The sequence below is a fragment of the Pelophylax lessonae genome (genome assembly GCF_965119305.1).
Source record: "Pelophylax lessonae genome assembly, chromosome: 5".
Taxonomy (NCBI): Eukaryota; Metazoa; Chordata; class Amphibia; order Anura; family Ranidae; genus Pelophylax; species Pelophylax lessonae.
In genome coordinates, this window is record NC_138772.1 from 81,199,590 (window position 1) to 81,487,947 (window position 288,358).

Sequence of the window (288,358 nt, forward strand, 5' to 3'; positions counted from 1 at the left end):
CCGACGTCATTTTATAATGGCGCGGTATGGAAGGGGTTAACTTTGCACATCTAAACTTTGCAATATTTGCCCACTCTTTGCAAGTTCAGTTACATTTGATGGTGATTGATGACCATTTGTGAACTGCAGTCTTCAGTCATTCCACAGAGATTTTCATTGGGGTTTAAGTCAGGGTTCTGACGAGGACATGCAAGGACCTTCACCTTCTTCTCCTTCAACCACTGTGTGGTAATTTTAGTCTCATCTGACTATAACACCTTTTTCCATGTGGCATCATCTTCAAGGTGCGTTTAGGTGGTCAAATGAGACTAAATCTATATATGATTTTGCCTCTACACAAAACAATGGGCCAATTCACTAAGAATAAGGAGACGAAATAGTCATTCTACATTTAATTACTCCCAATTAACATAACTGAGACCTCAGCTAGGTGATAAAAAGATGATAAAAAAAGTGATCTTACCATGTTACCTTGCTGACAACTCTGAGCAGCACTAACACTTGCAAGTGTGTCTGAACGTCCTTCCACACACGGAGATGCATTTCCAGACCAGGAGCTGGCCTGGGCAACAGTGGCGGCTGGTGCTCAAAATTTTTGGGGGGGCGCAAAAAGAAAAATGTAATAGGTATTGCTTCGCGTCAAAAAACGCAGTAAAAAATTGCGTGACTTTGAAGTCATGGTACAGGCATGGCACAGGTGATGGTATAGGCATGGCATAGGTGATGGTACAGGCATGGCACAGGTGATGGTATAGGCATGGCACAGGTGATGGTACAGGCATGGCACAGGTGATGGTACAGGCATGGCACAGGTGATGGTATAGGCATGGCATAGGTGATGGTACAGGCATGGCACAGGTGATGGTATAGGCATGGCACAGATATGGTATAGGCATGTCACAGGTCATGGTACAGGAGATGGTATATGCCCCCTTTCAATGCAGTGACCAGCGTACATGCCCCCTTTCAATGCAGAGACCAGTGTACATGCCCCCTTCAATGCAGAGTTCAGCGTGCGTGCCCCCTTCAATGCAATGAACATTGTGCTGTGCCCCCTTCAATGCAATGAACACTGTGCTATGCCCCCTTCAATGCAATAAACACTGTGCTGTGCCCCCACAATGCAGAGTTTAGCGTGCATGCCCCCTTCAATGCAACTGTGCTGTGCCCCCTTCAATGCAATGAACAATGTGCTGTGCCCCCTTCAATGCAATAAACACTGTGCTGTGCCCCCTTCAATGCAATAAACACTGGTCTGTGCCCCCTTCAATGCAATGAACACTGTGCTATGCCCCCTTCAATGCAATAAACACTGTGCTGTGCCCCCTTCAATGCAATAAACACTGTGCTGTGCCCCCTTCAATGCAATAAACACTGTGCTGTGCCCCCTTCAATGCAATAAACACTGTGATGTGCCCCTTCAATGCAATAAACACTGTGCTGTGCCCCCTTCAATGCAATGAACACTGTGCTGTGCCCCCTTCAATGCAATAAACACTGTTCTGTGCCCCCTTCAATGCAATGAACACTGTGCTGTGGCCCCTTCAATGCAATAAACACTGTGCTGTGCCCCCTTCAATGCAATAAACACTGTGCTGTGCCCCCTTCAATGCAATAAACACTGTGCTGTGCCCCCTTCAATGCAATGAACACTGTGCTATGCCCCCTTCAATGCAATAAACACTGTGCTGTGCCCCCTTCAATGCAATGAACACTGTGCTGTGCCCCCACAATGCAATGAACACTGTGCTGTGCCCCCTTCAATGCAATAAACACTGTGCTGTGTCCCCTTCAATGCAATAAACACTGTGCTGTGCCCCCTTCAATGCAATAAACACTGTGCCCCCTTCAATGCAATGAACTCTGTGCTGTGCCCCAACAATGCAGAGTTCAGCGTGCATGCCCCCTTCAATGCAACTGTGCTGTGCCCCCTTCAATGCAATGAACACTGTGCTGTGCCCCCACAATGCAGAGTTCAGCGTGAATGCCCCCTTCAATGCAACTGTGCTGTGCCCCCTTCAATGCAATAAACACTGTGCAGAGTTCAGCGTGCGTGCCCCCTTCAATGCAACTGTTCCGTGCCCCCATCAATGCAGAGTTCAGCGTGCGAGCCCTTTTCAATGCAGAGCGCCACAGCATTGTCCCCAATCACTGCAGAGCGCCACAGCATTGTCCCCAATCACTGCAGAGCGCCACTGCATTGTCCCCAATCACTGCAGAGCGCCACAGCATTGTCCCCAATGATTGCAGAGTGTGCCACAGCATTGTACCCCAATGATTGCAGAGTGCCACAGCATTGTACCCCAATGATTGCAGAGCGCTACAGCATTGTACCCCAATCACTGCAGAGTGCCACTGCATTGTACCCCAATGATTGCAGAGCACCACAGCATTGTCCCCCAATGATTGCAGAGCGCCACAGCATTGTCCCCCAATGATTGCAGAGCGCCACAGCATTGTCCCCCAACAATTGCAAAGCGCCACAGCATTGTCCCCCAATGATTGCAGAGCGCCACAGCATTGTCCCCCAATTATTGCAGAGCGCCACAGCATTGTCCCCCAATGATTGCAGAGTGCCCACAGCATTGTCCCCCAATGATTGCAGAGCGCCACAGCATTGTCCCCCAATGATTGCAGAGTGCCCACAGCATTGTACCCCAATGATTGCAGAGTGCCACAGTATTGTACCCCAATGATTGCAGAGTGCCCACGGCATTGTACCCCAATGATTGCAGAGTGGCCACAGCATTGTCCCCCAATGATTGCAGAGCGCCACAGCATTGTCCCCCAATGATTGCAGAGCGCCACAGCATTGTCCCCCAATGATTGCAGAGTGCCACAGCATTGTCCCCCAATGATTGCAGAGCGCCACAGCATTGTACCCCAATGATTGCAGAGCGCCACAGCATTGTCCCCCAATTATTGCAGAGCGCCACAGCATTGTCCCCCAATTATTGCAGAGTGCCACAGCATTGTCCCCCAATGATTGCAGAGTGCCACAGCATTGTCCCCCAATGATTGCAGAGCGCCACAGCATTGTCCCCCAATGATTGCAGAGCTCCACAGCATTGTCCCCCAATTATTGCAGAGTGCCAGCATGGTACCCCAATTATTGCAGAGTGCCACAGCATTGTCCCCCAATGATTGCAGAGCACCACAGCATTGTCCCCCAATGATTGCAGAGCGCCACAGCATTGTCCCCCAATGATTGCAGAGCGCCACAGCATTGTCCCCCAATTATTGCAGAGTGCCAGCATTGTCCCCCAATGATTGCAGAGCGCCACAGCTTTGTCCCCCAATGATTGCAGAGTGCCAGCATTGTCCCCCAATGATTGCAGAGCGCCACAGCTTTGTCCCCCAATTATTGCAGAGTGCCAGCATTGTCCCCCAATGATTGCAGAGTGCCACAGTATTGTACCCCAATGATTGCAGAGTGCCCACAGCATTGTACCCCAATGATTGCAGAGTGGCCACAGCATTGTCCCCCAATGATTGCAGAGCGCCACAGCATTGTCCCCCAATGATTGCAGAGCGCCACAGCATTGTCCCCCAATGATTGCAGAGTGCCACAGCATTGTCCCCCAATGATTGCAGAGCGCCACAGCATTGTCCCCCAATTATTGCAGAGCGCCACAGCATTGTCCCCCAATGATTGCAGAGCGCCACAGCATTGTCCCCCAATGATTGCAGAGCGCCACAGCATTGTCCCCCAATGATTGCAGAGCGCCACAGCATTGTCCCCCAATGATTGCAGAGCGCCACAGCATTGTCCCCCAATTATTGCAGAGTGCCAGCATTGTCCCCCAATGATTGCAGAGCGCCACAGCTTTTTCCCCAAATGATTGCAGAGTGCCAGCATTGTCCCCCAATGATTGCAGAGCGCCACAGCTTTGTCCCCCAATTATTGCAGAGTGCCAGCATTGTCCCCCAATGATTGCAGAGTGCCAGCATTGTACCCCAATGATTGCAGAGTGCCAGCATTGTACCCCAATTATTGCAGACAGAGTGCCCACAGCATTGTACCCCAATCGATGCAGAGACCAGCGTGCGTGCTCCCTTCAAACTTACCTGGCGGCGGCGCATTTCAGCTTCTTCCTCCTCTTCTGCGGCGGGTCCTTCTCCCTCGTCTCGGCGGCGGGAACCGGCGGGCGGCCTCTCCTTTTCTCTGTACAGCGGTGACGGTGAGTGACTGACGCACGCACCGGCACCGCCCCCATTGCGACGTCAGCGATATCCTGGATGATGATTGGTCCAGGCTGTAGACTGGACCAATCACAGCCAGGATATCAGAAAGTGGGGGTGTCCAATCGCAAAGACTTGAGCTCAGGTTACCCCCCTACCCCCCAGAAGGCAGCCAATCGGCGCCTCTTCTGGGACGTAATACCCCCCCCCCTAGCCACCAGTTCCTTCAGGCGAGGCCGGCGAACCCAATTTTTTTTTGTACAACTTTATTTGTTCGTTTTGTTTTTTTTTTTTTCTTTTTTTTAGGGGTAGGGGGGCGGCGCCCTGGCGCCCCCTATGCACGGGCCGCCACTGCTGGGCAACCAGTTGTGTAGTAGTAAAGAAAAACATGTCAGTGGCTTCCACCTGTAGAGCCATTCCTGTTTTGGAGGTCGTCTCATTGTTGCCCATCTAGTGCACCTGTTGTTATTTTCATTAACACCAAAGCAGCTGAAACTGATTAGAAGCCCCCTCTGCTACTTAACTGACCAGATCAATATCCCAGGAGTTTAACTAACTTGATGCTATAGTCTGATTAAAAAGTGTTTCTTTCATTTTTTTGGGCAGTGGACATATCTCTCTCTCTCTCTCTCTCTCTCTCTCTCTATATATATTGTAACAGGAAGTCAGCTAAATCTGGGAATGTAGTCACAGGAAGGAGATACATTTCCACCTGATTTAGAAAGTCCATTAATTAATTTAGGGTGTTGGCTACAGAGCTAGCCAGCAGGAAGTTGAAAGGCCTTCACCTGTTCAGAATGAGGGAGTTAAGGCTCTATAATTTGTTCAGAGAAATTCCTATTGTTTGCTGCCTCCAGAAGCTGTGTCCTGAAGCCATGTGGGCTGGGAGCAGGAGGACAGTCAGCGTGTGCCTCCCGACAGGATGTGTGGGCCTGGGAGAAGACCCCCCGGAGTGATGTGTGCCCGGGACGGTAACCAAGGGTGAATACGTCTCAAAGGTGAGAAGACGAACTGTTGATGTGAAAGAAACAAAAGGACTGTGTTGCCCTGTGAAGCTATTATAAAAGGACTATTGAGTGTCCGCTGTAGGACAAGGAAGTCTGCCCGACGGTAGGTTGGAGACAGACACTTAGGCAGGTTCCAGTTGTGAGAAGGTAGCCGCCCACAGAGGCCAGGATTTATTTTGTGTTTTATTTTATTTTGATGTTTTTGCTGCATGCACTTGTTTGAAGAATAAACCAAAAACTATTGTTATCAACCACTCCTCGACTATCTCCCTGTGTGCCGACCCCCCCAAAGGGGTCACCCATACGCCTACCACCGAGCTAATCCCTTACATATGGTGGAGGTATGCAGTGGGCATAAGCAGAGATCCCTGCAAGGAAGTGCAAATGTTTGATGAACTTTGTCTGGTGCATGAGATTGCACAATCTATGTGTGCAGGAGAGAAGATCCTGACAGAAAAAAAAAAAAAAAAGTGTTTTAAAGAGACAGGGGTCTCAAAATTTTTTGATGAACTTTGTTGTGTCTGGTGCAAGTGACTGCACAAACTGTGTGCGCAGGAAAAGAGATCCTGCAAGAGAGAGAAAAACTACATGTGTTGAAGAGACAGTGGTCTGAAAATTGTTTGCTGGACTGTGAAAAATTTGTTTGTGGAGTTATTGAAGATGGGGCGGTCCAAACGCCTGAAAAATGCAAAGATAGATGAAATGAGAGACCGGATTCTATGGATGGAGGGGATGTTGCCGTCTGAACCAGCCCCATCCATGCCTAAAGAGAGTCTACTAAAGAGGAAGGTTGTTGTCCCTAGCAACACTGATGAAACTGCTATGGAGACGCAGTGTGCTCAGATGAAAAGTAAACTCAAAATGGAGGAGATGTTGAAACATCTGATTATATCAAATGCAGCTCAACAGCAAGCAAATGCAGCTCAACAGCAGGCAAATGCGGATTTTCAGCAGAGCTTTGCAGCTCAACAAAAGGCTCATCAAGAGAGCATGGCAGGCTGGAAACAGAGACGCCAGCAGCCAATGGAGGCCATCGGTTTGGAGGAAACCGAGTATGTGTGCAGGGCTGAGTTGGATGCCTTGCAACGGAAAATGGAAGAAAAGGAACAAGCCTTGGAATTGCTTAAAATGGAGCATAGAAACTTGCAGGAAATGAATGAACTACTCAAGTCTCATGTGTTACAGTGGGAAGAATCCACTGCTCTTCTTTTGGTCGAGTTGCAAAAATGTCAAGACACTATAAAGGAGAAAGATACCATCCTCATGGAAAAGGAAATTGAAATTCAGACTTTGCAGAAGCAAAGTATGGCTGATGTGTTGGAGTTGCGTAATCAGCTGGAAAAAAGTCTTCAGTCTTTGGGAGCTACAAAAATAGACCTGCAGGAGTCGCAGGAACAGAATGTTGCTCTGAAAGCGACATTGTCTCTCAGCGACAAAGAGAAAAGTGAAAGAGAGGCTAAATTACTGAGTACTGTGTATGAGCTCACTACTTTGAGCAATGTGGTAGATGAATGGCGTGCAGACTGTGAAAGTTGGAAAGGTGAAGCCCAACGTGTCCAGCAGCAGTTAAAGGAGAAAGAAGCCTGTGTGGCAGAATTACATTCTTATTCCCAGATGCTAGCCAATGAGGTGAAGGCTCTTATGCAGGGAAAAGTAGATTCTGAACACAAGAGAAAAAAAGTAGAGGCACAGCTTCTGGAATCGCAAGTCAAGGTGTCAGAAGGTGACCGAGTGTGTGCTAAGCTGTCAGAGAAGGCAACCCGATTGCAGGTTGAGTTGGACAGTGTCACAAATCAGCTTTCTCAAGCAGACAGCAAATCTAGAGAAATTGCGGAAGATTTTTCTATCTTGGAATCGCAGCTGCAAGACACGCAGGAACTCTTACAGGAAGAGAGGTGTCAAAGGCTGAGTTTTAGCACAAAGCTCAAACAAATGGAAGATGAGAAAAATGGCTTCCTGGAACAATTAAAAGAGGAGGCGGAAGCAAAGAAAAACCTATCAGAGCAAGTCGCAACATTGCAAGCTCAGATAGCGGATATGAAAAAACGCATGGAAGAAAGCGTTGGTTCATTACAGTGTGTTGAAGATGTGAAAAAGAAGTTTGATCAGATGCTTGGTGAAGAGAAGACTGTGTCTGCAAAATATGCAGAAGAACGCGCCCGTGCAGAAACGGAGGTGCGTGATAACGAGAGCAAAGCCCTGTTCTTGGCTCGCTCCTTGGAGGAAGCTCTAGAGTGTAAAGTTGAACTAGAAAGAGTTAACCAACAGCTGTGTACAGAAATGGAAGATTTGGTCCGCTCCAAGGATGATGTTGTGAAAAGCGTTCAGGAGCTAGAAAAGTCTAAGCAAGCCTTAGAACAGCAAGTAGAAGAGATGAAGATTCCGTTGCAGGAACTGGAAGAGGAATTCCAGGCAACAGAGGATCTGTCCCAAAGAGGGGATAGTGTGCCTGATGCAGTTTTTAAAAGGATCAGTGTTTTGGGGTCTGTCCTGAGTGAGCCTCAGAAATGTGACGACATGTGGCTTGAATCACCCCTTTGGAATAAACCGTTCCTTCAAAAACTTCAAGCATTGGAAAATGTATCATTAGAGCTTCAGCAAACAAAGGAGCTGAGTAAGAAATGTGGTGATTTCTCAGTTCAGGCTGAAAACCTAGTGGAGAAAACTAAGGCTGTTGGTGAAAACGTGAAGCAAATGAATAAGTGCCTTTCAGGGAGTGTTTCCAAAATGGAACTGGTGAAAGACGGGTGGCAGAAGTTTGATCGTGATCTTGAGATGCATTCCATGTGGAATTCAGATAGAGAAAAAGAACTAGGTGACCTTGAGCGGTCAAATAGTTCAGCAGAAAGTGCATTGAAGAAACCTGTAAAAGAATGTGTTGCAGTTCCATGCTTCTTCACTGATGCAGAGAGGAGGTCTATAATGGATACCACCCAGATCGCTGGGTTCAACTGTGTTGTTGCCTTTGACCCCTATGTTGGTGGAAGGAAAGTTGATGATGTTCTGGTTGGCTACTTCTGTGAAGAGTTTGGCAAGAAATATAAACTGAATATCAAATCAAATAGTAGGCCTTTACTGCGACTCGCTCAGGAGGGCGAAAAGTTTAAGAAGTTGATGAGTGCAAATGCTTCAGATCTGCCTATGAATATGAAATGTTTGAATGATATTGATATCCCTGGGAAAAGGAACAGGGGTCACTTTGAAGAAATGTGTGACAGCCTGTTGTCTCAATTGGAAAATCCTCTGCACAGCATCTTAGAGCAAGCAAAGCTCAAGAAGGAAGATCATTCCCTTTTACAACAAAAAGTCAATGATTGTGTACAGCTGTATGGAGAGGCAACTCAAGTCACAGAGGGATGTCAAGAGTCCCTACTTGGAACAAAGCTTAGTGAAGCAAAGGTTCTCAAAGTTTTGTGGAAAACATTTATGGATTGCAGAGAGAGGCGTCTTAAGAATGTTGAAGACATTAAGACTAGCCCAATTGAGTTGCCTATGGATCACGGACCTCCATGGTGGATTGGACAGACGGTTATGAGGGACAAGCTGTCTGACATTTATGAGAAAGCTGTCAATGAAGATGACAGAAACGAGAAGGAGCAAAATGATGCCAAAAATGCAGTTGAAGAATGTGTATATGAGATGAGAGACAAACTGTGTGGCATTTATGAGAAATCCGTCAATGAAGATGACAAAACAGTTTCATCCGGAAGCTTGAGGATAATAGGAGGCTTATCAGTGAGTCAGCAGTGCTTGACACATGCGTGCCTGGAAATCTGTGTCCCAACCCTAGGGTTGAAACAAGAGGGGGGGGTATGTAACAGGAAGTCAGCTAAATCTGGGAATGTAGTCACAGGAAGGAGATACATTTCCACCTGATTTAGAAAGTCCATTAATTAATTTAGGGTGTTGGCTACAGAGCTAGCCAGCAGGAAGTTGAAAGGCCTTCACCTGTTCAGAATGAGGGAGTTAAGGCTCTATAATTTGTTCAGAGAAATTCCTATTGTTTGCTGCCTCCAGAAGCTGTGTCCTGAAGCCATGTGGGCTGGGAGCAGGAGGACAGTCAGCGTGTGCCTCCCGACAGGATGTGTGGGCCTGGGAGAAGACCCCCCGGAGTGATGTGTGCCCGGGACGGTAACCAAGGGTGAATACGTCTCAAAGGTGAGAAGACGAACTGTTGATGTGAAAGAAACAAAAGGACTGTGTTGCCCTGTGAAGCTATTATAAAAGGACTATTGAGTGTCCGCTGTAGGACAAGGAAGTCTGCCCGACGGTAGGTTGGAGACAGACACTTAGGCAGGTTCCAGTTGTGAGAAGGTAGCCGCCCACAGAGGCCAGGATTTATTTTGTGTTTTATTTTATTTTGATGTTTTTGCTGCATGCACTTGTTTGAAGAATAAACCAAAAACTATTGTTATCAACCACTCCTCGACTATCTCCCTGTGTGCCGACCCCCCCAAAGGGGTCACCCATACGCCTACCACCGAGCTAATCCCTTACAATATATATATATATATATATTTATATATATCTATATATATATATATATATGTATATATATATATATAGATATATATATATATATATATATATATATATATATATATATATATATAGATATATAGATATATAGATATATATATATATATATATATATATATATATATATATATATATATAGTATATACACAAAATTGAGTACACTCCTCACATTTTTGTAATTATTTTATTATATCTTTTCATGTGACAACACTGAAGAAATGACACTTTGCTACAATGTAAAGTAGTGAGTGTACAGCTTGTATAACAGTGTAAATTTGCTGTCCCTCAAAATAACTCAACACACAGCCAATTATGTCTAAACCACTGGCAACAAAAGTGAGTACACCCTTAAGTGAAATGGTTCAAATTGGGCCCAAAGTGTCAATATTTTGTGTGGCCACCATTATTTTCCAGCACTGCCTTAACACTCTTAGGCATGGAGCTCACCAGAGCTTCACAGGTTGCCACTGGATTCCTCTTCCACTCCTCCATGACGACATCACAGAGCTGGTGGATTTTAGAGATCTTGCACTCCTCCACCTTCTGTTTGAAGATGCCCCACAGATGTTCAATAGGGTTTAGGTCTGGAGACATGCTTGGCCAGTTCATCACCTTTACCATCAGCTTCTTTAGCAAGGCAGTAGTCGTATTGGAGGTGTGTTTGGGGTCATTATCATGTTGACTGCAGGCCCAGTCTCCGAAGGGAGGGGATCATGCTCTGCTTCAGTATGTCACAGTACATGTTGGCATTCATGGTTCCCTCAATGAACTGTAGCTCCCCAGTGCTGGCAGCACTCATGCAACCCCAGATCATGACACTCCCACCACCATGCTTGACTATAGGCAAGACACACTTGTCTTTATACTCCTCACCTGGTTGCCACCACACACGCTTGACACCATCTGAACCAAATACATTTATCTTGGTCTCATCAGACCACAGGACATGGTTCCAGTAATCCATGTCCTTAGTATGCTTGTCTTCAGCAAACTGTTTGCAGGCTTTCTTGTGCATCATATTTAGAAGAGGCTTCCTTCTGGGACAACAGCCATGCAGACCAATTTGATGCAATGTGCGGCGTATGGTCTGAGCACTGACAGGCTGACCCTCCACCCCTTCAACCTCTGCAGCAATGCTGGCAGCACTCATACGTCTTTTTACCAAAGACAACCTCTGAGTATGACACTGAGCACTTGCACTCAACTTCTTTGGTCAACCACGGCGAGGCCTGTTCTGAGTGGAACCTGTCCTGTTAAACCGCTGTATGGTCTTGGCCACCGTTCTGCAGCTCAGTTTCAGGGTCATGGCAATCTTCTTATAGCTTAGGCCATCTTTATGTAGAGCAACAATTCTTTTTTTCAGATCCTCAGAGAGTTCTTTGCCATGAGGTGCCATGTTGATCTTCTAGTAACCAGAGAGTGAGAGCGATAACACCAAATTTAACCCACCTGCTCCCCATTCACACCTGAGACCTTGTAACAGTAATGAGTCACATGACTCCGGGGAGAGAAAATGTCTAATTGGGCCCAATTTGGACATTGTCACTTTGGGGTGTACTCACTTTTGTTGCCAACGGTTTAGACATTAATGGCTGTGTGTTGAGTTATTTTGAGGGGACAGCAAATTTACACTGTTACTGTTATACAAGCTGTACGTTCACTACTTTACATTGTAGCAAAAATGATTGAGCCTAAAAACGCCTGAAAAACAAGCGTACAAATCCGCTTAAAAAAATACTCCAAAAAAAAGTTTGGAGAAGCTCGAGCTTAAGTGTAAACCTACAATAAAATTATACTAATCCTTTAAGCATGATTGTTTATGAAATAGTTTTTAAACTACAATCCAGGTTCTGTTCTCTTTTTGGGCCAAATATTTGTGTGTTTTAAAATTATATTCTTTCCACATCACTTGCAACAGTAAAAAGAGTTCTATAATTGAACAAGTAAAGACAAAAATGTATTTTTATTATTACTGCACCAAAGTGGATACACCATAATTTAGTCATTTACTTGAAATATGTGGCTGTTAATGTTAAGCATGTGCCCTTGCCTTTGAATACACTGCCAAGTAAAACAAGTATGGGAATATACATATTTATATAACAATTTATATATGTGATGCTCTTTGAGGTATTGATTGCATGAAAATACGTTTACACGCTTATGTTTTTTTGAAATTTTATGAAGCCTTGCACAAGCCTGTTTTGCTTTTCTAATTTCAACAGATACAATACTGTGTATTTTTTTATTTTTTTTTTACATTTTTCTTTACATGCCCTCATGAAGGCATACAATGTTTAAAGAAAACTTCAATTTCTTGAAAAAAAAATATTAAGATGTATGGTTGCAAAACAAACCATTCTGAAATTTGAAGTAATAAAGGTAAAAAAAATTTTTTAAAAAAGTAAAAAAGGTTCAGTTTTTTTTTTGTTTTAAAATAACAAACAATGTCTACTTACCTGCTCTGTGCAATGGTTTTGCAGAGAGCAGCCCCAATCCTCCTCTTCTAGGATCCCACCAGCGCTCCCCGGAAAGTGCCTCCATAGCAAGCCATCCATAGGCCACACAGAGAGAGGCTCGACCCCCCCCCCCCCCCCCGCTCCCTCGTCACTGTCTATGATTGACAGCAGCAGGAGCCAATGGCTACTGCTGCTGTATCTGAGCCAATAAAGAGCGAGCGAGCCAATGAGCCTCAACTCTCATGCACATTGCTGGATTGGGCTCAGGTATGTATTTAGTGGGCAAAGAGCAAATGACTCCTGCGCTTAAGGGGTGGCCTTGCGGCTGGTATCTGGGAAAATGCGATTCATTTGTAGTAGATTCAGGCTGTGCTGCCACTCTCAACGGGTCGTGGTAACCCAAAGAAGATACTGGAAAAGAGATGTGGTAATCATTTTTTATTGATTTCTTTGCATATGCATTGGTTTTATATATATTTATATGGTTATGCTTTTATTGTCATTAGTAATATACTTCTTTACATTTATATTGTTCTTGACCCACCCACAAAGGGTGGAGCTTTGGGACTTGATCATGTGACCTTTTGGAATATACAAAAGCCCTATCACTCATTCCCCCAACTAGCTCTGATGAAGGGGGTACACCCCGAAACGCATAAGCGTTTTTTTGGAGGTCTACATCCTTCTACGGCCTGCGGCAGCTGAGGATGCCCAGTGGAGACCCCTGGTGGTCCCTCATTGCTTATTGCCCGTGTTTCATAATCGTTTTGTGAGTATAATGTGTATACATGTCTATTACAATAAATTGTTTTAAAGATGATGCGCTAGGCTGGTGCGCCCTCTGTCCATTTCTCTTTTCCATGTATTTAGTGGGGACTGCGGGGGGAGCTGCATGCAAAAGGTTTTTTTTTTTTTAACTACATAGAATGCAGTAAAATACCTTCTCAACCTCCACAACCACATTAAAGCTGAACCCCAGCTAAAAAAAAAAAAAAAAGAGAGAGAGACAGAGCGCCTCTAAGTGCAGCAATTTATTGTAAAAATGGACATCATAATAAAAGCAACTCACTAGATAAAAAGTAATCAAGGCTTGTAATCTCCGGTGTTAGGTGGAAACATAGCTGTAGCCCCCGAGGTCCCGCAGGGTAGAATGCTCCGTGCTGGCCGGATAGATGATCAGACGCTAGGCAGAGGATCCTCCAGTCTTCCGGGAACCAAGTACGGCTGGGCGCTCAAGAACCACGCTGGAACGCAGCGCGCGCTGTGTGACGTCACCGCAGATGAACAAATAGCACGACGCATTTCAGAGCTGGCGCACGACTCAATGGACGTGCGCGCTCTTTTTTCAAGTGCAGGATAGTCCAAGTGCAGCTATCCTGCACTTGAAAAAAGAGCGCGCAGGCCCATTGAGTCGTGCGCCAGCTCTGAAATGCGTCGTGCTATTGGTTCATCTCCGGTGACGTCACGTAGCGTGCGCTGCGTTCCAGCGTGGTTCTTGAGCGCCCAGCCGTACTTGGTACCCAGAAGACTGGGGGATCCTCTGCCTAGCGTCTGATCGTCTATCCGGCCCGCACGGAGCATTCTACCCTGCGGGACCCCGGGGGCTACAGCTATGTTTCCACCTACCACCGGAGATTACAAGCCTTGATTACTTTTTATCTAGTGAGTTGCTTTTATTATAATGTCCATTTTTACAATAAATTGCGGCACTTAGAGGCGCTCTGTCTCTCTCTCTCTTTTCCACATGTACCCACAGCATTGACTTCACTGTGATCCCTGGAGCAGCCCTTTCAGCAGCAATTACCATTTATTGCACCATTACTACCTAATTTGGGACTTAACTCTTGGACTTCTTTTTAAGGACTTTTTATTGTTTTTATTACAGTCCAGTGTTCTGTTCCTTATTGTTTCCTTCTTCCGTATACTATCACCATCCCATTCAGCCTGTACCAGAGCACTTGTTCCCTTACTAAAAAAAAAAAAAAAAAAAAAAGCTAAGTAATGGTCTCAGTCCTGAGCTGCTGTTCAAACATTTCTGTCCACCATTAGATGCCACTCCATTTCTGTTATGAGTAACAACCAGCATAAGTCAACCTCTTACTCCAGGTCTAAGCTGTCATAAACCCCATTAAGAAGCTTGGGCTCAGACCATTAATGCAGTGAGCTGACACATCGTTAGTGCTATTCAGTACAACACTAAAGACCTTCCACTGCCACCACCATAGGAGAAGAGAAAGGACCTCAAATAGAGGTGGGAAAGATGACTTTGATACTTCTGCTTTCATGTTATTAAAAATGATTACAATTTAGTCTGTGAATTTATAATTTTATAAAACTGGGAAGGGTCAGATTTTTATATAGGCGGCAGACCATCCTACATCTTCTAATTTAAAGGTATTAGTTGAAGGGCTTAGACGACCCCAATAAAGCTGTAGCTTTATTCCAAAGCTTTATCGGGTTTATTTAAAGTATAAGACTAATTAAAATGGATATTTCAGTTGTAGGTGGTTGGTCAGGTAAAGAAGATTTTCACATCTTAAAAACAGAGTTCCTGTTTTTGCCACATGCCGTTACGGAAACTCACTCCTCCAGTTGTATTGTACATAAAAAAGAGACATATTTTCTTTATTTATTATGGTCAGGACTAAAAAATACAAAGGGAAAAAAAACATTTAGGGCTCTTTCACGCGGGCGTTCCTTTTTTTTTTTGCCCGATCAGGTCCTTTTATTTTTCTTGTAACGGACACGGATGACACTTGTGTCATCCGGTCCGTATGTCCGTTTTTCATCCCATCCGTTTGCGGATGAAAAACTGACATAATGCATGTCTATGTAAATACGGATGTCTGCGGATGACACCACTGACATCCGTTTTTGCTTCAGTTCCGTTTTTTGAAAGGAAGAAAAAATAGGGATCTCCTCCGTTCAAAAAAATTGAACTGAACTGAACTGAACTGACAAAAAACGGATGTCAGAGGATGATCATCCGATGACATCCGTATTTACATAGAGATACATTATGTCAGTTTTTCATCCGCAAACGGATGGGATGAAAAACGGACATACGGAACGCCCGTGTGAAAGAGCCCTTAGACAAGTATGAAATATTATTTGAGAAAACAATATGGATAAAAACCTGTAGCTCAAGATGAAATGTACATATTGAAGTCAGAGATATGACCCCCCTCCCCATTGGTCAATTTGAAGTTGAAATCAGAGACATAGGGGGAGATTTACCAAAGCTAGAGAGTGAAAAAATCTGGTGCAACTCTTCATAGTAACCAATCAGCTCCCAGGTTATATTGCCAAAGCTTAATTGAACAACCTGAAGTTGCAAGCTGATTGGATACCATGCACAGCTGCTCAAGATTCTGAGTGCTCCAGTTTTAGTTAATTCCCCCCCCCCCCCCAGAGTGTCTGAAAGGGAACAGACTTTGCTTTGCTGATTACTTAGAAACCTTATGCTCTGGGAATCCTTTGTCATGTATTAAATATTTATTTGTGAAATTAATCCATATATACAGTACAGAATGTGGGTGTGGTGGAGGGCACCAGCTATGGGGCTGCGAGGGAAAAGGTAAGTATTCCTCCTCTAAACTAAAACCTTTAACCCTTGCTATTTGGGTAAGGAGGGGGGGGGCAGTAAAAAACAGAGAGGTTATTATGATTAACTGGAACTCAGCTTCTGCATTATGTATGTAGGTGCATACGTGTGGAAGTAGCAGCACTAAAACAGATCATTCTTGTTTATGTTTGCTTGTATCTATTAAATTTGTTTTGTATGGTCACCTAAAACCACTAAAGCAGCAGATCTCCAAGGAGAGGTAGTGCAGGGGCTGCTGAGTGGAGTCACAAGACTCTCTGCAGTTCGTATAGAAGGTAGCCTTATTATTTTTTTGGACTGTGTGTTCAAGGGGCAGTTCTCTATATATATTAGACCACATAGTGTCTCCAATAGTTCATTAGTTTTATGTGCTCAATAATATTCACGTACATAGCTTGTGGTTAGATGGGTGGAGTATGTAGGAAGGACCCCATCACTCACACATGCCTAGAATGGCATGATCTCAATACAGAGTAATTTCAGGATATTGCCTTTATTTGCACAGATAGGATCTGATCGTCAGCAAAATTTTGGAGCCAATCTGGTTAGCAGAGCTTAACTCCGTTACCATTACATACTTTAAGCCATAACATGTTTCTTTATATCATAAAACGCACTCTGTTAAGAAATCTACATTTAGTAGAATCGGTCTAATGATGTCGATTTGACTGTGTTTGCCATGTGCTAGAACTTATGTTATAGTAAATCAGCACTTTTTTGTGGTCAGGGCTGCTTGGTTTGTGTAATGACCTCATAAACCTGCTCTTTTCAGGAATGGTAATAAAACATAGACTTTAGCAAAATAAAAATGTGTGGGACTCCAGCGGGCCTGTTCTGAGGGAATTCTGGTTTTCAGAGTAAGCATTTTTGTGTATCATTTATTACAGTCCTGCGTTTTGGTGTTTTACTTGGATTAGTTTTTATGCGATATGGAAATTGTCTTTATTCACAGCTATATCAAGAGTTGCATGTCATAATTAATTTTAGGAGGTTTTATGAATGGTGTTTATATTATATGAAACTTGGATCATTAGGGGGTCCAGGCACCTAGAGCAAAGTTCATTTATATTACTAATTCTCTTTCTCTTAAAGAGGATTTGCAGTTCAAATGTAAATGCCACAGTCTGTTGGGTACACCTCCACAGATTATGTAAATTGAGGTTACCATCTTCAGCAGTCCTTTAAGGTAAGACAAACTCTATGAAGTTGTGATCCGGAAGATACCAGTGCAAGGCTGTTAAAGTGGAAGTATCAGAAAAAGACATGCTCCTACTCATACTCCTACTCTGCTCAGCAAAGTAGTCCACCCTTTCACCTAAGTGTCAGCCCCCTTCACATTGGTATTAACCCACATCACATCGGTGTCAGCCACCTTCACACCAGTATCAGACATCATCACATCAGTGAGATCCTTCTTCACATCAGGATCAGCCCCCATCTCATTACAGTCAGCCTTCTTCACAACAAGATCTTCGGTTCCCCTTCAAAAATAGAGTCCTACCTTCAAATCCTCACTGTGGCTGCAGCATCATGGCAGGGCCGGGATGTGGGGTAGGTCTGGGCAAAAGCAGGACCTACAGTATGTTCTCTTCTGAATCAACACCCTGGACCAACCTTGTCCATTTTAATGGTGTGGGTGCGCAGGCCGCCAGCACCATAGCAACAAATGATAACCATGTATTCTGGTCCACCCCCCTTCACCATGGAAATGAATGATTGAGTGCCACAGACAGGGGCAGGGCACTGTGCAACCATGCAGGCTTGGCATCGTTGAGACTGTGATGCCCCCCCCGACCCTTCCCCTTCCTGATACCATCACTGGTTCTTGGGGGGTCACAACTGAAATATGAAGTGACGTAGCCCACCCCAGCACCTCCTTATATTTGGCCCTGCTGGGAGAGGGAACACATTTATAGTCTATAGTGCCACCTTCTTCTAAAATGTGGTATTGCTGTGTGACCATATGTATATATAAAATAGTTCTCTAAAGGAAACAATAAACAGGTAGCCATTGTTTGAGGGGGTTTCCGTAGGTGTTTAACTTCCCAATGTCACATTAAGAAGTTTAAACTGAAAAAACCCTTTTAAAGGCATTTGTATTATATACAGTCACATGATAACATCTTAAAAGTTTGTAGTTGTTTATATTCTCTATATAATTAAATCTTGGTACATTGGGGTATCAATGGTAATCCTAATAAACCCATGGACATATTTAGATCAGGTTTAGGTGAGTTGTACACTCTCCAGCTGTTGAAAACTCCCAGCATGGCAAGGCAAACTAGATGCTTGGAGAGTCTTGGCTGTCAGTCTTTAATTTATATATCAGCTTCTTTGGTATAATTAGATGTTGGAAGCAGGTATCATTGTAACACCGAAAGAAGTTACACCATTCTGTTGGAATGAAGTGGACATTCCAGCTTCAGTATGTCTGTACTGCCAGATGTCATGTCTGATTGGCAGTCAGTGTTGTTGCTCAGGTCTAAAAATACTGCAGAGCACACAATGACAGGTTTATAAGATCCAGGGCGGTAACATACTGTGAAATGCACATCGGTTTTGACATAAGCGGACATAGTACACATATTATGTTTTATGGATTTTACTAGTGATGCATACTGGGCAATGTACACATTGCTGTCTGAACATACTGAAAGCATCTTGAGAACAGTCAGCGTTAACGAACAGATTTATAACTGAATCCTTTTAAAGTATAACAGATGGTAGCCATGCTGGGGGAAGCCATCTTGTCAGCTGAACCATAGCTAACAAAGATACAGTGTTCAAAGTTAAACACATTTTCAAAAGTTAGCTAAGACATTGACAAAATAAAGAAAAAAAAAAAAACAGCAGTTTTTAAATTTTTGGATAGAGAGAGGAAAGAGATTAAAATTCTTTTAGGTTTTATGGCCAGGGTTTAGTGAGAAATATTTGTAGCAAACAGAAAAAAAGCCGCTCAGTTGAGGCAAGGCACTCCGGTGCTGGTCGGATCCGCTATCCAGTAGTCAGGTATTCAAAGAGAAGGTTTGACCGCACTAAGGAGTAGATAAACTGGAAGTGTTTATTCCTATAAACTTAAATACACAGGTGCATCACACAGACATGGGACAGGTTGACGCGTTTCACGATTCTATTGATCGCTTACTCATAACCAATTGTTTAGTGAGAAATATGCCAGACATGTATGTCAAGTCCAGAAGTTTATTAAAAGTTATAGTCAATGAAAGCCAACTAGTTTGGGGGTTCAGAGCATCCCCCTTCATTGTGGCTACAAGGAAAAAAACAGCGAATACAATAAATACACTCATCTAATTTCTGGGTTGTGTAGAGAATGCACAGTAAATTTTCGAAAATAACGGTTATTAACAGCAAGTATTACCATCTATGTGTAATCCCTCTAATAACGGGATAGGTGTATTCACTGTGTATTCCCTACATGTATGAATTCATATCTGCATATTTATTAATACAGGTTTTTTTTCATATTTAAAGGAAATGTACAGGCAAAGCTCGTTTGGCTGTACATCTCTTATGAATCGCAAGAGTGCAGTTTGTTCTGCTCTCCTGTGACCAGTTTTCAGCAGAGAGCGGGCAGAAGACTGCTCTCTGCTGACGTCACAGATGTTGGTCCAGGCACCGCGTCATCACAAACATGGAGTTGGGATCCGCCAGGTGCCTGGACTGACACCCGTCTCAGCCTCTCAGCGAGCCAAGAGCCATAGCCAGCCGCTTCCCACCCCTCCACGGCACAGCGCTGCAAAGAGTGAAGAGGGGGCAGAGCAGAGAGCTGGTGACAGACATCCAGCAGCTGTCTGCTCAGGGAGCTGTCAGAACCGAGCAATCAGCAGTGTTCGATCGATCGGTTCTAAGTGTAGAGGTACCAATGGACAGATGCAGCATTGGACCAATGCTGCATCCACCTAGGCAAGTATAAATGGGGGAAAAAAAGGAATCCTATGCTTCTCTTTTAATATTTAGCAAGATATTTAATGTTCTCCCACTCCCTGTGTTGCTGATCTCTGTTGCATTGAAGAGAAACTGCTGGCTATGAAACTGCAGGATCCTACACATTTAAGAGTATTAGATTCCTGTTCCCATGATGTGCTTAGTGGTTTCTCCTGCCTAGGCCACTACTATGTCCTGTATTCAGATAGCCAGTGGATTCCCTTCAATGCGGCAGAGATTTTGGTGGTGCGGGCAGCAGGAGAGCTGAGAATTTAGCCCCGGTTCACACTTGTGCGTGTGCGGGGTTCGCATGTAATGTCGGAGCGCACTGCTCCGACATTACATGCGATCGGCTGTGCGGTGCGAGTTTAGCCATACAGTTTGTATGGCTAAATTCGCACCGCAGCCGCAGCAAACACCCACAAGATGCTTTTTGGCAGCCGCATCAGGATCGGATCGCACAGCGGTTCACACTTGTGCGATCCGATCAAGTGGTCGTAAACCCTTACATATACTCACTGAAGTGGCTAGCCTCAGGTGATACACAGAGATTAAACAAATCCTGCTACATATGTTGTGCCTGTTTATCTGCAGCCTACTCTCCTCTACAGCAGTTCAAAATGTATAGTTTACACAGCATTTCTGCACTTCAGAAGGCAGGGGGCGGAAATCTGATGTCACACACTGCACAGCATAGAGCAGCAAGCTGAGTGTAATCTGAGGGCTGACTGGAAGGACCCCCCCCCCCAAAAAAAAAAAAACCACAGTGTCATAGGGATACATGCACAGCTGAGGGGGTCAATACCTTTTGTGTGCTGGGGGGGTGTAGGGCCAACTTCCGGAATTGTCTAATGTCAGCATAGACTGTTAGAAGTGACTAACATAGATAGCAGAAGAATGAGAGAGGAGACAGAAATCACACTAGGTGCTTTAGATAGAGGCAAGTACACACCATAGAACACTATGTTTCAGAGATTTACAACCACTTTAATAATTTACTTCCAGGTAAATGTTATTTTATACAGTTATTTTAGCCTCAAAGTCACTTTAAGTGAAGACTGAGCGAAGCTGTTTGGGTGGAGGTGAGCTGGGACATACATATGTAAGCATTGTTTATCTTTGTTCCTTTGTTTCAACCATCCACTAATTACACTACAAATTTCTACCTTCAGCTAAGTGTTAAAAGAGATTTCCTTTAAGTTGACATTAACCTTTTCTGACAAAGGCTGTACAATTAAAAATGGCCATGGAAAGGGCTCATCATGGAAACACCCAGGTCAGTGGATACATAGGGGAAATTATCAGAATTCACACATGCATGTCTTCTAATCCCCCTCCGCCCAATATGCTTAAGCAGAGCTGTCCTTAAAGTGTTAACACAATGTAAAATGAGATTGAACAAAGAGTAGAAACAGTTCTTCTTGCTTTAGCCATATCTTGCTTTTTCATTAGCCAAAGCTAGTCGGCGTATATTGGCGATGCAACCAGCAGAAGCCTCTTGGAGAACGTCATCCTTGGAGCCAACCATATCAATCAACAGCTGAAAAAGAAAGAAAGTGACATGTGACATGACCAGGGAAATGAAAATGGAGGAATCTGTTCATTATCTATGGCCAGCTAAAAGTGATTATAAAGTCTCGTTAAAAAAAGAAAATATAACAAACATGTTATACTTACCTGCTCTGTGCAGTTGGTTTTGCACAGAGTGGCCGGGATCCTCTTCTCTGGTCCCTCTTCGGCTCTCCTGGCCCCTCTCTCCTGTTGAGTGCCCCCACAGCAAGCAGCTTGCTATGGGGCAACCAAGCCGCGTCACAGCTTCATGTGTCCACTCAGAGCTACTTACCTACGGAGCCGCGACCCAACTGACTTTGATTGACAGCAGTGGGAGCCAATCGCGCCATGCTGCTGTCTTAGCCAATGAGTCCCGGGCAGCTGAGACACTCCTTTAACCCTCCTAGCGTTATCTCCTAGTGACTCGGGGTGGATTTTCTATGCTACTATCGGTATCCCCGAGTCACACTCGGGGCAGATGTGCAGAGCGCACAGCGGTGTCTTACCTTCTCCTGGCGATCCAGCGATGATCTCCCATTGCTGAGATCGCCAGCCGTCTGAGATCCCCGCCGCTCGTCCGTCCTCCGTCGGTGTGATAACTTCCTAGTTCCGTTCCCTGCAGCAGCAATGCTGCATGGGAGCGGAACTAGGGAGGGAAATTCAAACGTTGAACGTTGCACAAAACACAAACACACACATAACATTTATATTATATATATATATGTATGTATATATATATATATATATATGTATATGTATGTATATATATGTATATGTATGTATATATATGTATATATATGTATACATATATATATATATATATATATATATATATATATATATATATATATATATATGTATGTGTGTATAATGAATTATAATCGAATCAATAATATAATTTTATTATATAATATATATATATTATATTATATATTATATAATAAAATTATATTATTGATTACCGTATATACTCGAGTATAAGCCGAGTTTTTCAGCATGTTTTTTCATGCTGAAAATGCACCCCTCGGCTTATACTCGAGTCACTGACTGGAGTGTCTTTTTAAAAATGGCGCCGCTCGGCGCGGACGTGTCACTGCGCATGTGCCGCATGCCCGGAAATAGCCGAACGTGTTCGGCTTTTCCCGAGCATCGGTGGCGCATTTGCGGTGACGTATGGCGGCGCCGGGTGGCGCGATTTTTAAATCGAAGACGGCGCCTCACCGACAGGTAAGTGAGATGCCTCCGCAGCCCCTGTATTTCCTCATGCAGTGCTGCGGGCATGGTACAGGACATTCTCCTGTACCATGCCCGCAGCACTGCATCTCCTGTGCCATGCCTGTAATTACTGTGCCATGCCTATACCTACTGTGCCATGCCTATACCTACTGTGCCATGCCTATACATACTGTGCCATGCCTATACATACTGTGCCATGCCTGTACATACTGTGCCATGCCTGTACTTACTGTGCCATGCCTGTACCATCACCTGTACTATGCCTATACCATGACCTGTGCCATGCCTGTACCATGACCTGTGCCATGCCTGTACTGTGACCTGTGCCATGCCTGTACCATGACCTGTAACATGCATGTACCATGACCTGTGCCATGCCTATACCTTCACCTGTGCCATGCCTGTACCATCACTTGTGCCCTGACCTGTGCCATGCCCTTACCATGACCTGTGCAATGCCTGTACTATGACCTGCGCCATCTCCTGTACCATGCCCGCAGCCCCTATTTTGTGTCTCGTGGTGGTCCAGTAGCTGCAGCATTTCCCACCCTAGGCTTATACTCGAGTCAATAAGTTTTCCCACTTTTTTGTGGCAAAAGTAGGGGTCTCGGCTTATATTCGGGTCGGCTTATACTCGAGTATATACGGTAGATTATAATTCATGCGTTTGTGTTTCAAATTTATCACATCTGGGATGTCTACTAGAGTCTTGTTTTGGTCAAGTTTAAGTCAGTAATTACTAAGAATTGTAGGCCTATAATACATAACGCCAAATTTCCATGAAAAAAATTGTACTGCTTTTGGTACAGAATTCCTGACATAATCATACCGCCAGGGAGGTTAATATCGCTGGATAAAGATGGGCTCAGGTAAGTATTAGGGGAACTGAGGGCGGCTGCTGCTGAACACAGAAGGTTTTTTTTTTTTTTTTAATTCATAGAATGCATTAAGATAGGGAAACCTTCTGCCTTTACAATCCCTTTAGGGCCCCTATCTCACATGCATGCATATACAAAGGCCAATTTAGACAAGAACAAGAGCATCCCAAGGAAACTCATACAATCACAGGGAGAACATGCAAATTCCATGCAGGTAGTATATTGGATGATCAGACACAGGAAATAGCAGGTGTCACAAAAATGAAAGAGCCAAGGTGTTTCTCCTGACAGACCTTAATCATGGCAGGGACATTTTCAGGCTGAGTGGCCTCCTTCTGAGGAGGATGACTACTACTTGGAGGTGGTATCTCGGACACACCTGCTTCAATATCCTGGTTGGGATTCAAACCAAAGACACTAATGTTGCAAGACAGGAGTGCTAATCACAAAGCCACTATGCTGCCCAATGGGTTACACTATAGAATACTGCTTAGCCAAACAGAAGGGTCAGTACCAAACTTTAGTTTTGCCTTGAGGACCTCCTTTCAATAGGTTCAAACACAGAAGCTTGTTTTCAACAAAACCGTATTTGGCTAAAGCTTGTATTGTTTCAGATTTTTTCTCCAGCTTGTTTTGACGTGGGGAATACTATAGCTGTTTCTTTATGAATAGAAGCCAGTATAAAGTGTGGCTTAATGTTCTCCTTTACCTCACCGGCTATGTTATCATGTAAATATGCAGCATGCATGCTTTTCCACCACAAAATTACTGAGCATAGAGATTGTAAAATCTCAACTAAAATGTAACTCAAAGCCAGCATGGTCTAATGAGATTAAGTCTATGGGGCAGAATTACTATTTAAATACTGTCTCGGTAGATGAAATTCATCTTATTGCATTTAGCAATTTAAACAACTATGCTTTTCTTGCCCTAATGTGCATTAGGAATGCAATAAAAATAATTAGAATGAAAAAGTAACCTTTGCAGATATATTCCAACTTATAAATAAATGGAGACATTCAGACTGTACGTGACAAGACTTGAAGTTCAGCAATAACTAATAAATATCCTTCTTAAAACCTAAGTCAAGGCAAATATATCAAAAACACCACTTAGTTCACTTAGTAATTCTTAAGAAAAAAAAAATCACAAAAATATTTTTCAATTCAGCCAGTGTAATTAACTGAAATCTTTCCTAATACTTAGTCACCCATTGCCAGCTAAAAGTTGGCTGTAGTAGTGTCTGCTTTGTAAAATGTTCAAGGGTAGAGGGGATGATATAGTAGTAGCTGTCATAAAGGCAACTTTTAGAGTGTTGTCAATTTCATGATATAGTCATTTACTGCATAACCTTTTTTGTGTGTTTAGCTGCTTGACAAGAGCCACCCTTAAAAGATACTTTTTATTACTTTTACATCAATGATATATATATATATATATATATATATATATATATATATATATATATATTTTTTTTTTTTTATATATATATTTTTATATATATATATATATATATATATATATATATATATATATATATATAATATATGCAAAACATGTAACAAGTGAGCACTATGAGGTAGGAGCCACTAGCACAAAAGGTGAATATATACCTTCTAAACAGTAAAACAAAAACAAGTGCAGCGCTAATATGCAAATGACATATCCTAAATGACAAAATAATAGTAAAAAGTATAAATGTGCTCATAAAACAAAAACAAATTAGAAAATGAAAAATAAATAAATGTCCAATCCTCTATAGTAGTCCATGATCCACAGTAAAAAATAAACTGTGATATATTAGTGTCTATGCACACACAAAAAATGCAGTGTGAACAAAAAGTTCAAAAGAAATGGTGAATCCACCTCCAGTGACCACCTCCAGTAATGCTCCTCCACCAGCATTTATATGCGCTCACCAGATATCTTGACAACATAGACCTTGATTACAATCCCATCAGGAACTGGAAAACCCCTCTGTGGTACAGGAACATCCTCTCAATCATGGAGTTGTACTAAATAAATGCTCATCAAGTAGAGCCAAAATAGCTAATATAGTGTAGCATTTTATTAAAAATCGAGGTAAAACACATATACATGTCACAGCCAAAATGGCTAATAACTCACATCACATAGACCGCCGTTCCACAGTAGGAATACGGCGGTCGAACACCAGCATGTAGGCCACCTCCCGACGCATTTCTTGTCAAAACACGTTATCACAGGGATCTGCCTATATATATATATATATATATATATATATATATATATATATATATATATATTTTTTTTTTTTTTTTTTCTATACATGAGAAAGGATTTCCAGAGTGCTTTGTATGAGCTAAAGAAGGCTTTATCAAAGAGCTATTTAAGAGCATTGAAAGAGGAGACTAAAGCTCCGTAAACTGGATAAAAATTAGAATAGAAAATATTAATATGCAGTGTTGGGGGTAACGAGTTACAAAGTAACGGATTACAGTAACTACATTACTTTTTTGGTAACGAAGTAACGTAACTAGTTACAATACTAATATTGGTAACTACACTACTTTACTAGGCTATAGGAGGTAACTACACTACTTTACTAGGCTATAGGAACGCGCTTTCCTGCGTTACCCAAGCCGTGCGATACAATCGTTATTTCGAAGAATAGAGAGGGATGAAGTTTATGACTTTTTGTTGCACTTTATGTTTTATTCTGTTTTTGAGGTTTTGTTCTCATGTTTCCCAAAGCCTGTGTTTATACAATAAACTCTATGCAGAAAGAGTGTCATGTATCTTCTTCTACACGGTCAATTAAGAAAGAGGAAAGTAAAGTAATAAGTAGTGAAGTTACTTTTCAAATGCAGTAACTAGTAAAGTAATCTCATTACAATTTACATAAGTAACTAGTAACTAGTTACATTTTTTGAGTAACTACCCCAACACTGTTAATATGCTATAGTTCTCATTTACCTGGCTTAAAAATATTTTTATAATTGTTTAGTCGTGACCCCTATAAATAAATAAACAAATAAATAAATAAATAATAAAGAAATGATGTACAAAGCCACTACTCATTTTCTTTAAGTAATCAGAACTGAAGTCTAAATTCTCAAAAAAAACAGATCACCTTTTGCTGCAACACCCAGGGATCCCCAGCTTATGAATTTAGTACTGACCATTCAGTTTGGCTTTTAAAGCTTATTGTTTTTCAAAATTTAAAGTCATATATTAAATTCTACGGAGTATTACATTTTTTTCTAGCCTACTTCTATGACTCTGAACAATCTTGACATTTTTAAACTTACTTTGTAAAGATCCCAACAAATTTACTTGCTTAAATTCTGTAATACATATTCATTATGCTCTGTGAGTAGGCAGTGCTGAGTCACACATTTCACAGAGCCTGCCTTCTGAATTACAGAGGTACTGAGAAAGGATGTTTCAGGAGGCAGAGTCAGTACAGAAATCACTGCTTGCAGGCAGCGAGATACCATGGGATATGTAGTCCTTAGGAATTGAAACAGCAGAAGAGAACCTGCAAAGCATGCAAGGAGTCCAGGAAGTTGTGGAAAGGGATGGCCAGAAGACAAGCAGCACATACAATATGAAAGGAGATTTTTCAAGCAAACTTGTTTGTATTGTTATTACATTGTTGATGGTATAAAACAAAGGTGTATGCTGTAACTATAGAACTCCTTTACTGCACTTAAAGTGACTATGTTGTTAAATTAAATCTGTACAATAAATGTAAATCCTGCAAAGAAGACATTGAATACACAACTCAACAGTCTATACTCAACTGCCAACGCTGCCAATCTCAGTATAATCGAACAATTCTGGGCATGTCAGATTTCCAGTTTCCTTCAACTCTTAGTGGTTTGACCCACTGATCCCTTACATAGTGGACAGCATGATAGACCACATAATTCAGTGGGGATTTTTAGTACTGTATAGATTGGGACATTGGCAATTGGATTGGTGAGTAATGTCTTATTTTTTAGATTTATTTTAGAGACCCTATATTAGCAGAACTATGTAACGCCAGAGACAGACATTAGTAAACAGTTGACATAAGTGTACCATTTGACCATCTAACAATGCTTTTGGCTCAGTTTCTCCCCAAGACACCAATGTTCTAGTTGCATTAGGGAAATTGAAGAAGGAGAAGGGTGTTTAAGCTGCTGAATTACTTTACTCCTCTGAGAATGTTCATTTGAAACTGCTCTGTACATTCCTATATACTCTGGATTATTGCCTAATTCCCCCAAAAAATTGGAGATTTATATCCTATGTCTATGGGCACTGTTGGACATCTATTAGATTTGATTCCAGATTGTGTTCAACACAGCAGACAACCATAAACAAAGGCAGCAGATTAAAGTACAATTCCGTGTGTACTTTATAGAGGGAACATAATGGAATTCGCTAAAACTGTCCAAAAAAGGTACTACTTGGATGGCGTTGGACAATGACAGGTCTGTTGAATTGCACTCTAAACATTCTTTTATGTTAACTGCTCCAATGAAAGCTTTCCCCTCTGATAAAACACAGCAGATCTTCTACTGGTACTGACAATGTGGCTGATAACCACAAGGAAATCTGTTATCACTCATCCCAGCTGCATAGTTTCCTTATGGCTAAAACACAGCGCAGAGCTCTGAACTGCTGAACACAGGCATAAATTGAAGGCAGACGCTGCTTCTGTCTGATGTCCCAGGACTTGGGAGATATAAGTGAATTTTCAGGTGTATTCTCAGCGGTAGAGGTGTTAGGCATAATATAAATTAATCTTTTCATTCCATGCAGCATTAGGGACACATAAGGACACGGTTAAGAAAAGCAGGCTGTTGCTGCTCCTCTGTTGTGCACTGATTATATGAAAAAGTGATACCGGATTGGTTTCTATGGGTTACAGCTAAAAAGAAAACATACAGAAGGCGCCTCTAAGTGCAGAAAACAAAAGACTTTTATTGCCAAAGGATAAAAATGCACTTACTAGCATTAAAATAAACCGGCTCATCATAGGATGTGGCAAGGAATACAGTGACAGGTGGTCCCGGGGTGGTTCAATGTGCAGCTTGATGGTGGAGATCCCAACCGACCAGCAGAGGGGGGCCACATGAGAAGGAACCAGGAAGGACGACCGTACTGCCCAGACCAGCGTGGAACACAAATGCCAGGAAGTGATGTCAAAAGGGCGGTACGCATTTCTGAGCATCGATTGGCTCCTTCTTCATGCCGATAATTCAGACACATGGCCGTGTCTTTATATAACCACTGGGGGGCGAGGTCATAGGCGGGACTATGGGTGGGAACTGGGATAGCAGCAGCCCGGAATGTAGATTTATACATAAGAGGCATAGGTAAAAGGCGTTAAATAAATATAGATCCTAAACAATCTTAAATAAAATGATATGTGAAAAAATACATACATTCCCCTAAGTATGTATTTTTTCCCATATAATTTTATTTAGTAATGTTTAGGATCTATATTTATTTATAGCCTTTTACCTATGCCTTTTATGTATAAATCTACATTCGGGGCTGCAGCTATCCCTGTTCCCGCCCATAGTCCCACCTAAGATTCACCCCCAGTGGGAATATAAAGACATGGCCATGTGTCTGAATTATAGGCATTAGGAAGGAGCCAATCGATGCTCCGAAACGCGTACCGCCCTTTTGACATCACTTCCTGGCATTTGTGTTCCACGCTGGTCTGGGCAGCACGGCCGTCCTTCCTGGTTCTTTCTCATGTGGCCCCCCTCTGCTGGTCGGTTGGGATCTCTAGCATCACTGGACTACCCCTGGGACCACCTGTCACTGGATTCCTTGCCACATCCTATGATGAGCCTGGTTTATTTTAATGCTAGTAAGTGCATTTTTATTCTTTGGCAATAAAAGTATTTTGTTTTCTGCACTTAGAGGCACCTTCTGTTTGTTTTCCTTGTACCAGAGTTTGCTTCCATCTTGGAGTTGCTGCCCTAATGCTGCTGAGACACCTGCTTGCCTGTTATGTATCCAATCTATTGCGGACATCGCCTCTGGCCAGAATCCACTATTCAGAGTGCCCTCCATCTCCTCACTATGGGTTACAGCTACCTGCAGCATTTTTCCCACAATAATAGGAATTTTTCATGTCAAACATTTGAAAGCAGCCAATACCAGTTTTGTCTTGAGCTCAAAATTTTAGATCTAGTTTCTTGGTCATCAACCCTTACCCTACGGCTTCATTTCTTAGCAAGTCACGAGAGCAAGTACAGGCGGTCCCCGGGTTACAAACATCTGACTTACAAACGACTCCTACTTACAAACGGCGAGAAACAACAGGAAGTGAGGAGAAATCTCCCCCTAGGAAGGAAAATTCACTCCAGTAAGAGTTCTCATGGGAAAAAGGTGTCTCCACTGAAGCTTTATCACTAATCATTGTTTCCACAACAACCCAAAATTTTCAAAATAAAGTTGTCATAGGGACAGAAAGTGAAGTGAAATCTTCTGAACAGGAGTAGAGACAGTAAAACAAATGTAACAGGGGTGGTATCCCTTCCCTATGCTGTCCAAACAACTTAGAAAAATTATTCTTTTGGCTGGAGCTAAACTTTAAAAATGTACCTATTCCGACTTACAAACAAATTTGACTTAAGAAACCCACAGTCCCTATCTTGTTTGTAACCCGGGGACCGCCTGTATGCAGGTCAACAGTTCCATTTTCACTGGCTGCTTAGGCCGGCCAAACACATTACGAATCTCAGCTAGTTCATCAGGAACAATCAACTTGAGTACAACCAGTCTACCAAATTTGCTTAAGATTATCCCAAGCAGCTGCTATAGCCTCTAGTGATAATCACTGTCTTCTCCCAGTCGGGGCGGCTTCCCCTGCCCCCAGGAGAAGACAAAGGCCAGGCAGGAGGGATTCTGACATCAACACTTACTGTGTTTATGGGGGAATCAAGCAAATTTCTTTCCTGCAACCCATGGTCGCAGGAGAGAAATTCGCTCTGTCAATGGCAGGGTGGATCTGATTTAAATCATGTCGATTTAAATCATGATTTAAATCATAGTTTAAATCACTAGTAAAAAGGCTTGATTTAAATCATAATTTTTCACCACTTCCTGCCCGCAGTATGTCATATGACATCCTGGGCTATGATTGGGGATATCTGAATGATGCCTGCACCTGCAGGCATCATTCAGATATAATTTTTTTCAGCCGTGATTCCCTTCACCATAAGAACAATCATAGCATGTGTTCCCTTCCCGGCACCCTCCGGTGCTTCTACCGGCTCGAGCCGGAGAAGGAATCTGCCGGCGGCGGAATTTCACCATGGAGAATACCCCGGCATAGAGATGCCTCCCGGCACTCTCTATGACTCTCAGAGGCCCAGAACATTATGACATCACGTCCGGCCTGGCAGTTGTAAATACTGCCGTGATCTCGGCTAGAAAGCTGAGATCGTTTTTTTTTTGTTTTTTTTTAGGCTTTTCAGCCTAGAGGAGAGGTGTGGGGTCTTATTGACCCCAGGTCTCTCCATAAAGAGGACCTGTTATGCACTATTCCTACTACAAGGGATGTTTACATTCCTTGTAATAGAAATAAAAGTGATCAAAAAAATACAATAAAACTTAAAGTGACAGTGTAAAAATAACAAAATAAAAATAAAAAAAACAATAAAAAAAAAGTAAAGTGCCCCTGTCCCGCACGCAGAAGTGAACGCATACGTATGTCGTGCCCACATATGCAAACGGCATTCGAATCACACATGTGAGGTATTGCCCCTAATGTAAGAGTTAGAGCAAGAATTCTAACCCAAGACTTCCTCTGTAACTCTAAACAGGTAACCTGTAAACATTTTTAAAGCATTGCCTTTGGGGATTTTTAGGTACCAAAGTTTGGTGCAATTTTAAAGCGTAACATGTTAGGTATCCATTTACTCGGCGTGACATCATACAAAAGAATTTGGCTAACTTTAGCGTTTTTTTTTTTTTTATCTTATGAAAAAGTTATTTTTCCAAAAAAACATGCTTGAAAAAATGCTGCGCAAATAAGTCCGCCATTTTATTCCCTGGGGTCTCTGTTAAAAATACATACCCTTTGTTGAATTACCGACAGTCCCATTCACTTTATTGGGACAACTGATGATGTGGCAGTGACACAACAAGGTTAGGGAATTGGCGGCAGCAGGTGAGTGGATGCCCGCTAACAGGGGCTGCCATGATGGATCCAAAATAACAGGTGCTCTTCTTGCTGGTAGTTAGAATCTTTAATATTTGCAAACAAAATGAAGGTTTCCTATTTAGAATAATAAGCTGTCAGTTGGTAAAACAGCGATGTCAGAACCGATTCAATCATACAGTTGTAGTATACATAGATTTGCAAAACAATGGGCTAAAAGAATATTCTTGAACTTTGTTTTATCTCATGGTGAATTTGTGTAAATGCATCAATGAAGTGCATGTTATCTCCGTTTGCAGAGCTTGGATTCATTGAATGAGCTAACCAAAAATGTAAATATTGAAGAATATACACCCTCATGCTACATAACTAAGCTCCATTTCATGCTAAATAAACTAAATTATAAATCTATGAACGCTTCTACCGTCAGCTCTATAACTTGCCAAGAGCGGACTCATCATCCTCCCCAAATCCAGCTACCAGACCCCGTGTCCTCGCGGATTTTCTGGCCCAGAACCTGCCTCAAGCGGTTTCCCAGGATTTTAGCTCCACCCTGGATGCCCCTATTTCTCCACTTGAATGGGCTACTGCCCTTAAGCAAATGAAACCCAACAAAAGTCCCGGACCCGATGGTCTCCCGGTCGCGTATTATAAGTCTTTCTCCGATGTCTTGTCCCCCCCTTTCTTGACGGCGTTCAACTCCCTTTCCCCGGAAACCGCACTGCCCCCCTGCATGCTTGAGGCCCACATTGTGGACATACCTAAGGAAGGGAAGGACTCCTCCTCCCCTTCCAGCTACCGACCGATATCACTGCTTAATGTGGACGTGAAGCTCTTTGCCAAAATCTTGGCGAACAGACTTCTCCCACTCCTCTCCAAGGGTATTCATCCAGACCAGGTGGGCTTTGTCCCTGGCCGAGAGGCCAGGGATAATACCATCAAGGCGATCAACCTTCACCATGCCCTCTCTACGACCAAACAACGCGGTTTCCTCCTATCGCTGGATGCGGAGAAGGCATTCGACAGGGTCTCTTGGGACTACATGGAGGCGACCCTGACGGCATGGGGCCTTGGTCGTCGCATTCTAAATTTCATTATGTCTCTTTATACGAAACCACGGGCCCGTGTTCGGGTTAATGATACCCTGTCGGATGCCTTCCCCATCGGTATTGGGACCAGGCAGGGGTGCCCTTTATCCCCAATCCTCTTTGTACTCACCCTGGAGCCCTTCCTCAATAGCATCAGAAATAATGCATTCGCGGCGTGCGTTTCGCGGGGGCAGAATATAAGGTGGCCGCCTACGCGGACGACCTCCTCTTATTCCTTACGGAACCCGTTACCTCCCTCCCCGCGGTTATGAAGGAATTCCGACAATTTACTCTTTTGTCCAATCTCAAAATAAATTTTTAAAAATCCTTCGCCTTGAATGTGATGCTACCCCCATCGGCCGTACAACACTGTCGGGACAATTTCCCTTTCGTCTGGCAAAGCGACTCGATCACGTATTTGGGGATTCAGCTCCCCTCCGACCTTCGCCGTCTGTTTATTCGCAACTTCCCCCCAATTCTTTCCCAAATTAAGACCGACTTGTCCGCCTGGACCAGGCTCCCGATATCTTGGTTCGGACGAGCGGCGGTTCTCAAGATGAACATCCTGCCCAGGATACTCTATGTCCTTCAAACCATTCCGGTGTCTATCCCGAAACCGTTTTTCCGCACCTACAAACAATTGACGACGGAATTCCTCTGGCAACACAAGCGACCTCGCATTCACTATGATCTTTTGTCACTACCTAAACATAAAGGGGGCATCGGGCTCCCTGACATCCGCAACTACCACATTGCCTGTCATCTCACCAGAATCGTTGACTGGAATGTCCATAAAACCTTTAAAGATTGGGTCACCATCGAAGACGGTTTTACTTCTCTCGACCTAGCATCGACTCCGTGGATCAAGACGTCCTTGGTTCCAACTGAACTGCAGCAGCATCCTCTGATCAGTTCGACACTCCGTACCTTTAGACGGGCGTGTAAAACGACAGCGATTTCGGCCCCTTTGGGCCCTATGACCCCAATCAGATTAAACCCTGATTTCCCTCCGGGAATGACCCGCACTTACCTTGCGGATCACTGGCCTGATGCTCATTTGCGTATTCACCACCTCAGTGATGGCAGGCAGCTCTACCCGGTCGCTTCTATTGCTCGGAAGACCAACTGCCCCCCTATCCCGCCTTGGGCCTTTCTTCTCCTGAGCCACTTTGTTTCGTCCCTCACTCGCAGATTTCCATGTACGGACTCTCCATCCCCATTTGATGATCTTTGCCAACAAGAGGGCCCCCTTCGCAAACTTGTTTCGATCACTCATTCTCTTCTCTTTTCGCAATCCGGTCAAGCTGTGCGTAAAAGGTGCGCCGCCTGGGAAGAGGAACTATCCTGCTCGTTCTTGGAAGAAGACTGGGAACAAATCTTTATCAAAAATCACAAGTGCTCCAGGAATGTGTCTACTCAAGAGAATGGATACAAACTTGTATCCCGGTGGTATCGTACCCCGACGCTTCTACACAAAATTTTCCCTTCTATCCCCCCCACTTGTTGGAGATGCTCCTCTGCTACTGGATCCCTTCTCCATATTTTCTGGTCTTGCCCGCAATTATCCTCCTTCTGGCGGGAAGTGCACAGGATAACCACACGGGTTACCACGTATGCCTTGGAATTCACACCGGCTCAATTCCTTCTACATCATACCCCTGCCTCACACGCTTCTTACACAAAGTCATTGGCGGTTCACATGCTCAACGCGGCCAGGCAATGTATCCCAGTGTTGTGGAACTCCCCGCTACCCCCGACAATCAAACAATGGCTCCGCAGGGTGTCCAATATAGCGGAGATGGAAGAACTCATTCATATAGCCCATGACACTCCTGCCACATATCACAAGAAATGGGCAGCACCCCGAAATTTTCTACGCTCAGCCGTTGATTGCATTGCCATTTCCTGCTGGCCCTTTCCTGATACTGGCCTCTCTTGCTACCACCTGCCTTGCCTGTGTTTACTTCTCCTCCCCCCCCTGGTGTCGTGGTGTGTATTCGTTTTGTGTGCGTCTGTTGGCCCTCCCACCCCCCCCCTTTTTTTTTTTTTCTCTTTCCTCTCTTCCCCCTACCCCTCCCTCCATTTCCCTCCCTCCTACCCACCCCCTACCATGCGATACCCTCCCTCCCTTGTCCTCTATGCTCTCTGCTGGTTGGCTGAGCCAATTAGCGAGCACTCCCCACACCTCCTGCGAACGCCTTGCCACATTATACCTGGTAGCTCCATTCCCCCCTCCCACCTACTACCCCTCCTGAGTGTGTTTGTTACCTCCTGCATAGAGGGAGGACGTTGAGTCTGGTCCTCTTTATAAGTGACACTTGCTTCTTGTAGCTCCTTATGGCCTTCCCTGAAGTGCCTCCACATGCCCAGCCTGTGTCCCTTGCTATGCCCTACTCCGTTTGGGCAGCTCAAGGTGTCTTTTGCTCACTACATTTGTTGAGGTGATTTTCCCCTCACCTGCTGTTTATAAACTGTTATGAATCTATCGTTTTTCTGTATTGTACATTTTATATTGGAATGTGCTATTTTCAAGTGTATTATGTATTCTTTGTTTTTACATGGCGTTCATTTCATGTAATGCTCTTTACCTATTTTTCAATAAATTGTTTTGGAAAAAAAAAAATTATAAATCTATCCTAAATAGAAAACTATCTTTAGATTTTTACTCCAAAAGCATTTTATTAAAATAAATTTGATAAAAAGCAAAAAATCTGATTTAAAGCGGAGTTCCGGGCACAAAAACAATATTTTTTTTTGTGCCCCTCCTGAAAAGGAATTGGATAATTATTTTTTTTTTGTTTACTTACCTTGCAATTGAAGATCGAAGATACTCACCTCAGAGTACTTCCTCCCTCGGAGCCGCGGCTCACCCCGTCACTTCCTGCCTCGCTATGATTCCTGGGAGCTGAACGTCACAGCTCCCAGGAATCAATGCGACGGCACCGGCCCCGCTCGTCATTTCCGGGCGACGCCGCATTCCCCTGCTAAACAGCTTCTGGGCATGCCCAGAAGCTGTGGAGGAATGCAGCGCCGCGCCAGAAGTGACGAGAGGGGCCGGTGCGGCGCATTCTGGGACAAGAAGACGCGGAAGAAGACACAGAAGAGGACCGCGCCGGCTTCAGTTGCCCACAAGAGAGATGGAAACGCTGTGGAAGAAATTTTATAAGTAAGTATTTCTTCTAAAAGGTAAGTGCGAACCGGGACAGATCAGAGGCTAGCCACTGTGGAATGTGCTAGCCCTGACTGTCCCGGGGGTATGTTTATTAAAAAATGACATCTGTGCCCGGAACTCCACTTTAAATACATTTTTCAAAAAAAATCATCGATTTTTACCCACCTTGGTCTATGGCCGGCCTTACATGTTTGTGCTCAATGTCTGCCTAAGCTGGATGGTGAGAACAACAACCAGACAAATACTGTAATGTAAAATAAGTTGACAGGGGTTTTATAACCCTCCCTTACTGTATCCAAAATTAAAGGTCCTTTACAAAGGAAGAGGTTAGTCCACTGTGCAGGACTGCCCTTCAGAGGGGGGGGGGGGGGGGGAGTGGAAGCAGCTTCCCCAAACATGTAAGGAAAAAGAGACAAAAAGGCACCTCTGAGTGTAGACTGTATAATAAGATTTATTACAATACATAAAAACTCACATGAAAGTTAATGGGAACAAGCCTGTAGAGTGATAAGATGCTCAGATAGACATCTAGAGGAGTGGGGGCAGAAGTGCCCATCCGGATGCTATCTGATGTCTCCCTCTCGCGTCCCCCTGTATCCAGCCGGAAGAGGAACGAGACAAAAGCGAGGGCTGAGACGCACAATGGTAAGGAAGCGCCGCTCCTCTGATGTCACAGGTCCGCAACGCGTTTCGAAGCATGCACAGTAGGTGGAAGAACGTAATGCGCACTCCTTTTTCAAGCTGCTTGGTTCTGTGAAACCCTACGGTTCCTCGAATGGCTACTAGGGGTTCATTGAGCAAAAGCAATATCTGTCTCTAAAGCCTATTACATGTCAAATGTCAATAGAAACCGGCCGACATTTGGCCAGGTGTATGATTGGCCGGCTTCTGCCCAAGGGGCATGACCGAAAAAGGTCTGCCAATCGGGTCTCGATCAGTGCTCTCAGCCAATGGCTAAAAGTGCTGACTGGAGTGTTCTGGCAGAGGGCCGCCCCCCCTGTCGGAAAACAATAGCACAGCAGGGAAGATTTCTGTACTAACATCTGATAGTTAGTACAGCCCCTCCTCCTGAGCTGTCAGTTTTTTTTTTGTTCAGTCCTGCTGGGTTGAATGAAAAAAACTACTAGTGCGTACCAGGCTTAAGATAAGTATTTGCTGACAACAATTATCTTGTTAATGCTGATCTTTATATATCTGTAAGAGAGAATTCTTCCCAATGACCATAAGTGTAGGGTGCATAACTCCCAGTGACTCTCACACAAATGTAACATGAGCTGTAGATATAATAAATATTAGCAGAGACTTCATTGATGATTTCCCAGTTAGTACACTTGCTGTTGCCATTATTAGGGGTTCCAATTTCTCTGCTGGACTTTCAGATTCTTTTGAACACACACCAGAATGCTGGGCAGAAAAGGCATGTTCCATGTGCATACCCTGCACCGCATTCAAAACACACTGCCTTTGTGATCTTCTGTGAGTGCCATCACATTGTTAATGGCTCTTCAAATGCAGATTGCAGTCACAGTGCTCTTCACAGCACCAGATCACATGGTATCGCAGTACCATGCCATTTGGTGCAGTGCGTTTTTGAAAAGTACTGCATGCACTACTTTTTCTGGGTTCTGGTGCGATTTATAGTCCAATCAAGTGAATGGGCTGCAAAATTGCACCACACTTAATGGTCCGCAATCCGGTGCGATTCAGGTGTGAACCCACCCTTATATTATTGATACCATGTAACAGGAGAAACTGGACCACACAAAGCCAGATGAAAGGTACAAAGCTGGGGATTATGGTGGGGGTGGGAGTGGGGTCTTACTGTTGCAGTATATAAGACATGTAGGAAACCAGTAGCCTATTTAACCTACCAAGTTTCAGCTAATATTTTAATTTTGATAGACTGATCCTTTAATGCTTACATAATTATTTTACTGTTGTAAAAGAATTGTGCTCAATAAGAGCACATGTGTTCCAGTTTATTTTGGAACAACTGAAACTTACAAATTACTTTAGCTTACCACTAATTTATTAAAGAAGGCTGTTAGACACACAGAGGTACTAAATGGACCACATGTCCAAGAACTGTGAGAAAATCCTGCCATTGGTCTGTTGGTCCAGTACAGTGCTCCCTAGGCAGGGCATTGGATTCTGCACACAAGACTAATACAAATGATCAGGCAATTGTAGCATTAATGCTCAGAGATACTGCAAACCATGTTCACTATGATGCAGGTCATGGTTCTTTGGCTTTCCAGTGTATTGGTTTTTGCAATATGTGTCAGGAAGTGTTGGGTGCACATTAAGAAAGCTTACTGTACACCCCTTTTCATGCTTAAGTGTATAGGACTTAGACAATGGGAATTTGTAATGTTTAATATATGTTTTATTTTATATTTACTATGGCTAAGACCAGGGCTTTTTTTCTCAGAGTATAGGTGCAGGAACTTCCCCCTTCTGGGTCACCTCTTGTCTCCGCCCCCTGCCCACCTCTGAGCCCCATCCCTTGGTTCCACCCCTTTCCCACCTCTGAGCACCGTCTCTTGGTTCCACCACCTACCCACCTCCCAGTACTGCCCCTTTCAGAGAATACAGAACCAAATATTTAGTGGTGCAGCCAGCAACAATAGATCCCACCACACCAGCAACAATAGACCCTTCACACAACAATAAACTCCCCAGCAACAATGGACTCACCCAAGCAACAATAGGTCCCCCCATGACAATAGACCCCCCCAGCAACAATGGACCACCCACAACCAAATACCACCCCCAGAAAAAAAAAGATCCACCCCAGCAACATTAGACCCCCCCAGAAGCCATTATCAATAGACCCTACAGCAGCCAGCAACAAAAGACCACTCCCTCAACAGTAGATTCCTACCAGCAATACAAAACCCCCCAGAAACCATAGATTCCCCACTAGCAACAATAGACCCTCACACAAAACAGATTCCCACCAGTGACAATAGATCCCCTGGCAGCCAGCATCAATAGGCCCTCCAGGACGCCCCACAGCCATTACATTGAGTGATGGAGGTGCTGGAACTGCGTTCCCCCGTGTTCCCGCTGAAAAAAAGCTCTGGCTAAGAATAAATAAATATTATCAGTCAAGTAAATGTTAAATATTTTCATCCAGCAGGTGGAGCTTCTGTGCATGCTTGCTTGCCTATTCTTAATACCTTTTTCAACTTTAACAGCTGAAAGCCATGATTCCTCCCCTTCACCTGTCCTTTAATTCCAATATGGATTATAATCGAAGATTTGATCAGAAAGGGAAAGTCTGATGGCAAACAGCTTCTGCAGTGCTTTCTGTTTAGAACATACATAGTGCTCAGTAAAACCAGTGTCATAGGTTCACCCTGCATTAAATATTTTTTTTTATAAATAATACAACACAGATATAAAAAATCTATTTAAATGTTAAAAAAGGACCAGTTGTTTTTTGCATCTAACGATTGTTTTTAATCATATATGTTTATGTGGCAGTCTTGATTGCTTAATATAGAGACATCCTGTCCTTCCTGCACAAACAGCCAGGGTCATGGCATTGCTATCTGGAATACAGTGGTGTCAGCCCCCCGTGTTCTGCTGAAAAGTCCAACTCGCCAAAATCTCCAACCACGTCACTTCCGGTGACTCTACAGCAGCAATAATTGGAGATTTGGATGAGTTGCTGTTTTCACAGATCAGCGGCAGCCTAAACACTTCGGTACATGCTATAATGAGTGGACATTGTTAGTCCGAGGGCTACTAACCAACAACATGGCCGCCTCTAAGGCGGCGACAACTTTTTATCTACTTACCTTGTGTTCTTTAAAAACAGGCAACTTGTCGTGTACCGTAGTGTATAGGCTGCCAGTGGTCTATGAAAACAGCAACTCGTCCAAATCTCCAATTATTGCTGCTGTAGAGTCACCGGAAGTGACGTGGTTGGAGATTTTGGCGAGTTGGAGTTTTTGGGAGAACATCGGTCTTCAATCTTCGGATTAGACAATGAGAGGAACAGAAGCACACTGATAAGTCATCATCTCTGTTCACTCTGCTCTCTCCTCCCACCAGTGCACGCACTGTCCATTGCTCTCCTGGTCTGAGTGCTGCTTTGCAAGGGATGACAGAAAACTGATTTTAAAACAGATCAGGTAATTGTGCTACTTTTATCTAAACATTTTGTTAACTCAGGAATACACAATGATACTTAAAGCGGAGTTCTGGGCACGAAAACTATTTTTCAGTGAACATACCCCCGGGACAGTCAGGGCTAGTACATTCCACAATGGCTAGCCTCTGACCTGTCCCGGTTCGCACTTACCTACAAGTAGAAATACTCACTTTTAAAATTTCTTCTCCAGCGATGCCATCTCTGTTGTGGGCAGCTGAAGCCAGCATGATCCTCTTCTGCATCCTCTTCCGCGTCTTCTTCTCCCAGAATGCGCCTGCACCGGCCCCTCTCGTCACTTCCGGTGTGGCGCCGCATTCCTCCACAGCTTCTGGGCATGCCCAGAAGCTGTTTAGCAGGGAATGCGGCGTCGCCCCTGGAAGTGACGAGCGGGGCCGGTGCCGTCGCATTGATTCCTGGGAGCGATGACGTTCAGCTCCCAGGAATCATCGCAAGACAGGAAGTGACGGCGGAGCCGCGGCACAGAGGGAGGAAGTACAGAATAGGTGAGTATTTTCAATCTACAATTACAAGGTGAGTGAAAAAAAAATGCCTAACTATCCAATTCCTTTTCAGGTGAAGGAGACCAAGCGGATGGGCACAAAAAAAAAGGTTGATTTTGTGCCGGAACTCCGCTTTAATTGTGTGTGTGTGTGTGTTTTTTTTTATATATAGCTGCCTGGAGATCAGCTTTACAGTGAACATGTGCTTTACCCATTGAGGGCAAACAACAGTTTCCTTTTAATGCTGGCAGCACTGGCAGCGCATACTTACCTTTCATTTGTTCCTCTGCTGCTCTGTTTGCCCACCAGTAGTAAAAAATAGAAAGCCTTGCTGTCAAATGGGAAGAAGGGGAGTATATTTGGAGTTATTTTTTATCTTTCCTGACCACTGAAAAGAGGGTATATAAAAAGGAAAGTGAGTATGTGCTGCTAGTAGAAACCCTAATAAAGTGAACCTGTCGCTGCTTGCAGGGGCAAGGCACAGGTTCGCTTTAAGCCACTCAGTCGAGAAGAGCAGTGATCTTGTGTTTTTGTTCAAAGAAAAACTAAACATTAGCTGGCATCTGGCCCTGCAGTTAGGTCATCCAGGCTATGTCAATTTAAACAATTGAAACGAGATCAGAGTTTCGTCATGGATCTGTGCTATACATGAGCAAGCCTTAAGTAGCGCTTTATCTTTTGTTTTATTGCTGTCAAATTAAATATACATTTGTTATAGAGCAGAGCCCCAGCGATGTAGTGTACATAAAGCTGAACAATTGCAAGACGTTGCTGAGAGTATTTCTGTGGTTTATCGGGAGAGCCAAGTCGGAAGGAAAAGACATTCTCTGAATTTTCTTGCAGCAGGATAAATACAGAAGAGAAATGCAGATGAAAGATGAAGTTGCTTGCTGCGGACAGTGCCAGATTCCTCTCCTCTGGCGCAGCGTGGAGCTTGGCAGACGCAGGGCAGTAGCAATCTTTTCCATTAAATTGAGCTGCACATATTTAGAGATTCTTGTTTTTTCATTTATTCTAAAGAAACATCACCACTTCCTTTTACACTTGGTGAACTGTCTTTTTGAAAACACTGATATGCTCACAAAAGTCAAAAAGTAAGTTCTATCCAGTTTTGATGTATGTTGAGAGATTTCCTTACAACATGGCCAACCATTCTCAAGGAGAAGAGGTATGAAGGATTCTAAACATGAGATGCTACTTCAGCCTACTGGACGAGCAGTAGGACCCTATGCTAATGGTAATTGGCAGATTTCTCCTCATCTTTTAGTCTTGTGGAGACATCTACCCACCTATGGCTAGATTAAAGCCCATCTTCAGCTTAACATTTTTTTTTAAGTATTAAGTGGCTTTCAAGAAAAAACAGCCCTGGCAGTAATATTCACCTTATCTCCAGTGCTGTCCTCCACAGACTCACTACTCTGCGGTCCAGCATCTCTTCCATACTGAATAAAGTGTAATTCCAACCACTTTCTGTAAGAACAGAAAATTAAGGACAAACCCCCTACATCATAGTTACATAGTTACATAGTAGGTGAGGTTGAATAAAGACAATAGTCCATCCAGTTCAACCTGTGTAGGTGTGTGTGACTGTAATCATCTAACATAGCCCTCAATCTCCTGATCCTTGAGATGTAAGTCTAAGAGTCTTTTGAAAGTCACCATACTACCCGCAGAAACCACCTCTTGTGGTAGACAATTCCACAATCTTGTAGCCCTAACAGTAAAGAACCCCCCACGTTGCCTGAGGTTAAAACGCTTCTCCTCTAATCGCATTGTATGTCCTCGAGTCCTCATGCAATTCCTTCGAATGAACAGCTTTTCTTCTAAGCTGAGATCCCCATTAAGATATTTATAAATTGCTATCATGTCCCCTCTCAGACGTCTTTTCTCCAGGGAAAATAAATCGAGCGATTGCAGCCGCTCTTCATAGGTAAGGTCCTCCAACCCCCTAATCAGTTTAGTTGCCCTTCTCTGGACTTTCTCCAGCTCCAACACATCCCTCCTGAGGACTGGCGACCAGAACTGGACAGAATACTCCAGATGCGGTCGGACCAGAGTTTTATAAAGTGGAAGGATTATAGTCTTATCTCTGGAATACATCCCTTTCTTTATGCATGCTAATATTCTGTTGGCTTTGGAAGCTGCCGCTTGGCATTGCATGCTGTTGCCTAATCTATCATCAACTAAGACTCCCAGATCTTTCTCCATTTTTGATTCCCCCAAGGGTTCCCCTCCTAACGTGTATTGTGTTTTTATGTTTTTGGTCCCCAAGTGCAAAACCTTACACTTCTCCACATTAAACCTCATTTGCCATGTCGTTGCCCACTCCGTAATTTTGTCCAGGTCATTCTGTAGGATATCTGCTTCATGCTGTGCAGTTATTGCCCTGGCCAATTTTGTGTCATCTGCAAAAACTGATAACGAACTACTGATCCCTTCCTCAATGCTGTTTATGAATAAATTGAACAAGGTTGGTCCCAGGACTGAGCCCTGGGGCACCCCGCTTACTACCTCAGACCAGTCTGAGTATGCGCTGTTTATTACTACCCTGAGCTTGCTAGAGAATGCAGTCATTACATGACATCGGTCTCTGCAGCATACAGGACACACTCACCATCAGAGGAAGAAAGGAGGAAAAGGACAGAGCATTAGGTCACACAACTGGACTAAAGATCTTTGGAATAAAGGAGTGTGTACAAAAATCTAGAAAAAAATTAAGTTGATTGGGGGCTCTTCACAGTTAAGAAAATCTGAAGCTGGGCTTTAAAGTAAACTAATCATGCACTGGGGAAATTAAGATCTACAATATGTAGCACCCTCCTGAATAGGATCTAGGATTAGGTAAATTTAGTTATGGCCCACTGTACTCAGTGAAGCTGTTGTTCATTGTTTTTGTCTCACTCTAACCCATGTGCATGTGTTGATTGTTTTGGTCTGTTCTAGGTTCCAGTAGTTGCAGGATTGACTGCTTACCCTTGCATATTCCAGAAAGCTTTGGAAATTAGTGGGAATGAAGTGTCCAATCAGCAGCTAAATATTCATACAGCCCTAACCCATCCCTAGGGAGGGTCATCCAGATGGTAGCTGGGAGCCTGTATAAATACTCTGTGACAGAGAGCAGGGGAGTCTTTTTGCTTAGAAAGAGATCACAACCTACAGGGTGTCGAGGCCACAGGTGGGCTACCTGGATGTCATGGACTTGCAATAGAGTTTGGCAAGCTTACCTGTCTCTTCATGTCTGTATTAGAGGTCAGACTGCACTTCTGGTTCCTTTTTATCACCTCTCCTTCCTGTTCCTGCCCTACCCAGGTCATCACAGGAAGTCTATATTAACCAGTGCACTGCAGGTCTGCTTTGCTGTTCAACAGTGTTTGTTTCCTGTTTGACGTGTGCTTGATCTACTTTTCTGTGTACCGACTTTGGCTTGTCTCTGACTATTCCTGTTTTCCTGTTACCCTGACCTTTGGCCTGTCCCTTGGTTACCCTTGTCTGCCTGTTACCCCGACCTCGGCTTACCCTTCACCATTCTGTGTGTCCTGAGTGGCTGCTTTCCTTCTCTCCCTATGGAGTGTGACCTGGGGGAGCCCAGGGGCTGCGACCTGGGCCCAGTTGCAGCCAAATCCATCCTCACCACTAGAGGCTCTGGTGAACACCTGCTGGGTCTTAGACTCCGCGCCCTGGGGAATCTTGGGCTCACGTTCCGGTCCATCCACAGCAGTCTGCTATTGGGTTCACTACCTTGCGCTGCGCCCCTGCCTCCAACAGGGTGCAGTTGTCACCTGGCCACAGGTGACCTGACACTGGAGGCCTGCTTTGCTGAAAGCATCATAAAGATGACTGAAGGACTGTTGTTTGAGAATCCTGTCTGGTATCACAGGGAGAAAGGAGGCAACCAATTTTCCAAGGACATTTGTGAGTATACACTGGAGAGAGAGATCCTAGAGACCCTTAGCTGAGGCCATCCCTCATGTGTTAGAGTCAGCTGTGTGTGTAAAGGGGACATAGTGTTCAGTGTCCTCAAGAGCTTAGTCTATTTAATTCCCAGTGAAAAGACTTTGCTTGGACTTTGCACCAGAGGAAGATCGTAACATTTACTATAGGCTACATATACTACAGCTCTGTCCTCCTATTTGTATATAGTTTTGGAGTATCCCACTCAATTTGCTAACCCCTCCAAGTTACCCAACGAAAAAAAAGAAAATTCCCCTGTACTGTTCACTGAACCAAAAAGTGACTGTGACCATGTGCCTGGTTGTGGGGCAACTGTTGGGAAATAAAACCCCTGGGAATCTTTCTAGCGGCTCCTTCGGGGGTAGTGCTACAAATATGATGGGAATATGCATGAGCAAATGTAACCAGTGAAAAATGTATTTCAAACCAACATGATCTAGAGCCATATACAGATGATGTTATGCAAATTATGACTTTTTCCTGACTGTAAAAGTCATGTTTTTCTGCACCCACTCACACTTCCCAAGCTTCCATACTGTAAAGTAAGAGTGCCCATCACATAAAATGAACATTAGGGAAACTTGGCAGGTCAGAGAAAGCAGGGTTAAGCTTGACTTCTAAAAAGTCAAAATTAGAATGTGACATTGACAGTTTATATTTCTAAACCTATTGATTACTTTTTTTTTGTTGCTTTCACTGAAAGGAACTGTTTCTGCATTTTGAAAACATTTGCTCAGTATGAATTGCCCAGGTTTGTGAGGGGTTAAAAAATGTCTGTATCCCGGGTAAAAGCTGTTTAAATCATGTGTGAAAACATAAATAGACAAAGTGTATGTCAAGGCAAAAAAGTGAATTTTTTGCTTGGGGGGGGGGGGGGGGGTCAGCCAAATTAAGGGTGTGTTATGCACAGTGTAGAGGTCAGAAGAGTTTAACACACAAGGTGCAGGGGTTTAGAGTGTTTACTGCACAAAGGATAGGGATGAGCAGAGTAGTGCACAGAGTACAGGGATTAGAGGTGTATAACACACGGAGTGAAGGAGTATGTAACTCACAAAGTGCAGGGGTAAGATGTGTGTAACTTACAAAGTACAGAGGTCAGGAAAGCATAATGCTCAGAGTTCCGGGGTCAGGGGGTTTGTAAAACACAGAGTACAGGGATCAGGATTGTCTAACCTGCAGGTTAGGGAAGCTTAATACACAGAAACAGTACAGCAAAAAATTATCTCCTACCCCAAGCTCTTTCCGCTCTCTCTGTGATTGCCCCCAGTTTTTAGTATTCTGGTCCATCACAGTAATATCATTTATATTACTAAAATAGAAAAAAGTAAAAATCTCCCCACCAACTGACTTGCATTGCAAGAAAGAAAAGTATAACACAATCATCATGTAGCACTAGAAATCAGGGAATGGAACCCACCTACATAACAAGCAAATAGGGCTGCCCCCATGTACTTAATTACAAACTATTCATACAGACAGAATTCTTAAGGCATTAAAATACTGTACATTTGAAGTATTAATAACAGTCATCTGATTTTTTCTTATGTACTGTATATCTAAAAACTATGAAAAAGCAATACGCTCATTTTAAGAAGTAGAATAACTGCCCTCAATAAAAAGTGCTTAGCCTTCTTATTTAAGATGGCTTGTTTGCCTGTGGAATGGTTTCAAGCGGCAGTCATTGTTGAGTAGTTCTCTTTCACCGCCTTAACAGTAAAAGCTCCTGTTTATAATGTAAGAGGGATGCCAGACAGCTGCCTAGAGAAGCCCTCTTGCCAACCAGTCAGTAGGGTATCCAACCGATGCGAAAATAGATGTCTTACAACATGCACAGAGTGAAGCAAAGATAAGCTAGTCCCCCCTTGCTGACGTTTTCCCCAGATGGGATTAGGCAGACTATAATGCAGCACTTGTTGTGTATTCCAAATGCCAAGTAATTTTATAGTCTTACTCTAGTTTTTGAAAAATTAACTCCAGTCAGAAGTCTAACTTACAAAGATTGCAAACCTTGACCTGAACAGAAAAAAGTGCATGAAAACACATTTTCCCACTTGGCAGCTTTGTATAACAAGCAGGTTTCTGTTGTATATGGGCACTGATCAATCCAGCTTAGTCTTTAACAACAACCGCGGCTGGTTTAGTGGCCACGCTCACAACCACTCAGTTTTTTGTGTGCCGTTGTCTTACAGCTACTGTACAGGTACAGTGTTTAAAAGTAATTACCAGAGAGGCAATTGTGTGTTCTATGGTGACTATGAGTATAAATACTCAGAGCAGATTGTGTAGTATGCTACAACCTATTAAAGGGAGGCTATTTGATTTTTTAGGGACTATAATGTTTATCTTAAAGCCCAACTGAAGTCACCTTTTTTCCCTTTATAGTGATGCCCTGCCATATGTTATTATTTTTTAAACTGATTTTTGTTTTAAAATGACTGAAAATGACTGTAGATTCTCTCTCTGCTCTTTCACTCCAGTGCTCTATGCCAGTATAGATAAGTAATAGCCACACCCTTATTATTAGATTATACAGTGCACTGGATAGCAAAGACAAACTAATGCCTGCTGGTCTGTGCAGTAATATTAAAGCAGAAATAAACTCTCATTAGACAAAATTGCTGACAGGTAGAGCTTTTAGAAGAGAAGGGACCCTAGTAGTCTCTTTTGTCATAAATGCATCTCCCTGCCTGTCAGTGGTAATGTACACTGAGCTGTGCATGAAGAGTTTAGAGTAGATTTCCAACACCGCTCTGTGCCGCAATGAAGTGACTCCTGTGAGTATGCATGGGAGTGACATAATCGCAGCCCTGCCATTCAACTGACCATTTGGAAGCCCTATTTGGAAAAGATCTTTGGGGGGGGGGGGGTGGAAGCCAGTATTGCTGCATACCTCAATATTAGGATGTAATAGAGCATGCCTGTTATATATTGCTCAAAAAAATTAAAGGGACATTTTGAAAACGCATAAGATCTTATTGGGGAAACATTTTATGCTGGGTATCTATCTGATATGGACTGTTAGGAATGAAAGGATGCCACATTGTTTAATGGAAATGTAAATTATCAACCTACAGAGGGCTGAATTCCAAGATACCCCGAAAATCAAAGTGAAAAAATGATGCAGCAGGCTAGACCATTTTGCTGAAATTTCATTGCAGCAACTCAAAATTGTACTCAGTAGTTTGTATAGCCCCCAAGTGTTTATATACATGCCTGACAAAGTCGGGGCATGCTCCTGATGAGACAAAGGATGGCCTTCTGCAGTATTTCCTCCCATATCTGGACCAGGGCATCAATGAGCTCCTGAACAGATTGAAGTGCAACCTGGTGGCATTGGATGGACCGAAACATGATGTCTCAGAGGTGTTCTACTGGAGTTGGGTCAGGCGAGCGTGGGGCCCATTCAATGGTATCAATTCCCTCATTATCCAGAAACTGGCTGCATACTCTCGCCACATGAGGCCGGGCATTGTCGTGTACCAGGAGGGACTGCACCAGTGTAGGGTCTGACAAAAAGTCCAAGGATTTTATCCCGATACCTAATGGCAGTCAGGGTGCCATTGTTTAACCTGTAGAGGTCTAAGCAACCCTCAATGAATATGCCTCCCCAGACCATCACTGACCCACCACCAAACCGGTCATGCTGAATGATGTTACAGGCAGCATAACGCTCTCCATGGCTTCTCCAGACTCTTTCACATCTGTCACATGTGCTCAGGGTGAACTTTCCCTTATTTGTGAAGAGCAGAAGGCGCCAGTGGCGGACCTGCCAATTCTGGTGTTTAATAGCAAATGCCAATTGAGCTCCACGTTGTCAGGCAGTGAGCACAGGGCCCACTAGAGGACGTCGGGTCCTCAGGCATTCCTCATGAAGTCTGTTTCTGATTGTTTAGACATTCACATCAATGGTCTGCTGGAGGTCATTTGGTAGGGCTCTGGCAGTGCTCATCCCGTTCCTCCTTGCACAATGGAGCAAATACCAGTCCTGCTGATGGGTTGAGGACCTTGTATGGCCCTGTCCAGCTCTCCTATAATAACTGTCTGTCTCCTGGAACCACCTCCATGCTCTTAAGACTGTGCTGAGGGACACAGCAAACCTTCTGGCAATGGCAGGTATTGATGTGCCATCCTGGTGGAGTTGGACTGCCTCTGCAACCTCTATAGGGTCAAGGTATTGCCTTATGCTACCAGTAGTGACACTGACCCTAGCTAAATGCAAAACTAGAAAAAAACAGTCAGAAAAGATGAGTAGGGAAAAAAAATGTCAGTGGCCTCCACCTGTAAAACCATTTCTGTTTTCAAGGTCATCTCATCATTGCCCATCTAGTGCAATTGTTGTTAATTTCATTAACACCAAAGCAGCTGAAACTGATTAACAACGACCTCGACTACTTAACTGACCAGATCAATATCCCAGTAGTTTAATTGACTTGATGCTATACTCTGTTTAAAAAGTCTGCCTTTAATTTTTTGAGCAGTGTATAAGCTGGAAGCTGACAGATAATACATGAAAGGAAAAATGTATGCATTGTTCTTGTCATGCATCATTTTGATGGTGCCCCCTCAAACTCCAATCTTCATAAAGGTTCTAGGCTAGTTAGCTTACAAAGTAGAAAGAAGACTAGCATGATAGCATGGAAACTAGCAATTTCTGAAAGAAGGTGGTAATAACATTGCAGGTATTTCTCATATATGCTTAGTTTATTAATCCCAGAAACATGTCCTGGGCTAGTTTTTTTCGTTTAATCAGCATTGCTGCACTGTTATCAGTTAGCATAGTTCCCAGCCCCTTCTGAGGACTAAAGAACACCTCGCCCTATGTAATGGAGAATAGGAGAAGGGGTATTCTGTAGTACTGTCCAAGGGTAAAAATGCTGCTCTTCCCTAGACACAGTACAGTGAATGTTGTCACTCTAGAACAAGAACTGTAAAACTGGCAGGATCACCAAGTAAAGTATGCCTTCTATGTCTGATAGTAGGGTTTGCATGAAGTGGACTTCCTGGCTTTTACCATCAGGGGAATCACTGATTCCAAGAGGTTCCTTCCGTCAAAACCTGGGCTTCAACAGCCATAATAAAAAAAAAACAACTGTAAATCAGGAAGGCAAATAGGTACTTGGGATAGAATATCTTGATGATCTGGGACAGACCATGGAGCTTCTGCTAAAAGCCTACTGGTACCAATGCAAAGCACAGGAATGCCCTACAACCCAATCTTAAAGCACAGCCGAGGAAGGAGTAAGGAGGAAGAAAGGCATAGATCAGGCTGTACTGATCTCACAGAGCCACCAGCACATCCATTGCTTCCACCAGAGGATCTCTGTACATGGAGATAAACCTGTTCAGTATGTTGATGTGTAAAAGTAAATGTGTGCACAAAGCAAAAAGTGAGCAGCAGATACAAAGTGATTGGACCATTTCAAAATATATGAATATTAATGTGATATACTAAAACATTGTGTTGAATATTCATTCATCATTATTGATGTCATGGGAAAGCGTTGGGTGGAGCCTTATTATCTCATAGCAGATATCGTGTCTCTGAGCTGGAGTAATGTATCAGCTGGCTGGTGGTGCATGCCGTACATGTTATTCAGGGAAGTGTGCCTAGCGGCTCCATTTCCATTCCAGTGTTCATGTTTACGTGGAATGTAAGTGTATTTCTGGCTGTTTTTTGATAATAAACCTAGCAGAGGGCACTATATTCTTTACTTCATCTTCCTGGAGCCTGATTGAGGAGAGTGTTCAAGCACGGTCATTTTACCTGCTGACTCAAGCTTCGGACTGCACATTCTGCAGCTGTTGGGGGTGCTGTATGTGGAACCTGTTTACCTGGGTATTGATGTAAAGATACATGCAGTCTGACCTCTGTGATGGGGGTCAGTTAATTGAGGAGAAAGAATACCTAAGAGAGGAAATGAAGTATCCGCACGGAGAGCGGATGCATTTTTAGCACTTGAACTTTCATTTGTTTGTTTGGTTTCACACATTTTCCTATTGTTGTATGGGTGATCACATGTTTGTGCTCATTTACTTTATCACTCCTTTTCAGCACTATAAATTTTTAGTTACATATATAGTCACATGTTTGATGTTGTAATTTTGTTCTGTCCAGTATGTTGCTGAACCTGGAGGTCAGGAGGCCCACATCTGGCATCCCACAACTGTGACACAGGTCCTTGAACACCTCTGGGTTTAGGGCCCATTACTCTGGATCTAGGTGCTGCCAGCTGAGGAAGTCTGTCTGCCAATTGTCCACACCTGTAAATGCCAGACAAGGCTGGAAGGTGAAGTTCTTTCGATGACCAAGTCCCCTGCACTGACAAGTTGTCCAGGACTCCTCCCGGCCTCATTAGGCTGGCATCCATTGTGATAATCTTCACAAAGACCTGTGGGAAGGATTTCCCCAATTCAAGAACTGTATTTCTATGCCCTTAGGCTAGAGATAACCTAGTCCTTAATGTGAGACAAACCAGTGTGTGTAGAGCATGGGTGGGGAACCTTTTTTCTGCCAAGGGCCATTTGGGTATTTATAAAATCATTCGGGAGCCGTACAAACTTATCAACTTAAAAATGTGCCTGTTATATTTGGTCAAACATTTAATTAACTCACCCCTAATGTGATGGCTGCAACTGTTTCTCTTTGGTGAGGTGTGTGATGTTAGCTGGTATTGATGATGTTGCTACTCGCAACTGGTTTTCCAGGTTTGCGTTGGTCAGTCTGGAGCACAGTCGACTTTATGGTGGTAAGTTTTGAAATGAACTGCTGGCAGGTAATGCTGGTGGGCATAGCTGGCTGGTACTGCTGGTGGGTACAGCTGGCTGGTACTGCTGTGGGTACTGCTGGCTCAGGCTGGTACTGCTGGCTTGTACTGTGCTGTGGGTACTGCTGGCTGGTACTGCTGGCTCAGGCTGGTACTGCTGTGGGTATTGCTGATTCAGGCTGGTACTGCCTTGGGTACTGCTGGCTGGTACTGTGCTGTGGGTACTGCTGGATGGTACTGCTGGCTGGTACTGCTGGCTCAGGCTGGTACTACTGGTTAGTACTGCTGGCTGGTACTGCTGGCTCAGGCTGGTACTGCTGGCTGGTACTGCTGTGGGTACTGCTGGCTGGTACTGTGCTGTAGGGACTGCTGGCTGGTACTGTTGTGGGTACTGCTGACTCTGGCTGGTACTGCTGTCTCTGGCTGGTACTGCTGTCTCTGGCTGGTACTGCTTTCTCTTGCTGGTACTGCTGGTTCTGGCTGGTACTGCTGTCTCTGGCTGGTTCTGGCTGGTACTGCTGTGAGTACTGCTGGCTCTGGCTGGTACTGCTGTCTCTGGCTGGTTCTGCTGGTTCTGGCTGGTACTGCTGTGAGTACTGCTGGCTCTGGCTGGTACTGCTGGCTCTGGCTGGTACTGCTGTGTGTGCTGCTGGCGGGAAATGCTGGCTAGCAGCGGTGCCGTGCTGGAGGAAGAGGCGATGTTTCCTTTATTGGTCACAGGTGGAGTGCATTTGATATCACTCTGCCTGTGACTCACTCAGACTGTCACAATGGAGCTGGAACTATACAGGAAGCATTGGCTCCATTCTAAAAGATCAGCTGAGGGACACAGACTCAGCTGCACGGGGGGCCGGACCAGATGACTTTGAGGGCCGCATACAGCCCCCGGGACATCGGTTCCCCACCCCTGGTGTAGAGGCTGAAACGATTTGTTTAGCAATAACAGGAGATTGAGCTGTAAGGGTCTGGGGTGGAACTGGTCAGCTCCAGGCCTCTGATGCAGAAGCAAATAGGTAACTCCTGAACTGAAGAGTCCACATCTGGAAGAGGAGAATTAAACGTTTCTCTTTGAGGAAGAGAAACTCTGGCTTGAGCTTTATCTAGGATAAGACTCAGATATGCCAAGCAGTAATTTGGCTCTAATGCTTACTTCTGAAGGTCCAGAAAGTGACCAAACCTTGAAATGTCTGCACTGCATTGTCAGCCAGATCCTGTGCTGACTTCTCCCTCAACAAGAGGTCCTCCAGATATACCACAACAGGGATGCCCTAGGAGCATAATAAGGTAGGCATAGGGACCAGCACCTTGGTGAACACTCAAGGCACAGAGGACAGACCAAATGGTAGGGCCATCAACCAGAACTGCTGTAGACCCACGGCAAATCATAGAAAGTGATAATGCACTGGAAAAATTGGAAATGCAAGTATGCATCTTTTTTATGTCCTGAGAGACCAGAAGGTCTCCATGGAGGATTCTATGAAGAATATTTGAGCCTGAATGAAGACACATAGGCCCTTGAGTTTCAAAATGGGGTGGATGTCCCCTTTTAGCGTGGAAACTGTGAAAAGTTCAAGTAGAACTCCTGAAACTTTTTCACGGAGGGAACTGGGGGGATTACCCCTTGATTCAGAAGTTCTGAAAGGCCTGCATAGAGATTTGCTAGATGTGCGGGAACACAGGCAAGTTGGAAGACAGGAAGCAGGGAGGGGGCAAAGAGCCGAACTCCAGCTTATAGCCCCTGGAAAGCACCTCCCATTCTCAGACATCTGAGATGTTGTCTAACCAAATGTTCATAAAAATCAACAGACATCCACCCACTCTGGAAAGAGGAGTCAGCTGGTTTAGGGCATTTGGAAGCTCAAGGTTTGCAGCTGAAATGGGCACCTGGCATGGGTCTGCTGGCACAAGCTCATAATGCTCCATAAACAAGACAGTGGGTGATAGCTGCCCAATTTTTGAAGAAAACATGCAGAGGTAGTGAGTCAGTCAGCAGTAAATATATTCAAACATACCATGGATCTATATTCAGACAAAAAAGTAAAACAAAAAATGTATAAACATAAAAAATGGGCTAGACTTAATGGACCGCTTAGTCTTTTTTTCTGTCATCACTCTTCTATATTTCTATGATTGGTTACCAGGACGCATGGCAGTCCTGGTAACCAATCACTTACTGGTTAACATGAAAGGTTTGCCAACTCCCACCCTCCTTTCAGACCTGCTGAGACTCCCACCCTCTACCCTGCTGTGTAAGTTAGAACTGTAAGGGGAGGCTTTGATTGGAGGGGAAGAATGTGATGTAAGAGAGGAGGGCCAAATTGTAAATAGGACGGTGATGTAATGGGGAAGGCCTGTGGTGTGAAAGAAAACTGGGATATGAGGGGGTGGGGGGGGGGGGAGAAAACTGTGATGTGGGGGGGGGGGAGGGGGTTCAGGCTGGTTAATGTTTTTTGTTTGCCAGTGTCTAAATCCTCATGTAGGCGGGAGTATCATCCAAATACCTCCAAAATGTGTGTCTCTCATGGACCAGAGAGACACAACGTTTTTGTTCTTGGGTTTAGATAAGCTTTAATCTATTTGGTTGCCACTAGCAACACATTCTTTCATATTTTTTTCTATTTTTATTCCTAATTTTTTTGTAAGCTCACACATGTGCCATTTCCTTTAGACTTTAAGAAAATGTTCACACCTGACACCCAGTTAAACACAGTTTAAATTACTCTTAGGAGTTTTCATAGTACAGTAGCCCCTTCCTAAGATAAACAAAGTTTGAGAAGAGAGAGGGAGTTTTATGTGGCCTCTTGTCTCTGTGAACTTTTCTCCTGTGTGATATGATTGATGTAGTTGCTGAGTCTGGTACAGAAAACTTGGACTGAGGTGTTTTTTCGGCAGATGATGGATTAACTAGTAAGCTTGTTTTTGGCTGTATAAAGAGCGGCTAATTAATATCAAGTGACAGACGTCACCTTAATTTATACTCGTTTTGCCACTGTGCAGTAAGGACGTCACCAGTTCTAGAAATAATAAAAATAAATTGCAGCTATTTAGTAATTGGCTGTAATTAGTGCGTAGCTTGGAAGACAAGACAAAAATTCTTTGTAATTCTCGGTTTTGTGGCTAGTCTTCCCACTGCTTCTTCTTCACCATCTGTAGAATGGTGTACACTGAATTAGGGGGTAGCATTCATTAAATGGGCCTTTTATGTTGTAAAATCAAGCCGTTCTTTTTCCAATTACATTCTTATTCCAATAACAACAAATATTAACATCAAAAAGAGTGAGTAAATAATATATGCAAGTTCAGAAAATTTGGGAACACTGAATTATAGTTACAAAGGAGTCTTTGAAAGGAAAAATGAATGGGTCATAGTACAGTAAAAGAAAAAAGTGCAAGTGATGTTGGGACCGGCGCTACCACTTAAATATTATATCTGTGCAATTCCATAAACTGTATAATTCATACAAAAAGTGCATATTGTGCTTATAGTGCAACGATAAAACCAAAGTGCTGCGTGCTAGTAAACCTTCAATACATTAGCATGGGCTGTGCTCAGTGTACCATATCATAAATCACATATGTATATGCAAAGTGCTGAGTGCTGTTGATACCAATAACCACGTGTGTGATTGTGTGCTATAACAAAGTAAGGCGCCAGTGGATGCCCCACGGATTGCACCGTTGCTTACCGCACTCTTAGAAAGGTGGCTCAGCACTCCTTGGTCACTAGAACAGGCTGTTCTAGTGACCAAGTATTGCTGAGCCACCTTTCTAAGAGTGCGGTAAGCAACGGTGCAATCCGTGGGGCATCCACTGGCGCCTTACTTTGTTATAGCACGCAATCACACATACGTGGTTATTGGTATCAACAGCACTCAGCACTTTGCATATACATATGTGATTTATGATATGGTACACTGAGCACAGCCCATGCTAATGTATTGAAGGTTTACTAGCACGCAGCACTTTGGTTTTATCGTTGCACTATAAGCACTATATGCACTTTTTGTATGAATTATACAGTTTATGGAATTGCACAGATATAATATTTAAGTGGTAGCGCCGGTCCCAACATCACTTGCACTTTTTTCTAATCTACTACCTCAGTGGTAGGTTGGGGGCAGCTTACACCACTATTTTAGTCCAATAAAGTACTGAAACTCCATAGCGCTGGTATTTAAACCCTTTTAGTACAGTAAAGTGGAGACACTTATTCAATATGGAAAGGTGCAACCAACCAGAATTCTTTTATTGATCTGGCTGAAACTGAAAGCTGATTTGCTGCTATAGGTAACTGAATATCATTGATGCCTTTTATTTTCATCCTAATAAGCCTGAAGGACCCTCCATTAAATATACAGTGTACGTATGGGCCTTCAGGAGAGTAGTAGGAACTCCATTGTGTAATCAGAGGTAATGTTTAATATAAATAAGAAGCTGCAGAACTCATATGTACCGTATAAATGACTAAACAGTACTAATTAATAAAATACATATGACTTTTGTATGTATCATACGACATATGTGTGACGGACTTTGTTAACGAGAACTTCGTTTCTCAGAGAGCTTATTTAAGGTGCCCACCCCGAATCCTCCCCTGGTGAAGTGACGTGACGTAACGTGTAAGGCATCCCGGACTAGAAATGATGCGATAGATCAACAGATGCTGGGTATACACAAATACAATTGTAACATATGATTGATGTAAGAGTTATTTTAATACAATTGTTGCCATTTTAACACTACACTAACACTATTGGAGGCAATTCTGCTTTGTCCTAACATGTTGATGTGTACATTATCGGCTGGCACCCCAGGATTGAAAAGTTGATTGGGGAGGATTAGGAGATCGCTGTGATTTTAGGATCATCTTACCACCTATGGAGTTTTGATTTAAAGGAGTTTGATTATTCATTCATTAAGGTGAGAGTTCTGTGAGCACAGAAGTGTTTATTGGAAGTACACCATATGGTTTTATATTACTACACTTGGATACATTCATACTAAGGAAGTGGACTATTTCTGTCTATCATGATTGGGGATTTATTACCTAATATATATACGGTATTTGGCCTATACATATTCTTTGATTGTGGACTATATCACTTCATATTCACCATATATATAATTTTTAATTTACATTTTTGTATTTGAATAAAATTAAATGTGTCTGTGCAGCACACGCTGCCTATGATCGGCGGTGTGCAGTGACCGCTTCTTGGCAAGATTGCTCAGACATTACGTTACGTGCTACGTCATTTACGAGCTCCGGGTGGAATGCAAGTGCCGGAACGTGGAAGCGGCGTTCCCCGAGACTTCGGCTGTTTGTCACTATCGTCTATCTGATTATACTACACTGTAAGCGTTACTCTTTTAATAAACTGCTTTAACTTGACATACTTCACCGTGGAGTCTTTCTCTGTTTGTGTGATGCATATGAGTCTAGCATCCTGATACAAAGATTCTAAGGAGGACGGTTAATCCCTGGCTGGAAGCACTCAGTGGATATCCACCTTAACCCTGTCCTACAAAGGCTCTTACTGACCCCCTTTAACTTGAGGGTCTACCATCTCTGGTAAGAGGTTTGAATCACCGGGTGGTCTGTGTGTATGGTGGAGGTGTCTATATCATAAGAAGTCCAGATCAGGATCCCTCTGATATTCCAATCTTTGGATGGTGCTTATTGGACTGCTTTGTGGCCCGTTAAACATTGCTGTTGGGACTATAATTTGCACAGATAATTTGCACAGTTATTTTGCAATTTTTGCACTAATTTAATACTGTATTGGTGTATCACTGTATATTTTTTACTTAAATATTTTTTATCTGATTTGTTAGAACCCACTTATTGTGGTCTAACAATTGTTCACTTATTTGTATAGAGTCTTATGGTGGCACTTAGAGTTAATTTGATTATTCATGCACTGGTTTTTTAATCATTTACCATCATCAATTTTATTGCTATATGTTTAACACAATTAAGGGTTTATTTATTTATTTATTTATGTCAATTTTAATTTATTGGAGAGCACGGCTATTATATACCATTATATAATTTTATTCATTCCTTGCGTGTTTTCACGTTTACGCTGCGGCTCCCATTCCTTTTGTTTTCCATTTATTTTGGATCATTTGGATAAATTTAGTTTCACTTTTCATTGTGCAGGACGGTTGGTGCTTAACACTAATTAGTCTTCTCACATTTTTGTATTTGAACAGATATGTTTATATATGTTTCATCACATTGGTTTACCATTATTGTAAAGACGATGTTGACTCTAAGGCTGTGCAACTCCGTTTATATAACTTGGTCTCTACAGTCAGCTGTGAAGGCAAAAGCTGTCAGAGCCGTGTGCCCACAGTTAAGAAAAATTTTGATAAAATACTTATCGTTTCTTCTCAAAATCTCACAGAATTTTGAGTAGCCTAAATCTTACAAGAATTCAGTCCTAAACTGTGCTGTAGCCTCTTCTCATGAGATTTAGAGTACACAGAATCCCCAGGGATCTTGTCAGCAGGAGGATGACATCCCCCCTGAATTACAGAAGTCAGGAAAAGGTGAATATATTATTTATTTTTCCCTCTATGGGTTACTTTTTGCATTTTTATGCGATGCAGCATTTAAGGAAGGGGTTGAAAATGTGTACCTTGCCTAAAGTGAAAGGTCAGCTTTAAAGATAAAAGTTTCTCTTACTAACATAACCTAACATTTACTTTTAAAAAATATATTTTTTTAGTTCTTACGCTCTTTAGTAAAATTGGTTATACTTTAAATGTACAAATTTGTAGATTAGCCACTATGAAGATCTCTTGAAGTCACTCCACCTCTCTACTAATTTTTTTGAAAAGATATCAGCCCCAGAGGGAGTGTTGTGTTTCGTAAGGCTCCATTCATACTTGACTCCAAAGTCAAGTCTACAAACTATGGAGGGATGCAACTTGGATGCAACTTTAGATGGGTGAAACTTGGATGCAACTTTGGCTTTGACCAATGATAATTGACAACTGTTGCACAACTGACGCATTTAAAACATTCAGGTGTGACTTTCATGTGACTTTTGAGGGTTAACACTGTAGTCGTTGGCCCTCAAGTCGGAAAGTTGGACCAATGTAGTGCATGAACTACTTTTAAGTTGTATAGATATGAACAGCACTCATTGGAAAACATGCAGTGCGACTTGTCATGCAAATTTGATTTCCAAAGTCGCATGATAAGTCACACAAGTGTGAATGGAGCCTAAGTCAGCTTACTCAAAAGCTGGCCATAAAACATGGCAACTTTCAACAAGTTCAATCATGTGGGAACTAAAGACACAACTGGTATAAGCAATCATTTAAAAGCAATCCTGTCACTTCTAAAAAAAAAAAAAAATAAATAACTCAGCCAGTAGTCACCTAGCAGAGTGAAAACTTTCCCGCTGGTTTTCCCACTGTATATGAACTAATGTAGTAATCAACCTAAAACCTGGGTCACACTATGTTCTCTTTCATTCAACCCAGAAGGCTGAACGAAAAAAAACTGAGAAGCTAAGGAGGAGTTTCTGTACTAACTATGCGATATTAGTACAGAGATCTCCCCACTGAGCTATTGTGTTCTGACAGGGGAATTGCCTAGCATTTCTATCAGTAGCCCATTTACTTCCTGAAATCCATCTGCCCCTAGTTCAGGCATGCAGGAGGGTGTGCTAAGCTGAGACAACTCCTCCTCTCCTCCAAATGAATGAAAAAAAAACCTCATGAAGATAATTTTGGCCTAGGCCAGAAACCAAGAAGCAACTGAAGAAATGCAAAAAAAAAAGCATTTAAAGTAGAGCTAAAGGCAAAACTTTTATATTAATTTTGGTTAGAGTAAGGGATGGGTATAACCCATGCCAGTCTTATTTTTGGCATCTGTGTCCCATTGGGGAGATTTCCCTTCACTTCCCGTTTCATACCCAAAAAAAATGTCATAGTGAGAGAATCCCTGGTTGTCACCAGGGTCTCCAGAACAAGCATCCATATTGCAAGATTTCCCCTTTATTACATTTCTGGACCAACTTTATATGAGCTGTTAGCATCCAGCCCAGTTACACCAATGAAAGATAATTTCTGATTGGCTGTTCTGGATGAATACTCTTTTTACATACCGCCCTGCGTTAACATTCCCAGGTTAATCACTTACTTTTACTGCTCCATTCTCATGCATTGTTATACAGTTGTTGGCATCCTCAGAAAGCTGGTATAAGGCTTGAGCCGTGGCACGGTGAACAGAAGGATCGCTGGATTTCAAGTATCGTACTAGCGGGGCTACGGCATTGGCTTCTCCAAAAGCCACCCGGTTATTTCCCCATGCGCAGCAGCGTGAAATGGCTTCAGCCAAATGGCGTCTTAGCTTATCATTCGTCTGTAAAAGGCAAAAGAGTCTATTTTTAAAACCTTGCATAGCTTGAAAACCTTTGAGACACTTTCACATTTTTTCCTTTTAAACTTATATTTTGCTTAAGAGGTCCCTTGATGTTTGAGATAATGCTTAAAAAACATGGAGCAGTTTACAGACTGTGGTAAGGAAGGTATTTATGTTATTGGCGTTCCATAACCAGGAAAGAAAACGTTTATCGGGACTGGGGTGCCATCAAACTCCGAGGAGTGAAATGTTATCTCAGGTTTTATAGCGGTTTGCAGCTTGCTGTCCGTCCATGCAGGGATGGAGAGGCTGACTTGTTAAACAATCTTTAGCAGCCAGGTGTCATGGGAGTGATAGGAGCTAGAGACGCAGTTTGAAGCTTGTGGCCGCACTATTACAAGCAGATTCTTTTTCAATTATAGACTCACATATTAACTTATGATATTACATAACCACCTAGACCTAGAACTTGATACAGTGCAGTAAAATGTTATGCCTTCATTTTATATTGAGGTGGACTTGTCACATTAAAATATTGTACTATTAATACTGCTGTACAGGCGATCGATATTGCTGGAAAAAAAGGTGTATGAAAGTACTTTTAAAAGTTTCCAAATCATTTTTGCCATTCCTAGGGGGAGATGGGTGTCTAAAGAGCTGTCCATGATTAGCCTTGACTTCTGCTCTGATGCTGGGTTCTTTAATATAAGGGGTGTTTTTTACACAGGGAAATCATACTTGGGCATTGTTATGGCCCATACACACAATCAGAAAATGGTACAAAAAATACCGCTTTCAAAGCAATTGTACGATAATCTGATCTTGGTACGCAGCTTTCGAGAGCTGATCATGACAATTCATGCTAAATTATCCGATGAGACAAGCACCAGATTGTACCATTTTTGTTTGATCAGTACAGTTTTTGCTCGAAAACACAATATAAATACACTACAAGTTACATTACTTCCGAATATTAGTTCTGTCATACGAGAATTTTTGTAACTTTAGTAAACTCTTCATTTTCGATATAAGGCTAGCATGCAAAAAAAAAAAATTGTCCAATAATCTCACCGTGTGTACCAGGCATAAGGGTGCACTGAAAAGGAAAAGTATGTATAGGCACATTTTGGTGCCTATTGCTCAGCAATATTGACACTTTGTACACTTAACGTATGAGCCACATGCACTTAAATATAAATAGGGTTTTCTTTTTGGTTTACCTGTATATTCATTTCATCATGTCATGATGAAGACACTATTATGCATTATTTGCATACACACTGTAACTCATAACCCCAGTACAACCTAAGAAAAATGTTAAAGTCACAAACGTGTGGCAGAATCATAATAGTTAGGAACTATTTAGCCTATTGAGTGCGGTCGAAACATTGAACTATGGAGTTGGTTTACTAAAACTGGAGAGTGCAAAATATGGTGCAGCTCTGCATGGTAGCCAATCAGCTTCTAACTTCAGCTTGTTTAATTAACCACTTAACGTCTGCTCATGTTGCTGCTACTGCAGCAATGTGGCTCGTTATTGTCTAGCGACGTAGTTCAACGTCGCTAGACTCCTCCCCCTGTAGGCGGCACTCCCGCTGTTTTCAGTCACAGAGGGAGTCGCGCCAGGGGAGGAGCGGCGACCGCCGCTGCTCTTCCCCGATCGTCGGGGAATCTAGTTTGGAGATCCGCCCGCCTGTGTAAACAGAGCGGGCGGATCTCCTAAGTGACAGGGAGTGACAGATCGCAGTGTTCAGCATAGCTGAACATCCGATCTGTCCTTGTGTCACTCAGTCACCTCCCCCCACACACGTCAGTAAGCATCAGGCATACATTAACCCCTCCCTCTCCAATAAAATTAGCCCCTTCCCTGTCAGTGTCATTTTTACAGTAACAGTGTATATTTATAGCACTGATTACTGCAGTAATGTCACTGGTACCCCCAAAAGTGTCAAAAATGTCAGTCAAGGGTCCGATCTGTCAGCCACAATGTCGCAGTCCCGCCAAAAAAATCGCAGATCGCCGCCATTACTCATTAAAAAAAAAAAAACACCAAAAATGACAGAAATCTTTCCCTTAGTTAGTAAACGCAATAACTTTTGCGCAAACCAATCAAAATACACTTATTGTGATTTTTTTTTACCAAACATAGGTAGCAGAAAACAAATTGGCCAAAAATTTAAAAAAAATTTGATTTTTACATTTTTTTGGGGGGGAATTTCATATAAAAAAAATGTTAAAAATATTGTTATTTTTTCAAAATAAATGCTCTTTTTGTTTATAGCGCAAAAAGTAAAAATCGCACAGGTGATCAAATACCACCAAAAGAAAGCTCTGTTTGTGGGAAAAAAAGGACATAAATTTTGTTTGGGTACAGCGTCGCACGACCGCGCAATTGTCCGTTAAAGTCGAACAGTGCCGAATCGCAAAAAGTGGCCCAGACGTAAGACAGCAAAATCCTCAGGTGGTAAAGTGGTTAAGCTTTGACAAAAAATCCTGGAAGCTGATTGGCTTCTATGTAGAGCTGCACCAGATTTTGCACTCTCCGGTTTTAGTAACTCAACCCCTATGTGTTTCATTGTCCTTCCTTGTATAGGCAACTTGAAAACTTGAACAAATATTTTTGAGCAGAAAAAGTTAGAAACTATAGAAGGGTATTCCTCCTCTTCTTCAGCATGTCACTGTTGTCAATGCTGAGGGTGGGTACAAACACAGCATGGCTTCTGCTTACTCTCAAATCAGGGCAAATTATTCTGTGTCTCTTGTTTAGGAGATTGGCTGGTCTGCATATTAGAAACCCTCCAAGCCTACATCCCATACTGAACAGGTGCTAAAATGAAATTAATAAAGGATAAGCCACCTAACAGGGCAAGAAAGCTGTCGCTGATTCAGATTCAATCCGACAAACCTCAGAGCACACCCACAACTAAGTGCTCTAATAATCTGCCAGGTTGATTTGTCCATATTTAAGTATTATTATTTGACAAGTCTTATTTTCATGCACCTTTACATCTGTAGATAAAATAAAATCATCTGAATATAAAACAGCATGCAAGTACAAAATGGGACAGTGATATAAAAAAAATGACATTTATGCCAATTTTTAATAACCTCTAGTGTTTACTCATTTTGCTTTATAGAAAGGTCTAGAGCCTTACATGAAATACATTCAGTATCCTGCAAAGACTTACCGTATTTGCCAGTGCGGACAACAAGGGGACTACGCCATGATCTGTTATAACAGCCAAATTTTCCTCATCTTTGGCTATATTGGTGATAGCCGCACAGACGCTTGCTAGAACATTCTTATTTTCCGATTTCAACAAATTTACAATCAGTTCTAGACCACCAACAAATGATCGGACCATTTCTCCAGCATCCTGGGTAGGAAAAATATATAATCATTTTCTGCTTCCAGGCCTGAGACTCTAAGTATGTCAAACAATAGCAAAGCTGGACATGGTTTGGAGATGTGCAACTTTAGAAGGATATGGTTTATTTATATTAGGTTTACATAAACTTATCTTCATTCTAGAGAATCAGGTGCCCTTAGAAGGGTCCCAGGTCGTTTATATGAGGTTTAATGTCTAGTATGGTTACAGCAGTCATTAAATTGTACAACCTAATAAATTCAATTTTCCCCCAAAGTTTCACCCAAAGAAAGTGGCGGTGGCCAAAATATAGAGGACCTGATGAAGCTGTGCCCAAAAAGGAAAGCAGAGGGCAAAGGATTAATCACTTGTATTACATATAGGCTTCCTGCAGCTGATCTTTCCCTGTTACTGACTTACCATACCTTGCTCCATGCTGTGTCTCTGAATGCACGTGGTCATCTTGGTAGAGAAGCTGGGCTTTGCTTGCTTGTGTCAGAACAGCCCTCCTGATGCAGTGAAAGGGAGATCCTTGCACTGCAGTTCCTAATATACAGCTTCCTCCTCAGCAAGGAGAACAGTGAGCAGCACAGTTGTGGCATCACCAAATCTCACAAATCCTACAAAACTAGCAGTTAGAGGAAGCAGTGCCTTGGATAAACTTACACCACAGATACTGTATAAAGCTAAGAGGCTCCAGGCACAGAAGAAATTCCAAGTTCTAAAGCCTAAACTATTTTTTTTACATTAATGCATTCACTGCATTAAGGTAAAAAATGTTTAGGTAACAGTGTTGCCACCTCAATGTCACGAATCTGCAGTAATGTTTCATGCCCTGCCTGTCTGCTTACCTCTATGTGTCAGCTTTAGGGACCGTGCTCTCACACCTGTGTGTTTAAGTAATCTTCTCTCAGCATGGCTCCACCCTAGCCTCTAATTGGAAACACTATATTAACCTGCGCACTTTAAGCTATCTTTGTCCAAGCAACAATTGTGTGAAGGCTTCCCTGTGTGGTTCTTGCCATTTGCTCTACCTCTGATCTCTGTGTACCGACTTTGGCTTGTTCACCTGACCATCCTTGTCTGTTTGTTGCCCTGACCTTCGGCTTGTCCTTCTGATTACCCCTGCCACGACCTTTGGCTTGTTCTCCTGACTATCCCTTGTGGCCCTGTACTGCTGCTTCCTCTCCATCCACCAGAGCCAGCCGTGAGCGTGAGCTGGGAAACCCTGGGGGCCGCGACCTGGAGTCAGCTGCAGCCAAGTCTATCCTCTGGGGAAAACCTGCTGGCTCCTAGACTCCCCGCCCTGAGGAATCTTATGCTTTAGCTCCCTGTCCAGGACCGCGGTTGCGGCCCTGTGTAGCTGCTTCTCTTAACATTCGACCCTCAGCAGTCAGCCGTTGGGTTCACAACCTCTGTGGTGCGCTCCCTGTCACTTGCTACCACAGGTGACGCTGACACTCAATCTCTCTCATACTTACCTATGTCCTCACTCAATCCAGCACTGTGCCCACCTGTAGAAGCTCTCCCTGCTCTCACAGGCTTTGCTGAGTCAGCAGGAGCCATTGGTTCTTGCTGCTGTCAGTCAAATCCTGTGATGAGGGAGCAATCCTGTGACGGGGGAACAGGGAAGCAGTGGTGAGCCGCGAGTGTGTGGCAATAGGACGTGGCTTCCTGTGGTGGCACACCAAGAAGAGAAGGAGCCAGGAGCACTGGTGGAGGACCCGAGAAGAGGAGGTAAGTATATCATGTTTGTTATTTAAAAAAAAAATGCTTAGGCACAATCAACTATTCTAGATGTTTTCTATAACATACTGTAACAAATTTCTACTTTTTGAGGTTCAGTTCCACTTTAAAAGAAGAAATTCAATCTCTGCTTATACCTGGTAGATGCCAGTGGAGTGATTTTTTTTTTTTTTTTTTACTGGATTTTTTTCTGGGAACTTAAGTAACCATTAGGGGAGGATAAAGTGGTCCTGTCTCACTGTGCTTTTCTCCCTTCTTTAACATCAACAGTATTAGAACAGCATTACATGCTACTGCCAATACATGTAATGATTAGTGATTATAGACTGAATCAATCAAGAGATCAATTTGATCAAATTCAAGTGGATTTTTCATCAGGACCAATCCTTTGGTTTCAATAATTTCATTCATTGATTAAACTGCAATCTATTTCTAAAACATAAGGTAGCAGCAAAATGTTGGACCATGTCAGCTACTGACAAAAGTAGAAGTTTGGCTCTAGGGTGATACCATGTATTGGCTAAATAAATTATGTTATAAGCTTTCCAAGCATGATGGTCTCTTTGTGTTAAGAAGAGGACAATGTGCCTGAACAGCTTACAACAAAGTCTATTTAGTTAAACAATATATGGCATCATACTTAGATTGTTTAGATTATAACTCTGCACCAAGGGCATCAATAACGCTATTAAAGCACAATGTGTTTGACATGCATACCCCTTTGCATGTCCACACCTTTCAGAGTGTATGTGTAATTTACTTTACTTTAGAGATTAGAGGTGTATGTAAATGTGCTTTATACTCATAGATATGCAACTTAACCCCAGAAAACATAGTATGCTGGACACAGGTGTCACTCCTGTCCATGAACCTCTATATATATCCAATAATAGACAGGCTCTTAGTAAAATGCTGGATGGGAGAAAAGCCCACTTCCTAATGAGAAATTCTCACTTAATGTAACCAGGGGTAAAGGAGGACCACCATCCATATTTTACTTAGGCTGCCCTCAAAATCATGCATAAAGTCAGTAGCTGCCCAATAAGGCTCAGCATCCCACCAGACTAGAGTACCCCCCCCCTCATAATAAGGTATTGAAAAGTTATATCTTCTGTAATGCAGCACCCTATCGCCGTTTGTCATAAGGTCAAGGTAGCTCTCATAATAAAAAAGTGCAAACTTAATGAATGCGTAACTCAGAAAAAATGAAAGAAAACCCAACATGTTTCATCGCACCCCATGCAGCGTCATCAGGGGTAAAATGGCGAGCCACGAGTGTGTTGCAATAGGACGTGGCTTCCTGTGGTGGCACACCAAGAAGAGAAGGAGCCAGGAGCACTGGTGGAGGACCCGAGAAGAGGAGGTAAGTATATCATAATAATAATAAATGCGTAACTCAGAAAACTCAGCATCATCAGGGGTAAAATAACATGTGTACACACACTTTTTGTTATTTCACCCCTGATGACGCTGCGTCGGGTGCGGTGAAACATGTTGGGTTTTCTTGTTTTTTTTTTCATCCATAGGTGCTGGATTAGAGAAAAAAGAACTTGTCAATAACTTATTACATTTTCCTGTTGAAAATGTGAGAGGAAAAGGTCCTTGCACCTTTTCAAAATCGCATCCGCATTAGAAACTGCACAGTGTTTTTGCACCATGTGGTTTCATGCACATTTGGTTTCATGGTTTCATGCAAAAACCTGCTGTGTTTTCTGAAGCATGGGGTGCCATTAATTGCAAGTCTGCAAAAGAGCAGCGTGTTTTGGGGGTGCTTGTGGGTGTGGGAATAGGTGTGATTTACATACTGTTCGACACCTGCAACCACACGCAACAGTGTGAACCTAGACTTAAATGGACTTTAACAAATTAAAGCTGAACTCCAGATAACACTTTTTAAGCCGTTACAGTAAAAAAAAAAAAAAAAATGTTACTTTTGAGTTAAAGCTTTTTTACATAAATGAATAAAAGATTACCAAAGTAAGCACCCCTGTCAGTGTTAAATGATTTGTATCTACCACCTAACTGCCACCTTTGCTGGACAGTGTGGTCTGTTAAAAGAAGTTATAAAAAGAAAAGACTTACTGGCCTGATCACCAGGTGAAAATAAAGAAAAAATGTCTATAAAAGGAAAACAAATGCCTGATCTGACCTGATCACCAGGTGGAAATAAAGAAAAATATCTATAAAAGGAAAACAAATGCCACCACATCTAAGTAATGGTAAATTGCAATATAATACATTTTTGTTTTTGGGCTTAATACCGTTTTAAGCTTTGAAAATGAAAGTTAGAAGCTGACTGCCTGGATTGCCATTCACAGTTGCTCCAGATTCTGACTGCTCTTGTCTTAGTAAATTCCCCTTAAAAGAGTTTCTATAATGCAGGTACATGATATGGAAAAAGCAAGAGAAATCTAAAACAGTAACTATGAGTAGGGATTATATAGGATACTACTGATTGTAAACAGCAGGTATTACAAATTCATATAAATATCAGCAGTGATTTCCATAATGTATTCAGTAGTAGCATATTAGACATTAAGAGCAAAGCATGCAAGCCATTGTGCAGATCCAAAATACTAGGCTCTCACCTCATCCTCATCTTCATCCTTTGTAAGCAGGGTGGAAGAAAAATCAAAATTAAGCAGGTTGTTTTGTGTGCTGTATTGCTGCTAATGGATCATTGTTGTTCTTTATTGCATACTGCATGTATGTATGATTACCTATAGAGATATTTTCCTAAAGTAGCTTTCTTCATGATGGGATATTTTTGGCCGGTGACAACTGTTTGATGTGCTTTACTGAACATGTACCTTTTAGGTATCCTCTTCTTTTTTTTTACAAACATTGCTTTAGTCAACCAGTGTTTTATCTAGGAAACGAGGTTGGTTGGTGACCTTACTCTGTTTAGAATCAGTTAAGAATTATAGCTTGCCTAATAGACCTGTCCCCAGCCCATTATTCTGCCAGTACTGTGCAGTGTAGCAGAGACTCACAGTATTGGCCTTTACTCTCTTGCTGGTATTACAAAAACCAATATGGAGGCAAACTCACTTATTTATATTATCTGTATTTAAGAATGCATGTAAAGGATATACTACATAATTAATATTCAGCATTTAGCAAAGATTGATAGAAATAAAAACATGCACAGCCCACCAAACACAAAAATGCAACCATTTTAGGTATCATTTCCTAATAAATGGGAGCTGTGGATCCCTGCAAAGAAGAGTTGGAGTAGAAAAATCAGCAGTAACTAAATTTAAGTAAGTCTGATTCAATCTCACAGACTGGTATTAAATGACATTTTAATTATAGGACATTATAAGGGTATGCCTTAATTCCATAACAGTTACTACATATTCCTTTCAAAAGCAACAAGAGAGCATGGCACTTGTCCATACCTCAGAGAGAATGGCATATACCGCCTATCATATCCAAAAAAGAAGAACTGAAAAAGACTGCAGTTTGTATCATATGCATAGCAGCGAGTCCTGGTGCTCACCCGCCATAGTCCAGTCAATAATCTTTGCAAAGAGGAATAGTCAGGGAACTCTCAGTTTCCAATATTCTTTATTGTGAACATTCTGCAAAGGTTAAACACATCATAAATCAATTGGTCAACAATGGATTTTAGATGCTTTTTTGAATTTGCTAAATTGTCACCATAAAGAGAATTGGAAACTGAGAGTAACTTGATTATTTCAATTTGCATAGGTTCCTTTAAAAAGCTTGTGGGTGTGGTTTGGGGTTATACCCAGGTACAGAGGCGTAACTAGAACCTTCAAGGCCCCGGTGCAAGAAACCAGGAAGGGCCAGCTGGACCCCTGGCTGGGGCCCTTCCCTTCAAGCCTGGGGCTCTTCCCACTGATCCTGGGGCCCTTTACTCTCGTTGCGGGGCCCTTTCACAAGTTCTGCAGTGGGCCCCCTTCCTGGCATCTTGGGGCCTCCCCATGGTGGTGGAATGCCAGGGCCCAGTCACAAGTGTGATCTTTGCGATCCTGGAAGTTCACCCACTGGTGTCAGTAGTTTTTATTTTTTTGGCATTTTAATTGCATTATTTTTTATCATTTTTTTTTTTTTTTTTACAATGTCACTGGCTATGACTCTGTCCATTCAGAAAAGGAAGGAGCTGGTAAATTACATATTTACCCACCCTTCCTGGTTCTCTATTGTGACACATCCCCCGCAGCAGCCGGCAGGAGATGGGAGTGAAGAAGGCGGCAGCACAGTGGGGGGGGGGGGACCAGGGGAGCACACAGGGGCCCAAAGACAGCAGAACACAAGTGAACTGGATAGGGGGAGTGGTGGGGGCAGCATACAGAAGTACCAATCTCCTCCATTTTCCTCCTGCTACAGGAGGAAAAAGGAGGACAGTGATTTCTCTACATGCTGCCCCCGCCGCCCTTCTATCCAGGTGTACAGGGGAGCCGCACAGGCCCCCTGGAGCACGGGACTCGGTTGCAATTGCAATCCCTGCAAACCCCTGTAGTTACGCCCCTGCTCTGGTAAATATTTACAATGTTCCTCTTTTTTTGCATTTCTCCACACTGCACAGTCAGTGAACCTAAAAATGTAACCATTAATAGGAAGCCAGTGATTTGCATAAATGTGCACAAAATCAGTAATGTTACTTCCATGTAGCAATTAAGAATGTGCACAATGATTCTGATAAAGCTAACTTTGGGTTTGCAGATTTATAGGGTAAGCTGATTTGTCCTGTCTGTTGAACGTTAAGTTATGTAGCACGTGTGGGTTACAGTGGATTAGTGACTTAACTGATTTGGACTTCCTTTTCTGTCATATCTACCATACTGTCAGGAAAATCATGTTCATGCCCATGCCCAAAGCCCTGCACATGTACTACAGACCTGTGCACAGAATCAGGTGCCATTTGCGCATTTGCATGTCCAGGGATCAGGTGCCATCCTCACCTGAGCCTAGAGTGGGAAGCCGGCTCTGACTTCTTGTGACTTCACAGCGGGATTCCCACTGCACATGAGCAAGTCAGGCTGTGCTTTGTCCACAGTCCCACAGCCTCTTGGAACCTGGGACGTGTCCCAAGAGGTTGTGGGCAATGAAGGGGGTAGTGGCAACTCCAGCAGAAGTGGGAGTGGGTACCTTCCAAAAGGAAGTAGTCTATTGTTAGAGGAGGGGGGAGGATTCCTAAAAGTGGAACTTCCCCTTTAGGGTGAAATTCTGCTTTAAGGAAGATGGGAAGAACATTTCTTGTGGCCTGTCTGACTTGACTCCAATTCACCATATACTGACCATGAGCTCATACTGAACATGCTGATTTGCAGATCACTGACCTAAAGTGCATCGTGTTACTAGCCATGTGGACATTCATTTGAACTGGCAAATTCTGATTCACAATTGCACTTTAGACACAATCTTCCCCATTGCAAATTGTCCTTCTCATCATGTAGGCATACTTTCGAATTTTCTGAGATAAAAAACAGGAACACCGTTAAAATATTTAGAGATAGGACACATTCCTGTCACACCCCCAATTAAATGAACCAAGAGAAATAATGCCCAATAAAGATTGGTTAAACCAGATGCTCTTTTCACCACACTTTTCCATGTTCCAATACTGTTATTTTCCAAATAACCAATACATTAAAGTGTATGCAAAGGCACATTTTTTTTATTATGTATAGATTAAAGGTGTAGCGCTAATCTAAAGTGTACAAGTTCATTAGTAAGGAAAGTCCACAATGTGTTAATAAACACTTCCACAAAAGCGTGTGTATAGGTTGGAAGAATCCAGATTCCAAGACCACCACCAAGTTGAAAGACACACTGCCTCTTACCGGATAACATGGACCCTCATTACAAAGGCCATGTTAAACATTCGCATAAGTACACAATCAGCACACCTCCGGAATGTCAGAAACGATAGCCTCCAAATGTGTCCCGGTAAAATAAGACAAAAGTATGCCCATAGCATAATATGTACAAAAACGTTTTAATATCACGCATACAGATAAAAGCAGCTTACAGGAAGGTGGCAGTCCTGGAGCAGAGTGGAATTTCCCCTTGTCTGGCGATTCGTGTCCGAGGAGACGATTGGCGATTCGCGTCCGAGGAGACGCGGTGGCCATTTTGTTGGCAGGACAAGGACGCAAATCGCCAGACAAGGGGAAATTCCACTCTGCTCCAGCACTGCCACCTTCCTGTAAGCTGCTTTTATCCATTTGCGTGATATTAAAAAGTTTTTGTACATATTACGCTATGGGCATACTTTTGTCTTAGATTAGCGCTACACCTTTAATCCATACATGTTTTTTGATCTGGCTTTACAATTTGGATCTGTGGTAGCTGCTTTTCACCTATTTTCATTTATAATTTTATATATATTATATTCACCTAAGCGCAGCAACAATTCTCATATATTACATTTTTTTATTCATTTTAAATAGAATGGGAAAAGGTAAAACATGCTAAGATTTTATCACGGTCTGTGTCCCTGCTGGGGGCATTCACTTTCTGTTTGTCTTGGTGATCACCACCACTGGCACAGAAAGTAAGTTGAAATCCTGCATTTTAGAGTTGTCATGAGAGCAAGAAGTGAGGATGAATCTTTCAATGTTCCGATGACAAATGTCAAAGTGATTTGGTTCTAAAAGTGAGACAGTCCATCGAAATCACAGCCAGATGAGAGTTACAGTCATGACCTGTAAGCAAAGCTATCGAATTCACCAAAGGATGATTTATGTGCAATAAATGGTCAAAACTGATGGACCATTAGTCTCAGTCTACCATAACTACCATCCACGATTCTACAATACTGCAGTGTTATGCTAACTGTTTGAATGCACATCAAGTAAAATGGGGTATGAACACATCAAAAGCATTTTATATATCCAGCCTTACCATAGTTATAAGATGAATAACTGGCGGTAATATCAAAGCATATTAGGAGCTGCCTTTAAAGAAATGCCTTGTTTTCAGTTCCAACAGACATAACAAAGGACATTACAGTATTTCTGCTGAGGGAACTCATTTATTACTGTAAACTAGCATGTTTCATTTCTAAATGGCAATAATCTAACACAGGTCCTCCAATGTCTTAAACAGATTAGACTGTTTACATTTTCCAAATAAGATTTTGTTTGTAATGGCTAATTCTGCCGCAGACTTACAGCACAAATCTACTTAGGAACTTGTCCTAATTGGGTTATTATCAGAGTATTTTTTCCACTAAACTTGCAGGCAGGATCCATAAACACTGTTTGATTTCAAATGTTATCGCCACCATCTTCAATTACATTTTTTGGGTCTGGATCTAAGTAACGTTTCAGAGTGAATCATGTTCTCCTGGGTGTTATGTTCCAGAATGTTGATGTTTGTGAGTTAAAGCTCCCGGTTGCTGGTTTCAGTTTTAACAATTGGCACCACTAAGAATCGCAATATTGTGTAATTGATAATGTGCCCTGTGGGTTTTTTATTTACAACTCTACATTATACTGGGACTTGTACTGGATTCAGTTACTTATGTCTAGTTTTGTGTCTATTGTTTTTTTTTTTTTTTTTTTTTTGTCCCAGAATTTGGAAGAGTGCTTGCTGGCACACACGAGACAGCTTTGTTGTCAATGTGTCTGCTTTATGGCCATGGAAACTGACTTTCCAAATCATTATAGGGTTCTGACTCTCTGTAGAGGTTGTATATAATATACTAGCTGGATAGAAGTTCCAACTTCCAGCTAAAATAGGGCACATGAGTTCCTAACTTAACAGGAGAATGAAATACCGATTTATACACTTATCCCATATTGATACTATAGCAGCGTGCAGCATGTTGACACATAAAAGTGATTGTAAAGCTTTCATTTTTTTTTTCCAATAAAATAATAAACATGTTATACTTACTTGCTCTGTGCATAGATAAATAAATAGATTAAGGTGTGTCTGAAGGTAGCTTTTTTTTGAGAAATCGGAAATTTAGCACAACAGCACCAACGTCCCCAAATTACATTTTAAACGTAGCATGACTCTGAGATCACAGAGCTCCCGCCAAGGCGAGATAGGTGAGGGCTTGGAAAACCAAATAATGGGACTTTAGCGGTACCAGTTAAACATTAAATATTCACAAAGAGATAAAAAACTGAACTGAACTGACGTTCATGGGGACTCGACGCGGGATCACACATACAGTACGATCTTCATCCTCTACTAGTGACTATGCTTAGGCAACACTGGCATGTGAGTCTCTTTTTGTGTATGCTACCTCTTAAGATTGACCTAGTCATTTTAGTTGAAAGCATCATTTCAGTGTGGCAATCTATCTAATCGCCAGGGTTAACCCTTTGATTTGTCCCTGCTCATATCCCCATGATCTCTATTCAAGATTTTTAAATAGTATCAGGATATACTGCATATGAATGATAAATCTAACTAGGTGTTTATCAAGTATCACGACCATAGGTTTAACATATTAACGCCCCTGAAGAAGCCTCCGGCGAAACATGTTGGGCGCTGTTCTGTGGACTTGAACCGATTATTCACCGGAGTAGCCACTTGTATATAATCTATGTATGGTCTTGTTAACACTGCTATATCTACCTATGTGATTTATCCTACCAATCACGTTTGCTTTTTGGTTTGTTTTCTGTTTCTTGTTTTTTGCATTTTCTGTTTTCTTCATTCAGCTTATGCTAAGCGGATGATTTTATATGTACAATGAATAAAGCTTTAATATTTTTTATCTCTTTGTGAATATTTAATGTTTAACTGGTACTGCTAAAGTCCCATTATTTGGTTTTCCAAGCCCTCACCTATCTCGCCTTGGCGGGAGCTCTGTGATCTCAGAGTCATGCTCCGTTTAAAATACTTGCTCTGTGCAGTGGTTTTGCACAGAGGGGCCCGGATCCTCCTCTTCTCAGGTCCCTCTTCGCTGCTCCTGGCCCCGCCCTCCTGTCAGGTGCCCCCACAGCAAGCAGTTTGCTATGGGGGTACCTGAGCTGAGCCGCTGCTCTGTGTGTCCATTCACACAAGGAGCCGCAGTTCGGTTCCGCCCCTTCCATTTCCTGATTGGCTCACTGGCTGTGATTGACAGGAGTGCGAGTTCCTGGAGAGGCAAGGCTCTCATGGACATTGCTGGATCGAGAGGGGGCTCAGGTAGGTATTGGGGGGATGGGAGCTGCTACTCACAGTTTTTTTTTGCATAGAATGCATGAAGATAAACAACATTGTGCCTTTACAACCACTTTAAAGCTTTACTCAAGGCAAACAGCTAAACAGAGATAGAATAAACACAAAGCAACAGCTTTATCAGCCAAAGGATTTGTAATTCTGTCTAGGTGGTTTTGAGATTTGCATTGCTCAGCCACACAGCACAGTTTTGCCCGGTAAGGGTGGGGGCTCTGCTGCTGTTACACTTTAACCTACAGGTCACCTCCCTATCTGCACCCTGTGACTGGACAGTAAATAGAGAGGCAAAAGACTGATGCTTTCATCTTTCTTTCACCCTGCTGTCTCTACCCTTGAGCAGGGCAACTAGTTATATGACCAGCATCAGCACTGTCTAGAATTGATAGATCTGGCCTTTCCCTGGCCTAGAAGCCAATTCCCTTTGATGGGCATTTCATGCAATGTGACAGCTGACATTTGCAGGAAAATGTAGTCCTTAGAGGCACTCCCTATGTGTGGGGCACATGGCTTACTGTGCAGGAGAGACTGACTTGCCGTGACATCAATGAGAGTGAAAGTTCTTTTTCTTCTGGCCAAAGGAGTGTTTTTTGCTTGCAGCTGTATGTGGGGGGGGGGGGGGGGGACGTATGGTCTGAAAGAATTTATCTGGGAGTTCAGCTTAAAAGAACAATTAGTCTCTTAGTACTGTGTTTTTTAAAAGCTGCCCCATCTCCAAGTCTTACCCCTACATGTCCATGTTCCACTGAGGTCTTTACTCTGTTGCCGTTGGCACAGCATTTCTCTGCATTTTTTTAAAGGGTAGCTGTGCTAAAAGTCCATTTATCCTTTAAGGTTTAACATATTTTTAAAGTTCGACATTTTTTAAAATTTAGGATACAGTTGGGGAGGGTTAGAACCCCTGAAAGGTTAAATGTTGTCTGTGTCCCTGCTGAAAAAATTCTCCCTCACTTTCATTTCTCTCCATCATCCCTTGACTAGTCAGTAAGGAAGGGAAATATCCCTGTTGGGGACACGGAAGTAAACACCTGACAGAAGCTCAATCCACTAGAAAATATGGATTTTTCTTACAGCTTACCTGTAAAATCCATTTCTTGGAGTACATCACGGGACACAGAGCCATATTCATTACCATATGGGTTATACGCCACCTATAGGTGAATGGAAACTGGCAACCAATTAGGCAGGAAGTCCCCCTATATAACCCCTCCCACACAAGAAGTACCTTTGTTTTGTAGCAAGCAAAAAACACCACATACAAGAGGGGAGGGACCTCAGTGTCCTGTGATGTACTCCTAGAAACAGATTTTACAGGTAGGCTGTAGGGAAAATCCATATTTCTTTATCAGACATCACGGGACACAGAGCCTTATTCATTACCATATGGGACGTCCCATAGCAATGCACTTGAGGGGAGGGGGACACCATAAATACCGCCATCTGACCATCAAAAGATCTACATAGCTGCCGGCAGAACACTGCAGCCAAATGCAGACTCCTTCTTGGTCCTAACATCCACTTGATGGAATCTAGTGAACATATGCACCAACGACCAAGTCGCAGCCTTGCAAATCTGAACCATAGAGGCTTGATGGCGAACTGTCCAAGAGGCATCTACTCTTCTGGTAGAGTGTGCCTCTACCGGAAAAGGTGGTACCTTCCCTTAAAAACCATACACCTGGATAATAACCTAGCGCATCTATTGAGAAATCATAGACTTAGATGCTGCCTGCCCTTTCCTGGGCCCTTCTGGCAGCATGAACAAAAGGTTGGTCTTTCGGATCTGAGCTGACCTAAGAAGTAAATCTTAAATGCACGTACTACATCAAGAGAATGTAATAACATTCCCTCCGTTGTTTGAGGATTAGGAAAAAAGGAAGGCAGTATAATGTCCTGATTAAAATGAAAAGCTGACACCACCTTGGGCAAAAAACCTAAGTGTGGATGTAGAATCACCCTATCTTGATGTAAAATCAGGAATGGCTCTTTACAAGAAAGAGTTGCTAGTTCTCATTCTCTTCTGGCTGAAGTTATCACAATCAAAAAGACCAATTTTCTGGTCAAAAGAACCAGGGGAAAATGCCCCATGGGCTCAAAAGGTTGTTTCTGTAAAACTGCCAGCACCAAATTTAGATCCCAAAGACACAATGGTGGCTCCACAGATAGAAGCATACAAAACACCCCTTTAACAAAGGTTTGAACCAAGGAATGTGAAGCGATCGGTCTGTGTAAAAAACCGACAAGGCTGAAATTCGATCCTTAATGTTGCCTAAGGCTAATTTCATACCTATCCCTATTTGCAAGAAGGCTAGAATTCTCCAGATTATATATTTGCGGGGATGTCATCGCACCAGGTAATGTAAAATTTCCAGACTCTGTAATAAACGCCACTAGAGTCTGATTTCCTAGCATTTATCAGGGTAAAGACTGCAGGACCAGATATACTCGCTCCGTTAATTTTAGAGACTGTAAAGCAGGGTAGAATATCGGACCTTGAGAGAGCAGGTTCAGATGTAGTGGAAGAACCCAAGGCCTTGCCAGTTGCCACTGCCAATTTTTTAATTTGTGCATATTAGGTCTTACATCTCTGTTTGGCTTGGGGACTATGAAAAGGTTTGAGTAAAAACCCCTAAATCTTTTGTCCTGTTTTGAACCTCTGTAATCACTCTTTGGGACCTTAAATAGTCCAGAGACAGAAAGAGAGATCTGTTTTTTAGAGGATCTGCAGGTATGTTTGATTTTACAAACCAAGGATGCGGGAACACCCGAAATTCCAGTTTGTACCCCTGCAAGATAGTGGAAATAACCTAGTTGTTTTGAGTTATATCTACCCAGACCTCCACGAACCGCAGTAACCTTCCCCCCCACCCAACTGAGTGGGGCGCCCCTTCACAAGGTAGGCTTAGAGCTAAACTTGGTAGGTCACAGGGCCCACGGTTATTTCTGCCCTTGCCCTTAAGGCTTGGTTCTAGATCCAGGCGGCTTGGGCCATTCCAACTGCCTGGGCTTAGAAGCACTGGGAGTCTGAGTTCTGGGAATCCTAAAAGAAGGATGTTTGCTTTACCTTTTAACAAGTAGCAATGCACTCCCCCCCCCCCCCCCCAAAAAAAAAAAATCTTTTGGCTATATTTATCCAGATCATCATCAAATAGGCTTTCTCCATAAAAGGGAAAGCCAGCCAGAAATTATACGTAAATTCCGCCGGCCAGCTTTTTAGCCATAGGATTCTGCGCATTTGCACTGTCAAAAGAGCAAACCGTGACATTTGTTGTATAGAGTCTTAAAGAGCATCTACTGCAAAACATAAAGTGCGAGGTAGATCTGTCAAATCTTCCACAGACTTTCCTTGAAAAGGAACTGTCCTGGAAATTTGTTTAATACGGTCTTTTAAAGACTGAAAAACTCTTATAGCTGCCACTGCTGGTTGTATCGCAGACCCTGCAACAGCAAAGGAGGCTTATAGCAAAGATTCCAACTTTTTCTCAGCTAGATCTTTAAAAACCCAGGCATTAACCACAGAACAGGGTAAACTTTTGTTAACAAAAGAAATGGCAGCATCCACAGTAGGTATACTCAATTTTCTTGTGAACTTTTCCACCATAGGATTCAATAGAGAAAACCTTTTGGGAGGAACAAAAATCCTATCAGGATGATCCCAATCAGCATACATTACCTGCTCCAAGAGCAGATGTAAGGGAAAACCCTGAGGACTATAAGGGGGGCACAACGAGCCTAGAGAGGAAAAAAAGACTTCAGACATCTATAAGGGAGGAAGTTAGTATCCAGACCAGACCATTTCAGCAAGAGATTGAACTAACTATCTCTGAGATTGAGAGGCCGAGTATGACTCCTGAGGTCCTGACTCCCCAGAAGTGGAAACCTCAGCTTGACTTTCTATAGGGTCATTTACAGTTACTTCTTCCACATCCTCTGCCCAATCCTGACCTAGATCAGGAGGTGGCTCAGGTGAGGGGGATCTATTACGTTTCCTCCCTCCTTGCAATCTTACCATCAAGGTTGACCAACGTCCATGCCAAATCGTCCTTAGTGACGTAGGCTGAGACAGAAGCACTGGATGAGGCTACTATGCCCGACAACCGTAATGGCTCAGATTGGCTAGTCACTTCTGGCCCTTCAGGAGAGGTAAACACAGAGGAAATACGCCTAGGATCTTCAAGTCCTAACGGCAGCACCACAGTGCCCCTTCCAGCTGTGCCCCCCCCCCCCCACTCCTCTTTAAGGAGGACATTGCTCTTAGACAAGACAAACTTGAGGTACTAACTTTAGTGTACTCAAGGCTGGTGCCAAGCTTTACAGTTTATCACACACAGCACTGATTTCCCAAAGTAACAGAACCTGACCGTGCCTGTAAACATGCACCCACAGTGATTAACACAACCCAGATGCTGCTGCTCTGTGTCACTTCCAGCCTCTGACAGTGGCTTGTGCACTGGAATTCCTTCCTTTAAGAAATTGCACCGTTTACGCTTGTACTGCGCATGCACGGCACGCCACGTGCACGGCCGCATCCACGCCCCTCTTGGCTCCATGCTTAAATAAATATCGAATACTCATGCATGCATTCACCACAGACATGCCACTAAAGGCACTGCCTGATCTTGAGCTTGCCAAGGAGACAAATGCACGGGCTCTTATGCGCCAAGGCGAAAATCTGCATGCCAAACAACATGGGGTGAGAGCAGTTTAAGCAAACAAAGTGCGCTTTGTCACATCTGATACACTTTTCTAGGTGATCAACACAGGGTGAAAGCAATATGTTTAAACAAATAAGGTGTGCTTTGACACAGCTGATGCACTTACTGTTTTGCACAGGGAGAGCAAAATATGTTTAAACAAGCAAGCTGTGCTTTGACACAGCTAATACACCTACTGTCTCCTGTAGAGACCAACATGGCACTCGGTATCTGTTATATCTCAAGGGAACAGTGCAAAAAATATATTTTTACAAATATATTTAAAGTGGATTTACTAGTCCCGCCACAGGATTCTGTCTTGTTTTTTCATATTTAAAATGTTTTATTTATTTAGGATATAAAATTTACATGTATATCACATAAAGATTCCAGAAAAAAAAGGAATCAAAAGACATAAATACAGGGAAAAAAAAAAGAAATCACAGATATACAATACAATGTAATCTTATAATACTTTATCCCCTTTACTTCCTCCTTATCTCCCCCCCCCCCCCCCCCTCCACAGACCCTCTCCCCTTCTCTACCCATACACAACCTTTTCCTTCTGTTTTCCCCCACTACAATGAGGCTTAAGCATTCATCTCTATGTACTTAGTTGATTTTTTAAAGTCTATTCTTTTTCCCCATTTTTCCTTCATATTTATTGGAATCTCCTCTTGAGTGTTACTGATGTATTCCATATTAAAAATATAATTTATTCTCACAAGAGGTAAAACACAAGGTGGATTAGCCACCCCGGATATAGAAAGGTATTATAAAGCGGTTATAAAGTGGGTACCCCAGGTTTAGTACCAGGGAAGTTAGAGGTAGTGTAGGTAAGGAAGAGCAGTTCGTTAATATATCCCCATAGGGTAGTGGGTAATAATGTCCGACAGGATTGGGGATGCCACTCAGTGCACTTCTTGCGGCATGTATGCGTTCCTTGATGAAACAATCGAGGACGAATACTGCTGTACAAGATGTGAGCGACATGTTGCTCTGGAAGCCCACATCGTGGATCTAGAGAACACAGTGACAAGACTGCGTGGCATCTACAACCTGGAAAGGAGCTTGGACATTACCCATCAGGCGCTGGCAGGGGTCAGCATAGAGGAGGGAGGAACAGAGGAGACGCAAGCAGCAGAGGTACGCAGCTGGGTGACTGTTAGGAATGTTAGGGGGAGGAGTGTCAGGGAGGCCAGTCCTGAGTTGGTACACCCTAACATGTTTGCCGAGTTGCAGGTTGAGGGGGATATCAACTCAGGGGTGGCAGTGCTGGAGCATGCGCCCTCCCCCAGCTGCCAGGGGAGGGACGGCTCCAGGAAGAAGGGGGGCCGTAACGCAGGAAAGGTTAGACAGGTTGTGGTAGTTGGGGACTCAATTATCAAGAGGACAGAGAGGGAAATCTGTAAAAAAGATTGCGTGAACCGAACAGTTTGTTGTTTACCGGGCGCCCGAGTTCGGCACATCGCAGATCTGGCAGACAGATTGTTGGGCGGGGCTGGGGATGACCCAGCGGTCATGGTGCATGTGGGCACTAATGACAAAGTTAAAGGTAGGTGGAGGATCCTTAAGAACGATTTCAGGGACTTAGGTAATAGATTGAGGAAAAGGACCTCCAAGGTGGTTTTCTCTGAAATACTGCCGGTACCTCGAGCCACACAGGAGAGGCAGAAGGAGCTTAGGGAAGTTAACAAGTGGCTGAGGAATTGGTGTAGGAAGGAGGGGTTTGGGTTCCTGGAGAACTGGGCTGACTTCTCAGTCGGCTACCGGCTCTTTAGTAAGGATGGGCTGCACCTTAATGGGGACGGTACAGCTCTTTTGGGGAGAAAGATGGCCACCGAGTTGGAGGGGCTTTTAAACTAGGAGATGGGGGGGAGGGCTCAGAAGTAGAATCAGTCAGGAGGGAGCAGAGGACTGAAGGCAGTTGTAGGGTCAACAGCGACAGTAGGTCAACAACATCAATTGGCGGGTCTGTGCGGGAGAACAGCAGACCAAACAGAAATAAACAAAACCGCCAATCACGTTTAACTTCCGTAAAACTAAGAGGGGTATATGCTAATGCCAGGAGCCTAGCTAATAAGATGGATGAGTTGGACATGTTAGTACATGAGGAGGACATAGACCTTGTGGGAATAACGGAGACTTGGTTCGACCCCTCACATGACTGGCTGGCAAATATCCAAGGGTATTCGGTGTACCGGAAGGACAGGGTTGGTAAAAGAGGGGGAGGGGTATGTCTCTATGTCAAGAACAATATAAAGGTGCTAGAAAGGAGTGACATTACGGATGGGATGAGCATGGATTTAGAATCTGTGTGGGTTGAACTCCATAGGGAAGAAGATAAGGGAAAAGTAGTTGTGGGGGTTTGCTATAGGCCACCTAACCAAGGGGAGGAGGTAGAGCTGGAATTTTTAGCACTAATAGGTAAAGCGGCAAAACTAGGATCAGTCATCATATTGGGGGACTTCAATTATCCCGACATTGACTGGGAAGAGGGGACTGCACACTCGCATAAGGCCCGGCTATTCACGGAAACCTTACAGGATAACTACATGTCGCAGTTGGTGGATTCCCCTACTAGAGAGAATGCTATCCTGGATCTATTGATCACTAATGACCCAGACATAATCTCGGAGGTAGGAGTCCAGGACAACCTGGGCTCTAGCGATCACAGGATGATCACATTTAGTATAAATAACAATATAAAAAGGCAAGTGGGGAACATAAGAACCCTAAACTTCAGAAGGGCAGACTTTCCAAAATTGTACTCATTGATGGAAAGGGTAAACTGGGACCAAACCCTGGGATCACTGACCACAGAGGAAAAATGGGAATGCTTTAGAACAATATTAAGCAAAGGCATCTTGCAGTGCATTCCTATGGGGAATAAATTTAGAAGAGACAAAGCCAAACCTGGCTGGCTAAACCGTAGCGTTAAAAAACTTATTGGGGAAAAAAATTGGCCTTCAAGAAATATAAATCAGAGGGCACAGTATCGGCCTTCCAGCAATACAAGGAGGAAAATAAGAAGTGTAAACACGAAATCAAGATGGCTAAAATCAACTTTGAGAGACAAATAGCGGAGGATAGTAAAAAAAACCCAAAGAAATTCTTTAAATATATCAACAGCAAAAAAACTAGGGCAGAGCATATTGCACACATAATTAACGATGATGGGAGGATGGTTACAGAGGACACTGAAAAAGCAACCGTGCTGAATTCTTTTTTCTCGTCAGTCTTTACGCAGGAAAAGGAAGGGTACACTGACCATGACTGTATGGTTAGTAGTAATACACAGGACTTGCCACTATGGCTAACAGAGGGGGAAATCAGGGAAAGACTGGATAAACTTAACACAAACAAATCACCAGGCCCGGATGGCGTACATCCGAGAGTGCTCAAGGAACTCAGTATGGTTATATCTAGACCACTGTACCTGATCTTTGCTGACAGTATTAGGACAGGAGATGTACCAGGGAATTGGAGGAAGGCTAACGTGATTCCGATATTCAAAAAGGGCCAGAGACATATCCCGGGAAATTATAGGCCTGTCAGTCTGACATCAATAATATGTAAACTTTTGGAGGGGATGATAAGGGACTATATCGTAGAGTATGCTAAAGACAACAACATCATCAGTAGTAACCAGCACGGGTTTACAAATGGGCGTTCTTGTCAAACCAATCTCTTAGCATTCTACGAGGAAGTGAGCTGTGAGCTAGATAGGGGGAGACCAGTGGATGTGGTGTACTTGGATTTCGCTAAGGCGTTTGATACAGTTCCCCACAAGCGCTTAATTTATAAAATAAGGTCTGCAGGTATCGACAGCAGGGTTTGCTCTTGGATACGGAATTGGCTAAAAGGCCGTGTCCAAAGGGTGGTAATAAACAGCGCATACTCAGACTGGTCTGAGGTAGTAAGCGGGGTGCCCCAGGGCTCAGTCCTGGGACCAACCTTGTTCAATTTATTCATAAACAGCATTGAGGAAGGGATCAGTAGTTCGTTATCAGTTTTTGCAGATGACACAAAATTGGCCAGGGCAATAACTGCACAGCATGAAGCAGATATCCTACAGAATGACCTGGACAAAATTACGGAGTGGGCAACGACATGGCAAATGAGGTTTAATGTGGAGAAGTGTAAGGTTTTGCACTTGGGGACCAAAAACATAAAAACACAATACACGTTAGGAGGGGAACCCTTGGGGGAATCAAAAATGGAGAAAGATCTGGGAGTCTTGGTTGATGATAGATTAGGCAACAGCATGCAATGCCAAGCGGCAGCTTCCAAAGCCAACAGAATATTAGCATGCATAAAGAAAGGGATGTATTCCAGAGATAAGACTATAATCCTTCCACTTTATAAAACTCTGGTCCGACCGCATCTGGAGTATTCTGTCCAGTTCTGGTCGCCAGTCCTCAGGAGGGATGTGTTGGAGCTGGAGAAAGTCCAGAGAAGGGCAACTAAACTGATTAGGGGGTTGGAGGACCTTACCTATGAAGAGCGGCTGCAATCGCTCAATTTATTTTCCCTGGAGAAGAGACGTCTGAGAGGGGACATGATAGAAATTTATAAATATCTTAATGGGGATCTCAGCTTAGAAGAAAAGCTGTTCATTCGAAGGAATTGCATGAGGACTCGAGGACATACAATGCGATTAGAGGAGAAGCGTTTTAACCTCAGGCAACGTGGGGGGTTCTTTACTGTTAGGGCTACAAGATTGTGGAATTGTCTACCACAAGAGGTGGTTTCTGCGGGTAGTATGGTGACTTTCAAAAGACTCTTAGACTTACATCTCAAGGATCAGGAGATTGAGGGCTATGTTAGATGATTACAGTCACACACACCTACACAGGTTGAACTGGATGGACTATTGTCTTTATTCAACCTCACCTACTATGTAACTATGTAACTATGTAATTATCACATGAATGATTGATTGGACAAAAGAAGCAAAGGGGAAAAGATGGGTGGAAATAGAATGTACTCAAAATAATAGTCACACAAAACAATATGGATACCACCAAAATATAGGGAAACACAAGGTGCACACAAATTGACAAAGGTAGTTTATAAAATATGGGATAAGGTTAATAAACAATTGAAACTGGAAAATAACTCACCAATGATATCACTAAATGGCACAAAATATTTCCCACCAGGGAATGAGGATAAATTTGGAAAATGGATTGGAAACACTCAATTAAAATATATACTTCACAAAGGTTGTATTAAGACACTCCAAAATTTAAAACAAAATAACAAAGATATGAAATTAGATGAATGGAGATATCTCCATTTGAGCCATTTTGTGAAATCATTACCACAACCGATTAGATTGGAAAAAACTCTTAACACTATCGAAAAATTAAGTTATACTTCCATTCAAAAACATGGAGTATCACAAACATATAGAATGTTCACAGAGTGGCACTGTTTGGAGAACCCTCCATTCATGGCAAAATGGGAGAAAGAAATGGGGGCACAACTGTCAAAACAAGAATCAGATATTGTACTGAAGGCGGTGGGGTCTGTAGCCACAGATGTTAGCACAATAGAATTCAATTACAAATGTCTGTTAAGATGGTATATTACACCAGAACTAATAAACAAATATCAACCGGATAAAACAGATAAATGCTGGAGGGAATGTGGAAATACAATGTATCACATGTTCTGGGATTGCCCAAAAATTAGAGAATTTTGGATAAAGGTTCGACAAATTACCAGTGAAATCACGGACACGATAATTCCAAATGACCCATGGGTATGTCTATTCCATAAAACAATAATGCCACTAAAAAAATATAAATCAACTTTGGTCCCAACCTTATTAAATGCGGCAAAGGGGATAATACCAAAAATGTGGAGAGAAGTGGATAGTCCCAAATTAAAGGAAGTAGGTCTCCCGCCTTGTCAGACAGGGCTGTGCTGTGTGGCAAAGCTGTTTAAATCTCAACACTGGATGAACAGAAATACAAATTTTCCATAGGTAAAAGAGCTCCTATATATATTTTTCATTTACTTATTTAGCAGTTTCACTTTGAGGCTCAGTTTTAACAAATTTTCCAGACAGTAGAGTTACAATGTTTACGCAAACAGCCATACTAGAATAGGTTTACCATACATTTACAGCTATGCCTTTTTAGTACATTTTGCAGTTTTCAGAAACACACTACAGTCCATTTCACATGGTTTCCCATGGTACATGTTCACATCTATGCGCTTTTCAGCTGGTGCATTTTTGTAAAGGGTCAGGGACTTTTTTCCCCACAGCAAATTGAATTTTGCATGTAATAGACTTGAATGGAGCTGCACCAGAAAGTGTTGAGGTTTTTTTTTGCATTTTGCAGGTTTTTTTTCACACTGTGTATAGCTGATTGCTAAGGAGCTGGGTGGGAAGCCGGCCACCATGTCCTAAACAACTGAAGTCATCAGCTGTCAAGGGCCTCTTCCCCACAACCCTGGGCTGTGGTTGTGGGTGTCTGCGGGCAGGGGGCTTATCGGAATCTGGAAGCCATCTTTCACAAGGGGGCCCCTAGATTCCGCCCCCCCATGTAAATGAGTATGGGGTACATAGTACCTCTATCCATTCACCAGAAAAGTGTAAAAGTGAATAAAGACAGTGCAAATGTTTTTGACAAGTCCTTTATTAAAAATAAAAAACAATGTCCCCCGATGTACATCCATCATCAATCATGATGCCTGCTGCCACCACCGGACCCGAAAAAAAAAAACTCCACTTTCGATTAATGCTACTGCGGTCTGACTGCAGAACCTTGTAACATTTCTGAAATAGCTAAGGGATGGGGACACCCAGTGATGTCATCAAGCGGTGCATGCTGAGCTGTCAATGTCACAGGGGGGCAGTCCCACCAGGTGACCCATAGATTTTTAAGAAATGTCACACTGCGGGGGAGGCAGGCTGTGGGAGCATTCGTTACGAGCGGGGCTTATCTTTTTTGTTCAGGTCCAGCGGTGGTGGCGTGCGTCTTAATTAATGATAGATCTACATGGGGGAGGGGGGGTGTTCACTTGTCCCCTCCCTTTCCTGACCTGCTGGGCATGCTCGGCCAAAGGTCCAATAAAGGTTCCTGGCCCACTCCTTAGAAATCAGCTATATACAGTAGTGCTATATAGTGTGTTTTAAGAGATAAAAATGCAAAATGCATGAAAACTGCATACAAAAACACAAATTTATAAACACATAACATGCTGGAAAAATGCATCAAGCGCAGCCTGCATAGATGTGAACCTAGACTCAGTGATTTTTAAACCTGTTTGTTAAAGTTTTTACTTCAAATAAGATGATCACATTATTTATTCAAAGTGGTATTATTTGCAATTTAGAAGCTATGTTTATGTCTTTATTTTAAGGATCCAGCACATTTTTCCATATCAAGACAACACTACTCAAAACCTGTCAAAAAAGGTTTTCTTTTTACAAAAACAGATTTAGATGAATATAATCACTGCTGACATACACAATTGCATCTTTAAAGCCAAAATGGTTTCAAACCCCAAACTAGGCTGAACAAACTAGACAGTAAAAATGTCTTTCCTGCAGAACCAAAAAAAGCATGAACACAAAACCATGATTATGTTTGATCAAGCTATCCAAGGTGTTTCTCTTTTGCAAGGATCAGTCTGATTTAGGTTTGTGGAATGGTCTGCTGCACATACTTGTCTCCTGCTATTGAAATGAACATAATCTCTCTCTAGCTATTGCTACCCTTGGACATAGGACTAATAAGATTTTCTTTGACATAGACAGTAAAACTGGCCAGCCACAGGGCTAAGCAAAATAAAACGAACAGGTTCTTCCATTTACACAAACTTGATGGATGGAGAAATCCCCCCTCTGGGACATTGTATACAGACACGGCACCCGCCACTATCAGAATACACTGATCAGCAGCTATAGCCTTTTTCCAGCATGTCCCTTTGACAGAAATCGTTCAAACAATCAACTACTATTAAGTGGGGATGGCCCCACACCGCTTGAAATTTGGTTGGTTCCTACTAAACTGGTCGAAATCTTAAGCCAGTTTAAAAATTTTTGGAAAATTGACAATTTCAAGTTGAATTCTTGTTCATATTAGAAAGATTTTGTTAAAAAAAAAATGGGTGAGTTTTGTCTTATTATTGGAGCAGATTATTTAATGTATAATAGATAGTCTTTGTGATATTTGGGTGATGACAACTGGACCAAAGAAATTATGGTTTGTCTATGGACATACTGCATCCTCTGAAGACACCCTTCTGGCTGACCAATGTCAATGGAAAAATACAATCATTTGAAAAGGATTTCCCAAACCAATTTCTAGGGCTGGCGCCAGGGATGTCTACTCACTGCATAATCATGCATGTTTGACCACAATTTCATGTCTAGAGCTTACTGGGTAGATGAGACATTGTTTGATTATTGGAGGGTTTCCAAATATCCAACCACCATCTGATGTCTTAGGTCAGCTGCAAATGTATTCATCTCTCACAGGTCATTATACACATCCTATATAGTATTATTTAGCAAAGCCGATCCTTGTCTAACTGGAACTATGCCATATCTAGTATAGATATGTGAGCGATGATCTGGCCATGTCCACTTCAAATGCAAACAGACATTTAGCATATAATGAATCCGTCACAAAAATTTGTAAACTCATGCAATCATTCCTTTCCCAGCTTCTAAGCAACAATATTGGCAAATCAGATTTGAGCTAATAAGTAGTTACCCTTTCTTCCCCTGGGTCAGTAACGTGATTGGCTACATGACATTTAAGGGTTTGAAATCTACATTTAGATGAATGCTTTAATATACGCATGTCTTCAGCAATGTATTTGCATCACACCAATGGCAGAGTCTCCAAAGGGCTCCTGTATGCAACCACGTTTTTGTTGTCCATTGCTGTTTATGCCAAGAGCAAACACTTTTCCAATCTGTATCAAGTGACAGCTAGAACGATGCTAGCATTGATTAGTGTCTAGGTCTATGTGACAGTAGTTGGGGTTTCAGCACCAATCTAGTATAAATCGGGCACTAAGTTTCAGTAGGCCTTTGTGCAGCTGCACAGTATGCACAAATAGTATGTTCACCTGTTATTCACACTACACCTCTAATATAAGTCAGCCCCCAGTATAGCCAAAAGGCAATGGTCTATAGTGGCAGGCAGATGCTGCCATCTTTAAAGTTTTAGGTAAACATCAATAAGGCATCTTACAAAACCTGCTCCTGTCATTACTGTTCTACTACAGACATGCAAAACCATTGATGCATCACTCTCTTGCTCACCTTCCCTTTTGCATTCACACAAAATTGCCAGGTTGTGAGAGCGAACCTTGTATATTTATTCAGTGCTCTGCATTGGTAGAATGATTTGCAGCCAATAGAGAATGAAGTTATCACTGTGTATCCAACGGCCTTCTAATGTCTATGGACTGCTTATTCATGTCATAATAAACTTAAATTGAACTACTCTCCACCACTCCCAGCTACGAGTATCACGGTCAAGATGGTATTTAGGCCCTTAACTTACTAGATTACCCAGAGCTGTGGCCATTCTGATGATCTCATCCCCACCCATGAGGGTGTAAAATTTTGAAGGAAAGATAATGATCACTCTTATTTTTACATAGATGTTGATTGTATGTTTACATCTAGTTCCTGAGAGTAAATGTCTCAAAATCAAAACGAAACACTGCACCTATTGTACCGGGTCTGACCAAGCAAACATTTTAACATATTCCTACTATTATTGATAATCTCTAATTACCAACACCAATATACTTTAATTACCCCCCATGCTACTTTCTAGCTAACAATATTGAAACCCAGGGTCGTATCTACTGGAAAAACTTCAAAGGCATGCCATCTCTGGGTTATGGTCATCTGTTTAGCTCTTTAGTTTTCATGTTCATAAATTTCCAAAAAGGTTCTATCATTCTTTTCTTCCCTTTGTAATGTGCTCATCTTCATCATATCTTTCATCCCAGACAGGAACAATGGATCTGCATGGCATGATTTTAATACTCCAAAAGAACACGCAAGGGATTAGTGTTTTATTGGAGATCATCATAAATTCCTCCACGAATGCTTACAAGGTGTTCATAGTCCTAGGGTTACTTTTGGTCTGACTTCTCAGATTTCTCTAGGCTTATTAGTTCACCCACATCAAGGTACATTTCTCTTTTATTGAACTCTGTGGCGTTACATGGCTATTCCATACTTATTAATTTAGCTGGCACATTATTTTCAGTTGCTTGAGTTTCACACAATAAGCTTCTAATATACATCACAAGCTATGCGCCTGTAATTCTTTATTCTACACCCTGTTAAAAATACAGATAGACATTTTATTTCACAGCAGATGATTCCTAAAATAATTGGACAAAGCTTCATAAAATGCTTATATAAATTTAATATTACATGCTAACAGTCTCTCATGGTATGCCGCCTACATCTGGATATTAAGATTGCACACCGAACAGCTGTCATTACAGTAAATCTGTCATGGCAGTTTAGACATACATGAATACAGTAAAAACCATGGTAAAAATGATGAATCCAGAGATATAGATATGTGAAGTTTCAAGCAAATTTTACTTACTACAGAAAATTTAAAGCCCAACTCAAATAATTTATTTATTTTTTTTTTTAACAAAATTTCCTTCCTTAAACTGCCACCACAACAACAACACTCCATATTCTTCTCAGGTCTCAGGATCTGCTCTTCTTCTAGGTAGAATAGCACCTGGTGTTATTCAGACAGCTTCATGTGAGACCTGGGCATCACGTATGTGTGCTTTTGGGTGTGTCATCTTTTTGGAATGGCCTCACAGAAGAATAATACGCAGAATGCCACCCTTATCACTATGTGGTGTCATTCTCTGGATCATTGAGGACTGCCTACTGGCACCACAGGAATAAGAGGACCATAGGAAGTCACGCAAGGTTAATTAAAAAAAAATAATGCCGCTGGGGGAATCCAAGGGAGGAGTGCTCCAGTGCGTGTGTGCGTGTGCGTGGAGAGGGGGTCTGCCCTACCTGAAGTAGAGCATCAAGTTTTAGGTATGCTATCTCTGAAGCCTCACTATTGGTCACTGTGGTTGCCCTTCACAAAAAAATGACCAATGTATTGGTTTAGGAGGTTAGAATGGGTGCAGTCAAGTTTGCATTTTCCAGAAAAAACTGAGATTGTATATAGAATCAGCTACCTACATTCCATCTACTGATCATTTTTAAATGTGGTTTTCACTAAAAAAAAACCTTTGCCTTTGCATTTTCTACTATATGTTGCTTTCATTCCCTAAGTCTATGGCAAATTAAATTACTAGCAATCCTAATCCACATTTACTTATATCATAATATTTAATGGTAATATTAGCCTACTGCTTTTATTTTTGGTGCAAGGGATTTTGGTGCCACAAATTTCCAATATGTTTATTTAGCCACATATATGTTTTAGCAATTGGTTTCTAAATTTAAATGCTGTTCCTAAATTAACCTGTAAATCTAAACTTTACACATAATCCTCTCTCTGCACAAAAACTAGCGATCACTTTTTATTGCATAATTATTATAAAGAAATAGATATCAATGAAAGCTCTGAAAAGTTTCTAAATAGAATATAACTGCTTACTATTTTTTTTTGCTTGCTTTTTTTTTTTTTTTTTTTGGTGCTGGGAGATCTGATATGATACAAGTTGGAGGCTCTTTGAATACTAACACCCTAAGAAATGATGGGCCCCATTTATAAAAAAGCAGTATAGCATAAAAAGAACACACCACATTTATAAATCACGGGGCTAAACTTTACAAATGTGTATTTGTTCAGCTTGATTTAGGACTCCATCCAATTGCAAAAACTTCTAAGGAGGGAAAGCCTGGTCACATGAACTGTCAAGTAATGGGACACTGCAGGCTCTACTCCACAGTCTGCATTTTATAAAGAACTCGCAGGTGCAGTGTCAAGTAAACATTGAGATGTTTGGTAGATAGCATTATTGGCCGTCTTTCAAAAATAGGTCCCTTAGTGTCCACGTCTAATACTTTATTTTTTTGGATGACTGACAGCAGTTCAGTAAAGCACTGTTGAGCACAGGTAAGCCTGGGTTTTGTGAAGTTTGGCATTACCGGCATCCCTTTTACATATAAAGCATCTGCCAACATCACAAGTCATTTTTTGCTGTCAGTGCTGAAAACAGTCATTGGCAGTACTAACTCCAGGAGTAATATGTTTGTATTTCAAATTCATATTTAGTTGTATGCCTGGAGCTCAGCTTCTCCCTAAGACACACATCTAGGATCTGATAGAGGGACAATGCAGAAAAAAATGACACGTATGCATGCTCAATAAGTTGCAAATATAATAATACATAAAAGAATAAAGAATGTAGTGTATCTAGCATATTTGACACCCAGGGCAGATACGGACATCTTATATTGGTAGACAGTGTAGTGGTCGTATACACTTGGGACCAATGAATATTAATAGGAGAAGGACACACTTACAATTGTTGACCAGTGGGAAAACCGCCTTTCATACACACAGCTAAAAGGATAATTGATATCAGTGGTTACTAGGTTAGAAACTCTTCATTGCTAAAGGAACTCCTAACAACCTCTGTAGGAACCCCAAGGTTCTACGGAACCCTGGTTTAGAAACCCTGGTATTAAGGCAACAGTGTCAGTCTTATAGTTCATAGAAAGCTTGGAAATCTTGACGTGTAAAGAGTTCATACCAATATTCAATAAAAAAAAAATAGAACGATAGAATGATAGCTAATCAAATTGATTTCACTTGTAAGGTACAAAAAGTACTTTGTTTCTGATCGCTAGTAAAAAAATGAAAGCACCACATGGAAATAGTTTATAGAAACATATTTTGACTTGTGTTATGTACAATACCAAATCTTTAATATTTTATATGGTCATGTATTACTTTTTATGATTTGTCCAATGTTCTTTTATGTTTCTTGCATGTATCGGTTCCTGTGATGTTTGGGCATCTGGAACAGGTTGAAAATTGACCGTATGTGGCATATGGGTAATCAGCGAGACTTTATTCTACATTTAAAAGTAAATTAAATTTAGCGAGATCTATTTTCCAGAAAGCAAACCCCTCTAGCTCTCTTGAGAAAGTAGAGTTCATCAACTTAAAAAAAAAAAAATAGTAGCAAACAGAATTCAGCCAGGAAAAAATAATCCCAAAGCTAAATCAGGTTCTCGTTTGTTTCCAAAGCTGAGTATTTTTCTTATTTCGTAGATTACAACTGAATAAACAGAGCAACAGGCAGCATTGATAAACGTTTTTCAGACATCTATCGGCGGTGTTTTTTGGATCTTGTAGAAAGCTTGTAATGTCAGAAGCAATTTGTCAATAGGGGCTGCTTGTGCCCAAAAATGTGATGGTATGACTGTAGAAATAAATTGTGATTATCAACAAAAATCATCTTGGAGCTACTGCTCAAAGACTGAAACAATAGAATGTCTAGGAATTCTGTCATCTTTAAAATAAAAAAATCCTTTGTCTTCTGAACAGAAGTAATTCTTCTGACAGAAACCTGAGAAAGTAATCTAAAATGGTTTCCACCTTCTCTTTACAGGTGCCTAGTCATGCGAACATCCTTCATAAGCCAAACATCGGCCAATGCTTAGAAGCACAAGAAAAACAGCAGTAGTACCAAAACACAACATTTAGAGCCGGTTCACACTGGGGCGACTTGTCAGGCTGACAAGTCGCCGTGGGTCGCCTGCCATAGATTAGCATAGGACCCGTTCTAATAGGAGCGACACAAGTCGCTCCGACTTAGAAAAAGGGTCCTGTACTACTTTGGGGCGATCTGGAGCGACCTGCATTGACTTCAATGATATGAAGTCCGTGCATGTCGCTCCGAGGGTCGCCCCGGCAAGTCGGGTCGCCTGTATGTGAACCGGCTCTTAGATAGTAAATTTAGCTAATGCAATGTGTTACAAAGACACAAGATGAGGGCAGAAACACTAGAGCATGTATTTAGTAGAGATGGAACGGGTTACAAATCTGTCAGGTTTTTATATTTCTCTGTGTTCTGGTGACACATGCAACCTCTAATTTTTTGTCTTGGTGTCAACAAAATATTTGACTCCATTGAACACTAAAAAATAAAAGAAATCTACAGTATGTTTATACAATAAAATATAGCGATTAGCCATACTATTATGACCACCCTACCATAATTCATTAGGGCATGGACTCCACTAGACCTCTGAATGTATGCTGTGGTATCTGGCACTAAGCCATCCGTAGAATGATCCATGAAGGAGGTGGGGCCTTCATGGATCAGTATCATTTTCTAACACATCCCACACATGCCTGATTCAATTGAGGTCTGGAGAATTTGCAGGCCAAGTCAACACACCAAATTTGTTTTTGTGTTCCCCAAACCATTCTGGAATTTATCAGAGCAGGCCACCTCCTTCCATTGCTTCATGGTTCAGTCCTGATGCTCAAGTGGCCATTGCAGGTGCTTTTGGCTGTGGACCCAGGTCAGCATAGGCACCTTTTTTTCAGCAATTCTTGCTACAATATCTGTTCTATTGGATTGGACTACAAGGGCCAACCTTTACACCCCATGCGGATCGATGAGCCTTGGCTGCAAATGACCCTGTCTCCAGTTCAACAGTTTTCTTTCCTTGGACCAGTTTTTGTTGGTCCTAAACACTGCAGACCAGGAACTTCCCACAAGAAGTGCAATTTTGGCGATGCTCTGACCCATTACAAATTGGCCCTTGTCAAAGTCATTCAAATTCTTACACTTGCCCATTTTCTCAGCTTCTAACACATCCACTTCAGGGACAACATGCTCACTTGCTGCCTTATATATCCCACCCACTTTCATAAGCTATTGTAACAAGATCAATTTTACTCACTTTACAGTGGTCATAATGCTATGGCTGATTAGTGTATATTTCACCTCTTCCTGCCCAGTCTCCTTGTCTTGGGAGGGCTTACCCGTACATCCTCCTAGAAGCATGCCTTAGGTGCAGCCCCAAGTAGACACAGTGGATCATTGCTCATTCCGATCACTGTAACCAATCACAGCGATTACAGGCACAGTAGTAAACAAGGCTGTCATTCACGACACCTTGTTTACTACTGTATAATCTCTGTGATTGGTCATAGCGATCACATGGTACCAGGGCCAATCACAGCAGCCCTGTACCATGTGATAGCTGTGACTAATCACAGCATCAAAGTAGTAAACACAGGTCTTTTGAATTAAACCTTTAAACAGTGTTATTGATTGCTTTTTACAGTGATCATCACTGTAAATAAGCAATCAGTGTAAAAAAAAAAAAAAATCGCTGATCACCTCCCCCCCCAGAGAAGTACAGTGTCACAAAGGTAGCACTGCACTACTCTTATGACAATGTGAACATATTGTAAAACAAAATGTATATATACAGTATATAATGGTATTTATTTATTTACTTTTTTACATACTGTTTTCATAGCATGTACAGTGTCACTACGGTGATATTGTACCTCTGTGGCAGATGATCATGTACAATTGCTGGCTGCTCTGATGCCACTGAATGTCAGTGCCATCAGCCATTATCTGTGATCACTGTCACAGCAGTTACAATGTCCCTGATCACAGCCACACCAGTTACAATGTGCCTAATCACAGCGACACCAGTTACAATGTCCCTGAACACAGCCACACCAGTCACAGTGTGCCTGATTACCACCATACAAGATACAGTGTCCCTGGTCATCACCATACCAGTTACAATGTCCATGATCACCACCACCAGGGCGGCTGATCATACAGGGCGCAGGGGTGCCAGACCCCTAATCTACATGCGGGGCGTCGGACGCATGGAGTTCAATGGGGCTTTTTTTTTTAACCATGTGATTAGAGCCAGAGGCTCTCACAGGCTAAAAAAAAAGGGTGGGCTCTGGGCGCAGAGCAGTGTGCCCCGAGCCCACCCAGTTGTGTGACAATAGCGAATGACAATTCGCTATTGTCACACGGATCCTCCTTCTGGCTAATCAGGAAGCGGGTTTTGAGACCCGTTTCCAAATTGGCCGAAAGAAGAAGCCATGCCATTGGGCATGGAGGAGGGAGGAGACGCAAAAGATGGGGGAAGAAGCCGAAGCCGCTGCCTGCTGCTGCATCCAGGCAGGGTGAGTGAGCGGGGGGGTCCTGCCTGTCCTGTCTTGTCTGTCCTCTCCTGTCTCGCTGTGGGGTGGGGTGGATGGTGTGTGGCCTGGTGTGGTCGGGTGGTATGGTGGGGTCGGTCTGCATCCCCCCCGACCCATGGAGCACAAGCCGCCACGGACCACCACACTAGTGCAGTGTTGCCTCTGCCTGTGCTAATCATGGTCTGTTTATTGACCAAATGTCTGCCTGCTGCCTGGACCGTTCCTTTGCTTGCTTGCTGCAGACCATGTGTCTGCCTGTGTACTGAACTGACCCATCTGCACATCCTGCTGACTACATTCCTGCAAAACCCCAGGCCAGTGAACCTGGCATTTCTTGGGGCAGCCACATACCAGTAGAGTAGACTTGCTTAGCTTATAGGAACTGGAACTGCTATAGGCGACGCTACACTAAGCAATATTCCCTGACCACTCGTATAGAAGTGACTATTACAGTTCATTGGTTTTGACACAACTGGTTGATTTCTGTGATACACAGGATACAATGTCTGGTATACAATCAGTCCAAAAAGTGAAAAAGTCTCACACATGTGGTATCGCCATAGTCAGGAGGAGTAGCAGAATTTGTTATGGGGTGTAATTATAAGTATGCCTTTGCTGCATGTGAGAAACTCAATTGACAGTTTGTTTAAAAATTAATAATTTTCTTTTTCTTTCCACATTTTCTAAAAAGTGGCAATTTTTGACATTTTCTAAAAAAATTTTCTAGTGGCAAAAAAATGAAGTCTTCAAAAGACTCACCAAGCCTCTTAAAATACCTTGGGGTGTTTACTCTCTAAATTGTGGTAATTTTATTAGTGTTTCTACTGTCCTGGCGCTCGAGGGCTTTAAAAATGTGAGAGGTAGTCAGAAAATAAGAAAGCTTAATTTGTACTCCTCGAAAGCCTAAAGGCTAGTTGATTATAAGTATGCCTATGTCTTGTGTAAGTAAAAACTTGTAAAATTACAAATTTAGTTATTTCTTATTCTTCAAAAACTTTCACACAGACTAAATAATATACACTGATTTTTTTTTCTTCTTATGTATACTAAAAAATGGCAGCAGAATACATTTTGGTCTAAATTTTTAAAAATTATTTATTTTGCAAAATTTTATAACAGAAACTAAGAAAAATTTGATTTTTTTTAAATGTTTGGTATTTCTTCATATATATATATATATATATATATATATATATATATATATATATATATATATATATATAAACAATACCCAGTGGCGATTTAATATCATTAAATGAAAGCTCTATCTGTCCCAAAAAAAAAAAAAAAAGAAGAAAATGTCATTTGGGTACAGTGTTGCATTACTTAGTAATTGTCATGCAAAGTGGAAGGCACTAAATCTTTGCAGGTGGCTGGTCTGCAATCATGCAGAGAGCAGCGCTGACATGAAGATATCAGCACCTCTTTCTGCATCATTGTATGTGATTGCAGGCACCATTCTGAAGCCCCCTCAGAGGCTGTGTCCATGATGCCCTGCACTCAGAGGATGTACTTAGTCCTGTGGATTGAAAGATGCTGGTTTCGTTTAAATCCAGTATTGCTGTGGGCGACAGCGATTATTGCAACCATAGCTGCATTGTATAGAATGCATGCTGGGAAACAAATATTTCTTAATATGCTCAGAGTTTGGCTTTCAATTTATTATAATTTACTGTAATTACAAACCAAGGTTTTCACTGTCACAAATGTTCTAATTTTGTTTTAGACAAATTGCAGGTACATGGCATAATGTGTCTGTGCTAAAATCTCTATTCCGTAGTATATTTGGTAAGGACATAACTGTAGACAGTTTCCAATCGTAACCAGGAAAGACTGCAAATTTCCTTCATGCATTAAACATTTGTGCAGAAAAAAAGACTAATGATTAATATTTGCAACGTTTATTTCATTTTTCTGCATTAGAATATGGCATTTGACAGAAGGCTAATTTTGGCGTAAACGCTTTCATAAAATAACATAATAAATAGCAGCGACATTTTTAAAATTACTTATTCATTTGGCCTGCTAAATGGCCACAGATCTGATCTTCTTTGCAAATGAGAAATTGTTTTTCTTCTTTACAGCAATTTGTGGAAGAAAGTACAGTTGGAATTTCAGCACAATGAAAAGTACTGGTGTATAAAAGTTATTATGTCTAGATATGTGTCTACCAGCTGTTTCATGTTAAATCTGTTTTCTAAATGCTTAGAACATTTGAACCATTAAATTAGGCTGTTTTGGTAGAAGGCTGGATTTTTTTTTTTTTTTTCAATTTTGTAAATTTCAAAAGAAGAAAAAATTAGAAGACGATGTACACTTTTTTGTTCTAGGCTCGTGTAAGGGTAAAAGGTTAAATAAAACATAACACTATACAGGTTTATTTCATGAAATAAAGAGCAAAGTGAAAAATGAAAAACGCTTATAGTATTCAGTCTAAATTTTTGATGATATGACTACCGTAAACTGAAATTTGATTGTTTCTTTTGTTTACTGCACTCTGAATATCATCAATACTCTTTGCACTGCCGAATTAAAACCTTCCAGAAATAAATATGGGGGCAAATCATTGACAATTTATTTTAAAAGTTGCAAGCACCAGGGGCAGTTAGTGTTGCTTTGCTACTTCACTTTGCTGACCTGGTATAAGTATGTAGATCAAAAATTCTGACTTTACTACCTGTATACTTGTCACAGCTTAGTAGTTCAGTAGATCATAAATCAAGGAAAGACATGACAACCTGGCACTTGTGTGTTTTTAAAAATCAGCAATGGAAGCTGCCATATGCATACCTTTCCGTGTTCCATTTAAAACAAGCAAGCTAGCAAACTGTTGAAATGCATACTTAAGCCCTGGAAGATTTTACCCCCTTCCTGACCAGGGGGTATTTTGTGATTCGGCACTGCGTGACTTTAACGGACAATTGCGCGGTCGTGCGACGCTGTACCTAAACGAATTTGGCGTCCTTTTTTTCCCACAAACAGCGCTTTCTTTTGGTGGTATTTGATCACCTGTGCGATTTTTTGATCATGCGCTATAAACAAAAAAAGAGCGTACATTTTGCAAAAATAGCAATATTTTTCACTTTTTTTTATATGAAATTCCCCCCCAAAAAAATGTAAAAATCAAAATTTTTTAACATTTTCAGCCAATTTGTTTTATGCTACCTATGTTTGGTAAAAAAAAATCGCAAAAAGCGTATTTTGATTGGTTTGCGTAAAAGTTATCGCGTTTACTAACAAAGGGAAAGATTTTTGTCATTTTTGTTGTTTTTTTTTTTAACGCGTAATGGCGGCGATCTGCGATTTTTTTGCGGTACTGCGACATTGCGGCGGACAGATCGGACCCTTGACTGACATTTTTGACACTTTTGGGGTTACCAGTGACATTACTGCAGTAATCAGTGCTATACATATGCACTGTTACTGTAAAAATACACTGGTAGTGAAGGGGTTAACTTTATTTAAGAGGGAGGGGCTGTGTGTGTCCCTAGGGGCGTGCTTTCTACTGTGATTGGCTGTGGCTTGAGCTGTAAGGACACTGATCAATGGATCTACATAGTAGATCCGTGTGATCAGTGTTTTTACACCGAGGAGAATGACAGGCAGCTTGTTTACACAAGCTGCCTGACTTTTTCCCTCTCCCCCGCCGATCGCAGAGTGGCCGGCGGACATCGGGTCCGCCGGTCACACGCGCGGGGGGGTCCGTGACCACGCGGGAGCGGGAGCGCGCCTCCGGGGGCGCGCGCTCGCTCCCTAGACCCTCACAAGCAAGCGACGTAGCCCTACGTCAGTTTGCCTGTGAGGGGCTGACCGCCGACGTAGATAGTCGTGCGGCGGTCGGCAAGTGGTTAAAGCTGAAAATGAAACTATTTGTATTTTCCCTTCCCTGGTTTCTCCCCCTTTTATCAACATGCAAATGAAAATTCTTATTTTTCAGCTTTCAGATGAAGTTTTTAAATTAAACCTTTCTGTTTTCATTACATGCCTTATTTTAGACCCAGTGACATCAACACTTTCTGTGCTTTTTGCTGTTTCTGTGCTTTTCTATGCAATGTAATGCTGGTAGGAGGGGCCAGCAGGCTCCATTATTAAAATAACTGAAAATAAATTTAAAAAAGGGTAGACCAGGGACATTAATGCTGGGGAGGAAATATTTAGATGATGCTAACATCCTCCAGCCAGAAAATGAGGCAGGACCTATCGAACTTGCTGTAGCTTCTGAAAAGATCATAGGAGTAGTTCCATGCTATGGACTAATTGGTGAATGAATTTAGCTGCTGCCTCCACTTAAACAACTACCTAGGTAAATGTCAGGAGTATATTATAAAAATTATAGTGGGTGTGGGGCTGCTTGTGTTGAGTGTATTGGTACAAAAACCCAGGAGGTGTTTAAATCCTAATCAAACTGTGTGGACTATAGGAATGTTACGCCCTAATAATCCAAGCCTTTGAAATACATATGCAATTTATAAAGGTGCCATAAACTAGTGCAAAAAAGCAATAAAGTGACTAGTGCTGTAATTCAAAAAGTATAAATCCAATAATAATGATTCAGTGAAAAGTGACATGTGCTTAGAAATAAATACTTAATGTGGTGTTGCACAGGGATCATTTAAACCATAAATTCAAAGTTATTATGCTATCACAGAAAAATATATTTTTACTATCACAAAATCGTAAAATATATTTGGTGTGTCAGTGTTTTCACTTTTGCTCTCCCTTTTGTGCCGCTCTTACCGGAAAGCTCTCCCCTGTAGGGGGTGTCCCGCAATCACAGCACTAATGGCTGTATGTGAAATCCTTAGTAAAAATGGATGGCTGTCAATCCTTGCTCTTAGGCTCCACTGCCCCAGCAGTCTCATACATGTGTAGAAATAAAAGCATCCATAGCCTAATTCCGTGGTGTAAGTTTATTAAAAGTAGCTAGTAGTGCAATTACATTAATAAAAACAAAGTCAGGCGGTTGGTATATAGAAGTCAGGAAGTATGGGGCTCTGACGCGCTCCAGGGACTCGAAACCGAAAGTGATGCAATTATGCTGTCGCTTCTCCCCACACGTTTCGTCATTCAGACGTTATCGGGAGCGGAACTAGTTTATGACACCTTTATAAATTGCATATCTTAAAGGCTTAGCTTATTAGAGCGTCACATCTATATAGCCCATACAATTGTTCTGAATAGGGATTGAAACACATACTGGGTTTTGTACTAATACACACAACACAAGCAATGCCATATCCACTACACTTTTTGTTATATATCGCTGTAGCTTCTAATGCATATTGGCACCTCAGGAGCATACACCATACTCAGTGCTTGGTGCCAGGATTAAACCTCCTTCTGCAACTCAGGGGAACTTCAAGCATGTAAAAAAAGTATTCGCATTCAAGCAAAAAAAAAAAGGTCTTTGTCCTTAATAAAAACGTACTTTCTTGAAAAAGCATGTCTAACACATTATCAAGCTAAGAAGAAACTGCCTGAGCTAGTCAAGGTTCAAAATGGAAGTTTGTAAGCAGTAAGCAATTTCAATACAAGAAATGAGCCTATACAACTGTACAAGAATGTAGATGAGGCTCAGCTTAAGCTATTTCTAACCACCTCAATACCAGACACTTTCACCCCCTTTCACCATTTTTAAGTTTTCAGTGAGGCCACAATAAGTATTCAGTCATGCAAAACTGTATCGAAATGAAATGTTTATCAATTTTTTGACACGAATAGAACTTTATTTTGGTGGCATTTAATCACCAATGTTTTTTTTTTTTTTGCTATATAAATAAAAAAATATTTAACATTTAAAATAAAATATGTTTTTTCTTAGTTTCTGTTATTACATTTTTTTGCAAATAAACAATTATTTCTTCATAAATTTAGGCCAAAATGTATTCTGCTACATTTCTTTGGTTAAAAAAAAATAACCCAAATCAGTACATATTATTTAGTCTGCGTGAGCGGTATAGAGCCTACAATCTATGGCATATATATTTGAAAATTGATAAATCCTGGTGTACTGACAGCCTATCTAATTTCTCAGGGCCCTACAATGTCAGGACAGTACAAATATCCCCCAAATTATTCATTTTTTATAACGTAGACAGTCCGAGATTTAGTAAGAGGCATGGTGAGTTTTTTGAAGATGTAATTTCTTGTCACATTTGTTTGGAAAATTAGGAAAATAATTATTTTTTTTCCCACAAAGTTGTCATTTTAACAAGTTATTTCTCACACACAGCATAGGCATACCCATCATTACACCTAAAAACACATTCTGCTATGCTTCCCGAGTATAGGGATACAACATGTGTGAGACTTTTTCATAGCCTAGATACACAGAAGAGCCCAAGAAGCAAGGAATGCCTTTTGGACTTTCAAGGAGCAAAATATGTGTAATTTTGTTCAGCCACTCTTGGGACTCCCCCCCAACAAACAGCAGAGCCCTGTCCCTGACCTTACTTTTCTCTGTCAAACTTAAAACAATATGACTTGGTCAGATTCAGTTCTGCTTAAAGATAGATTATTGGTAATGTCTGGGACTACTGTAGAGCGCTCAAGATTAGGATTCAGAAACAGGAAAAGTGTTAAGTCTTCAGGGTTAAATATTTTAGCATTAGTTAGCAGTGCAGACAGGTTAAAAATGAAGGCATTACTAAGATGGTTAAGTGTTCAAGTAGGAGAAGATTAAGCATTAGGGGGTCCTTTTTATGCAGGTATATGGGGTACTTTTTAAAGTGGAGTTCCACCCAAAAGCGGAAATTCCCCCTCCAATGACACATTTGGCATCTTTCAGGGGGGAGGGGGGACGGGTACCTGTTTTTGACAGGTACCCTTCCCCACTTTCAGGAGACAGCACTGCGGTGCTGTCTCTTGGAAGTTCAACCCCCCTCCTCTTTCCTCCTCTGCTGGGCCAATTGGAAAGTGCAGCACGCTTTGCGCATGCGCAGTAGGGATCCGGCTGTGAAGCTGAAAGGCTTCACTCCCAGTTTGCCTTATGACAAATGGTGGTGCAGCACCTGACAGCTAATTCAAAAATCGGCTGCGGTGCCGACATTGCGGCCTCCCTGGACAGGTAAGTGTCTGTATATATTAAAAGTCAGCAGCTATAGTATTTGTAGATGCTGACTTTTATTCTTTTTTTCCCAGGCGGAACTTCTCTTTGTGGCAGCTGAAAGTTTCTAACTCGTTCTTGGTATTGGGGAACATCCTGCTGAAAGCTGCCATTACAGCTTTTTTGGCGATAAAATAAAAAATCGATTTCTTACAATGAACTATTGTTTATTTTTAATATGCATAGCACTTCCAGGAACCTTCATATTTTTAAATTTTTCTGACAGATTTATGTTAATGTCCTTTTCCTACATAGTTACATATTGTGAAAATACAGATTATTTGACTTCTCGGAAATTCTGTAGCTTAGAATATAAGAAGTGTTTACTGAGTTCACAAGGGTACTTCTGTTTCTGAATGCAACAGAGCTTTAGAAAAAAGGAAAATCCTAAATAAATACATTAACTGAGTAAAAACTAAACAGAAACAGTTGTGATAAGACTAATGCCTAGTACACACGATCAGAAAATCGGATGACAAAAATAGCTTTCGGAGCGATCGTACGATAATTTGATTGTTAGTACACAGCTATCGAGAGCCGATCCCCACAAATCATCTAACAATTTCCAAAGGGAAACAATTTTCTCGTACAGTGCCAGATCGTACGATTTTGGTTTAATCAGTACAGTATTAGCCCGAAAAAACAGAAGATTAAGACCACGCATGCTCGTAAACAAAATAATACATTACAATACAATACAAAACATTTCATCACTTCCCAAGTTGTATTCTGTTGTTCAAAAATTTTCGTAACTTTAGTAATTTCTTAATTTTCAATATGAGACTAGCATGCAACAAAAAATGGAGGATCATTCGTCTGATAATTTTGTGTACAAGACATAAGGGCTGGTTCACACCAGATGCTTTTCAGTGTGTTTTTAAAATGCATCTATGGACAATATTTGCCATTTATTCCAATGGCCCTAGTTCACATAGTCAGTTCCAGTACTTTCAACAAAAGTATGACCTGCTGCATTTTTTTCATCCAGAACATGTCAAAACGCATGTAAACACATAGGTACCACTGTCCTTAGATTTCCTAAATGCCAAAAAGGGGTGAAAAAACACAATGGAACTCATTGAAAATGCATCAAAAAGCGCGTAAAAAAACAAGGCTAGATTCACATGCAAATACCAATCCAGACCGCTGAAATTGTGCTGTGAACTAGCCCTAAGAATCTGAATTTTATAAACATGTGAGCATATCCATTAAAGCTTTATAGATTTTTCCCCACATCTAATGAACCCTGAGGATAACTCTGGGTCTAGGGATGTAGAGTTTAGATTTCAAAGTTGCTGCTCTGCTAACTACTTGACTTAACTCCTTGACGTGAGTTTTTGGGGGTCCTTGTGCAGATAGGAAGATATTCAAAGGTACATAAAGGAATATAAGTTGCTAATAAATTATATTTTAAATTTGCCTTTTTAAAGAATGAGGAGAGATGCTTTAGGGATTCCGTTTATTCGTTATCCTAAAGTGTTACTAAACCCACAACAGTAAAATCAGTCTGTATATGCAATAAAACATGCTTTTTATACTCACTGTGGAACTTAAGGGGTTAATCCTCTGCATTGTTTAATCCTGTCTTCTCTGATTCTCCTCTTATTCCACAGTCCCCAAACCATCTACTGATAGAACAGAGCCTTGATGGCAAGCTGCACATGCTCAGTTTGGTGTGTATTGCTAAAGAGTTTTTTTTTTTCTTGGGAGAGTGCAAGTGATCAACACAGAGCCAATCAACATTGTCCAGACAGAGGGTCAGGGGTCCTGCAGCCTCATAGGACAATCAGGGGCAAAACTCCTACAAGCCTTAAACAGACACTGATAGAAGTCAGTGGTCAAGACTGCTCTAACTGCTGATGTGAAAAGGTATTTAGCAATTTATATTTACTAAAACTATTGCATTTCCATGTTCTGTGTACTGTCGGAGACCAGCTATAGTGAATGCAGGATCTGTGTTTATTAACACTTTAAGGTTAAAGCTGAGTTTAGGGGGAGCTCGAGGCTTGAAAAAAAATTAAAAGTCAGCAGCTACAAATACTGTAGCTGCTGACTTTTAATATGACATCCACTTGTACAGGGATCCCGCGTCAATCGGCTTTGGTGCAGGTATTGGCATTATAAGTAAGGGAAAATGGCAGTGAAGCCTTCAGGCTTCATATCCAGTTTCCTGCTGTGCATGCGCGATTCGCGCTGCGCTTGGTGAATGGTCCCGCCATCTTCTGGGACCTATTTGTGTCCCAAAAGGCAGCAGAGTGAAGGAGAAGTGGCCAGAAATGCGCATAGATTGCAAATCAGCGATCTTACATGGAAGTGGGAGCGGGTATCTGTCAAAGCCAGGTACACTCTCCACCCCACACAAAAGTGCCAAATATGGCAGTTGAGAGGGGGGGAGATGTAAACAAGTGGACATTCCCCTTTTGGATGAAGCTCCACTTTAAGGCTCGTACACACAATGAAAATATCGGACGAATGGTCGTCCATTTTTTTGCATGCTAGTCTTTGAAAATTAAGAGGTTACTCAACTTACGAAAATTCTTGTATGACAGAATACAACTTTGGGAGAGATGTAATGTAAGCATACGTCGTCTTGTTCTTCCAATCTTTTTTGACAAAAACTGTACTGATTAAATGAAAATCATATGAGCTGCGCTTGTTTGCACCCTCCCCCTTCCACTGCCACATTTGCCACTTTTATGGGGGGAGGGGGTACCTGATTTTGATAGGTACCCACTCCCACTTGTGGCTCAGATCACCACAGTGATCTGAGCAAGAAGGTCGACCCCTTCTTTTTCCCTGCAGTTTTCTGGGACACATCCCACGTGCCAGAAGACTACGGGACTATTCCCACGGCACAGGGCGACTCGCGCATGCGCCCTAGGAAACAGGCCAGGCTTCTCTTCCTGTTTCACTTATTAGAGATGCCAGCACTTGCACCCAAAGCCGATTGAAGAATCAGATCGGGTGAGGACATCGCTGGATCCCTGGACAGGTAGATGTCCTTGTATTAAACTGTAATAAATTGTACTACAGTATTGGTAGCTTCCTACTTTACATTTTTTGGGGGGAGCCTGGAGCTCCTCTTTAAGTGAAATCCAGGTACATATACTGCTTCTATTTAAAAAGTACTTTAAAAAAAAAAACCCTTCCCACTCTCCTTTCCTCTGTCACTCCATATTCTTAGTAGCTGTGTTGTTGCTGCTAACTGATTATCTACGTACTTCGTTTACTATTCCAACTCCTGAAGTAGGCTCTGAATAACCCCACTGGAGACATGATTTTGACATTATTTATTACACAGATTAAATGGAATACTCATTACTGCCATAATGAGCCAAAATATGTACTACCCATATTTTTCCCTTTGCTACTGTGAAGATGTTTTAAAAGCATTGCTATTTCAGTACTGGTATTTTAAAGCCAACAACTGTCAATCCATTTTGTTCATGACTATTGAGATGGATTTTGCTATTGTCTTGCAACTCTTTATATACATTTAAATAAAAAATAATGATGTATTTATAAAGAGTTGCATTCATTTGTGTCTTTTGCATCTCTCTTGAATTTAGGTTTATGGGTAAGAATTAGGTTTATGGGTAAGTTTAGGGGATATGTAAATGTTAGGGGTTGGTAAGGGTTCAATACACCAGCTGCACGTACTACAAGAACAAGGCAATTTGCATTATATCCTTTAAGTCACACCAAGGCACTTCTGTGTGCTGAAAAAGAGTGGGACATGTTTTTTTTTTTTTGTGCAGCTATTTTTGATATGATGTAACACATTGCAACAACCTGTAACACATAAGATTACATAGCAAACACTGCAATGCATTTAACAAAGCTTCACAGTGCAAAAAAAAAAACGGAATGTTGGAATACTCATCCACAGTTTCTTTGGGTCAGTCTCTAGATCTTTGTCATTGTTCACACAACCCTAGAAGTTGAGGTTTGGCAAAGCAGAGCAGCCTTGGATGCGGGCACCAATGTGGCACATGTATTTAATCTATTAGTGAAGATATATATTTTACACATGTGGTCTATTAGTTTAAATGAATTCGTAAAAATGACCAGTTTTCCATCATTATTGTACATTTTATATGTCTTTAGGCAGATGAAAAGCCTAATAATAAACACAATATGTTGGCTATAGAAAAGGAAAGAATAATTAAAATGCCTAACATTGTTATGTATATATTGAAAATATGATGGCTTCTTTTTTAAAAATAGGGTTGTCATGCTTTTTTTTTTTTTAATTACAGCAATCTGTAAAATATTGCCTTCCTCAAGCATTGCAATTAAATATACAGTAAACTGTGGGCATGTTATAGCTAATAATATAAAACAGCACTGAAACTCAATTTCAATTATTTACTGATGATTTAAGGGGTGTAATATCTATTAAACAAAATGCCATCTAAACACAATCTCTATATAGCTAGCAGTAGTTCGTCACATTCAGACTGAGTTCTGTAATGTTAAAGATGTTTCATAGTTTATCCAAGCCACTTCTTTAGTTCAAATGAGTGTCAGGAAGATATCCCAGCATTTATAGCCACACATTAAGACACCTTTGAATTACCATGGAATGTGTAGATGTTGATTGTTCAATAACAGGTTCGGAGGTGTATAAGTTGTGGAACTACCCAGTTCTAGTTACATAATCCCATCCGTGGTGTCATGACGGCTTCAAAAGTATTAGTTCCTTTATTTACATGGCTTCAGGTATGAATTGTCAAGATATCAGGGTAGAGATGTTAAAACAGCATTATATGTGGGAGACAGGTGCTCCAGGTCCCCACTACTATACAGACATGTTTTTTTTTTTGCATTTTTATGTAGATGGCCTCTTTCACATCTATGAACCAGTTGTCCTCTTTGTTCAATTATTCAGATGCAATAAGTGTCATAAAGACATTGAGGTATCTTCATGACACTCATTGGAACTGAAAAAGTGACTTGGATAAGTTACCAAAGCACCTTCAATATTGCAGAATAAGTCCAGATGAATGTGACAAACTACTACTAGAAGCAGTATATACCATGGCCTGGATATATGAAAATGGGGTGCATTTACTAAAGGCAAATAGGCTGTTCACTTTGCAAGAGCAGTTGGACTTTGCAAAGAAACTAGCCCCAGATATTAGTGAATGTGGTAAAGTTTCCTTGTTCAAAAATTTTATTGAGGATAAAGAAGTATCAAACAAGAATAAACAGTGGTACAGAATATAGTACAATATGCGGTGTAAGTCTGAAGGCACCATTGTCGTAGATAATTCAACAGCGTGTTACAGCCATAATATGGAAGTAAGGTGTTTTGCAAAAGTACCAACAAAAACCATGTATAATTGGAGTATGGAATAACAATTAGGTTGTAAATGTCGTAGGGGAGATAAAAACGGTGCTATCGTCTCCCATGGAAAATGTTAAACACAAGGGCCGTTGCTATTTGGCATCCCAATGGGGGACAATGCCAAAGGGCACAAGGAGTCTGGGAGACCGTGGTATATATGAAGGGTGGAAGGCAAGTGAGACTGGCCTGGAGGCGAGAAGAGGGAAGTGGAACAAAGAGGGGAAGAGAGAGAAAAACAAAAGGGGTGGGGGGGATGGGGGGGGGGGAGATAGGAGGAGGGGAAACCGTTTCACTATGTAAAGAATACCCAATTATGTGCAAGGAAAATAAAAAACAGCATTTTTGCTTGCACATGACTGGATGAAGAAAGTCAGCAGAGACTCACCTCAATTACTAAGCTTTGGGATAAATTTCCTTGCAAAGTTAACAGTCTGTTTTTTTCTAATAATCTTTTTTTTATTAAATATATATATATATAGAGTGATTCTGTTAAAAAAAAAAAATCATATTTAGATAGCCTTCCCATTTTAATCCAGTTCCATGAGGTTGCTCTGACAATCTCCTCCCTTCATGTTGTTCCTGACTGTTTTGCACTGGTAGACAGGTGGCCAAGGTCAAATTAGACAATACCAAAAAGAGTAAATGTAAAGGCATCAAACAGGATATTGCAACAGGAAGTTCAGTGAGTTTATAGGATAGGTTCACCTTTTGGTCCATATTTAGCATGTAACACTTCGTCGCTTCATGTTCTCCTCACTTTTACTACTATTTAACCTTCTTTATGCTTCTATGCCTGTACTAGGATGGTGCATTGTTTGCATCTCATGCACCCATGAAGCTTACAGGAGAGGCAAGCATTATACTCCAGAAGAAGACAGGATGATGGCTGGGTTTTTTGTCCGGCTGGTTTGTAGTGGAAAATGGCCAACCTGATATAGACTCCATAGTCAATCCTGTGAAGAACAATGTCTGACCCTTCTGTTTTAGTGTTCGGAGAGTTGGAAAAGTAAACACAGCATTGGCTCCAAACCAGCTAGACAGTTGTAAACCAACTCTTAGTTTTTATAGAGTACTAGGGATAAGTGAAAATGAGTTTTTGCTTTGCTGAAAGCTTGACTAAAATCAGGACATTCTGGCGAAATATAACAATTTTTATGAAATACATTGGAGACAATGGTGGTTTTAAAGGATGCAATGTGCTTTAAATGGCTACTGAGGGTTAGGAAAGCTCCTTTCAACAATCCTGGAATTATTCTTGTTGTAAAAAAAACAGCCGCTTGTTAGCTGGAAAATGATGCTGGATATTGTAAGAACCGAGAAAGGGAACCTTTCCTAAACTTTCCCACAAATGAAAACATTTTATTTTTACTTTTAAACATTGTTTCTTATTTTATTCACCTAACTGGTGACATTTTTTTCTTTTTAGGTTCACATTAAGTGCACTAAGAAAGAAATACAGTGACAGCTGTAAGTGACATAGTTTTATAAACAAATCCAGTTAATTGACATTAAAGATGAGCTGGGTTTGGTCCGAACTCAGTCAAAACCCAGTTCAGCAAAATCTGTAGGAAGTTGTAACATGATTGCTTCCCCATTGGCATAATTAGCTGCAGCTGGGGTATTCCCTGCGCTACAGCTGCACATAAACAAAGGAGTAGGGATGCCCATGACATTAGTGACCTAATACGGCCACATGGCCATATAAGGTCAAAAATACTGACCAAATAATTCTACTTATCTCTACAGAGAACATTTATAATAAAAGGCTAAACTCGAGGCATAAATAAAAAAAACACGAAGCAGTGCTGTATTCAATAATACATCCTTAAATGTACAATTTAAGTACTTTTTGCAGCCTCTGTACAGCCAGAGAGGTGGAAGGAGAAGCAGCACAAGGAGCCAATCAGCTTATCAGTGGTGCTTTTGGTTCACTCTCCTGCTGTAGAGTGGGGGTAGGGAGGAAACGTGAAGGTGAAACTGCATTTCCATTTGGGGGGGGGGGCACTGGAAGGACTGTATTCTACCCCATCTCCACTGGCAGGATCTCATTTGCTATCAACAGAACTTTCAACATCTCTAATGGTACACACCAGGGCTGCCCTTTTTATTGAACCTCCTGTTCCCAGAGTACGCCTTAATGCTAATATCCATTACTATCAAGGACTCGCAGTAAGAAATTTCCCTTTTTGTGGATGAGGTTCTATTATCCCTCACCAAACCTCACATTTCCTCACATAAATGCAATTTTCCATTTAAATGGCAAGCAGACTCTATCAAATATCTTGAACCTTTTATCATGTCTTCTTATCGTACTTTATATCAACATAATTTTTCTCTTTTGTTTGCTAGAATCCACTAGAATCTTTTGAAATGGGATTCCTATGCCATTTTTTTAGGTAGGGAAGATGATCTCTTTTGAAATAACAATTTTGTTGAAATTGCTATATCATTGCTACTATACAGTGTCAATCGATGTATAAGTTAATTTAGCACCACAAAAGACCAAGAATAGGTTGCAAAAGATTTCAAGCTCATGCTACCCAAGGGGGTTTCCCAATCCCCAATTAACTTGGGTATTATTATGCAGCTCACCTTCATCAACTAATTGCCCCGAGATATCACCCTGGGCATGTTAGACTCAACTTACATTAGCACTTTTTTCCCCCTGCCCACCTAAGTAATTTATTGGGGTTTCCTAGGTCACCTTCTCCACTTGTACTGAACACTATGCAGTTCTCACATAATGTATGATCCTATTGTGTTAAGAACAACCCTTTCAATTTGCACCCCAGTAGCAGGTAACTCGGGGGTTTCCAAGTACTGTAGTATGGATTCTACCTGTAGCACCCTCCTAGTCAGGTGCTAGGTAGAGAGTGTAGTTTTGGCTCTGTCTGCTTATCAGAAGAGCAGCAGGCAAAATCTATATGCACTCTGCTTAACAGAGAGAAGGATCTGTAGCTAGGTCTGCTCTGTGTGCCCAAGGTGTGATTTATCTGGTCTCAGGGAGTGTCCCCAGCTGATCCAATGGGGAGGCACGTTGGATGCTGGAGAAAACCTGACCAATGGCACACAGGCTTTTTTGGTACTGACCCAGGGATTGGCACAGACAGTTGGTCTCAGTGACTTATGGTGCAGGGTATAAAAAGCCACAGGCACATGAGGTAGAGGTCTTTGGGTGGAAAGCCAGGTCCCAGAAGGAGGGTTGCAGCTGCCTTCTCTTCTGCAGCAGTTGGTAGTGGTCACAGGCAGTCGGCCTGGTGAACCAGTGGTGTGAGGCTGAACCCAGAGGTCCAGGAGACCTGGAGGAGTTGGGGCACTGGAGAATATGGAAAAACAGTATCGTGAGTACAGAGGAATTTGCCCAGGGGTCTTCCCAGGAAGGGGACCACTCCGGAGTGTAGAGTCAGTGGACGGGTGTCAGCTAGCACAGAGTGAAAGGGAGTACTGGGGGAGTACCCTGAAGAGAAACACTACTAGGAACACTTATTTCATCTTTATTCAAGTGGCAGGATGAATTAGCGGCCTTGCCACATTCTCAAGTTAGAAGTCCTCTGAATGTGAATAGTTAACAGTTGGAGTATCCCACTCATCCCTTCTCACATCCCAATTTAAATAAAACAACAAAAACAACAACCCCTGGACTGATCATTGACTGAGCCAATACCTTAACCACTTTGCCACTGAGTACCGTAGTACTACTGAGGCAAAGTGGCTCGTTATCATCTGACGACATAGACCTACGTCGTCAGACACTCCCCCTTGTGGGTGGCGCTCGCGCGCCGCCGGAGGCTCGCTCCCGCTGTATTCAGTCACAGCGGGAGTCGGCCCAGGGGAGGAGCAGCGGCGATCTCTGCCCCGATCGTGTAAACACAAGCGGGCGGATCTCCCAAGTGACAGGGAGTGACAGATCGGAGTGTTCAGCATAGCTGAACACTCCGATCTGTCCCTGGCTCACACAGTCACCTCCCCCCCCCACACGTCAGTAAGCACCAGGCATACATTAACCCCTCCCTCTCCAATAAAATTAACCCCTTCCCTGCCAGTGTCATTTTTACAGTAACAGTGCATATATATAGCACTGATTACTGCAGTAATGTCACTGGTACCCCCAAAAGTGTCAAAAATGTCAGTCAAGGGTCCGATCTGTCCGCCGCAATGTCGCAGTCCCGCAAAAAAAATCGCAGATCGCCGCCATTACGCGTTAAAAAAAAAAAACACCAAAAATTACAGAAATCTTTCCCTTTGTTAGTAAACGCAATAACTTTTGCGCAAACCAATCAAAATACGCTTATTGTGAATTTTTTTACCAAACATAGGTAGCATAAAACAAATTGGCCAAAAATTTAAAAAAATTTAGATTTTTACATTTTTTTGGGGGGAATTTCATATAAAAAAATGTGAAAAATATTGTTGTTTTTTCAAAATTTACGCTCTTTTTTTGTTTATAGCACAAAAAGTAAAAATCGCACAGGTGATCAAATACCACCAAAAGAAAGCTCTGTTTGTGGGAAAAAAAGGACGTAAATTTCATTTGGGTATGGTGTCGCACGACCGCGCAATTGTCAGTTAAAGTCGCACAGCGCCGAATCGCAAAAAGTGGCTCAGACGTGAGACAGCAAAATGCTCTAGTGGTAAAGTGGTTAAAGTACTGAGATTTCTGCAAGCAGTTGCTACGGGTAACCCAGGGGAAGCCTAAAACTGTAATATCCAGCAGTCCTCTAGGGGGCAGTGCTACATACCTATTGCCTACACTGGGGATTTCATGGTGTATATTTTGTGATAAATGTGCTCAATCCTGTCTTTTATTCTCTTTTGGACTATGATTATCTTTTAAAAAAAAAAACGCGCTCTGGGGGAATGAATGGACTTTCCTATATCTACATTTCCATCATTACCTACTGTCAGTCATCACAGGTTTGAAATTCCCTTGACCTACCTTTCAGATCTATGTTTGCATGGTTCTATACAAAAATGATTGAATTTTCAGATCTATAGACATCCTATATCATCAACAGACTCTACTACTCATTCTCTTCCTCGTCCAGTGTTGGACCTTTGAAAAAAGAAGTTCTGCTCTCACCTTTTACCAGAGGACTGGCCAGATATATGAGAAAATGACACTTTCACTTCCATCTGTACTATGGGAGAACATTTACAAAATCATGATGAACTGGTATATGATGTGGAGGCTACCATAGGGGGTTACTTACTAAAACTGGAGAGTGCAAAATCTGGTGCATCTTTGCATAGAAATCAATCAGCTTCCAGGTTATATTGCCAAAGCTTGACTAAAAAGGCTGAAGTTAGAAGCTGATTGGCTACCATCCACAGCTGCACCAGATTCAGAGTGTACCAGTTTTAGTAAATCTACCCCATTGTGTCTATCCTGACACATCCAAAGTCAGAGACACTGTAGTCAAGATGGTTCGCTGAGCCACACCTTTTGTTTTTGTCCCCATAGCCCAAGATAGTACTGATTCTAGTAAAGGAGATGTCAGGCCTCCAGACACCTCAAGATCCATATATTTCTGTACTGGGTAAACAATTCTGTGGTGGTAGGTCGCCCGCACAAAGGCTATAAAATCATATCCTTACTGCAGCTAGATGTGAAATCTCACATTATTAAATTATCAGTGTAGGATATTAATATTTGAAATAAATGTGGCATTGTAAGTAGAGATAATACAAGGTTGTCTTGCTGTCCTATAATTCCATAGAAGAAAAACGGCACTAGTTTGGGACTTCTCCAGAGCCTCTTCTTTTAGGCAATCCCTAAAATTTCTTCAGGCATGCTCATCCTACAATAACAACTGAATTTTTCTTTTTCGTCAACAGCTCACCCCACATAGTTATTATTGTTTGCATCACTTGCTCTTCCCTTTAGATTGCAAGCTCTCCAGAGATGGACCATCCTAGCCCTCTTGTCTAAAATTGTATTATAACTGTACTATCTCCCTTTATTTTGTAAAGTACTGAACAAACTGTTGGTGGTATATAAATTCTGTATAATAATACAAATAATTACATGACAGTGAATTAACTGACCTGTGCTGATCATATAAACTGAAATTAAAGAAGCTAAATAGGTATTGAATTGAATATAGTTAAGAGTTCCTCTTAACTTTACACTGAAATATTTTATATACAGTATATTATATATTTAAAATATATAGGCCCTATGACTAAGCCCCTGGTGACCGAGGCGAAATGCATTAGGGCGTATGGTTTGGTGGAGTCATGTAGAATGAGGCTGCTCCTTATCATTTATTCACCTGGGCTGGTCATGAGTAGCGGAGATCCTTTCCTCTTTACTTTTACTAGCCCTCTGGATTGGTATCAGGACAAGCCAGCACCTCATGCTCTGGGACACAGGGATATGTTTTCACCTCTACTTTGAGCAGCCCCAGAAGCAATATAACAGGTCGCAGTGAAATATTTGATTTGTATGCTTACAGCACATTTAGGCAATAGGCTAAAGGAAAAGCAAGCAAAAAGCATTTGTAAGAGTTTGTGAGTAGCCTAATGTATATTTGTGATAATGTGCAAGTAGATTGCTTTATATAGTAGTATGGGTTAAATGGTGTATGAATATAGTGTTGCACACACGCTACCTTGTCAGCTTCTGCCCAATATAAATTAAATAGATATTGTTATTGTTAAAGTCTTATTGCCTTTTTAACCAAAAAAAAAAAAAAAAAAAACAATTGAAAATTCAGTACTAGTGAACTGCACATACAGGTTATATATGTAACATAATTTCCGTGCATTTTCTTTTTTCCTAGATATTTTGTAATTATATTTATCCATTTTTACATTGATTTACTTTGCTTTGTCCCACTGACCCTCCCTACTTAAACAGTACCAATTAATACAGAATAAACTGGCTACCAGTCACCTTAAAGTATAACTAAAGGCAAAACTTTTTTTTTGGGGGGGGGGGGGGTTTGGGGGGAAATTTGGATAATGGACAGGGATTAGAACATCTATTCGGTTTTTATTGCCGTGTGCTACACCATTAGGTGGCTTCACCCTCCCTATTTGCCTTGTTTAACATCATCATTGAAAGTGAAAGTAAAAAAGTCAAGGAAAATCCTACAATGGGGGTGCTAGTTCTGGTGACCTGGTGGTCCCCATGCATTCCCTTAATTTGCATGGATTTTCTCACTTCCTGTTTTGGCTATGGGACAGGAAGTAATGAGAAATCGCCCCAATAGAACACAGATGGCAAAAAAAAAAATGTGACGGGTTATAACCCTTCCTTAATCCAAAAATTTTTTTTTCCTATAGTTCTACTTTAACCTGATCATGACCACCATCATGCACAATGCACTTCCAACCCCCAGTATATGTAGTCTGAATAGTGATTATTTTTTTATGCTGCATTCAGCCAACATAATACCAGAACAAGAGAAAAAATAAAACATGATCATATAAAAGCATAGAAGGAATCAATGTTATAACATATATGTTATATAAAATATAAATAAAATAAATGAGCTTGTCAACAACACTTTTAAATTATTTCATAGGTAGTTAATACATTGTGCACTACTTAACTGTACAAGCTATAGCTATCTTATTAGTTGGAAAGCGGATATTGATTTTTATTTTTCTCTGTTGAGTTCTCTATAGCGCATAAAATATTAATGATTGTGCATTTCATATCAGAAAGAAAAATGCAGCCTGGCAAAAAGCATCTTAAAATAGTTTAAGGACTGTAGTGTTATATGAATCATACTTATTTTCCACTAGTAAGCAAGCAATCTGAGAAGTAGGAAAGTAAAACAGGCTGTCTGGATTATAACGTGTTCTCACCTTTGCATTCTCGATACACGGACAGATGGCCCATGCTGCACTTGCCTGAACATCTGGATGAGGGTTTTTCAGCAGCGACCACAGCAAACGTACTCCATCTAAGCGGTCAATTACCCTGCCGTGCAGTCAGGCATTGAAGAAATAAACATTAATTAGAGAAGTAGAAACATAGACCCCAACCTTAAAGAATCACGCATATCCGACTAAGAAATATTATAAAATTGGTATGTATCTGATTATTTAATATTGAGTATTCACTCGAAAAGTAAAATGTTATAGGATAAATCCTGTTACATGACAAATATGTGTAATGTAAGGTTATCTAGACTGTAATGGAGCAGCGGTAGGGTTGTCTTTTGGGGTATCTTATCAATGTTTGTAGAATTTGTAATATTTATGCCTATCTGCATTACTTTGTACAGCACTATGGGATATGTTGGTGCTTTAACCACTTTACCACCGGAGGATTTTCCTGCTAAAAGACCAGGGGTTATTTTGCGATTTTTTACTGCGTGACTTTAACGGACAATCGCGCGGTCGTGCGACGCTGTACCTAAACGAATTTCACGTCCTTTTTTTCCCACAAACAGAGCTTTCTTTTGGTGGTATTTGATCACCTGTGCGATTTTTTGATCACGCGCTATAAACAAAAAAAGAGCGTAATTTTTGCAAAAACAACAATATTTTTCACTTTTTTTTATATGAAATTCCCCCAAAAAAAAATGTAAAAATCAAAATTTTTTAAAATTTTCGGCCAATTTGTTTTACGCTACCTATGTTTGGTAAAAAAAATCGCAAAAAGCGTATTTTGATTGGTTTGCGCAAAAGTTATCGCGTTTACTAACAAAGGGAAAGATTTTTGTCATTTTTGGTGTTTTTTTTTTTAACGAGTAATGGCGGCGATCTGCGATTTTTTTTGCGGTACTGCGACATTGCGGCGGACAGATCGGACCCTTGACTGACATTTTTGACACTTTTGGGGGTACCAGTGACATTACTGCAGTAATCAGTGCTATATATATGCACTGTTACTGCAAAAATTACACTGGCAGGGAAGGGGTTAACAGTATTGGACAGGGAGGGGTTAAGTGTGTCCTAGGGGCGTGATTCTAACTGTGTAGGGACATGGCTACTAGTGTAAAAACAAAGATCAACAGTTCTACATAGTAGAACTGTTTGATCTTCACTTTTACACAGGGAGAACTGACAGGTGGCTTGTTTACACAAGCCGCTCTGTCTTTCTCCCGCTGTAGCGGCGATCGTAGTGTGACCGGCGGACATCGGGTCCGCCAGTCACACTCCCGCACTCCTCCGTGAACGAGCCGAGGCGGGCGCGCGCCTCGGCGGGCGCGCGCCCGCCCGCTATTGGCTCTGGAAGGAGTGACAGGCGAGCGACGTAGACCTACGTCACTCTGCCTGGCCGGGGCCGACTGCCGCAGTAAATATACTGTGCGCAGTCGGCAAGCGGTTAAAAATCACTAATACTAATATTATCTAGGTTGTAAGCTTGTATAGGCAGGACTCTCTCTTTTGTTGTATTTTCTAATCAATATTAGTACTATTTGTGTTTTTCATGCTTATTTATATTACATCATACATCACCATGCGATATAATTGTGCTATAAGAACCACTAACACCAATACTACTACTATTGCTAATAATAATAATTTTTTTTAAATTAAAGACTGGTTAACTTTGATTGCCCAAAGGCCACTCTACAGTATATAAATGACCTAATTACATAAAGCAAATTTTTGTTTTTAGTAACAGAGATTTCAGTAGCATAAATCCAAAACTTTACAATTTCATTACATATAATAGAAGATTTTTTGTTTGTCGATTTAGTGCCATTAGCTTAATACTATCATCTCATTTGTAACACAAAAGCTTATTTAATAGGACAACAAAGCAACCTGCAAAGTACAGCGTACGACCAGTAATTATCAAATTCTTTAAACCATTAATTTAATGCCAGTCCTCAGTTACCTCCAGCTTCATTTTATCATGTTTTTAGAATATCCCTAAAGAGAATGTTTGGTACATTTATTTAGATAAGTGTGTAAAAGAGATTAGTCTGACGTAGGTAATCTTATCATTATGCACTAATGTTTTTGAAATCTTGTATCTAAAGTGGGGTACACACTAGTAGAAAATCTGCAGAAAATTCCCATCCGAGGTAAAATCGTACGATTTTCGGCTAGTGTGTACGCAACTTTCAGCAGCCGATGCCGACATTTTCAACGAAAAAAAACGGAGGGACAAACACCAAAATTTTTATCGTCTGTCCCCAGCATGACTAATTTTTGTTTAATGTGTATGCAGTACGTCCGCGAAAAATCGGATACGAAAGACCGCTCGTGATCTAAAGTTGCTGACGACCCGGAAGTCTAGGTACAAACGTCCCAAAAAAAAAATCGGACAAGAAATTTCGTGAACATTATACACTGTCAACTAAAATCGGTTATGACCGCTGAGCATGAGAGAGAAAAATCGGAGAATATTTCGTCAAATTTTCGTCAAGTGTGTACGAGCCTTTAGAATAGCCTGTAATGTGTTATACTGCTTCATTTTACAATACAAATCTAGGAATTGATTGACAAATAATGCACACCTTGTGTGGCTATCTATAACCGCTCTTTAAGTGACCCTGTCATCATTCAAAATATTTTCAAGCAAACCATAGACAGTATATATTCCCCCACCTGCTGCCGAGAACTCCACTCTGATACTGAGCAATCTTATGCTGAAGTCTTCTGGGTAATTAACACTATAAGCAGTGTCTATCTCCTGGGTCCCTCACAGCTTTCACTGGTTCCTCCTGCTGACCTTCATGTCACTACTGTGTCAGGAAATGGGGCGAGGTCAGAGGACAGAACTAGTGAGAGCTGCAGGGGACCAAGGAGATTGACATTGCCAGAAGGGTTGGTTTCTTAGCAGACTTGAGCAGAAAATTTCTCAGTATTTGGGTTAAGTTTGGTGACTTTTTTTAAGGTATGACTTGCTTGAAAATATTTAATATAGTGAACGGATCACTTTAAACAATCTATTTTCCCTCTAGTGGCTAATATATAAATCTCTGCATTTAATACAATAACAAAAATAATAAAGAGCAAGCATATAAAAGTGTAAAAGTTACATGAAAATTAAGTTATGGTATATATAAAAAAAAAACAAAAAACAAATATTTGTTTGCTTGAACTAAACTATACTTTCCTTATCTTTTACAGGGGTTACTGGATCAGTAGTCACTACATCTTTTTTTCGCGAAGAAAAATCTTCAAACTTTTTTTTTTTTTTTTTTTGAAATACGGAAAGAATTCAGTTGTCCACATCCTCCATGCTTAACCTTGGAGTAAACAGAGGTTTTCCTTTTCTATCTAATGGTGTTGAGCACAGTTATCTAAAAGCCAAAGACCCAAGGCTAAAGGGCTGCTACTCGTCTAAGGCTCCATGTACATGGGACGTTGTTAAAAGTCCCTTTAAATGCTGGAATTTTTAGGACGTTTGAAACGTCCGTTCGGTCGCGTTTGTACCCGCGATTAGCGGGCGTTTAGCAGCGTTTGCGGGCGTTTGCGTTTAGAAGTGTTCCTAGAGGTCAAAAAAATGATTCCCCTTTAAAATGGAAAAACGCGAACGCTAAACGTGGGTCATCGCGTTCAGACACGTTTGTGCGTTTGAAACGCCGGGAAACACACGTTCGAACGCAAATAATTGCGTTCTAAAAACAGTCCCTGAACGCAACTGCCTGCAAATGACTGTAAACGACCTGGTGTACATGGACAGATAAGATAAAATGTAGATGGGTTCAGGGGCTTCTGAAAAAAACGCCCAACTGCTTCTAAACGGCCATTTCAAGCGTCCCGTGTACATGGAGCCTAAAACTACACTGGTTTTAGGTTATATGATTAAAGCGGAGTTCCGGCCTCGGGGTCAATTTGAGCTAAAAATACCCCCGGAACAGTCAGGGCTAGTACATTCCATAATGGATAGCCTCTGAACTGTCCCGGGTCGCACTTACCTGTAAGAAGAAATACTTACCTTGAAAACTTCTTCTCCAGCGCTGCCATCTTCGTGTCCTCTTCCGTGACATCAGAGTCCCACAATGCACTGCACCGGCCCCGCTCGTCACTTCCGGTGCAGGCGCAGCATCCCTGCACAGCTCCTGGGCATGCCCAGAAGCTGTTTAGCAGTGAATGCCGTGCCTGCACCGGAAGTGACGAGCGGGGCCGGTGCAGGCACATTGATTCCTGGGAGCGATGACGTTCAGCTCCCAGGAATCATCGCAAACCGGAAGTGATGGCGCGGCCGCAGAGGGAGGAAGTGGAAGGAAGGTGAGTATATTTTCTTCTATAATAAGGTAAGTGACCAAAAAAAAAAAAAAATGGCCAGTATCCATTTCTTTTTCAGTTTGCCCTCAGCAAGCGGATGGCCCAAAATCTATTTTATCGTTTTTGAGGCCGGAACTCCGCTTTAAAATACTGTTTACTGGAATTCTTTAAAAAAAAAGCAAGACGCTGTTTTTCATTTTCACTAGGAATTGGAAAAGCTCTACACTTGCCCCTTCTGCTACTGAATGGCTGGGGTGTGGAACTTAGTAACTAATTTTAGTTCACTTTTTAATGTGTTTCAGATTTCAAATAACAAACTGCCAAGAAAACTTAGCCTACTTTTAAAACCAATTTTTGCAAAGTGCCTACGAATGCACTTTTAAAAAATTCCATACATTAATGTGCTATAATGCTGCTGTGATTGGGTGGTGAGCTAGCAAGGAGGGGCATAACTTTGAAGCTGAATCTCAAGTTGACTGAAGCTGAATCTCAAGTTGAGACCTTCATTGTACATTGGGGGCTCCTTTGGTGCACAGTAAAGAGATGAGAAAAACAGCACTTGTAGACATTTTATGGTGCCTAAACTTCACCAATGTTATTTAGAAGAATGCTAAAATGCAGGACACAAATTGTAGTCTGAGATGCAGAATAAGAGCAATTTTATGGATGGTCCGCACTGAAAACTAAGGCCACATCCAGTGAAAAAAACATTTCAAAGACAGAACTTAACAACCATAGACAGTCTCTGGAAATCAGGAACACTTTGCAGTGACACCTTTACATTCGTATCGGTAAATACTATTATTAGCTGTCTTACATAATGGTAAGTTATATTTTGGGCATACTAGTCCTATACAAATCTAAATCAACTTATCCTTTCCAGAGAGATTTTAATGAAATCCAAACATACGCCAGCATAAGGGCTCAGTCATGGTGTAACAAGCAAGTAACTTTCCAACACAAATATTTATTGCAGGACATTATTACTAGAAAAGGATGTGAGTGTTTTCTAAATAACATTTTTGAATGCAGTTTTCTCGCGGACTGTCAGTGATGTCCACAGCGCATTGCGGAGAAGGAAAAGCATCTGTGATACTGATACAGCTTTAAATGTCTGTAGCACAGTGCATTCTTTGTTGGGAACATATAATGTTTAACTTGTTTTCCATGTGCCGCCTGCTAACATGACGGCTTTAAATACTGCTTTATAATTACTTAAACACACTCTAATCAAACTATCTTCAGGAGGAGCTGAAGAATGAATTATCATCAGAGTGATCACGGCACCATCTGTCTTGTGTTTATACATCAATCAGAAAGAGGATCATAACTTTACTTCAGGCTCCTCAGAGATCTTTACACTGAGCAATGGGCCAGACTAAACCTAATATCCCCTTACAAGCCTATCTTTGTGTGGGGACACTGTAAGGCTAAATCTTATAAAGATATGAAGTCAGCTTAAAAGACTTTAGCGCAAAATGAACAAGAGAATTTTATCTGCTACTGAGAACTTATAGACTTAACCTTTACAAATTTTTCAATCAACTTTTATGACTTTTTTTTTGTCTTTCTTTGGATCAGCTGTAGGTTTAGGGTGCTGAGGATGCATTTATTTATTTTTGTCTTTTGATTACACTCAATGGACATGTGTCTTTTTTTCAACCTGATTTACTATGCAACTATGTAAATATTAAAAAGCCAAAGAGTGTTCATTACAGATTGGTATGTGTTTAAAAAAATTAATACAAATCATACACGGATATGTAATTGCTTTAAAGTGGAGTTCCACCTCCCCCTCCAAAAATTAAAAGTCAGCAGCTACACTGCTGAGTTTTAATATTAGGACACTTACCTGTCCTGGAGTCCAGTGATGTCGGCACCGCAGGTGATGTTTCCATCGGCTGTCGGGTGCTGCCGCCGCCATTGCTGGAAAGGGAACCCGGCAGTGAAGCCTTGCGGCTTCACGGGTGGGTCCCTACTGTGCATGTGCGAAGCGCGCTGCGCATTCCTATTGGATCAGCAGAGGGGGAAGGAGGAGGGAGCCAAACTTCCGAGGGATGACGCCGCTGCGCCGTATCCCGGAAGTGGGGAAGGGTACCTGTCAAAAACAGGTACCCGTTCCCCCCTCCCCCTGAAAGGTGCCAAATGTGGCACCGGAGGGGGGGGAAGCAAATGAGTGGAAGTTCCACTTTTGGGTGGAACTCCGCTTTAAGTAGTTATTATGAGGTTAATTTGCTAAAGGAAAATTGGTTGTGCAGTTGCACTCTGCAAGTGTAGTTTCTCCAGAGCTTACTAAATGAGTTAAAGCTTCACATGCAAGGAAAATAAAAAACTGCATTTTTGCTTGCATGCGATTGGTTGATGGAAGCAAGCAGAGCTTCCCCTCATTTTCTATGCCCTGGAGCAACTGCATTTTTAGAGTGCACAGTCTGCTTGTCTTTAGTAAATTAAACCCATTGAGGAAGAAGATCCAAAGCCAAGTTAACGCCCAATGTTGAACTTTTGCAAACGTTTTATAGCTGTCTGTGTCCCTGTTGGGGAGATTTCCTCCTACTGGCAGTCCTTCTTACAGGGTGAGGAATATGAAATGATGGGAAATCTCTCCAAACAAAATAAAGACAGCAGTACTTGATTTCATTATATTGGAGAAGTTAGAATGTATATTATGTTCACTTTAAAGCTAAACTCAAGGCAGATATAAAATACACTCTTGATCGTAACTCTGTATTTATTAATACATTATTAAATGTATTAATTCATGTAAGTATCTAAATTAGACTTGGCATCTACCTCTTGCAATCCTCCTTTACAGCAATATTCAGATTACGGGAGGGAGAAGCACCAAAAGGCACCAATTAGCTGGACTGTAGTGCGTATGTGCTCACAAGAAACATGCCACAAAAAGGAGAGAGTAGAGAGACAGACAAGAAGTTCATCAGTGTGCTGCTTCTTTTTTTACTGTCCAGTCACAGGTTGTGGGAAGGACAAGACCTGCAAGTGTAACTTAACTGCTGAGGAGAAAAATCAGGTCCCTCGCCCTGCAAATACTGTGTGGAAGATATTAGTAAATCTCAGGACTGGATAGACAGAAATACAAATCCTCTGGCAGGTAAACAGCTCCCATATGTAGCTTGTGTGTGTTTAGATATTTGCTTAAAGTTAAAGCTTATACCGAGTCTTGATACTCACGCCATATTATCTGGCTCTGATGCACACGCTCCTACAGCTTTGGTGACATTCACCAGCAATGCTTGATTAGTGCTGGTAAGTAAGTTGACCAGTGGATTGATGCCCCCACATTTACGAATAATGGCTCGGTTAGCCGGCTCCTGGGCACATTCTCCCAATGCACCCACAACATTAATAAGGACTTCTTCTGGCTGGTCTGTCAGAAGGCTGACCAGGGTTTCAATTACTTTGAATTCTTGAAACCTTTAAAATAAATTCACAAAAATAAATGGTAATGTTATATTATTATAGTTAAATATAGCTATAGTCTTTAAACAGTAACACCTTGAAATGCAGGCATTAAAAGTAAAAAGTAAAATTTTTATGTGCATGGCAACCAGCTTAGCTGTCATAATAGATGTCTTATGTTGACTTTCGTAATGGTTGTTGTGGGTTACTGTACTTTGCAGACTGCTCTTTTCTTTTCTAAAACTTCAGGATAAAAATCACTAATGTTAATCAAATCAGTAATGAAAAGGTATATAAAGCCCCGTACACACGCGTTGAAAATTGGCAGGGAATTTTCGGCCAACGTCCGATCTGCCGATTTTCGGCTTGTTAGTATGATGCTTCCGACAACCGACTACGACTTTTCGGCCGAAAAAAATCTGGTGTGCAGACTATAAAATTTTTGTTGGCCATCAACACAACAGCTGATTTTCGTGCAGTCAGTACAGATTTCGACAGGGAAAAATCTGATGAGCAAGTCTGGGCATGCTCAGTGAAGAAAGAACACAAAGAAAGCAACCCAACACATGACATCACTTCTGAAGTAGAATTTTGTTGGGCGAGAAAGTTCGTGTGCAGTCTAGGCACATTCCAACCAACAAAACACAACTCTGGACAAAAGACGGACGATCGGTCGGCCAATAATCGTTGCGTGTGTACGGGACTTAAGGCTGTGCGCAATTTATTAAGTTACAGCAGCAGGAATTGAATGTAGCATAAATTTTAACAGCAGCTCAAAGCAATTTCATCTAATGAAGGTAAGGTAAAGGGAGGAGGACCGAGGGCTTGACCATTTTGCATTATGTGTAATGGCTATTACGCTTTCTTTAATTCTCAGAAGGGTTGAATTTCCTTCTACATAGCCAAAATTGTATGTATTACTTTTTCATTAAACTTCTAAACATCACATTCAAAAAGATAAACATATGTCTTTATTGCTGAATTTTGTATTTTTCTAGAGTTCCCTTTAAAATGAGTTCTTTATCCAGAGGAACCCTGTAGAGCTTCTATCTGAGCAAGGGCAAGAACAGTCTGGTGATTCAGGTCTCTCTATGTTCCTCAGACATAAAACATTAAAATATTGGCTCTTCGGGGAATGGACTTCTGTGAATATAGACTTCCAACACCCAGAATAAAGAGCCATAAAAACAAGCACAATATGATGCTGTAAATCTTCAGGGCGTAAACTGATTTGTCTAAGTACGGATTACCTTTTTATCTGTAATATACCACGCCATCCATCAGCAGCGGCAGGCCAATTAGATGACATCTCTGCTAAGCTTTACAGCAGATGAAGTAGCAGACCATATATTTTCCTTAGCTAATGTGTAGGCTAGCAATAAGTTATGTGAAGATTTGATGACTGGAGATATTTGATTGTTCTGGCTCTTTCGCCAACAGCTGCTTATCACCGAGACTGATCTTTAAATGATTCCCTCTGAGACGGTTTGATGTATATAAGTGCTCCTGAAAGGTGCTTATTGTGTCAATCTGATCTTTGCCGTCTAGGCACTTGTTCCTCAAGCCAAAGACCTAATTTCGGCTCCCTGTTACTTTCATTACTCACCGATCTTGTCCTCTTCTTCTGAACGAAATCCCTCACCCTGTCCCTGACCTTCTTTCAACTCCACCAGCTGGCCAGCAATGGCCCAAAACGGCTTTTAAATCGAACATTATCACTGTCTGGGATTTAGATAATGCAAAACACACATCGGCTATGTTAAAAAAAAGACAAAATCAAAATGTTACTCATACTTTGTCACATTATCCCGGCTGATGGAACACTTCCAGATGGCACCAGTCACTGCCGCTAATAGCTCCTTATTGTCAAACTTGTTAAGCAGCATGGCTAAGGGCTGCAGCCCTCCATATTGTCTCACCAGATCCCGGGTCTCCTCATCCTCCGCACACTGTACATCACAAACAAAAAGAAATTTGAGAAAGATTCCCCATCTCATACACAGCATTAATTTTCCAGAAAACTTTATCAGTTTTAGTGTTTGCGAATCAGCTGCCTAAGTAATAAGATTCGCAGGCTTCGGTAATATGAATTGCCTTATGGAGTGGGAATTGGTGATTATGGCTTGCCTGTGGCTTCTGTAGTACTGCCAATGCATCTCTGTTCATGTTATCCATTTCATAATACTTGAACATTTAATATGACATCAATTACAAAAATAAAATAGCTGCTGCCACTTGAATTATAAGAGACAAAGTGGATGACTTACACAAAGAAGAATGCTGGCAGCAATCATAATCATAAAAACTGATGTCATAAACAATACCCAGGCAGTAAGGAGGGTAAAGACTAAGGGAGCAAAGCAATAAAATAAATAGAGAAACCCAGACAAACACCGGGTACGCTGAAACGCCTTGGAAAAAAAAAAATTTTTGTCGTCACTTAAACCACAACATATGTAAGTTGCAAAATCAAATAAAACATAATGTGCGGACATCATTATGGGGATCGTTGGAGGAGACAAAATGAAAGAGTGGCATGCCAAATGAGGTGAAGAAAAAAAAGTTTAATTTCAACAAACACTTTGGCTTGGATCTGAAATGCTGGTATAACTAAAACACCATTATATTTCACTGTGCTGCCTTTATCCTGCTTGTACATTTGGACAATCTCAAGTGTATTACAGTGCTGTTCATCTCTCTCTTTGGGGCATTAATACTAGCCATGGTTAGGCTAAACTAGGAAGTTAGACAGTTACAGATGTTTTCTTTCCATCAAATAAAGACTGAACAAAGCAATGTATTCCACTGGCAGTTTTATTCTTTTTTTTTTTTAATTTTTAAATATACCTCTACCTTTAGCCTGGGTTCACACTTGTGCGGTGTGGAACACCACATATGCTTTGGTTAGGAATTGCAATGCATTCCTATTCAAATCACATGCGATTCTTTGCAGTACAGTTTGAGCACATTTATTTTGTATGGGCTCAATTCGCACCGCACCACACAAAAAAGTTGCAGCCCCGGTTCACATATATGTGGTGCCGGAAACACAGTGAATCCTGAGCGTGTCCCAAACCACATTGAAATGGCACTCTGTTTAAGCAATCTGCCACTGGTGTCAATGGTAAACTAATGACAACTCAAAACAGGTCACAAAAAGCAGGGCGATTGCAAGAACCAGATCGCATAGGTTTGAACCCATGTGATCTGGTTCTGGTGCGGCAAAGAAAAAGATGCCTGCACCTTTTTTGTGCAGTGTGAATTGAGACTATACAAAATGAATGGGCTCAAATCGCACTGCAAAGAATCGTATGTGATTTGAATAAGAATGAGGTGCACTTCCTATCCGAATTGGATGCCTGGGCCTGAGTTCACAATTGTGCTTTACGCACAAATGTAAACTCAGGCTAAGGCATCTTTTCTTTTTTTGCAGCAGAAGCAAAAGCACCAATATTGGATGGTATGGGTGTTCACACCCCTGCCATCCGATTCTTGCAATCACACTGCGTTCTGCGACCTGTTTTGGGGCTTCATGTTTTTTAACATGGACACCGGTGGCAGAACACATGAACAGAGTGCAATTTCAATGCAGTGTCGGAAACACTCAGGATTCGCTGCATTTCCCACACTGCATATATGTGAACTGGGGCTAAAGTGACTCTGTCAGAGGTTCAATAACATTATATAGACACTGCACTGAAAAGAAAGCAGCTTTATATATACTTTTTTGTTGACCCATTTGTTAAAACTTTACACTTTCGCAGAGCTCCTGTCACTGAACCGACTCCACACTTCCAAATGCATGCCCCTGCTTGCTGCTAGGGTTCCTCCCATCGACCCCTGCTTCATTATTGCGTCCTGCAATGAGTAGGGGTCAGCAAAAGTAACCACAGAGGGACTAGCTGTTAGAAAGAGGTGACCTGGCAATGCTGTTATCCCTTCTGCCCAACTTTTAATATTATTTCTAATACTAGAGCAAGAGTATTTTCACCTCTCCAGTTGAGGTCTCCATAATAGGAAGTAACTGAAAATCTAGGAGTGAGAGTGGCGCACCCTTGTAATGGCCAAGACAGATGTCAACCAAAATAATTTGGCCACTCAGGAGAGAGAGGGGGCGGGGACAGATCTCGGCTCCATGTCTGAAAAGAAACAGGGAGCTGTGACTTGGCTCGGGTGCCCCCATAGCAAGCTGCCTGCTGTGGGGGCACTCAATAGGTGGAAGGGGCCAGGAGAGCCGAAGAGGGACCCGAGAAGAGGAGGATCCAGGCTGCTCTGTGCAAACCCAACTGGTAGGTATAACATGTTTGTTATTTAAAAAAAAACAAGACTTTACAATTACTTTAACTTATCAGTTACTGGTGGATTTTACTTTTTTATATAAAAGGACAAGACTTTGCACTGCATGAAAACACTAAACAAAATCTATTATATCAACATTGTTGTAATGTATTTATGAATAAACCCTGGCACCACTGTTTTGCAATCCATTCACAGAGGAACCATTGTCCACATTCCTGAAACAGAGTGTGGCCTGGTTGATAGCTGGATCATGCCAATTACACTGGCAGAGTGTACAGAAGGATGCTGGCAAGTTAGGTAGTACATATGATAATAACTGAAAACAAATAGTTTCACTTAAAATATTACTAAACCCACAATGGTAAAATCAGTCTTTATTTGCAGTAAAGCATGCAAGTTATGCTCACTGTGGAACCTGAGGAGTTAATCCTCCACATGGTGTAAAAAGGCAGTTTGATCCTGTCCTCTCTGATTCTCCTCTTATATTACTGTCCCCAATCTATCTCCTAGCCTTTGGGGCACTCTGCACATGCTCAGTTTAGTGTGTATTGCTAGAGAGTTTTTCTTTTCTTGGGAGGGTGCATGTGATCAGCACAGGGCCAATCAGCACAGGACCAGACAGTGGGCCAGGGGTCCTGCAGACTCACAGGACTGTCAAAATAGAAGGAAAACTCCTCCTACAAGCTTTAACCAGACACTGATAGAAGTCATAAGACTGCTATATACTGCTGATGATAAAAGATATTTAGCAGTTTATATTCACTAAAATAATTGCATTTCCACGTTCTGTGTACTGTGGGAGACCAGATATAGTGATTGCAGGGTCATGGATTTAATTACACTTTAAGCAGAATCATTTTAATACAGTCTAAAAATCGATACAATAAAACACAATAATTGTTTGTTAAGTTGCGCTAAGTGTGATAAATGGAGATGTAAAGTCCATAAAGTCCCAATAGTAAATGATGATGACAAAATCCTAGATGTAATCCTGGACCAGACTCCCTTAAGGGTATAGGCTTACCAGATTCAGGTAAGAGAAAAGCAGATGCTCAATGAATCTTGTCACCTTGATAGAAGATCCAGGCCCACGTGAGCGGTAGACTCAATGGTCATTGGATCATGAAAAAAATGTAAAATACGCAATAGCGTAAAACCCAACAAATAGGTAAATATCACCAATGTGACTTGAGAATAACGTGTGTAAAAATTAGACCACCACCAAAGATTCTTATTATCAGTGGACAAGTGTATATTAAAGAAAATGGTGTGTGTTAAATACCCCTTACCAAATATAAATAAGGGTAGGTGTATATAAACCAATAAATAATTCCAGCTGAAGTTGCCTCTTACCAGACGACAATAATGGATGTGCCAAAGTGAAAAAAACAATGATGAAAGATAGGTGTAAAACCATCACCAGCTAGATGAGCCTCTTACCATGTGAACGAAATCAAAAATGTGTAAAATCAGATTCCAATAAGACACCAAGATTCAGTACCGAAAAGGAACCAGTAGGGGTCACCTCTTACCAGATCTTTAGATCAACCACGCTTGTATGATATTAATTGGTTGGGGGTCCGACAACAGACTCGAGCAACTGATCCTCAGATGTTCCCAATGTTCACCATTCAAAAAGAGAGAGAGAGGCTCCCATAGCGTAAAACAGTAAAATTTATTCCAAAAATAAAAGCAAGAACACTCACAAAAACCAGGATGGAATGAGCAATTGTATACAGCCGCCGGCCGAACGGCTTCGCTCGCCCGCACTCTCTGGTCGCGATCGGATGACGTCAGTACGCCGTGCCCTGACGACGTTTCGTCACAGATGACGTTTTCACCTTTGAAAACGTCATCTGTGACGAAACGTCGTCAGGGCACGGCGTACTGACGTCATCCGATCGCGACCAGAGAGTGCGGGCGAGCGAAGCCGTTCGGCCGGCGGCTGTATACAATTGCTCATTCCATCCTGGTTTTTGTGAGTGTTCTTGCTTTTATTTTTGGAATAAATTTTACTGTTTTACGCTATGGGAGCCTCTCTCTCTCTTTTTGAATGGTGAACATTGGGAACATCTGAGGATCAGTTGCTCGAGTCTGTTGTCGGACCCCCAACCAATTAATATCATACAAGCGTGGTTGATCTAAAGATCTGGTAAGAGGTGACCCCTACTGGTTCCTTTTCGGTACTGAATCTTGGTGTCTTATTGGAATCTGATTTTACACATTTTTGATTTCGTTCACATGGTAAGAGGCTCATCTAGCTGGTGATGGTTTTACACCTATCTTTCATCATTGTTTTTTTTCACTTTGGCACATCCATTATTGTCGTCTGGTAAGAGGCAACTTCAGCTGGAATTATTTATTGGTTTATATACACCTACCCTTATTTATATTTGGTAAGGGGTATTTAACACACACCATTTTCTTTAATATACACTTGTCCACTGATAATAAGAATCTTTGGTGGTGGTCTAATTTTTACACACGTTATTCTCAAGTCACATTGGTGATATTTACCTATTTGTTGGGTTTTACGCTATTGCGTATTTTACATTTTTTTCATGATCCAATGACCATTGAGTCTACCGCTCACGTGGGCCTGGATCTTCTATCAAGGTGACAAGATTCATTGAGCATCTGCTTTTCTCTTACCTGAATCTGGTAAGCCTATACCCTTAAGGGAGTCTGGTCCAGGATTACATCTAGGATTTTGTCATCATCATTTACTATTGGGACTTTATGGACTTTACATCTCCATTTATCACACTTAGCGCAACTTAATTTACAAATATTCTACAGGGTGTGGTCACACTTGAAGTTGCTGCTGTTCAATATTATTTTCTTTAAGCGCGGTTAATCCCCCTCTATATACTAAAACACAATAATGTTCTTTTCTCCATCAAAGTTGTATTTAGGCAAAGATAGATAGCATTCTGACTGCAGAATGATAAACAGCAGAAAATAATGTAATAAAGAAGTACCTTAAAGATAGCACTAGCACAATGCATCTGTAGCTCTTGGTTTTCACTGTTCAAGTTTTTTACTAAATCTTCAATCATTTTCTCTGTCTTAATCGCAAGCCTGTAACTTGGCTGAAAAATAGGTAGAGAATGTGAAATAAATAAATTGATAAATAAAGAAAAATATCCCTTCTTGACTTGTATATGCAATTTATAAAGAAGAGTGTAATCTCCTCACCAAGCACAGGACATGCTATCTCATTGCTCATTTAAAGGATATGTGAACCCTAAAAAAGAACCTGTGACAGTGTCAGAAATCTTTTGAGCTGATAACTTTCTGGGCTTTCTGTCTGTGCTGATATCAGCTACATTGTTCTTAGCTGTCTCTGAGGACTACAGAACCATACCCCTTTGTTATGGAGAAAAGCAGAGGGATAGAGTCCTTTACTACTTCTTCGTGTTTCTGATGTCCTGATACAGTTGCTGGTTTTGGGTTTAGATATACTTTAAAGTAAACCTATGATATATCTAACATAAATGGTAGGTATTTGGTGCTGAACCCCTAGACAGGTGTAATTCCACAGAGTCACATGGAACTCACATGGAACCAATAGATGGAAGTGCCTTTGTACTGAACGGATATATTGCATAGAGCAACCCAAAAAAAAAGCCTCAGGATAGAACCAAAACAATTTTGGAAGTGCTCCTTCTCTTTCTTCTGACTTAGTCAACATAGTCAAGCTGACACAAAGATGGCCACACATCTTCCAATCTGATTTTAACACCTTTAGGTAGCATCAAGTAATACCTTATATACAATAAATGGGTTGTTGGGGTTGTTCCTCACACTACATATTTGTTAGTAATGCTAAAGGAAATTGCACAGATATAAGAGAGGTTTAAGAGAGGTTTATCTTGGTGAAGGGCATGCCAAAACTCTGAAGCTGAAAAGTGATATTTCCATGTTAAGATCAGAGATTTCTGGAGCACCCATGTCTTACATAAGCTTTATTATTAAAGATATGAAACAGTAATTAAGTGCTTCCAATATACCCACTAGCATCAAACTACAATGATAGTTAGTGACCCACCCTCCAATTAATTCTATATCCTCCATTTAAATTGGAATATGCATTAAAATCTGCTAATTAAGGCCCTTGCTATCCATCCATCCTGGTACTTGCTGTGACTCCTTTCTAGACACGGCCCTGATAGTTTACTTTTAAACCATGTTTACAAACTGTATAATGTAATTGGCAATTCTTTCTTTGGCCAAATGTTGTGGCCCCTGACATTGTTAAATGTATTCTCCATTAAAATATAAATTAAAAAAAAAAACAGACATTGAACAGATTTACCTAGAAGCAAATTGATCCTGAGTATATGGCAAACATGCATATTACAGCTCTAGGATTAAGCCCACTAGAGGATGAAACGTGTTAAAGAAAGATAGTCAGTGGAGTATTTTGTCCATTTGTTTAAAAAAAGTTACTACAAGGCAGTACAGATTAGGGGAGTGAGGCCTGATATTCTATGAACTGGAACTATACATGGCAATGGAGGGGACCAAAAGCAGGCGTCATACCTGCACAATGGTTGGCTTGGCTGCTTGTTTTAGGCAGGGGAATGGAGTTAATAAAGGATTGAACCACCAAAGAAAATATCCTCAAAGACCCACTTTTCACTAATTAAGCAATATGATAAGGGGAGTCACCAGTGCTATATTAAATCACAAAACAATTGCATAAAAACCTGGTTTAGACTTAACCCTAGTTAGTTTGGTTAAGCTGCTTTGAGAAAGAAGGCATCTTGTGGTGTTTTTGATTAAATGATTTTTTTTTTTTTGTACTAACTAGGTTAACTAGAGTTAAGTCTAAACCAGGTTTTAATAGATGATTACCATATGACAAAATAATGCACACTTGGAGGTTACCTTTAAAAAGTTGCATAAAAATGGTCAGTTTTTTATGTAAAAATTATCAATTAAAAATCGCAAAGCCAGATGCATCCTGGAAGTCACACATGACTTCACTCCCTCCCACCTACAAAGATTTTGTGTAGGTCCTTTAATGTGATTGAAAGCCTCTATGATCAATATGGAGGAGTTAAAGGTTGGAGGGAGTGGGACCAAGCCCAACCTTTACAGGAAAATTAGGATCTTCATAAAACTTCAGCTGCCAAGAGAGGAATCCCTTTAGTCAGAGCGTAAACAGGGTTGAAGACTGTTTCCTCACTAAAGAGTAGGAGACCTGGTGTGGTGCCCTTTGTAAAAGGTAAATAGCAACCAATTTTGGGATGACATTAAGCTAATGCTGTCACACAAAAGGAAGGGGTGTGAGTCATGTGCTCATCCACATCCATACATGGAAGTACCAGGTATTTTAAGAGTAATGGGAAGCAGAGAAAAGATAAATTTGTATTGCTAGGGAAAGGGCATTGATGTTAACCTGTTGCTTTGTCTTGCATAGAAAAACACAGGTTTGCTCTAAAGTGAAGATGTGGAGAAAAAAAATTGGTTGCTATTTACCTTTTACAAAGGGCACCACAGCAGGTCTCCTACTCTATAGTCCCTCAGGATCCTTGAATAGCAGGCTGCTTTGCTGTTCAAACAGCAACCAGCTCTGGCTTTCCCCTCCCCCAGAGCTGGTAACACAGCTGATTGACAAGTGATTGACATTCCTGCCAAACAGTATGATCGTGGTATATGTAATATTTTTCCACATTCTCTATGAAAGAGGAAAACATATTGTGATTTCTGCCTTTTCTGTTTCTTATATAGCCACCACCTTTTGAATTTGTCTTAGAGGAACATTATTGCTTCTACAAATCTGCTTTTTGCTTTATTTTCATGTGGTTTTGTAGTCAAGACTAAACACTATATGAGAGCTCTATAAAAACCGCACTAATATATACTGTACAAATAGATATCTTAACACATTAAACAGAGTTCAATAAGTTAATGGCAAAAAAACGGTGGTTACATCGTCTGACCTGCTATCACTTTACAAAGCTTAATAAAATAGTTGAGCCTGAAATTGCCCATTCTTCAGAGAATCATCCAAACTTTACATCATCATGCTGTTTTAATTATTTAAGTACCAAACAAAAGGTTAATCAGAAGACCATTCAGCTTGGATGGTAACCTTATAACCATCCATTCCGTAATAAACACTAATGGAGGATTTAACAGAAGAAGTTTCAATTAGTTTTCGCACAGATGTTTAGCCTGGCGTATCAGGGGACTCCAATCTTCCGATACACCATATTTAGAACTTATGTGGAAAACAGAGTAAAAGGTTATTTCATAGAAAAATATAACATTCTCATTTTATGCTCTTCTGGGGAAGAAAAGTCAAAAACATAAAAATATAAAACCGCAGTTATACAGCTAGACTCGTGCCAAGATAAAAACGACCAATAGGTCAGATTTACATTTAATATTATGCTATAATAATATTATGAATATAGGCTTTAGGACCATTTTAAAATTTATGTTCCTATCTGACTTGTTATATCAAATGTAATTTTCCACTGTTTGTTAAACTGCTTAAAATGTATCGTTAAACCCTATACTTGATCGTGTTTTGCCTCAAAATGGTTTAATATATAACTATTATTTTTTGCCTGTGACTTTTTTTAACTGAACATTTTTGCATTTAACACACGGGTATATTTCAAAGGACAACTGAGTCTTTGGAATGTTTCTGTTTTGAAATACTGTATGATAAAAATCCTTTTACTTTAATCTTATTATTGTATAATTTTTTTTTTTTAAACCCTGATTGTGTACAGTGTTTATTGTATATATATATATATATATGGAGGCGGCCATATTTACTACTAGCATCCTATTTGGAATTTGGCTCTGCTAAATGGTAAATAATAAACTGTCTGCAGTCTTTAGGCTACGTTCACATGTAGGCGTTTTTGGGCGTTTTTGGGGAGTTTTTCTGCTCTAGGATCAGCTCTCAAAACGCCCAACAAGACAAATCCTATTCATTTCAATGGCCCCTGTTCACATCTGAGCGTTTTGACGCTGTAAGCAAAACGCCCAACGCTCAAAAAAGTACATGAGCTTCTTTTTGGGCAGATTACAGGCGTTTTCCATTGGTTTCTATTCAATCTAAAAATGCCTGCACAAAAAACGCCTGTAAAAATGCCTGTAAATCGCGGTAAAAATCGCAGTAAAATCACGGTAAAAATCGCAGTAAAAACGCGCGAAAACGCTACGCTCAGGTGTGAATGTAGCCTTAATGTAACCAAATCATCTCAATGCTCACAGATCTGAGAATCTTTACAATGAAGCCACAGGTAAATTTTTTAATCCCAAAATCTTGTAATTTAATTATGCTAACATCTACTATATTGATTTGTGTATAGTATAAATTTTAATGCAAAGTGCAGTGATCGGTATTAATTTCGATTTAATTTCACACTACATAAATAATTGATCACTAAACTGTGCCTTTTAATCTTTTGTCTTGTTGAATAATGACCTATTTGTGGGTATTTTCTTTTGATGGTACCACTTAAGAAGTGGCTATGTTTTTTTTTTTTTTATAATCTGACCCAAAATACAGCCAGCATTTAAATGATGTAAGTGTTTAATCTATTACATTTTTGCATGCTCATAAAAAAATTAAAATGAAAATTAAAAAAAAAATGTAAAATGCAATATTCATAATTTTTTTCAAACAAAGCTAAAAACCCATGAAAAGCTACCAAAAAAATCCTAACCTATCCACCTGCTTCTTTTTTAAATTGATCTCATAAAAAGTCCACACAGCTTGATTTGTCATACATCCCATTGTAAATGTATGATCATTATAAGCCTAAAAATTTCCTCAAAATCTATGAGAAGAAAATCTTAGAATCTTTAATAGGAGTGCTGTTGTGTAGAAACAGGAAAATATACTTACCTCTGAAGCACATTCCTGCAAAGTGCCCACCACAGGTATCAACATGTTTGAATGAGGAGATTTAAGCATTCTTGCTAGTAGCGGGATTCCTCCAGCTTTACGAATGGCTTCTTTATTCCTTGTACTTTTAGAACAGCTCCAAAGAGCCAAGGCTCCACAACGTGCCACCTCAATGTCCTTCTCCTGCTCTGGAGTCAAGTTAGAGGATCTCATGGGAACATAGTCCAATAGTCCCACCTTGAAGACATTATGGAATAAATTAAGACAAAAAAGAAATTCACGTAAAGTCACATTTGGGCTTATGCAAATATCTAAATATTTTGTATGTATCTTGGGAGGCCTAGCCTTTAGTAACAAAGGTAAACAAGGATTTAAGTACATGACCCATCAACTTAGGTCAGGGATGAAATGTCACCCAAAGTCTGATATTTGCTGCCCAGTGATCTACTTAGTCCCCATTCACACTAGCGTCGCCTGACAAGTCGCGGTGGGTCGCCTGCCATTGATTAGCACAGGACCTGTTCTAATAGGAGCGACACAAGTCGCTCCGACTTAGAAAAAGGGTCCTGTACTACTTTGGGGCGACCTGGAGGCGACCTGCATTGACTTCAATGATATGAAGTCGTGCATGTCGCGCCGAGGTTGTGCACCGCGACTTCAAGTAGCGTCGCCCCTGTGTGAACGGGGTCTTAAGCTGTTTCCTAACTTCTGGGTGTATAGTGGTTAAGGGTCAGACAGTTGACAGAGCAACAGCTATCAGACTCTAGGTGTCCTCTCATCCTTAACTTTAGTGGGTTCCCATGCTCTGCTTTGTCTTCTTGCTGCACCCTATTCAGTGATACTATCTCAGTGGCCATCTGGGTATTATTGATGGACAAAAGCAAGATGTGTGGAGCTTAACTCTTGTTGGTAGAGCTTATGCCAACATAGAAAGCAACATCCTCAGATTTGCTAACCAGCAGCTGAAATCTGATTATTTCAATGCTGAAATACTGCAGGCAATAAGTAAAATCATTGAACAATCTGCAAAGGTTATCCAGGGCTTACTGCCACCAAAGTAAAAGTACACTCATTATAGCTTGATTTTTTGTCTTATAAAAATAGTTTTTCTAGTGACAGTGTGGGCTTTCAGAAGGCTAATGAAAGGGATTGTAGCATCTTGCCAGTCAATACACAGCCAACCTCTAATAATTCTTGCAGTGGAGGTCAACCAACTTAAATAGTCCTGCAGAGTGCATATGTATTTTTCCTCCAGACTGATTATGGGTGAGCATAGTTAGTATGCAGATAGGCATAAATGCATGGGATTGAGAATCCTTGGCCTGTAGAATAGCACCCCCAGAGTTAGATGTTCCTAAATCAAACAATTCCTAAACTATTTTACACTGATATCGTTAGAAAATGGCAGGAAGAAAGCAAAGGCCCTAGAGAGGAATAGGCTCTGTTCCCTGCATGGATTGTCATGGTAAAAGTTCAACAAAGACTGCAATGTACCAAAACACTATTGCCACTGGAAGAACATACAATTAAAAGCACACTGTGGAATAAGGACCTTTATCTTTACCTGTTCATAAGGTGTTGAGTTAAATCTTCACTCTCTTGCAAAGCTTCAAGTATAGCTGCTATCCAACACTTTCAGGCACTGCGATTCCTACTGCCAACCTCTACTTCACTACAGGATAAGGTAGTGATGTAGGGGTTAACAGGAGGAACCACAGCACTTGGCAGGGGACACACTATCTGACACAGTGTGCATCAAAGTGACATTTGGCACTGTGCAAGAGAGGGAAGACCCCACCTACCAGACAGGTAAAGTTTTTCTTACGCTGGGTGCATTACTTCCATTTTCACCCAGTGGTGACAGGGTCACTTTAATTTTGTCTTACATGAAAATTTGGAGTAAATGAAAATCAAACCACAGTCACTACATATTTTAAATTTACATGTTTTTTTTCTGTTAGTTGTACAGAGAACAGACTGAGGGCTGTTTTTGTTTATTTAAATTACAACTGTCTTCTCATCAGGCATCGATTAATTTTTATTAAGTGTCTTTGAAACAAATGGTATTTTCCAGACACTGAACATACCCACGAAAGTCGCATTCCAGTCCCCCCCCCCCCCCCCCCCAATATTCATTTTAAAGATCTCAGATGGAATTTTTTATTCCTCCAAAGCATTTCAAATGGAGCCAAGTTATGGAACTGGAAAATTACTTATTGAAAAGTTAGATGTACAAGCCAAAAGTGGGAGGAGCTACTGCTAATGCAGTATACTGCCCCGCTGTCAATGATTAATTAATTCTGCTCATAAACTTTACAAGTTATAAATCTGTCTGCCATAAATTGCAGCATAATGAAAATCCCAGAAATTTAAAAAATTGGCAAAACACAATTAAACGCTGGACATGTATTGTCAATTTTCTGAGTGCTTACAAAGGGACGTTGTTGTAGTATCGGGTGTTAAAACATCAGCATTTTATCTTCAGTAAAAGTCACACAGCTCTTTTAAGGTTTATTGTTTTTTCTTTTGAGAAAAGCTTGTGATAAAATAAACCACATTTTCACAGTCGGAGGGTTATTTGGACAGAAAATGTTGGTTTCTCTAACAAAGCAACACTGTTCTCCTGGGTTCAAAGCCAAAGCCATATGAATTTAAGCAATAGTGCCCAACTCAGGTTCAAGTGATCTCACTTAGCACTAGTTATTTTACCTATGAGTCTGTGAGGAAAACTGAAAAACATGCCAGGCCTTAAGAAGTGGATACAATAGAATAAGAGTCAAACCCTTTCAGTTCATTTTTGCTGTCAGTGTGTTGTTTGGGGATTTCTATTTAAGAGATGCAAAAGGAAGTGAGAAGAAATCTCTACAAAATAAGGAGTATTCCCCTATTAAAGAGTCATCAAGTGTCGACATTGAAAGGTTTTCCCTCATCTCTGATAATTTAAAATTTGAGATTTTCTATCACTTTCTGACTCCAAACAAATAGAGTGGCTTAATGTACCTAAGGGGAAATAGGCAGCAATAAACATCTGACAGGGGTTCTAATGCTTCCCTACTATCCAAAACTAGAACTGTTTTGGCTATTTGGCTATATATACACTACTTACTAGGGATTATACACATTGCCCAAATAATGACTTTGATGTAGTCAAGGGGTGTCAAACTTCATTTCATCACGGGCCGCATTAGCAGTATGGTTGCCCTAAAAGGGTCAGTTGTATCTGGGGTGCGATACGTTAAAGGTTCTGGGTTCAAGAATACATTACGTACAGAGTGCAGAACTCATAATGTGCAGAGTGCAGAGCTCAGGAGTGTGCTGTGTACAGAGTGCAGGGTTCAGGAGTGCACTATGCGTAGAGTTCAGGGTTCACAAATGCATTGCGTACAAAGTTCAGGGGTGTACTGTGTACAGAGTGCAGGGTTTAGGTGTGCGCTATGCACAGTGTGCAACACCAATTTCCTCCCCGAAGCTTCCTTGCATCTCTCTCCTACCTTGCCTGGCTTTAGTACCTCCCTTTGTAGGCAGCTTTGCTTCACTTTGCAGGGAGTGGAAGCGGAGGGTGAAAATTGGAGGTGGTAGAATGGAGTTCCGCCAATTTCCGGCTGCAAAACTGGGTGTGAGGGCCACATGACAAGGCCTGGAGGGCCAGATTCCACACGCGGGCCTTGTGTTTGACATATGTGATGTATACCATTCCAAACCATAGCATGAAAGGGTTCTTTCTCTGCACCCCATCTCTTAAACCAGGGGTCTCCAAACTTTTCAGTATAAGGCCCACACTGTCAATTTTACTAATATTCACAGAATGAATAGAAATCAATTTTGTAAATAAATGAATACATTTTACTTATTTATATTCATTTATAATCAGCATGATATGGTTTGGAACAACTGAGTTCTTCAGTAAGACAAAGCAAAGAAATTCCAAATGAACTTAAACTCATCAGATTCCCCCCTTACGTCAGTGTCCCCACCAGAGTTCCCCCTCACATCAGGGTCCCCATCAGTGATTCCCTTTGCATCAAAGTCCTGAGTACATCAGCATGTGATTGGTTGTTAGGATGCCAGCAGCCCTAGCAACCAATGACATTGCAGCAGGAGGAATCTGCGCTGGATAACGGAAGGCGAAGGAGTTGTGGATACTGTGGAGAAACAGACCTAAGGACCTGAGTAAAATGTGTGAGAGGCCACTGGCCCTAGCTGCAGGCCAGATAAAATCTTGTAGAAGCCTGCATTCGCGCTGAGCATTGTAGTTTGGAGAACCATGGTTTAGACTTTTAGATGCTTTCATATATCACTGCCAAACAGTCAATAAATACAGATGAATCAAAACAGTCAACAAAGTACTTACCAGTCTCTTGATGCCAGCATACTGCCTCACTGTCCGCCGAGCTCGCCTGAACTTTGCAACATTTGCAATAGTTTCTGCAGCTAGGCATTTCAGATCCTTGTCCTGGCAGTCAAGTATGTTCACCATTATCTGCAGTCCTCCAAGGTCAGCAATAGCAGATCTTATTTGTGAATTATGACTAATTTCCTTTAAAATCTTCAATGAACCAATCTAGATGAAATAAAAAAAAAAAAAAAACATGGCTGAAGAGAAAAGCCAATAATATAAAATACATAATAAGACATCTCATGCAACTTCAGGAACATGTGTTGACTTTAAATCTTAGCCTGCTGATCTCTAACCCTATTTTTAGACGTAAAATTAAAAGCGGTATTAAACCAAAAAGCAAACATTTATTATATCACAGCTTACCAATTCTTAGATGTGATGGCTGCATTAATTTTAAATTTAAGGCTTTCTTTCTTCTATTTTCACCAAGTGATCTGGCCAGTAAGTCTGTTGTTTTTCAAAAGAACAAGCTCTCCAGCAAATGTATCAGTTACAAAGATGAAACAAATTATTAAACACTGGCAGAGGTGCTTACAATAATCAGTTTTATTTAACTATGTATGTACTTGCATATGGGTCTACCCACAAGGTGAGTGAGCAATCTACCTGGTGGAGGATCACTTGTGTTTATGAGGATGATTAGCCTTTGACACAAGCACATTATCTTTTGAAATTTTTGAGCGTACTGATAAACCCTCTATTAAAATATATAAAAGATATAAATCTCTATTAATTAGTCATTATTAACTTAATTTATTGCATGCCATAACTAATACCATCAAAAAGCACCAACAAAACTCTTTTGTTCTAGGATCTCAGTGTTGGATAAAAAAGAAAGGTATTCAGTGAAAATAATAAAAAATAATAGTTGAAAGTATATATATGAACAGAGAAATCAAAACATGAACTATTTCATTTTTATATAACTAGAAGTAAGAAAAATTATATCTGCTACACATTCAGTTTAACGACTTGCCGACCAGCCTCCATAGTTTTACTGCGGCAGGTCAGCTCTATTACGCGAAACAACGTACCTGTACCCTTTGATCACCCCTGGTGTTAACCCCTTTCCTGCCAGTGTCATTAGTACAGTGACAGTGCATATTTTTAGCACTGATTACTGTAGCAATGTCACTGGTCCCCTCAAAAGTGTCAGTTAGGTGTCTGATCTGTCCACCGCAATGTCATAGTCTAACTAAAAATCGCTGATCACCGCCATTACAAGTAAAAAAATAAATAAATAAAAATGACACAAATCTATCCCCTTTAGACGTGATAACTTTTACACAAACCAATCAATATACATGTATTGGGATTTTTTTTACCAAAAATATGTGGCAGAGTACTAAATTGATGAAAAAATTTGATTTTTTTATTTTTTTTTATTGGGAGTGTTTTATAGCAACAAATATAGGGTTTTTTCTTTTTTGTTTATAGCGCAAAAAATAAAAACTGTAGAGGTGATTAAATACCACCAACAGAAATATATTTGTAGGAAAAAAAAGGCATAATTTTTATTTGGGTACAGCATCGCACCTTGCCAGTTGAAGTCACGCAGTGCCGTATCGTAAAACATGGCCCGGTTATTAGGGGGGGGGGGGGTAAAACGCCTGTGTTTCAAAAATAATCCTCAATTGGCAAAAAAAATTTTTTTTCCTTTTATGACTCTGGCAGGTAGGTCCAAGAACTTCATATGAGTGTAGGGAGATAGAACCAGGAGAAATCCATAGTGTAATTCCGTTTTTATTGTTAAAAAAAAAACATATTAAAGCCAATGGCACACTTACAAAACTCTCCTCTTGCATGTGAGCATGTAATGATGCCACTCTGAAATTCAAAAGTTGCGGTTTGCCTTCCAAAGAGCGGACGCGACATACCCAGAAGTATCCACCTGCTTAATGCGTTTCGCTCAATCCAGAAAGCGTCCTTAGAAGCTTCCTGGGTGGAAGAAGGGAAGCATAATGGCACTTGTTGGACCATACTGGCACTGGAGCAATAGGATAACCAGCACTTTAAAGGTATTTTTGTTCATACACATTTTTTTGCACTGACTGCACTTTAATTTTTTTCAAAAGTATTATGTACAGGGAGTGCAGAATTATTAGACAAATGAGTATTTTTGAGGATTAATTTTATTATTGAACAACAACCATGTTCTCAATGAACCCAAAAAACTCATTAATATCAAAGCTGACTATTTTTGGAAGTAGTTTTAAGTTTGTTTTTAGTTTTAGCTATTTTAGGGGGATATCTGTGTGTGCAGGTGACTATTACTGTGCATAATTATTAGGCAACTTAACAAAAATCAAATATACAGTATACCCATTTCAATTATTTATTTTTACCAGTGAAACCAATATAACATCTCAACATTCACAAATATACATTTCTGACATTCAAAAACAAAACAAAAACAAATCAGTGACCAATATAGCCACCTTTCTTTGCAAGGACACTCAAAAGCCTGCCATCCATGGATTCTGTCAGTGTTTTGATCTGTTCACCATCAACATTGCGTGCAGCAGCAACCACAGCCTCCCAGACACTGTTCAGAGAGGTGTACTGTTTTCCCTCCTTGTAAATCTCACATTTGATGATGGACCACAGGTTCTCAATGGGGTTCAGATCAGGTGAACAAGGAGGCCATGTCATTAGCTTTTCTTCTTTTATACCCTTTCTTGCCAGCCACGCTGTGGAGTACTTGGACGCGTGTGATGGAGCATTGTCCTGCACGAAAATCATGTTTTTCTTGAAGGATGCAGACTTCTTCCTGTACCACTGCTTGAAGAAGGTGTCTTCCAGAAACTGGCAGTAGGACTGGGAGTTGAGCTTGACCCCATCCTCAACCCGAAAAGGCCCCACAAGCTCATCTTTGATGATACCAGCCCAAACCAGTACTCCACCTCCACCTTGCTGGCGTCTGAGTCGGACTGGAGCTCTCTGCCCTTTACCAATCCAGCCACGGGCCCATCCATCTGGCCCATCAAGACTCACTCTCATTTCATCAGTCCATAAAACCTTTGAGAAATCAGTCTTGAGATATTTCTTGGCCCAGTCTTGATGTTTCAGCTTGTGTGTCTTGTTCAGTGGTGGTCGTCTTTCAGCCTTTCTTACCTTGGCCATGTCTCTGAGTATTGCACACCTTGTGCTTTTGGGCACTCCAGTGATGTTGCAGCTCTGAAATATGGCCAAACTGGTGGCAAGTGGCATCTTGGCAGCTGCACGCTTGACTTTTCTCAGTTCATGGGCTGTTATTTTGCGCCTTGGTTTTTCCACACGCTTCTTGCGACCCTGTTGACTATTTTGAATGAAATGCTTGATTGTTCGATGATCACGCTTCAGAAGCTTTGCAATTTTAAGAGTGCTGCATCCCTCTGCAAGATATCTCACTATTTTTTGACTTTTCTGAGCCTGTCAAGTCCTTCTTTTGACCCATTTTGCCCAAGGAAAGGAAGTTGCCTAATAATTATGCACACCTGATATAGGGTGTTGATGTCATTAGACCACACCCCTTCTCATTACAGAGATGCACATCACCTAATATGCTTAATTGGTAGTAGGCTTTCGAGCCTATACAGCTTGGAGTAAGACAACATGCATAAAGAGGATGATGTGGTCAAAATACTAATTTGCCTAATAATTCTGCACTCCCTGTATTGTGATTTAAATATTATGTTTCTGCACAAATAATGAATAGAGATACATATTAAGCACGCTATGGCTAAACAGTGCTGGGTACACACATAAAGATACCTGAGGGGAATATACACCTTACATCCCAGCAGCAGTCTTATAAACGCATTCCACACACTACATAGTGCGGGGATCATAATATTTTAATATTAAGAGGGTAAAACCTTCCGGGCCTTAAGCGGTTAATAAGATTTTCATACCTTACACTTTATCTCTTCTGTATCCAACAAATTAATAAGAAGTTCTAGTCCTCCAACATCTCTTATAGCCAGCTGACAGGTTTCTTGAGCAAGATTAAAATCTCTCATTGAACACAGAGCAATAACAGTGGCTGTCTGGTTCCCCCCCTAAACAAAAGCATAAACAATAATGTTAAAATAAGTAATCCAAAAATAATAATGCAGGTAATAAAATAATGACAATAAAAATAGTAATAAAAATAGCGATGCCAGTATGTTACTTTTGTAGTTAATTTTATATACATAGCGAAAAAAGAAAAAAAAAAAAACAGGTGGACCTTTCAGTAACTTAACAGGTATGCATAAATAGTTCTTGACATGTCACAATTTACATTTATCAGTATAAATTTTTCTGTTTTAAGGGTTTTGTTGATTTCAATTAAAAAAAAATAAATGAATTACCAATTGGCTAACAATTTTTGGTTCAAACACTCCATCAAAATACAATAGAACACTACTGTCATATACAACAAAATGTTATAGGGATCTGTTAAGTTGGATCAGGTGTCTAGGAGTAGTATTGAGGCCCCTCAACCATCCCTGAGACTTAGTGCCCAGTTCACTGCCCAAATTGTTGAGGGACCTCAATACAATGAAAATCAGATATAACCATACTCTTTGCCATTACTATAAGAGTGTCAGCCACTAGGTATCAACAAACAAAAAGGTATCTAATTTTTTTCAAAGACAATCTATCTTTTATCCAGTGGTGGCTGGTGCTCCATGGGCCGGGGGGGGGGGGCGGCAGACCGACCGCACTATACCCCCCCCCCCCCCCCGGACCACACCAATCCCTTCCCCCTGGATCACAGGGAGACAGGAGAGGAAAGGAGAGGAGAGGACAGAGAGGACAACCCCCCCCCCACTCACTCACCCTGCCTGGATGCAGCAGCAGGCGGCGGCAGCTTTGGCCTCTTCCCCGTCTTCTGCGTCTCCTCCCTCCTCTTCCATGCCCAATGGCATGGCTTCTCCTTTCGGACAATCGGGAAACGGGTCTCAATAGCCGCTTCCTGATTGGCCAGGAGGAGGATCCGTGTGACAATAGCGAATTTTCATTCGCTATTGTCACACAATGGGTGGGCTCGGGATGCACTGCTCTGCGCCCCGAGCCCACCCTTTTTTTTAGCCTGTGAGAGCCTCTGGGTCTAATCACGTGGCTAAAAAAAAAAAAAAAACCCCATTGAACTCCATGCATCCGGCGCCCCGCATATAGATTAGGGGACCGGATGCATGGATAGGGGGGGCGGCCCGTATGACCAGCCGCCACTGCTTTTATCATTAAAAATCAGTATTTGAGCTCCAGTCCAGTGATGTTTAGATGTCATCTGTCTGTTGCAGGCAGTATGAAGCATAAACAAATTAGTTACACAGCAAGATAGTGACATTATTATTGTGTTTGGTGACAGACATTGTAGGTATATCCTGCCAATCCAAGAGGTGTAAGAAGATGGCAAGTAATTTAAAGTCCATCCATTTTTTTTTTTTTTTTTGATAAAGTGGTAAGGGTTAAAGCCCTTCCTACTTTAATATTGTTTGTGTCAGGACAGGAAGTAATGGAAAATCTTCCCAATGGGGAAATACATAAAACGAAAAGAAAAGTGCACCTGTAGTAGAATAGGGAAGGGAGAGAACTTCTAACATTTTAATTACTGTCCAGTGACAATGCCTGCTCCATTACTTTCTTTGGTGTCACAGGGACAGGAAGTTCAGGAAAATACCCCAAATGGGGCCCCAGGCTGAAAAAAAAAGCTGACAGGAATTGAAACTCTTTCCCAATCTAGCAAAAACTAGTATAAAAAAGTTTGCCTCAAACCCAGTAGGCCACTTAAAACTGTTTTGTATGGTGCTGCATTTTATCTCACTTGCAGCAGACTATTATAAGACCTCAAGACTTCAATTCCCAAGCAGTTTGTGTTATTTTTGATATGCCTGTCTAAAGTTGAAAAAAGACCAGACTAAATGGAAAACTACAAACCTGCTATTGCAGTACATCCCCTGCCTAAACTCCAGCTGACCTCACGGCAGTTACAGAAAATAGTCCTCTGTGTCACACAGACCTCTGACCCTAGCCAATCACAAGTAAATGTTCCAGAGGTTTAATTCCTCTAAATTAGTATTTTTCTTTTTGACCCAGAAAATTATAACATGGGGAGCCTAACTGCTAAAGTTATCTATGGTAATGAAAAGCAATTACTAATGGAACTAAGAAAGGACAAATAACATATTTCCAACAGATTTCCATAAATATCATACTGAAAACTGGAGTGAATGACAGGTCAGTTCCTTTTCAGGAATTCAACAGCATTGAGCATGAGAAGTTGATTTACCGAAGGTTGACAGACCAGCAAATATTTGCTGCATATATGCAGGGCTAATTGACACCTTTCTGTTGCAGTGCGCTTTATTTCTCTAGGGTAGGGACACAAGATTGCCCAGTGTGGTTCCTCAAGCTGGCCACCAGGTGCCCCCATAGTTAGGGTTAGGGACCCTTCTAATCAGGATATGCTGTGTATTTGCCCAGTTAGCCACTAAAGGCTCCCAGAGAGGTAAGTGAGGTGTGGCCATAGATATAGAGGTAGTGCTAGCCCTGTCCCTGTCAGTGTGGGGCATCTTAAGAAAGATATCTCTGTATATAAAGTCTGGCAGGAGTCCACCTGTGGATGGCCATCTGGGAAGAGTTGCAAGGACCAGGTCTTTACAAAGATGTAATCATTTAGGCTCTAGCTGCTGGGAAATGTACATTAAGGGGGATGCAGGGAGGTGAAGGTGAAGGGCTTACTCACATCACTTTGGATGGGATGCAGAAAAATGGAATAACATAGTATGGGCTCCTCAATATTGTTCTTTGCTTGTTACTGCTCTCTTTAACAATTTGCAGCCTAGAAGGGATGTGATGTCACCTCTGGGATGACTGAACTAAATATGTAAATCAAATGGTTCAGCAAAGAGTTAAAAAGCCTCTGTTGTTTGAACTTAACTTTCTCCAAACCTCAAGATGGGGACGACCTCTGGAAATGAACAGGAGCTGGGTGAGGCTGCTCTCAGGGCCCGTTGCCAGCCTGGGGCCTCCCAATGGGTACTAAGGTATTAGTCACTCTCAAGAGCTGCCCAGGGGAGGATCCAGTGTCCATAGTACTTGGTAAGTCTAAGGGGACCAACCTAAGCTGGGCAGGAATGCATTAAAGTGAGTGTGTGCTCCATCGCTAGGTAGTTGTTAATGTAGATGAAGGACGTTGTGATGTACCCCGTTGCACTAAGGCAACACAAATCCAAAGCAGATCTGTTGTAGTCCACCAAAATAGAAGGTAAGGCATTATCTTAGCTGTAATGAGTATCAGTAGCATACCCCAGTATAGACGGATGGGTAAATCAGTCACCATGAAATGTGTCAAGGCAGATGCTGATTGTCCAAGAACATGACAGTGAGGTTGATTTCTAAAACTGGAGAGTGCAAAATCTGGTGCAGTTCTGCAGAGAAACCAATCAGCCTCCAGGTTTTTTTTTTTTAAAAAAGCTTTATCAAGCAAGCTGAAAATAGAAGCTGATTGGCTACAATGCAAAGCTGCACCAAATTTTGCATTCTTCACTTTTAGTAAATCAACCACAGTAGGTGTAACAATTTGCAAAACTGTCCTTTATGTTTCCAAAATGCAGTCATCATGGTGCCATTGTGTCTGGGACATGTGCTAATCGTTTAAACATTTTGCTGAAGGTGTGAACTGTTGGAAGTTCATAGATAGTAATGAAAGCCCTCCAGGTGGCTATAAATGCTGGGGTAATTTCCTGAAACTCAGAGCTAAGATAGCTAGTTTGATGAATGGCAAAATATCTTCAACATTATAAAACAAGTCCAGCAGGTGTCTAACTACTACTATTTATTCATGGGTAAAGTACAGGTTAATTTAGGGTTAAAACTTGAGGGCAGCACAGTGATTTAGCACTCCTGTGATCGTCACTTCCGGTTCACTTCCTGGATTGTCAGTGGAACGCACGCTAACAGCGGCGTCCACCACCATTAATGTTTCTTTTTCACTGCGGTTTTTATCTATGTACATTGTAAGTATGTTTTATTTGCTTTGGGGAAATTAAATAACCAAAACATACTACACTATATTGGTCCTTTCTGTTTTATATCCGGGATTAACGGAGGTCTATTTCGGAGCGATCCCTTACAAGGCATCTCTGATCTTGGATTATCCTCAACTAAAAGCCCGAGTGCCAAAGTCCTAAGGATCTTATTAAGCGCTTGAGACTCATTTCTGTGGTGAGTAGGGAACCTAGAGGGTCTGGCCACTCATCCGAGCACCGTTTGAATGATCGTTTTCTGCACTTGAGCACTTTACTGGATATACCACTATTAAGGACTGTCTTATCATTTTTTGCAATATATGTTTGTTTAATTTAATAATATTATTGCACGTACAATTATTTATTCTTTTTCACATGAAATGCTAGAGCTGTTTTAAATTTACTACACTTATTTAGCACTCCTGCCTTCAAGTACTAGGTCCTAATTTTGCTTCCCAACCAGGACTCCTTGCATAGAGTTTAAAGGTTTTCCCTTTGCTTGTGTGGGTTTCCTCCAGACACTCCCGTTTCCTCCCACACTCCAAATACCTGCTGGTAGAATAATTATCTAAATTGGCCCTACTATGTATATTTATGCATGTGATGTAGGGACCTTGAGAGCTCATTGAGGGCAGCGATTGATGTGAATACAGTATGTAAAGTGCTGCATAAATTGTCAACACAACATAAATGCCATAAATTCATAAGAAAAAACAGTGGGCCACCCCATTTTTACATTTATTTTGGGAAATCTGACAACTGTAGCATTATTTTACGTTAGTATTCAAAATGCATAAAACACAACTCATAATATGTCATTTTAGTTGCAAAGTTAATGTTCCTAACACACGGGTACCCTGGAAAAATGTTCCTTTGAATCACACCCATACAGTATCAAAGCAACTAATAAGGCCTTAAGCAATGGCAATTACATGCTTGAGTGTTATTATATTAAAAATTTTACAGTGTTATGCTGAGACTGTCTAATACGCATTCAGTTTGTGTTATTGGACCTTAGAGAGCGACCTGCTCGCTGAGGCTTGGAAGCTGGCCTCCTGCTTGATCTTTAGCAGGGTCATGTGGCCAAAAGGGATTTATGAGGTTACAGAAAAAGGAAGACGGCTGTTTCAAAGAGAAGTGTACATGGGATGGCATTAAGGGTTGAAATATGCCTGTCTCCAACTAACAAACAGTTTAAGTCATGAAAACATTTGTGGGGAAATCTAAACTACACAACCTTACCTAAACAGAACATGCTGTGACCACAGCGTGTCATGAGCTCAGCCGGCTAATTCGATTACATGTGTACAGGAGGTCTCGCTTGTGTTATTTTGGAAATCTATGAAGAGGCATAAGTCACCGAGGTAAACTAAAACCTGAAATTTATGAAAAAGCTATGTGGAAATAACTGAAAAAGATTAAGAATTCAGAAGGAAATAGGCCAAATGAAATGACAATTGAGTTGGTGTGGCTGTAGAGTCACATTAAATTAGACATAATTACATTAAGCCTAATTATGTTATAGAATGTTATTTTGGGTAATGCTGTTCAGTTTCTCTGCAGTATGCCGTGACCCATTCTGTTTTGTTAAAATAACTCTATATAATATTAAACCGAAGGGAGGAGGTAATTATAGGTTAAAGGGAGCCTCCTATGACAGAAATATGGACCAAGAAGGCAGCCAGTGAAGCACATCATCACCTCAAATGCACATGCTTGTTCGGGTCAATGACAAACCATGCTGTAAAAGAATGAAAAGGACAGCAGCCAAATAGTTACACTTTCAAAAACAATTCAGAAATGGTAGTTCACATGTTTCTTCATACCAATATTTTTTTTAGGTGACTTTAGGTTTTCTTTAACCGCTTGCCGACCGCCGTACGACTATTTATGTCGGCAGTCAGCCCCTCACAGGCAAAGCGACGTAGGGCTACGTCGCTAGCCTGTGAGGCTCTAGGGAGCGAGTGCTCCCGCTCCCGCGCGGTCACGGACCCCCCACGGGTGTTCCTGGCGGACCCGATGTCCGCCGGGCACTCGCGATCGTCCGTTACACCGGAAGAAAGGCAGGCGGCTAATGTAAACAAAGCTGCCTGTCATTCTTCCCTGTGTAAGAATGGAGATCAGACAGTTCTACTATGTAGGACCATTGATCTCTGTTCTTACACTAGTAGCCACAGCCAATCACAGTTAGAAACACGCCCCTAGGACACACTTAACCCCTCCCTCTCCAATGCAGTTAACTCCTTCACTGCCAGTGCCATTTTTACAGTAACAGTGCATATGTATAGCACTGATTACTGCAGTAATGTCACTGGTAACCCCAAAAGTGTCAAAAATGTCAGTCAAGGGTCCGATCTGTCCGCCGCAATGTCGCAGTTCTGCAAAAAAAATTGCATATCGCCGCCATTACTCTTTAAAAAAAAAAACAACAAAAATGACAAAAATCTTTCCCTTTGTTAGTAAACGCGATAACTTTTGCGCAAACCAATCAAAATACGCTTTTTGCGATTTTTTTTCACCAAACATATGTAGCATAAAACAAATTGGCCGAAAATGTTAAAAAATTTAATGATTTTTACATTTTTTTGGGGGGAATTTCCAATAAAAAAATGTGAAAAATATTGTTATTTTTGCAAAATTGACGCTCTTTTTTTGTTTATAGCGCATGATCAAAAAATCGCACAGGTGATCAAATACCACCAAAAGAAAGCTCTGTTTGTGGGAAAAAAATGACGTCAAATTCGTTTAGGTACAGCGTCGCACGACCGTGCAATTGTCCGGTAAAGTCACGCAGTGCCGAATCACAAAATAGGCCCTGGTCAGGAAGGGGGTAAAATCTTCCGGAGCTTAAGTGGTTAAATAATGTAATTAGGGCATCTGTGTAGAACCCCAAGTAAGTTCATAGTAATATCTACCAAGTCAGAGAAAGCCACTGATATATAGGGGCACAAGAGATTACAGTAAAGCTTAGTGGTATGAGGAACCATATGATCAATCCATGGTTCACAAGACAGGATGCCCATTGTAAGATCAAAGTTATACCCATATATAGGTCATAATAACAATCAGCCATGAATCTGCCCTCATTAATGGACTTTAAAGTGAGGCCAGAACTTTAGATCTGTGCTTGATCAATAGGTCTGTTCATGGTTTAGATTGTTCCTTTGTATTGTTTGGACTATATTTGTACTCAGCTTGTCTGTTCTTATCCTGATCATCAGCTGGGTTCCTTCCACTCAATCATTGCTCTTTTTATTACTTGTCTGGAACCTTTTCTGTTTCATTTTGTCTTGTTTTGGTTGATTTTGTTTTGTTTTGTCATTGTTTTCTTTCATTTTGTTCGGTTTCATTTTAGGCCCCTTTAACACTTGTGCGAATTGTCCTGCGTCTTGGAACTGCAAAGTCGCATTACAAGTCGTTATCAGTCGCATTACAAGTCGTATCCCATGATTTCCAATGAGTACCGTTCATATCTGTGCAACTTCAAGTGGCAGTGACTTCAAAGTAGCCCCTGCACTACATGGTCCGGCTTTGATGCAACTTGAGGTCCATAGACCTCAAGGCTACACAGCATCGCTTCAATTCCATCAAAGTCGCGGCAAAATTGCATCAAAGTCGCAGAACAATTGCGGCAAAAATCGTGACAAAGTCGTGCAACTTTCAGATTGCACAAGTGTGAAAGGGGCCTTATGTCGATTTGTTTTATTGTGTGATGTTTTTCTCTGCCATGTGCTATTTTCCCTTGTGTGTCAATTTGTTTTGCGTTGTTTTGTCATGTGCTGTTTTATCTTATTGGACTTGTTTTGCTTTGCTTTGCTTTGTCCTGTTCATTTCAGCCAGTTTTATTTTGTTTTGTTTCATTTTTATTTTGTATGCATCTTTCACTTTTTTTTCTCCTTTTCTTCCTTCCCTTGGAGGATAGAGTACCAGTATTACTTTTAATTATACTTTTTATATATATTATTTAGGATTTTGATGTGTATTGTGTGTTTTTTGAGTAATAAATGGTAATTTGTGTTCATGTGGAGATATTGGAGGTCTAAAAGGAGGTCCAAAGAAACTAACATACTTCAATCTCATTTATATTTTCTAACAACATGTGGTGAATAGGTTGATGTTGATGTTTATGTTGATGATGTGACTTCTTAATATGCACAATGTAATTTTAACATAAGTGTACATTGTATTGTAGGACACGTTTTAAACTTTTTTGTAGTAAACAATATGTAAAAACTTAAAAAAAAAAAAATCTTTGGCTGTTGACTATTAGAGGCAAATTTAAAGTCCAACTTGAATTTATTTCTATGGTGTTGTTTTCTGGAACCTTGATGCTATTTGTCCACACCTGACCTAAAGCTGTAGTAAGGATCTCTAAGATCATTAAAATGACCAATGATATGAAGGTGCATCCAGAGATCATAGATAGCCTTACCAACATAGATGGCCAACTATTACATTATAGTATTGCTCACCAAGTTGGGAGAGATCCAAAGGAAAGCTCAATGAGGCAAGGATTCAAAACTACCGTATTTTCCGGCGTATAAGACGACTGGGCGTATAAGACGACTGGGCGTATAAGACGACCCCCCTAATTTATAAGTTAAAACATAGGTTTTGGGCTATACTCGCAGTATAAGACTACCTCCCTTCCGAAGCAAGGCAATACCATTAAAAAACATCAGATTTCTCATAGATCTCCAAGGTACCCTAAGACTGTAATACATGTAATCTCTCATAATATCTCCAAGGTACCCTAAGTATTACCAGTAGATGTAATCTCAAGATGCTGGCTGTGCGGGAATCCTGTACCGGTATACCGTATGTACTGTAATTGGCTCAGCGCGGTACACTGTATGTAGCCGAAGGTACGGTACATTCGGTATACCGGTACAGGATTCCCACACGGCCAGCGTCTTGAGAGATTACATCTACCGGTAATACTTATACTTAGGTTATACTCGGCGTATAAGACTACCTCCCATTTTTGGGGGATTTTTTTGAGGTTCAAATAGTCTTATACGCCAGAAAATACAGTAGATCATTGTAATACATTTTGAGTAAAGAGGAATGGGGGAACATGGCTAGAAACAGGCTCCAAAACAGCTATTCTGTGGAAGTTTTTTCTTTTTTTTTTTAGCAACCAATCGGCTATCAACTACCATTATCCTTTAACAGGTTTAAAAATGTTGGGAGATTTCCTGGTTGGTTTGGGAAACAAGGACTCCTTTTCTTTTGCAATAAATGCATTTATTTTATGACATAAACTCAGATGTTTTCATTTCAGCATAGTGAAAAGGACATATGACTGTTGTGTACATTTTTGTGCAGTAGACGTAAAAAAGGTCTCTCTGAGGATCTAAGGAAACGATGAATGAGCAGCCAGGAAAAGAATCTGGAGATACACCCACAGACAGATCCCTGAGATGATTAGAATAGGAAAGCTAACCGTTCTTTTGTCTGGACACCAAATGAGTGGAACATTAAGAACATTTAAGCAATTTTAGGTCTCAGAAACTGGAAAGTTAAGGGAGTGGTCGCTCTGAGACCTGCTAGATGATGACTAACCATGTGATAGCCATTTTAATTACAGGTATTCTTCATGCTTTGCTCTACACAAAACTCGGTTTACTTAAAGAGAAATAAAAAAAAAAAAAAAATTGGACCGCTGTCAATTCTAGGAAGCCTAAAACACTTTTGGGTTTACTTTATTGTTAATCTTATTTCCATAAGTTTCATTGTTGCGGATTCAATTTTTTATTTTTTTATTTTCTTGCAAACACATGAGCAAGCTGTTCCCACCAACACAGTGATAAAATATAAAAAGGAAAATCTTTATTGTACTCTTTGCAACCAGAAAAGGTGCAAAGTTTTTTTGTAAGGACGTCAAACTATCAGTCTACACGTGTTAAAAATAATGATCAATCATTGTCCTGATATGTATCCTCTTACCCTCTTTGTGCAAACGTTGTATCTGAGGCTCTCACAAGGTTGCAAGTTTATCCCCCTTTAGTCAATAACATTTCTTTATTAAAGGTCCAATTTAAAGTAGATGTAAACCTCCTAATTGAATTTTTTATTTTTTTACAGTTTGATAAAGCACTGCTTTTTAAAATAAAATGCTTATTTTCACCATTTTTAATTTATTTTTTGGATCTCATTACATTTATTAGAGTTGGGCTTTAAAGCTAAAGTTTACTTTATATTTCTAGAATATAGGTTCAGTAACATTACTTACCTCTAATGAAGTGTATCACACATCCTGCTGATTGCTTCCTAGTGCAGAAATGTTCCCCTTCCCATCCCTGAATGTCTGGCACTGTAGCAGTTGATTTAGAAGTTCAGCTTAAAACTAAAGGCCCGTACACACGTACCGATTGTCGGCCGTAAATATTCGGCCAACGTCCGATCGGCCGATTGTCGGCTTGTTAGTATGATAAGACTGCGACTTTTCGGCCGAACAAAATCTGATGTGCAGGCTATAAAATTTTTGTTGGCCAACAAAGAACGGCCGATTGTTCGTCAGTCAGTACAGATTTCGGCCGACAAAAGCCAGATGAGCAAGACTGGGCATGCTCAGAGAAGAAAAACACAAGGAAAGTTAACCATCACATGACATCACTTCTGAAGTTGGTTGTTGTTGGCCGACAAAATTTGTGTGCAGTCTTGAGCACTTTTCAACCAACACGACAGCCCTGGACAAAAGACGGCCGATCGTTCGGCCGACAATCGGTGCGTGTGTACAGGGCTTTACTCTAAATCTACTGGCAGCCACATTCTAAGACTAACCTATCTAACCCTGTAAAGAAGAAATCGCTATACATACCTCTTCTGAAGCCGCTCCGATTCGGTCCCACACTGAGCTGTCAGTGGACGCTTCTGTGTGTGGGAGTATGCAGGAGAGGCAGCCGACAACAGAAGCCCCATTGTAACTCTATGGGTGACGTCACTTCCCAGGCATTTCCCAGCCATTGTTGGCTGTCTCCTGTAGACAGCATCTGCCGCTGGTGACCGGATCAGCTTCAGAAATGGTATGTATAACAATTTTTCTTTACAGGGTTAGAGAGATTAGTCTTAGAATGTGGCTGCGAGTAATTTTAGAGATAGTTCGTTTTAGGCTTAACTTCCACTTCAATTTCCTTAATTCTAACAAGACCCAAAGGCTGCCCGTCCCTTTCTGCCCTCTCCTCCATTCAGAAAAGTTCTTGTATTGGTTTTGGGGGAGAGGATCCTGTCATTCATCTTCCTCACCTCCATTCACAAAACATTTTGCATTCTTTGAACACATCACAATGACTTCTCTGAATAGTGGATAAGACAAAAAGGGGCATTCAAGCCATAGGAACCTGTTAGAGCTGGGAAAATATTTCCCACAATGCTGGAAGTTCAGTGATGTGAATAGGACCTGACTGCAGGGAACATTTCTACATTAAAGTGGTCCTGTTGGATAACTTCATGCTGGCCCCTTTTGGACACTTTTCCCTTCTTCCTGCCAGGCCGGTTATGACTAAGCGAACATAGTTTCGTGAAACGCATCAACTGTTTTTTACCCTCCTGTCCCTGGTTTGTCGTTTTGGATTTTATGGATTTTCAATAAAAGGTTTTTATCATTTACTATCACTCTCAAGTTGGTGTGCGGTTGCCTTCTTCTAATTGTACAGCTGTCGGGACTACGGACCTAACCTGCACCCTTCTGATTGTGAGGACATTTTAACACCAGAGCGGTCTCTGTGCTCTCATATCTATTTGGATGTGAATAGGACCTGACTGCAGGGAACATTTCTACATTAAAGTGGTCCTGTTGGATAACTTCATCCTGGCCCCTTTGGACACTTTTCCCCTCTTCCTGCACAGGCCAATTTTCAGCTTTCAGCGCTGTCACACTTTGAATGACAATTGCGCAGTCATGAACCACTGTACCTATATGACATGTTTTTCATTTTTTTCACACAAATACAGTTTTTCTTTTAGTAGTAATTAAACAACACTGGGTTTTCTATTTTTTGCTTAACAAACAAAAAAAGAACAAAAGTTTTGAAAAAACAAACAAACCTTTTTTATAGTTTGTTGTAAAATGTTGCAAACAGGTAATTTTTCTATTATACTGATGTGTGTTGATGAGTCTGCACTAATGGGCACTGATAGGCTGCACTGATGGGCACTGATGAGGCAGCACTGATGAGACGGCGCTGATGGGCACTGATGAGGAGGAACTGATGAGGCTGCACTGATAGGTGGCACTAATGGGCACTGAAAGGTAGCACTGATGGGCTCTGATAGGTGACACTAATAGGAGGCAGTGATGGGCACTGATGGGCAATGATAGATGGCACTGATAAGCACTTATAGGCACTGGTAGGCAGCACTGATAGGTGACACTGATGAGAAGGCACTGGTGGGCACTGATTGGCAGCACTGATGTGCACTGATTGGCAGCACTGGTGGGCACTGTTGGGACTGCACTGATAATCAAGACACTAATAATCAGTGCCCTGATTATCAATGTAAATGTCCCTTTAACACAAGGCAGTTATTGGCTCTCTTCTCCCTTCCTCACGCTGTCAGTGTGAGGAAAGGAAAGCCGATAACTGGCTTGTGTTTACATCCATGATCATCTGTGAGCAATGGCCACTGTGATTGGCCCTTTACCCTGATCTGTGATCAGCTGAGTCTGAAGGATCACGAGCGTGATCACTGGAGGACGTCCATGGATGCCCTCCCAGCAAAGTAAGCCCACACTGTAGCTGTCGTTCGGCTTTAGTGTGGGTGGGAAGGTGTTAAAATCCAGTAACACTGTCTCCCCCTGCTCAGCACATGCTCAGTTGCTCTCTATTTTTTAGGCACTGTGCGGAAAATGTAGGAGCCGATCTGCAGCCTAAAGATTTACTGATGCTTAGGGGCTCTGGGCTTCATCAAAATGGCAACCTCCAGCAAGAAGAAACAGGAACAATGCTGGAAATAATTTACAGCACCCACTAATTTTGGCAGCATATTTAATTATTGTAGAAAGCATGTCCCTTGCTAAAGAACATTAATTTATATTAAGTTGTTATAGGTAAAGTTCTGCTTTAAAGAGCCATGAGAATAATAATAATAAGATATGAAGTAAACATTGTTACTTTAAAATTACTTATGAAATGACATTGATGTTTATGTTATAGTGATTACACATTTTAAAAAGCTTATGTCCTGTTTGCCATTTAGTTTGGAAATACCTAATGCTTCTGGGTATGGGGAAGCATGTGACCTTCTCCTACTATGAAGTGCTAAGGCCTGAGTGGACATTGACTTGGCCTGAAAGTTGTCAGTTGAGGAGGGGATGACATCATCAACCCTAAACTCCATCAGACATGCTGCTTACACAGTGTTAGGACTGCTGAGCAATGGAGCAGCAGGGAAGGAGAGTATAAGTGGGCTGAATAAATGGATGAATGGCAAAATGACAAAGTCTCTTTAATCCCTTGTAAATAATTGTTTGGCTTGTACTTCCTGCTGAGCAACTTCCTTTCACTTTCTCACTGTATTATTATACATTGCCAATCACTTTCTAACTCTAAGTATATTTCTGATTGGCTATAGAAAACCCCATTCTACTCATAACATAAAAAAAAGTTTTGTCTGGACTTACACTATAATCCCCTAACCCCTTGTGCAGTGGGCCAGAAAATCTCCAAGCTCCGTCCTTCACAGTGGCAGACAATACGTAGATCCAGATGCTATTACTATCCCCTCATTAGCGCTTTAGATGGAAAACATAGGCAGATATCCATGGCTTATTCAAATTATATTGTTTCCCAATCCTCTCGTAGCCCCACAGTAAAAACATACAGTGATTTAGTTATTAGAGTTAGACCAACACTGTACAAAGTGCTGACAAACTGCAGAATGAACACACGTTTTACATTTCCTATGTGCAAAACGACAGGAGAAAATAAAGAAACTTGGAGAAGCATTATGGGAAAATATCATTTTGCTGGTACATTTGCATACGAACACCACAAAAGATCTAAACCAGGTGGCCATCATCTATTTATATTATGTGCTGTCCAATAAGCTGTTCCCAGTAAAGGAAACCGTTCAAAGCTGCGGTTAAATGTTTCATTCTTTTTCTAGCTATTAAACACTAATGCTTGTCATACAGTATCAAAAAACTTGGAGGAACTGTGAATGGCACTACCTTTATTTACGGCATGTTCTAATAAATGTGGAAGTCTTCTAAGCAATGTGGCCTTCATGGAAGGCAGAGCACTCTGCAAATACAGTTATCCAGAACAGCCAATTGGAAGTCATCTTTTGCTACATTGAAATTGATGACAACTTAAAGCGGTGTTCCAGCCTCCCCTCTCCCCCTTCAAAACTTAAAAGTCAGCAGCTACACATACTGTAGCTGCTGACTTTTAATAATAGGACACTTACCTGTCCTGGAGTCCAGCAATGTCGGCACCGCAGCCAATGTTTCCATTGCCGGTGAGGGAACCTGGCAGTGAAGCCTGATCCCTAATGCACATGCGCGAAGCACTCTGCACATTCGGATTGGTTCGGCAGGGGAAGGAGGAGGGGGGCCAAACTTCAGAGGGACAGCACCGCGGTGCCGTCTCCCGGAAGTGGGGAAGGGTACCTGTCAAAAAACAGGTACCCGTTCCCCCCTCCCCCCTGAAAGGTGCCAAATGTGGCACCGGAGGGGGGGGAGAAGCAAATGAGCGGAAGTTCCACTTTTGGGTGGAACTCCACTTTAAATTAGATTGGTAAAACCTGGAGGCCACCCCTAGGGACTACAACCCTTATCCCACCAATACTGCTCAGTTGTAGCAAGCAGTCCAATGGAGAACAACAGCATAGGAGGAAAGGAAGTTGTGTGCCCCAATGGACTCAGAGAAAATAATTTTACAGTGAAACAGAAAATCTTCTTTAAGGTGTATTGAGGGGTACAGCTTAGTAGTAAACAACCTAGGGATATCCAAAAGCATGTACAGAAGACCAGATGACAGCTAGATTCAAGGATTCAAGGCACAGAGGCATGATTAGGAAAAGCTAAGAGTTACTCACTTCCCTAGTTTTGTGAGCTTTAATGGGAACAGGAGGCACTTTATCATGCAACTCATAGGCCTGCACAATAGCCCGTCAAATTAATTTAGAAAAAAAAAAAAAGATCAGGTAACTGGAGAACTCATTTTAGGACCGTCTGGAATGACAAATGGGATCAGTCTACCTAAAGGAAGCAGTATCAGAAAGATAAAGGCCCTCACCATATCCAGACAATGTACAGAAACCTCATTGGGGTGAACTGGTGCTGGACACAGGGAAGGCAACACAATATTCTCATTAAGTTGTGAAAAGTAATAGGTGCGCTAAAACAATATTAAGTATCCAAACATAAGTTGCAAACAAGCAAAAATGGATAGCAAGTGAATGGTGTGTTTATAAAAGTCCATAACATCAATCATAAGTGTCCATAAATGATAAAAATCAAATTGGTGCTCAACAGCATAAAAATGTCTTCAACTTCAGTGTGATAAACACCCACCACCAGGTGAAATTCCTCCTTACCAGACAGAAAATTAAGGTGTGCACAAATTAACATATATGTTGATCACTGCAAAACATAAGTGCTTCCAAACTCCACGTGAACCACCCAAAATGGTCCTTACCAGATAGCAGATAAAAGGCACATGTAGATGGATTAAAATCCCCTTCCACCTCCTCCGTATACTGCCTACACCAGGGTGCCTTTTTCAACAGCAGATGGAAAACGCTTGTGATTCCACTAATATTCACTAATGGCTCCTTCACTCTTGACCTGCAGCTGGGTGGGTCTATGACCAATGGGCCAGTAACCTCCGAGCATGGGGTATGAGAAATAAAGTCGCAATAGTGTGATACCTTCTATAAAAATTTATTAAAGAACAGTGTTGCACTTACAGTTGTTGCATTTCAAATCAGCATAGTACGTGTATTGTTTCGGAATTTCTACGATTGCGCTCGTGCCCGGCTGCAGCACGGACCACGAGCAGTCATTCGTGACGGTAACGCCTCCTCTCTGACGCATTTCTTCCTATTGGACATCTATCTCGGTCGATCCATAAGTAGGATCCAGAAGGGGGCTTTGTAGCAGCAAAAAAACTAGATTTGGATCCCATGGTTCAAATGGAGGCATAATGGTAGAGCAATGTGTGTAACCCCTTGTATATAGATACAAATCAATCAATGATGATCAAAAGTGTGTTGAAAAAGAACAGACAGAGCGGACACTTGACCATTTATAGTACTAAGAGCTAAATGTTGCTCTACCCCTAACCAAAGTTAATAAAGCATATAGTCCACTAAAAAGGCACAAGGTGAATGTCCACTATGGAAAGTAGATTAAAGCACTTTTAGCATGGTCAGGTTTACTTCCCTGCAAAATATCCTTGTCTCCCAGAACCTAGATTTCAATAGCCAGGCTGGATAAAGCCAGCAAATGAGAAACTGGTGCCAGAAGCCACCATGGCAGAGGCATCTTGCTACAAGGATGTAACAGAATCGCCTTGTCCAGAGACAGATTTGTCGCACACCATAGGAATGTTCTTTTGCAACAATCTTGAGTGAAATTGAACATATGGAACCACTTAGAATCGGGATACAAATGCAGCTCCACAAGGAAGATCGACATTGGGCTTAAAGTTGCCAAACTTGACTCTGGACTTTTATCAACACTGACATATGAAAACGACAATTGTTCTACACATGGTATACTGTATATCAGCGCACACGCCAGAGTGAGAGCAACTCTAAACTGATGACCTGCAGGGGCTTTTAAAGTGTTGCGGGCACACACACACTATTTTAACCACTTGCCAACCAGCTGCTGTAGTTTTACTATGGCAGGTCAGTTCTATTATGCGAAACAGTGTACCTGTACCTCGCTTAGTGTAATAGATAGTGGGGGCCGCCGAAGGCACGCACATGCACTGATTGGCCAGAGGGGGAGCCAATTAGTGGGTCCGACAGACACGATGGGGAGCGATCGCTCCCCATGGAGACAGAATAGCAGTCTGCCTATGTAAACAAGGCAGACTGCTGTTCTGTCAGAGATGAACACAGGGACCCTGTGTTTCACCTATTTAGGAAAACAGGTCTCCGTGTTCATCCAGTGAGTCGATTCCCTATACAGTTAGAAAGCACTCTCTAGGAGCACATTTAACCCTTTGATCGTCCCTGGTGTTAACCCCTTCTCTGCCAGTGTCATTAGTACAGTAACAGTGCATATTCTTAGCACTTATTACTGCAGTAAGTGCTACAAAAGAGTCAAAAGTGTCAGTTAGGTGTCCAATCTGTCCACCGCAATGTCGCAGTCCCGATAAAAACCACTAATCGCCGCCATTACTAGTAAAAAAAAAATAATAAAACAAATAAAAATGACATAAATCTATCCCCTAGTTTGTAGATGCGATAACTTTTACGCAAACCCCTCAATATACACTTATTGGGATTTTTTACCAAAAATATGTGGCAGAATACATATTAGCCTAAATTGATGAAAAAAATTCGATTTTTTTAATTAGGAATGTTTTATAGCAGAAAGTAAAAAATATAGTTTTTTTTTTTTTTTTAGAATTGTCTCTCTAGCGCAAAAAATAAAAACCACAGATGTGATCAAATACCACCAAAAGAAAGCTCTATTTGTGGGAAAAAAGGACATCAATTTTATTTGGGTACAGCGTCGCATGACCGCACAATTGTCAGTTAAGGCCCATACACACGTACCGATTGTCGGCCGTAAATATTCGGCCAACGTCCGATCGGCCGATTGTCGGCTTGTTAGTATGATGCTTCCGACAACCGACTGCGACTTTTTGGCCGAACAAAATCTGGTGTGCAGGCTTTAAAATTTTTGTTGGCCAACAAAGAACGGCCGATTGTTCGTCAGTCAGTACAGATTTCGGCCGACAAAAATGTGATGATCAAGACTGGGCATGCTCAGTGAAGAAAAAACACACGGAAAGTAGACCAGAACATGACATCACTTCTGCAGTTGGTTGTTGTTGGCCGACAAAATTCGTGTGCAGTCTTGAGCACTTTTCAACCAACAAAACAGCACCGGACAAAAGACGGCCGATCGTTCGGCCGACAATCGGTACGTGTGTACGGGGCTTTAAAGTAACACAGTGCTGTATCGCAAAAAATGGCCTGGTCATTAGGGGGTAAAACCTTCCGGTCCTTAAGTGGTTAAGGTTTGACATGGGTATCTATTCTACTCGGCACAACCTCATCTTTTAAATTTTACCCAAAAAATTAGGTAATACATATTTTATTCTGTAGGGTGTCTGCTATCAAAAAATGTAAAAAATGGTTCCAGGACTGCTGTTGTGGAGGGGGTGGTGGGAGGAAGCTAGGGGGAGGGGTGGCGGGAGGGCAGTGGGGGGCGTCAAAATGCATCTTCGTCTGAGTAGACAAAAATCCTTGCACTGGCCCTGTAGATACGTCTCCTTGTGAAAGCTCCTCAGAATGTATTGAGCTAATACTACACCTCGTACCCAGAACATTATAATGTTCAATGCTGATACTTTGATACATTTCATGCACCTAAAGCTTTATACTATTGTTTTGCTGCTCTGGAAATTCTCAGTAAAAAAAATATCTGATTAAAAAAAAAGAAACGAAAATCCTAGAATTACATTTTAGGTTACACAAATGTAAATTATTAAATGGCTCCTTTAAATAATGTAACTTACATTAATATAATATAAATTCTACTGGTTCCTTAAAAAAAAAATCGAAGCATATATAAATGAAATAAATGTATTCATGTTTTATTATCTGAATGGAACATTTGTTTTTTTCCTCTTTGTTGCGACCTGCTTGCACGGCCTAATGTTCGATTTTTGAGCAAACCACAATAAAATGGTTTCATGTGTTCCAAAACATGAAGTCTGCAGCGAGGGCTCTGCTGCTAGTGGTTAGAAATGACATTTCAGGACATACCACTTGTACAAGTGCTGGGGCGCGCATATTACTGAACATGGAAAGGCTTTGTTGTCTATTAAATTCACATAATGCTGACATGTTGTTGTTGTTAAACACTGGGAAATGTGATCTTAGGAAAGCGTGATTCTGGCACCTGATCATGGAATCGATCAGTTTTAAATTCAGTAGAAGTTATATTTTGGTAAAGGGTATGGCAGCACTCCATAACATCGGAATTCCCAAAAATACCACAACTGAAATTATTTTCTGCTGCTGCATAAGCAGACAAAATAAGGGAACCACCAAAACATTAACTTAGCCAGCAGTTTGGAGGACGAAATTAATTATTTTGAAAATAAAACTTTGAATGTCCTCTCTCTCTCTCTAGAGCAAGGATGGCTTAAAGTGATTCTGTGGCTAAAATAAAAATGCACAAAAAAGGGCTTTCTGCAAAGAAGACACTTAGGGGGTTGATTTACTAAAGGTAAATAGTATTTTGTAGGTGGAGTGGAGGTCGAGTATTTTTCAAAAATCTTATCCTTTGGAGGTATCATGCCTTTTAGAAATATATGAAAAATATAAAGGGTATGGGGCTTTATCTATATCTACCTCCTTATAATACAGTATTTTTATGTATAACATTTTGACATTTATTTAAATATACAGTAAACATTAAGAAAATAGTTTAAAATCATACACATAAATTAGCCATCCAAAGTTGTTTATTTTATGGCCTTGAGATCTGTCTATGAGGTTGACGCGTTTTGCTGGGAATCCCATTTCATCAGGACCTCAGATCGTACTACAAGTTACTGTTATCATGCTCATATTCAAACTTGGTGAGTACACCCCTCACATTTTTGTAAATATTTTATCTTTTCATGCGACAACACTGAAGAAATTACACTTTGCTACAATGTAAAGTAGTGAGTGTACAGCTTGTATAACAGTGTAAATTTGCTGTCCCCTCAAAATAAGTAACTCAACACACAGCCATTAATGTCTAAACCGGTGGCAACAAAAGTGAGTACACCCCTAATTGAAAATGTCACCCCTAATTGAAATAGCCATTTTCCCTCCTGGTGTCATGTGATTTATTTGTGTTACAAGGTCTCAGGTGTGAATGGGGAGCAAGTGTGTTACATTTGGTGTTATCGCTCTCACTCTCTAATACTGGTCACTGGAAGTTCAACATGGCACCTCATGGCAAAGAACTCTCTGAGGATCTGAAAAAAAGAATTGTTTCTCTACATAAAGATGGCCTAGGCTAAAATAAGATTGCCAAGACCCTGAAACTGAGCTGCAGCATGGTGGCCAAGACCATACAGCGGTTTTACAGGACAGGTTCCACTCAAAAAAGGCCTCGCCAAGGTTGACCAAAGAAGTTAAGTGCACATGCTCAGCATCATATCCAGAGGTTGTCTTTGGGAAATAGACGTATGAGTGCTGCTAGCATTGCTGCAGAGGTTGAAGGGGTGGGGGGTCAGCCTGTCAGTGATCAGACCATACGCCGCACACTGCATCAAATTGGTCTGCATGGCTGTCGTCCCAGAAGGAAGCCTCTTCTAAAGATGATGCACAAGAAAGCCCACAAACAGTTTGCTAAAGACAAGCAGACTAAGGACATGGATTACTGGAATCATGTCCTGTGGTCTGATGAGACCAAGATAAACTTATTTGGTTCAGATGGTGGCAAGCGTGTGTGGTGGAAACCAGGTGAGGAGTACAAAGACAAGTGTGTCTTGCATGGTGGTGGGAGGGTCATTAGTGCTGCCAGCACTGGGGAGCTACAGTTCTTTGAGGGAACCATGAATGCCAACATGTACTGTGACATACTGAAGCAGAGCATGATTCCCTCCCTTCAGAGACTGGGCCGCAGGGCAGTATTCCAACATGATAATGACCCCAAACACACCTCCAAGTCAACCACTGACTTGCTAAAGAAGCTGAGGGTAAAAGTCATGAACTGGCCAAGCATGTCTCCAGACCTAAAACCTATAGAGCATCTGTGGGGCATCCTCAAATGGAAGGTGGAGGAGCGCAAGGTCTCTAACATCCACCAGCTCTGTGATATTGTCAGGGAGTGGAAGAGGACTCCGGTGGCAACCTGTCAAGCTCTGGTGAACTCCATGTCCAAGAGGGTTAAGGCAGTGCTGGAAAATAATGTTGGCCACACAAAATATTGACACTTTGGGCCCAATTTGGAAATATTCACTTAGGGGTGTATTCACTTTTGTTGCCAGCGGTTAAGACATTAATGGCTGTGTGTTGAGTTATTTGAGGGGACAGCAAATTTACACTGTTATACAAGCTGTACACTCACTACTTTACATTGTAGCAAAGTGTAATTTCTTCAGTGTTGTCACATGAAAAGATATAATAAAATATTTACAAAAATGTGAGGGGTGTACTCACTTTTGTGAGATACTGTACGTCTGCCAGGCCGTGGGGAAAAAAAACGATTTTTTTATGTTTGCTATATGTTTAATAAAATATCAAGACTTTTACCAGTGCAGTTGCACTCTGCAAGTGCAATTGCTCCAGAGCTAAGTAAATGAGGGAGAGCTCCGCTGACTTCTATCGTCCAATCATGTGCAAGCAAAAATGCTGTTTCTTTTAATTTTTCTTGCATGTGATTGGGTATTCTTTGTAAAGTGAAGCTTTACCTCATTTACTAAGCGCTGGAGCAACTACACTTTCAGAGTGTAACTGCACTTGTAAAAGTGCACAGTCCTTTAGTAAATCAGCCCCATAATGCACATCGCACTGCTGCCTGCTTGTCTGCTGTACTGAAAATAAACTACAATAGAACATTTTGAGAATCCGACACTTCTGAGAGTGTATGATTCCAGGTCTATTGGTGTGTGCTTTGGTTCCTCACACTGGCCCCTATATTACTAAAAGACAAAAAAATCTGACACTTTGGGGAGTGTGGGATTCTGTGCCCCTGTTCGGTGCTATGGTTCCTCCTGCCAACCCCTACATCACTACAGGACACAGAATTCAACATTTCTAGGAGTAGGATTGCTCTGTTCCCACTCTGTGCTATGGTTCCACCCTTCAGCCCCTACATCATTACAGGACACAAAATCCAACATTTCTGGGAGTGTAGGATTTTCAGTCCCCTGATGTGTTTGGGGGTTCTTCTCAGCAAACTACATGAGGTAGGGGCCAGCAGAACCACAGTTCACTTTGGGGAATCATAATTCCTACACTCACAGAATAGTTGAATTTCAAAGATTCCTTGGGTGGCGGATTATATTCTTCACAGCAGAGATCAGTAGCCCAAGCAGCAAAGTGTCTTCTTGGCAGGGAGCCCTTTTTTAAATGCATTTTTGATTTTAGCGAAAGAGTCACTTTAAAGGGAATCTGTCCCTCAAAAAATTAGCACTTGGATTAACAACACTTCACTCATTATATAAATTATATTTTTTGTCTACCGTTGTCAATTTCCAAATTAAAGTAGACCTGTGAATTTTAGAATATTTACCTTAATCAAGAGACTAATTTATATGCCACATAAGGTGCCTACCTGCAGTAAATCTGTAAAGCCCTTGTAAGTGTCCTTTCTCTATCCCACAATGCAGCATTCAGTGCCTATGTAGCTTATCAGCCAGGATTTGTCACATTGGGTGGTCTGTCTAAGCCTATATAAATACTGACTTTCTGAAATTCAATATTTGGATCTTGCAAGGTTCCATGCTGATAAGAAGGACTTTACAGAAACAATGTAGGTATACATATGGACATCATGGAGAATCCTTTTAGGCCTCACAATACTTTAAACAAAGCCACAAGTTTAATGTCTGCATTACATTTACACTGGATATTGCCGTGTCACATACCCATCAGCAACATTCAGAAGCAGAGCAGTGTTTGGAACCAGGGAAATGAAAGCAATAAGTTGTGAGTAGTTGATAGAATGCAGACTAATCAATTCAAAATAATTTTTCTTATAAAACTATTGAATTTTTCTATCCTAGTTTTCCTCCTACCTATCACAGCGCTCCTTCAGTGTTACCTACAACTCTGTCTCCTTCTCTCCTTTCCCCTTTTCTGTGGGGTTCCCCCAAAGCTCTGTTCCTGGAACCCTTCTCTTCTCTATCTACACCTCCTCCCTTGGTCACTTAATAACTGCCCATGGCTTCCAATACCATCTATACGCAGATGACACCCAAATCTATCTGTCTACTCCGTCCTCACCTCGCTCCTTCAGTCTCCTCTCGCATTACTAACTTACTAACTGACATATCAACATTGGTGTCGCACCACTTCCTTAAACTAAATCACTCTAAAACCGAGCTGATCATTTTTCCCCCATCCGTGCCCCTCTCTATGACTTTTCCATCAAAATCAATAATGCAACCATCAATCCCTCCCCTCATGCCAGAGTACTAGCTGTAATCCTAGACTCTGACCTGATCTTTCAGCCCCGAATCCAATCGTTGTCAAAAGCTTGCAGACATTACCTCCGTAACATCTCTAAAATATGCCTCTTTTTAACCACCAAGCTACTCATTTACTCCCTTGTTATCTCTCGCCTTGACAATTGCAACTCCCTTCTCATAGACCTACTTCTCCATAGGCTATCCCCTCTTCAGTCTATCATGAATGCTGCTGCCAGACTCATTTACCTTACCAACCGCTCAGTGTTTGCCACCCCTCTTTGCCAATCCCTACCACTGGCTCCCGATCACTCAGCGAATTAAATTAAAAATACTTACCATAACATACAAAGCCATTCACAACTCTGCCCCGAGCTACAGCATCAATCTTGTCTCCAAATATCACCTAAACCGTTCTCTCCACTCCTATCAAGACCTCCTGAACTCAAGCTCCCTTGTCTTCCCCTCCCATGCTCATCTCCAGGATTTCACCACAACCTCTCCGATCCTCCAGAACTCTCTGCCTCAATCTGTCCGGCTATCTCCTAATCTAGCTGCCTTGAGGCGATCCGTGAAAACTCATCTCTTCAAGGAAGCATATCATGCCTCCAACTAATCTTTTACCACTTCTGTCAGATCCTTCCCCACAGTTACAACCTTATGTACCATCTGCTCTACCCTATTAGATTGTATGCTCTTCTTCTGAGCAGGGCCCTCCTAACCCTTTTGTTATTGTATTGTAACTGTATTTTCTTATTTTTATTTGTAAAGTGCTGCATAAACTGTAGGTGCTATATAAATTTTGTATAATAAATTAATAATAATTTTTGAAAGCATTGCAACACCAAATATAACCAGCAGCCAGCAGTGCTTCTTAACTCTGGAATTGTATCTCAGTTAGACTTGAAATATCCTAAAAGCATTACTTGGGTGACTAAGTGATGATAAATATTGAAATAATGTTAAAGTAGAACTAAAGGCAAAACGTTTTTTTTTCATTATGGATAGTCACACCTGAAATCGCACTAGTGTGAACCAGGCCTTAGGGCCTTGAGAGCCAATATGGGGCAGATGCCTCCAATTTGGTTTGAGGACTCGATTCATACTCATTTATATTATTTTTTCATTGTTCGCCATCACTGGTTCTTTAGTGCCCATATTTATCCTTTGTATACTTTGGCGTTTTGTTTGCACATTATATATTTTTCTTTTTCAATTTGCACATCAGCTTTTTCATGCTGTGTCATCCCAATGTAATGCTAATGTTGACCTTACATCTATTTTTCTTAAATAAATGGCAGCCGATGATGTGTTTGTTTTGCCCCTATGCATGGGATCCTTATCCCGATCACTAAGCTCCATGGGTGGATAGAAACTGGTTTGACAACCCGTGATCCAGAATATCTGAGAGAGTTGCATAGAGATCGGCTAATCTGTGCAGAAACACAGGCAGGTTGAAAGACATAAATAGGGGAGGGGCAAGAGAGCAGACCTCAAGCATGTAGTCCCTGGAAATCTGCAAACAAAAACACAAAGAAAGGGCGCACCAACCTAGCACATTATCCTCAGTAAGGCTTTTATTTATAAAAAATTAAAAAGTGTCTACTCACAAATGGGTGATGTAAACCAGCATATCCGATTCAAATGATGGAGTCCATGATTATAGAGTCCTCAGGCTCTGAGGAAGAGACGAAGCCTCGAAACGCATTAGCCGTCATTTAAAAAAAGACTGTGGACTCTATAATCATGGACTCCCTCATTTGAATCTGATATGTTGGTTTACATCACCCGTTTGTGAGTAGACACCTTTAATTTGTTATAAATAAAAGCCTTACTGAGGATAATGCGCTAGGCTGGTGCACCCTTTCTTTGTGTTTTTGTTTGCAGTGTTATGTCGACTACCCCAGTTGTAGAGGGCAGCAAGGCCTAGCCATTGTGGATGCCAAGTATGAGTCCCTTGACAGGAGTGGTCTGGGAGCATTGTTTCTGAGCGCAGGAGTAAGGTGCTAAGCATCGCAATTTCTTTTGGAGCAGTCCCTGGAAATCACCTCCCATCTTTGGAAAGCGGGGGGCACTCCTTCAAGCTGAAGGAGATTTGGAAGTCCAAGATTAAATTAAGCATCTGGCTTGGGTCTGGCTTTGAAGGTTGAAGATTGGGAAACACATAAGGAACTCTTGCCGTCAGTATGGGTATAAGTATTTTCTGTATAAGACCTAGGCTTCTTTTGTGGATGCAAATTAGTACTTTTACCCCAATGACATGCTTAATTGAGGTGTTCAATGCAGCTCCAAAGAGATCACTTGAAGAGCATGCACAGCAATAGCTTTTGGCATGTCTGTTCTGTAACCCAGCATTTCAACCCAAGAGCCCTACACAAGTTTACTGACAGGAGACTCATACGGTATACAAGAGGGATAATGTCTACTAACAGGCCAATGCAATAGCTTAGGACTGCTGCAATGAGCTCAAAACGCTCCACAAATACTAGACGAGATTTGGAAGGAAATGGATCTCTTCTTATGGCCTTAGTCCATTCTCTTAAAACTGATCTTCATGTTTCCTGTCACTTTAAATAGTTAGTTTGGACCAAGCTGTTCCAGACAAACTATTTCCTTCAGTAAGTGCTGCACTCTCTCCAAGCACTGTATGAACTGTATGTAGGTTAAGCTGTGTAAAGTACACAGTGCTGGGTTCCTTCTGTGAGATAGAGCCTCCACTACCCTTACCCGGAACAAAACAGAGTCAGTCTAAGCAGCACTCAGCCATTCATAGGCAGCTTTGTATTCCGTGAATGAATACAAAGCTTCCTATGATCGGCTGAGTCAGACAGCCTGATGTCATTGGGCCACCTCAGCCTCACAGAATACAAAGCTACCTATGAATGGCTGAACGCTGCTCAGACTGACTCCGTCTTTTTTTGAGCATGTGATAGGAAGGCTCTGTCTCACAGCCAGAAACCAGCACTGTGTACTGTATGTAGCTGAAGCTACAGGCAGTTTATACAGTGCTTAGAGCCAGTGCAGCATTTAGTTAAGGAAATAATTTGCATTGACCAGTTTGTACCCTGAACTAGAAACGTACAATAGTTCTGGGTGCAAGGCTAAAGGAGAAGTGCAGGACATTAAAAAAAAAATATATACAGTGCATCCGGAAAGTATTCACAGCACTTCCGCTTTTCCACATTTTGTTATGTTACAACCTTATTTCAAAATGGATTTGTCGGGGTTATTGGGGGTTGATTAAAATAATAATAGGTAAAAAGAAAAATGATTTTAAAAGCCATGTATATTTCATATTATGCATATAAGAGATTCTGAACAGGATGGCGTCCATCTTGTTTTTAAGGTGAAACAAAGTTCATATATACTTGTTAAACAAAATGTCTCTCACAGGCTTACAAAGGGTCTATGGTCTCAACAGAGATCTTTGTATTTCTATGTAATCGTAAATAAGATCCCTTTTGACATCTCGATCAGATAAAACTTAGTCAGTCTGACGCTATGTTAAGGGGGGATATCTCAGTCTGTCTATAAGTATATAACAATGGACAATACCCCAGTATTTTCTAGCAGACATTTAAAGATGAACCATATAAGTTTTTATAGAAAACATCATCATATATAAGATGTATATTAACGATAATACATTGTATTCTTATTAATATAGAAGTGTGAACTTGATACTTATATAATATTAGATATATAATATACATATATATATAAGTATACTTTTCTAATAAGTGTAAAGACATGTGTATCTCGTTACTAATTACCTCATTTCAGAGAAGTTTGTGTGTAGGTCTGGTGTAAGTTTTTATGACACTATAGATCTTCCTATCCTAGTCTGGATGCCTGACAGTTATGTCAGAATCCAAATAAGTAATGGCTATTCACTAGCCAGAGGTCAGAGAGGTCATCAGATAAGAACATGATGGGTAATTGTTTCAAATTATGTTAAATACAAAATCTAATGAACGATACGATACTGCCCTCTGGAGACAAAATACCAGGTGCAGTCTTGAGATAATTTGAGATATTCCAATATAAAAATATTATATTGTGTTAAATAATATAATTATTGAAATGGCATTACTTGCCAAGATGAATAATGGAAATACAGGTGGACATTTATGTATGTACTGGTAGTCTGGACAAAGTTCTATGTTGTGTTTTATGATTAATCTCACATATAGAGAAATCATCATTTAACTTTATTATCCAAGTATGGGGTTAATTATCAAAAGGGGTGTGTCTCTGACCTCACTAGTTTAGGTATAGAATATCCCAACCAATTGGGATAATGTTTCATCCCTCTGGGTTTTACTTATGGTAATTTTTATATCTCTTTGTTCTTACCATATAAAAGACCAACCCAGATGAGAGAGACACACACATTACACTACTGACAACACACCTCACACTTACACCACACACGCTATTACATTTTTCAATAGACTCATCCAGACATACCCCCTGGTCCATCATTCATCTGAAACTTGGAGGAAACTCCTCCCTCACTGGCATCCATCTTAGGACTCTGGTAACACCATCTTAAGTGTGGTAATTATGCCTTGCTGTATTATTTGATTTTATTCAACAATTGTTTATTCTTTCCTTATATGTTTTATATTGCATATTTAAGGGTAATGAGATTACAATCCCAGCCGTATAAGCCATGGTATATTTTTCTCTAAAAAGCTGATTTTTGTTTTTATACATTTTTATTAATATCAGATTCAGTGCATTATTTGCAATTTTAAGTCTTCCGTTTTGCATGGCTTATTCTCATTCCTTCTGCAGTGGAATGACTTTGGGCTATGTGATTCGCAGACCATTGTAGTCTGTTTATATAGAACATTAATTTATGGCTTATACTATACCTGGGAAGAAATGGTAATCTTGCTTTTACTTTGGTTTCACTTTCACTTTGTTTTAGTTTCACTTTGTTTTACTTTCACTTTCATTATTGAGCTAAACATCACATTGCATTGATTATTTGAAGTTAGTATTTTTTCTGTAGAGTTATCTTTTTGTGTCATTTCTTGTTTGATCATATATCGTGTTTGCATGTCTTGAGAATAAATATTTTTATATATATTCCACGCTGTAGACTGTACTCACTAAGATTGGTATATGCTTTTAAAAAGAAATTAATCAATTAAAAAGAATTCACGACATTGATTTATGGTAATAGGTGAAGACTCTCCTTTTTCACAGATCTTTGCTTATTAACCATAAATAAATACACTGCTATATTCAGAGCAGTATAAATATTCTGACATAAGTACGAGCGCGAGATATTTATTATTAAATATTCTTACAGATTCAATTCATTATTTTCCTCACAATTCTACAAACAATGCACTATAATGACAAAGTGAAATCTTTGCAAATTTATTAAAAAAAAAAATTGAAAAAAAATCACATGTACATGAATATTCACAGCCTTTGCCATGACACTCAAAATTGAGCTAATGTACATCCTGATTCCACTAATCATCCTTGAGATGTTTCTGCTACTTGATTGGAGTCCACGTGTGGTAAATTTAGTTCAATGCATGTCAGTGTCAGAGTAAAATTAAGCCTTGAAGTTCAAGGAATTGTCTGTAGACCTCTTAGATAGGATTGTATTGAGGCACTGATCTGGGGAAGGGTACACAACATTTTTGCCTCATTGAATGTCCCAAGTTGCACAGTGGTCTCCACCATTCATAAATAGAAGAACTTTCGAACAACCAGGACTCTTTCTAGAGTGGGCCTTCCGGAGAAACTGAGTGATCAGGGGAGAAGGGCCTTAGTCAGGGAGTTGACCAAGAACCCAAAGATCACTCTGACAGAGATTCAGTGTTTCTCTGTGGTGAGAGGAGAACTTTCCAGAAGAACCACCATCTCTTCAGAGTGGCCAGACAGAAGCCACTTCTCAGTAAAAGGCACATGACAGCCCACCTGGAGTTTGCCAAAAGGCACCTGAAGGACTCTCGGATCATGAGAAATAAAATTCTCTGGTCTGATGAAACAAGGATTGTACTCTTTAGCCTGAATGGCAAGCGTCATGTCCGCAGGCAACAAGGCACCGCTCATCACCTGGCAAATACCATCCATCATGCTGTGGGGATGTATTTCAGTGGCTGGAGTTGGGAGACTAGTCAGGATCGAGGGAAAGATGAATGCAGCAATGTACAGAGGCATCCTTGATGAAAACCAGCTCCAGAGCGCTCTGGATCTCAGACTGGGACAAAGGTTCATCTTCCAAAAGGACAATGACCCTAAGCACACAGCCAAGATAACAAAGGAGTGGCCATGGGACAACTCTGTAAATGTCCTTGAGTGTCCCAGCCAGAGCCCAGACAAGAACCCGAATGAACATCTCTGAAGAGATCTGAAAATGGCTGTGCACCGATGCTCCCCATCCAACCTGATGGAGCTTGAGAGGCCCTGCAAAGAAAAATGGGAGAAACTGCCAAAAATAGGTGTGCCAAGCTTGTAGCATCATACTCAAAAAGATTTGAGGCTGTAATTGGTGCCAAAGGTGCTTCAACAAAGTACAGTAAAACCTTGGTTTGAGAGTAACTTGGTTTGAGAGCGCTTTGCAAGACAAGCACATTTTTTAAATAAATTTTGACTTGATATACAAGCGATGTCTTGATATACAAGTAGCGTCATGTATAAAAAAGAAGAGAGGAGCCTCTAAAGTGTAACAATATGGTTACATTTAATAAAGGTTCAATATTTAGCCACTCACATGATTGATGATTAAAACAGGCACATCTAAGAATGCAGGCATCCGGGGTAAAGCTGTCCACATAGACCGTCCTCTGCACAGCCATCTTCATCATCATCATCCCTTCCCCGCTGCACTCCCCGAGTGATTCAAAGCCTCACTTTCAGATCACTCTACTGCAAGCTATTCTTCCCGGTCAGGATTGCAGACTGACAGTGGTGAGAGTTGGTGGTTCAGAAGATGGTCTATGTGGACAGCTTTACCCCGGATGTCTGCATACTTAGATGTGCCTATTTTAATCATCAACCATGTGAGTTGCTAAATGTTGAACCTTCATTAAATGTAACCATATTGCTACACTTAGAGGCGCCTCTCATCTCTCTTATATTCTGTAGCTCTGCTAGATTTTGCTTCTAATCCCCTTGGGAAGGCTGCATATTGTGGATGGACATTTTATGGTTACACAACCTATCACATTGCTATAATCTTTGTATATAGACTATAAACTGAAGGACTTGTGGAACGAATCATCTGAGTTTCCATTATTTATTATGGGGAAATTTGCTTTGATATAAGAGTGCTTTGGATTACAAGCATGTTTCCAGAACGAATTATGCTTGCATACCAAGGTTTTACTGTATTGAACAAAGGCTGTAAATACTTATGTACATGAGATTTTTTTCACTTTTTATTTTTAATAAATTTGCAAAGATTTCAAACAAACTTCTTTCATGCTGTTTTAATGGGGTATTGTTTGTAGAATTTTTAGGAAAAAAACGAACTTCATCCATTTTGGAATAAGGGTGTTACATAAAAAAATGTGGAAAATGTGAAGTGCTATGGATACTTTACAGATTCACTGTATACTCACCTACCGTATGTGGCTGCAACATTGGTCTGATGCTGCAGCTGTCCCCCACTAGCTCTAAGACCAAGAACTAAGCTATCAAATGACAGCTGATCGCTCAGCCTTGGCCTTCACTGAGCAGAGAGTGGTGACTGTCAGTCACTGCCTCTCTGCTCTGCCCTTTAAGCACTCACTGGAGCACAGGGCTATGGAGGGGGAGGTGGCAGGAGCGACTGGGTCAGGCTTTTAGCAGAGTGCTGAGAGACTGAGCCAGCCAATAGACAAGCATCTGGGTGGATCCTAACATTATTGTTAGGATACCTGCAGAGCCTGGACTGGCTCAGTGACATCAGCCACCAGCTGACTTTAGCCCTCAGATGTATCTGGGTCACAGGAGTGCAGAAATAAGTACACTCCTGTGACCCATACTTTGCCCCTATTTCTTTATTAAGCTTTGGGTACAAACCAGCTTGGTAGCAGAAAAAGGTTTGGATGGCGCTGGAGGTGACTGGGTCACTGTAGACGAACAGCAAAGATGAAAATACCCATGAAAGATGTTACCTAATGCTGAATGACAGGAAAAAAAGCATGGCTATGTTTGTCAATGTTTAATGTTTAAAAAATGATAGGAAATTAGTGCAGTGCTAAAACTAAAATGAATCAATTGAATAGGAAATATAGAAATATATATTTAAAACATGTTTTGTAGGTGGCAGTATAACCCAATTGTCTCTGAATCCTGTGTCTCTTAATGAACAAGAAAGAAAACTAGGTAGCTTTGTCCTCTGGTCAGATCCCTTGCATGTAAATTAAATGGTAACAGTACGTTTCAGACTTATGAAAACAGCTAACAATGCCTCTACTCCAGGGTAGTTCTTAACATTTAACTTCATATATCATGAACACTTTTTTTCCAGCTCTGCACAAGCCAAATCCTTTTGTTAGCTTGGGCAAGTGTGCTTTAGTTATTCTTCAGCAAATAATTAAAAGCATGTGTGAGCTGATATAACAGTTCATCAATACAGATTGCCTGATTGCCTGTGGTATGGCACTATCTCTTTCCAGCTACACATGACACTTGTTAGGTATATTGGCTTCCATTTTCACAAGCATGGCCAAATGCTTAAGTTATGTTTTCACTTTGAAAATTTTGGAAGCTGGGTTATTTAAAGCAACTTATCACAACATGACAAATGCAGACAGTCTGATTTTCAATTAATTTGTCATTCTTAAAGGTAACAAAAAATATATATATATATATATTAAGAGTCTGAATCTGAGGTTAGGCTTGAGGTCAGTATGTAGAAAACAGAAGACACCCTTCTTTACAAAAAGTTACATCATCTACAATTCTCCAGCTTCTTGAGAACAACAACATCCAGAGTGACCTGCCAAACCCAGGCTGGAAGATCATACCAATATTTGCTATTTCTCAGTATCTATAAATGTGATGATTGCCAGTGACTGTGAGAGTGGTTTGAAAGATGATGTTTGCCCAAAACTAGTAGTTGGGTTTTGTTTCTGGTGGAGTGATATGGATGCCACTTATTTATTCATACTCATGCAGCTCCGGTTTTTAGATACATCACAATCACAATCTCCTCCCATACGTTGTCCAGTGTTCTGGCCTGTCTGATCGTTGGAGAATAACCAAAACCAACACCAAATATTGACAGCTAGGAACAGTGAAGGGAGGCTTTCACTATGGAAACATGTTGGCATGAAAAGGGTAAATACTTCCTGAAATCAACCCCTGCATAGTTATTAAAAGTAGATGTAAACCCTTAAAGAATTATATTAGTCTGCTAAAACATAGTGCCATTAATGTTTTTCATGAAGACACTATTTTCTCCCTTTTCTTCATCTCAGTGCTGCTTATATCCAGCAGCCTCTTTGTAGCCACTTCTGGTCTACATACACTCCCTCCAGTGGCATGTAAACAACACTGTTCATGGATGGTTTTTTATGTGGTCACAAAGTAGAAAAAGCCACTTTTCTATCAGGTTTTCATCAGGATTGCATGTGAGAGAGTGACTAAAAACTATGCAGGAGCAAAACTGGGAGCTAGTAGTCACCCCATAACAGGAAGTGCTCCCATAGCACACAGGAGGAGCGAACAGTGTCAGCGGGGGACCTCAGAACAGGAGGTAAGGGGCTACTCTGTACAATATCCTTGCACACAGCAGGTAAGTATAAACCTTTTTGTTTTATTTTAGGTAAAAAAAAATATCAGCCTTAAAAGCCTCGTTTCCACTGAGTGGTACGGTACGGTACGGTTCGGTTCAGTACGGTACGGTTCGGTACGGTTCGGTACAGTACACATTGCGTTTCCACTGCCAATAGTACCCTTTCATGATAGGCATAGTGTAGCAGGAAAGCTGTGATAGAGAATTCTCTGTCAACCAATCAAAGTTCTGCAGAGTGTAGCTCCACCCTGTTGGTATTGTACTAATGTGCTTGGTACCCCAACGAAAGAGTACCAAAAAAGTGGTACGGTATGGTTCGAAATTAGGGTACCATTCATAATGGAAATGGCATAAATAGCGTACCGTACCGAACCAAACCGTACCAGAAAGCTCAGTGGAAACGAGCCATTATATTACAAGGTATAGAAATAGTCATGCATTAAAGGCTCATCCTAAAATGCAGTAACATACAAAAGACACATAGATACAAAATATCATACAATACCCTGTGTGCACCGAATGTGCAGAATGGAATAAGCTCTCATGTAAAATAATGACATTTTGGGGTAATCGAAATGTGACATATGTTCCGTTAGCCAGAAAAAAAAAAATGGCCCTCAATTTTAGATGAGTCAGCTACTGGTAGGCATAATTCTCTTCTCTTTTGAAGTTGCCAGATTCTAAAAATAGCCCAGTGCTTATGAATATTAAACCACAAACAGCCAAAATGTCTCCAAGAAGTATCCCAGTGATTTAAAGTGTATCTCTTGCCAAAAACTTTTTTCATTTTGAATAAAGTATGGAAGGATTAGTCCCACAATCAAGTTTTTATTTATGTCTGTGTCCCCATTGGAGAGACTCATCTTTCTAATTTCTCTGGTAATCCTTGTCACTGGGAAAGTATGTAAGAGAAAAACCAAAGTTTTGAAGTTGAACCCAGACCAAGAGGTATTAGAAAATGTTTCAATGGAGACATCTGTTTTCCGGGGACAACTGTCTTATACAGAAATTCCTATTCTGTTGCATTGCTGAACTGGAAGAGCAGGGAAATTACCAGAATGGTACACAGACAGCAAAGTATAACTTGGTTTAACTCTTTCCTACTCTATCCAAAAACCAAAGAAAACCCTTGAGCAGTACAGATAACAGTCCAGAGGCTGTGTTTGACCTGTTTTGTGCTGAGTTGCTTTGAAAAGCCTGTCCTAATGAAATACAATTCAACTGCATGTAACGTAGCTCAAACGAAGCATTCTCTTCCTTTTGAATAATTTTTATTTTATTTTAAGAGAAAGTGTACAAAACATTGCGGGGTGGACACATAAGTACAAACTCCCCCTAGTGTACAAATAAAACAATGTGTCATATAAATAAAAGATTAGAGAGGGTATAAGACATATTTCCCATCTCTAATTATGTGTGGTGACATATAAGTCAACCTAGATAACATCAAATATTAGAACAGGTGCATTTAAAATCAGTCTGAAAATAAAGAAACTGTGAATAGATGGGACCTTCCTGTACCTTATCAATATGCTGAAAGGATTCTTCCCATTTCAAAGTGTTAAACTGAAGTAAATCAAACACATTGCCGCATTGGGCAAACTGGAAAGTCACCTTGAGAAGGAGGTTCCTCCCACTTCAAGAACTGGGAGCTACCTTTCGTAGGATGCCCCACTGGACTTTTCTTCTTGTCAATTGTGATGTTTGCAATTCAAATGCAGGAATTTGTGTTTAAACGATGTCTTTGACAAGCATTAGCCCATAAAAAGATTCCCAATATTTATTCAAAAAGTGATTGTAAAGTGGTTGTAAACCCTTACATATACCTAATGAAGTGACTGTCTTTAGGCGATACACAGAAATGAAATAAATCCTTCTACATAAGTTGTACATGTCTATCTGCAGTCTTTTCTACATCCATCCAAAGTTCAGAATTTATAAAGCTTGTATGAGAGTTCAGAAAAAAAGAGGAGGACAGCTGAAGTTATACTCTGCAGTGCTCAGTAAGGAGAGCTCTGAAAGATGATTGGAGGAAAGAGACACACTCCTTCACACAGCACACAGGAGTAGAGCTGAGGCTGTCAATGAGCTGGAGGTTCCTCCCCTGTCACTTTTTTTTCTCTTGTTGTCCAGAAAACTTGTCAGAAGCGACTCATGCTGCTAGCAGAAGAGCAAAGCAACAGACAGAAATTACACTTAGTGTACTTGATTGAGACAAGTACACACTATAGAGGAATATGCTTTTTCATATTTCATGTCCTAGTTTTACATTCACTTTAAATAATTATTGGGAAAATCAGGATCCCTTCTCTCTCTCTCTGCAATTGATTCCCTACTCTCCTATTTATCTCTTCCTCTCTCCAGGAAGAGAGTTTGAAGGAAACAAAAGCCTTGTAGGTAATGCCAACTACACAAGTTTGTGTGGTTTCTATGCAGGCTTCTCTGGCACAAAAGTCATCTGGAGATGTTGCAGAACTAATTTAATACTGCGGCACACGGCAGATATTTTGTATCTGGGAATATTATCATTGATGTGCAAATGTACGCCCTAATTTCCTAAAGTTCCATCACAAAGTAACAGATGCAGACCATTTGTTTCTTTATACTTGTGCAGTTTAAAGTAGCCTCTTACAATCCGACCAAAAACAATAATACTAGAGTGTACCTGACAGTCTCTTCCATAGTGAATATAATTGCAAATGGCAAACAGTTTTGTTCAATAATTAGTTCCAGATACCATATAACCTGCCTCAACTATGTCCACCAGACGAAGGAAATTTACTCTATTAATATCAATGTTTGTCTTGTCTCATTTAGCAAAGTCTAAAGTTTTGTCTCCAAACTTCAGCTCAATGAAAAAGTAAATCTCTTGCACTGTTCTGTGAAATATGTTCCTACTGTTTACAATAAGAAGATGATTTATGGAATAAAGAACACTTTGGTGTAAATGATTAGTCAGACATTGTTATTTCTAAGCATGGCTAAAAGGCACAATTCTGTACTTTCAAAGGGTGGCAGGCAAAGCCAAGAATTGTGTTTCCAGAAAATCAAAAGCCACAGGTTACTATTTCTCGATTGTGTTATTCTTTAAAATATTTAAACTGACTATCGTATCTTCTTAGGAACTTATTGGCATTTAGTAAGTGACAAAAAATTTAAGCGGCCCCATTTTACTCTAAAGAATAATCACAAAATGTTAACTTGTTCTTACATTTTTTTTAAATAATTTCTTAAATATTTCCACTTGGTCTTGACCAAAGCCACTCTCCTGGGGAAGACATGAACCAACTGCAGTTTAGTATTCACACCATGTCACCATATTTGTTAAAGCTGAAATCCGGGCTAGATGAGTATTGCCCAAATACAAGAATGATGTACATTCTTTAACCATGGTCCTCCTTTGTGTATGGCCTCCAAAACTGTGCATTAATCCAGTATGAAAGAAATCATTTGCCTTTTTGCAGGAGTTTCTTCTACTAAAGACCGCCCTCTCTCCCTAGACAAAGAACCTGGTTTGATTTTGCCATCTGTAGTTTTCTACAAGCAGCCTGTAGTAGGAAGACAGGCTAAGTTTTGCAAATTTGACATGTGTTAGTAAAACTTACCTACTTGGTGTATCCAGGTGAATTATACCTTGTTTTTTTCAGGACAAATTAAGCTTTCATTTGGTGATAAATGATAATAGATTTTTCCTGATTTTTTCATTGAAGGAAAACTGGCACAAAATAGTTAAAGCTTTTTTTTTTTTTAATTTAGCTGTTTTATTTTTTGCTTATTTCTCACCATGACTTACCACCAAAGAACAACCCTGACAATCGCAGCGATACCGTATATGAATATCTTATTTGTTGTCTGTACCCATAGTAAGGCCCTAAACAATAGTGTACATTTTGCTTTTTTCTAATCCTACCTAAAAACACACAGATCCTGACCTTTGACTCCAACCTTTGACAATGACCTTGATCCTAACTCTAACCCTGATACTGACCTAGATCAAACTCTGATCTAGCTATTTTTTTTCTTTCTTTTTTTTCACATACTGTTCTTTATTCACATTTTTCTCCTTTAGCAAGGAGAAAAATATACAATGCATCTTTTTCTCCATTCAAGAGGAGAAAACACACACAAGGACGGCCAGTACAGTGACTTATCACTGTGATAGCCAGTTTGTAGGTTGTGGTGCCTCAAGTCAGGTATGGGATTTAAAGGGCAGGAGTAAGAGAGGTAGGCAATAATAGTGCAAAATAGGTAAAATTTATTTACATGTAAATAAATTTTACCTATTTTGCACTATTATTGCCTACCTCTCTTACTCCTGCCCTTAAAATCCCATACCTGACTTGAGGCACCACAACCTACAAACTATCTTCTCGGGATGGTGGCAGAAACGACTACCTCATTTCCAATGTAAGATCCAAAAAACCTACTTTTTCAACCACTGTGATAGCCAATCAGAGGCTATCACAGTGATCAGGTAAATGGGAACCAGGCCTCCTAAATCCTGATGGTTAGTACAAGACCCAGGACTCTTGGTAAGAGTGCATTTCCAGCACAAACAAATCTATGTATATATGCAACCCCATTGATAAAGACCCTCTTCTGTGAAACCTCATATAAGCGTAAGGCTATCGATAAGGGGTTAAATAGGGGGAAGTACAAAAAATGTTGTGCATTTACTGACTACATTGCACATAAGAAATGATATGCATATGCAATCAATAAAATGGAACAGAATATTGATTTCCTTGTCATCCAACCATTATTTGGGCTAGCCAGTATATTAGGCACTTTATAAATGTACTGAATTTGGAAACCCTTCCCCTGACTGCATTGTAATGACTGTCACAGGTCATCTCACCCATATCTAAGTATCCCAGCTCATCAGTCAGTTTGCACTGATTATCAAAAGAGCTATGGAGTGCAGGAATAGCAAAGGGGGAAATAGCCATGTATTTTAAAGGTATTATAAACCTACCCACCTGCATCTTGTGTTTTTAAGCTACATGATTAATGTGTATTGATCATTTGATTGAAAGATGTAGCTTTATGGCACCATTTCTTGCCCTGTACACACAGCGTATAGTAGCGTAAAACTTCACATTCCTGTTTCAGAGGTTTCTGTCTGTGTTTAAACATGAGGCATGCAGCTTGGCACTCTGACCTCTCTCTGACACTTCCTGTGACGAAACTACATATCCCACAATCCCAGGGTCCCACAGTCTAGCACTGGTAAAGGTGCAGTAATTAGATCTGATACAGACACAAGCAGGCAGAGCATTCATAGCGAGATGACCATGCTGGATTAGATGTGTTTCTATCACATTAGAAATCCCACATTTGTGACAAAACACAGAGGAATTGGCAAGGCATGCTTTAGATGCTGCATAATCTAGAACAGGGGTGTCAAAGTCAATTTAATTGCGGGCCGCTTCAGCTTTATGATTGCTCTCAAAGGGCTAGTTGTATCTGTAAAACTAGATGTCCAGAGCACCCCCCCCATCAGATATCGAGTCCCCCCCCCACTGTCAGAGGTCAGGAGTCCCCCACCATACCTTACATTACAGTGCACCCCCTTATATTGTGCTGCAATCAGGAAGAAGCTAGGGGTGGAGCTGGGAAGCAGAAAGTGCAGGGTCTGGAGGAGGACCAGACTGACTGGAGTCAGCTGCTGGGGTCTGCTGAATGCTGAGACCAGGGGAAGATGGGGACAAGGGGGTGCTGTAGATGCACAGAGAGTTGAAGGATATTTAGGAGGATTTATGTCCTCCTCTGACTGCAGAGTTGGGGAGGGGGGGGGGGCAGAGACAAGCCTCACTGCACCTGCACAAAGAAGCACAGGACCTGGAGGAGGAGTTCTGTCCTCCTTTCTGCTGCTGACTGCTGGGACAAGGTGGGGACAGAAACAAGGGGATTACCGCAGCTGCAAGAGAGCTGTAAGGGCCACATGAAATGGCCTGGAGGGCTGGATTCAGCCCCCCGGCCTTGTGTTTGACACCTGTGATCTAGAACAAGAAGTTGCCTGTCCCTTTAGTGAGTAGAGACAAGCTAGGTGAATGAATACATGGACATAGGGGAATCACTCAGCCATGAGACTACAAACTGCAGCAGCAATGTGTGAACCTATTATCCACTTACCGCAAATCGACATAGCCCACATCGGCTGCAATAAGTGGCTGTAAAGGGGTGATGCCTGCAGCTAGAGGCATCATCCCGGTACGATGTTTAGAGCCCGCGGTCAGCTTTCAGGCGGTAATGACCGATGCGGCTCAGGAGCCGCTCGATCGTTATGTTCAGGGGTTTTAAGTAATTTTCTAGCAAAAAATACTGATTTTAACTTGCACACAACATGTGTCAGAATTGGCTCGGTCCTTAAGTGGTTATTAGAGGTTACGGCAAACAACATAGAAATATAACTACAATAATACCTAGCTAAAATAATAAAAACATTTGAAAATGAACAATGCCTTTAAGGGGTAGGTGGACGGTAAGTATAAGCTCAGTGTAAAGATCAGTGCTAACAAATAGCCCGAGTAGATTCAGATTTTACTTGTTATCAGTTAGATTGTGACAAATGAAAGATTATCTTTATTTCTGTGATACAGATCAGTGCTCTTTGAATTTTAGCTCTTGATAAACACGGTCTATTATATCTTTCTGTGTTCATCATTCTGCTTCCCTGACTCTGGGCTGTATTTTTTGTGGTATTTTAATGAGTGCTGCTAGCAATGTCAAAACAAAGTGTGAGCAGAAGAAAATGTAAATTAGGATATGTTCTTTTCCAACTTTCCAGTTCTTCCAAGTCATAAAAATGTAATACATCAATTTATATTAATGTTTTCACAGAAATCCAAACTCAAATAAAACCTCCTACAATTCTGGATACATGTAAAAATTATCACTTGCTCCTTTACACTTATTGGTAGAAAAACCCAATAAAGTCTAAAATGTATTTTTCACTACCAATTCCCTAAATGAAATTTAAATTAAATCCAAATTCCAATATTAAATATGTTCGTCATTGACACAGACATCCTTTTGAATTAGCCATTATCTTTAAATAAAGAACAGTACAGCTGGTCCTTTGTATTTAAAGCAAACTGCAACATTTGTAATTTTTAGATATGCATCTAAAAGTGATTAGCTTCATGTACATAAACGTATCAATGTGTGGAAATGTTTTAAACATTTTTGTATCTTGAATAGTATGTAATTATATACTGTATGTACATGGGAGTGACCATATTTGCTCACATTTGCTAACATTTTCAGCCTATGCTTCCTTGGTGCCGAGCTGATTCTTTTTTATCACTACAATCCTACCAGAAAGGATAAAAAAGGATTGGAGATAGACTTCCTGTAGTGTCTAATGTTGTGAAACATCCACAATGTACTTGTTAGATATTTACATAGTTGGTATGTTTGAATAAAGAGGACACGCAGCCACACAGTGAAGTTGGATTAAAAGCATTTTAGTCTTAAACTGCATAAGGGGTTCTTTACTGTTAGAGCAATAAGGACGTGGAATTCCCTTCCACATTTGGTGGTGTCATCTGGGAATGTAGATAAATCCATACAACTTTTAGATGTGCTTCTTAGCAAACACAATGTACAGGGATATGGAAAATGGTAGTGACACAAACACAAACACACATGCGCACACTCAGGTTTAGCTGACACCGACATCCTATAGCTAAGGATATCTAAGGCCAAAAATGTACAATTATATATTGTTTCTTTGTTGTCTTTCAATTATTTCCAGCCTACTCCTATTAACCACTTCCCGCAAATTGACGTAGCTCTACGTCAGCTGCAAGAAGTGGTTGTACTGGGGTGATGCTTGCAGCTAGAGGCATCATCCCAGTACCATTTTTTAGAGCCAGTGGTCGGCTTTCAGGTGGTAACGGCCGATGCGGGAGCTGCTCGGTCATTACCCCAGCAAGCGGGAGGGGACGCCCCCCCCCTGCCGCCTTCCGTGGCTCTGCCCGGGTCTCCCGCAACCAGCCGGCACCTCTGCCGGCTGGTTGGAGTCCTGAACAAAGCCAGATTTGGCTTTGATCGGGTCTCCGATGATGTAACCCGGAAGCGGCATCCACGACGTCACGTCCGGGTTACTCGGTGGCTAAAGGCGCTGACTTTAAAAAGTGACAGTATTCAAAAAAGCAGTTTTCAGCATTTTGAATACATTGAAGTGCAGTGGAGGGGTCTAGAGTCTTTTAGACCCCCGACCCCTCCATAAAGAGTACCTGTCACTGCCTATTGCTGTCACAAGGGGATGTTTACATTGCTTGAGACAGCAATTAAAGTGATCAGATTTTTTTTTAAAAAACTGTGCTAAAATACTAAAATGAAATAAAATAAATAGGAAAAAAAAAATGTTAAAGTGCCTCCGTCGCTGTGAGCTCCCGCATGAAAGAAAATGTATATAGAAGGCACGCCCGTAAATGAAATCGCTGTTCAAACCACACAACTGAGGTATCGTCGCGATCGCCAGAGCGAGAGCAATAATTAAAAAAAAAGAGCTACTCTGTAACTCTAAGCTGGTAATAATTAAAACATTTTAAAACATCGACTATGGAGATTTCTATCGACCGTAGTCTGTCGCTATTACGCGGGTGTGCACAATTTTAAATGGTAACATGTTAGGTATCTATTTACTCAGCGTGACATCATCTTTCACAATATAAACAAAAATGGGCTAACTTTACTGATTTGTTTTTTTTAAAATACAGTGAAATTTATTTTTTCCCAAAAAATGGCGTTTGAAAGACCGCTGCACAAATACCGCATGACAAAAAATATTGCAACGACCGCCATTGTATTCTCCAGAGTCTTTGCTAAAAATATATATATAATGTTTGGGGGTTCTAAGTAATTTTCTAGAAAAAAAATACTGATTTAACTTGTAAACAACATCTGTCAGAAATGGGCTCGGTCCAGAAGTGGTTCATCTGAACAATTTTAAAGTTTGTAAACTTACTTTGTGAAGATCCACATACATTTACTTATACATTACATTTACTTATCCACATACATTTACTTCCTTGAATTCTGTGACACGTAGTCGCTATGCCCTGAGAGTAGGCACTGCTGTGTCACACATTTCACAGAGCCTGCCTTCTGAACTACAGAGGTGCTGAGAGAAGGAGTTTCAGGAGGCGGAGTCAGGACAGGATTCACTGTTTGCAGACAGCAAGGTACCATGGGATATGTAGTGCTTAGAAAAGGAAAGTAAACAGCAGAGGAAAAGCCGAAGAGCATGCAGGAAATCCAGGAAGTTGTGAAAAGCAATGGCCAGCAGTCAGCCAGAACTCACAACATGAAAATAAATTTTAAGTTTACAGTTTATTGGATTGTCAAATATAACCATTGTCTGCATTGTTATTACAATTCTAATTGATAAAGTGAAAGTGTATGCTGTAACCATAGATTTCCTTTAAGGTGTATGTAAACCCTAACAATAAACTGCTCTTATTTACTCTCTTTTCTTCTGTTTAATATACAACGAGAAGTGTTTTACTATTTATTTGTTGGATAAGTGCAAAAAAAACCCCCCCAAAAAAACATTTGCTTGTGCCAGAAATACAATCTCCTGTGTCCTTCGCACCTTTTTGTGTTATCCTTGAATAAGGAAGGCTGGCAACTCAGATGCTCTTAAATTAAAGTACTTTATTTGTTACATGGGTACACAGGTACAGCCTATATATTGACGCGTTTCGGCTATAGAGCTTTTATCAAAGCTCTATAGCCGAAAACGTGTCAGCATATAGCCTGTACCTGTGTACCCATGTAACAAATAGAGTACTTTTATTTCGGAGCATCCGAGTTGCCAGCTGTCTTGAATCAAGAATTTTACCTATAGGACCTTAACGCCCTGGCTAGAGCACCGGATTACAGCTCATGGGCTTCTACATTAGCAGTAGAGCAGGGGTAACAATTTTTTTCTCTTCTTGTGTTATCTTAAAGAGTTTAATTAGCCCTCCTAGTTATACTCTAGGACTACAGCATAACTAGTCTCTGTATTATAACATAGGATGGGGGGGGGGGGGTTTGAATATTTTTGCAAAAGACAACTGGGTAGGGCTGACACCTCTAAGTCCACAAAAATGGCATGTGTTTTAAGCCTACAACATGATGTAGTAGCTTAAAGTGGAGTTCCACCCTATTTTTATACTTACCTCCATCTTCTCGCTCCGGGTCACCTGAAAAAGAAATGGATAATCGCATATTTTTTTTTTTTTTAAAATACTTACCTTACTTCCTTCTTCCTCGGCCGCGGCCCGTCGTCACTTCCTGGCTCTGCAATGATTCCTGGGAGCTGAACGTCATAGCTCCCAGGAATCATTGCGCCTGCACCGGCCCCAACGTCAGTTCCGGGTCGCGCGCGTCATCCCCTTCTAAACAGCTTCTGGGCATGCCCAGAAGCTGTAGAGGGTTGACGCGCGCGACCCGGAAGTGACGTCGGGGCCGGCGCAGAGCATCGTGGGACCAAAGAAGGCGGAAGAAGACGCCGAAGGGGATCTCGCTGGCTTCAAGCTGCCCACATCTGAGATGGCAGCGCTGGACAAGACGTTTGCAAGGTAAGTATTTGTCCTAACAGGTAAGTGCAACCCGGGACAGATCAGAGGCTAGCCATTGTGGAATGCACTAGCCCTGACTGTCCCGGGGGTATTAAAAAAAAAAAAAAAAAATCCAGGGTGGAACTCCGCTTTAATGCATTTCTGGCAAATCAATAGGTATTTTTTTCCTATGTGCAGGGTCTTTACATTGATAAAACATGGCAAATTGTGCATGCATTGCAGAAATGCAATATTCGGTACAGCAGATTTTAGTACAGCAGATTGTTTTTCTTGACATAAACTTTAACATAAGAGTTACCTTTAAATATTTCACCAGTTTCTGGATTTGCCAGTACTCTGATGGCAGATCAGTGCTACCCTCCTGACGCCGTTCCGGCTGCTCCTCGTCTTCTTCACTCTCTGTAGAACTTTCGCTAAAGTCCTCAGACTTGGCCCCAGGAGTTTTACTAAAGATCAAAGATATAAGTCTATATTTAGAATCCTATATACTGTACATTTTTTTCAGAAGAAATAGTTACATAGCAGAGCAGCTACATTCTGGTATAAATCTTGCTGGAGACCTTCTCAAACATTTCATATTGCTGGTTTGACAGGGAAGTAATGAAAAGTGTTGTAATGTTAAACCAATACACTTGACTAGACATGAGGTTTTAGGGGGAGAAGGCAAGCTATTAGTCTGGTGTCAAGATAACAAGTATATTTCTCATTGGGACAGACGCCCTCTGTGTTTTCCTAAAACAGAGACAGATGTACCTGTCAGGCAGTTATCGTTTACAATTTTTTTCATAAATCTTTCAGTTAACCTTCACTCCAAGTCAAATGTATTGAGTTTTATTAGTCGTATTTCCAGTTCTAATACTAAAACATTCATTATGATAAGAAAACAAAATGCATTTTGTATTGACCCCATTAAAGGACACTGATATGTTTGGCTGAATTAAGTGTGCCTGTCATTAGAAAATATTAAATAAACTGGCAGTATGATATAATAAGATATGGTGCCTATATATATATATATATATATATATATATATATATATATATATGGATCTTGGGTTTGCTAAGAGAACTCCAGCATGCCTCAGGAACCCCCAAGCTCAGAAAGCATATTGCATACAAATGGTAGTTTTTTTCCGAGTTGGTCCTTAAGCCTAGTACACACTGCGTTTTTTTTTGTTCAACCCAGCGGGCTGAACGGAAAAAAAAACTGACAGCTCAGATCGGAGTGGCTGTTTAACAACCCGATGTTAGCACAGCAATCTCCCGTGCTGTTCTATTGTGTTCTCACAGGGGGAAAACCCAGATAACCCCACCCCCCCTCCACCCATCAGAACGCTCCAGTCAGCGCTCGCAGCCATTGGCTGGGAGCGCTGATCAAGAACGGTCTGGCAGACCTTTTTCCATCATGACCCTTCAGCAGAAGCCAGCCAAATAGAAACTGGCCGATACCAGCTGACATTTGGCCCACGTGTACGGGGCTTTAAGAGACCCCCGTCAGGTCTCTAAAGATATAAAAGCATTAGCTCCCTGCAATAAAATACACATGTAAGTTTAAGGTTTCTATGGTAGAAAGCCCTTGTAGAAAGCCAACCCAGGGTTCCCCAGGGTGCGGAGTTTAAGCCACAGACTGCTTCCTCTCCAGGGTCCCTGATGGTGGGGAATAGACTTGCAGCAAACCGGAACCAGGTCATGCCCTGCTGACAATGTGGAGACCACTCACATGTGCAGAATACAAATGGCAGGAGACAGAAAAGGATCCAAGAAACAAGCTGAAGTCAGGGTCGGCAACAGGCAAGTGAAAACAGTAGACAAAGCTGGGGTCGTTACATGGGTAGTCAGGCGCAGACTACAATTAATACAAGCCAAACCAGGAGTGCAGAGAAACTCGGAAGGCGCTCCCTAGGCTGCACTGAGCATGTCTTTATACACTAATACCTTGGTTTGTGAGTAACACGGTATAAGAGCATTTTGCAAGACCAGACAATTTTTTAAAAAAATTTGACCTGATATGCGAGCGCTGTCTTGATATACGAGCAGTAGTTTTAATGTAAAAAAAATAATTACACTCACAATGTGAAGGTGCTCATCCATGTAAAGCCACTGGTGTATATGTACAGTCAAGCAGCTGGTGTACAGTATACAGTACTGTATGTGGCCAGAGATCTAAGGGCGCTGGTGGCTCCCAGTGCTTCCTGGAGAACTCGGAGACACTCGGAGCACCCAGGAGGGTCAACAGTTTCCAAGTGTCTCCGAGTTCTCCAGGAAGCACTGGGAGCCACCAGCGCCCCCAGACCTCTGGCTACATATAGTACTGTATATTGTGCACCAGGGGGTTTACTGTACATATACATCAGCGGCTTTACTGTATTGTATACAAAAGCGTACTTATATGGATTAACACCAGACTCCTTAACATTGTGAGTGTAATTCTTCTTTTTTTTTTTACATTAAAACTATGATCCTTTTTTTTTTTTTTTTTTTCACCACAGAGGTACTGTACAGTATTCTTACCATTAATATGAGCTACAGTACTGTATTTTGAAGTGCAGTTAATTCTTTTTTTTTTTTACAGTACACTTTATACTGTAGTTTGTATTGCCGTAATCATTTTTATATGAATAAATGGTTGTGGAACGAATCATCTGAGTTTCCATTATTTCTTATGGGGAAATTCACTTTGATATACAAGTGCTTTGGATTGCAAGCACATTTCTGGAACGAGTTAACCAAGGTTAACCAAGGTATTACTGTATAGGTAAGCAGACTGGGAGGCAGGCCAGGAAGTGATAGAAGGGAAAAGGTTATAATTCCACAGTAGTGCAGGTGACGCCCATAGGTGAACACAGAAGCTAGCAGTACATGAGAATGGATCACAGAGCTAGCAGAACCACTGCAGCAAGGAGGTAAGAACTTCACAAACAGAAAACGGCAGGATAGACCGTGACATTAAGTATATGCATCCAGTTTCCTGCTCAATTCCAGCTCTGCAACCTCCGTAAGTCTCTTTGGCATTCAACATTTCCAGAGGTATTGTATGCCTGTGTTCCTCATTCAGGGTCAATGTTGCTCTCTCTGACCCCTACATCACTACAGGCCTCAGCAGTCGCTTCTCGGCCTTTTGGCTAAGATCAAGTGTAGTATCTGTTCTTATCAGTTGGTATGGACCTTAGCTAGTACCGGTATGACCAAAACCCAGAGCGCCTGGAGGTACTGAGGTATGGGGAGTAGGTCATCCGGGAAAGCATGTAGGGTCCGCCGCCTTCTGATTTGACATTTATGCACTGTCAACTAAAAACGGTAATGAATGCTGAGCAAGAGAGAGAAAAATCGGAGGATATTTCGTCCGATTTCCGTCAAGTGTGTACGGGCCTTTAGGGGGGCTGAATAATTTTGCATGCCCAATTTTTCAGTTTTTTATTTGTTAAAAAAGTTTGAAATATCCAATAAATTTTGTTCCACTTCATGATTCTGTCCCACTTGTTGTTGATTGTTCACAAAAAATGACAGTTTTATATCTTTATGTTTGAAGCCTGAAATGTGGCAAAAGGTCGAAAAGTTCAAGGGGGCCGAAAACTTTCGCAAGGCACTGTATACATATATATATGTGTGAAACGCTCAGCATAAATGAGTACATCCCAACAGATTTGTCAGAAAACCTTTACTTTCCTTTCAGAATCAACATTTTCTATGGGACACTATACTACAAAATACTCACACGAATACAAAATACCCACAAAATACACAAATACGAGCCATTGATTGCAACCAAGATTTGTTAATTTGCACACATAAAAAAGTTTTTTTCCCCAACAAATTCATTCAAGATCATGTTGCAAAAATGAATACACGGAGACAAATAACAACAAAGAGCAGAGCCGCTCAGGTGTCAGTTCAATGGGTGGTGCTGGTCAGATCCGCCGTCCAAGCTATGAAGAATCCAAAAAAGTAGACCGCACTCAGGAAAGTAAATGAAAACAATCAAAACTCCTTTATTCTTCTTCGGTGCAGCAGACAGACAGTACAATGCACATAACAGACGTGCCGGGTTAACGCGTTTCACAAATTAAATCGCTTACTCATAACCATACACTTTGTATGGTTATGAGTAAGCGATTTAATTCGCGAAACGCGTTAACCCGGCACGTCTGTTATGTGCATTGTACTGTCTGTCTGCTGCACCGAAGAAGAATAAAGGAGTTTTGATTGTTTTCATTTACTTTCCTGAGTGCGGTCTACTTTTTTGGATTCTGCAAAAATGAATACACCCCAGTGAAAATCTTAGGAGCAAATTTAAATTTTAGACAATAAAATCCTAATTAACGACAATTCAACTACAGGTGAATCTAATTATTCATTAATTAGGTGTCCAGCAGACATTTGATTATAAAAGGGCGTTACTTAACAAAGAAAACCCCTCCCATTTCATGCTACAAAGAATACAAAGAAAAATGCATGTTGCCTATAGTGAAACATGGTGGGGGCAGTGTCCTTCTGTGGGGCTGCATAAGTGCTTCTAGGGTCATGGAGCTGCATTTCATTGATGGTATCATGAATTTACGGATCTACTGCTCTATATTGAAAGAAATATGCTACCATCACTCTGTGCCCTTGGTCATCATGCACTTTTCCAACATGGCAATGATCCAAAACACACATCTAAGGCCACTGCTGCATTTCTGATGTAGAACATGGTAAAAGTGATGCAGTGGCCAAGTATGTCTGCTGATCTGAACCCAATTGAACATTTATGGGGAATTCTGAAGAGACAAGTTGAGCATTGCTCTCCATCCAGCATCCAGGCTCTAAAAGAGGTTGTTCTTGAAGAAAAAGATAGATGTTGCAATATGTCGCCAACTTGTTCATTCCATGCCTAGAAGACTTGGTGCCGTTCTTACAAATCATGGAGGTCATATAAAATTCTAGTAGTTTTTGTTGTGGGGTGTATTCATTTTTGCATCAACTAATTTAAGTAAAAATGAAGATTTTGTTATCTAAGTTAAATAATTAACTTTACTTTCATGTAATGAGCTAAATAAATGTTCTATAAAATTCAGTTTTGTTAAAATTTTGGAAATTGTTCTTGTGTTCATTGAGATATTGATTAATATCTTACTTAGTGGTGTACTCATTTATGCTGAGCACTGTATATATACGTGTGCATCCAGAAAGTATTCACATTTTGTTATGTTACAGCCTTATTCCAAAATTGGATAAATTATTTATTTTCCTTTAAAATTCTACAAACAATAAATACCCCATAATGACAACATGAAAGAAGTTTGTTTGAAATCTTTGCAAATTTATTAAAAATAAAAAAAAATAAAAAAATCACATGTACATAAGTATTCAGAGCCTTTGACATGACATTCAAAATTGAGCTCAGGTGCATCGTGTTTCCACTGATCATCTTTGAGATGTTTTTACAACTTGATTGGAGTCCACCTGTGGTAAATTTAGTTGATTGGACATGATTTGGAAAGGCACACACCTGCATATAAGGCCCCACAGTTACCAGTGCATGTCAGAGCACAAACCAATTCATGAAGTCCAAGGATTTGTCTGTAGACCTCCAAGACAGGATTGTATCGAGGCACAGATCTGGGGAAGGGAACAGAAACATTTCTGCAGCATTGAAGGTCCCAATGAGCACAGTGGCCTCCATTATCCGTAAATGTGGTGACCAAGAACCCGATGGTCACTCTGACAGAGCCCCAGCATTTCTCTGTGGAGAGAGGAGAACCTTCTAGAAGAACAACCATTTCTGCAGCACTCCACCAATCAGGCCTATATGGTAGAGTTGCCAGATGGAAGTCACTCCTCAGTAAAAGGCACATGACAGCCTGCTTGGAGTTTGCCAAAAGGCACCTGAAACAAAATTCTCTGGTCTGATGAAACAAAGATTGAACTCTTTGGCCTGAATGGCAAGCGTCATATCAGGAGAAAACCAGGCACCGCTTGTCAACCTTGCCAATACCATCCCTTCAGTGAAGCATGGTGGTGGCAGCATCATGCTGTGGGGATGTTTTTCAGTGGCAGGAACTGGGAGACTAGTCAGGATTGAGGGAAAGTTGAATTCAGCAATGTACATAGACATCTTTGATGAAAACCTGCTCCAGAGCGCTCTGGACCTCAGGCTGGGGTGAAGGTTCATCTTCCAACAGGACAACAACCCTAAGCACACAGCCAAGATAACAAAGGAGGGGCTATGGGACAACTCTGTGAATGTCCTTGAGTGGCCCAGCCAGAGCCCAGACTTGAACCTGATTGAACATCTTAGGAGAGATCTGAAAATGGCTGTGCACTGAAGCTCCCCATCCAACCTGGTAGAACTAGAGAGGTCTTGCAAAAAAGAATGGGGGCAACTGCCCAAAAATAGGTGTGCCAAGCTTGTAGCGTCATACTCAAAAATACTTGAGGTTGTATTTGGTGCCAAAGGTGCTTCAACAAAGTATTGAGCAAAGGCTGTGATACTTATGTACATGTGATTTTTTTTTCTCATTTTTCGGGCTTACTACCATAGAAAACTGACATGTAATGTGTATTTGATTGCAGGGAGCTAATGCTTTTATATCTTTAGAGACCTGATGGGGTCTCTTTAAAGCCCCATATACACGGACCAAATATCACCCGGTATCGGTCAGTTTCTGTTGGTGCCAAAGGTGCTTCAACAAAGTATTGAGCAAAGGCTGTGAATACTTATGTACATGTGATTTTATTTTTGTTTTTTATTGTTAATAAATTTGAAAAGATTTCAAACAAACTTCTTTCACGTTGTTATTATAGGGTATTGTTTGTAGATTTTTGAAGAAAATAAATGAAAATAAATGAATTTAATCCACTTTGGAAAAAGGTTGTAACATAACAAAATGTGGAAAAAGTGAAGTAATGTGAATACTTTCCGAGTGCACTGTATATATATAGATCTTATTATCCCAGCAGTTGTATAAGAAAATGCCTACTGGTATTTTAATTTATATAATCAGTCTAGCACTCTATAGTATATTTGATTATACAAGTTATAATACTGAGACAACAATTGATTGTCCATTTCCAAAATGCTTTATTAATCACAACAAATCATTCATAAAAAGCCAGCATGCCTTCACATTCCTTGAACAATTATTTTCCAGGATTGGATTACAGAAAGTGATTGAAATCTCGGTACGTCTCAAAGTGAAATTAGATAGAAAAATAATTACGTGAATACCTAGATGTGGGAGATGTACCATCACGAATATCACATCTGTTCTGAATTATCTTTTAACAAGAGTGAATCTTTGTTACCAATAATATGAATATTCTTTTTTTTTTTCCTTTTTAAATCTTCCCCAACTTAAAAATTCCAAATTTAAATGAGAGGGAGGAGGAGGCGTATGCCTGAAGAAATTAAACAAATCACAGGCAGCCGCTCATTATCTGTTCAATTTATAACCATCTGTTTTTGCTCCACATCAATCAAAGTTAATCTTTGGGCAATGATCATGCCATTTTTTAAGTCTAGTCTTGAGTGCTAGACATATTACAGTTCATAAGGACAACTCAACTCAATGGCTGCATCCAACGCCTATGAAATACCAGACCAGATGGCAGCATCCCATTTATTCTGTACAAATAGTTTAAAGCAGGCCTTGCTGTAAAATGCAAGGTCTGCTCTGCATTGCCCAGGATCCAGAGAAGATCAGTGTGATGTCATCTTTGCGTAGATGTCACAAGCAGAAGATGGAGGGAGAAGTAAGCATAAACCCTAACTTTTTTCTTCATAAGTACATTTTACATCTACTAAGGGGAAAGGTGCCCAGGCAGTGTAAGCAGACCTTACATTTCCTGCAAGGTTTTCTTTGAGTCTTTTATCTGTAAATATTAAAGTGTTTTAAAACAAAATATATGACTACCTTTTATTTGCATCCTCTCACCAATCTCACTGTAACCTTCCAGACTTTTTTTATATTTCTTTCAGAAGCATTTAGAAATACTTGTAGAACCTGGCAGCATGTTCTTCTTGCTGTTAGCCGGGTGTGCATGCTTTTGCATGCAGACACCCAGTGCTCCTGAAGTCCACTGTTGTCAGCCTGTAACATCACAGGCAGCTAAAGACCCACCCAAGGTCTCAGATTGACAGCAGCGTCTGTGGGAAGTACTAATATCAACACGTAAGAATATAGCAAAGCAACATATGGAGGTAAGTTTAAACTTGTACATGTACAGTGGGGAAAATATTCGATCCCCTGCAGATTTTGTAAGTTTTCACACTTACAAAGAAAAGAAATGAAGAGTCTATATTTTTTTTTATCATAGGTGTATTTAAAATGATAGAGACAGAATATCAACCATAAATCCAGAACAAACACATGATATAAATGTTATAAATTGAGTTGCAGTTCAGTGAGTAAAAATAGGTATTTGATCCCTCTACCAACAAACAATTATTCTCGCTCCCAAAGACTAGCTACAGTATGTGCTCATGTTGTACACAGATTAGTCCTGTCAATTTAGGAAGGTGCTCCTAACGACAACTCGTTATGTGTATAAAATGTGCACAGAATCTCTTTCTTCCATTCAAACCTAAACATCATGGGCAAGACCAAAGAGCTGTCAAAGGATAAATTATAAATCAAGTCGCGCTAAACAATAAGAATGGAACAACTAAAGTCCATATAAGTCCATAAATTGGTGCAATCCATGGTTTTCAGACCGACTCCTCATGGATATATGCTTACCAGAAAGGTAAAAATTGAATGCAGGTACTTTATAAATCAAAGGATGCCATGGACAAGATTGTAGACCTGCACAAGGTTGGAATGGGCTTTAAGACCATTAGCAAGAAGCTTGGTGAGAAGGAGTCAGCTTTTGGAGCGATTATTTGCAAATAGAAGAAATACAAAATTACCATCAATCGCCCTCGGTCAGGAGCTCCATATAGTATTTGCCTCATGGGATAAGGATGATCATGAGAAAAGTGAGGGATAAGCCCAGAACTATATGAGAGGAGCTTGTGAATGATCTCAAAGCAGTTGGGACCACAGTCACCAAACAAACCATTGCTAACACAAAACGCCGCCATGGATTGAAATCCTGCAGTGCCGGCAAGGTCCCCCTCCTCAAGAAGGCAAATGTATAGGCCCATCCGAATTTTGCCAATGAACGCCTAAATAATTCAGAGAAGGATTGGGAGAAAGTGCTGTGTTCAGATAAGACCAAAATTGAACTCTTTGGCATTGCCTTGACTCGCGGTGTTTGGAGGAAGAAAAAGCTGACTTTCATCCTAAAAACACTATTCCCTACAGCAAACATGGAGATGGAAACATAATGCTTTGGGGCTGTTTCTCGGCAAAAGGTACAGGCTAAATTTGCCGCATTGAGGCAATGGACGGGGCCATGCATTGTAAAATCTTGGATGAAAACCTTCTTCCCTTAGCCAGAACACTGAAGATGGGTCATGGATGGGTCTTCCAGCATGACAACATACTGCCAAGGCAACAAAGGAGTGGCTCAAAAAGAAGCACATTAAGGTCATGGAGTGGCCTAGCCAATCTCCAGACCTTAATCTTATGGAACATTTATGGAGGGAGCTAAAACTTCGAGTTGTCAAGCGACAGCCAAGAAACCTTTAAGGATTAGAGAAGATCTGTAAAGAAGAGTGGACCAAAATCCCTCCTGAGATGTGTGCAAACCTGGTAACCAACTACAAGAAATGTCTTATCTCTGTGCATCCCTACAAGGATTTCTCCACAAAGTTCTAAGTCATGTTTTGCTTGGGGATCAAATATTTATTCTACTCACTGAACTGTAACTCAATTTATAACATTTGTATTATGATTTTTCTAGATTTTTGGTTGATATTCTGTCTCTATCATTTAAAATACACCTATGATAAAAAAAAATATATAGACCCTTCATTTCTTTGTAAGTGGGCAATCTTACAAAATCTGCAGAGGATCAAATATCTATTTTCCCTACTGTAGAAGTTATAAGGCTGTGAATTGTTTGATTGCTTGCTAAGGTTTTACATAAAGCTTAACAAAACATTGAGTATTCCCTTGTCCAAACACAGGGAAATTACAACTCAAGAGTTTATCTCTTCTTTAAAAAACAGAAACACGCAAAACATTTGGCACTGTGCTGCAATAATACTGTATCTCATCACGCAAAGCCCACGGGATGTACACGAAAAGTCTAATAGGTTTCTCTATCTACAAGCAGCATGGGTGAAGGAATCTCCCTTACTGGCTATTGTATTGTAACAATCAGCAACAGAACTGTCAGAATACCCGAACAGTGACTACATCACATTGGATGCAGTCACAGTTTGGCCAACAAATTTCCACCTGGCCCCTTCAACAAAATGTGATTGAAAAATTGACTTGTGCCAAGCTGGTTGGTGTTGACAGGACCACCTATGGCTCAAATTCAACAGGAATCAGCCTAAATCTGAGCCACAACTGGCAGGCTTTACTTCATTACATTAAATGTATGCAAATAAGGACATTTGACTTTTCTCTGATTTTGTTGATCTGCAGACTTATTCCAGGTCAGTAATATAGCTTATGATATACAGTATTTTTAAAGGGAAGTGCAGCATGCTACGTAATGTTTGGGTATAACACTTCCAGGTATTAATTATCTCCCACAGAGATCACAGTACTCTTTTTGACAAACCCTTCATTTGTTTGTTTTTTTCCCACAGATGAATTGTGCCCACTTTGTTCATGCATTATCCAGTGTCAGCATCTACTTTCTGGATGGAAAGATATCTAAGCAGTTCTTGGCTGGGTTCAAGATTGTCTGACACGGATGACCCTACTACAGTCTTTCACCTTGTGACTTGCTATAAAGTTAAAATCTTTGAGCTTGATCTCTGGGAGAAAAGAGACTGAGGAAAGGTTTCCTCCTGCCTGCAGAAGACTGTGATTGATGACAATCACCTCAGCCTGGCACAGTCACAGACTGGAGCTCAAGAACTGTTTTTCTAATGATAAAAAGTATTATACAGATGGAGCAAATGCTTTCTCAAGACGAGCCATGAGGCTGTTTTAAGCCATATGCACTGCATATCTATTCCTTATAAGAACCCCTTTATTCAAAGCACATGGCTCACAGGGATCTTTCAAGCCCTATCCACTTTGACCACAATATTACCCCATATTTAGCATGATACCTCTTTCGGTGACCTTAACCAATCACCACCCTATCAAACCCCTCTCCCTTCCTTGCTTCCCCAATAACCCCCCTTACCATTTTCTTACTGTCTATAATCTTTCTTTGTCCCACAGCTATTCTTCAGAAATAGAAAGGATATTCCACATGTGGGATATGTTTCTTTATCAAAAATGTCTCTTTAAATGTATTTACACGCTAATTAAGTTGTTACCTGAGCAGGTTAAACAGGAGACTCTTCAAGTGTATCAATCTGTCATGCTGAATTGTTTGTTCCCATGTTTTCTATCCTCAATAAAATGTGATTTTACTAAAAAAGTATAGTATTTGTGTGCACTGTGTCATGTTAGAAATGTATTTATTTCGAAAAGTTAACTTTAACCACTTGACGACCGCTCACATTGAGCACACTGCGGCAAAGTGGCTCGTTATCGTCCAGCGACGTAGACCTACGTCGCGGGACTCCTCCCCTTGTGGGCGGCGCACGCGCGCCACCGGAGGCTCGCTCCCGCTGTATTCAGACACAGCTGGAGTCGGGCCAGGGGAGGAGAGGCGGTGACCACCGCCGCTCTTCCCCGATCGTCAGGGATCGAGTGAGGAAATCCGCCCGCTTATGTAAACAAAGCGGGCGGATCTCCTATGTGACAGGCAGGGGCAGATTACAGGATTCAGCATAGCTGAACCTGCAATCTGTGCCTGTGTCACTCAATCCCCTCCCCCCACACACGTCAGTAAGCACCAGGCAAACAGTTAACCCCTTGATCACAAATAAAGTTAACCCCTTCCCTGCCAGTGTCCTATTACAGTAACAGTACATATTTATAGCATGATTACTGTAGTAATGTCACTGGTACCCCCAAAAGTGTCAAAAATGTCAGTTAGGGGTCCGATCTGTCAGCTGCAAAGTCGCAGTCCCGCAAAAAAAAATCGCAGATCTCCGCCAGATCGCCACCATTACTAGTTTAAAAAAAACAATAACAATAGTAGCTGCGATAACTTTTGCGCAAACCAATCAAAATACGCTTATTGCGATTTTTCTTTACCAAACATATGTAGCAGAAAACAAATTGGCCTAAAATGTTAAAAAAACTTTGATTTTTACATTTTTTTGGGGATAATTTTATATAAAAATATGTGAAAAATATTGTTATTTTTAATTGTCGCTCTTTTTTTGTTTATAGCGCAAAAAGTAAAAATCGCACAGGTAATCAAATACCAGCAAAAGTTTAAGTCTTGTTTAATGTACCGTAATATGGCACTATGTACATTTACTCTTTACTTGGGCCATACCTATAATGGGTATATTTTGATTTTATTCACAGAACCCTTGTCTTTATTCCTGATCTTCTACTTGTTTGAATGTTACCAGATCTTAAGTGGGTGACCCTAAACATTGCATGGGCTATTAAGCTATCAGAGGTGAGATTATCCTGGGATCAAATTATAACTTGCAAAGGTTTGTAAGAGCTAGTTTTCACCAGGTGTATTAGGCTGAATTAATCAGCATTGCTCATCAAAGGGTCAATGCTAGAGCATACAGAAAACAGATGTTCTCTATGTGGCCTTTTTACACTGTACATGTGCGATAATGTTAAGTGGTGCGAGATGTATAAAAATTCAGCATGTCTACTTTTTTACACAGCGCAACTCATGTCATCACATGTCTGTGCATCCCAGCACGCTGTAAAAAAAATGAGGCTTCAAACGTTTTTTCAAATACTCAGCACTGTATTGCAATGTGACAATGCATTGCACAGCCCCTACGCAATGCACACCAGCTTGCATTATATGGGGCATAACGCATGCCCAGTGCTGTGAACAGGCATTATGAAAAATAGACACCAGTAACTGTACACAGACATGCCTGTACTAAACTAAAAAGAAACTGCACTGAACATACCGCACCTTAAAAAGGTATTCAACTTGGTCAAAATAACATTATTTAGTATTGGTAATATGTTTTTTTTTTCTCTCTCCCTTATATTTTTTAACCCTTTGAAGTATCCACTGTCATTGAATGTTTTTCAATTAGTGATAGCTGCAGAGAGCAAAATGTCTAACCATTGTTACACCCATCACAACTTTCTGTTGGACAAATGCAAGTCCTCCCTTAGGATGTAGTTTACTGAGGCTGCTATTAGAACTTCACTCCTTACTTCTTCTATGGACACACACAGCCTGGCTCGGGAGTACACCTGCATGAGTGCCCCCATAGCAAGAAGTTTGCTATGGGGGCACTGAACTTAGAGGAGGAGCAGAGAGCACTGGCGGAGGACCCCGCCTTTACAACAGATTTATTTTCCCATCGGCCAAACACAAATAAGTAAGGCAAACATTGCCCTGGTGACCACTGTGGTGGAAATTCTAACTTTTACAGTTGTCACAAGGACAAGAGGTGAGGGAAAATCTTCAATTGAGAAACCTGTTCTGGTGACAACTGTCTAAAAAGGTATTATCCTGACTTTGGGGGGAGGGGGGTTCGTCTCACATTTTGTTGTGTCACTGAGACATGGGGTGAAGCTAAATAATTCCCATTAAACACAGACAGCAAAAAAAAAAAAAATCCTGGAAAGAGTTTAACATTAACTCATCTTGTAAAATGCCATTGTCCTTCATGAACTTGATGACATTTTAACTAAATAAACTTGCTCCTACCTTTTTAATCCGGATTGCCGCCTTAGTGAAGAAGTCATTAGGTTCGATCTTTTCTTACTCTCAGAGGATGTAGGCTTAACTGCTTTCTGATCTTTTTTGTCTATAGACGTTTCTTCCTTGGTTTTGATTCTGGAAAAATAAATTAAAGTTCTGGAATTCAGAGACCAGCAAAAAAAAATATTTACGTTGAAGTTTCATTTCTCTGCAATTTTTCTTCCTAGAATATTCATGCTTTCGAGATATCAAAACGTTATTTCCAGTTAGTGCCTGCTGAATTAAATGCGTCATGTTGGTGCATTAATGCCATAGCTTTATCTATATAAAGTGGTCTTACATTTCATTATAACACGATTCCAAAAAGAAACATCTAAGCTGCCTGGATAATGAGATTCTAAACATCAGAGGGATTGGCTAACTGAAGAGTATGAGCTGCCCATAATAAAGAAGGAATAATTTACTATGGACTATGACATATTCTATATACAAGACAATTCACAAAGCATAAACTAAAATAGAAAGTTCTATTGAAGAAAAAAAGTTTTGTATATTTGAAAGATATGCTGGTGAAACCTTTTTTTGTGGTCAAAAAAAAAAAAAAAATTCTACAACAGTGGTATAGGTTCCTGGGGATCCTAGAGAACTTTCTTCTCATACCTTAAAGTATTACCAAACCCACAACAGTAAAATCAGTCTGTATATGCAGTAACGCATGCTTGTCACACTCACTGTGAAACCTAAGGGGTTAACCCCTTGAAAACTAGGTCTTTTGCTGACACTTTTTGCTTACAAGTTAAAATTTGCATTTTTTGCTAAAAAATTACTGAGAAGCCCCAAACATTATATATATATATATATATATATATATATATATATATATATATATATATACAGTATCTCACAAAAGTGAGTACACCCCTAACATTTTTGTGTATATTATATATTTTCATGTGACAACACTGAAGAAATGACACTTTGTTACAATGTGAAGTAGTAAGTGTACATCTTGTATACCAGTGTAAATTTGCTGCCCCCTCAAAATAACTCAACACACAGCTGTTAATGTCTAAACCGCTGGCAACAAAAGTGAGAACACCCCTAAGTCAAAATGTCCAAATTGAGCCCAAAGTGTCAATATTTTGTGTGGCCACCATTATTTGCCAGCACTGTCTTAACAAGGCAGTGGTCATCTTGGAGGTGTGTTTGGGGTCGTTATCATGTTGGAATACTGCCCTGCGACAAAGTCTCGGAAGGGAGGGGATCATGCTCTGCTTCAGTATGTCACAGTACATGTTGGCATTCATGGTTCACTCAATGAACTGTAGCTCCCCAGTGCCGGCAGCACTCATGCAGCCCCAGACCATAACACTCCCACCACCATGCTTGACTGTCTTTGTACTCCTCACCTGGTTGTCGCCACAAACGCTTGACACCATCTGAACCAAATAAGTTTATCTTGGTCTCATCAGACCACAGGAAATGGTTACAGTAACCCATGTCCTTAGTCTGCTTGTCTTCAGTAAACTGTTTGCGGCCTTTCTTGTACATCATCTTTAGAAGAGGCTTCCTTCTGGGATGACAGCCATGCAGACCGATTTGCTGCAGTGTGCAGCATATGATCTGAGCACTGACAGGCTGATCCCTCACCCCTTCAACCTCTGCAGCAATGCTGGCAGCACTCAGTTGTCTATTTCCCAAAGACAACCTCTGGATATGCGTGCACTCAACTTCTTTGGTCGACCATGGCGAGGCCTGTTCTGAGTGGACCCTGTCCTGTTAAACCTCTGTATGGTCTTGGCCATCGTGCTACAGCTCAGTTTCAGGGTCTTGGCAATTTTCTTATAACCTAGCCCAGTGATGGTGAACCTTGGCACCCCAGATGTTTTGGAACTACATTTCCCATGATGCTCATGCACTCTGCAGTGTAGTTGAGCATCATGGGAAATGTAGTTCCAAAACATCTGGGGTGCCAAGGTTCGCCATCACTGGCCTAGGCCATCTTTATGTAGAGCAACAATTTTTTTTCACATCCTTAGGGGGTTCTTTCCCATGAGGTGCCATGTTGAACTTCAAGTGACCAGTATGAGAGAATGAGAGCGATAACACCAAATTTAACACACCAGCTCCCCATTTACACCTGAGACCTTGTAACACAAACAAGTCACATTTTTTTTTAAAGCTGAGACCCTAGAGGGTGGTTGGTGCAACATTTTATGTTACACTCTATTTACTCAGCAGTCTTTGAAAAGCAAATTTTTTGGAAATAATATACTTTCATGAAAAAAAAAACCAATACAGTTAACCACATTTTTTGTATAATGTGAAAGATGATGTTACACCGAGTAAACAGATACCTAACATGTCATGTTTTAAAATTGTGCACAAACTATGGTACTTAAAAATCTCCAAAAGCGATGCATTTAAAATTTTTAATGGTTACCAGTTTATAGTTACAGAGGAGTTCCTGTGCTAGAATTATTGCTCACGCTCTAATGAACACAGCGATATTTCACATGTGTGGTTTGAACACTGTTTACGTTTGCAGGCGCGACTTACGTATGTGTTTGCTTCTGCACACAAGCACGGAGGGATGGGGCACTTTAATTTTTTTTTCCTATTCATTTTACTTTATATTTTTTATTTTTACACTATTTCTTTAAAAAAAAAAAATGTTATGGCTTTTTTTTGCTGTTACAAGGAATGTAAACATCCCTTGTGACAGCAATAGGCAGTGACAGGTACTCTATAAAACCACAAACCCCTCCTCTGCACCTGAAGTATTCAGAACGTCAAAATCTGCATTTTTGAATACTTTCTATTTTTTAAAACTGGTGCCTTTAAGACTCTGGAAGTGATGTTGCTGTGCAGGTTACTACATCAGAGACCTTATCAAAGCTGATTCTGGCTTTGTTTGGGTCTCCAGCCAGCCGGCGGTCTTGTTGGCTGGTCACTTGGGCATTGGTTGTTATTACAAGAAAGCTGACTGCAGGCATCATCCTAGCATAATCCCTTGAAGTAGAAGGCTGCATATTTGCGTTATGTTGGCATCAAAGAGTTAATCCTCTGCATTGTCTAAAAAGGCTGTTTGATCCTGTCTTCTCTGATCCTCCCCTTTTTTCCTCTGTCCCCAAACCATCTCCTGATCAGACAGAGCCCTTGGAGTCACTCTGCTCAGTTGGGTTTGCATTGCTAGAAAGTCTTTTTCTTGGGAGGGTGCATGTGATCGGCACAGGGCCAATCAGCACTGTCTAGACAGAGGGTTAGGGGTCCTGCAGCCTCATTGGACAGTCAGAGTAGAATGAAAATTTCTCCTACAAGTTTTAACCAGACACTGATGAAAGTCACAAGATTGCTATATACTGCTGATGAGAAAAGGTATTTAGCAGTTTATATTTACTAAAACTATTGCATTTCCATGTTCTGTGTAATGTGGGAGACCAGATATAGTGAATGCAGCGACCTGGGTTTAGTAACACAGGTTTTCATACAGAGTTGCTGGCCTCAAGCTACTCAAAGTCTAACTCTGGGCACCTTAACTTCAAGTCTTTCTGTTTTTTTACCTATGCTTACAGGACGCTTGTGCCAAGTCAAATTCAGGTAATTACGCTGGCTAAATTATAAAAAAATATTATTGAACACAGATTTGCATGAAGATTTGTCTTTTTTATGTACCTGGAGTTCAGATTTTGCTCATCCACAAGAAACATTTTAACTATATTCACCAAGACTGAGCTACACAAAGGATTGAGTACCAATGTTCTTCAGATGTACAGAATTATATGGCAATGAAATCTCTAACTGTGGGTTTACAGTGTATTTTATTACTTTTTAAAGAATCCAGTTCTTTTTAATTTTTCATTCTTATTAGATTAGTGAATTGTAACTTCCACGTAAATCAAGACTGAATTTAATAATGTTTTCTGTCTGTCCTCTTTACTCGTATGTACAAAGGCACACAATCTTCAATTCTTCTGAGGTTTCCAGTGAATTTTTTCCATTTACAAAATTACCACAACTAACTAAAATAATTTGGCCTCTGTGTATATTTCTAGTTAATTTCAAATGTCCATAAACTATGTGAATTGCAGTGTATGAGAATTGAAAAGACAACATACTCTTGGTGACCATTAAGAGGCAGGTTCTTCCATTTCAGAGACGGCTCTAATTTGGTCTTGTTAGTCTTGCTTTTTACAAAGGAATGCCTTGTCTTCTCCTGTGCTTTCTTCTCTGGATACTCATTAGACCAATGGTTTTGGCTCGGTTCCTCTGCTTCAACTACATCCACATGCTCAGTCTTTTCAGCCACCAATGGAGCTTCAAACAATGTAAAGTCCTATAAACAGACAATGGAACTCTGTCAATCTATCTTGATATTACAGAATAGACTCATAAGATTTACAGCAAACAATAAGGCTTGTACACCAAAAAATGAAAACAAGCAGTAGTCATTTGGAAGTGAAGGTTTACTTTGAAAGCCTGTCAAAATTTGCATCAATTTACTAACAATATACAATTTTCAGTCTTCAACTAGTCATAGATGGGCATATATACTGATACTGTATATGCAAGAATGACAGAAGGTAATGTGCCTGTCCTTGAGCTTGCCATTGGGACCCAACATGATCCTTTCTTTATTCATTCTGTTTACAGTACTGTGCAAAAGTTGTAGGCAGGTGTGAAAAAATGTTGTATATTAAGAATGCTTTCAGAAATAGAAGTGTTAATAGTTTATTTATTTTTTTATCAATAAGAAAGTGGAAAGTAAATGAACAGAAGATAATCCCAATCAAATCAATATTTTTTTTGTGTCCAACCTTTGCCTTCAAAACAGTATCAATTCTTCAAAACTTCTAGGTGCACTAGCACACCGTTTTTGAAGGAACTTGGCAGGTAGATTGTTCCAAACATCTTAGAGAACAAGCCACGGATTGTCTATGGATGTAGGCTTCCTCACAACCTTCTGTCTCTTCATGTAATCCCAGACAGACTTGATGATGTTAAAATCAGGGCTCTGTGGGGACCAAAGTACTACCTCCAGGGCTTCTTGTTCTTCTTCACTCTGAATATAGTTTTTAATAACATTGGCTGTTTGTTTGGGGTCACTGTCCACCTACTGAAAATACATTTGGGACCAACTCCTTGATAGTATGGCATGATGGATAAATATCTGCCTGTATTCTCAGCATTGAGGACACCATTGATCTTGACCATGACCAAATATCCAACTCCATTTGCAGAAATGCTGCCCCAAACTTGCAAGGAACCTCCACTATACTTCACTGTTGCCTGCAGACACTCATTATTGTATCGCTCTCCAGCCCTTTGCCAACAAACTGCCTTTTGCTACAGCCAAATATTTCACATTTTGACTCATCAATCCAGAGCACCTGCTGCCATTTTTCTGCACCCCAGTTCCTATGTTTTTGTGCATAGGACGTAAAAAAAAAAAAGAAACGCCAAGTGACTCAACTATGCACGAAAACATAGAAACTGGGGTGCAGAAAAAATGAAAGCAGATGTTCTGGACTGATGAGCCAAAATATGAAATACTTGGCTGTAGCAGGAGGCGGTTTGTTTGCCCAAGGGCTGGAGAGCAGTACAATGAGTGTATGCAGGCAACAGTAAAGCATGGTGGACATTCCTTGCAAGTTTGGGGCTGCATTTCGGCAAATGGAGTTGGAGATTTGGTCAGGATAGAGTCCTAGAAATGATGATTTGGCCCCCACAGAGCCCTGGTCTCAACATCATGGAGTCTGGGATTACATAAAGAGACAGAAGGATTTGAAGCAGTCTACATCCACAGAAGATCAGTGGTTAGTTCTCCTAGATGTTTGGAACAACCTACTCGCAGAGTTCCTTCAAAAATTGTGTGCAAGTGTACCCAGAGGAATTGATGCCGTTTTGAAGGCAAAGTGTGGTCACACAAAATATTGATTTGATTTGGATTTCTCTTCTGTTCATTTACTGTCCATTTTGTTAATGGATAAAAATGAAATATTAACACTTCTTTTTCTGAAAGCATTCTTAATTTACAGCATTTTTTCACACCTTTCCAAAACCTTTGCATAGTACTGTACATCACAGAAAAAACAATCAGCCAACAAATTGCCAACAAGTTGTAAAATTGTGATAACTATTATATGATGATCAGAAATGCTTATTATTACATATCTAGATTGCCAGATCTAAGGATCCTCAAAACAGCTCACGGTTTCTCTAATGCTGTAAGTACTCAATGAAATTCACTTCCCCAAAGAGTCTAACTGATTATTAGGCTTAAAGTACACACTTAAAGTGCACCTAAACTAAAACAAACATTTAAATACAGCTTGTCAGTGCTTAGATGTGAAGGCTGCATAAAGGTTTCATGCCAGTAACACACTTCCTGTGTGAAGTTCCTTGCGTTGTCACCCTAGCCTGCTCTTTTTGGACCGCAAAAATTTCCTCATCCATTGCATAAGAAGGAGTTGTTTTCGTAAATCAGAGTATACTGTAGCTTGAAAAGCTAATAAGAATGCTTGAGGAGTCGTTGGATTTCTATCAGGATCAACAGTTTTTTTTCTGTATTTGCTGAAAATGTAACTAGTCCAAAAAAAAAAAAAGAACACCACCAGCCCACATTTAAGAACTGGTTACCCCAAAGATATTAACATTTTTTAGTTCTTGGGTTTAGAGATCCTTTAAACTTTTAACTGTACCTTTAAAACACATTTTTATGTCTGCACAGCAGCCGCCACTCCAGCCATTGCCTGGGTATATCCTGTCTAGTTATTTGCAAACATATCTTCCCATGAAGAGCCGAAAACAAATGATTTTGTCCTAAACAAAAAGCGTATGAATCTTAAAGTGTTACTAAACTCAGGGGCCTGCATTCGCTATATCACAGAGCATGGAAATGCAATTATTTTAGTAAATATAAACTGCTAAATACCTTTTTTCATCAGCAGTTAGAGCAGTTTTGTGACTTTTATCAGCGTCTGGTTAAAGCTTGTAGGAGGAGTTTTCATTCTCCCCTGGCTGCCCCATGAGGCTGCAGGACCCCTGACCCTCTGTCTGGACAGTGTTGATTGGCCCTGTGCTGATCCCATTCACAAGAAAAACCAAACTGAGCATGTACAGCTTGTCCCCTGACTCTGTTCTATCAGGATATGCATTAGTGACAGTGGAAGAAAAAGGGGGGGGGGGGGCTGAAGCAAACAGCCTTTTTACACAATGCAGAGGATTAACCCCTTAGGTTCCACAGTAAGTGTAACAAGCATGCTTTACTGCATATACAGACTGATTTTACTGTTGTGAGTTTAGTAACACTTTCAGGATACCAACCTACTGTTAACTAATGTCATTAAACATGTTAAAATTTGGAGGTACAGAAAACCCATTTGTCAATCAAGGTTTTAATTATCTGTAAAATGAATTATAGACACAACCAGCAGCAAAATGTTTTAATTCTTCCCCACTCCTTTTAAAAGTTTTCCACCATAAGTGGATATTTCTGTCAGGGGACAAAGCCTGATAGCAAGATAATTGCTATAATAATTGTTCTTCAACACATATCAGTTGTGTCAAGTTAAGACATTTTGCTGTGTTCTCCTCTGTAGAAACCCCTCAGCACACTGTATGTCTTGTCATAGATATATTACGTTATAGGTTTGTTTAAGTGCTGGAAATTTCATTGTACAAGTGCAAAATCAGCACCAAGATTATGGCTACGGTAATGTTATACCCGGGGATTAAATAATATATGTAGGGGGTTAGGGTGAGCAGTAAGAATTAGGAGTTTAGTTACAGTTTGAGTTTCTATTTTTCAGGTTGAGGGGTTGTGCTGAGATTAAGGTTGGGGTAAATTAAGTTTTTTGAGTATTTTTTCTGCAAAGAAACTTCATATGCAACATATGTGCCAAAAACAATGGCAAAGAAAATGTATTCAAGTGCATTCTATCATTGCCAAAACTTTAGATGCCAAAACCCTTTAAACCCTTTGCACCAATACTTCCATGCCAAAAACAACCATTATCAAGAAGCCGAAAATTCGACATACCATCTTAAATGCAATTGCTCTAGTGAGACCAGCGCCAGCTTAAGTAAACCTATTGCTTAAATAGGAATAGGAAATATGAATAAAGTAAATGAACTACAGTATATGCACATTCATTTTATGTAGACTCCTGCTTCTGAACTATTGGTAACATGATTTATTTATTTATCCAACCAGTTATACTGAACAACTGTTTTGAAGAGTACCGTATATATTGGTGAATGTTCTAGATCAGTGTTTCTCAACCTTTTTAACAGTCAAGGCACCCTTTAAAAATCATGGAAATCTCGAGGCACCCTTTGAAAATTATGGACAGTCTCAAGGGACCCCACTCTAAAATGTAAAAACTATTTCAATAGTTTTACATAATGTAGCAACATTCAAACACGTACAACACCCAACATTAGATGGAATTTATTCTTCCAAAGCAGGTACACTTTTGCAAACTGGTCCTGACTAGTACTCTAATGTTTCTCTTTTTACTCAGTTTTTCTCCATCATTCAGCTAATGTGACTCCATTGCTGATGGAGAGGGGTGGGAGAGGAAGGTACATGGATGCTGTGCAGGCGACTGGCATTTTCCATATCAACTGATGATGCCATTGGTCATTAGGACGCCGGCAGCTAGAAGGTTGCAATGGTGAACAATAAAAACCTGTGGCTTTTTGTAACTAAAAGGCAGGCCTCATCCACACGCTTGCTTGTATACAATTTATTGGCAATTTTAAGGCATTTTACTAAGGCACCCCTGAAGAAACCTCAGGGCACCCCAGGGTGCCTGGACACCCTGGTTGAAAAATGCTGTTCTAGATGACTAATAGCTATGTCCTATAAACAATTGTTCAGAGAGAAGTACAGGCAACAGGCACACACACACAAAACAGAAACCTTTTGGGTCAATTTAACGTCTGTTTAATGTAGCAAAATCAGTGGAAATTATTTTTGCTGGGTGGCCAAAGGGTATCTTCACTCTGTACATCTTGTCTTTGCACTGTTTTATTAGATACACCGATATGGATTTCACTAACTGGCCACCACTGCAGTGCAGAAGCAACCTAAAAGAAATCTGCCATTTAAAAAAGTGCTATGCCTCTGCCACATCCTCTGTACTTTTCAATACAATAGGCAATTTGTCTTTGAACTATAGAAAGGTACATACTGCAAGGGGGAAATGGAAGAGCTGAAAATCAAGATTTGCATATTGAACAGTCTGGATTGGGGGTTCATGCAGTGCACAGAATAAAATATGTCGGGAAAAGTATAGGCACTTGGGGTTGCCTTCTATTAAACTCTTATGACAGCTTTGGAACTTTAGGTGACTTGAAGTATAAGGCGTGCATGAAGAGGATAATAGCAGTAATAGCAGGCTGTAATCTCAGACACCTCAGCTGCAAAACAACATCTTTACAAACTGTCATAATGTATCAAGAGAAAAATCCCTCTTAAAGGACACTTTACCTGCTTACTGATATTTCCTGCAAACCGCGGTGATTTATCCTTCAACAGGGATATGAGATCTTTATAAATTTCACTCTTTCTGTCATAGTTAATTTCATCCTTATCCTTCATTTTACCCTGCAAAACGAGTAACATGAGGAGGTGAGAGAACAGCTCATACAGCCATATTTTTCACTCCCAAAGAGAGATGCACACTTACCCCATTTATGAAAGCACCTGCAGTGCTGCATGTCACACAGAATGGATCGGTGTCATGTGGCGTTATCATTAAATAGCAGATTTCCCCATGAACCTGCCGCCATGGTGGAGTATGGCACCCATTAGAGAACTCATAATCTAGAAAGAAAGTACAATGCAATTAAAGAACTGGCAAAAACACTGATCTCAAAACTCCGTACAGTAGCTTACACTTCATCGCAGAACTACTGTATAGACTTCAGTTTCTAGGACATCTAAGATGTCTTTCACTGTATAAATATTATTGTTAAATTGATTGTCTTGTGTTTCTGCGTTTCAGCAATCGCATTACAAAACACATAAATGTGAACCTAGTCTTAGGCTTTTTTAGGACCTCCGAGGACAGGCTCTCATGCAGGCATGATCAGTTGGCCATCAGGGTTAGATGATTACAGAACTGACTTTACTAATGGGGCTTTTCCACTGCATGGAACTGAACGGCTCGGCTCGCTTTTGTGCTTTTCCACTGCTGGTACCGCATGGTATGGTGTTGGAACGGTTCGGTACGGTACGGCGACGCTTTTCCACTACATGGAACTGAACAGTACGGCTCTCTAAAACAGTACCTACTCGATTGTGGTTTCAAGAGGTACCATACCCGGTACCATATCCCACAATCCTTTGCATGCAGTCACTACTAGCCACTGATTGGTCAGAGAATCGTTATTATCCCACCCACTTACTTTAGTACTACTTTAGTGGAAAAGCAAACCATACCAAACTGTACTGAACCGTTCCAACACCGTACCATGCGGTACCAGCAGTGGAAACCCAAACCGGCCCAAGCAGTGCCAAGCAGGGCCAAGCAGGGCCGAGTAGAGCCGAGCCGGTACTTGCAGTGGAAAAGTGCCATAATTCATGTTTGTGAAGAGAGAAGAGGTAGATTGCGCAGACAAGTAAGCTGATGTTGACTTTATGAGAAGCATAAAAGCAAATGGTACTGGTAATTTAACTTGTTCAGTCAGTTCTGCCTACCACAAGCTGCCAGTCGAGAGCATCAGGAATGTCTTTGGGTACTAAAAAAAAAAAACAGGGGTTGGTTTACTAAAACTGGAGAGTGCAAAATCTGGAGCAGCTTTGCAGAGAAACCAATCAGCTTCCAGGTTTTTTTTTGTCAAAGCTTAATTGAACAAGCTGAAGATAAAAGCTGATTGGGTACCATTCTCTCTCTCCAGTTTTAGTAAATCAACCCATCAATAAACATATTGTATTTTGATGACTGTATTCAGTATAATAATTTTTAATTAACATGATTTTACTTAGATTATTGTACACATGTGCTTGCTGACCAAGCTTTTCAGCAAAAGTGATATTGGTTGAGAAAAACGACAACACTTTTTAGGGTGAATTTAAGTGGAACTAAGGCTTTGTTTAGACTTGCAGTTGGGAAGGCGGCAAAAATTCATGAATTTGCTGCGTTTTTGCCTACGTCAGACTGTTGGAATTAAGGTATTTGTGTTTTGAATTCTGTTTTAACATTTACCTTTTATTCACATGGAATAAATCTTCCTAAAAACTGTTAATTCTATTGCTCAAGCATCCCTAGAAGTGTTACAGCTTGTCTTAACTCCTGTCATTGTTAGGCTACGGGTTGGCTTTCCATTAAAAGGGATAAAGAGCTTGCAAACATAAAACTGAGGGAAAGGGCTGTGGGTAACCAGGTAGGCCACATAGTGAACATCTCAAAGGAACAAGGTGGAAGATATGTATGAGCCATAATTGTTAGGAGAAGGAAGGGGATGCACAAGCATAAGGGCACTAACAGTATATTTTAAAATTAGGAGGCTTCTGTTGCAAATATATGTTGAATCATTTTTTTAGGCTACATAATATAACTTAAAATAAGATTTGTAAGTGATGAAAATTATTTTTGTCGGTCTACATATGATTGTTTAGTGGCACCTTTAAGGTCTCATGTGGTAAAAGGCAAACCTATAGTCAATTTTTTTTTCTTTTTTTACCGAAGCAGGAGTTCTTCAGATTGATACAACTTGGAAAAGATGCTACAATGCAGATCTGTAAATAAATCTAATTAAAGAGGAATTAAAGTAAAAAAAAAAAACGAGAAAAAAAAGCCCTGTAAAGAGAAAGGCATAATGAGCTAGTATGCATCGCATACTAGCTCATTATGTAGTACTTACCTTAAAACGAAGACCCCCGCCGTGCCGCCACCTCAGCGACAGGACGGCGACATGTCCTGCCGTCCCGCTTCCGGGTTCGCGTCCTCCTGCCATCTGATTGGCCGGAGGCGCGATTACATCACTCCCGTGCATGCGCGCGGGAGCCGCCGTTCACGGCACTGAGCTCTGAAGGAACGGCACGGGTGGCCGTTCCCTCAGAGCGCCTGCGCCGATGACGTCATCGGCAGTTTGCGCTGTAAATATCTCCTAAACGGTGCAAGTTTGGGAGATATTTATAGCACCTATAGGTAAGCCTTAATATAGGCTTACCTATAGGTAAAAGTTATACAAGAGGGTTTACAACCTCTTTAAAACAAATCAACTTTATATGCTAATATGTTTTATAAAGCTAAATTAAATACATATTTTACAAACCTGATGTGTACTCTATTGATTTCAACACAGATCTTTCCTCATTTTTGCAGAAACGTTGAATTAAATCAATCTCATTCTTCACTGTAGCAGGAGTAACTTTTACTTCTCTAAAAGAAAAATCGACAGACAATGATCGCTCAGATAACAAAAATATATTGGTGCTGCACCAACTTGCACTACCTTAATTAGTGATTGACCGATATCGTTTTTTACCGCCGATACCGATATTTTGGTCATCAGGTATCGGTATCGGCATCGGCCAATATCTGCCGATATTTATGGACATTAAAACATTTTTTTTTTTTATTTAATGTCTACAGGTACTGTGCTGGAGGGATCTGGGGGTCTAAAAGACCCCAAACCCCTCCTCTGCACTTAAGCATTCAAAACACAATTGGATCCAATAGGGCTGTATTGCCCTACCTTTGGCCCTTTGGAATATGATGTGCAGCCTTTGGACCTCAGCAGTCTGTAGTGGGAACATAGATTAGGGTAATAGCAGTGATCTCTACTAGCCTCATGTAATGTTCCCAGTTTCATATTGTCTTCTGCAGAATATCCCCAACTAAAAAATATAGCATGTCCACACTCTCTGATCCTCATTTCCTCTATTAGATCTGCAGTTTCTGACAGTCCTTCCAAGCATTATATATACTGAACATTACGTGCGGCCCATTGGTGATGCCGGGTTGCATTTGAGGCCCCCTTTAGTTTATAGGTTGAGAACCACTACTATAGGGCAACATGAACACATAGCCAGGTCAGTAGCATGCTTCTTCTTGTCTCACACTAAGGCTGCATTCACACCTGAGTGTAATGTCTTTTGAGTATTTTATCGCACGTTTTTATGCGCGATTTTGGTGCATTTTTATTAGCATTTTTTAGCTTTTCCATTAGCTTTTATTTCTTTTTTATTATTATTATTCATTTTTTTTCTTAGGGTAAGGGGTTAAGGTTAGGGTTAGGATTAGGAGTTAGGGTTGAAGTTAGGATTAGGAGTTAGGGTTATATAGTATTTATTTTTCGATTTTGGTGCATTTTTATGCACGACTTGCGCGTTTTTATACAGCGTTTTTGAGCTTTAGCACTGTAATATTAGCCAATAGAGAAAATTGTCATCTGTTGCATCATTTGTTGCTAGGCATTTCAGCTTTTTTAGCTTTTCCATTAGCTTTTATTTATTTTTTATTATTATTATTAATTTTTTTTTTCCTTAGGGTGAGGAGTTAAGGTTAGGTTAGGGTTAGGATTAGGAGTTAGGGTTGGAGTTAAGATTAGGGGTTAGGGTTATATAGTATTTATTTTTCTTGTTAAGGTGTTAATACTACTACTACTACTACTACTACTAATAATAATAATAATAATAATAAACAAAAAATAAAAAATTAATAAATGTAAAATAAATACACATATAAATAAAAACAATCCTAAATAATTAATAAAAAATACATTAAAAAAATTAGTACTAAGTAATAATAAATAAATAAGCCTTAACTTGAACCTCTAAACCTTTAAAAAAAAGTAAAAATAATAATAAATAGCTAAACACCCTAACACAAAATAAATAAATTATTATTATTATTATAGTAATAGTAATTTATTTATTTTTTTGTGGGTCGGGGGTGTTTATGTATTATTATTTTATTATTATTAATAATAACAATAATAATATTAAATAATAATAATCATTTATTTTTTTTAAGGTTAGGGGGTTAATTATTATTTATGTATTACTACATAGTATTCATTTATTTTATTTATTTCTTATGATGATTTTTGTTCATTCTGTATTTATTTTACATTTTTTTATTCATAAATGATTACTATTTTATTTTTTTACATTTTTTAATTTGAGCAGAAAATTGCAAAAAAGCGCACAAAAACTCGCAAATGATGCATTTTCATTTATTTCTATGGGAATAAAAAAGGGCCAAAATGCTCAAATCTGCCCAATTCAAGCTACAAAAAAAGCTCCAGAACTTTTTTGAGCTTCAGGCGTTTGGCTTCAGGCGACTTGAAGTGGAGATTTGAACCATCTCCGTAGAGCATATGAGATTTTTTCCCCTCTAGCATTTTGGAGCTCCGACCTTCAAGCTACAAAACACTGAGGTGTGAATGGGGCCTAATGGTTGGGGTCAGGAAAGCATCTGGCTTTTTCTACCAGAATCATCATAAGCTTTAAGCTCTCGGCAACCACCTTCACATTCTCTGAGCCACTGGCTCTCCCACTCCCCACTGCCACCAGTGCTTGTCCTGTCAATACCACAGGACTAGTGGTGTGATCCTGAAGAAGATTACCACGGTACGTTGCCCACAATTTGCTCAGTACAGTCCTGAAACGATTGCAGCTATTGTCTCCTTCTTTCTACAAAGTGCTAGGAAACTCAAACATTCTAAGCAACAAAATACATACTGTATAGCATACTAGGAATTCCACAAATTTCCAAAATCTCATTACAGAAATATAAATATCACCAAAAAAAAACACACATTTATATGTAGTAACATTCCATATCAAATAGCAAACGTAAAAATGTTAGTATGTGATGAAGTGGGTAAAAGCCTAAACTGCTGAAGACAGGAGGTCTTTCCTGGCAGTGGAAAGTGATATGCCATCCTTGGCTCACAGCTGAGTTGAGTTCCTTTGACTGGCACTCCAGCCAAACCAATGTGGGAATGGTGTCGAGCTTACGATCTTTAGACACTGATAACTACCAGGATTCAAAGATGTTCAAATGTTCTGTTACGAAACCACTAACCACAAGATGTCCCAATAAGTGAAACTGCTGCCTTAGGCCTTGTGTGGCACACACTTAGTAGATACAGTTGGTGGGTGTTGATTTAACAACTGGAAATAGAGTCTTTTTTTAGCAACTGGCAATTGACTGGACGTCAACTAAAATATTTTATATCTTAACCAGAAATATAAAACACATGTACACAGTTTGCATCCCGCAGAAGAGTTGGAAAACAACTTTTTGTTCCACTTCAATTAAGACTGCCTGCTTCTATGTTTTTAAATCAATAAATGTAATGATTTTCATATCTTTCACCTTCCCGTCATTATACTTTCCTAACACATAAAAAGCAGATGTTGCTGCTCATTAAAAGGGGAAAGGGTTGAACTGATAGACTGGAAAGATCGTAGTTTGTAAATGTACTTACTGTGAAATGTGTTTTAAAGAGCTGTTAAGCAGCTGCATATCAAGTTGCTGGAGCAGCAGGAAAATCTTCATCCTAATTTCAGCCTCTTCATCCTCGTTCTGACGCATTTTATCCAACAATCGCAGCATAGACAGGTCCTCACCTTCCACTGTAGCGAATCCAGCACCAAGAATTTTCACTATGGGGTCTCTATTAGCTGGAATAACAAAGATTAATATTAAAGGGAAACTAATTTGCCTTTGGATACATTTATTTTCAATAGATTTTCTTAACAGTAAAACTGTTACCTATACAGAGTAAAGCAAAAATGGGATTTTTGACTTACCGTAAAATCTATTTCTCTTATGTTCATTGATGAACACAGCTCCTGTCATTATTGACCATTGAGGTATGCTGCCCCCTACAGGAGTAAGACACTAGGCAGAAAAAATTTCTGGCTACACCCATGGGCAGTCCCAGGGGGTATAGTCCCTCTTCTTGCTATAGTCACTCAGTTTTGTCACAAGCAGTGTCAGGAGAATTATAACTCCACAGAGGGGTGGGTGCTGTGTCCGTCAATGAACATCAGAGAAATAGATTTTACAGTAAGTCAAAAATCCCATTTTCTCTTTCGTTCATGGTCGGACAAAGCTCCTGTCATTCTTGACCATTGGGATGTCCCGAAGCAGTGTTTAATATGAGGGGTGGGAAACACCCAAAAATTCCCAAGGCTAAACAGTAGCCAACCAGGCAACAGGGGCTCAACCAAAACAACTGGAGCCCATCTGAAAAAAACAATACACCCTCAAAGAGGATCACGTCCTCTTAAACAGCAGCCTGCAAAACCTTGCGGCCAAAGAAAGCATCCACAGATGCCAACACATCCACTTTGTAAAACTTTGTAAAAGTGTGCACGACGACCTTGTGGCCGCCTTGCAAACCTGCGTCACTGACGCCTGATGACGGAAAGCCCAGGAGACACTAAGTGCCCTAATAGAGTGCACCTTAACAGGGAAAGGAGGAACCTGACCCCTGATGGAATGGGCCAGATCCACCGTCTGTCTAATCCATCTGGAAATTGTCGCAGAGGAAGCAGGCAACCCTTTGCGAGGTCCATCCGTGAGCACAAATAGAGAGTCTGACTTCCTGAAAGACTCTGTAGCTGCCAGGTACACCCAAATAGCCAAGACCACATCCAAGGCATGCAAGGCAATTTCCTTCAGATGTATAGGCCTGGGACACAGAGAAGGCAACACAATGTCCTCGTTCAAATGAAAGTCAGAAACCACCTTAGGAAGGAATAACGGATAAGGGCGAAGTACCACTTTATCCTTGTGATTCACCAGATAAGGTGAACAACAGGATAACCCCACCAGTGCCAACACCCTGCATGCAGAGGTCATAGCCACCAAAAAGTCAACCTTCTGGGACAGCCTAAGCAGGGGAGTCTCCCGAAAATTTCCAAAGGGAGGCTTCTGTAGAACTGAAAACATCAAATTAGAAACCCAAGGCAGCAACGGAGCCTGCACTGGAGTAACCAGATATTGGACACCCTGAAGAAAAGTACGCACCAGGGTTGTATGTGACCTGGTCTTTTATGGTACTCAAGGCCAATTTCTGTTCAACCCCATGTTGAAGGAAGGTTAAGATCCAAGCCACGGAGAAGGAGTGAGGATGTACGTCTTCCACAATGTACGTCTTCCACGTATGATGGTAGATCTTGCTAGAAGTAGATTTCTTAGCTTTTAACAACGTAGGAATCACAGACTCAGACAAACCTCTATACTTTAGCATCTGGTGTTCATCAGCTGAGCCATCAAAGCCAGCGACTGTAAAGCAGGATGGAAGACCGGTCCTTGGGACAGCAGATCCTCCCTGAGAGTAAGCTTCCAAGGAACGTCGGTGACCAGCCGCACTAGATCAGCGTACCAAGCCCGGCAAGGCCAGTCTGGAGCCACTAAGATGACCACAATACCTTCTGCCTCGATCCCGGGTAGGAGTCTGGGCAGAGGCTTGAGAGGAGGGAAAGCGAAGATCAGAGGATACTGACCCCACGGGGCCTTCGATAGTGTGGACTCTTCCAGCGTCCAGATCCCCTGAGCAGAATGCTTGCTGAGGACGCCTCCCCAGCCGGACAGACTGGCATCTGTGGTGACCACTGTTCAATACAAGGGGAGGAAGGATTTTCCCAGCCGAAGCGCCGGAGAGCGAAACCACCATATCAGGGACTCCTTTGCTCCCCGACTCAGCCGGATCTTATTGTCCAGAGACTTGGTCAGAATCTCCCTTTACAGTGACCTTGGATGGAACTGTGCAAATGGAATCGCCTCACAGGTAGATACCATCAGGCCCAGCACCCACATGCAAGTCCACAGGGATGACCATTTGTTGGACAGCAGGAGGTGAATTGCAGTCTGTAATTTCTGGAGTTTGTCCAGAGGAAGAAGCACTATGGCTATGGCCAACTTCAAAGTCAGGCTCAAATAGTCCAGCTTTGTGGACAGAACCAGGGCAGATTCCTGAAAATTCAGACAGAAAGACAGCTTGTGGGGTCAGGAAATTGGCAGGTCAACAACTGTCAGACATTAAGTGAATTCTGACCCATGACACTCAAGCTAACGTTTTAGGCTAAATAAAGGGACAGATAAATACTTTTCCGAGATAAGCTACACAATTACAATTTTTTAAGACTAAATACTGAAATTATTTCATAAGTCCAGTTGGTTTTAATGCTTTCAGAATCACTTATTGCTGACCTTCAAGGCAAGCTTGGGCTTCTTTTAACTTTTTTTCTCGAGCAAGCTGCAAAAAACTTGACAGCTGTTTGAAGTTCCGGATTTTCACAGTAGATGAAGACAAATGTAGCAGGGGGATCCCATTTTTGTCTTTATCGTCAGACTTTACTTCCGTGTCACTAGAACGACAAAATGAGAGCCAAATGTGTTATATGTAATAGATTTTAGAATCTGTGTTGAGCAGATAACATCTATCATCTAGATTTGTAGTAACACATGTGAGAAGCTAAAACGCCTATTTACTGGCCTTAAATTACCCTGGCACACTCCAATCATACCCTCTCCCATTCCTTCATTGACAAGGTGGATGGTTTTAAGTCTGGATACTATTGCTGAACACAGTCTGGATGGCATGGCATAAAGAAGGAATTTAAACTACATACAACCTGGATTTCAATCATGTAAAATGCATTTAGAATAAATAAAAAACGCATTTGCAAATGTGCTGCTACGGTTTTGGCAATGCAGTTAAAAGGGGTTTCTGAACAGTGGTTTGTATAGAATGCACATTTGTATAGAATGTCACAGTGTATGCTCATTTAATTTGTTTAAATAAAAACTATATTATAACAGTACAACTACTAAAAATTCTTAAAACTAACATAAACATTCAGTCTGGTACAATCAGACAAAGCCCTTTTTTTCTTGTGTTGGGACTTTGGTAATGGAAGTTTTTGGAGTTTGCTATTAAACTCTCTGGGTATAGGAGAGAGGACGGTGCTGCAGAATAGCAGTTATTGTCACAGTTCCAGTGTCACTGTTCCTTTGACACCCCCCTCCCACCCGCCATTTTTTTTTTAAATATTTAGGAGACTCCTAAACTGCTTCAGCTGTCTTCTTGTTGGCCGCATGGCACATGGGGTCCTCTTCACCTTCTGCCTTCTCCAGCAGTCAGTTCTGACATGAACAACATTCTCTGCAGCATTCTCTTATAAACCCAGGGTGGCTTGATAACGCACTCTGAGATGGCAGTTCTTAGGGGCACTGGGCTCACATGAAATGGGATGAATGACGCTGGGCTTCATTTAAACCTGGAAGAGGTCCAGCATTGGCCAACCTCAGAGGGAAGGTGAGTATTACAGCTAGAGCTGCTTTTTTTCTATTTTATTAATACTTGGCCAATCTAATTTAAACTTTAGTGGACGCTCGACTTAGGTTGTAATTATGGGGCTAAGTTAGGTGTTAATCCTTGTTCCCATGGGCATACTATAGCATACGCTCATGCGAGGGCAATGTGTGCCCGCATGGGGATGCACAGGTGTTCTGTGCCTCCTTCTGCAGGCAGTCCTATATAAGTCAATTGGGATACAGAAACTGCATGGACAGAGCTGTTCCCAATTTGACTGTCGTATGGTTGCTGGTACACGGCTCAAACGCACACTGTCTATGTTCAGGGCCTACACTCGCATTTGCTCAGCTGTCAAACTGTGCTGCCGCTGCGTCCCACTTGGCATGGATTAGACTGCCTGACCACTGATGTATAAAACACCTGTGCATCGCTGTGTGGACAAAAACGGCCCTAGCACAGGTGTACGCTATAGTACGCCTGTGTGAACAAGGCCTTAAAGTATAACTAAAGGCAAAACTTTTTTTAGTTTTAGATAGAGTAGAGATAAATTAGGATGCCTGTCAGTTGTTATTGCTGTCGGTACCCCCCATTAAGGAGATTTTAGAGCCAGTTGGCTTTCTGGTGATTACAACCGATGCGGCTCAGCAGCCGCCCGGCCGTTATCCCAACGAGCGGGAGGGGACATTCCCCTCCTCCAGCCGCCTTCCGCCACTCAGCCCGGGTCTCCCGTCCCACTGGGAGACCCAAGCAACCAGCGAGCACGTTCGCCGGCTGGTTAGAGTCCTGAACTGAGCCAAATTCTGTAAGTGACATCACTTCCGGATTACTCGGCTGCTTACGGCGCTGATTTTAAAAAAAACTGACAGTATTCAAAAATGCAGATTTTGGTGTTTTGAATATTTTGAAGTGCATTGGAGGGGTTTGGGGTCTTTTAGACCCCAGATCCCTCCATAAAGAGTACCTGTCACTGCCTATTACTGTCACAAGGGATGTTTAAATTTCTTAAGACAGCAGTAAAAGTGATCAGTTTTTTTTTTTTAAGGAATAGTGTTGAAAAAAAACATTTAAAAAAATAAAAATTATAAAGCACCCCATTCCTGGGAGCTCACGCATCAAATAAAATGCATACTGTACGTAAGTCGCGCCCGCAAATCGAAACGGCGTTCAAATCACACATGTGAGGTATCGCCGCAATTATCAGTGCGAGAGCAATAATTGTAGCAAAAGACCTCCTCTGTAACTCTAAACTGGTTACTGTTAAAACATTTTAAAACGTCGCCTACGGAGATTTTTGAGAACCATAGTTTGTCGCCATTCCAGGAGTGTGCGCAATTTTAAACCATAATATGTTAGGTATCTATTTACTCAGCGTGACATCATCTTTCACAATATACAAAAAATATGGGCAAACTTTACTGTTTCTTTTTTTTTTTTTTAATAAAAACCGCCATTTTATTCTCCAAAATCTTTGCTAAAAAAAAAAAAAATATATATATATATATATATATATATATATATATATATATATATATATATATATATATATATATAATGTTTGGGGGTTCTAAGTAATTTTCTAGCAAAAAATATTGATTTTAACGTGTAAACAACGTGTGTCAGAAGTTGGCTTGGTCCTTAAGTGGTTCATTTTGCTGTTTACCATTATCATTGAAAGAGAAAGTAAAAAAAAAAATCCTCACATTTTGGGTTGTCCCCAGAAAAGTAATAGTGGGGAAATATTCCAATGGGGGCAGTAGTTCTGGTGACCTGGGGGGTTCCCAAAGAAATTCCCTTAATTTGCAGGGATTTCCTGTCACTTCCTGTTTGGCTATGGGACAGGAAGTGAAGGGAAATCTCCCAAATGGGACATAGATGGGCAAAAATCTGCCAGGGGTTATAACCCTCCCTTGATCTATCCAAAATGAAAAAAAAAAAAAATGGCTATATTTCTATTTTAAAGTGATTTTAAAATCTTGTGTTTTCTTTTTTTTTAATAACAAACATGTTATATTTACCTCCTCTGTGCAGTGGTTTTGCACAGAGCAGCCCGGATCCTCCTCTATTTGGGTCCCTCTTCGCTGCTCCTGGTCCCTCCCTCCTTTTGAGTGCTCCCACAGCGAGCAGCTTGCTATGGGGGCACCCAAGCCGAGCTGCAGCTCCATGTTTCCATTCAGAAAAAGAGATGCCATTCAGGTCCACCCCTCTCTCACCTGATTGGCTAACTGATTTTTATTGACAACCGCAGGAGTCAATGGCGCCGCTGCTGTGTCTCAGCTAATCAGGAGGGAGAGTCCCGGGCGGCCGAGGAACTCGTGGACATCGCTGGGTAGAGATGGGGCTCAGGTAAGTTTTAGAGGAGGGCTGATACACACAGAATGCATTTTATTTTAATGCATAGAATGTATTAGGATTAAAAAAAAAACCTTCTGCCTTAACAACTCCTTTAAGGGCTCCCTGTTTTAGGGTTTAAAGAAATATTCCAAGTGTGGCATTTTTACAATGTTACAATAGTCTAGCCTGGATCAATGTAACTAAGCATATACCATACTTGCAGGATCCCTCTAGAAGCTGAAAATAACTGTAGAAAGCACTGAAACTCCAGTGATCCCCACTACCTTCCAGGTCCTGTGCTGAGCGACTGCCCTGTTGCAATATGAACATAGGAAGTCGGCCACTGGACACAGGCGCAATTCAGAGAACACTTTGCATTTTCTCAATGAATGAAAAGCATTCTTTGATTTTGCAAGATGGATAGTGTGATGTCACCACTCCACCTTTCAGCCACAGTTTAAGGAATACCTTTACAGTCAAAGAGAAAAAGTGGCCGCACTCAGGAACTTGTTCAAAACATTTATTCCCCACCATAGATACAATGCAGACAGTACACCACAGGAACATGCAACAGGTTGACGCGTTTCACAATACTGAGGATCTCATGAGTAAGCGATCTTCAGTATCGTGAAACGCGTCTACCTGTTGCATGTCCCTGTGATGTACTGTCTACGGTGAGGAATAAATGCTTTGATGTTTTCAACAAGTTCCTGAGTGCGGTCACTTTTTCTCTTTGACTGTGGAGTATCTGGATGGCGGATCCGACACGCACCGGCGTGTTGTGTGAGCGGCTTTTCTGTGTTAGAATTAAATTAAGGAATCCCTTGCTACCTCAGAAGAAACCTAGGGTTCCATAGATTCCTGGTTGAGAATAGCTGATCTACATCCTGTATGACATTTTTTATTTGCCCATGGTTCCACTTTAATTGCTCCCTCTGTTTATACCCTGCTTTCCTTTACTTCTCTGCCACCCATTAGCCAGCCACAGAGAAACGAAGTCTGGTAAAAACTTTTGCAGGACTCTCTAACTGCCTGCACATTAAATAGCTTAGTCCTGGTGATTGGCTGCTTAGGCACCCAGCCATGGGAGGAAGGTGAGACACATGCTCTCCCATACCCGGGTGGGCAGGCAATTAGGTGAACCTGTTACTTTGTTCCACATGAACAAAGCACAGGATCTCTTTAAGCTGATCACATTCCCATAAATATGTAGAAAACATTTAAAAAGACTGCAGTTTCACTTAAAGCCGAACTAAATGTCATAGATATTCTAACTGAAAAAATGCCAGCAATTTTGACTCGTAACAGTGCTTTTTAAGTATTACTATTTTTTTTTTTTTTTTTTTTTTAGGTCTGGCCTCACCTAATATCATAACCAGATCCAAATGCGGAGAGCTCCAAGTTGGTTTTCCATTGCAGAGGCTCTCTGAAGAGAAACTCCGCCTCTTCTGGATGCCTGGAGCTGAAAGGCTCCACATACTTTATGATGTCGTTTAGCAGAGCTTCATTCAGAGGTGTGATCTCCAGCTTGCCAGTTCCAGAACCAGCGCTGGTCCACTGAGCCGCTCTTGTCAGTGCCACGCCCATTGGAACTGTTGCTTTACAGGGATGTCACCTTTTAAAAGAAACAAAAAGACAGGGCCAAGTTATATAAAAAGATAAACCACAGTAATTGTCCATCATTTTTCAACCACTGGAAAATCGCTATAAAATTATGACATTGTTATAATACTTGGAGCTTAGAACACTGCAAGCTAGAATTAAGCTGGTACCTTTTTTTTTTTCTCTTTCAGAACTCACAATCTGTGTTTATAACTCATCGCTTCATATTTATTAAAGCCGAACGAAGATGAAAAAGGACCATGTGTTACTATAATCGCTCTACTCCTTAAAATAAAACTACAGGCTAAACAATTTTTTGGGGGGATTTTGATACAGCGTTGACGTTCTAGAACCTCTGGTTTTTATTGCCGTCTGTGTCCCCATTGGGTAGATTTACTGTCGCCAATCGTTTTAATCACCAGTGTCAACAGAAATGAAAGTGAGCAGAAATCCAAAAATGTGAGTTCCCACCAGAAAAGGAATAGAAGGGAAATGGAGACATGTGGTCCAGTGACAACTGCCTAAGGGCCCTTTCACACGGGCGTTCCACATGTCCGTATATCATCCTATTTTTTTTGCGGATGATATAAGGACATAATGTATGTCAATGGCATTGCGGATGTCAGCGGATGACCATCGGCTGACATCCGATTTTCGCCCTTTCAGTTCTGTTCCGTTTTTTGGAACGGAACAGAACTCTATTTTTGTTCCGTTTAAAAACGGAACGGATGCAAAATCGGATGTCAGCGGTGTCATCCGCTGACATCCGCAATCCCCATAGACATACATTATGTCCGTATATCATCCGCAAACGGATGGGATGATATGCAGACATACAGAGCGAATGACACAAGTGTCATCAGCTCTGTGAAAAAAAAAAAAAAAAGTGCCGGAGCGGATCGCAATGCGGTCCGCTCCGTGTGAAAGAGCCCTAAGAAGGTATTCCTTTCAGGTTGGAAAAATATTCTCTCACTGTTGAGTGGACAGGACAGGGAGTGAAGAGAAATCTCTTGAATGAGACACAGATCAAAAAAAAAAAATTAACTGGCGGCTTTTTTTTTTTTTTTATTTTATTATTAATATGTGTACAGAAAAAAATAAAATCAGAGTACATCAAAAAACAGCAAAGGCTGTTATCTAAGATAACTGCATAATCTGACATTGTGCAAACAGAACATAGAAAATGTCCATATAACAAGACAACAGGTAATAATAACTGATGAATACAGACAACCAGGTCTGATAACCAGGCTATTGGTGATGCCATGGGGTACAAAGCTGACCCTCTTGGATGCTAGGGCAAGGTTATCTCATTATGTTGGTCGTGTCTGTGAAATGTTCAACAGATTGGGTAGGGGCAGGGAAATGGTTAGGGGGTTAAAGGTGGGTAACTAACACTTTAGGTTGGTGGTGGGAGAAATCGTGGGATAGGGGGATCTGACAGTAGTTTTAACCTTTTCCTACCCTATCCAAAATAAAAATGCCGTTAGGTATTCTTAACATCTGTGTTTCTCAACCTCTTATCAGTCAAGGCACCCTTTAAAAGTATGAACAATCTCAAGGCAACCCATTCTAAAATGAAAAAAAAATTAAAATAATAGTTTAGCGTAACGCACCAAGATCCACACATGTTAGGCACCCAACATGATTTATTCTTCCAAAGTAAATACACCTTTGCACGCTGGTACTGACTAATATTACAATGTTTCTCTCCCTCACTTAGCGAATGTGACCCTAGTGCTGAAGTGTAGGCACCCGATACCCTCCTTATCAACCAATGATGTCACTGGTTCTTAAGGTGCTGGCTGCTGAAAGGTTGTAACGGTGCACAATAAAAACTTGCGGCTTTGTGTAAACATTAACCACCCACTGCCTTGTATCTTTTGTGCAATTTTTAGGCATTTTGTCAAGGCACCCCTGAAGAAATCTGAAGGCACCCTGGTTGAAAATGTCTCTTTTACACTGAATCTGTGCTTTGCCCTTTCAAAACAAAGCAACACGTTAACTTTTTTGCAGACCTAAACAGGCACATATACTTACTTATTCATAGCATACACTATGGCTGAAAAAGGCAGTGGGGTAGCAGAAGTAAAAAAATTCTGTAAGCTACAGTATTAGTTCCCAGAGTCTTAGCATACACAGAACTAAACACTCCTAGTATGAAAGTGCCATTTTGACTCAGCAATTCATCTCCCATTGCAAAGGCTGACAACTAAAGACGAATGTACAGTATCTCACAAAAGTGAGTACACTCCTCACATTTTTATAAATATTTTATTACATCTTTTCATGTGACAACACTGAAAAAATGACACTTTGCTACAATTTAAAGTAGTGAGTGTATAGCTTGTATAACAGTGTACGGTAAGTTTGCTGTCCCCTCAAAATAACTCAACACACAGCCATTAATGTCTAAACCGCTGGCAACAAAAGTGAGTACACCCCTAAGTTACAATGTCCAATTGGGGCCCAATTAGACATTTTCCCTCCCCGGTGTCATGTGACTCATTCGTGTTACAAGGTCTCAGGTGTGAATGGGGAGCAGGTGTGTTAAATGTGGTGTTATCGCTCTCACTCTCTCATACTGATCACTGGAAGTTCAACATGGCACCTCATGGCAAAGAACTCTCTGATGATCAGAAAAAAAGAGTTTTGCTCTACATAAAGATGGCCTACTCTATAAGAAGATTGCAAAGACCCTGAAATGGAGCTGCAACATGGTGGCCAAGACCATACAGCGGTTTAACAGAACAGATTAAACTCAGAACAAGCTTCGCCATGGTCAACCAATGACGTTGAGTGTAGGTGCTCAGCCTCATAGCCAGGGGTTGTCTTTGGGAAATAAACATATGAGTACTGTCAGCATTGCTGCAGAGGTTGAAGGGGTGGGGATCAGCCTGTCAGTGCTGAGACCATGCACCGCACACTGCATCAAATTGGTCTGCATGGCTGTCGTCCCAGAAAGAAGCCTCTTCTAAAGACGATGCACAAGAAAGCCCACAAACAGTTTGCTGAAGGCAGGCAGACTAAGGACATGGATTACTGGAACCATGTCCTGTGGTCTGATGAGACCAAGATAAACGTATTTGGTTCAGATGGTCTCAGGCGTGTGTGGCGTCAACCAGGTGAGGAGTACAAAGACAAGCGTATGTTGCCTACAGTAAAGCATGATGGTGGGAGTGTCATGGTCTGGGGCTGCATGAGTGCTGCCAGCACTGGGGAGCTACAGTTCATTGAGGGAACTGTGAATGCCAACTTGTACTGTGAAATACAGAAGCAGAGCATGATCCCCTCCCTTCGGGACTGGGCCGCAGGGCAGTATTCCATCATGATAACGACCCCAAACACACCTCCAAGATGACACTGCCTTGCTAAAGAAGCTGAGGGTAAAGGTGATGGACTGGCCAAGCATGTCTCTAGACCTAAACCCTTTTGAGCATATATGGGGCATCTTCAAACAGAAGGTGGAGGAGAGCAAGGTCTCTAACATCCACCAGCTCCGTGATGTCATCATGGAGGGGTGGAAGAGGACTCCAGTGGCAACCTGTGAAACTCTGGTGAACTCCATGCCCAAGAGAGTTAAGGCAGTGCTGGAAAATAATGGTGGCCACACAAAATATTGACACTTTGGGCCCCATTCGGACATTTTCATTTAGGGGGTGTAATCACTTTTGTCGGCAGCGGTTTAGACATTAATGGCTGTATGTTGAGTTATTTTGAGGGGACAGCAAATTGACACTGTTATGCAAGCTGTACACTCATTACTTTATATTGTAGCAAAGTGTAATTTTTTCAGTGTTCTCACATGAAAAGATATAATAAAATATTTACAAAAATGTGAGGGGTGTACTCACTTTTGTGAGATATTCTAGGTTAACTTGACCCATCAAAGAGAGGGGTAGATTAACCCATTGAGCTGTTCTAGAATGGAAGGAGAAAATACAGGGGCCAAATTATTTTCGGAAAACCTGGCAAAAGGAAGTTGAATTTCCGCACCTAGATACCTAAATTTATAAGTGATCTGCAGAGGTAAAACAAAATTGGGAGTCTCGTCAATCAGGAAACAATTTGATTTGCTCCTATTAACCTGAAATCTAGAGAACCGGCCAAAGCTCTGAAGAACCTGTGGCAAGGTCATCCATGGGTCTCTAAGATATAGGAGCATATCGTCCATGTAAAGTGAAATACGTTCCTCCAAGGAGGCGATTGGAATCCCCCGGATCACCGGAGAGGATCATATAAGTTCTGCCAAGGGCTCCATGGCCAGGGCAAACAATAGGGGTGAAAGAGGGCACCCCTGTCTAGTGCCTCTACTTATAGGAAAGGGGTCAGAAATCTGAGCGTTTACTCTCAAACGAGCTAGTGGCTGTGTAAAATACGTATCCATGTTAAAGAGGTATGCCCGAACCCAAACTTTTGCAGCACCTGGAATAAATAAGGCAATCCTATGGAGTCAAATGCCTTATGAGTATCAAGAGACACCAAACTCTGGGATCACTTAGGCCACTCGGCATCTGTAGATTAGTAAAAAGTCTGCGGAGATTAGAATTAGTAGCTTGGCCAGGAGTAAACCCGGTTTGATCTGACTTTACAAGCGAAGCAATCACTGTGTTAAGACAACGAGGCAAAATTTTTTGAAAGGAGTTTAAGGTCCATTATGATTAATGAGATGGATCGAAAGGAGTCACAAATCATGAGATCCTTATTAGGCTTTAGAATTAAAACTATTAACGCCTCTCTCATAGATGGGGGGGAGTATTTCATCCTGTAATATGGCTTGGTATAAGACTTAAAGTCGAAGGACAAGGTAATATCGATGAGCCAAATACCATTCGATGGGCATGGGTATTGTCAATATCCTCCACAGTTATCAGGCTGTCTAAGAATTGTCAGTTATCAGACGATAAAGAAGTGTCACTGAGATAGTCCATGAGAGCTTCAGAGTCACAGTTTGCTCGGGAGGTATACAGATCAGTGAAAAATAGTAAAAAAGAATTCAAAATACTCTTCGTAGAGGAGTGAATATTACCTGCAATATCCAAGATCCTAGGGATGGTGATTGGGCTTGGCTAGAAAAGCTAGTAAACTACCTTTTTTGTCACCTGAGTAAAAAATGTGCTGGGCTTGATACAAGAGCTTTGTTTGGATTTTGTTATTTAAGCCAAAGAAAGTAATTCTGTTGAGAAGGTTCAGATACATATTGACGCTCCCTATCACCCACAATTCACATAATGTAGCATTGCTGGCCTTCTTAAGCTCACTCACACCTGACATGTAAGAGCCCCTCATTACTGCCTTAAAAGCATCCCATTGGAGGCCTGAGGGACCCCCAGGATCTGTCTCCTGCCAATAAGCTATGATGGCATCCTGACATTTAAAGCACCATGGGGTTTGCTAGTCAAAAAGGGCTCATCCTCCAGGCCCTAAAGCCAGGTGCATGTGACAGGCGAAGGTGTAACTCCAACGGGGCTTGGTCACACATTGCCCTGGGGAGATGGAACGCACTTCCAAAACCTGGTGCAGAGAGGCCGGTGTGGTGAAAACCATGTGTAAACTTGAAAAAGTGCCATGAGAGTGTGAATGACAGGAGTAGATTTTGTGATCAGGATATTTCCACCTCCAGGTATCAACAAACTCGTGGCCACCCCCCCCCCCCCCCATTTCTGCAAGAAACTATTATGAGTGCGGGAGCCTCCCAATCTGTCCAGTGAGGGATTTAGGACCGCATTGAAATCACCTGCTATTAAAATGGTTCCTTTTGCCATCAGAAGCAATTTAGACAATTTGGACTTACATGTTGAAAGCCTAAGAGGGTCAAACGGGGGTGGGGGGGAGATACACACTGACTATTGTATAAATGGTATCCTGACAGCTGAATACCAATATTATGAAACAACCCCGACATGTACAATCCTAAGTACAACCCTAAGTGAAAATGTCCAATTTAGGCCTAATTAGCCATTTTCCCTCCCTGGTGTCATGTGACTCGTTAGTGTTACAAGGTCTCAGGTGTGAATGGGGAGCAGGTGTGTTAAATTTGGTGTCATCGCTCTCACTCTCTCATACTGGTCACTGGAAGTTCAACATGGCACCTCATGGCAAAGAACTCTCTGAGGATCTAAAAAAAAGAATTGTTGCTCTACATAAAGATGGACTAGGCTATAAGAAGATTGCCAAGACCCTGAAACTAAGCTGCAGCACGGTTTACCAGGACAGGTTCCACTCAGAACAGGCCTCGCCATGGTCGATCAAAGAAGTTGAGTGCACATGCTCAGCATCATATCCAGAGGTTGGCTTTGGGAAATAGACGTATGAGTATGAGTCATCCTTTTGCCGGCCATAGACGGTTCGTATCTCGGCCGGTTCAATAGGAACTAGCCAAGATTCGAACTACAGTATGTATGGGCAGGTTGAGTGAACCAAGCTAATCGATTGATCAACTTAAGTACAACCAGCCTGCCAGGTTTTACATGTGATTATCGCTAGCGGCTGTTTATCGCTGCTAACAATAATCAGGGTGTGGAAGCTGCCCCTTTGGGAGAACTCAATTGACCCCGGGAGGGATTCCCCCATCAACACTGTAGTAGTTGAAGGAAATAAATTATCGCTAGCGGCTGTTTATCGTTGCTAGCAAAGATCACGGTGTGGAAGCTGTCCCCTTGGGAGAACTCAATTGCTCCCCGGGAGGGATTCCCCCATCAACACTGTAGTAGTTGAAGGAAATACATTTGCTCCATCTATGGCTGGCCTTAGACTGCTGTAAAAGAAACAAGTGCCCCCACTGAAAGATTTTCCCTCTATTCGTGTTTAGGTAGCAGAACAAAATGTTAGATTTACCCTCCCTTTCATTCTGGGTGACACTGGAATTATGGCCGGCCATAGACGGTTTCAATCTCAGCCAGTTCAGCAGGAATCGGCCAAGATTCAAACCATGTATGGGCAGGCTCAATGTACCCAAGTTAATCAATCAACTTGGTTTGAAGTTGATTCTCAGGTTGAATGAACCAAGCTGATCGATTGATCAACTTAAGTACAACCAGCCTGACGGATTTTACTTGCGATTATCGCTAGCCACTGTTATAGCCACTAGCAATAATCACTGTCTTCTCCTGAGAATACAATGTCTTGGCAGGAGGGATTCCCCTGTCAGCACTGCCTGGGAATCATGCAAATTTCTTTCTTGCAACCCGTAGTTGCAGGAAAGAAATTTGCTCCATGTATGGCTCCCCTAAACTGGCCATAGATGATATAATCTGATTGCAGAAAATAGAAAAAAATCACTCCATTGCCACATCCGTGAATGTAACTAAGACATTGAGCGGAAAAAATGGTCAGACTTTAGAGGCAAACTGGAACGCATTCTTTTCGTAAAAATCCATCATTTTATTAGTAAACAAAATATAAAAAGATACGTCCAAAATAACAGCATGGGTGAAAAACATATATAACAGATATATGCAGGGGCGTAACTACAGGGGTTGCAGGGGTTGCAATTGCTACCGGGCCCCATGCTCCAGGGGGGCCGGTAGCAAACCAGTGGGTGAACTTCCAGGATCTCAAAGGTCACACTTGCGACTGGGCCCTGGCATTGCACCACTGTGGGGAGGCCCCAAGATTGCAGGAAGGGGGCCCACTGCAGAACTTGTGAAAGGATCCTGCTGCGGGACCATAATAAAAGGCCATGCAACGAGAGTAAAGAGCCCCAGGATTAGTGGGAAGAGCCCCGGGCTTGAAGGGAAGGGCCCCGGCCAGGGGTCTGGGGGGCCCTTCATGGTTTCTTGCATCGGGGCCCTGAAGGTTCTAGTTACGCCTCTGGATATATGCTTGGCTATATGCTGCTGAGTATATGCTGCTTGGCTTCTCTTTCTGCTCCAGTGCCCGCCCAGGGAAACCACTAAATATACGCTTTATTATCCAGGTGAGGTGAATGTGCCTTTTTTATACACAGTAAAACCGTGGATTACGAGCATAATTAGTTCCGGAAACATGCTTGTAATCCAAAGCACTCTTATATCAAAGCGAATTTCCCCATAAGAAATAATGGAAACTCAGATGATTTGTTCCACAATCATTTATTTATAAGTCCTTCAGTTTATAGTCCATATAAAAAGATTATAGCAACGTGATAGGTTATGTAACCATAAAATGTCCATCCACAAATGGCGCCTCCACAAGGGGATGAGAAGAAAAATCCAGCAGGAGCTACAGAGTATAAAAGAGAAGAGAGGCGCCTCTAAGTGTAGCAATATGGTTACATTTAATGAAGGTTCAACATTTAGCAACTCACATGGTTGATGTTTGCATCAAATGTATGTATGCAGGCATCCGGGGTAAGGTTATCCACATAGACCATCCTCCGCACCGCCTCACTGCTGTCAGTCTGCAATCGTGACCGGGAAGACTACCCTCCAGTAGAGCGATCTAAAAGCGATGCTTAAAGCGCTCGTGGAGCACAGTGTGGAAGGGGCGACATCAATAGCAGTGCTGAGGACGGTCTATGTGGACAGCTTTACCCTGGATACCTGCATACTTAGATGTGCTTGTTTTATCATCAACTATGTGAGTTGCTAAATGTACCTTCATTAAAGCAGTAGTATCCCGCTTTTTTACACTTTTACCTACAGGTAAGCCTATAATAAGTTTTACCTGTAGGTACAATTAATATCTCCTAAACCGGCATGCGCTCTGAAGGTCCGGGGGGACCTTCAGTTTAGCTTGCCGGAAGCTTGCCGGAAAATCACTGGGAAAAATTGCCGGGCGCATGCGCGGGAGTGACGTCATCGCGGCTCCGGCGAATCACAGCCCCGGAGCCGCTGAACCCGGAAGAGACGGCGAGGGATCATGGCGGCGCCCGCAGCGATGTCCGGGGGTCCGTGTCGGGGCTTCGTTCTAAGGTAATACATAATGAGCTAGTATGCGATGCATACTAGCTCATTATGCCTTTGTCTTGCAGGTGTTTTTTTTTTTTTTACATTTTGGGTTTACAACCGCTTTAAATGTAACCATATTGCTACACTTAAAGGCGCCTCTCTTCTCTTTTATACTCAGTTGTGACATGACGCTACTTGTATATCAAGCCATCGCTTGTTTATCAAGTCAACATTTATAAAAAAAATTTGCCTATGTTGAAAAACGCTCTCAAACCAAGTTACTCTCAATCCAAGGTTTTACTGTATATGTAATTATTTTCACAGTATATGTTTGCATCATGAATCTAACTTATGTATAAAGTACAATCTACGTATATGAAATGTTTCTATCTACATAGTGAGGCCTAGTTCTTTCTCCTCCCCTTTGTGTGTCCTGAGGAAGCGGACCTGTGAAACGCGTTGACGCATAGTGACTCGCTCACGCGATACTATGTAACAACAATTTTGTAATGAATTTTTTGGCTTTTCTTGCCCATTCACTGCATATATGTGATTATATATGTTTTTAACCAACGCTGTTTTTTTGTATTTATCTTTATATATTTCCTTTACCAATAAAATCATGGATTTTACGAAAAGAATGCGTTCCAGTTTTCCCCTAAAGTCTGACCATTTGTTCCCCTCCTTGTCTGAGTTATAATCTGATTGTATTCTCCTTTCAATTTACCAAAACTAAGTAACATGTAATAGGAGGATAAACCTAAACCATACTTTTAATTTGTATCTAATCAGACAGGCTCTTGTACTATGTAGTTATGGGTAGATCTAAAGAAGATTATACAATCAGATTGTACAGTGTATGGTCAGCCTTATGGCTTGTTCACATATGCAACAACCCTTGTCACCCCTCTGCGGTGGATCGCTTTTCAAAGGGCATTTGACACCACTGTGCCGCAACTGTGGTTTGGGGGCAGTCATGGCACAATCTCCTAGACATGCATAGGTTGTGTTGGGCAGTGGTATCGCCCGCTGAATGCGATCTCCTGTTTCATTTTTGCCGTGGCCGTGAAGAAGAGTACCATTGCCACGGTAGGTGTACAGCCATTCCGGAGGGTGATTTGGGGTGGTAAAACCATGGCTCAGCTGCCTGGTTTTATCGCCTGCTGGTTGCATTGTCTATGAATCGCACATGCAGTCCAGTGCATTTTATTTTCTGCATCAAAAATGTATGAAAAGTAGGTTATATGGTTTCCAATGGCATAGTTCACACCAGTGCTTGCAGTTCCAGTGCGTTCCAGAAAAAAAAAGCAGAACATGCTGCATTTTTCCTGCACTGGACTGGAACACTGTAAAAACGCATCAAAAACATACTGGAACACACATGTCCTTATTTGGGGACAGTTCACACCATAGAAACACAGCCTGGATGTGTTCCAGATGCTTTTCCTGCATGCGCATTTTTGATGCACTCCACTGTGTTTTTGATAAGTTTTTGATGCAGTCCAGTGCACCCCCCCTATTTTTTCTTAACCCTAAATAAGGACATGTGTGTTCCAGTGCATTTTACAGCGCTCCAGTACAGTCCAGTGCAGGAAACATGCAGCATGTTCTACTTTTCTTTCTGGAACTGCAAGCAGTGGTGTGAACTATGGCCATATGGTGGGACTAAATCACCATTTTTATTTATGGATTGTCTCTATATTTGATAGTCATTTCTTTTGCATGTGTGCACTATTCTTTTTTAATATGCATGTTGCTTGGTCCATAGCTGCACCGGCTTTAGATATACATGTTCAGGGTTTGCTCCCCCATTTTTTTCTTATTTATTTTCTTCTTTTTTTCTTTTTTTTTTCTTCTTTTTTTTTCTTCTTTTTTTTTTTTCTTGTTTTTTTTTTTTTTTCTTGTTTATAGTGGTGTGAACTATGCCATTCGAAACGATGTAACCTACTTTCCATGCGTTTCTTATGCAGAAAAAAAGACGCACTAGACTGCATGTGGTGTGAACTGGTCCTTAAGGTTGAATAAAAAGGGGGGAAAAAATGTACTGGACTGCATCAAAAACATACCAAAAACATATCAAAAGCGCGCACGAAGAAAAGCAGAACAATCCCCCCCCCCCCCGCTTTAATTCTGGTTATCTAGAACATAGTACCATAGTCCTGTTTTAAAGAGGAAGTAAACCCTCCTCTGACACTTTTACCTATAGGTAAGCCTATGATAAGGCTTACCTATAGGTACTGTAAATATCTCCTAAACATGCACCGTTTAGGAGATATTTACCTTGCATGCAGCCAGTGACGTCACTGGCGCATGCGCTCTGAAGGAACGGCCGCTCGTGCCGTTCCTTCAGAGTCCCGTGCCGTAACCGTCGGCGTGACGTCACCGCGGCTCCAGCCAATCAGATGGCCGGATGCCGTGATCCCGGAAGAGGGGCGACTGGACATGACGCCGTCGTACAGGTAAGCGGGCGGCACGGCGGGGGCTCGTTCTAAGGTAAGTATTTCATAATGAGCTAGTATGCGATGCATACTAGCTCATTATGCATTTCTCTTTCAGGTTGTAAAAAAAAAAAATATTAAATGAGTTTACAACCTCTTTAAGGAGCATTTACAGTGTTTTAGTGTTACAATATCTGTTATTTGTGTGTAAAACAATAAATTATTATCCGCGCTGTGATGTATAATTTAGTGACAATGGGGAAAATAAGAAAATTAAAACCTGAAGCTGCTGCTCACTAGGTGAAATACCAGAAAAAACTACAACCATAAATAGACAGCGCTAACAGGTGACAAAATATAAATATAGATAAAATTGGTAAGTGCTCTAAAAAATAGATTAATATAATGTAGCCAAAAGTGCATCCATAAACAATGAATATATAGTAAAGTGCTATAATTAAGTGTCCATAATATGACCATATAAAGTGCAGAATAATTTGTTAAGGTGCAGTCCAAAAAATGTTTCTTCAACAGAAACTAAAGTGCCAAACAGGTGCTCAAATCCATAGAAGTGCCCAAGTGCTCTTCAGGAAAAAAGACCCCCAATGGGGATGATCATAGAGGTAAGTGGGCGGCACGGCGGGGGCTCATTCTAAGGTAAGTATTTCATAATGAGCTAGTATGCGATGCATACTAGCTCATTATGTGTTTCTCTTTCAGGTTGTAAAAAAAAAAAAAAAATGTTAAATGAGTTTACAACCTCTTTAAGGAGCATTTACAGTATTTTAGTGTTACAATATCTGTTATTTGCATAGATACCCTCAGAATGTCTAACTGCCATTATTTGAACACTTTACTTGAAATAAAACTCCTGTATCATTTCTTCTTGTTGGACGTTAGGTTTCATTGTCTGTACTATGGTTTTTGTTTTATTTGGAAAAACTCCAATAAAAATTATTTGAAAAAAAAAAAAAAAAAGCATCTGGAACGAATCCGGATGCATTTCTATGGTGTGAACTGACTCTAGAGAGAAAACAGGTACAACAATAAAAACCTGGCAGAGGTTCTAACCCCTCCAGATTAAAAAAAAAAAAAAAAAAAAAAAAAAGTTTTACCTTAAGTTATACTCCAAGTTATATTTATGGAAAGGACGTATTATCACCACTGCTGACTGCCAGGCTCTGCTGAGACTTGTAGTTCCTCCTGGGTACACAGATGTTGCACAGTCCCATACACACCTGAAGAGGGATGAAATGATATACACAGCACACAGTGAGTGCAGAAATCAGAGTAACATAACATATATACACAGTATATATATATATCAGTATAACATACAACGGGCTGAGCACACACAGGCACCGCGCCGCGATCACACCTTCTATTCCACAACACCGGGAAACCGCCGCTTGTTACAGGTCACCATGGAGACGGGGCGGCGCCTGCGCAGTGTGGAATGAGGCTGCCCGGCAACCATAGTAAACATCGGGGGGGCGGAACCTCAGGTATAGCAGCATGTGATAGGCTGCCGGTGGTGACTGCGGGAGGACACCAGCACGGTGGGGGATTCCTTGTGATTATTAGAGTAATCCCGGATCCAACACCGGGATCGGCCGTAGGAAGAGCTCATACCTGTCCCTGCGTTGTGTCATGTAGAATTTAATAAGCATGTACGCTGTGATGAATAATGATTTGGTCCCAGATGGCACCTACAGTGTCTTTAACCATTTGTACCCCCACACCCCGACTAATTCTGACTCTTCTCACATACAGATACATCACATAAAATTATAATATCACCAAAAAGTTAATTTATTTCAGTAATTCAATTCAAAAAGTGAAATTTGTATATCTTATATAGATGTGTTACACACAGAGTCATATCTTTCAAGCATTTCTTTCTTTAACCACTTGCTATCCGCCCACCGTCAAATGATGGCGGAGCGGTGCATCTATTGTTCTGGGGCGCAGTCACATGACAGCGCACCAAAACTGCCTCTCTCGCACGCACCTGGGGGCGCGCAGTGCGGCGATCGTGGCTGCGCCGTGTTGCTAGGACATGTCGCGACCCCGATCTCGGTAAAGAGTCAATGACATGAATCTTTACCCATGTGATTGGCTGTGTCTAATCACAGCCAGTCACATGTAAATGAGGAAGTGCCGCTTATTTGGCTCTCCGCGCCTCACACTGTCAGAGACGATCAGCGGCTCCTCCTCATAGGGGAGACAAAGACATGTAATCAGGGCACTGATCATCAGTGCCCTGATTACACAAATGTGAAATCAAGTGCCAATCAGTGCCCAAAATCAGTGCCCATAGTGCTGCTAGTCAGTGCCTGCTGATCTAGGCACTGACTGGCAGCACTATGGGCACTGATTGTGGGCACTGATGGTGCTGTCCATCAGTGCCGACCATCAGCATCCATCAGTGCCGCCGGTCAGTGCCCATCCGTGCCGACTGTCAGTGCCGCCTCTCAGTGCCCATCAGTGCCGACTGTCAGTGCCACCTGTCAGTGCCCATCAGTGCCACCTGTCAGTGCCCATAAGTGCCACCTCATGAGTGCCCATAAGTGCCATCTCATCAGTGCAGCCTATCAGTGCCCATCAGCGCCGCCTCATCAGCACACATCAGTGAAGGAGAAAATTTTTTATTTTCAAAATTTACTCACAGAAAATAGGAAAAAAAATGTATTTTCAAAAAATTCTGTCTTTTTTCTTTATTTTTTTTTTGTAAGAAAAAAAACCCAGAGGTGATTAAATACCACCAAAAGAAAGCTCTATTTGTGTGAAAAAAAATGATAACAATTTCATATGGGTAGAGTGTAGCATGACAGCTCAATTGTCATTCAAAGTGTGACAGCACTGAAAGCTGAAAATCGGTCTGGGCAGGAAGGGGGTGAAAGTGCCCTGTAGGCAAGTGGTTAAATTTTGAGTATTAAGGCTTACAGCTAGTGAAAACCAAAAATTCAGTTTCTCAGAAAATTTGAAAATTACAAAAGGATTTTTTAATACAGAAATGTTGGCTTACTGAAAAGTATGTCCATGTACAGTATAGTATGCACTCAATACTTGCTCCTTTTGCATGAATTGCTGCATCAATGCAGCGTGACATGGAGGCGATCAGCCTGTGGCACTGCTCATTTACATTGTTGGGTCTGGTGTCTCTCATTTTCCTCTTGCCAATACCCCACAGATTCTCTATGGGGTTTAGGTCAGGCAAATTTGCTGGCCAATCAAGCACAGTGATACCATGATCATTAAATCAGGTATTGGTACTCTTAGCAGTGTGGGCGGTGCCATGTCCTGCTGGAAAATGAAATCAGCATCTCCATAAAGCTGGTCAGCAGAGGAAAGAATGAAGTGCTCTAGAATTTCCTGGTAGAGGGCTGCACTGACCTTGGACTTTATAAAACACAGTGGACCAACACCAGCAGATGACATATTTCCCCAAATCATCACTGACTGTGGAAACTTCACACTGGACCTCATGCAACTTGGATTCTGTGCCTCTCCACTCTTCTTCTAGACTCTGGGACCTTGATTTCCAAATTAAATGCAACATTTTCCACAGTCAGTGATGATTTGGGAAGCCATGCAACCTGATGATGTTGGTCCACTGTGTTTTATCAAGTCCAAAGTCAGCGCAGCCCTCTACCAGGAAATTCTAGAGCACTTCATGCTTCCCTCTGCTCACCAGATTTATGGAGACGCTGATTTCATTTTCCTGCAGGACTTGGCACCTGCCCACACTGCCAAAAGTACCAATACCTGGTTTATTGATGATCAAGGTATCACTGTTCTTGATTGGCCAGCAAACTCACTTGACCTAAACCCCATAGAGAATCTGTGGGGTATTGTCAAGAGGAAGATGAGAGACACCAGACCCAACAATGCAGGCGAACTGAAGGCCGCTATCAAAGAAACCTGGGATTCCATAACCTCTCAGAAGTGCCACAGGATGATTGTCTGCATGCCATGCTGCATTGATGCAGTAATTAATGCAAAAGGAGCCCCGACCAAGTAGTGAGTGCATACTACAGTATCTCACAAAAATGAGTACACCCATCACATTTTTGTAAATATTTTATTGTATCTTTTCATGTGACAACACTGAAGAAATTACACTTTGCTACAATGTAAAGTAGTGAGTGTACAGCTTGTATAACAGTGTAAATTTGCTGTCCACTCAAAATAACTCAACACACAGCCATTCATGTCTAAATCGCTGGCAACAAAAGTGAGTACACCCCTGAGTGGAAATGTTCAATTTGGGCCCAAAGTGTCAATATTTTGTGTGGCCACCATTATTTTCCAGCACTGCATTAACCCTCTTGAGCACGGAGTTCACCAGAGCTTCACAGGTTGCCACTGGAGTCCTCTTCCACTCCTCCATGATGACATCACGGAGCTGGTGGATGTTAGAGACCTTGCGCTTCTCCACCTTCCGTTTGAGGATGCCCCACAGATGCTCAATAGGGTTTAGGTCTGAAGACATGCTTGGCCAGTCCATCACCTTTACCCTCAGCTTCTTTAGCAAGGCAGTGGCCATCTTGGAGGTGTGTTTGGGGTCGTTATCATGTTGGAATGCTGCCCTGCGGCCCAGTCTCCAAAGGGAGGGGATCATGCTGTGCTTCAGTATGTCACAGTACATGTTGGCATTCATGGTCCCCTCAATGAACTGTAGCTCCCCAGTGTTGGCAGCACTCATGCAGCCCCAGACCATGACACTCCCACCACCATGCTTGACTGTAGGCAAGACACATTTGTCTTTGTACTCCTCACCTGGTTGCCGCCACTTACACTTGACACCATCTGAACCAAATACGTTTATCTTGGTCTCATCAGACCACAGGACATGGTTCCAGTAATCCATGGCCTTAGTCTGCTTGTCTTCAGCAAACTGTTTGCGGGCTTTCTTGTGCATCGTCTGTAGAAGAGGCTTCCTTCTGGGATGAAAGCCATGCAGACAATTTTGAAGCAGTGTGCGGCGTATGGTCTGAGCACTGACAGGCTGACCCCTCACCCCTTTAACCTCTGCAGCAATGCTGGCAGCACTCATACATCTATTTCCCAAAGACAACCTCTGGATATGATGCTGAGCATGTACACTCAACTTTTTTGCTGACCATGGCGAGGCCTGTTCTGAGTGGAACCTGTCCCATTAAACCGCTGTATGGTCTTGGCCACCATGCTGCAGCTCAGTTTCAGGGTCTTGCCAGTCTTCTTATAGCCTAGGCCATCTTTATGTAGAGCAACAATTCTTTTTTTCAGATCCTCAGAGAGTTCTTTGCCATGAGGTGCCATGTTGAACTTCCAGTGACCAGTATGAGAGAGTGAGAGCTATAACACCAAATTTAACACACCTGTTCCCCATTCACACCTGAGACTTTGTAACACTAATGAGTCACATGACACCAGGGAGGGAAAATGGCTAATTGTGCCCAATTTGGACATTTTCACTCACTTTTGTTGCCAGTGGTTTAGACATTAATGGCTGTGTGTTGAGTTATTTTGAGGGGACAGCAAATTTACACTGTTATACAAGCTGTACACTCACTACTTTACATTGTAGCAAAGTGTCATTTCTTCAGTGTTGTCACATGAAAAGATATAATAAAGTACTTACAAAAATGTGAGGGGTGTAGTCACTTTTGTGAGATACTGTATAATGTACATGGACATACTTTTCACAGTAAGCCAACGTTTCTGTATTAAAAATCCTTTTTTTTTTTTTATTGGTCTTATGTAATATTCAAATTTTCTGAGATACTGAATTTTGGGTTTTACTAGCTGTAAGCCATAATAATCAAACTTAAAAGAAAGAAATAATTGACATATATCACTGTGTATGTAATGCATCTATATAAAATATGAGTTACACTTTTTGAATTTAATTACAGAAATAAATAAACTTTTTGATGATATTCTAATTTTATGAGATGCACATGTATATGTAGATATCAGCATTTTATTTTTGCTGGAAAATTATTTTGAACCCCCAAACATTAAAAATTGTTTAAAAGCAGAAACCTGGAGAATGAAATGGCGTTTGTTGCAATTTTTATGTCACAGTATATTTAAACAGCCATTGTTGAAACACAAATTTTCGGGGAAAAAATACACTTTATTGATTTTTAGTGCACATTAGCGCAATATAATACGCATTTTTTTGGTTTATATTAAAGCAGAACTTTACCCAAAACAGCTTGATAAAAAATAATGTTCTTCATCAAGGAACATACATTCCACATTAATAATTATGCTACCAAAGTTAGCATGTACTGTAAATAGGGATGGGCCAAACTACCCCCTGTTCGGTTCGCACCAGAACATCCGAACATCGCAAAAGTTCGGAACCGAATAACGAACCTCATTAAAGTCTATAGGACCTGAACTGGAAAAATCAAAGGTGCCCATTTTGAAAGCTTATATGCAAGTAATTGGGTATACAATGATTATGGGGGTCCGGGTACTGCCCTGGGGGACATGTATCAATGAAAAAAAGTTTGTAAAAAACATAATATTTAAATGAGCAGTGTTTTACTTATGCTTAAAGTGAAAGCATCAAAATGAGAAATAACAATAAAAATGAAAAATTCCTTTCAATATAGTGCCTGGGCCCCCCCCCCCCCCCCTTAGTCTACCTGTAAAGTGGCACATCTGTACTGTGTATAGAAGCTGCTGCAGCAATAATTGCATTTATAAAGCCAAAAAAATGACATTTTCCCTGCGAGCTTTCTTTATTTTATAAATAACGGCCTGGGGAGCCAGTCTGTATGATGAGGTCACAATGTAGAGCACTCAGAGCAAGATTAGAGATTTTTTGGATTCATTCTGGGGTCTCTTCCGCAGACTTTGGATAGAAGTAACAGGTGTAAAATTGGTCACTGAAGACAACTTGGCAATATGCTGCAGCTGAGAGAACATGACTACTAGTTTGGGTACCAGTGTTCTCCTCTCTCTGTAGGCTCATGTTCCTACCTTCCTCAAGCTGAGACCCAACATCTGAATCAAGTAATGGCTGTCCATCATCAAGGAGCAAGCGGCTAGTGCTGTGTTCAAATACCTCAGATGACTCCTCCATGCCTGATGCAGGGGCTATGGCAGGAATAGCTGTGGACAAGGAGGCAGATTAAGCCACTCTGGCAGCTGCAGTGGACTTCGCACCAGTCTCTGCTTGGGTGACAGAGGATGAGGAGGATGAGGATAGTTTAGTAAGCCAGTCCACCACCTCCCCTGCATGCTGTGGCTGGATAGCACAGGCAACATCACTAAACAGAAGAAATGATGTCCTGCCTGAGGACTGATCACATCCACCTTTGCCTGTGGACACATACGCTGCTGGCCCCCTCACAGTGCCATGGGAAAGTCTGCCTCTCCTTATTGGCCTCCAAGAAATGATGGGAAGGTGCTTATTAACAAAATGTAATAAAGATGTGGAAATATGTATGTGGATGCATTTTAATCAGTGGAAAGTGGTGTTTGGTGCACTTTAACATGAGTACTCACTACACAGACACACCGATAAACTACAACAAACTGCAGTAAAACTGCACTAACACACAGAAATATACTTCGTTAAACACGCATTAACGAACTGAAATATACTGCGTTAAACGTGCATCAACGCACTGAAATATACTGTGTTAAACATGCAGAGACGCACTGAAATATGCTGCGTTAAATGTGCACTAACGCACTGAAATATGCTGCGTTAAATGTGCACTAACGCACTGAAATATACTGCACTAAATTTGCACTAACACACTGAAGTATACTGCACTAAACAGCATATAACACACTGAAATTTACTGCGTTAAATGTGCACTAATGCATGGAAATAAACTGCATTAAACGGAACAGAATGCACTGAAATATACTGCGTTAAATGGCACGTAACACACAGAAATATACTTTGTTAAATGTGCACTAACGTACTGAACTATAATGTCCTGACAAAACAAACTAGGGGGTGCTTTCTAACTGTGAGGGGGGTGGACTTGCTAGATTAACACAGAGAACTGTGTTCCTGTGCTCCGCAATTGGGGTACAATTAAGAAGTAATGGCATGGATAATGCTGCGATTTGGAATGTGGAATTGTGAATGGAGCCCTAATGATGAAATCCTTGTCGCTCCCAAATTCCGACACAGTGGGAGGAATGACATCAGATTCTCTTACTGTATCTCAGGAACCGAATGCTGCCGGTCACATCCTTACTCGGCTCCCTGATCACACAGGAGAGCCTGGAAAGGCGGCAGAGGGGGGGCGACCCCCTTACCGCCACCTGTAAAAGTAATCCAGCAGCTTCTTAGCCGCTAGGATTACTTTTACAAGGATAGGAATTGCCAGCCATAATAAAAAATAATATCTCAATCATTGCTGCAGCTGAAGCAATGACCGAGATATCACCCTTCCAATCCAGCAGCATACTGATACGTCGCCGGACAGCATACAGTTAAAGCGAAGTTCCACCCAAAATTGGAACTTCCGCTTTAGGGAGTCCTGACCCCCTGACATGCCACATTTGGCATGTCATTTTTTTGGGGGGGGGGCGGGTACCTAGTTTTGACAGGTACCCGCTCCCACTTCCGCTCGGAGCGCCGCGGCGCCCTGAACGGAAGTTCTCCTCTCCCCCTCCCTCCCTGCAATCTTCTGGGACACGTCAGAGGTCCCAGAAGATTGCCGGCCAATCAAGATGCGCAGCGCGACTCGCGCATGCGCAGTGGGTACCCGGCTGTGAAGCCGCAAACTCTCACAGCCGGGTGCCCACAGCAGTGATGCTGGCGCCGAGGGAGAGGATCGAGGCTTCGGGCGGCCGCATCGCTGGACCGTTGGACAGGTGAGTGAAATGGCTGGAACTCCGCTTTAATAGGGGTTCATCCATTACACCAAATTCATATTTCTTTGAGTTTTCAAAAGAGAAACAGCATAAGCTGTTTGCATTCAGACTGTGTTTCTCTGATTGAAGCCTTCTATACAAACAGCAGGCTGGGAGGGGCGCTATCCAAAATAATATTTGCGCTCACTAGAGATAAGCTCCATGCCTGCCATAGTACCGTTTAATGTAAATCTGAACTCCCTCTCTAAAACAAGATTGTGAAGGGACGGCAGTGAGGTTTCTGGGAATATCAGACAAAGAACCTCAGTCAGAATTCAGGAATAAACTAACGGTAAGGATTTCTTTCATGTCTGCCTGAAAGTGTGCTCAGAAAAACATCAACATCTCACTTTGCAGATGGTGGCGGGGACTATAGTGAAATTGCAGCTAGGCAGGCTTATAATAGTCAATTCCAGCATGTTTCTTTTCCCAGGGGTGGGAGACTATTTCCCCTTGTACATGACCTTTTTCTTTAAGTCAATATTACTGAAATTAAAGAATGTTGTATCTGGAAAGCTAGACAGCAATACACTTCCGCAATTTACAGTAGTAAAAGCAGGTATAATGTAAGGCTGAATTTTACTATTGGGGAAAGAGTGGTGATTAAGTCTCTGTGTTTGCTAAGTCCTGACCTTCTGCAGACTATGAGCTGTCCCGAGTGCCAAAACCTGACAGATTATACGCAGCACATTGGTGGTTTGGACGGTTGCCCACTATAGGTTGAGCAAAGCAATATTAAACTGTTTAAATTAAAGTGCACCTGTCATCCATGTGCTGGAGAGGTAGGAGGGCCACATTTATAAACCACCCTCTAACCCAGTGATGGTGAACCTTGGCACCCCAGATGTTTTGGAACTACATTTCCTATGATGCTCCACTACACTGCAGAGTGCACGAGCATCATGGGAAATGTAGTTCGGAATTATCTGGGGTGCCAAGGTTCACCATCACTGCTCTAGCCCAATTGGCTTTTTCCATCACCCTCCTATCCAAGCTGACTGCCTAGCCTTGAGCTGGGTATACACAAGTAGAATTTCATTTGACATTTTTCTCTGTAAGGATTTAAGAATACTCGTTCGCTTTTCTAACCATTATTCGGATCAAATCTTCATACGTTTTAGACAAAGGAGCAGGATGGAAATTTTTTCTTGAATGCAGGGCTTTTTTCTCAGAGAATAGGTGCAGGAACTTCACCCTTCGTCTCCCACCTCTGAGAACCGTCCCTTGGTCCCACCCCCCACCTACCTCCCCGTACCGCCTCTTTTAGAGAATACAGAACCAATCATGCTTTTGTGCTACTAAGTAATTTTCATGGAATTTATTATTAACAAGAAGAATCCTAAAATAGATCCCCATGTAACAAAAGACCCCCCTAGCAAAACTAGATTTCACACACAACAATAGACCCCCCCCCAGCAACAATAGACCCCCACAGCAAAATACCACCCAGCAACAATAGACCCCCCCCCAGCAGCAACAACAGATCTCCTAGAATCCAGCATCGATAGACCCTCCAGCAGCCAGCAACAATAGGCCTCTCCCTCAACAGTAGATTCCTCCCAGCAACGATTGACTGCCCCAGCAATATAAGACCCCCATCAATGAAAATAGATTCCCCAGAAACCAGCATCAATAGACCCTCCAGCAGCCAGCAAAAATAGACATCTCCCTCAACAGTAGATACCTACTAGCAACAATTGACCCACCAAGCAACAAGTGACCGCCCATCAACATAAGACCCCCATCAACAATAAATAGATCCTCCAGCAGCCAGCAACAATAGACGTCTCCCTCAACAGTAGATCCCTCTCAACAACAATTGACCCTCCAAGCAGCAAGTGACCCCCCCATCAACATAACACCCCAATCAATGACAATAAATAATAGATCCCCCAGCTGCCAGCAACAATAGACCTCTCTCTCAACAGTCGATACCTCCCAGCAACAATTGACCCCCCCCCCCGCGAGGTAAGACCTCCCATAAACAACAATAGACCCCCCAGCAGCTAGCATCAATAGGCCTTCCAGCACACCCCAGCACCCCTTGCCATTACATAATTCAGTGTTGGAGGTGCCGGATGCGTTCCCCCGCGTTCCCACTGAAAAAAGGCCTTCTTGAATGTATGAATTTCTAACAGCGTGGGGTACTAAAACTGCAAAATGCAAAATCTGGTGCAGCTGTGCATGGTAGCCAATCAGCTTTAAACTTCAACTTATTCAATTAAGCTTTGACAATAACCCCTCGTTCACATCGAGTCGATTTGACATGCGATTGGACATGTCAAATCATCACCTGTTGCCGGCAACAGCACCATCCAAATCCGTGTGACGCCGACTTTGCAATACTGCACCAATTCCCAAAAGCAGTTTCCACACTACTTTTGGCAACTTCGGGGGCAATTTCAATAGACATCTGTGCATCAAACTCCCATTCAGTGTGAACCTAGGCTAAGGGCCAGTTCACACTAGTGCGATGCCAGACATTGCATATGATTCGCACCGTATTGCTGTATGGCTGAAATCACATCGCATTCACACCAAAATGGTGCAGGACCCTTTTTTTGGTCCGCACTGGAATCGGATTTCATGGGTGTTCACACCTAAGCTATCCAATGCCTGCAACATTTCACAGTTTTCACTGCGATCTGCAAACCGATCTGGGGGTGTCATTAACTTTACATTGATGCCCCCAGTGGTTTGCAGATCACAGTGTGAATCATTGTGCGATTCTGGTGAATTGCAGGGTTTCCCGCATCTCATCAGTGTGAACCGAGACTAAAACCTTTAAGCTGATTGGCTTCTATGCACAGCTGCACCAGAGTTTGCACTCTCCAGTTTTAGTAAATCATTCCCTGTATGTGGTTTTCATTCACTACAGTCCATTCCTTCTAAAACTGAATGATAAAAACGAATGAAATCTTAAACTACTTTCAAAGAACATTCAAATGTACTGAGAATTTTCGTACGAACTTCCATTTGAAATTCTACTCGTGTATACCCAGCTTTAGGGACCATTTACACCCCCATGTGCTGAGCAATTCCCTTTGTATAAACTTTCATTGCACCTCAATGTGTCCATATTTTTTGAAGCATAGTGCACTGCAATTTGTGGTGCACTATAGGACAAGTGTGCTGCGATGCTCTGTATATGTGTGTTTGGGTGCAAATAACAATATATGGCAATGCACAGCAAAACCCACATACCTGTATACACATAATGGGCATGGTGTGGCGGGTAGCCCTTAAAGTAACTCTAAATAATAATAATATTATTTTAATAATATACAGGATTTATATAGCACCAACAGTTTGCGCAGTGCTTTACGACACAAAGACAGACAGTGCAATTACAATACAATACGTTACAAGAGGAATCTAAGTGTCCTGCTGGTTAGAGCTTACAATCTAAAAGGGAGGGTCAAGTGATACAATAGGTACTGTAATAACTGTAGGGGATGAGCTGATGGAGAAAACAGAAGTACGGTTGTTGGGTGGAGGCAGGATAAGCTTTTATAAAGAAAAGGGTTTTCAGTGATCACCTAAATAAGAAGATAATTGGACAGATTGGGGTAGGGAGTTTCAGAGGATGGGATAGGCTCTGGAGAAGACTTGGAGGCCAGCATGGGAAGAGGAGACAAGGGAACTAGAGAGCAGAAGGGCTTGAGAGGAACGAAGAGAATGATTTGGTTGGTATTTTGAGACTAGGTTAGTGATGTAGCTGGGAGCTGAGTTGTGGATAGCTTTGTAAGTTGTTGTTAGAATTTTGAGTTTAATTTGTTGGGTGAATGGAAGTCAGTGGAGGGATTGGCATAGAGGGGTAGCAGACATTGAAAGGATGGTAAAATATGTTTGTTCTCCAAACATAATCCATACACGTAAACTACTTAATGGCCCTGTAATTATTTTCTAATATATCATTTCTTGCTGCGTTTTTTCTGAATCCTTGTAACATCCTATGAGCTCCCAAACCCATCCTTTTTCTCCTTATTTCCACGTGTTTGGATGAGCAGTGCACATTCATTTCAATCATGTGCACTGCTCTATATACATTTCAATCCCCGTAGACCATTGTCCATCTCTGGAGTGAACAAGAGAGGGTGGCTACATTCCTACATACAGCCACCCTCTAACAGGAAGTCAGATCACACCAGCATAAAAAAAAGAATATATATATGTGACATACACAAAGTTTAAATAAACTAAACAATCTTAAAAAAAAAAAACAGGCCTTTTCTTCAAAAAGTAATGACCACTTCATTTTTTTTTCTTATCTAACCCCCATGGACAACCCCCCCCCCCCCGCCCCGGAACTCATCCATGGACTCAAGGTTAAAAACCAGTGGTCTAAGTGAACTCTTAGTATTACGCTGTAAGAGGATACACAAAGGGTCCCTTCCACAAAGGGTCCCTTCCCTTCCACAAATCCCGGACACCCGGGATTGTCGTATACAGGGAGTGCAGAATTATTAGGCAAATGAGTATTTTGACCACATCATCCTCTTTATGCATGTTGTCTTACTCCAAGCTGTATAGGCTCGAAAGCCTACTACCAATTAAGCATATTAGGTGATGTGCATCTCTGTAATGAGAAGGGGTGTGGTCTAATGACATCAACACCCTATATCAGGTGTGCATAATTATTAGGCAACTTCCTTTCCTTGGGCAAAATGGGTCAAAAGAAGGACTTGACAGGCTCAGAAAAGTCAAAAATAGTGAGATATCTTGCAGAGGGATGCAGCACTCTTAAAATTGCAAAGCTTCTGAAGCGTGATCATCGAACAATCAAGCATTTCATTCAAAATAGTCAACAGGGTCGCAAGAAGCGTGTGGAAAAACCAAGGCGCAAAATAACAGCCCATGAACTGAGAAAAGTCAAGCGTGCAGCTGCCAAGATGCCACTTGCCACCAGTTTGGCCATATTTCAGAGCTGCAACATCACTGGAGTGCCCAAAAGCACAAGGTGTGCAATACTCAGAGACATGGCCAAGGTAAGAAAGGCTGAAAGGCGACCACCACTGAACAAGACACACAAGCTGAAACGTCAAGACTGGGCCAAGAAATATCTCAAGACTGATTTTTCAAATGTTTTATGGACTGATGAAATGAGAGTGAGTCTTGATGGGCCAGATGGATGGGCCCGTGGCTGGATTGGTAAAGGGCAGAGAGCTCCAGTCTGACTCAGACGCCAGCAAGGTGGAGGTGGAGTACTGGTTTGGGCTGGTATCATCAAAGATGAGCTTGTGGGGCCTTTTCGGGTTGAGGATGGAGTCAAGCTCAACTCCCAGTCCTACTGCCAGTTTCTGGAAGACACCTTCTTCAAGCAGTGGTACAGGAAGAAGTCTGCATCCTTCAAGAAAAACATGATTTTCATGCAGGACAATGCTCCATCACACGCGTCCAAGTACTCCACAGCGTGGCTGGCAAGAAAGGGTATAAAAGAAGAAAAGCTAATGACATGGCCTCCTTGTTCACCTGATCTGAACCCCATTGAGAACCTGTGGTCCATCATCAAATGTGAGATTTACAAGGAGAGAAAACAGTACACCTCTCTGAACAGTGTCTGGGAGGCTGTGGTTGCTGCTGCATGTTGATGGTGAACAGATCAAAACACTGACAGAATCCATGGATGGCAGGCTTTTGAGTGTCCTTGCAAAGAAAGGTGGCTATATTGGTCACTGATTTGTTTTTGTTTTGTTTTTGAATGTCAGAAATGTATATTTGTGAATGTTGAGATGTTATATTGGTTTCACTGGTAAAAATAAATAATTGAAATGGGTATACTGTATATTTGATTTTTGTTAAGTTGCCTAATAATTATGCACAGTAATAGTCACCTGCACACACAGATATCCCCCTAAAATAGCTAAAACTAAAAACAAACTAAAAACTACTTCCAAAAATAGTCAGCTTTGATATTAATGAGTTTTTTGGGTTCATTGAGAACATGGTTGTTGTTCAATAATAAAATTAATCCTCAAAAATACTCATTTGCCTAATAATTCTGCACTCCCTGTATAGCGTCCTTAGTCTATACAATAACACGGAAGACTTGGACACCGGGGGAAATTGTGTACTATCCACACAGGATTGCCTGCCCCAACTATCTTGCACTAATGTGAAGGAAATAATACTGATATCCTCCCATAGTCGTGTCCGAATTATCAGATACTAAGTATGTTTTGGGACCTACATGAATTACCTTGATGATGAGTGCACCACCCACTATCTAGTGGATGCATCGATACGTTTCATAGTATAGTTTGGATATATGGTCCATGTCTATTCAGACATATCATTACTCCCTATATATCGTGTCCGGATCATTGTTCTGCGTCAATTTAGAACACTAGCTGGTTCTCTGGTCTCTGCCCTAAGCCCTGAAGAAGCGAAGTCAAGCGAAACGCGTTGGCAGCACAGGGACCATATCCAACTTTCTTGAGACTTGTACCATCTGGTTACTTACATAGTGTTCTGATTTTTAACATATGTGTTTACATGTATGTGTGTCTTTAGGCATGGTTTTATGCCTTTTTGTTTGATTGATACTTAATAAAATGCATTTTTAATAATTACTGTGTGGCGTTTAAGTCTTTTGACCACCTCATCTGAGCCTTTAAAGCCCCACTTTTCTTTATTATTTTTTGTCTGTAGTATACAGGGGTGTGGCTCATATCTTACGGCAATTTTCTTTATGTAAAACTCTTATTATTACACTAACATAATCAGATGTTATAGCTTTACAGTTTTCAGAGTAGAGAGGCTAAAAGAGACACTTTGCATCAGTACACTTGCAACAACTAAAATAGTAAGGCAAACAGTCACCCTACTGCAGTGTACAGACCATGAGTGAGTGATTTGTAAGATCACAGAACACATAAAATGTGCCCAGACTGTGTGGGAGAAGCAAAGATGAGAGCCTGTCCGGATGGTACTGGCAGACAAGGTGGCATAATGTAATGAGCTGTGATCTGACACCTGGGACACATGCCCCACATGTCTTGCCTGGTGCCACAAGGGCTGAGGCCACTAATGTCCATGTTTCTACAGCAGTTTTGGGATTACCCAACATGTTGCTTCTACTGAACCCCAGCCTTCTATGTGAGGCACAGGATTGCAGCCTTAAAGCGGAACTAAAGTCCCTGATACATACCTTTCCTTCAACGGTCCAACATCTGATTTGTTGGTATCTTCTGCTCAATCTTCTGGTTGTGGCTATCTTTATTGGGCAGCATGGGATGTTACTCCTGCACAGGAGTTAAAACAGAATTTTGGGATTAAAAGAAAAACAGACTTTATACGTACCTATATGGATATAGCATCGATTACTAATGAATAAGCACTGAAGTGTGAAACGCGTTTACTGGCTGTCCTGGAACTGTGTGTTTTTTGTCTTTTTATATAGATTTGCTCAATAAAGACATTATTTTTCTACATTTGGAGTGCAGATATCTTCATCCTTCACCTTCGTTCATTGTGGCTGGGGACCGGGCTGGCAGTTCCAGTGATTGGGGATCTTTATGCGAGTTGCTTTGGAGCAGTGTGTACCCTGCATGGTTTTCCCTAAAGGCTAAGATTTGCCCCACAATTGCAAGAAGAAGCAACATAACTGCATAGCCTTCTAATTGGGTAGAAGAGGATCAAACATACCTTGTAATTCCAACAAAGGTCACAAATGTCCTTTGGTGCAAAATTGGTGTAGTCTATACATACCCAATTGAAGTCGCTTTTGGTATATTCCTTCTTGAATCCCCGGTAAAAGCCAAGGGTGACCTAGCACTGAAGTCATACAAGTTGTTCTATCATGTATAAACAACTTAAAGCAGAATTCCACCAAAAGGGAAAGCTCCGCTTATTTGCCTCCTCCCCCCTTCGCTGCCATTTTTGAGCAGTGGGAGCGGGTACCTGGTTTTGACAGGTGCAGGTGACAGACATCCTCCTTGTCAACCATTGATGTCAGCAGAAGCTTAAGGCTGACTCACATGGTGCCCAAGGTTGTAATGTTACACAATGAAAACCTATGGCTTTGTGTAACAAAAAGGCAGGCTTGATCCGATTTGAGGGCAATTTGGGTCAATTTTTAGGCATTTTGTGAAGGCACCCCTGAAGAACCCAGAAGGCACCCCAAGGTGCCTAGACACCCTGGTTGAAAAAGGCTGCTCTAGACTAAAGTCTTCATATATTCCTATAAGGAGGTTGGTGACACCAACATTATGATGACATGGACCCTAGGTACAATCCTTTACAGAGACTTTATTCCAGATGGAAGAAGCTCAGCTCACCACATGGCTCTGGCTGTGGGTTTGGGGCTGGGGGGGGGGGGGGGTTGACAAAGATTATTCTGCTGGAGTCGTGAATGGCAATAAAGACCAGACGGAGGAGTGGAACTTTAATTTTATTAATAGTAAATCTAATTAAATTCTGCTAGATCCCTTGAGGCTGGCCCCTTTTGCAGGTATAGCGAAACAATTAAAACATTAAAAATAAGTGCCTATACTATTTAAAATCCCTGCTCTGCACATGCTCAGTTGCTCTCTATTTTCTGGCACTGTAAAGGCTGATCTGCTGACAAGATTTACTGCTCCTCGGGGGCTCTGGGCTTTAGAAAAATGGCAGCCTCCAGCAAGAAGAAACAGGAACACACTAATTTTAGTAGGATAAAGATTAATGTGGAATGTAAGTTCCTTGCTAAAGAATATTCTTGATAAAGTTGTTACAGGTAAGATTTCACTTTAATATCATCCAGAAATTTGGGATGAAATGCAATATTATTCGTACATTGTTTTTTTGCAAGGTTATCTGTAAATTGTGGTTATATTACAGTTTGTAAACAATGTAACACTTTGAGATTGATTTACTAAAATGGGTGCACTCAGAATCTGGTTCAGCTGTGCATGGTAGCCAATCAGCTTTTACCTTCAACTTCTTTAATAAGGCTTTGGCAATACAACCTGGAAGCTGATTAGTTTCTATGCAGAGCTGCACCAGATTTTGCACTCTCCAGGCTTAGTAAATAACCCCCTTTGTTTTTATTTGGTCCTCTTTCAGACTATATATTGTTCTTGCAATTTGTTCTTCCTTTGTAAACCTTTTTTTTGCAAAGATTTTCCACAATAGCAACTTTTTATTATTCAGTATGTTGCACTATATGTTGCGCTATATGTGTTTTACTGTTGGTTTTATTTTAATTTCCCTGTAATTGCATTTTTTTCCCGTATTTCATGTTCCATATGGCACATCACCCTTTTGCAAGGTCCTCTGTAAAGTCCAGTTATATTGAGTTTCATAAACAATGTAACACTTTGTTTTTATTTGCTCTTCTTTCAGACTAGATATTGTTCTAATTTTCCTTTGTATTTCATTTTTTTTTGCACATATTTTCCATAATAGCTTATTTTTTATAATTGTTCTTAATGTTATTATACAGTATATGTTGTGTTTGTGCTTTTTACTGATGGTTTTATTTTAATTGCACTGCGATTGGATTTTTGCTGTCTTTCATGTTCAGCATGATACATCACTCTTAGTGTTTTGCAAGATTATCTGTAAATTCCAGTTATATTAAATTCTGTAAACAATATAACACTTTGTTTTTATTGGGTCTTCTTGTGGACTAGATATTGTTCTTGTAATCTGATTTTCCTTTGTATAGCTATTTCTTTTTTCCACAATAGCTTTTTTTTTATTATTCTTACTCTACTGCAATATACGTTGTGTTTTACTGCTGGTTTTATTTTAATTCTTTCTGCAATTGTATTTTTCTGTCTTTCATGGTCATCGTGACACATTACTGTTGACTGAGATGCCATATGTTTTATACATAGTGTTTTGCAAGGTCATCTGTAATTTCCAGTTATATTAAAGTCTGTAAACAATGTAACACTTTGTTTTTATTTAGTCTTCTTTCAGACTATATATTGTTCTTGTAATCTGATTTTCCTTTGTATAGCATTTTTGGACAGATTTTCCACGATAGCTCCTTTTTCCTTGTTATTCTTACTATATGCTGCAATATATGTTGTGTTTATGCTTTTTACTGCTGGTTTTATTTTATTTCCCCTGCAATTGCATTTTCGCTGTCTTTCATGTTCAGCATGACACATCACCCTTGACTGTTCGGATGCCAAAGTTTCATCAGTTGCAGAACTCTAATGAAGGCTATCATGCTAGCACAGGAAAACAAGAGAAAAAAGAAAAAAGCATAATTGAAACTGATCAAAACTCACATCTGTGGTTTACCAACTATATTCAGAACAGTCTTTATTAAGTTTCTACTTGTAATCAGAAGCTGGTGGTCACAGTAAGATGTTTGGCTTTCCTCCATCGTATCTTATATGTTGTCCTAAACTTCAGAGGAGAAACATGAAATTCTTAGGACAGTGTAACATTCAGCCTTTAATCTGACCTTAAAGTGATCCAGTCAATTCAGAGCAAGGTCCTAAAGCTACATCCCTGCAGTAGAAGAGCTATACTCACCTCTCTGGTGACATGTGTCTCCCACCTTCCCTCCATACCAGTGCAGCAGCCTCCGGCAGACTCTTCGGCATTCGACACTTCCAATGCTGTTTGATGCCGTTGTCTCCTAAAATGCTCTGGGTGATTTTAAAGTACATTTGAAAGTGCAAAGCCAACATTTGTTTTAGTTTACTTTTTTTAGATTGGCAAAGGATTAAAGCCCTTATCAGTTTTTTTCCCTGTCTATATCCCATTGGGGAGGCTCCCTTCACTTATTGTAAAAACTACAGTAAATGTGAGTTGGTAACAGAACAGGGGGTACCATTGGAAGATTCTTCCTCTATTCCTGTTCCAGTGACACCTGAAAAATTGGGGATTTCTTATCACAATAATGTAGCACTACTCCCAAGGGAGCTGCTGGTTACGGGTTCCCCTGGGTTACAATCAGAGATGTATAGTAACTAAGTATAACTACTTCACTACTGTACTTAAGTACCGAAAGGCGGTATCTGTACTTTCCTAGAGTATAATTTTTTTCTCCTACTTCCACTTTTACTTCACTACATTTTTTCAATGATTTCAATACTTCTACTCTGATATATTTTTGTTTGTGCTGCATAGTTACTCGTTACAATTATAAAAATTACCACTGCCAGAACAGTAGATGGCAGGTTTCATGAAGCTCAAAACATGTGTATTATCAGCGCATACGAAAATAAATGCTACTGTATGTATAAATAAAAGCTGCATTTGAAATAATAAAAAACAATATGATGTTCAAACTTTTGACTTCTTTCTTGAATAACTACATAACACAGTACTTGTACTTTTACTTTCAGTACTTGAGTAGCAATTTTTTTTTTTCAAAACTACTGGTACTTTTACTTTCAGTACTTGAGTAGCAAAATTAAAGCGGAGTCCTGGGCACAAAATCAATCTTTTTTTTTTGTGCCCGTCCGCTTGTTCTCATTCACCTGAAAAGCAATTGGATAGTTAGGTTTTTTTTTTTTTTTTTACTCACCTTGGAATTGGAGATCGAATATACTCACCTATTCTTCACTTCCTCCCTCTGCGCCGCAGCTCCGCCGTCACTTCCTGGCTTGCACTGATTCCTGGGAGCTGAAGGTCATCGCTCCCAGGAATCAATGCAACGGCACCGGCCCCGCTCGTCACTTCCGGGGCGACGCCGAATTCCCTGCTAAACAGCTTCTGGGCATGCCCAGAAGCTGTGGAGGAATGCGGCGCCGCACCGGAAGTGACGAGAGGGGCCGGTGCAGGCGCATTCTGGGAGAAGAGGACGCGGAAGAAGACGCAGAAGAGGATCGCGCCGGCTTCAGCTGCCCACAAGAGAGATGGCAACGCTGTGGAAGAAATTTTATAAGTGAGTATTTCTTCTGGCAGGTAAGTGCGAACCGGGACAGATCAGAGGCTAGCCATTGTGGAATGTACTTGTCCTGACTGTCCCGGGGGTTTGTTCACTGAAAAATTTTTTCTGTGCCCGGAACTCCGCTTTAAAAAAAAAACTACTTGCAATACTTAAGTACAAAAAATGTTGAATACTTTAGTACTTCTACTCAAGTCACTTTTTGATCGAGCACTTCCACTTCTACTCAAGTCACTTTTTGATGGAGCACTTGTACTTTTACTCAAGTATGGGTTTCGAGTACTTTATACAACTCTGGTTACAATTAGCAACAACAGAACATTCTGACATTTTCCCAAGTGTTTTACCTCAGACAAGAATCAGTCCAGTGTCTTTGGTTTTTAAGTTTTATTTGGAACTTGGATAGGAGAAGGGATGAGTGGGATACTCCAACTGAATAGAACTATGCACAATAGGCAGGGACGACTTGAATAAATGCTGGTTAACACTGAGTAATGCTGAGTAACGCTGAAATTGATCTAGTCACGGCTAGGCCGCTACTTCACTTTGCCCTTGGCTGTGAAAGGTTTTGCTTAAGCCTCCTGAGGTAAACTCTATCCTGAGGCAAGCTATACTCTGAGGTAGACTGTACTTCTGAACAACTTCAGGGCCCTTCCTGGCGCCCTCTTTATCCCTATCTTCAAGGTTTAATTACTTGGCACCCCCTTTACTGTAACACTCTGAGTGAGCTGGTTCCTTGATCCCCTGACTTCTCTGGAGTGGTCCCCTCTCTTAGGCAGACCCTTAGGCAGGTCCCTCAGTACTCATGATACTGTTTTTCCCAAAGTCCTCTGCCCAACAGCAACACTGGTCAGCACACTGGATCCTCTGCAACACAACTCATAAAATAATAGCCTTACTTTTTTTATATAAATTTAAAAAAACAGAGTAGAGACGCCATATACCGAACAACTTCTGTTCAACCTTTCAGATTTTTGCACCTCGATCAGCACTGCCGACTTTAGTGTATTCTGATGGCAAGGAAGTCTTCCGGCTGTCAGAATTACCAGACACAGCGTGGAAGATTCCCCCATCCACCTCAAATGTGTGGATGGGGGAATTGGGTCAGTTTTTTTATTTTATTTGCTCAACCAGCTAGTTGAACAAAAAAAATTGGCTAATATATGGGCATCATAAATGATATAATTATTCTCCACATTGTGCAGCTCAGTATACATTCCAAAGCAGACTGTGAGCAGGCAGGTAGGTTTCTTTTATTGCGGAAGAGTCAATGTATGTTTCTTCTGTAATAAAGAGCGTGCCTGCTATCAGTTTTGGAAAGCAGGACTTTAGTTCCCCTTTATTTGCCCTGTAATCTATTTTTCATGAAATGTGTTCTTACTATGTTTCTCGGCCTCCTGTGACAGCAGGCAGGTAAAGTCGCAGGATTGCTTCCAGGATGGCAGGTATGTGTGTTCTAGATTCAGGCTCTATGCTGATTTTTTCCACTAGGGGGAAGTTCTGGGAGTCCTTCAGTGGTAAAGGTAATGAGCCCAGCTGAAGTAAGTTGGCTCATTATAGCCTCTACAAAAACTCCCAGCATTCTTAGAGAGTTGCTCCATCCTGAAACCAGTTTTGTGCTTGTGTAGACTTGGGAACATGATACTTGGCTGTGTGTGGCAAGACATAGCCTGTGTGGCGAGACATAGCCTGTGGGGCAATCCTCTTAGACAGGGAGATAGGTGCTGGGGGCAGCACAACCCAGTCCATTCCCATAGTGTTATTACCGAAACCTGATGGGAGCTGGCGATTTTGTAATGATTTTCGACAGTTGAATAAAGTTACAATTTGACACCTATCCCATGCCATACATAGATGAATTGATCGACCTACTGGGAGCAGCCCTGTACATGACTACGCTCAATCTGGCTAATTCCCCTAGCATAGTCGGCAAAGGAGAAAACTGCATTTGTCACCCCAGATGGAGCATTCCAATATAGAAGAGCCCCATTGGACAGGAAGAGGCCAGATATCTTGTGTACACTATTGGGAGGGGAGTAATAAAACCCCAAATCAACAAAGTTGAAGCTATACAAAGTTGGCCCTGTCCCAACAGCAAGAAGCAGGTATGAGAATTTCTAGGAATTTCTGGCTTTTATCGGCGATTCATTGCTTTTTTTGTTTCTCTGGCTGTGCCCCTAACCAACTTGACAAAAGGGAAGGAGGGTGTCATGGTTATATGGTCCCCGGAGGCTAAAGCAGCATTCCAGTCTTTAAAAAAAAAGCCTCATGTAGCCAGCCAGTGTTGAACTCATCTGACTTCTCTAAAGACTACATTGTACAAACGGATGCATCAGATGTTGGATTAGGGGCAATGTTGTCCCAGGTTTGGAAGGGGGAAGAGCACCCGGTCATCTACCTCAGCAGAAAATTGAAATCCCACGAGGTGAACTACACCACGATTAAGAAGGAGTGTCTAGCTGTGAAGTGGGCCCAAGATTTCCTTCGCTACTATCTGCTAGGTAGACATTTTGACCTAGTAACTGATCACGCTCCCTTAAAGTGGATGGCACCAAAACAAGGAGACCAATAGAAGGGTAAATAGGTGGTTCCTGGCCCTGCAAGAATTCCGTTTTACTGTAAAGCATCGCCCTGGTGTTCAAATGGGGAATGTGGATGCTTTGTCCTGGGTTCATGAGTGCCTCACTACTTGTGTTCCAACCCCAAGGTTGAAACAAGAGGGGGGGTATGTGACAGCGGGCAGGTAAAATCGCCTGGTTGCACCCAGGATGGCAGGTATGTGTGTCCTAGATTCAGGCTCTGGTTCCACTAGGGAGAAATGCTGAGAGTCCTTCAGTGGTAGAAGTAATAAATAGTCCTTCAGTGGTAGTGTAATAAATAAAACATAAAATTAGGGAACGTCGGCTGTGGGGCGTTTTCAGGCAGGCTTTTGGAGCTGCAGCTGCATTCTTGTGATGGTTCCAAAAGCCTGCCTGAAAAACTCCCGTGGCTGACATTCTCTCATCCTGTTGTTAGAATGTTGCTATGGCAGTCCAGCCATTGATGCTTGCCTTCACCATCACAAGAACCTACAAGGATTCATGCCACACATGCACAGTGCACCATCTAACCAGTTGCCACTGCGCTGAGCTCCGCATCATGTCTTGCATGACAACAGGGGAGAGAATGTGCAGTGTTTGAATTTGAGAGAGCGCGCTCATGTGATGGCAGAAGGCATCAATGGCTGGAGCGCCATAGCAACATCCTAGCAACAGGATGGGGAAACACCTGCTGTGGGAGTTTTTCAGGCAGGCTTCTGGAGCTCCAAATACTGGTGCTCACCTCTGCCATTACAAGAGCACACTCTCCCTGATTCAAACACCATTAATGCATTCTCTCCAGTTTCTATGCTGCCCAGCTCAATGCCATGACAAGGTAGATAGCGCACCATGAACCTGCAATTTCTGAATCCGGGAAATGTTGCTGTGGCACTCCAGCTGCTGATGCCCACTGCAAGCTCTCAGATTCAAATGCCACACAAGTGCTGTGCACCATCTACCCCCTTGCCATGATGCTGAGTTTATCACCATGGCAATATTGAAGAAAGTGTAAGTGCAGTGTTTAAATCTGTGGGAGCGGACATCATGTGATGACGGAGGCAAGCAACTAAGGCTAGGGCTTCATAGCAATGTTCCCAGCAACAGGGCAGATCAGGGAACTCAGCTATGGGAGTTTTTTGGACAGGCTTCAGGAGGGGTACATAATTCAGCATTGTTTACAGGGGCAGATTTTTGGTAAATTGAACTGACACAAATAGTAAGCGCACCCCCACCCCCACCAGTCCTGGAGTTTGCAGGATGAGCTGAGGAGACTTGATCTTACCTGACAGAACACTGTTACATAGTTACATAGTTAGTGAGGCTGAAAAAAGACACCAATCCATCCAGTTCAACCTATGATGAGTGTGTGTGTGTGTGTGTGTTTATGTCAATAGTACCCTTAATACCCCCTGTATGTTGTGGTTGTTAAGGTGCCTATCCAATAGTTTTTTGAAACTATCGATGCTCCTCGCTGATACCACTGCTTGTGGAAGAGAGTTCCACATCCTTACCGCTCTGACAGTATAGAACCCTTAAAGCAGATTAAGATTAAACTGCTTCTCTTCTAATTTTAGCGAATGGCTGTGAGTCCTATTGTATTCCCTTTCACTGAATAGTTTGTTCCCAATGCTAGGGTCACCAGCACAGTATTTGTGCATTGATATCATATCCCTTCTCAAGCATCTCTTCTCCAGAGAGAATAAGTTCAATGCTTGCAGTCTTTCCTCATAGCTGAGATCATCCAGTCCCTTTATTAGCTTTGTTGACCTTCTCTGGATCTCTCTCGAGTTCCAGCACATCCTTCCTGAGGACCGGGGCCCAGAACTGGATGGCATACACCAAGACCAGAGTCTTGTAGAGTGGGAAAATTATTGTTTTATCTCTGGAGTGAATCCCCTTTTTAATACATGCAATATTCTGTTGGCTTTGCTTGCAGCAGCTTGACATTGCATGCAATTTCTGAGCTTGTCATCTACTAGGACCCCAGATCCTTTTCCATCTTTGATTTCTCCAAAGGCTCTTCCCCTAGTGAGTAACTTGCATTCATATTTATGGCACCCAAATGCATTACCTTACATTTTTCAACATTAAACTTCATTTGCCATGTACATGCCCATCCCATTATTTTGTTCAGGTCATCCTGTAAGATTACCACATCCTGCGTAGAAGTTAATGCCCTGCTTCATTTAGTATCATCCACAAATACGAAGATTAAGCTGTTTATCCCATCCTCTAGGTCATTTATGAATAAATTAGCGAGGATTGGTCCCAGGGCCGATCCTTGGTGGACCCCACATTCCACACCAGACCATTCCGAGTACTCCCCATTTATCAACACCCTTTGGACTCGCCCCCGCAGCTTTTAATCCAAGTACTCACTCTATGTCCCATACCTACGTACCTTAGTGTGTACAGTAAACGTTTGTGGGGAACTGTATCAAATGCCTTTGCAAAATCCAGATACACCACATCCACAGGCTTTCCTTTATCTAGATGGCAGCTTACTTCTTCATTGAAGGTTAATAGATTGGTCTGGCAAGAGTGGTTTTTAATGAATCCATGCTGATACTACGGCAACAGTGGTTTTTAACTATTCCATGCTGATACTACTGATACAGTTTTCATAACTAACGTTTGGTATATAGTCCCTTATCATCCCCTCCAATATCTTACAGACTATTGATGTTAGGCTAACTGGCCTGTAGTTCCCCAGGATATATCTCGGCCCTTTTTTAAATATTGGTACCACATTGGCTTTTTTCCAATCAGCTTGTACCATTCCCGTCAGTAGACTATCCATAAAAATTAGGAACAATGGTCTGGCTATCACCTGGAGTTCTTTAAGGACCCTCAGGTGTAAGCCACCTGGTCCCGGTGACTTATTTATATTAAGTTGTTCAAGTCTAGTTCTGAGTCTCTCTTCTGTTAACCATGAGGGTGCTTCCTGTGACATGTTATTAACTTTAAAATTACAAACTGGGTTAATGTAGCCCCCCAATTCCTTTGTGAAGACTGAGGAGAAGAATTTATTTAGCACCTTCGCCTTCTCTCTGTCCTTTGTAGCCAGCTTCCCTTCATCGTCTTTTATGGGGCCAATGTGTTCTGGCCTAACTTTCTTACTATTTATATATTCAAAGAATTTCTTGTTTTTTTTTTTTACTCTCTTCTGCTATGTTCCTTTCATGTTCTATTTTAGCTGCTCTAATTTCGCTCTTACATTTCTTATTGCATTCTTTGTAATTTTGGAATGCTGCCAATGACCCCTTAGCCTTGTTTTTTTTTGCTTTTTTACATTGGAGTTTAGCCACCCAGGGTTTATTTTAGCTCTTTTAAATGTATTCCCCGTTCGAATGCACTGGCCAATACCTTTATTTAGTATGTTCCTAAAGCACTCCCATTTTACCGCCGTGTTCTTTGTTCTTAGGATTTTATCCCATTTAATAGCATCTAGCAAAGAGCGCAGTTTAGGGAAATTGTTTTTTTTTTAATTCAGTTTCCTTGTATTACCCTTGTGTTTCCCATTTCTATGATTGATACTGAAACTAATTAAGCTATGGTCACTGTTTCCTAAGTTTCCCCGTATTTCTCTACAACCGCAATCAGGTCTGTATTGTTAGGAATCAGTAGGTCTAGTAACGCATTGTTTCTAGTTGGTGGGTTTACCATCTTACCCATGAAATTGTACTGCACAACATTTAGGAAATGACGAGCCTTAGATGAATGCGTGGTTCCTTCTGCCCAGTCTATATCCGGATAATTGAAGTCTCTCATTATAACAACAATTTCCATCCTTGCTGCCATTCAAAGCTGTGATAGGAGGTCCGCCTCCCCCTCCTCCCTCTGGTTGGGGGGCCTATAGCATACACCCAATATTACTATCCCCATAGTACCTTCCCTTTGAAGTTCTACCTATAGGGATTCCACTGCCTCCCTAGCTCCATTAGTTATATCGTCCTTCATATTTACTTACACATTGTTCTCGATATACAGGCATACCCCTCCTACTTTTTTACCCTCTCTATCTCTACGATAAAGGAAATACCCCTGAATGTTTGCCAGCCATTCATGAGAGATGTCAAACCAAGTCTCAGAGATTCCCACAAAATCAAAATCCTCCTCAAACATTAACAGCTCCAGTTCTTCCATCTTGTTGGCCAAACTTCTAGCATTGGTATACAAACCTTGTAATTTTGTCCGGTTACATCCTCGTTAGATGTTGTGAGGCTGCACTTTAGTTTTTTCAGCCTACCTACCTTGGTTTTGGATTTATGGTCACCCTACCGCTAATGCCCCCAAATATGCCCGCTGAACCTTGCTCCCTGCTGGCTAATTCTACATCTGGACCCCCCCCCCAATAACCTAGTTTTAAAGCCCCTCTAACTTTTTGGTCATCTTCTCTCCCAGTATGGCTGCACCTTCCCCATTTAGGTGCAGTCCATCCCTTTTAAAGAGCTGGTAGCCGACTGAGAAGTCGCCCCAGTTCTCCAGGAACCCAAACCCCTCCTTACCACACCAGCTCCTCAGCCACTTGTTAACTTCCCTAATCTCTCGCTGCCTTTCTGACGTGGCTCGAGATGCAGGTAGTATTTCTGAGAAAACTACCTTGGAGGTCCTACTCCTCAATTTAGCTGATAAGTCTCTGAAATCGTTTTTTTAGGACTCTCCACCTTCCTTTAGCTTTGTCATTGGTACCCACATGTACCATGACAGCCGGGTCCACCCCAGCCCCACCCAATGATCTGTCCACCAGATCCGTGATGTGCCAAACCCGAGCGCCCGGTAAACAACAAACAGTTTGGCGCTCACAATCTGTTTGACAGAGATCCCTTTCTGTCCTTCTAATAATTGAGTCCCCTGCCACCAGAACCTGTCTTTCCTTACCCTTGCTCCCGCCCTCACTGGAAGAGTTCTTCCCCTGGCAGTTAGGGGCGTCGCTCTGCTCCAGCAATGCTGGTCCCTGACTGGTTTCCCCAACATCATGCAACAGGGCGTATTTTTTGGGATGTTCCAGCCCAGGACCAGCCTCCTTGACTTTTCCCCTCTACCCCTCCTAACTGTCACCCAACTACTCTGCTCTGGTGCTTGCACCCTTGTCTCTCCACCCGCCTCTGTGCTAGTCCCTGCCGGGACCTGCCAGGTACGTTCCTAATTCTCCTTAACCACTTGCCGACCGCCGCAAGTACATATACTGCTGCGGTCAGCCCCTCATAGGCAAAGTGACGTACCGGTACGTCACTAGCCTGTGGGGCTCTGGGGAGCGAGCACGCCTGTGACCGGCGGACCCGATGTCCGCCGGTCACTCGGCGATCGTCGGTGGAGAGGGAGAAAGGCAGGCGGCTGATGTAAACAAGCCGCCTGTCATTCTCCCCCGTGTAGAAACAGTGATCATACGGTTCTACTAAGGAGGACCGTTGATCACTGTTCCTACAGCTCAAGCCACAGCCAATCACAGTTAGAATCACGCCCCTACGGACACACACCACCCCTCCCTCTCAAAAAAAAGTTAACCCCTTCACTACCAGTGTCATTTTACAGTAACAGTGCATATGTATAGCACTGATTACTGTAGAAATGTCACTGGTAACCCAAAAAGTGTCAAAAATGTCAGTCAAGGGGCCGATCTGTCCGCCCCAATGTCGCAGTCCCGCAAAAAAAAAACGCAGATCGCCGCCATTACGCGTTAAAAAAAAAAACAACAAAAATGACAAAAATCTTTCCCTTTGTTAGTAAGCGCGATAACTTTTGTGCAAACCAATCAAAATACGCTTTTTGCGATTTTTTTTCCCAAACATATGTAGCATAAAACAAATTGGCCGAAAATGTTAAAAAATTTTGATTTTTACATTTTTTTTTGTTGTGAAAATGTGAAAAATATTGTTATGTTTGCAAAATTGTCGCTCTTTTTTTGTTTATAGCGCATGATCAAAAAATCGCACAGGTGATCAAATACCACCAAAAGAAAGCTCTGTTTGTGGGAAAAAAAGGACGTCAAATTAGTTTAGGTACAGCGTCGCACGACTGCGCAATTGTCCATTAAAGTCACGCAGTGCCGAATCGCAAAATACCCCCTGGTCGGAATGGGGGTAAAATCTTCCGGGGCTTAAGTGGTTAAGTATGGAGATTCTTTTCAGTGTTGCCAGTTGCTTCCCTAGATTCAGGACCTGAGCTTCCAGGGAAGCAATGTGCTTACATTTTGTGCAGCTGTATTCGCCCTCGATCGCATGATTGAGGAACGCAAACATGCCACAAGATGTACACTGAGTCACATCTCCACACCTGCCAGGCATCGTATCCACTAATCTAATGGGAATTGGGGGTTTAACTCTGTCCTATTAACTCTTAAGTAGCTTCCTGACTAATTTCTCAGCACACAGTTACTCCTCAGTCACACAGGTACTCAGCAATATTAAACACTACACAATTATTCCACTCAGGTACTCCCAATACTCAGGTATTAACTTACTCAGGTACTCCGCAGCACTCGGTTACCCAGCAGCAGTCACTCCACAGCACTCAGCAGTACTCTGTTACTCCGCAGCACTCAGCAGTACTCAGTTACTCACAGTACTCAGTTACTCTGCAGCACTCAGTTACTCCTCAGCGCTCGGTACTCTGCAGCACTCAGTTACTCACAGGACCCAGTCACTCTGCAGCTCTCAGTTACTCCGCAGCACTCAATTACTCCGCTGCTTTCAGTTACACTGCAGCACTCAGTCCCTCCGCTGCACTCAGTTACTCACAGTACCCAGTTAGTCCGCAGTACTCAGTCATTCACAGTACTCAGCAGTATTCAGTTACTCACAATACACAGCAGTATTCAGTTACTCACAATACTCAGCAGTACTCAGTTACCCATGATACTCAGTCACTCACAGTACTCAGCAGTACTAAGTTACTCACAATACTCAGCAGTACTCAGTTACTCACAATACTCAGCAGTACTTAGTTGCCCACAGTATTCAGCCACTCACAATACTTAGTTCTGTACAACTATACCATGCATACATACAGTATGTAGTTGTCTGCTTGGATCCTGGAGAAAATTCTCTTCCTTCCCTTCCCCCTGACCCATCCCGCTCCCTGGCTGACATGTGCAGCGATTTCCTCCATGCAGTCTCCACATACCATGAAAGAGTTATTGCATATCACCTCGCATATAAGTTGTGCATCGCCTCCAGGGAAAGAGTATCCGGATTAGTGGGGGCGTGTCCCCAGTGGCAGTGGTGATGGCATGGTTGGCCTGGTTAGAAGGGCAGAAGAAGTGGTACAGCAGGAGCGGTCACTGCAGGCAGTGATGGCGTGAGTGGCCATGGTTAGAAGGGCAGAGGGAGTGATACAGTGTGCTGTGGTGCTTGCCCTGAAATTTGAAGATTTGGAGGAGGCGGAGAGCAAAACAAGGGACTTTTTACATTGGGAATACATACTTGACTATACTGCTTGATGCATTCTGTAAATCCAACAGATCTGGTAAGACAAACCCGTTCTATGGTCAGACATGTTCTGTTACTTCCTCAACACTGCAAGTCTGCATGGAATGCTTGTGATAAGGTAGGGGGCATTGCATGTGATGTTTTAAGCCATTGGCAAGTGAAAAGCAGTTGAAAATCATAACATTCAAGACTATAAAGAGAAAAAAAGTTGCGAGACTCCAACTGGCCCTTAAATTATAGACAATAGAGAGTCATAACTATGGGTTTGATGCATTTTAATCCAGCAAAATAAAATGTTGTGCCTTGCCTGAAGATGTCTTTTAAGGGCTCTTTCACACGGCCGCTCCGTGTGAAAGCTCCGCTGCGGGACTTTTTTTTTTTTTTTTTTTCACGGAGCGGATGACATTTGTGTCATCCGCTCCGTATGTCCGCATATCATCCCATCCGTTTGCGGATGATATGCTGACATAATGTAAGTCTATGGGCATTGCGGATGTCAGCGGATGACACCGCTGACATCTGATTTTCCTTCCTTTCCGTCTTTTGAATGGATGAAAAAATAGGGTTCTGTTCCGTTCCAAAAAACGGAACAGAACTGAAAGGAAGAAAATCGGATGTCAGCGGATGGTATTCCGCTGACATCCGCAATGCCATAGACTTACATTATGTCCGCAAATCATCCGCAAAAAAATAGGATGATTTGCGGACACACGGAGCAGCCGTGTGAAAGAGCCCTAAATCAGTGGTTCTCAACCACCGGGCTCTGGCCACTACCAGGTCATGGTCTCCCTTCTCCAGGGCCTGCAGTGGTGACTCTGGGAACTGGGATACAGGGGAGGCACTTACGATACCACAGTCAGAACTGGGGGGGAGGGGGCACTCATCATTTTTACCACTAAATCATACCACTGAAAAAAAACGAAATAAGTATATATGAAAAAAGTTACAAAATATGAGAGTAATGCAGTATGCAATGATACCTTTTTATTGTATTAACCTAACACCTAAAAGACAAGCTTTAGACCTGAGAAAGAGGAAAATTCTCAAAAGCCTTTCTTTATAGTTTAAAGCAATTTCAGCAAAGAGTTTACGCAGTAATAATCCCTAGTATTGGTGCCAGTTTATGCAGTAATAGCCCATAGTATTGGTGCCACTTTATGCAATAATAGCCCCTAGAATTGTGCCAGTTTATGCAGTAATATCCCTTAGTATTGGTGTCGGTTTAAGCAGTAATAACCCCTAGTATTGGTGCCAGTTTATGCAGTAATAGCCCCTAGTATTGGTGCCAGTTTACGCAGTAATAACCCCTAGTATTGGTGTCAGTTTAAGCAGTAATAGCCCCTAGTATTGGTGCCAGTTTTTGCAGTAATAGCCCCTAATATTGGTGCCAGTTTACACAGTAATAAAGCCTTGTATTGATGACAGTTTACACAGTAATAAAGCCTAGTATTGGTGCCAATTTACACAGTAATAAAGCCTAGTATTGATGCCATGCTTTCAGCGCAGAGGAGGTAGGGAATAGTGAGACCTGCGAACCACAGTGATAAAAGTGCTAAGACAAGCCGCGACAGTGGCGGCAGTCCTAACACTTTTATCAACTTCATGGGAGATCTTTATGATTTCACCATGGGTCATGCGCTACAGTACAGCTCCCCTCTCCATCCGGGACTCCTTTCTTCTGCCACCCACTGTGGCGAAACTAAGGGGGAAGGCTGCTGCAGTGCACCTCTCCATCTGGGACTCATGCCCCTACAGTAGGGGTGTACATCCTTTTGAGGAGCAAGGGCCACTTTAGTGACTTGGGAACCGGTCAATGAGCCTCAATGAGCAGAGCGGGCAGATGACAGGTCCATGCCCACTCAGCATATGCAGAGCAGACACAGACACAGCCCACTCTACTCTATGGGCCCTCCGATCCGATCCACCCAGACAGAAGGGGATCCCTTAACCTCCTAGAGTGTCTCCCAGGTCCCATATTGCCCCTTACCCCCCTATAGCGGCCCACTGTGCCTCCAGGCACAATTAGAGCCCTCAGCCTCGACAGTGCCCCCCAATTTCAACAGTGTCCCCCAGTCTGCTGCAGAGCCTCCAGACCTCCATAGTGCACCAACCTTCAAGTGTCCCACAGTGCCCCCCCCCCCAGCTTCCTTCAGAAAGCTCTTTCCCTATAGGGCCACTGAGGCTGCTGCAGAATAACCCCTAACCCACTCCACAACCCCCTCCCCCACACACAGGCAACACATATCCCAATCGGGAACCATCCAGCATTTCAGTACTTGATTTGCATTCCCATGCTTTTATTGTAGGAGAATAAACTTTATTTTTTATTGTTAGGGCATAGAAGGTTTGGGGAGAGTTTACCAGGCCCTGGTCTCAAAAAGGCAGATGAGACACTGCTCTAAAGGACTGTATGCTCTATACAGGGGAGGACTGGGCCAGGGAGGCAATTGCTCCCTGGGCCGTGCTGATGCCCTGTAAAAAGGCTGCACAGCTTCTGCCACAGACATGCCTAAAAGGATTCCTGGTGAGGAGAAGTGAAAAGTCCCTTCCGCTGATTTACTGAGTGCGAGTTGAAGACAAGGACAGATCGTATGCCTCCCTCCCCCAGCATGGATGGTATAAACTGTGTTTGAGCAAAGGCCAGTTTCATGTCCCACTGGAGACTCTCCTTCCCCGGCCAGCCCCAACTAAACTGTCCCAGCTGCCCCCGACTGCCCCCTGCTGGCCAGATCGGGAACCTGGATTCGGTCAGTGAGTAGAGAGTACCTAGAGCGAAGCTTCAGCCTGGAATGGAGATCAGGACGAGACTGGGAAGAGGAAAAGTGGGAGGGAGGCCAAGTCGCTGCACCATGGGCCTCTGGTTTGTACTTGCCCCCTAGGCCGAATGTTGTCAGTCAGCCCCTGGCTGTATAGCATCAGATCCCTAATGAACTGATGAGGTTTTGGATCTGTCCTGAACCCCCACTGCATGCACAATGTCAGAATTACCTTATTATAGCCATTCCTGGATAACAAAGCCCACTGTGACATCATTGTTTTTTTTAGGGTGTTTAAAAAACGCAGAATGTTTTATGTCGAGTCTGCCTTTTCTTATGTCCTTTATAGGCTGAAGCAGCTCCACAAAAACAAAGTTTTTGTACATATTTAAACAAAAGACCAAACACATCATTTAAATTTCCATCAGCTTAACATAAAAAATGTTCTATTTTCCAAGCTGACTTCTGCTACTCCTCATTGGTGTTTGATTCATTGTCCTGTTTGGTGTGTGTTATTTATCTGACCCGCACTATTTCAGAAGCTTGCCGCAAGTTTAGCAAGTCTGAGAGCTTCGGACCTCAGCCAGACAATTTACAAGACCCAGACCCTTTTCTGAGTAATAATTGCCATAGATGCGCATTTAGAGGGTTGTTGTGCAAATCTTTGGCCCAACTTTTTGGCTGGTTCGAGTTTCTTGATATGTTTTTCTACAATCGACAGATGTAAAATACATTAGGATTTCTTGTGTTTAAAGGTGGATTCTCCTTTTAATTAAGTTAAAAATATCACCTATCACCTGGGGGCTGTTTTTAAGGAAAACAAGAAAGTTTGGCATTTTTCAGTCTGTACATATGTTTTGTTTCGGATGTGCTGGATTATAAAACTCCTAGAGATCATTAAAGGAAACAGTCATTTTGAATTAAAAAACCAAAAATCCTGTCTAAGAGCAGGCACCCTAAGGTATCTGCTGTAACCTATATTAGCCAGAAAGTAGTAGCCTGGGCCTCCACCGGTCCTACACACCCCCTACACAGTATTTAAACAATGCTCATGCTTCCTAAGCGGTGTTGTTGATTGGAGCATTGTGCAGGGGGCATGTTGGATCACTGGACATCCAAACTGCATTAGTCCTGCTCCCAGCATGCAAATATCATGTTTTTTTACTTTTTTGCAGGCTGACTGCATACCAATATTAAAAAGCAAGATTTTAGTCATGCTTTTACCCTTTTACTGCTCCCGCCATAATAGCTAATTATAAATGGATGTGATCAGCGACTGACAGGCTGCCAATCACATCCGTCCTTCTTGTTGCTGCCCTGTCCACTACTACTACTTTGTCGACAATGAAACCAGCTTCAGCTTCCTCACTTCTTGCCAGTTTCATCTCTGGTATTGCTAATTGGTATGAAAAACGGGGAAGTTGGTGAACATGATTGTCATGTTCACTGATCTCTTTCTGACTGCAATTGAACCCGTAGGTGCTCATGGTGTTTGAGGTGACATAAATTAGGTTTAGTAAATAACCCCCCCGTCACCAAACATCACTGTAAAAGAAGCCTGAGCTGTAAAAGCTGATCATGTATAACAGCCTTGTGGTGGTTTGCTCCCCCTGATGGCTGAGGGCCATATTACTTCATCAGGCCCTGCATAGGAAAGGATAGAGTCCTATCACCTGCCAGTGACACCTTTCCCAGCACTGACTATAGAGACATATTGAGAGATACAGCATTGAACACTGATTCTACCAACCAGCCCTTCACATGATTTATACCTTGTCATCTTCAGCCCGATGGCTCGGAGGGGAGCCACTGCACATACATTGCGAGGCTTCAAACACTGTGGCTCCAGGCCAGGTCCCTAGAATGGTTCCTTTCTGCAGTGGGCTCTAAAATAGGGACCCAACCACTCGGCAGGGTGTCCATGTGCCAGATCACCCTACCTATGGGACCTCTGTCACGAGCCATCACCGCTTCCTCTCACTAGCTGGCTACTCCTTATTATCATGTAAATCAAATAATAGTAGCGCAAAGTACAATCTAAAATTGTCTCAACAGGACTAAAGGTGACCAGTGAACAGTGTATAAATATAGCAAAAAAACAATATAACACTAAAATCACTTAAAATCGTTTTAAAACGTCCCTCAGTCCTTTCAAACAAAAGTGCATGTATCAAAATAGTCCAATAAATAGTCCAATAAACAGCCGATCAAACGTGTAGTCTATGAGGATCACCCGTAGTTCCACCACCAAGTGTCGGGGAGAATGGGAGAAATGGCAACTCACCAGATCCTAATGCTCATTCATTCTCACAAATGAGCAAGAATCGCATAGTTTAACTGGACCAGCAGGAAGATATGTAGCTTGTAAGATATATGGACCACTATGCTGACACACTGTCTGCTTCTCCTTAAATAATCCTCCAGATGACCACAGCATGTAAGGATAAAAAATACCTCCACTAGTGTAATATGTCTTAACAGGCTTTATTGGTACATAATACAATCAAGTTGCACTCACTTTTGGAAGAATAAAATGCAGGCACATAAGTGTAAAAGCAGCGATTAGGAAGAGATGACCGATACTCCTGAACACTGGCTCCACGCCAGCGCAGACAGCTCCGGACAGTTCCTCCGCTTTGCTCGTAGTCGGGTGCGTCGTCTGGTCAAGCCCCGACGCGTTTCATCATTTCTGACTTCAACTGGGGGCGTGGCCTCCTTATTATCTCTTACTTCACACTCTTCACCACCCAGAGGGTTACTGTGCTTCTCAGAACATATTTACTGTAGGCGTACTCTCTTTCAGAGAGATCAGATCAGGGGTTGTTGCTTAATCAGATCTTCTTTTACTTGAATACAAGTATGTGTACATACAATTCTCAGTTGTTTCCATCAGAACACAGAATGGAACAACATGCCTAAATATGGCATTATCCATCCTCCCCAGCTCTGTGGCTGTTGTGCTTGTACCTTTTTGTTGTACTTGTGTAGCGCTCAACCCTGAAGGGGCTGCTGAGAATATGCCCACATCTTTTTAGTATTTATTGCTGAAGAACAAAAACAGTAAGATTGTTTAGGGACACAGAATACTACAAAATAATCAGTAACAACAATAGCAGGACAAACTTCTTTCTAATCCTTCAATAGCAGCTTTTCTGAAAGTAGCAGGGAATGGCAAGTGTATATTTAGGACCCTACAGCTGCAGTCCACAAAGCCACTTCTGGCACTTAGTTCCTTTATAGCACTCACACAGCTAATAGTCCTCAACAAGGTGTCTTCTCACAGTGTCTCAAGAGTTGCTTGCCACCCAGCATATGTTGCAGAGTGCGATCACTGGGTGCAGCGGAGTCCATTCAGATCAGACAGTGTGGAGTAAACAGGAACTGGCTTCTTTATTGGAACATAATCACAGATATCAAATATGTCACTTTCTCATTGTAATAAGAACACAGACAGGAAGAGATAACCAACAAGTACAGTGCAGTGTACAGGAAATGCAACACATCATAGAAAAATGCATAGCATATCACTTAGCATTAGCGACATCTACTGTCCTATTTGTGAACTGCAGTCTATCTGGTAAGCTAAAAGCTGTTGTATCTCCAACATCTCTCAACAGCTAAGGCTTAGTCTATTAAACCCATCTTCTTTGTAAGCCTTGAGTGTCTTTCAGCGGTCAGAGGCTTTGTAAGGATATCTGCTGTCATATCCTCGGTTGGGCAATAAAGTAGCTCAAGAAGACCTTGCTCTTGAAGATCCCTAAGAAAGTGGAACTTCACATCAATGTGCTTGGATCTTGAATTAACTCCTTCCATGCGCGCAAGTGTGAGGCATCCTTGATTGTCCTCATAGATTTCTGTTGGTCCCAACTGTGGTAGACCCAAATCTGTTAATAGCTGTCTCAGCCATATAACTTCTTGGCTTGCTTGCGCTGCAGCAACGTATTCTGCTTCAGTAGACGACAGTGAAACAGAGAGTTGCTTTTTACTAGTCCAACTGATGGCACCTCCTGACAGAAAAAAAAAGGTAGCCACTGGTAGATTTCCTGTCGCTGGTGTCTCCTGCCCAGTCAGCATCCACATATCCTGTTAAGGTGCTTTCATCACTTGCTGGTAACTTTAACTTGTAGTGCAAAGTCCCTTTAAGATAGCGAATGATTCGCTTTACAGCATTCCAGTCCTTTTGACTTGGCATCGAAACCTTTCTGCATAGGATTCCAACAGTTGCTGCAATGTCCGGCCTTGTAGCAGTGGTAAGATACAGCAATTTCCCTATTGCTTTCCTGTATTGAGTATTACTAGGTAATGGGTTATCTTGGCAATTCATCTCCTTTAGGTAGTTGGTTTCCATGGGAGACTTTACTGGTTTGGCGTCTTCCATTCGAAATGTTTCAATTATTTCTTGTATTTTGTGTCTTTGGTTCAGAAAAAAGCTGCCATCTTCCTCTCTCCCGATCTGGATGCCGAGGTAATTCTTTATGTTGCCAAGATCTTTGGTGTTGAAGTTCTGATTTAGTTTTTCTAGTATTTCCGCTTCATCCCCTTCTTGCTCAAAGCAAATCAGGATATCATCCACATAAATAAGCATATAGATCCATCTGTTTGCCAATTTCTTTGTGTATAAGCAGGGGTCTGCTTTACTCCTCAGAAAGTCTTGATGTGTAAGCACTTCATTTATTTTTATATTCCACGCTCTGGCTGCTTGCTTTAGACCATATACACTCCTGCGAAGTTTGCAAACTAGGTCTGGCCTTTGTTCATCTTTGAACCCTGGACGGTTGTTCCATGTAAATTTCTTCTGTTAGCTCGCCATGTAGAAACGCGGTTTTCACATCAAAATGTTTCACTTGCATTTTCCTTGTGACGGCTACTGTCAGTAAAGTCCGTATTGTAGTGTGTTTGACTACTGGTGCAAACGTCTCGTCATAGTCCTCTCCGTATTTTTGAGAATAGCCCTTGGCTACTAGCCTTGCTTTGTATCGCTCAATTGTGCCATCTGCATTGTATTTCACTTTAAAAGTCCATTTACAGCCTATGGCTTTCCTTCCGGGTGGTAGTTCTGTAAGTGTCCATGTTTTAGTGTCATGCATGGATTTTATCTCTTCATCAGCAGCCTTTATCCATTTACTTGCTTCTTGTTCTGAAAGCTGAGATATTTCTTCCCAGGTTGCAGGTTCGTTGATACTGGCAGTACTTGCTTTGTATGAGAGACGTACAGGTGGTTTACCTTTGTTTTCTCTTGTTGAACGTCTCGGTTTTGTGTCTGAGCCTTCTTGTGTCTGCTCTTCAGTACTGGTAGAGTCTGCACTCACTTCAACTGTTTGTTCAGAAGTTACAGAGATAGGCTGGTCAATGTCAGTTTTCTCTTCTATTCTTGCTTCTACTGTTGTCATTACATTGTCTCTGAAATCTTCAACAAAAGTTATGCTGTTGCTAATGGTAACCTTGTCTGTTTTGGGATCAAGGATTCTGTAACCTTTGACATTGTCGCTGTATCCAACGAAGATACCTTCAAATGCTCTGTTTTGGAGTTTGGTGCGTTTTTCTTCAGGTATGTAGATGAATGCTTTGCATCCAAAAACTCTTAGGTGTTTTACATTTGGCTTCTCATTGTGCCAAAGTTCATATGGAGTTTTCTCTATTGTTCTGGAAAGAGGTCTGTTCTGCAAATATGGAGCTGTCATAGCTGCTTCACCCCAGTATTTTTGTGGTAGTCCAGAGTCTGTCAGCATACATCTCATCATTTCAGTCAGAGTTCTGTTCTTTCTTTCAGCTACTCCATTTTGTTCTGGTGTATATGGAACTGTCTTTTGATGTTCTATTCCATTCTCCTTTAAGTACTCTTCTATCTTATATCCTGTGAATTCACCTCCATTGTCACTCCGAAGTATGAGAGGCTTCCTCTGAAACTTGTTACTGGTCTTTAATATATAGTCTTGTAATTTGTCAAAAACTTCACTCTTGTGTTGCATTAGGTAGGTGACTGTGTATCTTGAATAGTCGTCTATGAAAGTCACTATGTACCTTTTGCCTCCAGGTGTAGGTGGGTTTAGGGGACCACACACGTCACTGTGAACTAAGTCAAGTGGTCTTGAAGCTCTCTTCTGACTGGCTTTGGGAAGTGTTGCTCTTGTAGCTTTGGATTTAATGCAACATTCACACTTAACAGTAACTGGACAAGGGGATATTGTTAGATCCCTTGTCAGATTTCTCCTCTGTAGTTCTTGTATGCATTCTGGGTGTCTGTGACATAGACGTCTGTGCCATATATGTATACAGTCATTGTGCTTGTGTGTACATAGTCTCACCTTTTCCTTCACTATGTCGAGGTGATATAGATGATCATCCAGCTTGGCACTTGCTACTGTCTGGTTGCCGTTTAGGATTGAACACTTGTCACCTTGGAATGTTACAGTGAGTCCTCTGGCTGTCAGACGCTTCACAGATAAGAGTCCTCCTTCTAGATTAGGAACATAAAGCACATCTTTCACTGGTATGGCTAGGTTGTGTCCCGCATCATCAGGGCATACAAGGGTTCCATGCCCATATCCTTCTGCATGCATTTTGCTTCCATCTGCAAGATAAATAGTTTCTTTGTTGTTCAGATCAAGTTCTGTGCAAAAACTTATATCACTCGTCATGTGACTGGTTGTCCCCGAATCGATGCACCAGCCTTGACATTTATTGTTGCCTGTCACTTTAAATGTGGCATTCCAGTTTCCTTCCCATGGATCATTGATTGTGGCTTTGACCTTTTGTTTAGCATAAGAGGGACGCTGTCTTCTTTGCTCTGCTTTCCATATTGTACAGTCTCTCTTTATGTGTCCCTGTTTGTGACATCTGAAACACACTCTGGTCTCTTTCCTGTGTAACCTTGCGTCTGTAACTTTAAGAGCGGTTCTGGTGTCGGTTTCTGTGGAGTCATGCACTAATTCCTTTCTTCTCTGATACTCATCTATGCGTCTGGTTTTTACAAATGCTAGTGTCAGATCTGTCTCAGGTCGTGTCTCCAGTGCATTGATCAGTGCAGTATATGTATCGGGCAAACTGCATAACAACATGGCTGCAGCGTGGCTGTCTATTATATTCTCCCCGATTGATCTGAGTTGCGCAATCACTTCCAGCATTGCGTTTATGTGCTCCTGCATGTCCTGTTCTCTGCTAAGTCTCATTTTGTAAAGTTTCCGCAGTAGAAACAGCTTGCTGTTTAAACTGGATCTTTCATGCAGTTTATTTAGGACATCCCACATACCTTTCGCTGTGTCCTCATGGCGTATATGTATGAGCTGATCATCCTCCACTAGCAAGCTTATGGTGGCCCGTGCCTGTCTGTTTTTCTTGTCCCAGTCCTGATTATTGTCCTGTGGCCTCTCTGTAGTGGTAACCTCCCACAAGTCATCTCTAGATAATAGCATTTCCACTTTAAACTTCCATAGCTGATAATTGTCATTGATCAGCTTGGCCAGTGAGAGTTTAAGTTCTGAGTTTCCGGCCATTTTTCCCTCCTTTATATATAAACAGTCTTACTTGTCTATTGGAGATGTCACTGGAAAGCTTCCTTATGTCGATCTCCGCATCCGTCACACTGTCTCCCATTCAAGGCTTTGTTCTGTCTGGGCCGCACCTGGTCATAAGACTTTATCTGGATCCTGGGCTCATAACCTGTTGCAGAGTGCGATCACTGGGTGCAGCGGAGTCCATTCAGATCAGACAGTGTGGAGAAAACAGGAACTGGCTTTATTGGAACATAATCACAGATATCAAAGATGTCACTTTCTCATTGTTATAAGAACACAGACAGGAAGAGATAACCAACAAGTACAGTGCAGTGTACAGGAAATGCAACACATCATAGAAAAATGCATAGCATATCACTTAGCATTAGCGACATCTACTGTCCTATTTGTGAACTGCAGTCTATCTGGTAAGCTAAAAGCTGTTGTATCTCCAACAGCATCCACAGGTAGATCCTCAGTGAGGGGGATAATAAGCACCTTCTCCAGACCCGAGACGTTAGTATAGGGCCCTCCAGCAAATGTAATCTTCCCCAGGCCATCAGCCCCACAACTGCCTGGGGCAGAGACTGCAATTCCTTGTCTCTCTGGCTATCTCCCAGGGGCAACAGCCCCCCAGGAGAGCTAGAACCCTCTTGGAGAGGAAATAACACTCTGTTTGGCCCTCATGCACATTTATGACCTCCCCAGCCACCTTCCGGAAAACCCCTTCCAGGGATTGACTGGGGCATGATAAATATACAACTGATCACTTGAATCTCCCTGCCCTATGCTCAGGAAATGTCTTTCAGAGGCAGGCGGGAGCAATCAAACTCTCAGCTCAGGAAACCCAGAACAGACCAACACAATCAACTAAAATGGAGCAAAAATCTAAACTGACCTAGCAGCCTTACCAGTGAAAGACGATACACTTGTTTTCCATAAGATGAATAAAAAAGACTCAGTTCTCCAACCCGTATCATGGTGCACCAAGAACAGGGTAACCCCAATCCTGGTGCACCAAGAACATCTTCATGTGTATGGTCACCTTCCTATTTTGTAGAGAACCTCAAGGCCCTCCTTCTCTTGCATTTATCCCTTCTCAAACTGAGAAATGAAACCTACCAAGAAAGACACACCACAGCACACCTTTAACCCCTCAAACACTACACATTAATCCTTTGTACTGTAGTAAAAAGAAGAATTAACGTGTAGTCACCCGAGTATATGTAGACCGACCTTTCCAGCAGCTCGTGTCAAACACTGCTGCTTTGCTGCTCTCTAAACTAGTGATCGACCGATATCGTTTTTTTAGTGCCAATAACGATACCGATATTTTGGTCATCGGTATCGGCCGATATTGGCCGATATTTTCGGACATTTAAAAAACATTTTTTTTTTTTTACACAGGTACAGTGTGGAGGGATTTGGGGGTTTAAAAGACCCCAAACCCCTCCTCTGCACTTAAAAGCATTCAAAACAGCCAAGTTTGGCTGTTTTGAATGCTGTCATATTTTTTAATCTGGCGCTGAATCCCCGAAAGTGATGTCATGACATCACTTCCAGGTTTTTACATGGAGACCCGATCAGAGCTGAATGCGGCTTTGATCGGGTCTTCTCTTCGGCGGCCGTGGAGCTAGGATGCCCGGGACCCCCGGTGGGACGGGAGACCCTGGTGAGCCGTGGAAGGCGACGGGAGGGGAGAACAACCCCTCCCGCTCCTTGTAATGACAGCCGACAGCTGGACGCCGGTACTGGGGTGATGTCTCTAGCTGCAGGCATCACTCTGGTACAAGCACTTTCCTGGAATATCGGCAATATCGGTAACCTTAAGGGCTGATTCTGATATATCGGGGAAAGTGCATATCGGCCCCTGATATATCGGCATTGCCGATAATCGGTCGATCCCTACTCTAAACAATTGTGCATGAAATTTACAAAATCTACAGAATTAACTTTTTTTCCCCACAAAAAAATTTAGCATTTACAATACACATACAGAAATCAGACATTGGATTACAAGGAGCTCTGTGCCTTATCAGGTAAGATCTGGCATATAAAGACAATGATGGTCTCGCCTCGAAGAACTATCTTTTAATGCTATACATTCTGTGCTTTCAGAAAGTTATGGTTTAGGTGGTGTCTTTTACAAACTCTCAAGGCAAAAGGTTTTTTTGCACTTATGGTGCAAAATAGGAGACAGGGCCCTACAGCAGATGTATGTGCAAGTACGCAATAAAGTGTATATTTTTCTTTTGAAGTTTATATACACATTGAACATCCTGTAGTGCATGCTGGTAGATACAATTCAGCAGTGTGACACCTTAGAGCAACTATTCTTAACTAGGGTTCAGTTAAAATCTGGGTTTGCTCCATAGGTATTTCTAGGTTCCTAGGGCTGTGGATCATTGACCTCCCATTTAATGGTGCGTGCACAGCACTGGACCAACTTAACTTGGTATAGCCAGCAGCAAGGATATTTTTAGCTGTCTGTGACTATCTGACCCCCACTGTAAGGAGAGCATTCTGCCTGTAAGGGGACATGCTTCCATTGATCACCAATGAATTGTATTTTGTAAGAGTTCCCCGAGACCTGAAAGTTATTTTAAGGGTTCCTCTAAGGTAAAAAGGTTGGGAAAGGCTGGACTAGACAGTTCACTCCTCCTAGTTTTCTGTACAGCTATGTTCAGTGTCTGGTTTATTATATATTTCAGCGCTAAAACACCCAGGGATTAATTTTCAAACTTTTTCTCTCTTGAGAGCTTTTTAAGTCTTTCTGCATGTTTTTCTAATACACACTTCTGACTCTTGCAACACAGCCATGGCGAAGGCTTTCGGACGTTAATCACCTATCTATCAAATTATCCTTTCTCTGCCTTACCGCCTTGCTTTCTTCCCTCTATCTAAAAAGAACTAATCGTTTTAATTTGCCACTAGGTAATAGAAACATTTCTGTCTAAAATTCTGTTCCAGAACTGAAGATCTGAACATACAAGCATCTTTCAGCAACGAATAAAATATCAACATCTTGAGCCAAATACACACTTTACGTGCCTTGATACATCCGTCAAGACTCAATATTCACAACAGAGCACAGGCAACAGACTCTTCCAGGCCTTTCAGTGTCTTAACCTCCCAGTTATAACTCAAAGTAGACAAAACAAAGCATACTAAGGTGGAAAATATTGTGGAATATGTAATTAAATATGTAGGAACATTTGGCAACACAAACCTCCTATTCTTTGGAAAGACAATAGTGGAAAGATTGACCTCTTTGCAATGATGCAAGCAATAAACAGAAATTGCACCCCCATTAATAAAACATTGGACGATAAGAACCTTAGGTCTAAAAATTACAATTTTTTAATTATCTGGCTCATAACTTTTGCTCGGCTCTGTTCTGTGACAGTAGTTTAATGCACAAAGAATGTGGGTCATTGCCTAGGCTCCTCGGAGCGTGCTGACAGAAATTATTCATTTAATGAAGTTAGTAAACATTATGCAGGACACAGAAGTCCTTTCAGTCAGGAACAATAAACATTAGGTTAATATGAGCACTAATGGCTTTCGCATTACAGCTGGTATACTAAAACCCCTAATGAAAACCGAGGGAGCTTTGCAAAAACTAAGGCTGACTTCTCTATCCTTCAGCACAAGACTTTTTCAGTTTCCTGCATACCAGCTGAAATGTCAAAGCAGGCTGGAAGCGGAAATGCTTGCACTGACTGCTGAAATATGAAAGTGGGGTTAAATGGGGGCAACTTATTGACACCTTATCATATCTCCAGTTGTTTTCAAAAGTGAAATAAGTCCAGGAATTTCTAAAGTCTATGTGATTTGGGTTCAGATTAAATCGCATCAAGCTGTCAACATGCAATGAGCCTGATTTTTCTTTTTATATATATATATATATATATATATATATATATATATTAGGGATCGATCGATTATCGGCAATGCCCTTTCACCCGATATATCTGAATCGACCCCTGAGGTTACCGATATTGCCGATATTCCAGGAAAGCGCTGTACCGGAGTGATGCCTGCAGCTAGAGGCATCACCCCGGTATCGGCAGCCATAGCCGACGGTCGGCTGTCTTGTATTGACAATCGATGCGGCTGAGAAGCCGCTTGGCTGTCATTACAAGGAGCGGGAGGGGACATCCCCCTCTCGCTCCTTGTAATGACCGGATGAATGAGGGGGCCGGACATCCCCTCCCTCCCGCCGCCTTCCGCGGCTCACTGGGTCTTCCGTCCCACTGTCCCTTTGACTTAAATGGCCAAATTTGACTGGTGGTGCTACCTGTCAACTCAACGTGCCACTATAGTTTTCTGCGACACAGCCCCCTCTGACTGCATTGCAGACTATAGGTGGGCAGTCTGGGGAGATAAAACTGCAGCTTAACCCACTGTTTTTACTTCCCCCCCCCCCCTCCCCGGCCACCCGAGTAGTAATGGGGTATAATGCACAATAAGTGTTGTGTGTACACAAATGTCTGTATGCAGTACAGCAAAACTTTCAGAATCAAACTGGAGCATTCAGGATACCTTCCCACTGATCTCATTGAACTAGATGTAGCAACTCTGAAGAGACTGAAATATCTCTTGGCGAACAGATAAAAAGAACAGCAGGGTACAATCAAGGCTCTTTACATGCTGCAGCCCCCGGGGTGTTCTCGTGGCAGTGGCGGCTAATGCTCGGTAATTCGGGGGGGGGGGGTGGGGGTGGCAAACCAATGCGCGCGTTGGCAGACGACACCCCTCCCAACGGTCTGCCTCCTTACCTCCTCCTTCCTCCTGTCGGAGCCAGGGAGTGCTGGATGGCTGAACTGCTGGGCTTCTCCTCCAGCTGTGTCTCTTCTGCCTCTTTCTGGCCACTGGCCAGTAAGATCGCTCTTCCTTTTGGCCAATCAGGAAAGGGGTCTCACAACCCTCTTCTGATTGGCTGGGAGGAGAGTCAGTGTGACAAAAGCGAATATTCATTCGCTATTGTCACACAACTGGGTGGGCTTAGGGCGCAGTGCCCCGCATGTATATTAGGGAGCCGGACACATGGATAGGGGGGGCGGTGCCCTGGCACCTCCAATGGACCGGCCACCCCTGTCTCTTGGTCCTGCAGGTGTATCCATCCACCTAGTGTTTCTATCCTGGTCTGGGGTTCCCTGTTGTTGTGAGACTGTCCAATGAAAGCTCTTACTGTGTGATGAGCCTGATTTGTCTTTTCACCATAATAAATACTTTAATATACTACACTCAGATTGCTCCCTGCTGTTCCTCTTACCCATGTGCAAGAGGCCTAAAAAAGAACCAGTTATCAATAGACATCTATAATGATCTTAAAAGGTAAGAAAACTTTTATAAAAGTTTTTCTGCCCTTTTTTCACCCTCGATTGTGAGAATGTAGCAATTCATACTTAAAGTGATATTAAAGCCTTGCCTTTTTTTTTTTCTAAAATAACAAACATGTTATACTTACCTGTTCTGTGTAACAGTTTTGCACAGAGCAGCCTCAATCCTCCTCTTCTCGGGTCCCACGCTGGCGCTCCTGGCTCCTCCCTCCTGCTGGGTGCACCCAAGCAGGCGGGCTCCCGACCTGTGGCTCTGTGTATCCCTTCATACGCGGAGCCACAGCTAGGCCCCATCCCCTCTGCCTCCTAATTGGCTCACTGGCTGTGCTTGACTCCCACTGCTGCCAAAAGCCAATCAGGAGTGAGAGTCCAGGAGAGACAAGGCTCTCGTGGACATCACTGGATGGAGAGGAGGCTTAAGTTAGTATTAGTGGGAGCTGGGGGGTGGCTGCACACAGAAGGTTTTTTTCCTTCATGCATAGAAGGTAAAAAAACCTTGTGCCTTTACAACAACTATAAGCTTTGTACACACAATGAGAATATCAGACTTGTGTATGATTATGGAGGACCAGCTATCATTCAGTAGAGCGGCGTGTACCCTAAGGAGGCTATTCAGGTTGTCATAGGTTTGAGGTCAGGAGCCACATCAACAAGTGGGTAAAACTCTGTAAACCCAAGTAGGAAAAAATTGTGACCAGTTTTTTTCTTTTTTTTAGTTTGCCAAAAGTTAGTTCCCTATAGCTGCAACTCTTCAATTGTCAGAAGCACTTAGCTTAGTAATGGCAGCCACAAAACCTTAATTCCGCTACATTGGAAATCCAGTAAGACTTCTTCCATTAGAGATTGGCTATTAAAAATAAAATCAATATACGAAATGGAAGAAACCGTCGCAATTAAAAACGAAGCTACCTCACAGTTTGACAATCTGGGGGAACCTTTTCTACCTATCTGAGGACGACAAGAATCGGATAGAGTAACGAAAATGTTATTCCTTTTCTCCCGGGGTATAAATTGCTTACTCCGTCTTCAAGGAGTAATACATATTTTAGTCTGTTCCTAATTTTTCCCTTTTCCCTTTCCCAAAAGCCACTCAACCAAAAGACTGTTATATAGTTGAGTGTGGAAAAAGTACCATATATATTATACATATCCAAATATGTTATTGTTAAGATTTATGGTGAATCATACCTTACATGTGATCTATATCAAAAACAGAATAATTTACTGCATAAATATGTTTTCATGTAAAAAAAAACAAAATATGATGTACAACATTATTTAATTCATTTCTTTTTTTACTAAAATAAACCTTTATTGTGAAAAAAAAGTAATGGCAGCCGCATAACAAGTTCATATATATTTTTTTTTAGATGTCACAAACAGCTGCTCAACATGACAATCTTCTGTCAACTTTATTTTGAGCCCTAGCACAACATTTTTTTTGGATATATAATAGGACCTATATCTATGACCAAAGGATCCGTATAGATTTATGAGTGCTTTTGCGTGCTCAGTTGTTGCATTCTGGATAAAACAAAGATAAGTTTAAGTACTGAACACTTTTCAAGCTTCAAGGTTATGCAATGACACGATAATATACCATAATAACCAACTTAGCTATCATTTTAGTATGTGCCAGCTATGATTTTACATGTTTGCCATACAGGAGTATCATTTGTATCTGGTTTTCAAATGTTTGTGGTATCTTTTTGTGCTATTTTTTCAGATTAAAATGTTTGATTTTTTTACTTGATTGTATTTTATATACTGTATATTTGTGAATGTTTGCTCTTTGCTACAGTAATAGAAGGAGTTTAATTGCTTCCAGAGATTATAATAAGGCAATATTTAGAGTAAAAATAAACTTTTACCTACTTTTTTAGTATAGAAATGTTATACATTCATATTAAAAATCATAAATTATTACTACATAAGAAAATAATTTACTTCTGTAAACTATTTATACTACACTTTATACATCTCTACTATTTTATTTATATACTGTAGCATACCGGTACATTTCTTTCTTTTTTTTTCTAATGTGTTTGTATGTATGAACAGCACACAATATTAAATAGCAATTTATACGAGTTGTGTTTAACACATTTAATAATGTAATTTATAAGCAATAAAAACATGTTATTTTAAAAACATTTTGATTTATTTATATCTTATAGTAAAACTATTTATTGAAGGAGTACTAAATGGGACCGCCACAGTCATTATAACTTTTTTTCGATACTAAGTATTTTACATTGACTATTGTATATATAGCAGGGGTGCCAATTTTTTAAAAGGTTTATTCTGGATGTGAGCCCACGAATAGAGAAATAAGGTGTTTTATACCCAAAATAAAGTTGTAGACCAGTCATTATGTCTATTAAACTGTTGTCACTATAGTAGAATCAAGCAATGTCACTGTTTAACTGTTGTTATATACATACTTTCCATGTTGTATCTGCAAAAGAAACCACAGTTTAGCTAACTGCAAAATATAATGAATGCTTTCAAGAGAGGCTGAGGTTTGCCAAATTTGCTTGGTGCAACCAATCTAAAAAGGGGATCTGAAGTGATCCTTAACTGCTTCAGCTCTGCAAGGTTTACCCCCTTCATGACCAAGCCATTTCGTGTGATACAGCACTGCGTTACTTTAACTGACAAATGCGCAGTCATGCAACGCTGTACCCAAATAAAATGGGTGTCCTTTTTATCCCACAAATTGAGTTTTTGTTTGGTGGTAATTGGTAACCTCTGCGGTTTCTATTTTTTGCGCTATAGACAGGGCCGTCTTTAATATTGATTGGACCCTGGGCAAAAAATTTCTTGGGCTCCCCTCCACTAGACTCAAAATTAGTTTACTGCAGCAGATCAGGCAGTGATTGTGATTGGCTGCCAGAGGTTACAGCACATAATTACCACTCACTGATTAGTTGCTAAAGGTTACTGCACACCATTACCACTAACTGACTGGTTGCTAGAGGTTACAGAACATCATTACTGCTCACTAATTGGTTTCTGGAGGTTACTGCAAATCATTTTTGCTCGCTGATTGGTTGCTGGAGTTTACTGCACATCATAACCTCTGCAACAAATTGGGAGTGTGGCCAAACTGCACTAGCACTAGGGGTGCGCTATGTACAGAGTGCATGGTTGAGGGGTGCACTATATAAAGTGTGCACAGTTGAAAGGTGTTCTAGGGTGTTGAAGGGTGCACTATGTACAGAATGCAGGGTTCAGGGGTATGCTAGGTACAGAGTGCAGGCTTGGGCGTTGCACTACATGCAGAGAGCAAGGTTAAGGGGTGCGCTATATGCAGAGTGCAGGATTGAAGGGTGCGCTACATGCAGAGTGCAGGGTTCAGGGGTGCAATATGTACAGAGTGCAGGGTTCAGGGGTGCGCTAGGTACAGAGTGCAGGGGTGTGCTACATTCAGGGGTGCGCTGTGTGCAGAGTGCAGAGGTGCGCTAGGTGCAGGGGTATTGTATGTGCACAGTGCAGGGGTTAGTTAGGTGCAAAGTGCAGGGGTGCGCTAGGTGCAGAGTGCAGGGTTTAGGTAGGTGTAGAGTGGAGGTAGGTGCTGGGGTGCGCTAGGTGCAGAGTGCAGGGGTGAGGTAGGTGTAGAGTGGATATAGGTGCAGAGTGCAGGGGTGAGATAGGTGCAGAGTGCAGGGGTGAGATAGGTGCAGAATGCTGGGGTGAGGTAGGCACAGAGTGCAGAGGTGAGGTGGGTGCAAAGTGCAGGGGTGAGGTAGGTGTAGAGTGCAGGGGTGAGGTAGGTGCAGAGTGCAGGGGTGAGGTGGGCGCAGAGTGCAGAAGTGAGGTAGGCGCAGAGTGCAGAAGTGAGGTGGGCGCAGAGTGCAGGGGTGAGGTGGGCGCAGAGTGCAGGGGTGAGGTAGGCACAGAGTGCAGGGGTGAGATAGGTGTAGAGTGCAGGGGTGAGGTAGGTGTAGAGTGCAGGGGTTAGGTAGGTGTAGAGTGCAGGGGTGAGGTGGGCGCAGAGTGCAGAAGTGAGGTGGGCGCAGAGTGCAGGGGTGAGGTGGGCGCAGAGTGCAGAAGTGAGGTGGGCGCAGAGTGCAGGGGTGAGGTGGGCACAGAGTGCAGGGTGAGGTGGGCACAGAGTGCAGAGGTCCACAGCTTTCCTCTCTTCCCCGATTCCAGTTCAGAGCTTCTGCCGGAGGATTCCAGTACAGAGGAGCTTCACTTCCCCCAAGTACAAGGCTCTCCTTCACCCCCCGGACTTCACTATATATATATATATATATATATATATATATATATATATATATATATATATATATATATATATATATATATATATATACAGTGGGTATGGAAAGTATTCAGACCCCCTTAAATTTTTCACTCTTTGTTATATTGCAGCCATTTGCTAAAATCATTTAAGTTCATTCTTCTTCCTCATGAATGTACACATAGCACCCCATACTGACAGAAAAACACAGAATTGTTGACATTGTTGCAGATTTATTAAAAAAGAAAAACTGAAATATCACATGGTCCTAAGTATTCAGACCCTTTGCTCAGTATTTATTAGAAGCCCCCTTTTGATTTAATACAGCCAGGAGTCTTTTTGGGAAAGATGCAACAAGTCTTTCACACCTGGATTTGGGGATCCTCTGCCATTCCTCCTTGCAGATCCTCTCCAGTTCTGTCAGGTTGGATTGGTGGACAGCCATTTTTAGGTCTCTCCAGAGATGCTCAATTGGGTTTAAGTCAGGGCTCTGGCTGGGCCATTCAAGAACAGTCACGGAGTTGTTGTGTAGCCACTCCTTCGTTATTTTAGCTGTGTGCTTAGGGTCATTGTCTCGTTGGAAGGTAAACCTTTGGCCCAGTCTGAGGTCCAGAGCACTCTGGAGAAGGTTTTTGTCCAGGATATCCCTGTACTTGGCCGCATTCATCTTTCCCTCGATTGCAACCAGTCGTCCTGTCCCTGCAGCTGAAAAACACCCCCACAGCATGATGCTGCCATCACCATGCTTCACTGTTGGGACTGTATTGGACAGGTGATGAGCAGTGCCTGGTTTTCTCCACACATACCGCTTAGAATTAAGGCCAAAAAGTTCTATTTTGGTCTCATCAGACCAGAGAATCTTATTTCTCACCATCTTGGAGTCCTTCAGGTGTTTTTTAGCAAACTCCATGCGGGCTTTCATGTGTCTTACACTGAGGAGAGGCTTCCGTCGGGCCACTCTGCCATAAAGCCCCGACTGGTGGAGGGCTGCAGTGATGGTTGACTTTCTACAACTTTCTCCCATCTCCTGACTGCATCTCTGGAGCTCAGCCACAGTGATCTCTGGGTTCTTCTTTACCTCTCTCACCAAGGCTCTTCTCCTCCGATAGCTCAGTTTGGCCGGACGGCCAGCTCTAGGAGGAAGGGTTCTGGTCGTCCCAAACGTCTTCCATTTGAGGATTATGGAGGCCACTGTGCTCTTAGGAACCTTAAGTGCAGCAGAAATCTTTTTGTAACCTTGGCCGTATCTGTGCCTTGCCACAATTCTGTCTCTGAGCTCTTCAGGCAGTTCCTTTGACCTCATGATTCTCATTTGCTCTGACATGCATTGTGATCTGGAAGGTCTTATATAGACAGGTGTGTGGCTTTCCTAATCAAGTCCAATCAGTATAATCAAACACAGCTGGACTCAAATGAAGGTGTAGAACCATCTCAAGGATGATCAGAAGAAATGGAAAGCACCTGAGTTAACTATATGAGTGTCACAGCAAAGGGTCTGAATACTTAGGACCATGTGATATTTCAGTTTTTCTTTTTTAATATATCTGCAACAATGTCAACAATTCTGTGTTTTTCTGTCAGTATGGGGTGCTATGTGTACATTCATGAGGAAGACGAATGAACTTAAATGATTTTAGCAAATGGCTACAATATAACAAAGAGTGAAAAATTTAAGGGGGTCTGAATACTTTCCGTACCCACTGTATATATATATATGTGTGTGTGTGCATATATATATATATATATATATATATATATATATATACCGGTATATATATATATATATATATACACATACATATATATATATATATATATATATATGCATATATATATATATATATATATATATATATATATATGCATATATATATATGCATATATATATATATATATATATATATATATATATATGTATATATATATATATATATATATATATATATATATATATATATATATATATATATATAAAATATAAAATGTGTTTTGTGTTTTGTGCAACGTTTTTTTTTTTTGAATTTCCCTTCCTAGTTCCGCTCCCATGCAGCATTGCTGCTGCAGGGAACGGAACTAGGAAGTGATCAGACCGACGATGGATGGAGGAGCGGCGGGACTCTCGGCTGGCGATCTCAGCAATGAGAGATCATCGCTGGATCGCCAGGATAAGGTAAGAGAACACCGCTGCGCTCTCTGCAATCCCCCCCCAGCGTGACTCGGGGTTACCGCTCCTGCAATGAAAAATCCACCCCGAGTCACGCTCGGGATTACCGCCTAGGTGGTTAACCCTTTGATCACCCCTAGGTTAACCCCTTTCCTGCGTATGCCATTTTTGCAGTAACAGTGCACTGGTTGCTGTAGTAATGTCACTGGTCCCCCCAAAAGTGTCAAAAATGTCAGTTAGGGGACCGATCTGTCCTCCGCAATGTCGCAGTCCTGCTAAAAATCGCAGATTGCCGTCATTACTTGTAAAAAAAAAA

At 41.4% G+C, this 288,358-nt stretch overlaps 1 protein-coding gene across 1 annotated transcript; it reads right to left on the reverse strand.

Moving 5' to 3' along the window:
* Positions 1 to 20,567: 20,567 nt before the first annotated feature.
* ODAD2 (outer dynein arm docking complex subunit 2) lies at positions 20,568 to 236,460 on the reverse strand. The gene is made up of 20 exons (XM_082259693.1): positions 236,426 to 236,460; positions 223,764 to 224,015; positions 218,962 to 219,119; positions 216,227 to 216,422; positions 213,062 to 213,168; positions 210,469 to 210,605; positions 210,270 to 210,386; positions 204,892 to 205,109; positions 200,780 to 200,908; positions 187,269 to 187,416; positions 143,208 to 143,354; positions 139,267 to 139,476; positions 134,916 to 135,152; positions 130,018 to 130,128; positions 124,532 to 124,686; positions 122,510 to 122,752; positions 114,992 to 115,106; positions 62,762 to 62,950; positions 59,352 to 59,573; positions 20,568 to 21,276 (listed from the first exon to the last, which is right to left on the reverse strand). The coding sequence occupies exons 2-20, from the start codon at positions 223,985 to 223,987 to the stop codon at positions 21,163 to 21,165; spliced, it is 3,177 nt and encodes a 1,058-aa protein (XP_082115819.1). The 5' UTR covers positions 223,988 to 224,015; positions 236,426 to 236,460; the 3' UTR covers positions 20,568 to 21,162.
* Positions 236,461 to 288,358: the final 51,898 nt, after the last annotated feature.

Coding starts and splice junctions, on each gene's coding strand:
- ODAD2 (XM_082259693.1), bottom strand. CDS start 223,987: ATGGGCGTGGCACTGACAAGAGCGGCTCAGTGGACCAGCGCTGGTTCT. Junction 219,120..223,763: donor GGATCTGGTTATGATATTAG/GTGAGGCCAGAC, acceptor TTGTCGTTCTAG/TGACACGGAAGTAAAGTCTG. Junction 124,687..130,017: donor GTGCTAGTGCTATCTTTAAG/GTACTTCTTTAT, acceptor TGTGATGTACAG/TGTGCGGAGGATGAGGAGAC.